This window comes from Rhineura floridana, chromosome 2 (genome assembly GCF_030035675.1).
Source record: "Rhineura floridana isolate rRhiFlo1 chromosome 2, rRhiFlo1.hap2, whole genome shotgun sequence".
Classification (NCBI taxonomy): Eukaryota; Metazoa; Chordata; class Lepidosauria; order Squamata; family Rhineuridae; genus Rhineura; species Rhineura floridana.
Window position 1 is genome coordinate 114,440,620 of NC_084481.1, and position 288,358 is coordinate 114,728,977.

The window sequence follows — 288,358 nt, forward strand, 5'->3', positions numbered from 1 at the left end:
ACTAGAGGAAAGGTTTCAGGCTTTTCAGTTTAGAAAAAAAAGGCTTGTAAAATTATGCATGGGATGCAGAATGTAGATAGATTTTTCTGCCTGTCATAATACTAGAACCAATGGACATCCAATGAAGCAGAGTGATAGGAGATTCAGACAAAAGGAACTGATTCACACAGTACAACTATGGGATTTGCTACAACAAGAAGTGATGGCCACCACCTTAGATTGCTTTAAAAGGGAATTAGTCAAATTCACAGAGGATAAGACTATCAATGGCTCCTAGCCATGATGGCTGTGTACTACCTCCAGGATGAGCGGCAGAGGAAGGGGCATATTGCCCTCGTGTCCTGCTGGTGGGCTTCCTATAACCATCTGGTGGCCACTATGAGAAACAGGATACTGCACTACATCATGCTTTGTTCTGATCTAACAGGACTCTTTTTTGCTTTAATAGACTACTTTTCCCCTGTGATCAAATTGTAGAGATGTATGTGGCTTTCCTTGTAACATACGGCTTAGGATATTTGGGTCATCTTGAAGCCTTCTTTTCTATAACCACTTGTGCTGGAAATGTGTTTATTCTGTTTCCTTGCATTCAACTGTAAATCCCATCAGTGTGTTAGTATTTGGTGGAACTTTCTGAAGAGCACAGTGGTTTGAAATGATGATCTCCTTGTATTTTATTTTAGCCCTTTGCGCTAGAAGAAATAAGGATGGATTCATTGAATTGAACAAGCTCCACTTTAACAAGACAGTATTACTCCACAATTGGTCATGTCCCAATGTTTGTTTTTTGAAATTATGTATCACTTTCAACACAAATCCAGACACTTTCTCGAGTCATGCTGTCTTTGTCCCTTTCTGAAGATTCACATGCAGTCTATCACTTAACACTTGACTTACTCTTAGGTGCACATGGATCCATTGATGTGATGTAAAACAACAGGAAAGCATTTCCCACAGAGGGAAGATATATGGGCAACCACCACATTTATTTATTTATTTAATTATTTTATTTAATTTATATACCGCCCTAAGCCCAAGGGCTCTCTGGGCGGTGTACATAAAATAAAACAGTCAGGAATATATAAATACAATAATACAATAAAATCAAGCCAACAAAGGTAAACAAAATAATCAAACAGCAGCAAAATAAAACAATACATATAATAAAACGCATTAAAATGCCTGGGAATATAAAAAGGTTTTCACCTGGCGCCGAAAAGATAGCAGCGTCGGCGCCAGGCGCACCTCATCGGGGAGACCATTCCATAGTTCGGGAGCCACAACCGAAAAGGCCCTATTTCTGGTCACCACCCTCCGAGCTTCTCGATGGGATGGTACTCGGAGGAGGGCCTTAGATGTTGAGCGCAGTGTACGGGTAGTTTCATATTGGGAGAGGCGCTCCACCAGGTATTGCGGTCCCATGCCGTGTAAGGCTTTATAGGTCAAAACCAGCACTTTGAATTTAGCCTGGAAACAAATAGGAAGCCAGTGCAGACGAGCCAGAACGGGTGTAATATGAGCGGACCTTCTTGTCCGCGTCAACAATCTGGCCGCTGCATTCTGGACTAACTGTAGTTTCCGAACTGTCTTCAAGGGCAGCCCAACGTAGAGCGCATTGCAGTAGTCCAATCTAGAAGTTACCAGAGCATGAATGACTGAGGCGAGGTCGTCACTGTCCAGATAGGGACGTAGCTGGGCTACCAATCGGAGATGGTAGAAAGCATTCCTTGCCACTGAGGCTACCTGAGCCTCAAGAGACAAGGAAGAGTCGATAAGAACTCCCAAGCTACGAACCTGTTCTTTCAAGGGGAGTGTAACCCCGTCCAGAACAGGGTGAACATCCACCATCTGGGCAGAGAAGGCACTCACTAACAGCGTCTCGGTCTTGTCTGGATTAAGCTTCAGTCTGTTAGCTCCCATCCAATCCATTATCGCGGCCGGCAACGGTTTAGTACGTTAACATTAATGCCTTTCCATTTTATTTTATTCCCTTGGTTTAACATTCTTCCTTTACTTGGAGGAAAGTATGTGAGTCTGTCACCCAACATAGTGATGCCAGAAAATCCTTTTTAAGTTTAGCCATAATTTGTATATTTCTCTTGCTGAAAGAGAGTGAGCCCAAGTGGATGCCTCCAGCTATTATAATATGCATGTTTGTATTTGAACAAGGAACTTAAGACAAGATACATTTTCACATATGAAGTCTTGATGCTGTTGCCATGGCACCTTTAGCAGTGTTAACTACTATATATTTATTTGATTGCTTTTACAGACCACCGATTAACCACATTCTCTGGGCAGTTCACAATCAGTTTTAAACAATCAAATTGGTTCTCCGGGCCTCTGTATCTGACCCACAAGACTCCATGTGCAATGCCTCCTCCCCAATCCCAACTAAGTGATTTTGCCTAGCTGGGATGTGTCCTCGAATTCTGATAATATTTCTTACTTCCCTGGATGGCGGATAAAGAGGGTGCAATGAGCATATGTAGAAACTAACCTACCGTACAGAGGTAAACCTTGAGCTCCTTGCAGGAATGGTGGGATATAAATGTAAGTACTAATAATTCACTAATAGGCCAAAAAAATCCTTGCGGTTTAAGAATGTACCTATAGCCCACAGATATTTCTATCAAACTTTTAAAAAAAGGGAAATTGGGCAGCTATAGTGAATGCACCAGGGGAGTAGGAGATCTGACCTCCTCTCTGAGATATTGTACAGCCCTACAAATTTGTCAAAATGCAAACACAATTTGGGTTGGTCTTTCATAGTCCAATCCACTTTCTGTGTAGCTTGGAAAAATTTGGTACCATATGCCTCTGAGTATATGGTGAGTGGTGGCAATGCCTGCCATCTCCAAAGATTACATTTTTTGTATGTTTGTTGGTGTTCTTCTTAGTTTGCTTCTTTCCTGTCTTACTATTGTTTCTACAGAGAATCTAATCTAGAAAATTTTATTTCCCTCACTCATGCTAGAAACCTGTGTCAAATTTATTTGTATTAATTTCAAAGCCTTTTTATCAGTCAATGTCATATGATGGTGACGACAGTCTTTTGTGTTTCAAACTGGAAGTTATGTTCTATTTCTATTTTGGGGGCATTAACAGTTGAATCTGAAAGTGCAGTTTGATGTAAAATCAGACTGATTACAATATGTTGCTACTTAAGCAATGACTCTAGCTGTTGGAAAAAACAAACTTGGCCTGCCCAAGATGCATGTTTTCAGCCTGCTATGTCTAAACCACTTCATTTAAGGCAAGGTGGGCATGGTCAATTAAAAACATAGAGCACACCTAGAAATTTGCTAGAATATTATTTCACCTACCACTGTTTTAACTTGTGCAAACTGAGACACTCCTGATGTCCACTGGATACTATTCTGCAGAATAGTCAATGCTATTATTCCACAATTATTGTTGGAGTTTTTAAGTGTATAATTTGCAATGTGTTGCTGTGCTTCGCATATTCACAGAAACAGAAGCAAAAGAAAATGATTTACTATAGGAAACATCACTAAAATTACAAAGTAAATCAAACCTATTTAAAGTGACCATCTGAACTATATTAACTGTATCTTAATATTGTTGCTTTCTCCCTGCTAAAACAAAACCAGCATAGCACATGTCTTGTTTCTATTGCAGGTATTGCCACCACTCACCCTATGCTCAGAGGCATATGTTACCAAATTCTTCCCAGCTACACAGGAAATGGATTGGACTGTGAAAGACCAACCCAAATTGTGTTTGCATTTTTACAAATTTGCAAGGCAGTACAATATCTCAGAGAGGAGGTCAGGTCACTATAGGTCCCCAATTTCCCTGCTTTTAACAGTTTGATAGAAATATCTGTTGGCTATAGGTACGTTCTTAAACCACAAGGTTTTTTGCCTATTTGTGAATTTCTCTGCTTTTTAATCTGGGAGGTAAGAAAATGGGATCTTGTGCAAGTTTGCTGAGAATGGATTGATCATTTGCATGCTTGTTGAGTGCAGTGGGATTTACTCCCCTGCAATCATGCTTAGGATTGGTGAAACTGACCACAGGGATGGGAGGAGGGGGAGAGGAGAGGGTAGGAGAATGGGAGGACGGAGGGAGCGGAAGGACAGGGAGGGGGAAGGAGGGGATTGGATGAGGAGGGGGAGGGATGAAGGAAGGGGGAGGGAAGGGGCAAAGGGGAGGTGATGGGAGAAAGGAGGAGGGGAGGGCGGGTTTGATCATTTATGTGCTTATTGAGTTCAGTAGGATTTACTCCTGTGCAATCATGCTTAAGATAGGAAAAACTGACCATGAGGAGGGGGAGGTGGAAGGAGGAGATTGGAAGGGGAGGGGGAGGGAGGGGCAAAGGAAGTGGGAGGGAAGGGGCAAGAGGGAGGGGATAGGAGGGAGGAGGGGAGGGTGGGTTTGATCATTTGCATAATTTTTGTGTTTGGTGGGATATACATCTGTGCAATCATGTTTAGGATAGGTGAAACTGACCTGGGGGGGGCAGGGAAGGGGGAAGAGGGGGAGGGGAGGAGATTGAATGAGTGGGCACTGGGCAGAGGGAAAGCCCCTTTCGAAAAGGAAAACATTGTGAACTGTCATGGCCCCTTCAGAGGAGGACGACTCAGGGCAGCAGTGGCAGACCCAGGAGAAGCAGAATCCCTGAGGATGCAGCCGCAGCTCTCCCTCAGCTGGAGAGTGTCCAGGACACAGCTGAAGCTCCTCAGTTGGATTCAGGGAATGAACAGGAGGCTCTCCTCCCCCCTGCAGAGCGAAGACCCCAGCAAGTATTGCAACTTTGCCATCGGTCTGTCTGTTTAAGACAAGCAAGCTCTTAGAAGCCGGGAGGCTGATTACCTGCACCTGTCTTAGGGAGTGGGATTTAAAAGGCAGTTCGTGACTGCAGCAGGCTGGTGACTACAACATCGGTCGTGACCTCCATGCGAGACCCAGCTTCCAGACCCTCGGACTGAACTCTTGCCTCACTGGACCCAGATTTCCCTGACTGCTCTTTTTGGACACTGTCTTGGTACGTTTGCTCAGAAACTCTCCTCTGATCTTTCCTCATCCCGTTCCTGTTATCTGCCTAGCCTTAGCAGATATACAACCCAGCTAGCTGCCGGATAATTAGTTTACAGCCCAGCTATCACCCCTCCGAACCTGACAGTGAACAGTATCATTGCTTTTCAGCATTTCCCTCACCTTTTTATTCTACAGCAGGCACATGTAGCCTCCCACCCAAATTTAAACCAAAGCTGTCCCTGGCCACATCCACACCAGACCTTTATTTCACTTTAGACAGTCATGGCTTCTCCCAAAGAATCCTGGGAAGTGTAGTTTGTGAAGGATGCTGAGAGTTGCTAGGAGAGGCCCTGTTCCCCTCACAGAGCTTTAGTTAGAGCAGCTGACTGTTAAACCATTCTGGCCACTGGAGCTCTGTCAGGGGAATAGGAGTCTCCTCTCAGCACCCTTCAGAAACTACACTTCCCAGGTTTCTTTGGGAGAAGCCATGACTGGAAACTTTGATAATGCATGGTTCCCAGTAATGGGAAGACTTTTAAATTGTTCAACAGAACACTCTTACAAATCCCCTTCAGACTAAATGTGGGAAAGTTGGTATGAATTTTAGGGGTGGGGGCAGGTTAAGCACCGAAAACCCACCTATTGACTTTATACCATGGTAGCCAGTGTGGAGCCCATCAAATGATGTTGGACTATAATTCCCATCAGCTCTAGTCAACATGGCCAATGATCAGGAATGCTGGGAATCGTCCAATAACATAGAGAGGGCACCCATATTGACTACCCTTGCTTTATGCCTTCATGTATCCTCTGAATGTCTGAACAGGGTTTCACTTGGGGAAGGGCTGTAGCTCAGTGGTAGAGCATCTGCCTTACATGCAGAAGGTCCCAGGTGCAATACCTGGAATCTCCAGGTAGGGCTGGAATAGACTCCTGCCTGAAACCCTGGACAGTCACTGCCAGTCAGTGTGGACAGTACTGAGCTGGATGGACCAATGGTCTGAGTCATTATAAGGCAGCTTCCTATGTTCATATGTTCCACTTTGTTTCTGCATTCTGGCTTAGCTTTCCCCTGCAAATATAGGGAGGGGTTGACCTCAATCAAACACAGGTAACTTCTTGACAACTCACAAATTATGTAGTATTAACATGGCTGAAAGCAAACAGGTGTATAGGCTGATGCTGTAGCTAAAGCCACAAGAAATTAAGCAAGGGACCAATCCACCAAATGCTGGTACATAACTTCCATTTATTTCAATTAGGCCTGTACAGGAACTACTCTGGTCTTCACTTTCAGACATTGCTGTTTGCTGTTCATCTGCCACCTTTGGCCATTTCCTTTGATGCCTGTTGGTTGGTTGATTGGTTACATTTATATCCCAGCCTTCCTCCCAGAAAGAGCCCAGGGCAGCAAACAAAAACACTAAATGCACTCTAAAACATCTTAAAAAGAAAACACTTCAGAACATACTAATACAAACATCTTAAAAACATCTTTTTTTAAAAAAAAAATCAGCTTTAAAAACCTATTAAAAAGCAATTCCAACACAGATGCAAATTCGGATAAGGTCCTTACTTAAAAGACTTGTTGAAAGAGGTCTTCAGTAGGCACCAAAAAGAACAGAGATGGTGCTTGTCTTTTCAGGGGAGGGAATTTCAAAGTGTAGGCACCACAACACTTATGTTGTGCAGAATGGACCTCTGTCAGAGGCGTCCACCTCCAGAGTGCAGTGATCAAGTGGGTATATAAGGGGTAAGATGATCTTTCAGATATCCTGGTCCCAAGCTGCATAGGTCACCCCTGGATATATACAGTCTGAAAGATTTAGTAAGCTACATTTAGGCTGAAACACTTCAGGTTGCAGATTGGACTGTGCTTGCACATTGGGCTGCTCTCCTATTTAAATAAAACAAAATGCTCCCTGTACCCAAAAACCTAGCATGGCAGAAAGAAGGATTCTGCATAGCCTTTCTGATGGCATACTGTTTTTTTCTGCTGTCTGCATAGACTCTTCCAGTTCTAGAGTTCTGTACAAGAACATTATTCCAATTTGAGTGATGTGCGTGCGTGCATGTTTTAATACACACTGCTTCGAGGCCCTGCCTTTTAATGTGAGCCGAGCTAAGAACCTGAAGGAGAGGCAATTTCTGTAGCAGCTTATGCGCCTTATTAAGAAAAAACAAAAAACCTCTGAGAAGTTGTAGTGCTTGTCTGAGTCAAGGTTTTATTATTATGCCTGACCTGAGTTGAAGTCCCAGTGGCAGCTCCAAGACTTCTGCTTTACTCTTATAAGGTAAGGTCTTTCTGTGATAATCTCTCCCCAGAGATCTGACAGAGAGAGAACCCTGAGCAGCTCTTCTTGCTTATAGTCATCTGCTCCTCCCGCTAAAGCAAGCATGAGGAAAATATGCCACAGGAGCTAAAAAAGGCTCCAACATGAAAGAGCGAGGTCATAAATGTTTACTGAGCAAAAAAAAGGATGGTCTGTTGGTTTCCTAAGCTGGTCATATTAGGGAAGTCTGGATACAAGATCATATTTATTTATTTATTTATTAAAATTGGTGTGTGTCTAGAACTAACATCAGAAATGCAGAGGATGTATGACACGGAGCTGTCACCAAAAATGGCATCTCTGTGCCAAGTGCTCCACTGCCCCCTCCATGTTGTGATGTCGCCACATGCATTTCTTTGCCTTCCCCGGGCAGCCAATTAAGTGCAGTAGAGTTGAAGAAATGTATGATGTCATACTGATATGCAACTATATACATTACGGGCAAGTGGAGAAGCTTTATATTATGACTGAAGCTCTACATTACAGAGGAACACTTTTTTCAATAACTTTGTTAACTTAGAGGCCCATTTTCAAAAGCTGGTCCTTCATAACTGCTTAGAAGCATGTATGCTTCATGCTTTCATCTTATAGAAGGATAATGATATCCTTCTACTAGAGGACCTTCTAGTTAACCACCTGCTGGAGTTTGGCTTTGGAAATTATGGACATTGTTTTATGAAGAGCTACGTCTTTTGGTATAAAGAGTAACTATTCTGCCTTACATGTATCCATGCTAGAGCTCTTCACTGGCAGTTTGTTACATTTTCAGTAGTTTCAGGTAATGAAACAAGAATGGCTGAGACAATGGCCATTATAAGGGACATTTTGAGACAATTGTCCACATATAAAGCCTCACAGGAAGCTTAGTAACATGTTTAATGAGATATCTTAATGCAATGTCTTCAGGTTACAAGTGCCTCACATTTCTGATTATTGCCTTTCTACAGTAATGTCCAAATGGGAACTTGTGCAGGAAAGATTAAAAAGCTCCTACTGCATATCCAACTGTTTGTGAATCTTTCCAGTGAAATGTTCCCTTTGGTATTGCAGTAGCAGTGCGACAACCTATACATCAACTGCAATAATAATTGCATGAAGAAATCCAGAAGTAGAAGATTGGCTAGGACATATTATACAATAAAGACTGGGCCACACATGGTGCTAACTGGGACCTAGACAAATTGTTATTCATTAGTATAAGAACACCTCACAGTTAACAGTAAAGACATGTGTATAACACTCCTATGAAGTAGAACACTCCTTTTATTATCATTTTGTCCAGTAGAAAAACTAAAAGATAAAGAGATCTTCAGCTTAGACCTTGCTAAACTGTAGAATTTAGGGAGCATCTATCTCAAGGATTGCTCATTTGTCCTGATTTTGTCAGATAAGTCCAGTATATATCACCATCATGCCCTAAATCAGGGGTAGCCAATGTGGTGCCTTCCAGATGCTCTTGGACTCCAACTCCCATTATTCCTGATCTTGACCCTTGGCTATGATGGTGGGAGCTCTTGGGGGCTGGGAATCCAACATCTAGCAGGCACAACACTGGCTACCTGAGCCTTCAAAAGAAAGACCAGAAGAGGGAGAGTTTAAAGGAATATAGAGAATGTAAACAGTGTGTACAATGACTGACATTTCACATGCATTCTGTACTACTAAAATGGTATGCACCCTCCTCAGAATTGGCAAGAGCTCTTGACCACCACCCCACATAGCGGGTGTTTATATGCTTAGAAATGGTTGTAAGCTCTGAGGCAGGGATGGGGGAGAAATTAGATCCAGTTCACATTTTCAAGCTGGATTTATCAAATGCACACTTTCCAAAACAATATGAGAACTGAAACACAGTCATCCTAAATTCGAACTTATTTGAATTTTGTGATGCAGTTCTCCAGCCAAGCAATGTTTACAAAAATGCATATATTAGGAGAAAGTGTGCACAAAATGAATATATTTGTGAAAATAACATACAAGAATGCATTATATTAGGATGAGTTGCTTGCAAAAATGAGTACATTAGTCAAAACTGCATACAAAAATGTATTAGGAGAAATTCACACTAAAATGCTGAAGAATTTTCATGAGGATTTTAAACAGATTGCAAATTGCTGCAGAAATGTGGAGAACCAAATTTAAGATGAGAAAAATGAAAAACAGGGAGAACCAAAGTTAACAGCTCATTCCGTCCCTACTCTGAGGAGGGAAGCAGCCATTGGGCTGAGCTTGCAACAGAACACAGCATGGAAGATTCACTGGCCTGCTTGAAGGATAATTTTAGCTGATGAGTGCTTGTCTCTAGTCTTTTTAAGGCATTAATACCTCCATGGTACTCAACGTGGGAGCACTGAGCAGGAGGCATGAATGAATCTGTCAATTTGGTTTCTTTCAGTTTCTCATTTGCAATCTTAAGTTCAGTGCTCCATATTTCAGCATCAGTTGGTGATTAAAAAAAAATAAATCCAAATGAAAATCCATCAGCATTTTAGTGTGCATGTCTCCTAATATACACATTTTATCAGCAATTTTGCCTAATAAACACATTTGTGCAAGTAATCTCCCTTAATATAATGCATTTTTAAATATTATTTGCACTAAAATATGCATTTTCATGCACACTTTCCCCTAATATGTGAGTCTTTGTACATGTTATTTGGCTGGAGAGTTGCATCACAAAATCCAGAGAAGTGTGAATTTTTAAAGATGGCTTCATTTTGGTTTGCATACCTGTTTTGGAAAGTGTGAATTAGGTAGGATCGTATAAAAATGGGAGCTGAACCACATTTCTTTCCCACACCTAGAGAGCAGGAAAGCACCAGGTAGCCCCACCCCTTCACCTGCATATGAGCACCAGGACTGTCCTGAGGGACCAGGAACCCTGCATGGTTGGCCCTCTGCTACTGACTACTAGCATTTCACATGACAATTTTCTAAACTAGTTGAACCACAATCTGATGCTCTGTCACCATATCGCACACAAGCAAAGGTAAAATAAGCATCTTTTAAAGAAACATCTGTCAAATATAGAAATGCATTGCCCAAAGGGCACAGCTTTTTTTCAACTGAGGCTGATTTAAAAGAGTCCAGTATGGATCTGCATATGTATGTACAGGCAGCTTTGTGAAAACGTGGCTTTACACAACTTTTAGACTCATTCTTTGATATTCATGTACCCTCGTTTTTGTCCTTCACATATTTCAAATGCGAGTTACTTTTCACAATATTTTTCTGCAGGGACAAAGGTTCTTAATATGGAATAGAAAAACAGATGATGGTCATTTTTAAATGTAAATCCTAGCAAGGACCCCTTTTTAGCCATTTGTGAGTTTTTTCTGTTTTTTAAAAAACACTTAAAAGCATTCACTAGGGCCTTTTCTCTGTCATAACATGCTGTATTTAAGAGTTGGCTTTTCCTATATGTCCTCTTTGCCCTTAAGGATTTATCTGCCTTCTTATTCTAAGTCTGTGAAAGTGTTGAAGCTGCAGAAATGGATGTAACCACATAGCCCACAGGGGGCCAGCATGTATTTAAAGTTTGAACTACACAGAGCCATATTTGAGGTATGCTGAAAGGCCCAGCTGTCTTCCCAAGTCTGCCAAGACTCTTTAGCCGGTACACATCTGCTACAGGACTCAGAAGAACTCATTAATGCTCCTTAAAGTTCTGTTTCATAACAGTGACCACCAACAGTCTTGATTAGCAGAAGAAAAGGTACTGTTTGCAAATAGTTTAGTTTGTGTCTTATATTTATTTGGAATGTAATATGTGGCTGTTGATGGCATTGCTGTTTTGTGTTGAAAGGCTTGCGTTTCATGTTTTAAAATCTTTTTTAAAAAAATTGTTTAAAATGTTGTGTTTTTTTTAAGTACATCCCAACCTTATTTATTCCAACAGATGGGTCATATTTATAATATTCAGATAACTGGCATTTTGAATAAATAGGATTCCTCTGATGTAGCAGTAAGATTGTCACCGACCAAGCCAGAATTAAGTAGTTAAGTAATTTGCCTGGCGTGGGATGGTGAGGTCAACACTTCTTATTTTGCTTATTTTCTTACATCTTTCTCCCATCATGGGAGTCAAGGCATGGGGTTCCCATCCAGGCACTGACCAGACCCAGACCTGCTTAGCTTGAGTAAGGTGGTGATCGCATATGCCTTCAAACCATCCCATGTAGACCAGACCTTTGTTTTATTTTTCTTTCTCACATCTCTGCCTTAGTGTTAGGCAACAGTCAATGCGCATGAACTACATATACAACTAGTTATGTTTATTCTGTTCTTCTGAAAGAGGTAGCAGCACAAGAGAAAGTTACATGCCTGCAAAGTGGTGGTGCTATCATATAAACAAATAGTAAACTTGGATAGTGAGCAGATCAGAATAAGTCAGGGCTGGTTCTGTCAAGGATGGGTTCCATGCAGAAGACCATGTGTGAGAGTCACTTGCTGTGTCAAATGCCCTGATCAGCAGTCTTCTACCTTTTCACACCCAGACTCGTCTTTAAGCCAAATGTGGGTTTAGGGACCCATTTCTTTTCTTTTTTTTACCATGTATTTATATGAAAGTGGTAGTGCAATTATGTCCCACCTTAGATCAGGCTGTGACCTGATGTACACCACTGATCTTCAACTGGTGGGTTGGGACCCACTACCGAACTGCAGCCCGATCTAAGGCAGGCCACTACAGCAGCAGTACCATCATACAAATATATGGTAAAAAACAAAACACGAGTCCCCAGTTGTGTCATGGCCCCGTCAGAGGACTCATCAGACGAGGATGACTCGGGAGTAACAGCAGCAGACCCAGAAGCAGCAGACCCAGAAGGAGAAATGGAGGAAACTCCTGAGAACCCAGCTCCTTCTCCCCCTCAGCTGCAGAGCACCCCAGACACAGCTGAAGCCCTTCAGCCAGACGCAGTCAGTGAACAGGATACTCCCCCCTCACCTGTAGAACATAGACAGCAGAAGGTCAGGAAGAAGAGGGGCAGGCCTGTCCACTTAAGGCCAAAACGCTGAGGGCTCACACCTGCTGACAAACTTGCTCCTTAAAAGTCAAACCTTGGGTTCAGCTTGTTGCTGACTACAACATCAGGCGTGACCACTGTGTGTCTTCCTATTCCCTGAACCTTGACTTGGACTGATCTCTAGGCAAACTAGACCCGGACCTTCACTGACATCTCTTCTGGATTTCTGGCTTGGCACGTAAGCTTCGAACGGCCTCTGCCCTTATCTTGCTTCCTCCTTGCTAGCCTGGCAGATTTATAGCCAAGCTGCCGGCTGAGGACTTACGGCCTGGCAATTACCAAGGAATCTCCAGCCCTGCCTGCACCCCCACCGACACTGCTGTCTCAGTGAAGAGCTGACAAGTTGCTTCTTTGGGTTAAAGGTGAGTCCTGGATCTGAAAAGGTTGAAGACTCTTGATGTAGACCATGTTCACAATAGTGGCAGGCTCTGCCAGTACTGTGCAGTGTTGTCATGGAAACTCTCTCCATGATCTGGGTGACAAATATACATGGTGGGTGGCTCTCAGCAGAAATATGATTTGTTGTTATATACCTTCAAGTCGATTACAACTTATGGCAACCCTATGAATCTTCAGATGACAGACACAATATCCATATCTGTCTGTCTGTTTTCCCAGCACTTAATTATGTTAGTAGGGAAGTATGTTTCCTATTCTGCTAGCTCTCCAGTTGCAAGGATGATTGCTGATTAGAATGTGATTGCACTTGGTCAGCAAGTAGTTTCTCTGGATGGGGTGAAGGAGGCATCCATTCATGAGGCAAGGAATCATTGTTGTTATATGCCTTCAAGTCGATTATGACTTATGGTGACCCTATGAATCTTTTTTGGATATATTCATGGGATTTTCATGGTAAGAGGTATTCAGAGGTGGTTTACCATTGCCTACCTCTAAGACTACGGCACCCGGTATTCCCAGGCAGTCTCCCATCCAAGTACTAACCGGGCCTGACCCTGCTCAGCTTCTGAGATCAGATGAGATTGGGCAAGTTCAGGGTAGTATGGCTGTAGAGACATATGATTTAGACATTTAAAATAAAATTAAATAAATAAGCAAGCAAGCCTGTTGTCTGGAAAGCATGTGTTACTAAATCTCATTGCTATTGTCAGTTCCACACACCCCCATGAACCCGTATCCACATGTACAGCCATCCATTGAGGCAACATGGGTCAGGGTGTTCTGCATCAAGACAGCATCACCATACCAGGGAGACCAGAGGGCAAGGGCATGTCTCACCAGTGTTAAAACAGCTTCAATGGCCTCTGGTCTTTTTCCGAGTTCAATTCATGGTGCTGGTGCTGACCTTTAAAGTTCTGTATGGTCAGGATACAGTTACTTGCTGGAACATCTTGTCTTTCCCCACATCAGTCCACCTGATCACTGTGATCATAATCTGAAACTTTCCCTTGATGACTCCACCTTCTTAGGAACTGATGGTAGCAACCAGAAACAGGCCTGATTTGGTTGTGGTTCCTTGCCTTTGGAACACCCTCCCTAGGAGGGCTCACTTGATCCTTACATTATTATATTTTTGGTGCCAAGTGAACCTTTTTATTCTCCTAAACATTTAAATCTTTTTAATCCTTTAAGATTCTATACGACAATGTAACCCTAATATACACACACTATCTGTCTGTCTGTCTGTCTGTCTGTGCTCTCTTTTAGCTATTTTTTATTGTATTGTTTTCATTCTCTTGTTAGTCACCCTGACAGCATTAATGTGAAGGGTTGTGGGATAGAAACCAAATAACAGTCAGGTGGCATTTCCCTTTGCTTGTGGGAAAGGCTTTTTTTTAAAAAACCAGCACATGCCTCTGCTAATAGAAGAAAAGAGAAGGGGATTTTCATGCACTTACCCTCCTGCACCCCCTCCCCTAAAAAAAATCCATTTCAAATGGTTGTAGAATCCTCCAGAACAGCATGGAAGGTGATGCAGGGGGCTGTAGAGGGAAAGGGGAATTGGTAATGATTGCCCCCCCCCTGTGAGCTTCGGGGCTGGGAGCTGGGCTGTAACTAATCAGCCAGCAGTTGGCTAGGTCGTAAATCTGCCAAGGCCAGCGGATAACAGGAGCCGGCTGGAGAAAGGAATGCTTCTAACAACCGTACCAGTTGCAGTGTCCGAAAGCGTCATCAAGGTGGGGAAGCTGGTTTCAGGAAGCCAGGGGTTCAGTCTGAAAGGTCTGGAGTCTGCAAACTACGTTTCACGTGGGGGTCACGCCTGACATTGTAGTCAGCAGCCTCCTGCAGTCGCAAACTGCCTTTTAAAACCCACTTCCTAGGCAGGGGCAGGTGATTAGTCTCCCAGCTTCTCAGAGCCGCTTGTTCTTAAACGGCCTGACCTCCTCCTCCATTGCTGTGATTTGCTGGTGTCTTCACTCTGCAGGGGGGAGGGGAGCCTCCTGTTCATCCCCTGAATCTGCTTGAATGGCTTCAGCCGGGACCTGGACATTCTCCAGCTGGGGAAGAGCTGGAGTTGCATCCTCAGAGATTCCACTTGTTCCTTCTTCTGGGTCTGGCGCCACTGCCTCTTCCTCCTCCTCCGAGTCCTCCAAAGGGGCCATGACATCCTCTTCCATTCCTGGAGGCATCACAAGCCCTTCCCACAAGCAAAAGCACACAGCTGGATTCCTTCCCATGTGCCCAAATGTAGCACTTTGCCATTCACTCTTGAGAACAGTAATCATTCATTTATATTGGAGGAAATCACTAGGTGTTTGGGGGAACACCATTAGGGTGAGGGCTAACCCTGCTCCCTGTTTCTGCTGACCCCCCGTCATTGAGACCAGGCTGGCTTCTCTCTGGTATGTCCCACCCCTTCATCTTCCTAGCCCAATCCTGTGTTTTGTGGTCATGGGGTGTGGGAATGAATGCTACATTTGCTTTGACTGAGTAAAGTGATCAAGCTTTTTATCCTACAGCTCATAAAACTACAGTAATCTGCAGAAAGCCAAAGACAACAATACTGTAATCTGTCAATATGGCAACCGCAGTCATGCGTATGCAAACTAAAGTCCAGGAGCATCGCTCTGTTGTCTCCAGCTCCAGCTCCAGCTCTACCTCAATGCAGCACATGTCTCACACTACCAAAATTCTGGGAGGCAAGTATCGCGACAAACTCCAGAAGCTCAAATCATCAATGCATGTTGTAAGGGTTGGTAAATAATGAAGTAAAGCCACTGGACCCAATCCAGCCAAAGTTCATTACAACAAAGGCTATAATTTTATTTATTTTATATAGTGATTTGTTTGCTGTAATTTAATTGATTTTATGTTGCTGTAATTTTTTATGCTTTTAACTGCCCTGATAAAATTTTCCAAGTAAAGGTGGGTTATAAATTTCAGAATGAATGAATGAATAATTCAATGCACACTGCTGGGAGTAAGTTCCATTGAACTCAATTGGTGCTACTTCTGAATAGACATGCATTGGCTTTCATTATACGTAGAAGGAAACAGGATTTATTCTTTATCATCATCATCAGTATTTACTATTTCACTAAAGAATCTCAGTTACTCATAACTAGGCTATAGTCTGAAGGCACATGAGGCCAGCACCCTGCAGAAGCTAAGCAGGGTCAGGCCTGGTCAGTGCCTGGATGGGAGACTACCTGGGGACCATATGTAAGCCGTCTTGGGTTTCTATCATGAAAAGAAAGGCGGGGTATAAATGTAATAATAAATAAATAAATAAATAAATAAATGACTCTAGTTGGCTTGGGTCATCTTGTGCTGATGGTGACATTTTGTCACATGTTTCCTAATGCTACATTTTCATTTACATTTGCTTACATTTCTAAATAAATTAATTAACCCTTTCTTAGTGTGTTGTACAGGGGAACCTCCAAACTTGGCCTCGGAGGCCATTTTGGGTAAGCCACACCCACTCGCCCTACACTCAGCTTCATACATGACATTAAGTGTGGGGCAGATAAGGGCAGGGCTTCAAAGAAACAATGTAATCAAGAGGTCCATTCCTCACAACACAGGAAGCTGACCTTTAGTGTTGTGGCACCTACTCTTTGACATTCACTCCCCTGACAAATTAGACAGGCACCATCTCTGCGGTCTTTTCAGCACATTTTCCTCCCCCCTGCCAGCCACCACTAACACCGCTGCAGCTACAGAAAGCGAGAGAAAGAACCCGGCATTTTAAAATGCAGGTATCTTTCTCTTGCTTCCTGCAGTGGTGGTGGCAGGGAGGAACACAGGAGAGGAAGTCACTGCTGCCACCACCACTGACATGAGGAAACAAATGGGAGAAGTCTTTCTCCCCTTCATTCCCTCCACCGTCACCACTGCAGCTGCCATTGCCTCCTCCCGCTGCTGCCAGTGCTTCTGCCACCACCGCTGCTATAGGAAGTGTGAGAAAAAAGCCTACATTTTAAAATGCAGGCTTCTTTCTTGGGCTTCCCTCAGTGGCAGTGGGGGCTTGGGAACCCTGCAAGGGTTTGTGGCAGGTGGGTGGGATAACCCACGTGTCAATCATGTTGTGTCATAATGATGTCATGTGATTGGAAGGTGGTCAGCTCCACCCACCTGTCAAATGTGGTCCATGAGGCCAATCCTGTGGAGCCAAACAGTTTCCCACCACTGTTTTAAGTAAAGGTACCAGTGCTTCTGTCATGCATTATCTTTTACACAGATCCCTTTCACTTTTTTAAGAACGATAATCAAGGCAGAACTGCACATTGCTGGAAACATGGGACTGCCACCAAAAATGGCAACCCTGTATCAAGGCCACCTCCTCTTCCCATAAGACATAGTGTAACTCACTTTGTATCCTGACTTCATCATGCAGAGTGTTTCCCACCTTGCATACAACTTATGCCAATGACATGTAGCTGGTACACAGAAGTGCATCATTTTTAGCCTTACGCAGAAGTAACCTCCTGCACTATTACTGAGAACTGTAGATGGGCTGAGATCTTGGGAGGCACGTGATGCCCCCCTCAAAAGCCTACCGTAGTTTCCCATCCTCGTCTGCATCTGGCCTTAATTCCTTGTCCTTACCTTCAGAGTTCTCTGTGGTCTTGCCCACCCATTATCTCTCTATTTTTATTTCCCAGTGTATAGTTTCCTGTGACCTCCACTTGGTATGTGACATCAGATGTGGGGCAGTTAGAGACTCATCTGTTTTCCCTGAAGAAAGCAGGATTGTCTCCCCCATGCATCAGCTGATGGGCAGGTTCAATCCTGCTGGGTTTGGGTGCAAAAGAGAGTTCCCTTCAGGGAAAGAACGTTCTTCAGAAAGCAGGACTTGTGTTGTTCTACTATTGGAAGACACTGAAAAGACACAAGTCGCTTTTTCCAGTGACTTATCATGCAGGCCCCGAAAGGCAAAAATGGGCATGTAATTCTCAAAATAAGCACACGCAATAAATGACCGCATACTTCTTTCTTTTGAAAAATATTCTGGGGAATAATTTTATATGATTAATCTGTGCTTTTGTCTGACAGAGGACACGTTTTCGACTAAGAAGACTTCTGTTGTAGAGCAGTTCAGCATGGTCTCTCGCTCCCTCGAGATCCCTGCAGGAGAGAGCATCCCAGAATTTGTGGAGAAACCTCATCCGCTAACAGCCCCTGAAGGTAAACAGCATCCATATATTCTATTAACCACTTTGCCATCAAGGCATCATAGATACTGTCTAAAGTCACAAAAGGTGGAGTTAGCCCCCGAAAAAGAACACATGCAGCTGCTTTCCCTCTGGCATTAATGTGAGGAGAGAGACTTGGCTGAGCAGATGACATGATCAATTCTGGCACAGAAAAGGTAGGTTGCCATGAAATAGAATATAACTTGAATTTCACGTTACTTCACATTTATCTGTAGGAGACAAAGCTGTATTTAGAGCCAAAGTGAAAGGGAACCCAAAACCCAGCATCACGTGGAAAAGAGAAAGTGGGATCCCAATCAAAGAAGGATCAAAGATGTTTTTTGACAGCATCAATAAGGAATATGTACTTAAGGTAAGATGTGTTGCTTTTAAAATCCTTTTTCTCACTAGATCCTATTTCTTTGCTCCTTAATACAACATTGCTTGTAGGGATAGGGATAATCTTCCAGTCTGAAGTTCAGTTTCTCCTTAGTTTGCATTTAAAAAAAAAAAAGTATGTGAAAATTTGTATGTATTTTCCTATGCATTTCTTCTACTATATCCCTTTTTGTACACTGTGTTGCATGTTGGCAAGCCATTTCCTCTTATATTTCCTCTTATATCATACATTTTACATGTTATATTCACTAATATCCACATTTGTGTACACACTTTCCCTTAATATATATAATATATACATTTTGTATGCATATTTTGGTAGGCAAATTGCATCACAAAATTTGCATAAGTGCAAATTTTGAAGGATAGCTGTAGTCTGGTTTGCAGATTCATTCAGGAAGTCTATCACTGGGTTTATGTTAAGAAGTGAACTGAAATGCATTTCTCTCCCATCCCTAGCTCTATGCAGTATTTCTCAAAAGTGATCTTCAGCATTGCAGTTTGCAGTACTCATACTCTTCTTGCACCACCACCAATTGTGGTAGTCAGAGAGTTGCATCTATAGGGGGCTATTACACGCTGGCCCCAAGGACATGGTAGAACCATCTGAGGCCACTGTAATGAATTTGCTAGGCACTTCCAGGATAAAATCTTTAGCATCTGCCAGGACTTAGACTCCAGTGTTATAGCAGATGAATCAAGCGGGGTATCCAGAGCACAGCCTTGTCCCAATTTCTTGGATGAGTTTCAGTTGGTACAGCTGGAGGACATTGACAAGGTGCTCGGACAAGTTCGTGCAACCACTTCTGTGCTGGATCCTTGCCCTTCTTGGCTAATAAAAGCTAGCAGGGATGGAACAGCCAGCTGGGCCAGGGAAGTGATTAATGCCTCTCTGCGAGAGGGGGTGGTCCCTGGCTGCCTGAAAGAGGCGGTAGTGACACCACTTCTGAAGAGACCCTCCCTGGAATAACTATAGGCTGGTGGCAAATGTTCCATTCTTTGGCAAGGTCCTTGAACGAGTGGTTGCAGGCCAGCTCCAGACACTCTTGGATGATACAGATTATCTGGATCCATTTAAGTTGGGTTTCAGGCCTGGTTTTGGCACGGAAACAGCCTTGGTCACCCTGTATGATGACCTCTGTTGGGAGAGAGACACAGGGAGTGTGACTCTGTTGATTCTCCTTGATCTCTCAGCAGCTTTCGATACCATCAACCATGGTATCCTTCTGGGAAGACTGGCTGAGTTGGGAGTGGGAGGTACTGCATGGGAGTGGTTCCGCTCCTACTTGACGGGTCAGCTCCAGAAGGTGGTGCTTGGGGAACATTGCTCGGCACCCTGGACTGTCCAGTATGGGGTTCTGCAGGGGTCATTTCTGTCCCCCATGCTGTTCAATATCTACATGAAACTGTTGGGTGTGGTCATCCAGAGCTTTGGAGTGCACTGTCATCAGTATGCTGATGACACGCAGCTCTGTTTCTCCTTTTCATCTTCTTGTCTGTCAATTATTTATTTATTTATTATTTTTATTTAATTTAATTTATATACCGCCCTAAGCCCGAAGGCTCTCTGGGCGGTGTACAAAAAGATAAAAAACAAGCAATGTATAAATACAATAAATACAATAAATCAAGAAAACAAAACAAACAAACAATAAAAGAACCAAACAACATCCAAAATACAAATAATGATGAAAATGCCATTAAAACACACTTTAAAATGCCTGGGAGTATAAAAAGGTTTTCACCTGGCGCCGAAAAGATAGTAGCGTCGGCGCCAGGCGCACCTCATCAGGGAGGCTGTTCCACAATTTGGGGGCCACCACAGAAAAGGCCCTGGTTCTAGTCACCACCCTCCGAGCTTCTCGATGGGATGGCACTCGGAGGAGGGCCTTAGATGTTGAGCGCAGTGTCCGGGTAGGTTCATATTGGGAGAGGCGGTCCACCAGGTATTGCGGTCCCATGCCATGTAGGGCTTTATAGGTCAAAACCAGCACTTTGAATCTAGCCCGGAAACAAACAGGAAGCCAGTGCAGACGGGCCAGAACAGGTGTTATATGAGCGGACCTTCTGGTCCGCATCAGCAATCTGGCCGCTGCATTCTGGACTAGTTGTAGTTTCCGAACAGTCTTCACGGGCAGCCCAACGTAGAGCGCATTGTAGTAGTCCAGTCTAGAAGTTACCAGAGCATGAACAACTGAGGCGAGGTCGTCACTGTCCAGATAGGGACGTAGCTGGGCTACCAGGCGAAGATGGTAGAAAGCATTCCGTGCCACCGAGGCCACCTGGGCCTCAAGTGACAAGGAAGGATCAAAAAGAACCCCCAAGCTACACACCTGTTCCTTCAAGGGGAGTGTAACCCCATCAAGAACAGGATGAACATCCTCCATCTGGGCAGAGAAGGCACTCACCAACAGCATCTCGGTCTTGTCTGGATTGAGCTTCAGTCTGTTAGCTCCCATCCAGTCCATTATCGCGGCCAGGCAGCAGTTTAGCATGTTAACAGCCTCACCTGAAGAGGATGAAAAGGAGAAATAGAGCTGCGTGTCATCAGCGTACTGATGGCAACGCACCCCAAAACTCCTGATGACCGCACCCAGTGGCTTCATGTAGATGTTGAAAAGCATGGGGGACAGTACCGATCCCTGCGGAACTCCACAATGGAGAGTCCAGGGTATCGAGCAATGTTCCCCAAGCACTACCTTCTGGTGGTGACCCACCAAGTAGGAGCAGAGCCACTGCCAAGCAGTACCCCCAACTCCCAACTCCATGAGTCTTCCCAGAAGGATACCATGGTCGATGGTATCAAAAGCAGCTGAGAGATCAAGGAGAATCAACAGAGTCACACTCCCCCTGTCCCTCTCCCGACAAAGGTCATCATACAGGGCGACCAAGGCTGTTTCGGTGCCAAAACCGGGCCTGAAACCGGATTGAAATGGATCAAGATAATCAGTGTCATCCAAGAGCCCCTGGAGCTGGCCGGCAACCACCCATTCTAGCACCTTGCCCAGGAACGGAACATTCGCCACAGGTCTATAATTGTTCAGGTTATCTGGGTCCAAAGAGGGTTTCTTCAGGAGCGGTCTCACAACCGCCTCTTTCAGGCAGTCAGGGACCACTCCCTCTCTCAGAGAGGCGTTTATTATCTCCTTGGCCCAGCCAGCGGTTCCGGTCCTGCCAGCTTTCACCAGCCAAGAGGGGCAAGGGTCCAGCACAGATGTGGTCGCCCGCACCAGTCCAAGGATCTTGTCAACATCCTCAAGCTGTACAGACTGAAACTCATCCAATAAACAAGGACAAGACCGTGTTCTGGATGCTTCATTAGATCCCACTGCCATAATATTGGAGTCTAAGTCCCGGCGAATGCATGCGATCTTATCCTGGAAGTGCCTCGCGAACTCATCACAGCAGGCTACAGATGAATCTATGATGTCCCGAGGGCCAGAATGTAAAAGCCCTCGAACGATTTTAAAGAGCTCCGCCGGGCGGGAGAGAGATGCCTTAATCGTGGCAGCAAAATATCTCTTTTTTGCTGCCCTCACCGCTACTATATACCGCTTAGAAGAGGCACTCACCAAGGCATAATTGCATTCGTCAGGAGTTCGCCTCCATCTGCACTCAAGCCTCCTCCTCTCTTGCTTCATCACTCTCAGCTCCACGGTATACCATGGAGCTGTATGAGCTCTACATAGGAGGGGGCGCATGAGAGCGATCGTGTCAACCGCCAGGGTCATCTCCGTATTCCACAATCCAACCAGGGCTTCGACAGGAGCGCCAGTCTTCTCAGTCGGGAAATCCCCCAGAGCCCTTTGGAAACCCTCAGGATCCATTAGTCTCCGGGGACGGACCAATTTAATAGGTCCCCCACCCTTGCAGAGGGAAAGGGTCGCCGTGAGCCTAAACTTCAGCAAGCGGTGATCTGTCCATGACAATGGGGTAGATGAAAAAACCCCAACCACCAGATCACCATCTCCATGTCCAGTAGCGAAGATCAAATCAAGAGTATGTCCCGACACATGCGTTGGGCCAGTAACAATCTGAGACAGCCCCATGGTTGTCATGGAGGCCATGAAGTCCTGAGCCGCCCCAGATAGAGCAGTCTCGGCATGGATGTTGAAGTCCCCCAGTACCAATAGTCTAGGGGACCGCAGCAATACCTCCAAGACTACCTCTGTCAGCTCAGTTAGGGAATTTGTTGGGCAGCAGGTTGGGCGGTACACCAACAAAATTCCCAGTCTGTCTCTCTGGCCCAGCACAAGGTGGAGACACTCCAAACCAGTCGACACCTGGACAGGGTGCTTGGTGAGTGAGAAAGAACTCCTATAGACCACAGCAACCCCACCTCCCCGTCCTTCGGTTCTACCATGATGCTGAACCGTATACCCAGGTGGGCAGAGCTGGGAAAGAGCAACTCCTCCCTGATCGCCCACCCAGGTTTCAGTTATGCACGCCAGGTCGGCTGCCTCCTCCACAATTAAATCATGAACAAGGGAGATCTTATGGTGAACCGACCTGGCGTTTAACAACAGCACATGGAGATCCGAAGGCTGACTGATAGGACAACCAGCAGTCCTGGGATGTGAGGAGAACCGGAACAAGTCACAGACACTACTTGTCAATGTGCTGAACCAGTGCTTGGCTGCAACAATGACTGGATGAGGGCTAATAAACTGAGGCTCCATCCAGACAAGACTGAGATGCTACTAGTGGGTGGTTGTTCTGACCGGATGGTGGATGTCCAACCTGTCCTGGATGGGGTTGCACTCCCCCTGAAGGAGCAGGTTCGTAGCTTGGGGGTTCTCCTAGAACCATCTCTGTCACTTGAGGCTCAGGTAGCCTCGGTGGCATGGAGTGCCTTCTACCAACTTCGGTTGGTGGCCCAGCTACGCCCCTATCTGGACAGGGATAACCTTACTTCAGTTGTCCATGCTCTGGTAACCTCCAAGTTAGATTACTGCAATGCACTCTATGTGGGGCTGCCTTTGAAGACAGTTCAGAAACTGCAACTTGTGCAAAGTGCGGCAGCCAGATTGGTAATAGAGACCAGATGGTTCAAACATATAAAACCGATTCTGGCCCACTTGCATTGGCTGCCTGTATGTTTCCGAGCTCAATTGAAGGTGCTGGTTTTAACCTATAAAGCCTTACACAGCTTGGGAACACAATACCTGATGGAACGCCTCTCCCAACATGAACCCACCCATACGCTATGCTCAACATCCAAGGCCCTCCTCCAGGTGCCTACTTCGAGGGAAGCTTGGAGGATGACAACAAGGGAGAGGGACTTCTCAGTGGTGGCCCCCAAATTATGGAATGATCCTCCTGACGAGGTGCCTGGCACCAACACTGTTATCTTTTTGGTGCCAGGTCAAGACTTTCCTCTTCTCCCAGGCATTTTAGCATATGTTTTTAAATTGCTTTTTAAAAATGTGTTTTTAAATTTGTATATTTGTTTTTAATGTTTTTAATTGTTGTAAACCACCCAGAGAGCTTCAGCTATGGGGCGGTATACAAATGCAATAAATAAATAAATAAATATTGGCTGTTCTTCTGTAAAGGCCTCTGTATAGGCATCTTCTGTAAAGGGATGGGCTCGTAGAGCTGGAAGGGTCCTATAAGGCCATCGAGTCCAACCCCCTGCTCAGTGCAGGAATGAACTTAAAGCATACCCAATAGGATCTGTTCACAAGTGCCCGTTTGAAAGTATTCCATCAACCTAACAGGCTGCTATCAATTGAGTTTGTTCTTTGTCCGCAAACTGCTGCTTTTACCAATCTGTTTTTTCTCTCAGACAAAATATTGATATTAATTAAAAAACAATTAAAGGGAATATTGATGTTTTTAAAGGGGAAAAAAATCATTTCCTGAAAATAGCCACAGAAATCACTACATAAAAATCTAATCTCCAACTATAGCAAATAAGCGAATAATGGAAAATTTGACACCAAATCCAAACTGGGCGGAATTCTAGCATATCCCTAAAAGACACACATGGCAGACATGCGGTACACACATTGAGGCTTTGAAATGATTTATAAGTGCATGTACAGTAATGTAATTATAGGGCAAAGAAGCAAAAGAGAAGTGTTAAAACCTCTGAAAAGAGCTCTCATACTCATAAAATTGACATATAAGCTCTATAGCCATGATGTTCGTTGGTAGAACTGAGGATGGACTGGACATCATGATTCTACCATTAGACGCATGATACAACAGTGTGAAACAGTTTGATTACTTACTTTATTCCTGTGTATTCTCTAATGTTTTGAATCCAGCACATATGTCCTTCGCACAGTATACCCCAAAGTTTTCTTTTCTTCACAGAAGGAGCCCTCTGCAGAACTGTCATTATGAAACATTCCTTCAAAGCCTGTTTTCACTAACTTCTTTTTATCCTATTTAGCTCAGAGAAAAGCTGCATGCATGTAAATATAATATAAAAATGTCCAAGCATTTAAAAAAAGAGAGAGAGCAATTTTCCGGGTGTGTGTGTGCCATTTTGACCTATGCAGCTAAAGAGAGAAAAATGCCAAAAACCACACAGGTGCAGGATTAATTTCTTACTAACATCAAGCATAACATATCTGAACAAGCAAGGAATGACATGTGATAAATAATCCCAGTGGGCTTTGATTGTCACATCTTCAGGAGATAACTGAAAAATACGATAATCCAAGTGTAACACTTGTATCTTTTTCTCACTTTTTTATGATTGGTGGTGCAGCCTACCATGTTGCTTTGACCTTTGAAGCTAGCCATTTTTCTACTTTGTGGCCCCCTCCCCCCCGCTGCTTTTCTGCCAAATGAATGTGTTTACTTTTTAATATTTATGCAAGCAGGAGGGAACACATCTTAGATGGGATTTCAGTGGAAAAAACAACTAGCGGGGAAAGGACTGAGTATGTGCATGTGCAACGCATATGCATGTATACACACTCATGCCTTTCTTAAACTGCAGCCTTCTTTTAAGTAAATCCGTGTTGCATGCATTTCTATGTAACATGTAGTTTTCACTTCACTGAGATCTGTTTCTGTAAAGTCACTTTTATGAATTGCTGAGAGAACTGTGCCTGGGATTCCCAATGTTGCTCATACGCCCCAGTTTGGCACTAGCTGCTCTTTGGCACATTTAGGCTGCAATTCAAACTGCTGACCAGCAGCAGCAGCAAGGTTTAGTGGAGTGGTGTAGCCAGAGCTTGGAAGATTACTTTTAAAAAGTAATAAATTACAGTTACAATTACATCGCCCAAAAAGTACTAATTACCATTACAATTGCTCTGAAAGTAACTGATTACTTTTTCTCAAAAGTAATCACTACAATTACATGTCAGTTACTTTTTTAAAAAAATGCCTACGAGGTGCTGGCCTTGGCCGCTGCACATCTAAGTAGCCTAAAACAACATTAAAAATAAACACACACATACAGAGATAGTAGAATAATTCTTTTTATCCATAAGATAGCAATGGTGGTCTCTCTGCTGGTAAGGGTGGTGGGGAGGGAGGCTGAGGCCACTACTCAGATCTTTGCATGTTGAACCAAGTGCAACCCCCCCCCCCCTCAGCCAGCAAGCATAATCTCTCTCACTTAACCACCTCCCGGGCCCTGCCCTGCCAACAACTAAGAGACACTCACCCAAGCAAACATTTTCCCCTGAGATGCAAAAAAAGTTAAAATACTGCAAATGCAGCACAGTAGCAAGAAAGGGCGGTGGAGGCCACTTTGTGTGCCAAGTGGAAACACAGTATTCACACACACACACACACACACACACACACACATATGTTGTCATCTTTCACCTCCACAGTTCTTTATCTCCATTCTGCTGCTGCCTCCTTCTGCTCCTTTATCCATGTTCTTGCCCTCCGGCTCCTTTTCCCCTCCACTCCATTCTTCACCCCCACCATCCATTTTTTGAAACAATTGTTTTCTCCACTCCACCCCGTCTTACTCTCCACCTCCTCCCTTGTCACCTCCTACACACCCACAGAGCATGAGGGAAGAGTTATGCTGCACAGAAGCCCAGTTTGAGGCACATGATTTTCATCCACAAATCAGAGGAGCAGAAGACTTCCCCTGTTCCCCCTCCATGTAATGTCCCAAAGTAATGCTAGAAACATTACAATTACTCCACAAAAGTAATAAAATTACTCCTAGTTCTATTACAATCAAAATGTAAAGGAATTGCCCACTCGTTCGTCAAAAAAGTAATGAATTACAAGTAATTTCTTCCAAGCTCTGGGTGTAGCCACTACCATATCCACAGCCCTCCTGCTCATGACACCCAGGTCAGAAGGTGGAGGGGCAGAGAAAAATGCCGCTTTGCGGGTGCATTGGAGAGACCTGCATCGGGCCTGGCTGTCATATGATATGCTATTCATGGAATTGTGAACCGGCCCAGCTCTTCTGCACCCTAGTTGGGGGGGTTTCTACTGGCTACTGTCAGCAGGGATGCCACTGGCAGTAGCTGCTACCTGCTCTTTTGGGTGGCTGCATTAGAACACTCCTCACTGGTGAGGCTCCCCTACAAGCACAGGTCAGCAGAGCCAAGTAGGGTGGGGTGGAGGGACACCTCAGGCTCATCCAATCCTCCTCCAGCATAGCAGCATAGAAGCTTGGATTACTCTGCTTCTCATTAATGTCTCCATGGTTATCACATTGGGGCTTAACTGATGGCTCAAAAGGATTTCATTTCCAATACATTATTTTAAAGCCTGTGTATGTTTTAATGAGTAAAGTAATTTATAGTCCAGAGAAACTCTTGGCTGTTCTCAGTGATATAGGTAGAAGGGCTTCATCTATTATGACCATGTCTTCATCAAATGTCCAGGATTGATCCTACCTATTGTACAACATAGCTATTGTAGAAAATGTATTCAGGCAAATAGTTATTGGGGAGCATGTGTCTACACTGGAATTGCTTTTTAAGATTTTTTAAAGCTTTTTTTAAAAAGATGTTTTTAAAGAAGTTTTAAATACGTTTTTAAAGATGTTTTGTTTTCATATATTTTAAAGTCTGTTTTTAAGATGTTTTAGAGGCATCTGGAGTCAAGTTTAGGCTATAAGCAATTGCTTCTTGACTCCAGATGCCTCAGTGTTTAAGGGAAAGAGTTACTAGATACTAGCCATGATGCCTATGCTCTGCCTCCATGGTCAGAGATAGTATGCTTCCAAGTACCAGTTGCTGGAAAACACAGAAGGGGAGAGTGCTCTTGCACTCAGGTCCTGCTTGCAGGCTTCCCTTGGGCATCTGGTTGATCACTGTGATAACAGGATGCTGGACTTGATGGGCCACTGACCTGATCCTGCTGGCTCTTCTTATGCTTTTAAGTTCTTATGCTGGTTATGTAAATTCTGCAAGCTCCTCTCACTGCCTCTTTTATCTGGGTGTTGTGACTTCTTTGCAGTTGGAAAGCCTCACAACAGATGATGCAGACAATTACAAGTGTGTTGTTTCCAATGACCATGCTGATATCATCTATACTGTGTCCTTGTGTGTTACTGAGTGTAAGTACCTAACAATTTAAGTACTTAAAAGAGTTTAAGAAGAAGACACTGCCTTATGGAAAACAGAAAGCCCCCTGGAACTTTTACCAAGATTGAATTAAGGAATATGGAAGCCCTTTGATAAATGTGTAATAAGGACCACAGATCTGTCTCATAAGTTACATAAAAGGCCCTGCAGCCACTCTTTTGCTTCCCTTAGAACAGGGAACCGTGGGGCACCTGTAGCTCGTCTGATGACAAGGGACTCAAACTCCCATTAGCCCTAGTCAGCATGGCCAACAGCCAGGAATTATGGGCGCTGTGATCCAGCAACATCTGGAGAGCCATAGGTTCACCATCCCTATCTTAGAACATAGGCTGTCTGTATTAACTCTCTTATTTTAATTTTTGTTGACTTTTTTCTTTTTAAAAAAGGTCAAGAAAAGCTGGATTTCAAAAAAATGTTGAAGAAAAGGTGAGACGCTCCCCCCCAAGCACATTTAGTGTTAGCACAATTTCTCAAGCGAGACAATTTCCAGATCTTTTCCCTAAGTGGGTTGCAAGATAGCTGTGGATGGGATGCTGAGCTGTAGGAAGAGGGGGAAGCCATGTGGGGAGGCCCTTGTAAGGCAGGAGTGAGAGACTGTGACAAAGAGAGAGGCCAGAGCTTGGCTGCTCCCGTGGAATGCAAAGAGTGCAGGGATCAATTTACATGTTTGCTTCTTTGCTTAAAACATTTTTACCCCACCTCTCCAACCTTTTGAGGCAGCTAACAAAATGGTGGCAAAATCACAATAATAAAAAAACCTCAACACAGCCTAACCAACAAAGGGCAGGTCCTGCAGAGAGAAAGCAGCAGAACAAAGGACAGTTTTGACTGCCAAATCCCCGGGGAGGAGAGGTTCATTTAAGAAAAGGTGAACAGCCCTGATGAAACCCCATCAGCTGGGTCATTCTGTAACCAAAGATGGCCATGTGTCCTGCTTTGCAGAGAGCAGACCTCTATTTGAAAATGTCTTCTGTCGGAAGGACTGGAAGGTCCAAGTCTTGTTTACAGATAAAGAACCAGCCGTAGGAAAGTAGAACAGGGGGCTTGGGAGTGGCCCGTCAACAGTTAGCAGCTGGACAACAGACTGAACAAACACGCAGGTCACCCAGTTGCAGTCTTCCCCACTAAAGTGAGATGTATTGTATTTCTATTTTAAGTTTGAATCTATATATAAATTCACACAGGCACATTTTATGCATTATGTATCCTCTTGTCTGGTAATGTATTTCCTTTTTTTTCTCCATGATGCGTAAGTGGCCACCCTGTAGCCTTGAGACTAGTATGAAAAGAGTCTGCTACTTCCACTATTATTTCAAAAAGATGGAACTGAGCAGAGCCTTCCCTGAGGATCCTAATGGGGGTGAGGTAGGGAGTCCCAAGGTAACCCTGTCTCAGGCTATGGATGGAGTGACTGCTTGGTTTGCCCATCAGAAAACACAACGAACAGCTAAATCAGAGTCAAGAAACAATAAGTTATGTTACCCTTCCCTCAGGGAGTCTAAAGCCTATGTAACTAGAAATGGGAGAACAGACCCAACCTCACAGATCAGAATATTCTTTGGGAGTAGAAGAAAACCACATCCATGGCTAAAGGAAAATGGCTTGGGAAAGACTTGTCTTAAGACTGACTTCCAAGCTGGTTTAATCGTTTCCTTCCCAAGAGGCTTGGGGAACAGTCATTTTGCAAGGAACCTTAGAATTCTTTGTTAGAATCAGGTGAATGGCTGCCACGTGACCTTTTGTGTGCGTGTGCTCACAGGGGGCCTCCAGCTCCAAAGAAAAAAGAGAAGAAAACGATAGGTGAAAAAGAAATGCTGGAGATTCTCTCCAAGGTACCCAAGAAGGACTTTGAGAGGGTCTGTGCGGAATATGGCTTCACAGATTTCCGAGGACTTCTTAGAAAGCTGAAGGAGATGAAGAAAAAAGTCGAAGTTGAGGTGAGTGATGCCATCAGACACTGAAATGCTGAGCCAACATTCAATTTTTGTTTCTGAGTGTGTTGTAAACAATTATTCTGTTTCTATTGGACTGTGGTTATGTTCCCCTGATGCTTGTTATCTTATCTGCACGTCAAGGAGAAAAGGATTAGATCACATTATTAGATTGAAATGTTTCAGCTAAAAGAAAAGTGGAATTCAGAGCTTGGGCTTTAGGTGTGAAAAACAGTGTGTGTGAGTGTAAAGAAATGTGTGATGTTTTTCTTAATCCGACATCCTGAAAAAAATTACCATAAAACACTTGAATGCAAAAACTTTTTTTTTTTTTTGGCTGGATCCAAAGGTGCCTTTCCATGAAGAGGAGAGTCTTTGATCCAGTGGGGCCTTCTGCAAACAGACAGGAGGATGGGGAGTTGATTTTCACCTATTCCCACTTCCTTCCCCACAGTGGTCCAGAAGGTCCACCAAACCTCCAGAGCAAATTTGAGAGGGCAGAGTGGGGAAGAAAAGCCAAGGGTGACACATTTCAGCTCGCAAACCACCAGTTCCAGTCCTCTGCCATTTAATGACTTACTTGTGTGTGTGTTTGTGTGTGTGTGTGTGGCATAAGCCACAGTATATTTGTTACTGTGCAACATCAGAAGCTGCCTTATATGAGTCAGACCATTGGTCTCTCAAACTCAGTATTGTCAACACTTACTAGCAATGGCTCTCCAGGGTTTCAGACAGGAATCTCTCCTGGTCCTACCTGGAGATGCCGCGGATTGCACTTAGGACCTTCTGCATGCAAAGCAGGTGCTCTACCACTGAGCAACGACCCTTCCCCGATAAGATACTTCAAGGTGCCACAGGATTCTTGCTTGTTCTTCCCCCACACCACACACCACAAATCAATAGGCCATTGCAATGCATTATCATAACAAATGGTAATAAAAATAAAGCTAAGCAATGGCATAAGGATACAAGCACAAGGTAAGAGCAATCAAATTTATTAATGAAAAGTGGATTTTTAAGGAAGACAATAAAGCAGGAGATCATTTGGAATTTTTATTAATTCTTAATTTATATTCAGGCCGTAAAAGTTCTGAAACCTCTGGAGGATATTACTGCTAAGGTGGACTCTACAGCAGTATTTGATTGTATTTTAGAACTCAAGGATCCCAATATGAAGAAGATATGGGTAAAGGTAGGTAACCACCTTTCTTTGTATTGGCTTGAATGAAGGAAGGTAATATGTGAGACTTTCAGAGTAATGAACAGAGGGGTATCTGCCATAGATTTCCCTCTAAAGCCGTGTTGTTGGCTAACTACTTCTACAAGCCAGTTAATTAAAGGCAATAACTTTTATGTTCAAAGAGAAAACAAGGATGGTTCATTTAGCCATGCTGTAATGCATGCCGAAAGGAAATTGCTATAAATCACCAGTTTCTTTGCTAATCCTCATTTATTTGCCCACGCAATTTGTCAGCTATGGCATACTTCCAATGAATTTATAACATTGCTAAGACATCCAGTTGAATCCATGCATTCATGAGTACATGCTCACTGCTTTGTAGCCTTGTATTTCCATTGTTATGCTAGGAGCCAGTTCATGGATGTGTAGTTAGTTATCACTTAATGACTGGCATACATGAGCTATCACGGATCTAGCAGAACATAATGTTTTCTTTCTTTCTTTCTTTCTTTCTTTCTTTCTTTCTTTCTTTCTTTCTTTCTTTCTTATTTACTTACTTACTTACTTACTTGTAGCACAGTTTCATTAAAAATACAGTTATATATACAATAAAAGTAACATAAAAACTAAAATCACAGATCACTGGCTAACTATTACAGAAAGATTTTTTTTCTTAATTGTCTGCATAATTCTGGCAGCTTAAAAAAGCTTTTTAGCAAATTTTTAAAAATCAATACAGAAGACACAAGTTGAACTATTGGGAAGAACATTCCATATCATATCAGCTGATAGCACACAACTATTTTCAATTAGATCCATTCATAGTTGCCAGTCACTAAATGGTGAATAATTAAGTGAAGCATATACAGTGCATAAACCATCATTAAGATGTCCTTCCAGTTGGCATGTCATGTAGATATTACTATGTATTCCACCTTTCAAATATCTCCACAATTTATTTTTCCAGGGTGAAGAACCTTTGCGTTTTCAATATTCCATAGGAAAATATGAAACTAAGCAGATGGGCACTAAGTTTATGCTCTACGTCATGAATGTGACTCCAAATGACATAGGCACATACAGTCTTTTCGTGGGAGATAAGCATCTCTCTGCACGATTGAAAGTAATCGGTAAATGTGATTTTTCATTGATAGGATAAAGTAATCACATCCTCAGCTCAATACAAGTAATAGCAGTCTTGATTATTTCTGTAGGGTTACAATGATGTATGCAGGCTGGGGATCTGACCTGTATTGTAGTCTATGTGGTTAAACACACATATAAACAGTGAAGGTTACTGTCTGCCTTGCCTTAACAGATGAACCCCTGAAGTTTTTGGCAGACCTGAAACCTCTGACAATAACTGAGCGGCAAACTGCTGTGTTTGAGATCCGCCTTTCCAAAAAGGTGCCCAACTTTGCCTGGAAGTTCAATGGGAAAGAGCTGAAGCGGGATGATAAGTATGAGATCATCACATCGGAGGATGGCTTAACTCACACACTGAAAATTAAGGATGTCCGTCCAAGTGACACTGGTAATGTCACTTTTGAAGCTGGAGATCTCATGACTAACGCTGAGCTTTTCATTCAGAGTAAGTGGTGCTGATATTGTATTGCCTGAGTGATCCACATTTTAAAAACAAAGAACTTGAACCAGTGCCTAAGTGCATCACATTTTGATTGCTGCTACAATTATTGTGCTTCCTTTGCTGATATTGTCTTGATTCCTGGTGTCACATTATGTCCTGTTACGAAATAGTCTATCAACTATTGGCTTGACTGACTCATCTTAATTAAATTAGATCTGATTTTTAAAATGTGAAAGCAGGTACCTGAAGGGATTTTGCTATGGAACAGAAGAATGTTCTGATACCAGTGCTATTTGGTGATTCAAACAAAAATCAGGGGGAAAAGATGGGATAGGGAGGCAAAATTATTTGTACAACCCAAGTTTGATTAATTTCAACAGATGATGGAATGCAGTAGGAATCTGTTTAACACGGGGCTGGTTCACACATCACTTAAACCATAGTTATACTTAACTATGGTTTAAAGGTCATTATGCAGCATTCTGGTGCACGGGGCTAAAATCATGGCTGCTTCACTTCTCCCCGCTCCTGTTGCTGCCATGCTAATTTGCTGGGCTCATGGTTTGTTCCCCTAAAAAAAGCACAAGTATTAAGCTAAGAACACATTTTGGCTACAGTTCCTGGTTTGTTTGGAGAGAGACAAACTACAGGGCCAGGCTTGGACCTAATGCTGAGCCAACTATGGCTTAGTTCTAAGCAGTGTAGCAGGAGGAAATTAGCCACAATTTTAGCCCTATGCAATGCAGCAGCATGCTGCATCTTCACCTTTAAAGCATAGTTGAGCTTAAGTGTGGTTTAAAGCAGAGCTTGGAAAAGTTACTTTTTTGAACTACAACTCCCATCAGCCCCAGCCAGCCAAGCTCTGGTTTAAAGTAGAGATGGGGAACCTTTTCAGATTGAGGACCACATTGCCTTCTAGACGCTCATCTGAGAGCCACATGCCAGTGGTGGGTAGGGCCAGGAGCAAAAGTGGGTGAAGCAACAAATGTTAATTTACTCACACATCTGTCTCTCTGTGTCTTCCATCCAGGCAGGAAAGAATCATTATCAGAGTTCAAAGTCACATTCTAGACAGGCAAAACACTCAAGAAGGGTGCAAACCAAGGCTGGTGAGGAGTGTGGCTGGTGGGAGGGTATGGCCTGAGGAGAGTCCCAAGGGCCAGACAGAGAGACCCCATCCCTGGTTTGAAGGAACTCATGAAGCAAGCGACTAATGGAATCCACTGGATTCCTGAATGCCCTGGGGGAGTTCCCAGTAGATTGAGCAGGTGACTCTGTTGAATTGTCACACTGTGGAACAATGAGACGCATCAGGGTCTTAACACGGTTGCCCCTGAGTGCCCTCTCCGGCATTGTGGAGCCCGGCTTGCACCTTGGTACACCAGTGAACGAAGGGCAATGAAACAGGCTGGATGACGGCTAGAGCGCAAGTGGTGAAAGACGTGCTGTAAGGCTGATCGGGCATGAGTAAAACATCATAACTGTGCCTACTGTGTGGTGGTGAGGGCAGCGAAGAAGGCCCACTTCTCTGCCTCCATTGCATCCTCAAGTAGCCGTCCGGTGGAGCTTTTCTGTATTGTCAGGGGTCTGTTGACATCAACTTAATACTAATACTAATACTAATACTAATACTAATACTAATACTAATAAACCAGGCCATTGAATAATATAGGACACTGACTTAGACAGAAATATTGAAATATTGTTAAGTGAAAGATACAAGCTTTTAGAAGTTGCAAGCACCTAAGGGAGGCTGCCCATTGTATGCTGTAAACTTGTTTGCTGTTTGCGCACTGTTATTTCTTTCAGCAAACACATGATGTGTAGATAGCATGGAAGTGTGTACAATTTCTTTAAACACTTGAGTATGTGCATCTGTGAATGCTGATTGGACCAGGCTTCTTAGATGTGTGTACTTGAGTTTTTAAAGGCATTATTATTATTATTATTATTATTATTATTATTATTATTATTATTATTATTATTATTATTATTATTATTATTATTATTATTATTATTATTATTAACGCCCTTCCTCCCAGAAGGAGTCCAGGGCAGCAGACAATGAATGATAAAACACTAAAAACATCATAAAATGTAAACATGTAACTCTCATGTACATCCAGCAAAACATGTTTGGCACACAAAGGGTGGAGCTGCCCTAAGGCGTGCAAAATGAAAGAAAAAGAAATGTGATGTGCCCTTGACTTCATGGAGAAATGCTGGTAGTACCTTTGTGGATCATTGGTACCCTACTGTTAGAAATATGAGATTTTTTAGACTGCAAATCAATTTGAGTTTTCATCCTCCTTTTTCAATGAGAATGGTACTTCCATAGAGTACTTTCATGAAATTCCAACCTTTGGTTATCTCTCCATTACCTTTCTTAGCCCCATATCACACACTGTTGTCAAACTGGCAGTCTTAACATGGGCCTTGATTTTCCAAAGATTTGTTTGCTTACTGTTGAACTCCATAGAGCCCAGTTTCTGTCTCCTCTTTTCTCTCAAGGAACACCAATAAAGTTCATCAGAAACTTGAAGAATGTCCGAGTCAAGGAGAAGGGCAAAGCGTGCCTGGAATGTGAGCTAACCACTAAAGATGTTACTCTGAAATGGCTGAAGAATGGGACGGTCATTCAGAGGTCTAAAAAGTATAACATGACCCATGAAGGGAAGACGGCAGAGTTGACCATAGATGATGCTGAGCTGAGTGACTCAGGAGATTACATGGTGGTTGCCATGCAAGAAAATGATCCCACAGAGTACTACAGCAATTGTAATGTAACCGTGGAAGGTAAGAGTGGCAAAAGAGTGTGTTGAACTATGCAGTGAATTGGTAGAAGGCATTGGCAGAAGGTTTCGATTTCTCTGTGGGGTGTTTACAGGGAGGTGCAGATGGCATTATATGGCTTTTGATCTGCAGCCACACATGGCTTCTATTTGATCAGGGGTCCAAATCTACATATCTGTTACTTGCAAAGAGCCAAGATGGATATAAAATAGATTGACTTCACATGAGGCTCTCTTTTCCCACACAAGGCTTGCATTCTTTCAGAACACAGGTGGGGCGGGGAACCTGTGGCCTCCATATGTTGTTGGATTCCAACTCTCATCAGACCCAACCAGCAAGACCAGTGGTCAGTGATAGCAAGTACTGTAGTCCAGCAATATCTGGAGGACCACAAGTTTTCCATTCCAGGAATAAGAGGTTAGGGGGCAGTCACAAGATCAAACTTCACATAGTTTTGCAAATGTCCTCAAAGGTTACAAACAAACCTGCCCACACATGCACCATCTTGTCCTTTTCTGCACTGCACTGCACTGCAGCACACAGACCTACAGGAGTTTGGGGAAAGGCTTGGAGAGGGTTGGAGTGATAGCATCACTGAGAGCAGTTGCAAGCCTGTGTCAGCTTCTTGTCCCAGGAGGCTGTTCCAAGTGGTCTGGAGCCTGGTTGGTCTAGTTGCCCCGGAACCGATGGAACATGCTAAGGCCTCCTGTGATGAGTTTGCAAAGCACTTTATGGAGAAAATCGATCATATTAAGAGTGCTATTCCGTGCACTGTAGACACAGTGAGCGAGCCAGAGACGGCCAGTGCTGCTCCGGTGGTGTGTGATCGGTTCCAGCTTCTTCCTCCTGATGAAGTGGACAAGGTGCTTTCAACCTTAAAGCCAACCACTGCTTACTCGACCCTTCCCCGTCGTGGCTCATTATGAGCTGCAAGGACAGACTGGGCGAGGGGATCAAGATGGTGGTAAATACGTCCCTGGAAGAGGGAGTAATGCCATCAGCTCTCAAGGAGGCAGTAATAAAACCATTTCTAAAGAACCCCTCCTTGGATCCCCAAGATCTGAACAACTTTCGCCCAGTCTCAAATCTGCCATTCCTGGGCAAGGCGGTTGAGCTGGTGGTGGCGAAGCAGTTGCAAGTGCATTTGGAGGAAGCGGATTATCTGGATCCATTTCAATCAGGCTTCAGGCCTGGACATGGGACTGAAACGGCCTTGGTCTCCTTGGTAGATGATACGAGGAGGGCATTGGATAGGGGCAAATGCACCTTCTTTGTCCTCCTGGATCTCTCAGCAGCTTTTGATACCGTTGACCACGGTATCCTTCTGGACCGCCTGAAGAGGTTAGGCATAGGGAGCACTGTATTGCAGTGGTTCCGTTCCTTCCTCTCTGGTAGGTACCAGAGAGTGGCATTGGGGGATGAGTTTTCAGATCCTTGGCCTCTCACTTGTGGGGTGCCACAGGGCTCCATCCTCTCCCCAATGCTGTTCAACATCTATATAAAGCCGCTGGGTGCTATCATCAGAAGATTTGGGCTGCAGTGTCACCAGTATGCAGATGACACGCAGCTCTATCTCTCATTCAAATCTTCACTGAGGTTGGCTGTAGAAACCCTGTCCAAGTGCCTGGAGTCGGTGAGTGGCTGGATGGGAAGGAATAAGCTGAAGCTGAACCCTGACAAAACCGAGGTACTGTTTGTGGGAGACAAGGGAAGGTTGGGGGATGTTGACCTGGTGCTCAATGGGGTACAATTGCCCCTGAAAGACCAGGTCCGCAGCCTGGGGGTCATTCTTGACTCCCAGCTGTCCATGGAGGCTCAGGTCTCGGCTGTGAGCCAGGTGGCGCTGTATCAACTCCATCTGATACGGAGGCTGCACCCCTACCTTCCCAACCATCTGCTCCCATCGGTGGTACATGCCCTGGTCTCCTCTCGCCTAGACTACTGTAATGTGCTCTATGTGGGGTTACCCTTGAAAACGGTCTGGAAGCTGCAACTGGTACAGAATGTGGCGGCTCGCCTGATTAAAGGCAGCCACCGGCAAGATCATATCACTCCAGTGCTGAAGGAGTTGCACTGGTTACTGGTTGTTTTCCAGGCCCAATTCAAGGTGTTGGTTCTGGCCTTTAAAACCCTATACTGTTTCAGCCCAGTCTATCTGAAGGAGCGCCTCCAACATCAACAGGGATGCTGCTCAACAAGATCAGCCTCAAAAGGCCTTCTCTCTATCCCACCAGTTAAAACAGCTAGACTGGTGAGAACAAGGGAGAGGGCTTTTTCAATTGTGGCCCCCACTTTGTGGAATTCCCTCCCAAATGATCTCCTCCATGCCCCCTCTATGATGAGCTTCCGCCGGGCCTTGAAGACCTGGCTGTTCAGGAAGGCTTTTGGGGTGGGTTAGGTTTTATTATTGTTGATGATATTTTTAATGTTTTAATGTATTTGTATGTTTTTATTTTGTACGTCGCCCAGAGTGGCTGGACAGCCAGCCAGATGGGCAACTAATAAATTTAATAAATAAATAAATAACCTGATTGTCAGGCTTAGAGCTACCGCAATGCAACAGGGTCTTGGTTTGGTTTTGGGGGGGTTTTTTGGCACACGCAACATCCAGGTGCAATGCTGATGCTATAGAAAAGGAGCAACTTTGCTCTGATCAATGTGAGCTGAGACCCCTCAGTGGGAGCTGTGTTACTTACGATTTACATCAGCCATGTGAATAGGATGGGCATGTTTATTAGCAATCTGTAATCACTCTAACAGTAGCCTATGCTTTTCACAGCCAGACTGCCTGGCTTTGATTGGAGCTGTAGTCCTGGAGGGCACCAGCTTGGTAAAGGCTGCTCTAGCAGTAGTCCATTCTTTTCATATGCCATGATGGACCACTGCCAATACCAGCCATACTTGAACTCAAGCCCAATAACCTTCCTGTCAATCTGTGTGCACAAAGCCCTAAACGACCTGGGATCCAAATACCTGAAGGAATGCCTGTCCCTGTATCAGCCTGTCTGTGCTCTTAGATTTGGAGGGGAGCCCTTTTCATTGTTTCACCACCAGCGGAAGTGCATTATATGGTGAGACAGGAGAGGGCCTTCTTCATGGTGGCATCCCATTTATGGAATGTCCTCCTTCCCCGAAGAGTAGGACTGGGGAACCTGTGGCCCATCATATGTTGCTGGATTCCCAACTGGATTCCCAATATTAAAATGTCGTCCTGAACAGCGGACATGTTTGATGAGTGCTCTGCAGCGCTGAAATTACAACTAAATACAATCAAGAACACAACTACAGCAAGTCTACAGCGAGTTTAATTATCTGTCCTTGTTATGCCTGTTGAACTCTGTTATGAAAATCCGGAGATATCAGCAACCGGAGGGAGTGCAGTGGAGAAATTCAGAGCCTGGGCTATTACAAGGGAGATAAGGATTCCAGCAACAGCAACAACAACAGCTGAGTAAGATAAAAGCAGCTGGTAAAAGCCGGACACTCCTCTAGAATATCATAGTGGAGGAATTTTTCCTGAGAGTGAGAGTGAATTGGACATAATATAATTTAACAGAGATAAGTAAAGCTCTGGCGTGGATATAGAACGGCCGTGAAGAGAAGAAGAGGAGACGCCGAGTATCCAATAACAACAGTAATAATAACAATATAAATAACATCAGCCATCACCATAAAAGAGGAAGTCTACCAAGAGTGAGACTTTGGACTCTGTCTGTCTTGGACTTCGGCTGCCTTGGTCCCCGGCCTTGCCTCTGGAATTCCCTGCTCTTGTAGGACTATGACTAAGGCCTGACTCAGGATTAAGAGCTAGGCCCTGACTCAGCAGTTTTGGTGACCCACTCCAGCGGTTTTCTACGTGTTTATACTGGCCTGCTAGTAGTGTGTTTGTTCAAGAACAAGGCTTTTGTCTGTCTTATAGCGGTAGGATGTGTCTTCACTACAAGAGGGGAGGGAGGGGGATCCAGGGGGCCACCATTAGTGTTGTAGAGGGTAGAGGGAGATACGGAGTAGGGAGGCAGTTATGTTATCAGGGGAGAGGGGTATGCAACAGAGTGCTGGTTGCCCCCAAACTGTCTCCCCGTTTAAATAGCCTGGATAGCCGTGGTGACATTTCCCCCAGGCTGAAATTGCTGCTTGTGAATGCCAGGTCGGTGAATGGTAAAACGACAGCCATTCAGGACTTGATCCTGGATGAGCACGCCGACCTGGCTTGTATTACTGAGACCTGGTTGGATGAAGTGGGGGGGGGGTGTTAATCTCTCTCAGCTTTGCCCACCAGGTTTCTCTGTGCAGCAGCAGGCCTGGGGGGCAGGGAGGTGGAGTCGCAGTGGTCTATCGGGATACTATCTCCCTGACCAGGTGCCCTACCCCACAGTGTCCAGGGTGTGAGTGTGTGTATTTGAAGTTGGGTGGTCGGGACAGATTAGGGATTCTGTTGGTGTACCGCCCACCCTGCTGCTCAACAGTGTCCCTTCCTGAGCTAGCCGGGGTGGTCTCGGGGCTGATGTTGGAGTCCCCTCAGCTTGTGGTGCTGGGGGACTTCAACATCCATGCTGAGGCCGCCCTGTCGGGAGTGGCTCAGGACTTCTTGGCCTCCATGACAACCATGGGTCTGTCCCAAGTAGTATCTGGCCCCACTCATGTTGCTGGCCACACCCTGGACCTTGTTTTCTGTGTGGAGGGGGATAATGGTGATCTTGGTGTGGAGGAACTTTCTGTAGTTCCTTTGTCATGGACAGATCACTACCTGGTGGGATTTAGACTCACTGGGACTCGGAACCTCTGCAGGGGTGGGGGACCGATTAGGATAGTCCGCCCCAGGAGGCTGATGGATCCGGATGGTTTCCTGATGGCTCTTGGGGATTTTCCTGCCACCTCGGCAGGCAATTCTGTCGAAGCTCTGGTTGACCTCTGGAATGGGGAAATGGCCAGGGCGGTGGACATGATTGCTCCTGAGCGTCCCCTCTCACGAAGTGGAGCCAAACCAGCCCCTTGGTTTACCAAGGAGCTGGCGATGATGAAACGAATGAGACGGAGACTAGAGCGACGTTGGCGGAAGACTCGGAGCGAGTCTGACCGAACACAGGCTAGAGCCTATTTGAAGGCCTACTCTGTAGCAGTGCGGGCAGCAAAGGAATCATTCTTTTCTGCCACCATTGCATCTGCGGGGAGCCACCCAGTGGAGCTGTTTCGAGTGGTCAGGGGTCTTTTATATTCTGGCCCCCAAGAGGGTAATATAGATCACTCAACAGCCCGCTGTCAAGAGTTTGCACAGCACTTTGCAGATAAAGTCACTCAGATTCGTTCCGACTTAGATGCTATAATTGATACAGTCTCAGGGGATGTAACTTTGGCTCCTGTCTATCCAATAATGATGGATCCTTTTCAATTTGTACAGCCCGAGGATGTGGACAAGATCCTTGGAGAGGTGAGAGCCACCACATGTCTGCTAGACCCTTGCCCTTCCTGGCTTATAAAAAGTGCCAGAGAGGGACTGGCTGAGTGGGTGGGGGGAGTGGTTAATGCCTCCTTACACCAAGGCAGAGTTCCAGGTTGCCTAAAGGAGGCAGTTGTAAGGCCTTTGTTAAAAAAGCCCTCCCTGGACCCCTCCATAATGGATAATTACCGGCCAGTGTCTAATATTCCATTTTTGGGTAAGGTAATAGAGCATGTGGTGGCCTCCCAGCTCCAGGGATTCTTGGATGAAACAGATTATCTGGATCCATTTCAATCTGGTTTCAGGCCTGGTTATGGGATGGAGATGGCTTTGGTCGCCTTGGTGGACGACCTACGCAGAGAACTGGACAGGGGGAGTGTATCCCTGTTGGTTCTGCTGGACCTCTCAGCGGCTTTTGATACCATCGACCATGGTATTCTTCTGGGCCGCCTTGCTGGGATGGGACTTGGGGGCACTGTTTTGCAGTGGCTCCATTCCTTCCTGGAGGGACGAACCCAGAAAGTGGTGCTGGGGGATTCCTGTTCGACCCCTTGGCCATTGACCTGTGGGGTCCCTCAGGGCTCAGTTTTATCCCCTATGCTATTTAACATCTACATGAAACTGCTGGGAGACGTTGTCCGGGGGTTTGGGGTTCGGTGCCATCAGTATGCTGATGACACCCAACTCTATGTCTCCTTTCCACCTAATTCCAAGGAAGCAGTCTCGGTTTTAAACCAGTGTCTGGCGTCAGTGGTGGACTGGATGAGGGTGAACAAATTGAAGCTTAATCCAGACAAGACAGAGGTGCTCCTGGTCAGTCGTAAGGCGAATCAGGGAATAGGGATACAGCCTGTGCTGGATGGGGTTACACTCCCCCTGAAGACACAGGTTCGCAGTTCGGGTGTGCTCCTGGACTCAGCGTTAAATTTGGAGTCCCAGGTTTCTGCAGTGGCCAGGAGTGCTTTTGCACAATTAAGATTAGTGCCCAACTGCGCCCGTTCCTTGAGCTGTCTGATCTGGCCACGGTGACACATGCCTTAGTTACATCCCGTTTAGATTACTGTAACGCGCTCTACGTGGGGCTGCCTCTGAAAACTGTTCGGAAACTTCAGTTGGTACAACGTGCTGCAGCCAGAATGTTAACTGGGGCTGGTTACAGGGACCGTACTACCCCCCTGTTAAAAAAGCTCCACTGGTTGCCAGTCTGTTTCCAGACACAATTCAAAGTGCTGGTGATGACCTATAAAGCCCTATACGGCTTAGGTCCAGGCTATTTATCAGACCGTATCTCCCTGTATGAGCCTGCCTGGGCCCTGAGATCCTCAGGAGAGGCCCTTCTCTCAATACCCACATCTTCTCAAGTACGACTAGTGGGGACGCGTGAGAGGGCCTTCTCGGTGGCTGCCCCTGGGCTTTGGAATTCCCTTCCTAGGGAGATAAGAATGACCCCCTCTTTGCAGTCCTTCCGCCGACAAGCAAAGACCTTCCTATTCCAACAAGCCTTTGGAATTGAAGGCTAAGGATAGGGCGTGAAGGGTGCTGCATTGCTAATGTCTATTATATCATTTTTAAACTAGTCTGAACTCTTTTAGCTGTATGTGTGTTTGGTTTTAATATTGGAAATGGTTTAATCTTATTTTAATGTAGACTTTGTATGCTTTTAATTATATGTGTTTTTTATCTGGAAGCCGCCATGAGTTCCAGTTTTGGAAAAATGGCGGGGTATAAATAAAGGTAATAATAATAATAATAATAATAATAATAACTCCTGTCAGCTCCAGCTAGTCAGGGATAATGGGAGTTGTAGTCCAACAAAATCTAGAGGGCTCAAGTTTCCGCACCCATGCCTTAGAGGCATGTCTGATTTGGATGCTTTTGTCATTTCAGGTCCAGGTGTAAACTCATCTAATTTCCTCTGGCTTTGGGGAATTATTGGGAGTTTCGTTACTGCTGCAAGTGAGGAACCCAGGTTGTGGTTCCTTGGGTGCTTTCAAGGATATGCTGTGCTTTTTACTTGTTTTTATAAGCTGTGCTGGGTTGGCTTACTTACTTACTTAGTGCTGCTGAACTATTTTATTGCAAGTTTGCCACCTGCCCTGAGATCGTATGATGAAGGGTGGGCCAGATATTCTCCTAAAAGTAAAATAAAATAAACGGGTAAGTGGGCAGCTGCTGAAGAAAGCCTGAAGGACAGGATGCAGCTGCTGCTGCTGCATGGCACAGGTCGCCCCTTTCTGGCTTGAAAAACCTCCAGCAGCAGCAGAGCTTTGCACCTCTGGGCGGAGAACGCACAGACACACACATGCACATTCTCAGCACCTCACAGATACTGAACAAACCCTTCCATGCTGGTCCTATGCACTGGGGGAGGGGAGTGTGCTTCAACAAAAAGGGAAGAAGGCCGCAGTTCAATGGTAGAACATCTGCTCTGCATGCAGAAGGTCTCAGGTTCAACCCCTGGCAACTTCAGGTAAGGCTAGTAATGTCCCCTACCTGAAACCCTGGAGAGCAGCTGCCAATCCGTAAAGACGATACTGAACCAGATGGCCAAGGGTCTGACTCATTATCAGGATGCTTTGTATGTCCCACTGTTTGTGAAAAATAATTAGCTAACCAAAAATGGTATTGGAGGGTTGACACCCAAACACTCACACCATTGTTGACCCCAAACTATGCTACAGATTGTCTGCTTGTCTTGTCCATGGACTCTGTATTGGGCATTCCCTATTAAGCATCGTTTGCAGCTTGCTCTAACAGAAGGTGTTTCCTCCTCCCTCAGAGAGATTTGCTACAGTAAAGAGTGGCTTATCAGATATCCAAGCTGCAACCGGGGACCCAGCAGAACTCTGCGTTGTCCTGAATGATGAGAAGGTAGAAGGTGTTTGGCTGAAGGATGGTAAGGAGGTATGTTTTATGGTGTAAGCAGAGGCATGTCTATCCCCTTCTGTTAATGGATGCAACCTTTTGTAGACCCAGTATTAATTATTATTTTATTTATTATTTAATTTGTATCCTGCCCTTCCTCCCAGCAGGAGCCCAGGGCAGCAAACAAAGCACTAAAAACATTTTAAAACATCATAAAAACAGATCTTAAAATACATTAAAACAAAACAGCATTAAAAACATTTTAGAAAAAACAACTTTTAAAAAGGCTTAAAAACATTATTTAAAAACATATTAAACAATTCTAACACAGAGGCAGACTGGGATTGGTCTCAACCTAAAAGGCTTGTTGAAAGAGGAAAGTCCTCAAAAGGCGCCAAAAAGATAGCAGAGATAGCGCCTGCCTAATATTCACAGTATGTGAGTGAAAGATTGGCAGCCATTTTCTCATTAACATATCGCTCATAGAAAGCTCTGGAAATGGCGAAGACAGAGGGATCCAACCAGAGCTTGGAAAAGTTACTTTCTTGAACTACAACTCCCATCAGCCCCAGCCAGCATGGCCACTGGATTGGGCTGATGGGAGTTGTAGTTCAAAAAAGTAACTTTTCCAAGCTCTGGATCCAACCACTGGGTGAGGGTAGGAAGGGGCATGACATAGTGACTTAAGCATTTTCTCCTTGCATAGGGAATTGGCTAACACTGGCCTTGGCAGTTGTAGGCAATTTGTTTTCTGTAGACCAATTATCTTCCCTTCTAATATTTCTGTTGCAGGGATATTGCATTTTCCCAACAGTAGATGTAGTCTATTTTGTAAATAAACTGACTATCTAGGAAAATGCGACTCTCCATTCCTGATATCATTTATGTATAGAATGTGAGTATCAAGGCACCTCCCCCCCATGCCACATCATTTTGTGACTTGGGATTTTTTAAAAAATGTGCTTTTGCACAGAGTCCTCTCCTGCTGTGACATCCCAGTATTTATTTCACTTAAAAAAAAGTGGCAAACCCCTGCAATGTTTTGTATGTCTTCCAGCTATAACTGTGACCATATTTGAATCTTTTGTTGTTGTTGTTATATTTTATTTAGGTCTTTGAAGACTGTGCTCTCCTTCTCCCATGCTGAAGTATGAATGTATCCCTTTAAAAAAGAAACAAAGACAGAAATGGTAGAACAGCTATTCCAGCATACCATGTCTGTGTGCAGGTGTGTGTGCATAGCAGCATACACACATGCATATACATCCCGTATGTGTGAAGTAAGGATAAGCAAGAAATTTGATTCAGTTTGCATTTCAAACCCAATCTATCAAATTTGCACTTTCCAAAACAATATAAGAATCAAAACACTGCCATTCTTCAAAATCTAGAAGCTGAGGCTCTTTACCTAATAATGCAAGCTCCTGTTTACTGTTAGAACTTTTTGCAACAACATATTTGTTTTGAAACTTTCCTTTAGATTACAGATATGAAAGGAATCCAAATTGTCAAACAAGGGGCTGTCCACAAGCTGATCATTGACAAGATGGGAGAGGACTCTGAAGGGAAGTACACTTTCAGAGCGAAAGGGGTAGAAAGTGAGGCCACGGTCAGCATTGCAGGTACAGTACTAGGTGTTGCTGTTTTTTCACAGTAAAATTCACCTTGTCCTCTTCCTTGACCATTTCCTTCTCCACTTCCTATCCAGGCCTCAATAGCATTTGGGGCATCTGAGACATCAACCTAATGCCATGACCAGGACTGTGAGTGTGCCACAATTCTGCGAGTGTGCAGAAAAACACAGAATGTAGACGTTGGCACAGAATTCAGCTTCCTGAGAATCTTGACTTTCATTTAAAAGCCAGCAGATTTCTAGCCATTAGGATTGCAAATGTAAGCCTGGAAGTATGTGGGCAGTGCTTGCTGTATCCTCAGAAATCAGAGGAATGAGTGAACTGGAGGCGGGACATCAGTGTTGTTGCCCCTCCCCTGACAAGCAAGATTAGAATTATGCAAAGTAGCAAGAATTAGGCCAGTTGCCCCTAGTTTTCAAAAATTATGCAGATCACACAAGTTGTGTTTTTTTCTTGGCACAAAATTTGGATTGCCTGGACACAGAAATATAATGTCTGTCCAGGACCTCTTGGAAGCAATTTTAGCTTAAATTTAGCCCCAGCTATCAACCGTCAGCTATCTATTCCAGCAGAGATTATTTATCTCTTTGTGGTAAGTCTTCCCTTCTTCCCCATAAGAGCCAGAAGGGTGAGAGCAAGTTTGCTTAGCATTTCCCCTTAGAAATAGAATAGTGACATTTGGAGCCCAGGTAATTGAAATTCCAAGCAAAGAAAAACCGGATTCTGTAATTGGCATATATTATGCAAATTAGGGGTGCATACACACCATACCTCTGAAGCGCATGGCTTCTCCCAAAGAATTCTAGGAACTGTAGTTTATCCCTCACAGAGCTACACTTCCTAACACCCTTAACAAACTACGGTTCCTAGGATTCTAAAAAAGGTATGGTGTGTATGCAGCCTTAGGCAACTTGCAGTATTTGCTTGTTTTTACTTTGCTTCTATTAGCTATAGAGAGGAGCAAAATAGTAATGCAGGACAACAAAGCACCACTGTGTGACCACTGGAAATCCTGCTCATATTTCCCCCTCTGACGTCTCAGGTTTGCATTTGAGTTTAAGGGCTGGAAATTTGGCTGTTTAAAAAACAAAAATAAAAAATGGAACACACAACCTGAAATGCTGAGATCTCTGCCAGGGACACACAGGCCCAGGTAAAACGATTCTGAGAGATCAAAGTATTGCCAGCTGCTTTCATGTTTTATGTGCTACATTGCATCCAGATCTATTCATGTTTCAGTGTGAAAATGTGAAAGTATCCAAAAGCAGCCTTTTGGCTGAACCACATTGCTCCCCCCCCCTCTCTCTCTATATATACACACACACTCTACATCACTTCTGAGACCACGTTAATTCTGGATTCTACTGCTAATGGAACGTCCTGCTTCAAGGGCTTGAAGTGTCATTGGTGAAGACCATGCAATGAGGCAAACAAACGTATAAAGGTTGCCACCATGTGTTTGTGACTGCAGTTTTCATACCTATTTTTCTATTCTCCCCCCCCTTCCTCCCAAGACCCCCCTTTTATTGATCCATTTGTGCTGGAAGCTTTAGCTGCACATCCAGTGACGGTGAAAGCAGGACAGACAGCCTACATCAAAGTGCCATTTAAGGGCAAACCCCTGCCCAAAGTCACCTGGTTCAAGGATGGTATTGAGGTGACTGAAGAAGAGAGAGTAGTGATAGAAAGAACGAATGATCAAGCACTGCTCACAATCAAGAACTGTGTGAGGGAAGACAGCGGGAATGTCATGCTGAGACTGAAAAGCAGTTGTGGAACAGCCGTTGCTCATTTGCACCTCAATGTTCTTGGTAGGTCCTGGGATAATTCTGTAAGGCAATACACAGTGTAATCCTAACCATATTGAGGGTGTAATCCGTCCCATGGGATTTACTTCCTGGTAAGTGTGTTTAGGATTGCAGCATTAGTCAGAAGTAGTTCCCACTGTGTCCAATATGTGTAAGTATGTGTGGGATTACAGCCACAGTATCTTTAGAGCAGAGAAACTGTATCAAACTGACACTCCCTATACGAGAGGACAACTGCCTGTCATAACTTGATCCTGTGCACTTCTGCTTGGAAATAAATCCTACTGTGTTCAGTGGGGCTTACTGTCAGGTGAGTGGGCATAGGACTGCAGCTTTAATCTGTCACGGCAACAACACTTTTATTGAGTTTCATTTCATTTTTGCCTATCAGATGGAGAGAAGCTCACACTGATGTTTATACAGCTTTGCTATTCATCCCCACCAGCGGTCCTGAAAGTTTTGATGAGACTTGGATGGTTATGAGTACTTCCACTCTTCTCATTTCTCTCCCTGTGCTTCAGACAAACCAAAACCACCACAAGGAAAAGTGGAATTCCTGGAGAAGACAGGGAAGTGTGTCAAAATGAAATGGAAAGCACCCAAGGACAATGGAGGCAAGCAGGTGACCCACTTCATTATTGAGAAGAGGATGGCTGGGAAGAAATCATGGGCCAAAATTGGGGAGGTTGAGAGCAAACACACCACGTTTGCCACAGATAAGGTAGAAGAAGGGAAAGCCTATCAGTTCCGAATCATGGCTGTCAACTCTGAGGGTGTTAGTGAGCCATTGGAGACGGAAGAGATCTTTGCTGGGGATCCTATTGGTAAGCATCTGCCCTGATTCTGTTGCATAGAATTGCCATTTGGTTGGATGTTTACACATTGAATGATGACATTTGCCATTAGCCAGGATTTCTTAGGCTGATGCAGGCCTCATCTTAAGATGGGATAGCACACCAGGAGAACTACTTAAAACATTCTCTTATGGAAGCTCAATTTACAGATTTTGGTTTGATGGTCAAGATCCCAGTGATCATCATGCTGGTCAGGAAGCAATATTTACCTGGGATATATTGATTAAAGGACAGGAATCATTGGTGTTTAGCATCTTAACCAATTCTCTTGCTTGACCTAGCTGAGTTAATTTAATTTGAATCGAGTGCCCCTTGATTTATTTTGACCACTACATTTGGTCCATATATTACAAGCTTGTGTTGGGATACCTTTTAAAGCCCAAGGCTTGAGTCCTTGTCATAGAATCATAGAATTGTAGAGTTGGGAGGGGCCTATCAGGCCATCGAGTCCAATCCCCTGCTCAATGCAGGAATCCAAATTAAAGCCCGACAGGTGGCTGCCCAGCTGCTTTTTCAATGCCCCCAGAGTTAGGGAACCCACCACCTCTCTAGGGAATTGGTTCCATTGTCGTACTGCTCTAACAGTTAGGAAGTTTTTCCTGATGCTCAGTTGAAATCTGGCTTCCTGCAACTTGAGCCCATTATTCCATGACGTACACTCTGGGACGATCGAGAAGAGATCCTGGCCCTCCTCTGTGTGGCAACCTTTCAAGTACTTGAAGAGTGCTATCATATCTCCCCTCAGTCTTCTCTTCTCCAGGCTAAACATGCCCAGTTCTTTCAGTCAACAATATTCTGGGGACTGCATGGCAGTGAGTGGTGGGCATGGCCAGAGACAATGCTGGGGGGAGGGGCAAAAGCGAACAGAACAATAGATCTGCATCATACTGTTGTACATAGTTTTACATCCCAGCAATGCAAAATCAAAGATTTTTACACACACACATTTCCCCATGCAGAAAAGCAAGAGGCATGTTTATTACAACATGCAAATTAGTATTCATCTTTGTAGTCAATAATTACTTTTCATTCGATTCTATATTTACATCCCGTTTTGTTACTCCTACCCAAAATACATATACGTTTTGTGTTTAAGCAGAAGTTGTACGGACACTTTTCAGGGATGCTGTAGCAATTAATTTCCTGCACCAACAGGGGCTTGAACTAGATGGCCTTTGAAGTCCCTTCCAACTGAAATTGGAAGGACCATCCCTATGGTTTTGGGGTCCTGGAGAAACAGGAAGAGCTAGGAACCTGTGCTTCCTGTTCCCATGGTTCTAAGTAGAATTTTGACTTCTCTTCCTCCCCCCCCCCCCAACTCCAGGTAGAGAAATTCCACTTTGGGGGGAAAACCCAAAACTTTTCTATTTTTTATTATTATGTTACTAGAATTGTGGTTTAAATTTTGTATGTTATTAATTGCATTTGATTGTTATCTTTATTGCTTTAATCTCATGTTTATAATTTATCGAAAAGCAACTAAGAAAGGAAGAAACAGCTTCTTCTCTTGTTCTGATTCCTGTGTGGTCAAACTCTTTTCAGACCCCCCAGGCACGGCCTCTCAACCTCAAGTTACTGATGTTACCAAAGATGCTATTACTATTACCTGGAATCCTCCAGCTAAAGACGGTGGCTCTCCAGTAACGGGGTACATTGTGGAAAGAAGGAAGAAAGGCAGCAGCCTTTGGGTCCCAGTATCCAAAGATCTAATTCAAGGTGAGCGACGTATTTGAGTGCATGCATGTGTACATACACATACACACGCTATGAAAAAAATGTTAATTGTCCAGAACCTAAACTGAGCAGGCCCTCTCAGAGGCCCCGGGAGGCATGGGCGTTTGGCTTTTGAGGATTTTGGCCGTACTAAATGTAGCCACAAGAAAAACATAAAACATGATAAAACAAGTTGCAAAACTTATCAAATGCCCCCAAAGTAACAAGTGTCTAAATCTGAGGCCCCCTTTGAGCTTAAGGCCCACCCTCTGATTGGCCCTGAAAATGAGATGTAGAGTTTTAGCCCCTCAAAAACACAGGAGTGTAAAAACTGCCAGGCTCAATCAGACCAAGATGCACATATTGTAGTCCAGCATAAACACAACCTGGAGCACAGTATGTGAGCTCATCCAGCCCTTCCTGTACAACAAAAAGTAAAAGAAAAATTACATAAAGATAAAAAAATATATAGCTAAAAAAAATGGAAAATGGAAATGGACTGCCTTCAAGTCAATCCCGACGTATGGTGGCCCTACGAATAGGGTTTTCATGGTAAGCGGTATCCAGAGGGGGTTTACCATGGCCTTCCTCTGAGGCTGAGAGGCAGTGACTGGCCCAGGGTCACCCAGTGAGCTTCGTGGCTGTGTGGGGATTCGAACCCTGGTCTCCCAGGTCGGAGTCCAACACTCTGACCACTTTACCATGCTGGCTCTCGGCTAAAAAATAAACAGAACAAATACACACACACACATTTGGTTACAGCAAACATAAGATCAAAGCAAGAAGACACAGTAAATCTTCCACAAATATACAATTCATCACACATGACGAAACATTAATTGAAATAATCCGGGGATCATCAACCCTTCTGAGCACAACTGCTCTGTGTTTGCTGCTTTTCTTGTCATTAAATTTCCTGCATGTCAGTTTGCAAGTCTGTGATGCGGAAGTTCACCAGAGTTTGAAACTACGGCAGACTTCTCTGTCAGTGTGCAGCTATGCTTGTGGCCAGCAGGTGGCATCAAAAAGCTGCAAAGCACGCCACAATTATATGAAAGCAAAACATCTTGTCCCCCTTGAATAAAAAGGGTGATGATGACCACTTGAACATTCTTCTAGTTAGCAAAGACCCTCTACTAGTAACTATGTATTCTTTTGTCACCATCTTTCCATTGCTAGATACGAAATGCAAAGTGGATGGCTTATTGGAAGATGCAGAGTATGAGTTCCGTGTCATCGCAGTGAATCGAGCCGGGTCTGGGCAACCCAGCGGTGTTTCAAACTCAGTTGTAGCAAGAGATCCCATCAGTATGTCTCTAACATGAATCTGTTCCTCATTTTCAGTACATATGTTTCAAAATACAAGACACTCTATGTACGCAGAGCAGTGAGATAGACCTCTGCAATCTTGACCTCTGCAACAGTCATTCCCTGTCTGGTTGTTTGCTTGTATAACCAGTTTCATAACACTATAACTTAATTTCAGTATGTAGAAAGGTGGCCCTCTTTTAAATAATACCGAGTGGGCACAGTGGCTGCTGTCTACTTATAAATTATTAGACGAACATATATCATGACCTAAGTCCATGGTCTTCCATGTACTATCTATTCTAGAGGTTCTGAGACTTTCTATCCCCAGCCCCCCCTTGAAATCACTGAAAATTACTGAGGCCCACCAGTCGTAAAATGATGGTTCAGGTGCAGAGCCAGTCACAAAATGGTGGCAGATGGCAGGAGAGTTTGGAATAATCAGGTGGCAATTAGTGAAATAGCTTGCTACTGATCCATCTTCGGAAACCACTAAATTCTTTGCCATAGTCTTTTCCTTGTGGCAAGGAGTTCCATAGCTCAGCTTTCCTCAAGCTGAGAACAGACATTTGCTTTGGAGGTATTGTGATACAGACTCCCCATTTTAGGCAGAATGGGTTGTATTCCATGAAGCCCTACTCAGAGTAGACCCATTGGAATTAATTTACCCAAGTTATTCATATCTATTACCTTCATTGGGTCTACTCTGAGTAGGACTTGTATTGACTACCACCCAATTTGCAGATCCAGAGGCTCTAAGTGATTTTTTTTCTTTCATATTTTCCCCTTCCCACCCCCACATGCCTCTCAAAGTATTTTTATTCATCTCCTGTAATGTCTTCTTCCATTTTCTGTTCACACTCAACTTGTACCTTATCTCTCCACCCCCAAACTGCCACTTTCTTTCATCCCTCCTTTCTGGTCCTTTTACATTCACTTCTTCCTCCTATAACAGCTTTCCTCTCTTATCCCCTCCTTTTTATTCCCAGTTTATTTATTTATTTTAATTAGCTTCTATCTCATTTTCTTATTTCCTTCAGCATCTCCTCTGGCCCATTGCCCTCAGAGGGGAGTGACCTTTTTTTCCCTTTCTCCCCTGAACTTCTCTTTCTCCTACCCACTTTTATTCAGCATGCAAAGAGTTGTTGTTGCTGCTGGCATTGGTCCAACTAAAAGGCTATGGCATGGCTGCTGGGCAGGCAAATGAGAAGGCAATGGGCAGGCTACAGCACTGAGGCCCAACTGAAAGTGGCCCAAGGCCCACCGCTAAGTCCCAGCCCACTGTTTGAGAAACACTCATCTATTCCATTAACATATCCACACGTATGCACAGACATTCTCTCTTCTACAAAGACGCACATCCAGTCTCTCATCTAACCTCCCCCTCCCACCGCAATTAAACTTGAAAAAAAACCCTACTCTTGGAGTCAATAATGCATGTACACACATACATAGCCCCCACCTGAAAGAGATCCGATGGTAGAAAGCATAAGCATCCAGAATCATAAGGAAGTGCCAGGTCTCAGGAAACAGCAGCATAAAAAAGTTGTTAAATAAAAGGAGATTGGAGCAAATTAGTCTTCAAGGTACCGAAGCATCACTGCTCACACCTGAAAGGGTGGACCCGAATGTTGCACCAATGCAGAGTAAATAGGTTTAAAACTATTTATGATGAAAACATGTATTTAATATGGCCATTTTACTATTCTCCCAGAGCCTCCTGGACTGGTGAAGGGTTTGCATGTAGCTGATTCTTCCAACTCCAGCATTTCCTTGGCATGGCAGCAGCCAGATGAAGGTGACCCACCTTCAGGATACATACTGGAGATGCGAGCTGAAGACACCAAGGAATGGTCCAAGTGCACCAAGATCCCAATTTCTGGCACCAGCTACACCGTGGGAGGATTGCAGGAGAGACAGAAATATTTCTTCCGGATTCGAGCAGTGAATGAGGCTGGAGTGGGAGAACCAATCGAATTAAAGGAAGGAGTTCCAGCCATGCCCCCTCCAGGTAATAGTCAAAATGCATAGATTCCAATTTTGCAGTGACTATATTTGCCTCTTTGGTCAAAATGGGAGAAATGCTAGCAAGACCAATCAGTACTGAATGCTGCTGTCCATCACCCTCTGGTTTGGTCACATATTTGCAATGATGATACCATGCCTGACCCTGACTGTAGTGCAGATAGGATGGGTGCATGTGATAGGACAATCCAGCCAGTTGGAAGCACATTGAGAGGTGTCTGAAACAGCTCCAACACAGAGGAATCCACCATGCAGTTCCCGGTGTACGTCAATAATTTTAAAACTCATGTGCAGTGTTTAGCCAACCTGGCACCCTACAGGTGTTCTTTGACTCCAGCTCCCATCATCCCTGGCCACTGGGCATGCTAGCTGGGGCTGATAAGAGCTGGAGTCCAGTGACATCTGGAGGGAACCAGTTTGGCTACCCATTGCAATTCACATCTAATCTCTCTTCACATATTGCAATAAGTTGCCAACTTATCTTGCCATCATCAATTTACTGCTGTTGCTGAAACCTATAGATGGCATGTTCTTGTTGTTGTTGTTGTTGTTTATTACGTTTATATCCTCCCCTTCCTCCCAGAAGGAGCCGAGGACAGCAAACACTAAAAATAAATTTAAAACATCTTAAAAGCAAAACAACTTATAAACATATTTTTTATAAAAAATCTTTTAAAAAAATATCTTAAAAAACAGTTCCAACACAGCTGCAGACTGGGATAAGGTCTCTACTTAAAAGGCTTGTTGAAAGAGGAAGGGCTTTAGTAGGCACCAAAAAGAAAACAGAGATGGCGCCTGTCTAATATTTAAGGGCAGGGAATTCCAAAGGGTAAGTGCGACTACACTAAAGTTCCATTTCCTATGTTGAACGGAACAGACCTCCTGATGAGATGGAATCTGCAGTAGGCCCTCACCTGCAGAGCACAGTGATCGACTGTGATAAGACAGTCTTTCAGGTATCTTGGTCCCAAGCTGTAAAGGGCTTTGTACACCAAAACCAGCACCTTGAACTTAGCCTACTAGCTAATGGGCAGCCAGGTGCTACTCTTTCAGCAGCAGGGGAACATGTTGGCGATATCCTGCCCCAGTGAGCAGTCGCACTGCCACATTTTGCACCAGCTGCAGCTTCCGGAACAACCTCAAGGGCAGTTCTGCATAGCACGCATTACAGTAATCCAGCCTGGAGTGCCTGGAGTAATCTAGTACATGGATAACAGTGATCAGGCTATACCAGTCCAGAAACAGCTGCAGCTGTCTTACTAGCCAAAGCTGGTAAAAGGCACTCCTAGCTTAGGTCACCTGGACCTCTAGCGACAAAGGTGGATCCAGGAGCACCCCCAGACTATGAACCTGCTCTTTCAGAGGGAGTATGACCCCATTCAAAGCAGGCAATTGACCACTTATCTGAACATGGGAATGATTTACCCACAGCACCTCTGTCTTGCTAGGATTCAGAGTCAGTTTATTAGCCCTCATCCAGCCCCCCATGAAATCTAGGCGCTGACCCAGGGCTTGCACAGCCTCTCCCAATTCATATGTTACCAAGAAATAGGGTGGGGTATCATCAACGTACTGTTGACACCTCACCCATATCTCCTGATGACTACTCCCAAGGGCTTCATATACTGTAGATGTTAAACAGCATTGGGGACAAGATGTTGATGTCCTTTTGATATTACAAGTAGCTTTATCTAATTCTGCTGCTGTGCATTTTAAATGCATGGTTAATTAATTTTGAAAAAGTTAATAGTCAACTCTTGTGATGTAGGGTAGACTAAATAATAGAGATTTTCCAAGACCACACAGTGGACTCCATAACTAAGTGCACATGGGAATCTCCCACATCCAATTGCAATATTTAGTCCACAGCACCCCATTCATACCTTCCTTCAGTGGTACTGTCAGCGCAGGACTTTAGGGTAGGAATGAGCTGGAGAGTCCCCAAACACAGCAGGGCTGGATTACCACATTTTGATGTATGTGAAGTAATGCATTTTACTATCAAAAGAGGACCATCTAAGTACCTTTAGGATAAGGAACTTAAAACAGGCAGCTGGGGATCTGGGTAATTTTGCTTGGAAAAATATCCCACAAGAAAAGATACGAGCACCTCCGCCCTATGCCCCACACTCTGATCAAATTTAGAGCCCGCCATGGCTTTTTGTTGTTATGTGCCTTCAAGTCGATCACGATTTATGGTGACCCTAAGAATCAGTGACCATAAAGAGAGAGTAAACATTGGGTCATGTTTCATAAGACTCCTGTGTCTTGTTAAATTTGGCACTGAGCTATACGAGAAGTTATCATGTCAACTCTTGGTTTATATGCATGTGGTTTGAAAACTCTCCCTCAATTAATTTAACGATATAGCACTGAAGAGGCATTATAGGGGCAAGTCAGGCAAATGTGACAAATTGTTTTCACTATCCTCTGTCCCCCCACCCCACATCTCTCTCCATTGTTGTCCTGGTGTGTCTGGTAGCTGCTCCAAAGTTTGATCTGAGTGCCAGGCTGAAGAATCACATGGTTGTTCGTGCTGGGACTGCGCTCTGTATCCATGCCTCCTTTATGGTAAGTTGCCCTTTGCTCTTTGCAGCCAATTCCTCCAGCAAGGAAAATGTGCCTTAAGACTGACATTGTAATTAACACTTTTTTAATCCCCCTTGCGACATTCTCTTCTATAAGCCTGAATTGCTGTTGGATTGAGGGCAGAACCCCTCCAGACTGATTTGTGTGTGTGTGGATGTATTCTGCAATGTGTCATTGATGCAATCATAGTGCATTAGCGGTGGATTTATACTGGAGCATCCACACATCATTTTGCTCTGTTAGTTGTTCTGCAATGCTTCCCCAGTGTTACCGCATTATTGTTGTCTTGAGGGGCACTCTTGCAGTACAGTGCAAAAAAACAGGACAAAACAAAAAGGAACATTTGCTATATAAACAGTTATATGTTTTCAGCAAGACACTAAGAGACATGCAATGACTGGAAACGAAGCATTATGTCCACCCCAAAACTTCTGCAAGCGCAAACAGTATTGAAAGAAAGATTGCATATAACCACTTGGATACCATCATGAGCAGAAATCATCATGAATGCACAATAAAAAGGATGTCTGGAGAAGCCCTAGGCCTTCTAAATGAGAGCTCTGATTAGGTCTATAAAGCAGTGCATGTATGCATGCATGTGTATGATGATATTCCCTTTCCATTTGCTGTTAGTCTAGATAAATCTAGCAGGATCAGTTTGAAGGCCCATAGCTCAGTGATGGGTTACACGTTCTGAATGAAGAAGGCCTCAGGTTTAAATCTTACTGTCTCCAATTAGAAGGATCAGATAGCAGGTGACTGGAAAGAACTCTGCCAGAGGCTCTGGAGAGTTGCTGTCAGTCAGAGTAGTCCATCCTCGGCAAGAGGTACAAATAGCCTGACCTGGTGTAACACAGCTTTCTACCTTCCAAACTACGGATGTCCTCCTCCCCACCTGATGTAATTGCATTTGCTCTTGTTCATTCCTTATAATTTATTTTATTATGTGTATTGACTGATTGATATATAAACTACTTAATACCAGAACAGTTACTAAGTGGTTTACAAAAAGATAACATCTTAAGTGTCAGAGAAACGACTCAGTTGCTTGTCTACCAAGTAGCTGTAAGGTGGATGGATGACTGGAGAGTGTTATGTTATGTTACGTTTTATTTCTAGGCCGCCTTTCGGCCAAATAGGCCCCCAAGGCGGCTTACACACAAATAAAAATACAAATACAAAATGCAAATAAAAACAATACAATTTACACACAAAAAAAATCAAACTAACAAAGTCCTAACATCTCTAAAAAAACAGGAGCAGCAAACCAAAAGCATTCATCTTCCTGGTAAAGGCCAGTCCCTAGAAAAATGTCACTAAGAGCAGGGGTGGGGGGCAAAGGAGGTGGGAAAGCATTCCCCTTGATGGTCCCAGCACAGTCTCATCCCTGCAGCAGCACATCTCAGTCTGCAGCTCCTCCTGATAAGGCCCACTCAGAGGAGTGGGGCAAGGCTGATGGAAATGCTTGCCCCTTGATGGTCCCAGCACAGTCTCATCCCTGCAGCAGCACGTCTCAGTCTGCAGCTCTTCCTGATAAGGCCCAGGCAGAGGGGTGGGGCAAGACAGATAGAAATGCTTGCCCCTTGATGGTCCCAGCACAGTCTCATCCCTGCAGCAGCACGTCTCAGTCTGCAGCTCTTCCTGATAAGGCCCAGGCAGAGGGGTGGGGCAAGACAGATAGAAATGCTTGCCCCTTGATGGTCCCAGCACAGTCTCATCCCTGCAGCAGCACATCTCAGCCTGCAGCTCCTCCTGATAAGGCCCAGGCAGAGGGGTGGGGCAAGACAGATGGAAATGCTTGCCCCTTGATGGTCCCAGCACAGTCTCATCCCTGCAGCAGCACGTCTCAGTCTGCAGCTCTTCCTGATAAGGCCCAGGCAGAGGGGTGGGGCAAGGCAGGTGGAAATGCTTGCCCCTTGATGGTCTGCATTTTGGTCTGCATTTATCCTGACCCCACCCCCTTCCAACTGTGTCCCCAAATGTGCATCCCGTCTTTCCTCTAAGGTACTCAAGGAAACATACATGGTTGCCTTCCCCCTTTCTATCCTCACAACAACCCTCTGAGGTAGATCAGGCTGACAGGCCCAAGGTTATCTAGTGAACTTCATGGCTGACTGGGAATTTGAACCTGGGTCTTCCTTGTCCTAATCCAATAAGCTAACCACTATCCAGGCCTCATACCCACATCCTTACTTATTATCTATATTTATATTATAAGATTGCGTGGGCAACCTCTGTTTTGATTATATTGCTTAGTAAAGCATCAAGAACATTAACCGCATAGAGATTTTTGACATATTAAGCAGTTTAGAAATGCTTTAAATAAATAAACAGTTTGTTGATCTTGTTTAAGAAGGATTTTATTTAATAAACTAGTATGCTGCTTGTCTGCAAATAGTACTCAAGGCAGCTTAACAAATCACAAAATAGAATTAAAATACAAATAGCATAAAATGCTAATTATCAAATAGAGGGCAGCAATCAGATTTTTTTCTTTTAAATACTATTGCACAAACTGAAAGCACATCAGAAATCTAAGCTAGATAATAAACAATAAGATTACACAGCCATATTTAGTGCCAAAATATGATGACACAGTCCAGACTTTGCCTGACCCCCAAATCAGAATACTGACACCAATGTTCTTTCTTTATTATCTCTCTGGTGCCAGGCAAAGTATATCCTGTTTCAGCATGAATTTGGCATTTCCTTTGATTGCTTTTTAATTTTTCATTATCTCACTTAGGTTTCTGGTGTGCTTGTGTCTTGATTTTGGTGCTCTGTTTTTGTGCTGTGGTTTGTTTATTCATATAAAGCATTAGTAGTAATTATCAGCAATAGTAAGCTCTTGCCATACTGTATCAGCTGTGGTATCTCTGAACTTCCAGTAACTCCTTAAGGAAGTACTTCCTGTTCCATTTCCTATTTGCTCATCATCATTGCTAATCCCATTCATGTCTGGATGCTGCCTTAACCATTTTTTAAAATCAACTGCTATGGAAGTATAGAATACTATGTAAAAATTAATACATAGATTGTAGAACACTTTGTTATGCTGGGAAGGGAAGCCAGACTCCTCAAGGGAGCAAGGCCATACCAATACGTGGTATGTTCTGAGCATGCAGGCATAATGAAGGTCAAAGTAGAACTGGAGAGGGATGTCTTGTAAGCCATCTAGGCCAACCCCCAGCTCATTGTAGGAAATCCAGAGACAGAACTTCCCCAAGTGATGGTTGCCTGAAGACATCAACTAGGGAAAGACCATCACCCCTCTAGGAATTGATTCCGTTGTTGAACTGCTCTTACTCTCAAAATTTTTCTCCTGATGTTCAGCCAAAACCTACCCACATATAACTTAAGCCCATTAGATCTAGTCCTGCCCTGTAGGGCAGCAGAGAACAAGTATTTGCCATCTTCTGTGTGGCAGCCCTTCAGGTATTGGAAGAGTATCAATTTGTCCCCCTCTCAGCCTTCTCTTCTTGAGGCTAAACAAACCCAGTTCCTTCAACCACAGGACTTGTTCTCCACATCTCTGGTCATCTTCATTGCCCTCCTCTGAACTCATTCCTGTTTGTCTGTGATTACAGCCTTCTAAAAATGTGGTGTCCAGACCTGGTCATAGTACTCCAGATGAGGTCTGACTAGAATTATGTAAAGCAGAGCCATTGCGTCTCTTGACTGGGGAACTATGGTTCTATTAATGCAGTCTAAAATCACACATGCCTTTTTATTTTATTTTTGCAGCTGCAAAATACACATTATGTTAAATGAATGTTTGCTTTTAACATGTCTGGGGTTTTTTAAAAAGCAGCTGGGGGTGGGTGGCACGACCAGGATCACAACATATGGAGATGGGAAATTTAACCCTTTCCCCTGTGCTATGTTGGTGATGACACACATACACACACAACTGATATTGGCCACAGAAGGAAATGTTGTCATTGGTGCCAATAGCAGCGCAGGAGGCAAGGGACGAATGTTTAGGACTGCTGTGTGGGGGAAAATATTTTTTAAAAATCTGTGGTTGTGCCTTACATGGCTTTTATTTAAAAACAAAACAGACACATTAAACATTATCAGGCATTCAATGTAAAGTGTGATTTGGCCTTGAGAGATCTTGTAGGAAATCTGCCAGAACTAGAAATAATTACTAGGAGAGAGATAGTATGGATGCTTTTCTGTTAAAGTAATCACAGTAATGCAGCAAAATACTGATTGGGATGCCAGACTAATCAGTGCTTTCTAAACCTTGTAATCTTCTCCTCTCTGCTGAAATCTGTGCCATGAAGCATTATCGAGGGGATCAGGCAGTGCTGATAAGAGTGGTTTATTTGATGGGGATTCAGTAAGATCCTTAGGTTTTACCCTGGGTGATCTTTATGACTGAAAAGTTATCTGTGGTGTGTGTGCGTGGGTTTCTGCTGCTGTTATTTCTTACAGAATCATAGGACTTGGAAGAAATAACTTAGCAAAAGTTTGCTTCACACGGCTATTTTACTGCAACTATCTCAGAATGTCCTCCTTCCTACAGTTTTGAGGATTGACAACCGAGAAAATCACCTGTCCCTTGAAGTCAGAGGGAGCTAATGTGGCACCCTCCAGATGTTGGAGTCCAAATCGCATTATCCCTGCCCATCAACCATGTTGGGTGGGGCTAAAGGGAGCTGAAGTTCAACAGAATCTGGAGGTCCACACCCCAAGCTGTAACACTACCAGTTAAGTGGGAGAAGAAGGATCAGCCATGGCTTTTCCTGCCCATTTCTTCCCCATTTCTTCAATCTGCTCTTTGCCCTACCAGCTGTGGTGGTCCTTCCAAATGTGCCACACTGCAGATTTAAGAGTCAGATTAAAGACAGAGTGAAGAGCAGCTGGGAAAAGCTACATCACCTGCTTAGGTTTGACATATTTGGCATGTTTTGTTTCTGGCAGGGCTCCCCTCCGCCAACTGTGGCATGGCAAAAGGATGGGCTTACCACAAAGGGGAGAGAGAGCATCACTAAAGGCAAGAACCACTCCCAGTTTCTCATCAGCAGGACCAAACGCTCAGATTCTGGACTCTACCGGATTGTGCTCAGCAATGACTACGGAGAAGTCCACTATGACATTCATGTGCGAGTGACAGGTATGGGAGTATGTCTTAAGGGCTTGGGATGGGCTATGTGAGACTGAGCTTGTACAGCTCTGTTTCCACCTGTGTCACCATAGAGGAAAAGGACAGCATGGGGTGCACTGTGTACATAAGCACAAGATGCCACATGTTCCCACATCAGGGCAGGAGATGACTTGGCCACAGTACTCCATGCTCTGGTAACTTCCAGATTAGATTACTGTAATATGTTCTATGTGGGGCTGCCCTTGAAGACAACTCAGAAACTTCAACTGGTCCAAATTACTGGCTGGGGTTCCCTTTACATCTCTTATCACCTTTGCTTTAAAACAGCTGCATTGCTTGCCAGTTAATTTCCAGGCACAATTTAAGGTGCTCATGCTAGCGTTTAAGTTCCTAAACAAATTGGGTCCAAAATATCTGAAAAACCACCTCCTTCCCTACAGACTCTCTCGGGTGTTGAACTCAGCAAAGGGCGGACTTTTGGTAGTTCCACCACCCTTGGAAGCTTGGATGGTGGTTGCCCAGGAGAGGGCATTCTCTAGGGTGGCCTCTAAGTTGTGGAACTCCCTCCCCACTGAAGTGCATCTGGCAACTTCGCTGTACAGTTTTAGGTGAATGCTGAAGATGCACCACTTTATCCTTGCCTTGGACACCTGAGACATGTATTTTTAGGACCCACCCTATTTAGGGATTTTAGATTGTTTTTAACTTGTGTTTAATGTCATATGTTAACATTGGGTATGAAGGGTGGGTGATAAATGATGATGATAATAATAATAATTGTATGCAAGACCATCCCTGCTTATTGGGAGGATTTTTCTTGAATTTCTTGGTTGGCAGGCACTGGACCGCCACGCTGTAGGCAGCTCATGCAGATGTGCCCTCAGTCCAAGGGTTAAGGGAGTGCCGTGTTCCTTTCTACAATAAGGATTTGCTCATAATAATACATGGGAGGAATAAAGTCAGGAACAAGGGAAATATGGGAAGGTGCAGCAGTTCTTGAATGTGTGTGTTATTGCTGAAACGGATTCCTGTATTCTTCTATATTAAGGGATGTCACCCAGTCAAACCAAACTTACAGAGCAATCCTGTGGTGGTGGTGAGATTCTGTGGCAGAGCTATCACCACTTCCAAAGCCCTTCTGGATTACTGCAGCCAGGCCATGAGATGGAAGTAACCTTTCCCTGCCTTTTCGCAACCTGTTCCTCCCCCTCCCCCATGCACACCTAGACCCTTGGCCTGACATGATGACTAAATACCCCCCAAATGACCTAGTTATGCCCCAACTGGGAAATGTGTGCCTGCAGAAGTTTTCATGGGTTTACTGGGGGGGGGGACTCAGGTGACATGAATGCCATCCATTGACTGGCCTGCCTTTCCAATGGCAGAATGGCACTTAGACCACATTCGATGGCCCCTCAGCAGGCCTTCCACCAGCTTTAGGATTGTGACACCCAAATGATAGATTAGGCAATGAAGTTTAATCAGTTAACTGATCACCTCTGCATAAATTTGTATATGTCTTAAAATAACTGAATGAAAAAAGCATGTTTTGTTTCTTGATGATGCACACAAACATCACATCAGGCACATCTTAGAAGAAGCATTCTCTCCTGGGGGCGGGGATGGAGGAGAGAACCAGAGAGATACAGGAATAATTCTGAAGGGCTTGTGATGGGATGAGTGTGTGAAACCGAGACTGTACGCCACCCCATCTAAGCTGGTGTCAGTTACAATTTGCAATTGCTTATTTATTTATAGACCACCTTTCATTTAAAATCACAAGGTGGTATAGAGTAAAAGATACATTAAAATTGCAATGCAAATAAAACAGCAACCAATAGGCCAAGGCAGACATAAAATCCATATAAATATAGCCAGCTGGTACCAATGGCCAGCAAAAGTATAAGAAAATAAATGATATATTTTTTTTTGCAAGTGCTGAAATTACATCATTGCTGGTGTTTGCCTTAGTTCAGAGGGGAGGGGATTCCATAGACAGGGCACCACAACTGAAAAGACTCTTTTCCTGATCACTGTGAGCTGAATTTCAGATTGTGCAACGGCCAGGAGGGCCTCATCAGACCAGGCAAGTCAATACGGAAGAAGCCGCACCCTCTTGTAGTCTGGTCCCAAGTTGTTTAGGCCTGTATAAGTCAGAACTATAACCTTTGTAAGTCAGAGTTAGAACTGCAAATCTTCTCTTAGAAATCATTTTTTAAAATCTTTTGCCTAACTAACCAGGTACGTTCTTCTAATCTAACAACATTTTGCAGCTGATATTACTTTCTCAGAATAAACATGAGAGATAGGAGTGATTCCTGAGAGTGCACCTTTCTCCCCTAAATGTAACTTGGGGAACAGCCTTAAGAAAGATAAACTGAAATGAGCCAATGCATTCAGTACAACTGGTATATCATGCTGAAAATTTCAGATTCTGACCAAGATAGTAAACCTAAATATTATTGACCACATAATTGTTAAGTGCTAATCGAAGTGAGCAATCCAATCATTTTTCAGTGAACTAGGTCTTTGTCTTCTTTCTTTCTTAATCTGGAACACAGGAAGCTGCTTATACCAAGTCAGACCGTTAGTCCCAGCTCTAGCTGACTAGCAGCAGCTCTCCAGGGCTTCAGACAGGGGTCATTCCTAGCCCTACTTGGAGTTGCCAGGGCTTGAACCTGGAACCTTCTGCATGCAAAGCAGATGCTCTATCACTGAGCTACACCCTTCCCCAAATACGAAATTATTTGTATGTATAGCCCACCCTTCACCAAATGGTCCTAGGAAAGTTACAAACATGTTACAATTAGACAACAATGGACTGCCTTCAAGTCAATCCTGACTTATGGCGACCCTATGAATAGGGTTTTCATGGTAAGCGGTACTCAGAGGGGGTTTACCATTGCCTCCCTCTGAGGCTGAGAGGCAGTGACTGGCCCAAGGTCACCCATTGAGCTTCATGGCTGTGTGGGGATTCGAACCCTAGCCTCCCAGGTCGTAGTCCAACACTCTAACCATTACACCACACTGGCTTACAAACAGAACAAGTACAATTTACATTAAAATCATAAAATAAAACCATGCAGCAACCAGTGACACCATAACAAAACAGCAGCCCAGAACAGCAGTTTACAGCAATGCAGGAAGAGGGAAGACATTCATTCATTGAAAGGCCCAGGTAAAGCGGCATTTGGCTTTAATAAGTACTTTTCAACCCTAGCTATTGCTCTGTTCTCTTGTGGCTTTTGTGACACTATATCGCAAATAGGGTTGCCAGGTTCATGGCCTGAGACTGATCCTGTATCTTTAGGAGAAGAGAAAGTCAGCCAAGTGCAGGTGTTCTTGCTACTCTGTAATGGGAAAAACCACAAGGTGGAATTCTCCCTTCCCCAGATACAGAATACCGCTTGGTTGCCAGGCCCAGCCTCCAAGAGGTCTTCTATATCTTTAAAAGTTGTGCAGGGGGAAGGGAGAATTCCACCTTGTGGTTTTTCTCATTACAATGTTGCAAGAACACCTGCACTTGGCTGACTTTCTCTTCTCAGGATCAGTCTCAGGCCAAGAAGCTGGCAACCCTAGTCACGAATGCTGAGGAGAGTGTTTCTCCTGATGAGTCATGGGTATTGAGGTAGATGAGGAATGAAAACCAGAGTCTGATGACTGAATTAGCTTAGCTGATCAACAATTTAAGAAGCAGCACTGATGTCAACAGTAGATTGCAAGATCATATAGTGCAGGCAACATTTGTCTTTCTTGGGAAAAAGAAATAGATGGATAATTTGCCACCCCATTTGGCTTAGCTTTTCAAGCAAAGACCCTCATGGGGATACTAAAAAAGCATGGCTCTGTCTATCCTTCCAATGAGAGATGCTGATTCCAAAATAAAGGATGGATGTCCATAAATAAAGATGAAACACTGACATCCTCAGTATTTCTGTCTTAGACTTCCCAAGGCCTCCTACTGACCTGCACCTGTATGAGGAGGTGCCAAACACTGTATCACTGAAATGGAAACACTCTCCAGATGTAAAGGAGGATGGAAGTGGCCATTACGTCATCCTGAAACGTGACACTAGTACAGCCACTTGGTTCACGGCAGCAGAGACAGTTTACAGCAACAAGTACACTGTCACGGGCCTCCTTCCTGGCAGGAAATATTTCTTCCGAGTCATTGCCCGCAATGAAATTGGTGACAGTGATCCTCTAGATTCAAAGGATCCCTGGCATATCAACAAAGACAAAGGTGAGCATGCATGTCTATATAAGTGCCGTAGTCAAATAGTGCTTTCATTGTTTCTCTCAGCAGATTGATTCTCAGTTTGTTATTTTGCCATGGGCTTTCTGAAGCTGGAAATGGGCAGAGAGCTGAATGTGTAGGTGTTTTAAGAGAGCTGTTTTAGAGATGCTGCTGAAGTTCATAACTAAGTGGTTTGGAGTAGGAATTTGTCCAGCTCAGAATGCTTAGATATCTTACGAAATGAAGGTAATTTCTCCAGAAAGGTCTTCTCCAGTTCAGAATGTGAAATTAGATTCTGCACATGCGCCGTTAAGCATTCAGGCTGGCCGCAATGCCTTGTAGGTGCATGTGCAAATGTTTTTTAATGGTCCAATGAGACATGTGGAAACCCTCACTGGGCACTGAAACAAAGAGCTCATCCACACAGCAATTTAGTGTGGTGCTACTTGCATCCCCTTGTAATTTGCATGGTTCACATGACGTTGCAGGCAAGCAGAAGCTATCACACAGTTTCCCCCTTTAAATCCTTATTGAACCAATCTGCTGATAATGCAAAAAGGAAAGGAAAAAACATCTCGGCTGTGCGGTGTTCCTCCTTGTAGGTGGTTTCCTTCTATTTTTTTTTTAGCGGGTGGGCTCTCTTATGACCTATTGCCTGCTCCCTCTCTCTCTCTGCTGCCCACAAAAGCTGCTGCAGCCGCTGCCTACTTTGCCTTTCAGTCACTCCCCACCTGTCCTCCTTTCACTCAGGTTTGGGCAATGGAGAAGGGGAGGGGGGGTCTAGTCATAGTCCAACACCTTAACCACTACACCACACTGGTTCTCTTATTGTTAACTGTATTATATATATATATTCATATGTTTTAATGGTTTTTGTGTTTTTATTTACTGTGCATGATGGCATTGTTAGCTGCCCTGAGTGCCCCATTGTGGGGTAGAAAGGCGGAATAGAAATATTTTAAACAAATAAAGTATCCCCTTTTAAATAAGCACTCATGGACTACAGTGATGTTCATGGCCAGACCACCCAGCCAAGCAGCCTTTTCTCTTTTAAAGAGCACTTTCAACTGTTTCTTGCAAATCTTTTATGTGGTTGCTGTTTTTCATTCAAAGCTATAACCTCTTGTTTCTGGATGGTTTTGTTTTGGGAAGAGAGGGGTGGCTGAATTTCAAAGCAGCTTTTAGCTATGCTTGGTGTGTGTGTTCCAATCATGCATTTCTGATCATATCTGTGGGCAAGGGCACCATCAGCATACATGGCACCAATATTATAAACTGGGTGCAAGCTCTTGTGAAACTGGCAAGCTCTTCCCGTAGTTCTCTGAGAAATCTCATAAATATATGGCCAATTCAGAATTGAGTCCAAGGGAGTTCCCCCTTCACTAGTTGAAAGTGATTTGATGGCAGAACCATGTGTGTTATGCCAAGATAATGGGAAAGCAGGGGCTGGAGACACACTTACATGGGATCATCATGAGGAGGAAGGAAGGGTTCTTAACCTCTCCTTTGTCTGCAGATTCACTACTGCAAATCCCGCCCGCCAGATTGTTTTTTATCCAGCAGGGCTTGCTTCTGGTTTTAGAATGGGAGAATCGTTGAGTAGGGAAGGGGCTGAGCACTCACAACAGAAAAAGAGTTTACTAATCAGGGAAGAATTAGTATACACAGGCTGGTGGCATGACTTGGCATAGTTGGGACCTGCCTCATGGGGAATCTCTGCTATAGTGCTGCCCACTGAAGTACAGAGCTAAGCACTGGCTCAGCTCCCATAGTAAGTGCTGACCAGGTAAACAGGTCTGCAGAGAGGGGATGAGGTGAGTGACTGGCAGAAGTGCAAGCAGCTGTGCCACACCACATGGGGGATCCAGTAGCAACAGCAGTGCCCCATGTTAGCACTGGGAAGGGCCAATCAGTGGCACCATGCTGAAAGTCCACCAAAGTCTGGTGCTGGCATAGAGTTGCTGATACATGAGCAGCAATTAGACTCTTAAATACTGGGCAGGGGAGGGGGTTGGATATCAGTTGTCTCCAGGCACCATATCCTTCCAAAAAGTTTCTTAATGTGCCTAGTTATTTATCAGTGGAAGGGTGGAGTAATATTTGCCATGCATTTATTTTTGCTTTCTTATCTGATGTTAAGTTCCTCTGAATGAATGTTTTAAAAACTCAATGGAAACAGCTAGGAAGTTAGCTTGTATGTGCTGGATCTGACAGAGGATCCATCTAGTCCAACATTCAGTTTCCCACAGTGGCTGAAGAGATGTTTCCAAGACAGTGACGATCTCGCCTCAGTTGTTCACGCTCTGGTAACCTCTAGACTGGACTACTGTAATGCACTTTACGTAGGGCTGCCCTTGAAGACCGTTCGGAAACTTCAGCTAGTGCAAAATGCGGCAGCCAGGTTGTTAACGAGGACCCGCTGGTCTGAGCATATAACACCTGTCCTGGCCCGCCTGCACTGGCTGCCTATTTGTTTCCGAGCCAGATTCAAGGTGCTGGTTTTGACCTATAAAGCCTTACACGGTGTGGGACCACAATACCTTGTGGAACGCCTCTCCCGCTATGAACCTACCCGTTCACTTCGTTCAATATCCAAGGCCCTCCTCCGGGTACCAACTCATCAGGATGCCCGGAGGATTGTTATTAGATCTAGGGCCTTTTCTGTAGTGGCCCCCGAACTGTGGAACAGCCTACCTGTGGAGATACGCCTGGCGCCTTCGGTACTTTCTTTTAGGCGCCAGGTTAAGACCTGGCTATACTCCCAGGCATTTTAATGTTCAATGTGTTTCATTTAATTTTTTTTTCCGTTTAACTTGTTGCTGATTTTATTGTAATTTTATTGTAATATTGTATTTTAATCTTGTTTTGTTCACCGCCCAGAGAGCTATTAGCTATGGGCGGTTTAAAAATGAAATAAAATAAATAAATAAATAAATAAGAAGCCCATAAATAGTACATGAAGGTGACAGTGCCTACTGTTATACCTCTAAACCTGGAGGTTTCATACAGCCATTGCGGCTACAAGCCATTCAAAGCCCTATCCCCTATTTATTTGCCAAATCCTCTTTTGAAAACACCTAAGCCAGTGACTTAGCAAATTCCATTAGGATAATAATAATAATAATAATAATAATAATAATAATAATAATAATAATAATAATAAAAGAGCTATAGCACAGTGGGGAGGAGAGCCTGGATGGGAGTCCAGAGTCTGTGAGTTCAAATCTCCGCTCGTGTTTCCTGGGTGTCAAGGGCCAGCTAAAGATCACCCCCACAGTGAGTGGCTCAGGGGTTACGTGCCCTGCCACCTGTGCAGCTGTGGCAAGCTGAGCAGGCCCTAGCTAGCTGGGGAGGACTAGCCTCAGAGAGGGGCAATGGTAAACCCTCTCTGAATACCGCTTATCAGGAAATCCCTATTCATAGGGTAGCCATAAGTCGGAATTGACTTGAAGGCAGTCCATTTCCAGTGTGGTGTAGTGGTTAAGGTGCCAGACTATGACCTGTGAGACCAGGGTTCAAAGCTCCACACAGCCATGAAGCTCACTGGGTGACCTTGGGCCAGTCACTGCCTCTCAGCCTCAGAGGAAGGCAATGGTAAACCACCTCTGAAAACTGCTTACCATGAAAACCCTATTCACAGGGTCGCCATAAGCCGGCTTCGACTTGAAGGCAGTCCATTTCTATTGTGTGGAAGTACTTTCTTTTGACTGTCAATGAAATCTACTGCCAATCAAATTCACAGGATGACTTCCAAGTTTTTCTCCATTGAACCACACTGGTTAATCTCGCTTAATTTACTATTTACTATTTACATTTATTATGTTCAGTAAAACCTTTTTCTTAAAGAGCTCTATATCATGTATATGCCGAAGATTAAAGCATTTGTAAATCAGCTATTACCCAAGCAAACTATATTATGTCTCCCTTTTGTATCGTACAAAAGCTATAAGGACAAGACATAGGACCTCTTAAAAATCTTATGACACAGTCACATTAATGAACATTTGAAGAAAAATGTAGATCTTGGATCTTCTTTCACTTAACTTACTGCAAGTTAAGTTTGCCAGAGCTATCTTTGAAAAAGTTAGGCACTGAGTTCTGTGGCCTTCCAATATTAGGATGAGGGCATTCAAGAATAAAGGACAGAATAAATGTCTGAGAGCAACTGAAGCCAGCGTGACATATCTCTAAAGTTTTGCATGTCTATGGAGTTTTGGAATTATTGTTTTCCAGCCCATGACTTTGCCTTCTAAGGATGAAGTGTCTCAGTTCCTAAAAGAGAACTGGAGATCAGTAAGAAACAAATAGTTATGACAATCAAATGTATTGCAGCATTTAAGGCAGTCCACAGCCATGTCAAGTGTTCAAGTCTTGCACTTCTTTATTTATAGAAGTATAATAGCACAATTTAAAAAATAAAAATACAAACAATTATTAAGGTGACTGGCTAATCAAAAACAAAAAATAAACAGCTGCAAAGGCAGATTGTATCAGCATATCATTCAGGCACAACCAAACATGTATATCTGACTGGGAGCAAACATATTTAGAGCTAGTATTGATCACAGTATTCCTTCAACAGAACTTTTCAATTTCAAGATAAAGGAATATCATGAACGAGACTGGCGCCAGGCTCCCCGTTTCATTACCCCACTGAAGAACCACGCAGTACGCCGAGGACATGACTGTACCATGAGCTGCGCTTTCTTGGGAAATCCCCGTCCTGTGGTTACATTGTACAAGGGCCAAGTCGACATCACGGCCAATTCTAAATTCTGGTACAACTCAACCAGCGGTGTCTGCACACTGATGATCCCCACTTGCACTGCCAAGGACAGTGGAGAGTACTCCATATTGATTCAGAATGAGCTTGGGCAGGAAAAATGCAGTGGCACGTTGACAGTATATGGTAAGTTGAATTTGTTCCTTGATTAATTAATAGTACCAGCTTTTTAGTGTAACTGTGCACTAAAATATGCCAAACGATATGGCTCCTCGCCAGACTGGTATGGTATTGCGGATGTATTCTGCAACATGTTCTCAGCACAATGATCTTGCATTAGTGGTGAATTTATTCTGCTTTCTTAGTTTTCCAATGTTTCTCTCATGCTGTCCAGAAGGGCTATAGCACAACAAAAGTAGGACAAAAAAAACCCCACACAAACCAAAGCATTTGTGGTATGACAGATTATGGGATTTCAGCAGCAAGTTACAGGATATACATTAACTGGAAATGAAGCGCCCCAAAATTTTTGCAGGCACAAACAATATTGAAAGCAGATTGCATATGGCTACCCCAATAACATTCTGAGCACAAATACTCATGAATGCACCATAAAAAATATGTCTAGAGTGTTGAAGTGTGTGTGTTGTTGCATGAAACAGCATACGTTACGTTGGAGTTAAGTTGCTCAAGAAACTTCTCAGATGCATTAGATCAGGTTAAGAGTCTTTTATTAAGACATTATGGCTTAAGGCTTTAAGATCCCCCCCTCTAGGAGAGAAGTTCTCAGTTCAAAGACATTACACAGAAGACACAGCTCAACACAGATAACTGCTAGAACTCTCCCAGTCTATCTTGATGCTGCCATGACAACGGCCTTGGCTATCCGTTCCCAGACTGGGCAAAGACATAACTTCTCTTAGCTACAGATTTCCACACTTTCAGACTTGATGGAAAAACACTCAGTGACAGTGTGGTTCAATGGTCAACAATTCCCCCTTTTTCCCATCATGTCTGTAACTCATTACAACAATAACAACAATACATTTCTCCAATACATCTTGCAATACAGCTTACATTTCAGTACAGTTCAGAACATCTCTGTACATTTAGCTAACACTTTATTCAATCAAACTTTGACTGTACTCATGTCAAATACAAAGTGTCAGGATCCATGTCCACCAGTTTATGCATTCCAGGACTGGTTATTACACCCACAGTATATCTTTCTGGCGGTTTCCCTATGTTTACTCTTGTAGAACGTCTTAATGGCACTAGGGCTTCTGCTCTCTCTGCCCCCCCATCTGTGCTTGTGCTTGGCACAGCCTGCGCAGGAGGTTCCATTTCCTCAGCCTTATGTTTCTTTGATCTTCGTTTCCCACAAATGAGCTCATTTAACGCATCTCTGAGAGGAATATGTGTGCCCTCCACCTTTATGTCTGGATTTGGCTTAAATGTTTGTGATTGTGTGTCATCTGACCCTGTAAGAACAACTGTTTCCCTTTGATCCCAAGGTTTTTCTGAGACTTTAATGCTTCTGCTCAGAATTAACTGCTGTGTTTCTGGACACCAAACTCTGAAATATGCATTCTGAAATCCCAAAACAAAACCTTGCTGCGCCCTCGGTGCAAGCTTGCCCCTCCTTTTTCCCTGTGGAATGTGTACCCGGCTGCTTTGCACTCTCTTAGGCATTAACCTGATTGCATTACATGAAGATTCCATGTGAGCAGTAAATACTGACTGTGTGCCTTTTACAGCTGTCTTTTTACAGCTCTGGCGGTCATTCCCTTTCCGCCCCATTAAACTCAAAGCATCAGCACACTTCACACCCATGGTCATTCTAAACTGCCCCTGTGTCATGAATCCCTGGCAGACAACTTTGCCTCTTCTCTGCACAAAACATTTTCCTCTATCAAATGTTACACAATACCAAGAATTCACCAGTTTTCTGACTGACAACATGTTATGAGCTAATTCTGGAACAAACAAACATTCTGAAAGTATTCCCAGTTTATCAAATCTCACCAGTCCTCGGGCTTCCACGCTCTTCTGCGATCCATCAGCTAGTTGCACAAAATCCCGCACATTTTCTGAAGTGTAAAACAAACTTCTGTCTTTAATTAATATATGGCTTGCCCCGCTGTCAACAATCCAGTTAACAGGTGCTAAATCTTGAGACTTCTGTTTACAAACAAAGTTCACACTTCCCTGCTTCAAGCCTCCGTCCCTGGAGTTTCGCTTGACTGCACAGTCTTTCTGGAGATGCCCACGAGCCCCACAGGCATAACAAGCCTTCAGCCGTTGCTGTTCTTGCTTGTTTTCCTGTCTGCTGCTGCTTTCTTCTTTCAGCTTGGCTCTTTGCTTTTCCTCAGCACTTTTCGCCTCTTGTCTCCGCTGCCATTCCTGGGTCAGCTTTTCCTCAATAAACGCAACGTTCAGACCTCCGTCAGGCATGGCTTCGAAAGCCATGACCATATTATTCCAAGTCCCATCGAGCGAAGCCAAGATCAGATAGGTCTTCTGAAGTTCAGAGTGTTCGACGCCTCGGTCCGTCAGCTCAGCAAACAAACGTCTGAATTCCGTGAGATGCTCACTCATTTCGCACTCACCCGTGAAGCGCATCTGGTAAAGCTTCCGTGCCAAACACAATCTAGATCCCGCAGTCTGTTGCACATGAATGCCTTCCAACACGTCCCACATCTGTTTGGCGTTTATAACATCTCTCACGTGTAGAAGTTGAGAGTCTGATAGAGCCAGAAGTATAAAAGCTTGCGCCTTCTGATCTCTACGCGTCCAGGCCGCGGTCAGTACCGCCGGAGAGGGTCCATTTATAATGTCCCATAAATCCTCTTTTATCAGCAAAGCCCGCATCCTCGGCTTCCAGCTGCCATAATTCTTTTCCGTCAATCTTTCCATTGGCAAGCCTCCCCCAGACAGGTTTACAGCCATGTTGCTCACCTCTGTCTGGTACAATCAATCAAGCTGCCCTCTGGAACTCCGTCTGCCGTTCAGACCAGCAACTTACTCCCGTGTAATGCGCTGTGGATCTGGGCCCATAACCCCTGTTGAAGTGTGTGCGTTGTTGCGTGAAACAGCATACGTTACGTTGGAGTTAAGTTGCTCAAGAAACTTCTCAGATGCATTAGATCAGGTTAAGAGTCTTTTATTAAGACATTATGGCTTAAGGCTTTAAGATCCCCCCCTCTAGGAGAGAAGTTCTCAGTTCAAAGACATTACACAGAAGACACAGCTCAACACAGATAACTGCTAGAACTCTCCCAGTCTATCTTGATGCTGCCATGACAACGGCCTTGGCTATCCGTTCCCAGACTGGGCAAAGACATAACTTCTCTTAGCTACAGATTTCCACACTTTCAGACTTGATGGAAAAACACTCAGTGACAGTGTGGTTCAATGGTCAACATAGAGGCCCAACATGTATCTAAACTAAAAGAACTAATTCTGCTCAAGTTGGTACTTTTTTATACTAGCCCAAGGAAAAATATGGAATAATTTTATTGTCTCCAGTTGGGGAGAGATGGATTCAATTGAGAAATTTGCCTTCCATTGACCTCAGATTTGTGTATAAACTTGAACAGTTTTCAACCTAGCCCCAAATAAACCAATGCTAGCATTTTAAAATGTATTTAGTATACACCATGGAACAGAGACTGAAATGGAAGGAGACCTAAATTGTAACATCTTTGCCTAACAATTCCCAGGTGTGGCAGCAATGGGAGCTTTCTTCCCATTACAAATAAGCAGTGTGTCCCGTCCCGTCCCCCCCGATTTAGATTGGGATTGTGGCAGGAGGCAAAGGGGTTAAAACTGCTCTCCTCCTCCCCCCCTTCTGATCTGGCTTGGGACAGCTCATGCATGCCAGGGCAAAGACATGAATAACATCAGCTGTCATTTACCCCTTAGGGATTTATTATGTCAAAGGCTTCACAGAACAGATGGGGTTTGAGAGGGAATTTGGAGGGATGGAGAGAGATGGCACATAATATAGGAATGAGTCCTGGGAGAAAAGCATGGCACCCTCTGCCTCTCTCCTGCTGTCTCATATCCTGACTGATTCCCTTCTGCCCCTCTCCTGTCCTTTTCTTCCTCTCCTTCCTGGCATGTGCTTTTCCTTTTTAAAAGATGTTTCCAGTCATGGCTTAGAAAGAAACTGACACAGCACCAATCATTGTATTTGGCTCATATCGTTCCGCATTATTTCTGAATCTGTGGCTGCTGCTTCAGCACAACTGGCTACTGTGAACCAATGCTAGCTTGTAGTTTTGGTTCGGCATTGTCTGCAAAATGGAGAAGTAGCCCAGCCCACAGTCTGCATCATGACTTCAGCAAAAATAACACTGAGGAGGAGAGGGCATGAAGGGCCTCCAATGAAACTGCCTCCCATCAACTCATTACGTCTCTGGAACTAAGAATGGACAAATCTGTTGATTTTGGATTCTCTTGTTTTCTCGTTTTTCCAGTCTTAGGTGCAGTTCTCCACATTTCCTCATCAGTTTTCAATTCTAAAAAACTCATAAAAATTCATCTGCCTTTTTATATGAATTTCTCCTAATGCTCACATTGTGTGTGCAATTTTGACTGATCTACCCATTTTTGCAAGGAATTTCCCCTAATGTATTTTGGTGTTGTTTTCATCAATATATGCATTTTATGCATATTTCCCCCTAATAGATGGGGGGTTTTTTACACATTTTTTGGTTGGGGAGCTGCACTGTAAAATTCGGAGAAATGCAGAGCTATGTTCTGGTTCAAGTATTGTTTTGGGAAGTTTGAATTTCTCCCCATCCCTATCTAAAACAAACTGGACTATTTTTTCAGACAATATATTAAAATTACCTATCTGCATGATGATAAACTTACTGTGCCAGAGCTGTTCAACTAGGTATTAATGGGATCAAGAGAGAACTTAATAGACAACCTACTGGTAATTCACTACTATATAATTAGTTTGAACTGGAGATATGATCATGTGATAACATCAGTTATCTGAAGCAGATGCTGACATATGGGAGTGTCTGTTTTGAATGCTGCATTCAGTTCACAAGTGTGATGACTCATCTTTCCAAAATCCCTGCATGTTTTGAATGTTGAAGTCAGTTCTCAACGTACCTGGTGTCTTCTTCATATGTGTTGCAATGATCCACTCAGCCGCAGGCACCAAGTGGAAAGGACTACAGTCCTCTCCTGGGCCCACTCCCAAATAACAGAAAAACGGGAATCAGCAGTAGCAGCCAGAAAAAGTGAAAACAGTGATTTGTAACATTGCTCACTTGGTAGGGTTACTAGATTCAGACCATGTGAGGGCTCCTGTACCTTTTTACATTCAAGAGAAGTCTCCAACAGGTGTTGCTTCTTCCACTTCTGCAATCCTGTGATAGGAAAAGCCACTCATGGCAGATCTGTGACTCCTATGTGGATCTTAAACAGTGTTTGAATTAAAGGGGGAGCAATTCCTCTTACCTTTTGTGACTGTCTCCTTAGCTACAATTTTGAGAAGGTGGGGGGGAGCATGATTTGCCTGGAAAGAGCCAGGGGATGGGGCTTGTGGATTTCATTAAGGGAACCCCAGTTCCTCTCCCCCCAGACACACTGTGAGACCTGATCTGAACAGTGCAGGAAAAGTACACACCTGTCCTAACAATCTAACAACCCTGAAGAGAGTTTTGCAAGAGTTCAATAACAAACAATCCACCATTTGTTAATATTGTGTGATCTTTCTTTTCTAGACAAAGATGATAAAAGCCTACTGGATTCGGTGACTGACAGCCTGCAAAAGTCAAAACACCTCATGTGAGCAACATACACACAGAAATAAATTTTATATTTGGCTCAGCTTCAGATAATTCAGATGTTTGAGTTTTGCTATGCAAGGCTTAAGAACTATAACTGTGTTAACACTTGTAGCCTGTAACTTAAATATGATGCTGCTGCAAAGTTCATTAACTATCAGCCTTTCAAGAAGGGCTGTAGTTTGCCTTCAAAGCTTTGAGACGACAGAGATATGCGAGTAATAATATTGCCAATACTTAAGAGATCTTTTACCTTGGAAATAAAAGAGAGCCAAATATAGTTTGTTTGTCTTTTTTCTTACCCCACCCATTATCTTTTCTCTTCCACCTAAATTTTGTTCCTACCATTCACCACTGTTAATGTGAATGAAAGTGAGATGGGATGTAGCTTCCATACTTTCCTTTTTATTAGCAGCAACAATAGTATCATCCAGAAACTGCAGTTAGTGAGGAATGCTGCAACACAGTTGCTGACAGGAGTGAGACCCTGTCAACGTATTACATCTCTGCTAAGACATCTGCACTGGTTGCTGATTTGTTACTAGCCAAGTTCAAGTTGGTGTATGAAGCCCTTAACAGCTGGGCAACAGTTCACTTTGCAGATTGCCTTACCCCATAATGTGCCTACTCAGCTGCTTCAATCTACGGAACTGGCACTGGTACAAGTGCCACGTAATATTTCTTCTGCGCTTGTAACAAATTCCTTAGTGTGGCAGCACCTACACTTTGGAACTCCCTGCCTATTGACATCAGGCAGGTACCTTCGCTGTATTCTTTTCAACACCTGCTTAAAACACTTCTGTTTAGGCAAGCCTTTCTCTTTTATTAGCTTGCAGTTAATTTTAATTATGTTTTAAATGTTTTCAGTTGCTTGCTTTTTACTTTTTTTACTGATAATTTTAATATTTTTGCAAACCACTTAGAGGGGTTTATTATAACCAAGTGGTATATACTTTTTAAAACAAACAAACACATATATTTGCTAAAGAGCAAACTGAAATTTGAGAACCCCCAAATGGAGTGCAGGAAGACTAGCAATTTCAACTGCATCTAAATATAAATGTTAATGTAGCATTCCAAAAGCAGAGAAGGCAAAAGATTTTAAGGAGCTATTGCAATAGAGGCAGGGTCCTTGAAATTGTCTTCAGAATAACCTACAGACGTATTTGTCCTAAATGCTTCCAGGTGGGCAGAGAAATCAAAATGGAGTGGGGTGAGTGGGAGACTCTTGGGTGGCAGATCCACCACATCTAAAACCTTGCTGAGTTTGCACTGGCAGGACTGCAGAACAGAAGGTGTGGTGGTGTTCTATCTTCATTTTTTTTACTACTTTTTGGGGGGCTGGTATTTTTCCCTCCCAGACTCTTCCTCCCAATGATCAAGAAAATCAGTATGGAAGCTCCAAATGCTAGCATACTTCTCTCTCCCCCCGCCCCGGTTCTGGGGGGTGTATTGGGGAAAACAAGAGGAATAGATCCCCTGTGTGCCCTTGGCATTGCCCCTTTGCCTTTGTCCCTACCGTTGCCAGGAGAAGCATTGATGGTGGAGGAAGGACAGCCATGAAGGGTTCTACCACTGCAGGGAGCTCTCTGTAGGGATGCTATTCCACTGGCAGATTTCCTTCTCTACCATGGAGATCAAAATCCTTTGATCTCTGGGACATTCTCCCACAGCCAGTAAGATTGCACCCTAAGGGTCATTCATATTTTAAGAATACAATGGTTTCTTACACATTTATACAGCTGAATTTATTTATGTATTGAAAATATTTATACCCTGGTAGCAGCAGCAGCAAAATGTAATTTTAAAAAATGAAGCCTCAGTAGATATTACTAGATGCTCATGTAACTCATTTTATCCTGTGCCTAAACGCAATCGGAGATTACTAGACTAGGGGGCAGAATTCTGCAAACAAGGCCCCACCATTGAAAAGGCCCTGTTACTCAGATCCACCTGCCAAACCTCAGAAGGTGGAGGCACCTAGAGCACAGTGTGCGAGGACAATGGTCACAGTCAGGCAGGTTCATATGGGAGCTGCATGCAAACTCTGCCATGATTTAGTTCTAAATGTGCAGCAATTTAAGCTAAGTTCATCCTGATCTCTCTCTCTTGGTCTCCTGTTCCTAGACTACCAGGATCACTACTGGCCTCATTCTTAATTCCATTCAACATACTCCCTTCCTTTCTTTTAGCCACCCCCATTCCAAGCTTCTGAATGGCTCTTCATGTAAAATGTGTTCTTTATCTTGCTTTCTGCTTTTACAATAATTTAGTTACAACTGTTTCTACAAGTAATACCTTGAAATGTTTGTGCTGTCCTAGTCCCCAACCTTGGCTCTACCTAAATTTCTTATGCCACAGTAAGAAAAGTTGTACCAGCCATGTTGATCTACTATCAGTCTGAAAATGCCTTCAGACTGTCAGTATTTTGCAGGAGTGATTCAATCACATCAGAGTTTCAGATTTGCACATTTAAAGTGGATTAAAGTGCTCTGTTGCCCTAGCAAAACAAATCCACAGAAATAAAAAAAATGGACTCCTTGCAGTTTGGAAAATGATGGGGAAATGCACTGAAAAGTGTGGGATGACCTAATGACTAATGTGGGAACATGTAAACAGCCCGCAAGTGAATCAGGATGGATGCAGGGCAAATGCTCATTGTTGTATAACTTCCTGGCAAACAAATCAGAAAAAAAATCTCAATAAAGACCAGATGTAATCTAACCTCCATGTAAGCTTTGTGCAAGGAAATCAGAATGAATGCTCAATAAATAGATTATCTGGAGGGGGCCTGTATCGCAAAAAAATGTTAAGCTAGAGCAATTGGAGCCAATTTACTACCAGAGACTTCATTCCACTACCAAACTCTCCAATGTATTTGGTACGTGGACCCAGCTGAATGAAATTCTTGGCAACATTAACTCATTAGCGTCTGGGCACATTCCTTTTAGCTACATTCTAAGCAAATTCTTTAAGGATTTGGGTAGTCATGGTTGCTTTCAAGCATGTAGAACTGCAGTTATAAACCATTTAGCACATATCTATATAGCTGAAAGCCCACTGGAGACTAGGCAGTTGCCAGCCCGTGAACTGATTTTAGAAGGTGTAATACTTGTCCAATGGAAATTCAGGGACTGACCTTTCATTTCCTGAGTCCTATTCATTTTATTGTGCATTAAACCACAAAATGAAAATTCATTCAGCAACAGCATGGAGTGTTATCATGGCAACATACAAGCTGAAGAATTGGAGCAAATTTGCACATTTTGTTGACATATACCTCACATGCTTTTCATAAATCAGAATGGACATCAGACCAAGGCTCTGGACTGCTACACTACTGCTATCATACTATTTGTATACAACCATGTCTTGGTGTTCACACGCTCACTCACAGCCCAAGGGGGCAGGGTACAGATCTTCCCTCAATAACTGCATATGGAACCGTCCTTAGAGGGGCAACTATTAGGGTTGCTCACAATGTTTTTCAGCTGTCAACTGATGTGCCAATGAGAGCAGGGATGGGGAACCTTCTTCAGCCCGAGGGCCCCATTCTCTTCTGGGCAATCTTTCAGGGACCACATGCTAGTGGTGGGCAGGGAGAGAGGCAACAGTTGGTGGAGCAATTAACACAAATTTTATTTTTGCATAGTAGGCTAGTTGCTACACACAGCCATGCACCCCTCCATCCAGGCAAGCATGGAGTCATTATCAGAGTTCAAGGACACATTCTAGCCAGGCAAAAACACTCAAGGGGGGGTACAAGTCTGGGGAGGGTGTGTGGCCTGGAGAAGTGTCCCAAAGAAAAGATGAAGACTCTTGGATGCCACATTTGGGGGGCCCGGCCTGAGGTGTCCCACCTCCTGACTTAAAATATAGAGATGTGCTTTTACAGATTGCAGGATTCATTAATTAATTCATTATATTTTTATCTCTCCCTCTCAAAGGAGACCAGGACAGCAAAAAAATACAATTTAAAATTAAATACAAATATATTTAAAACATTTACAAAGACTAAAAACCATCTAGCAACATTTAAAAACATTTAGAACATCAAAAACGTTTTAAAAGCAATCACATACCCTCACAGTTATTAATTTCACTGTTACCATGGGCAGTATCTCTCCACCATCAAACGCCTGGGTATACAGAAATGTTTCCAAATTTCTCTTGAAATGCAATAATGAGGGAGACAGGCACTCTTCACCAGGGAGGGCATTCCACAAGTGGGGAACCACCACCAAGAAGGCCCTGTCATGGCTTAATGCCAACCGGGCAGCAGCCAGAGACAATCAGGCTCTGCAACTAAAGCAGGTGTGGGCAACTAGATCTAGCCAGTGGGCTGAATACTAACCTCCCACACCCCCTGCAGATCAAGTCTGACAGGTGGGTGGTGCTGATCAGTTGATTGTTACTAAAGGGTGTGAATTAGGGCTTATCCAGGAAATTAAAAACAACACCGGGAGGGCCGGGATCTCAATCATCGCAGAGTGCAGGACATGGAATAAAGGGCTCAAGTTGCAGGAAGCCAGATTTTGACTGGACATCAGGAAAAACATCCTAACTGTTAGAGCCATACGACAATGGAATCAATTACCTAGAGAGGTAGTGGGCTCTCCAACACTGGAGGCATTCAAGAGGCAGCTGGACAGCCATCTGTTGGGAATACTTTGATTTGGATTCCTGCATTGCGCAGGGGGTTGGACTCGATGGCCTTGTAGGCCCCTTCCAACTCCACTATGATTCTATGATTCACCCACCTGGATTTCTTACCATTTTCATGCTAGTCCTTACTCAGCAGCAGTAGCCCCATGTGGATCATGAAGGGGGGGAAGTGTTGCTGTGTGAGGATGTCTCTTCACTTTTTGTTTTCTAGACACAAAAATGGGAGATGGCAGCAAATTCTGTTAGGATAACAGAAGTGGATGGCATCCAAAGTAACAGGGTCAGGAAGGGGGGGGGAGAACCCCAGGATGTCAAAAGGAAGAAACGTGGTAATGAAATTCCAAAGGAATGTCACTATGACAAATAAACATGAAAATGAATCAGGTGGTCACTGTGTAGAGTCACAGTTTATTTGTCATAGTGACATTTTTGATTATTGGATAGTTTTATACAGAATTTCTACATTCGCCCCTGAAGAAGGCAGTGATTGTCTTGCTGAAATTCGTTGGGCAGTTTTTCTTGATATTTTTAATAAATCCTTTGGAATTTCATTACCACGTTTTTTCCTTTTGACATCCTGGGGTTCTCCCCCCCCCCTTCCTGACCCCAGCAAATTCTGTTAACCAAAATCTACTGAGCAGTACAATGGGCGACTATTTGCCATTAAAGTTTTTTTTTAAAAAAAAGAATCACAAAATTACACATGTATGGATGTTGCAGGCATTACATAGTAGGTGTCTATGACACACAACCACATATATTATCATTTATTTGTTTATTACATTAATAAACAATGCCCTTCTGTCAAGGCACTTAAAGTATTTCACAAATGAAAAGAGTGACTTATAATTTAATAGACAGAGGCAAATAAACAAATTAAAATACCATTGCCACTGCATCAGGCAGTTTTGGGAGCAGGAGGAGTCAATTGGCAGTTACCCGGCTGAGCTGCTAGAGAGGGCCTTATGGTCTCACCTCTCCCTCCAAGGTGAAATGACTGCCAATGGAGAGAGTTCTAGGAGAACAGCCAAATGGTCATTTGTTTTAGCTGCAATGGATGAGGTCATTGAGGGAGAAATTGCACTGTACTAGTGACATATATTGCAGATTTCTTCATATAATAAGAAAATGTGATACCAAAGTCTGGGGCCTATCAGGTTGCAGATGCACACACGTGGAAAGTCAGCCATGAGGCCTTCCTTTTCCAGTGGTAGCTGCTTGCATTCCCAGCAATCCCAAACCACCTCCACCTCTTGGTGACCAGAGAGATTAGCCAGGAAAACAAATATCCTGATGGGCAGCAACATTGTGCAGTTCACTCAGTTTGGCTTCCAATGGGCCTAGCAACCAAACACTTGCTCTTAGGAAAACACAAAATAAAGCTGGAACAACCTCTGCATCAATAGTGTAGAATTCTTTTCATGGCAAGGGCCACTTTCCCTTCTGGGCAACCTTTTTTTTGGGGGGGGGCATGACAGTGGGTGGCACTAGAGGCAAAAATGGGTGGAGCAATTAATGTAAATGCTACTTTTGCAGAATAGTCTGGCTTTATACACACACACAAGTAAGGGGCACTGTCAGAGTTCAAGGACCTGTTCCAGCTACTCAAAAACACTCCATGTGGGTGGAAAGGAAGGCCAGTGAGGGCTGTGGCATGGGGAGAGGGGATGTGGCTGAGCAGACGGTGTAGCCTTGGGAGAGTCCTGTGAACCAGATGGAGGGGCCTGAAGGACCACCGTTGGGCCCTGGGCCTGAGGTTCTCCAGCCTGCTCTACATTCTGAAGTTTCAGAGAACTGAAAACACTTCGAACCATCATATTCCTGTGAGCAGAGCCAGCCTAAAACATTTTTCTGCCGGAGGCAGAACAGCCAATTACACCAGCCTCCTGCAAGTCAAGGTTCATATTGTGCCTGTGTTATTTTGGTACCTGAGGCAGAAAACCCCACAGGTGCCTCTCACGGCAGTAAATCTGCAACAAGAATACATTAAATCACTCTCAATTTGCTTCTTTTTCATGACACCCAAAATAAATGGCCTGAGGTGGCTGCATCATCCTGCTGGTCCTAACTAAGAGCTGCCGTTCATTAAAGCTGGACTTCCTCTGGTTTTAACAGAAGCATGGCCTAACAAAGTAACAGCAGCAAAAAGTCCGCCAAACATGTTAGCCCTTCGGCCAGTGAGTTTTTAAATTTTTATTTTTTTCTACTTTAGTTATATCCATACACAGTGTTTTACATCAAAAAAAGAAATGCACACAACAGAACATTCTCCAAACGGAAAAGAAAACAAACTGAACATGAAAAGATCCTTGTACTGTATCTGTTTCTTGCTTCTGAGTTCATATTAATTTAGGTTTCTTGCAGCCTTTTGAGATCTATGATCTATTTTTATGTTACTGCTTTCTGTGTAAACTGCGGGGGTCAATATAAAAGGTCTGATTCCCTGTTTGAAGAATAGCAAAAACATTGTTGGTTAGCGAAAAATGATAATTTGCCACTCACTAGATGAGGTTTGATGTAAATTGAGTCCAATTTGATTGATACTGGGAAATATTAATCCTCTGAAGCCAACATTCTATTTGGAGTGGTGCTACGGATAAAATAATGCAAATGCATCCTATGCAATCTCTATTACATTATCAAACATAAATGGAAAAGAATGGTGCAATTCTTGTTATCCAAAACCTCTAATTATTCACTGCATACCCAACCCCAGTCATATGCAACTCCATGTCCAAGGGCTGCTTTCCATTCAAACTACAAACCACAGATGTACAGCCATCTCCAAACACTCTGTATGATGTCACAAGACAGTGCTGCTCCATCTTTTGAACTCTGAGGCTCTCCTAAACTTACTGTGCAGTCTGCACTCCCAGGACACCAGCAGCCTTATCTTCTGCAGCCTAGTGCATAGAATCCTTGAGCATGTATAAATGCAGTTCACTGCCACGTGCATAAGGATCAGAGGGCTGGCAGACTAATTGTACACAGCCTGCCATGAGAAGAGGGCCAGAAGCAGCCCCACCTCCAGCCACCTGAGAAAGCAATCAGGAAAAGGAGGAGCTACCTCCTGCCTCCTCAAGATCCACTCCTCCTTTGGAGTTGGGCACTCCCTTTCGATGGTGGTGGTGGAACTGTCCCACAGTTGGGAGAACCACTATCATGAGAATGTTTCATCTTAATAAATTATACAGCCCAGTGGAAAAGCACAATCCATTGCATCTTGTTTTCTAGGAAACCTGGTGCAACAGATAAATCCAATATCACCTGTTTCTTTCCCCAACATTTTTAACAGCAATTGTGTACTTCTGAACACACTGTTGATTTTGACAATAGACTTTTCTGCAAGGGTTTACCTCTGTGGGTCAATGCTCATTTGAAATTCAATTTGACCAGCACATTTTAGAGCCTACACAGAAAAATCTGGGTGGGGGGCTGGAAGTGCCACTATAATTTGTTTGTTAGTGATTTGGTGCAGTTTTATTTATTTATTTATTTGTTTGTTTGTTTATTTATTTATTTATTATTTGATTTATTATTTGATTTATATCCCACCCTTCCTTCCAGCAGGAGCCCAGTTATAAATGTTCCTACTATAGTGTACCAAGATTAACATTTGGAGAGACAGAAGTCCTGTGGTATTTGATCATTATGGTTTCCATGTGCTAGATAAGCTGGTTTCACCTTGGCTTTGCACCTCTGGTCAAAATCCAGATATGTTAACCATAGGTGAAAGGTCCTATTCACAGATTACCTTTTTATGGTAATTTCATCAGATCCATTTCATGCATCTGATGAAATAGACTCCAGTGGACTCTTGTCCATGAAAGTGTATGCCATAATAAATTTGTTAGTCTTTAAGGTGCTATGTGACTCTTGGTTGTTTACCTTTTTATGGACACCTAAGCTGTTTTAAATGGATTTTGTCCAAAATTAAAACCAAGGATGGTATTCATGCTAGTCCTAATTAGAGTAGGCCCACTAAAGTTAATATATATGATTAACTTAGGCTCATTAATTTCCATGGGTCTACTCTGAGTAGGACTTGGTTACATACAACCCCAAGGTACAGACTGCTTTTTTTCTCCTTAGAGTGTTAATTTATGTTTGCTTTAAACCTACTATTTAGTATAGAACCTCAGTACTTACAAATACTGGCGGTTGCATTCATTCAATCTTTTTTTTTTTTCAAATGCTTATCCAAATCAAAGTGGTATTTACAGATACTGGATTTACAAACAATTGTGCAAGATTTAAAAAGTAACACTGTGGTTTGATGTAGCATAATAATAGTGCTTATATACCTGCTTCCCCTTTGGAAGGGATGCAGAACCATCAATTGTTCCTCACACCACCCCTTTGAGGTAGATAGATAAGCATTACTATTAATTCAACTTTTTGCTAACAGAGGAAAAGATACAGAAAACCAGATCCTCTGCTGGTACTACAAGCCAGCAAAGCTCCTTCAACTTTAAGGGGCACTACTTCACTTTCCTGAAGCACCCAACTGTCACAGTTCAGTAAGGATAATCTGTGTGCAGAAGCAGCTGTCCACACACATAGCAGACACAAATGCTTGTACAAATCTGCATGCACATCCCCCTGCATGTTGCAATGCTGAATGAAGCCCCATTAAACCTGCAAGAGATCTCTTCTGATGCACCTGGGAATGCACATCCCTTTACAGAGCTACCAGCTGTAATGTACATCTAGTTGTGTGCTTAAGTGACTTACATATACGCAAAAGCCAGATTCACAGATTTTATGTAGACCTGAGCTTATTTTCCTGCCTTTCCACAATGGAAGTATTTTTCCTCTTTCTCCGTAAAGCCCAGTGATCACATTGCAAATAGCCATGATGTCAAATCCAAATAAGAGCCCTACAGTGCTCATATGTAAATGGCATGAGAAGTAATGGAAGAGAGATGGAGAAAAGCCTGATTTTTTCCCCCTGAGGGTTTTAAAATACTACAAGCCAGCAAAGCTCCTTCAACTTTAAGGGGCACTACTTAACTTTCCTGAAGCTGTGGCCCTGCTGGCCAACTTAAAATATTAATTTTTTTAGCATGATTTCCTTCGTTGCTGTCACACACACACCCATGCATTTTATTCATACTCTTCTTAACCTACCATTATTAGTAAAAAAGACTCTCCAGTCTGGAGAAACAAGCACCCAGAGCAGGTTATGCATGACCTCTTGGGGGATAAAACATCAGCTTCAGCTCTGCTTGTCCTATTCACTTTGCTGATGAGGAGAGGGAAGAAAAGGGGGCCTGAGATGAGTTTCCTGCACAGCCTAAATACAGGACTAGTAATGTCCAGTGGACAGTGCAGGAGTGCCACGCACACATTCCTTTCCAAACCTACACATCACCCTTTTGCAGGTATGGGGTCCATTCCAAAGTGGGAGTCTGAAAGCAGAAGGAAGTTTCTGGAATGTTACCTCCTGTTTTCTGAATCATAAAACAGAAGAGTTAGCAAGCAATTCATGGAACACTTTTACATCATTTCTTCTTGAATCCTGAATCCAGGGCAATCTGTAACTAGTAATCTTGGGGGATGGGCTTCAAATGCAATCGACAAAACTGAGCTAAGAGAATTTGCCAGATAACTTTTCCCTCACATTTATTTGAGCTCTGCAACAGATAAACAAGGGGAAATGGCAAAATGGCCAGACATAATTGCCTACCTGATAGGCAGTTGCCTACCCTTGATAATTGCCTACCCTTGACTCAACAGCCTAATATTTAAAATGATTAAAACAGGCAAGCTATGCAAAGTAATATTTGTAAAGGTGCAGGAAGCTAATCTGCCTCAAAGAAGGGTGGAAACCATAGGGAGATTATGGAAACAGAGTAATGTGCAAAAACAAATCCTTTATTTAGGATTGTTTTCTTCCAAAAAGATTTTTTTTAAATAGTAATAAAAAAGTTTATCCAAAAGCAACTGGTAGGCTTATTAATTAAGGCTGCCTATACTTTAAAAGAGCCAGGAGTTCACTACCACTATTGTCAATACAGATTAAACTGCCACAATCTTAAAATGCATTACAGTAATGCTTTCCATTATATTGGTTCTTACCTAATGACTAGCGTGCAAACAAAGCACTGTGTTGCTCATTTAGTCAGTAGTAACCCCACATGATGCCAACAAAATCACAACACAAGCATAAAGGAAACAAATGTGCACAAAAAGGGAAGTGCCATTTTACAAGAAATTACTCAGAAACTGTATGGAGCCAAACCATTTGAACTCACCATCTGTTAGCATCAAATTGCTGTTCTGAACCCTGTTTAGGGAAGAAGAAATAAACCCAAGAACTGTCTTCCAAATAATATTTAAATACTATTTCAGCAATCTTTCTACATCCCACCCCATCTCACCCCCAAAACACCAGATGTTAATATTTCTTCCAAATTAGTTTTTGCAGAGTAGGAAGGAATTTGTAAAAAAAAGTACACAGAATTGCAGGGGATCCCCTTCAATTCTATAGGACAGCAGAGTTCATATTGGGTCTGTCCATGCAGGCAACATGAATAAAGATGCCAACTGGTTAAATCCTTTTGCTGCTCTTTCACCCTAACCAGACACAATTTTCCCCATGAATGAAATGCTTACAATATTATGCAACAGCATTAAAGCCAAGAGATTATACATCTCTATGGGCCCATCCAAACTCACCCAGATAAGCCACATTTTCCCATCAGACTTTTCCAACAGCATTGCCAAAGTCTCCCCAGGTTGGTTGTTTTTTTTAAGGATTGTCCCCTTTTCTGCCCTTTCTGGGTTCCTGATTCCTTTTAACAGCAATGAAACAGGCAGCCATTCAACAGGTACTAAGGTGACAGGAGCCACAACAGGAAGAAAAACAGTAATAACCATACATTTTCTCTCTTAGACATGTTGGTATTTCTCTAATTAAAGTTCAACACATTTTTAAAATGCTGCGGATTTAAATTTTAAAAATTAAAAAATATAATTACATGCAAATGCCTGTTCAGATTTAGAGCAGATTATAGTGAACATTAGGAGAAGCTTTAACGGTAAGAGCTGTTTGACAATGGAACAAACTGTCTTGGGAGGTGGGTGACCTCTCCTTCTGTGGGAGTGTTTATGCAGAGGCTGGATAGCCAGGGACGTTATAGTTGCATGTGCATTGCAGATCCTGTGTTAAGCAGGGGGTTGGGCTAGATAACCTCCAAGGTCCCTTCTAACACCACAGTTCTATCTCAAAGGCAGCTGCTTCTGGTAATGTGTTTGAGTTTTCTGCATATATTGTTCTATATCCCATTTTAATGTAGTATACTACATGCAAAATAATATTTTTTAAAAAGAGCTATCCTTGTTTTTCTTGTTTTACCATTATTTCTTCCCAAACCTCAATTTTTCTGTTTTGGCCAATGTTTCAAGCAATGAAAGCCCTTCTTTCTAAATATTTTCCCCATCATAAATGCAAATAAAAAATAAAGTACATCCTTTCTGATGAAGGTATTAACAGCAGCAGCACATTACTAGGAACTATTTCAAACAGGCTCTTTTTTAATGGTAGTCTGGTTGCCAGATCAAACTGAGAAAAGAAGGTGGTGGAGCTATCCTATAAGAAGTTTCTGAGGCCTGTGGAATTGTGATGGCCTGAAATGAAAAAAAGTGGCCATCTGTTCTGTTCTGGTGCTCTCTAAAATAAAATAAGTTAAAGTAAATGATTTCTGGCAACAGTGCTAAGGGAGGAAAAGCCTCTTCACCAGTGAATGCAGTAGGGAAGCGATAGGTATGAAATCTGCTTAGCATCTGGATAAACAAGCTGATGGTGCTTGCCAGCAAACAGCAAAGGAGCTTTCAATTATGACTTAATGCCCATTGGTGAATTTTTATGCAGTATTTACAATGGGCAGCCTGAAAAGCCCTCAACCTAAATATAATGGAATGAAATTCAGCTGACAACCATACTCCCTAGGGTACTTCATCAGAGTGAGGCATTTTCCAGAGGGAGGCTACTGATGCTGATGGAGTGGTACAAGAAAGGGGGGAAGAGGTCAGTGCATGGGGGTGCATTGCATGGGGCAGGAACCCTGCTTACACAAGCTGAATTATATTTCTCAACTCTGTGATTTCAGAGCCCTTCTGAAACAAGCAGCTAACTTGGGTAATATTAAGGTTGGATAGGATCACTGTCCTCATGCTGCAAACAAAGCAAGAATTTTTTGAACCTCACGTCCCCCCCATTTGTTGCTTGTGGAACTCTCTGCATACCACGCCATGGTCTCTAAAATCAACATGGTACTAAAATGAAGAGAGTAGTGAGCAGTAGATTCCAGAAGAACAAGAGATTGAGCAATTAGTATATCAAGATCGCATCTTATTGCGGAGAATGCATGTTACTCAGACCCAAAAGGACCCCTTAAAAGAGCAAGTCATTAAGACCACCCAGATGTTTTATTCACATCTGTGTGAAGTGCTTCTTGCTTCAATCATGATAGTAAATCCTTCTTTTTGCCAGAATGCTCATTCGCTTTTCCAGTGCTTCTCCTTCTCTTTCACACCATCCTTAACAACAATCAGTTGTTCATATAAATAGCATGAGAGACACAAACTCATATACTATATATGAACATGTTAATTGAGACTGTGTGCTTTACCAGGTTCAGGCAGCAAAACTCTAATTCAGAATGGAATACAATTAGTCAGCCAAGTAATTTTCCTTGGATCAGGAAAAAAATGCAATGGGACTTCCCCCCTTCTCCTCTCCCTGTGCACCCCCTAAATCTCTTGTAGGGGTTCCCCAAAACCTCCGAGGCAGATTTGGAGAGGGAGTAGGGCATGCACAGGAGAAGATGGGGAAGTCCCTTGCACTAGTGGTCATCCTTGTGCTGATGGCAGGCGGTAGAATACCACCTATAATATAAACAGTCAGGTAAGAGAGCAACATAGCCTCCAGGCAGATAAAAGATTTCCCAGCATACTGCCCTGAAACACGACCTTCTACGTGTTCAATCATATCCATGCGACAACCCACATAATCCCGGATGTAGTCAAGGCAGGGTGCAATCCAACACCCGACATACAGACTACATTCAGATGCAGAGCTGCCATTCTGCTGACCGGGTGGGAGGGCTACCCACAGGGCAGCCCTCATGCTCTTGGAGGCTCTACAGGGGCCACTGTCCTGCCAGCAACGTTTTGGTGGTGGGGCCCTGAAACGGGGCAATTTGCTGGCATGAGGGGGGCAGGACCCTAAGCCCCACAGGACCCTAAGCCCCTTTGTAGAATTCTGGTTACCCCCACCTCAAAAAAAGATATTGTAGAGCTGGAGACAGTTCAGAGCAACTCACATGATCAAGGGGCAGAAGCAACTCCTCGGTGAAAAAGGGTTGTTGCATTTGGGGCTGTTTAGTTCAGAGAAAGGCGAATAAGGGAAAATACATTAGAGATGTATAAGGTTATGGTGTGGAGAAAGTGGATAGAGCGGTGTTTTCCCCCCTCTCTTATCATAGTAGAACCTGGAGCCATGCAAAAAAGCTGAATGTTGGAAGATTCAGGACAAGCAAAAGAAAGGACTTCTTCACACATCACAGAGTAGAACTGTGGGATTCACTGCTACAAGCAGAGCTTGGAAAAGTTACTTTTTTGAACTACAATTCCCATCAGCCCCAGGCAGCATGGCCACTGGATTGGGCTGATGGGAGTTGTAGTTCAAAAAAGTAACTTTTCCAAGCTCTGGACTCAGCCTACAAGATATAGAAATTGGCTACCAACTTGGATGGCTTGAAAAGGGGGATTAGACCAATTCATGGAGGATAAGGCTATTGGTGGTTACTACCCATAATGCCTATGTCCTACCACCAGGATCAGAGGCACTGTATCTCTCTGTTGCAATACCAGTGCTGGGGAGTACAAGTGAGGAGAATGCTGTTGTGCTCAGGTCCTGCTTGCAGGCTTCTCGTATGGTTGGCCAGGGGGAGAACAGGATGCTGGATTAGATGGGCCTTTGGCCTGATCCTGCAGGACTCTTCTAATGTTCCAGGATGAATCCCCTCCCATTGACTACAAAAAGAGCATGGAAACGGGGGGGGGAGGGAGGTAAAGAGAAAGATAAGGAGCTCCACTCACCTCCTGTTCTGGCCACAGACAGCAGGGTTGGAAAGTGGCGACACCTTCACAACCATAGGACTCATCTGCCTGTCCTGGATTATTACATGCCAAGTCTAAAAGACCAGTCTGTTTCAAAGCAAAATATGCCATAGTACGGGCGCTGGGTTGTTGCTGTTGCTTCAGATGGGATTCTGGATTAGAAATGAACCTCTGCTAAACTCTAGGTATGTATCAGGGAACCTCAGGCCTATGGGCTAAATGCAGTCCTCTAGGCCTCTCCGTTTGGCCTTTGAGGCTTTCACCAGGCAGCACCTCCTCCCCAGGTCCTGCCCCCTTACTGCCCCTCTCCATGCCACCCTTGAGTGCTTTTGCCTGGCTGGAACGTGGCCTTGAACTGTCATAATGTCTTTTGCTTGCCTAGATGGAGAGATTTCTGCCATTTTCAGCCATAAGGGTTACATAGGATGCTCCACCTCTGGCCATGCCCACCACTGGCATGTGTCCCTGGAAGGTTGACTATGAGGCAGTGAAAAAAGTTCTCCATTCCTCCAGCCTGGCAGAATACAACAGTGTCACAGTATGACAGACAGGCAAGCTTGTGAATCAGCAAGGATGCAACCATGTTTTCCCAATCAGGGCCAGCCCTTCCACTAGGCCTAGTGAGGTGACTGGTAGATGGGGGGGAGCAGCTGCCACAGGAACCCTCCCACTCCCTTTGAACTACTGCCCTCAGGTGAGGTGGAAGATGCTGTCTTGTTGACAGTGCTGATATAAGGCTGAAGACACACCACCTGCTCCAAAAGCAGCCAGACCATCTTCTCTCACTTTGGTTTAAAATGTGTTTGCCCATAGCTGGACACATCTCCCTTTCCTGCTGTTGATCTCAGACCTATTAGGACTGTCCAGAGCAAAACATTGGGCCAGTCACTGTCTCTACCCAACCTACAGCAAAATGTTTTCATTGGCCACACCACAGAGTGGCAACGAGTTGATCTACCAAACAGTTTTGATTTCAGCTTCAAGCTGCTTTCATGGAGAAATGTAATGGAGCTACATTTCCCCAGGGTCTGGAGTAAAAAGGGGCGGAGTTTGACTAGCATTGGGTGTCTCCGACTTCAGGAAAGAGCTGGAGACACACTGAAGTCAGCCCAACCACCAGCATGTCCCTACCCTAAGATTCAACTGCCAGTGCAGTTGGATTCTGTATGCTGACTGTAGAGGCCCCAAGCAGCAAAATGCATTGGGATGGCCCAGTTGTCCCTCGCTTGCTTTCACTGTTCCACAGAAGCCTTCCTGGATAGTTGGTAGTTGGCTCATGAGCTTAGTGTAGTATTCAGTGCTGGAGCAGACCAACTGAAGTTAATGGACATAACTGATTTAGGCTCATTAATTTCAATAGATTTATTCTGAGCAGGATTCAGTTGAATACAATCCTTAGTACTTTCAGAGCGAAAGAAAAAGTCTCAAGTCAGACACCCTCACAGTCATCATTGGCACTTCTGGTCTGTAATAGAGCCTGTTTTCTATTCTGACTTCCAATGCAAAATATAGGCAGTTTTAATAGCAATACAAGACAAATGGCGTTCTGTACCCATAGAGAATCATTACCAATGCCAGGTTTCAATGTTTACCTGAAGTTCAGGCTGTGTATAACTTTTAATCTTTTTTCTATCTCTGTGCTCTCAGACTGTTTTGACTGACTTTGAATTTTCTGGTATTTTTCATACCGCAGGTTTAAACTAATAGGCCCTCCCAGGGAATACAGTTCCACAACGCTTCAAGTGGTACAAGCCCAATAATACTTTTGTAATGTGGATACGACCCCTCCGAGTTTCTTCAACTGATTGGCAACGTATTGCCAGAACCGACTGTTAGGGAAAGTCATATAAGCAGCTTCCAACCTCATGACTGAGCACATTGCAAACAATTCAAAGTGTCGTTAACATCCCTGGGAGAAGTAGCTGCTTTTGCCTGTGCAGTCACTACAAGTCAGCCACAGGCACATAGGAAGCTACCTTATACTGAATCAGTCAATGGGTCCATCTAACTCAGTTTTGCCCACACTGACTGGCAGCAGTTCTCTCCTGGGTTTCAGGAAGGAGTCTTTCCCATCCCTAACTGGAGCTGCTAGGGATTTAACCTGGGACCTTCTGCTTACAAAGCAGATGCTCTCCTACTGTGCTATGGAGTTTTCTCAGTGGTTGTAGGAATCATCAGACGCTGAAGAGCCCAGCCCACCTAGATTGTCAGGATAGAAACAGCATCCCCTAACTAGAATTTGAGGACCAGCGTATGCTGTAGACTGTTTCTGAATGACAGAACAGAGGTGTGTGAAAGTTTTATCTAGGGATATTAATGGGGGGTGATGCAAGCAACTTGGCATAAGTAGTGCAACTCTTTCAAGAAGTCACTGCTTAAGAATTGCCTTTAAATAATAAAATAAGGATGTTCTTTTTATGGGGTTCTTCCTAAGTTTTCACAGATAAGCAAAGCAAGGAAAAAAGGTCCACATAGCCAATTTTGCAAGCAAGGGCAGAATTCTTTTGAAAGGATGCAGTAGAAGGAATCCAAAGGTATGCTGTGTATTCTAATTGTTCAGACTAGGGCCACATTCACACCATACATTTATAGCACTATTGTTCCACTTTCAACAGCCATGGCTTCCCACAAAGAATCCTAGGAAGTGTGGTTTGTGAAGGGTGCTAACAGGAGTGCTATTCTCCTCACAGAACTCCAATTCCCCGAGTGGTTTAACAATCAGTCCGTTTTCCCAGGGAACTCTAAGAACTGTTTAAAGTAGAATAATAGTGGAATAAATGTACAGTGCGAACATCGTCTTAAAGTAAATAAACACTTACATTCCTGGGAAGGATGGCTGAGAGGCTGCTAGATACTGCAGACCTCCCTCTCCACTCCATGGGAAAAAGAGAAAGGAAAAAGAAAAGTAGTAAGTAGTAAGGACCCAGCAGGGCGTTGAAAGTGGTGGCTCCTTTGCCACATATTATTCCTCCTCCAACCTCCATAGGATTGCTCTGCCCATGACCTTTACTTACTAGCTTCTACAGAAAACTGAACAGAGAAAAATACATTGTAGTCAGTAAGTACAAAGTCTCCCTTGAAGTCCAACAAACAATCAGGTGGGCAGACACCCAGGGGTCTTCAGACTGATCACTGCAATGCGGTCAAACCAACCCATTTTGCAACTTGAAACCAAAACAAACAGGGAAGGTGCTAATGTGAAACTTTTCCACACCGCACTTCCTTGACAATCTGCTCCATAGTTACTCAGTGCTGACCAAATGAAAATGAATGATTGGCTCAGGAGAGTGGCATGTTGATTGGTCTCTCAGCACTTGGGTGATAGGCTGTACCTCTCAGCACGACCCGCATTGCAGCTGTTGGTGTGAAGGCACCTGCAGATTCTACAGTTGTGGCTACAGGAGGTGGGAAAGTAACACAATTATTAATGTGCACATATACACAGAGACAGGCACATCACACATGCACAAATACATGGAAGCCCATTGGCTTCATTTTAAATAAATATTGTTCCCTGATAAACCACCAAGTCCATAATAGAAACAATGACTTGCTAATGCCTGTTAGAGATCCATAATGTCACTCACGTTCACAGTGACCAGAGGACCTGTGACTGAGCAGGCATCACTGCCAATGCTTCCTCTTTCAATACATGGATTTTGTTTGGGACTTTGGAATGGAAATTGGGAGGAGAAGATGTCCCCAAGCAGGGTCATTAATCCAAGTTCTTCCCAGACCCTTCACATAGCGATGACAGCAGGTCTGACAAGCAGGTGGTTTCCTTGGCCAAAAAATTCAGCCAAGAAAGCAGCTGGTGACTAGACTTTGAGTACACTCGTGATGTTCTTCTGTTTCATGGTTTGGTGCTCTTATTTGAGATTATGCAAGATGGAAATTGACTGCTGGACAAGTTAATTAACTGTGTATCATCACCTGCATTAACTCACACATGCACGTACCCACACACGTATACAAATATTTTCATTTTCCATGGTTCCCCCCAAGCCTGAGAAGATTGTTGCATTTTGTTGTTGCTTTTATGTCTGCAGAACAACAGCTGCTCCACAGGATTCACATTCAGAAGAAAGGCTTTGAATGGCCTATAAATAAATAGTTGTATGAATCTGGACTTCAGACTGATTTCTCCCAGGGACAGCCCAAGCTTTACTACCCACAGAGATTCCCAGAAAGTGTTCATGCCTCTTGTGATATTATTTGGGTCCTGGGACTGCCTTGTGTAGACACACAATTGTTTCACAGTTGTACTGTAACATATGCAAAATGGGGCTTGGTCAGACAGCACCAAGGGTCATTTTCACCTGACTTTGCAGTGCACATTCAATATTGAAGGCAAGGCTCTTAAACGCCAGTATACTGCTTATCCTTTTCTCTCTTTTTTAACGTTGTCCTGAAATGAGCCTTCTTCTTCTGGAATGTTCAGCACCAGTTCCAGTATTATACAACACCACAAAGTAGTAGAGATTCCCGCCCCCCTGCAATGCGCACGAACGCATGCACACACGCACGCACGCACACACGCACACACACAGCTTCCAAATGGAAAAAGGTCAGATATAAGTTCTGTAGGAACAATCTATACTTCCAATGTGGCTTTCAGGATCCAGCAAACTGGACTAGAGGCAAGCCAGCCAAACACTAAAGATAATGCTTCAAAGAAGCAAGATCTGCAATTGCTGATTCAGCTAGAGAATCTGAAAAGTCCTCAAGGATGAGTTGCAGTTTCAGCACTCCCAACAGAGTTTGATGGGCTGCTGGCGCCAACATTTACTTCCTCTTTTTGAAGCTGTCTTCATCCCTACTCTCCACGGCAGAAAGAGCAATGAGCATCTGAGCTGCATAGTAAGTGGCCATGATGATGACCCGTGAATAGGGCACAGGGAAGCAGAACTTGTTGACAGCGATGGTCAGATCCGACACCATGAAGAGCACTGAACCAATGCAAGCCGAAAGCTTGTTCCAAGTCCAAAGGTCGTTGCACAGCTGCACACCTGCCATGGCCCTCCAGCCCATGAAACCAATCAAGGCAATGTAGACAGCTACTAGGTAGGTGAATGGGCCCGAGAGGTAGGAATACAGGAAGGTGTAGGAGAAACTGGACACCAGGGACATCACAAGGCCAACTTTCAGGTCTAAAGGCTTCATCCCAAAGGCTGAGGAATACATGATATGTGTGATGGCGAACATCAACAAACCTAAGGTAAGGGGAAAGCAAGAAAATCTGAATGAACTGGGGGGACAAAGTGGCTAACATATATTACCACAGCCATTTCAGAGCAATGCCAAGCAAAAGTATCACTGAAAATACTGTTTGCATGAGCAACAAATGGTTTCCTCTTAAATATTAGGGTGCAAATTTAGAAGGAATGATGGCTGGTCTGCCTTGGTTCACAAAATTCAAATAATACATGCGGCATTATGTAAAGCACAGGCAGATGGTTAGAGATGTTAGTAATAACCTCTTAACTGTACCACAATGATTGAGAAGACACATACTTTTAAGTTAGTAGCCTTATGATCAGGGTGGATTTCTGCTGTGAGGGTGCTAGAGTAGCTCCATCGCTAAGCAGAAGCAGTTTTTAAGTGCTCCTTCTAGACTAGTTACCTGTGTTGCTGGAGAGCAGCTGGTTGTACTGAACAAAAGGAAAGTTTCATTTGTAAATTTCAGGGGTGAGGAACACTAAACTAGATATCCCAGAACTGGCAGCACTCTTAAGGCTTTGCTTCAGTGTTTGTTTCAAAACACAGAGAGCCCAATGTTGGAGAATTCCTGTCGTCTTTCAGGCTTTCTTTTTCAGATACAAGTAACATAGGGGGGAAACCGACAAAGAACTTCTGAAGCTTCTGAAAAAGAAACGTCAAGCCAGGCTTTGACCATCTATGGTCCCCCAGGCTGGGCCTTCAGAATCTCTTTTACACATTATCTGCTTTTAGCCTTCCTAAAACAACAAACCAAGGCAGGTGGCCTCACAGTTAGGTGTTCCTCACCTACCTCTTTTCTTTTTCTCCAGTTCATCCAGAATGCACTGTAATACAAAGGCTTGCCTGTTGCCAATTAGAGCAACTTCCCTTTCCATCACTGAGAAAAGAAGTCTTCCTTAGGGCCTAACTACATTGCATACTTTGTAAAATGCCATGAAGCTTGATGTGGCTATTTATTTATTTACTTACTTGCCATATTTATAGACCACCCTTCATCCAATGGTCCCAGGGTGGTACACAAAATTAAAACCAAAATCAAGCAACAACACTAAAACCAGCCAAAATAAATTCCATACAAATAAAATAGTGGCATCAATATATTGTCTGTTTTTCCATTACGCTTTATTTAAATGAACTATTGTTTTGTTGCATTTTGGTGTTGTTTCTCGTCCTGGGATTGTGTGAACAATGAAGAGTGGGTTAAAAATCATTTAAACAAGTAAATAAAATCCATTCCAATACATACTTTAAAAATGAATGATTTGGGAAAGGGTTGTAGCTCATGGATAGAACATCTGTTCCGAATGCAAGAAGTCCCTGGTTCAATCCCCAGCAGAGACCTCTGTCTGAAACCCTGCAGAACTGCTGCCTGTCAGTGGAGACAGTACTGAGGAAGATGGACCAACTGCACATGGCAGCTTCCTGTGTTCTTTATTACTGCTGCTCCATGCATATGCATGGATTAAATCCCAACATGAAAAGCAGCTTTAGGAGGGCAATTTGGAGAGGAGAAGTGGCAGAAGAAACCCTCCCATCTTCAAGGGTCCTAAATACCACCTTGAGCTCCTTGGAGGAAAGGAGAGATATAAATGTAATAAATGAACATATAAATTCTCCTCTGATATCAGGGAATGTGGCAATGGCTTTTACTAGACATGACAGGGAGAATTGGACGCAATGCCGTCTTTGGAGGCTGCCCTCTGTCTTCCATAAAGGCTAGATTGGCCCTCCATTCATAAGAGTTTGTAATTTTAAAACACACACACAAACAATAGTAGGACAAGAGAAACAAGTGTGTGTGTGTACACCACACATAATACAGGCTCTGTCACACAACCTTCTTCAAAACTATTGTCCAGCCTAAGGCATGTTGCAGTTATTCAGAGTGATGGGACGCATAAGGCAACTAAATAAAACAGGCCAAAGAGCTTATCCATGAAGTCTGGAACACAGGAGCCCTGGTGGGGGCTGGAGCTGTAGATCTGGCCACCAGCACTGTGCCAAAGATCGGGGGTCCCCAATCTCTTTGGGCCTGTGGCACGTTTCCAAACAAGAGAAACTGTTGTGGCCACCATATATATCCTGCAGGCTCACATGCACGCAAGCACATTCACATTCCCCGTTCTGCAGCAATTGAGCTTTTTTAAAAAGTGTTTTGGAGAGTATTAATGGATGCCAGTATTTGGTTGACCAGCTGAGTTACTACCTGCTGACCTTCAGGACCCAGTAGAGATGTGAAAGCCTAGGGGAAAAAAAGCCAGAAAAATTCAGGGAAAAAGTTTTTTCTGCCCCCCCCCATTTTTTTCAGAAAAACAAACCCCAAAAAGGCTTTGGAAAAAACGTATTTTTCCCCAAAATGTTTCAAGTTTTTTTCTGGACCTTCACATCTCTAGCCCAGGGACTTGTAAGGCACCCTTGGAATGTCACCAGATGGGATAGGGATGGCCCTATGGGTGTTATGAGGTAGGAAGAGTGAAGAATCTGCTGTGTCACCACAGAGAATGAGTCCTCCTCCACTTATCCTAAAAGAAGGCCTCCCCCAATATCAGCCATCTTGGGTCCTTTGATCGGCGCCAACTAACTCTTGAACATCACTGACCGTGAACAAAGTAGCCTTGCTCTTGCCAGATGAGGAAAGCATCTCCTATCGCTGAGAATATCAAACCGGCAAAGATTCTGCGGGCGCTGCGATGGGTCATCAGGAAATTGATCCCGTGCGCCAGCAGGAAAACCCATAAGCAGAAGATAGGTAGACACTTGATGAGGGCACTGAACCAGGAAGGGCTGGAAGTGGACAGCCAAAGGACAAAATAGACACAAGTGGCTTTGAAGAAGGGCACAAGCTTAGGGCCTTCACTCTTCACCTGGAAAGAAACAAGATGGTAGGTTGTGAGGAAATGCATCCAGTCATTCAGTAGAGGCCACACAGAGGCTGTAAACAACATGACCAAATTGCTCCCCATGGCTTTGAAAGCCTGCTTCCCTTTTTGTTCAAAAATCCTGCTGGCCAGCTGCAAGCACAAGAAGAAAGGCTTCTTGAACTTTACCATACTTCTTTCTTTCATTGTCATCAGCTGTACAGTCTCAGAACTGTTCCATGCCAAAAATAAGGGCTTTAGAGATTTTCACTTATACCATACAAAGCACAAAAGCTTTGGAAATCAATCTTATTCATTATACTGACTTTAAACAGTAATACCACTTACTGCTGTTGCTAAAGATTCCCTACCCCCTTACGTGGGGGTAGGGAACACCCACACACAGTTTAATTTTTGAAGATTGCGCACAGCCATTCTGCTGTGTACTTATGTTGGAAACTGCTGTTATTTGCAGTTTCACAGTGATGGTGTATGTAGTATGTAAGCCCTGGGCTCCTACTGGGAGGAAGGGTGGGATATAAATTTAACAAATAATAATAAAAATGAATAACAATAATAGCAAAGGTGATTGGCAGAGCATGTGTCGTGTGCATACATAAGATTCCAGGTTGAGTTCCTGACATCTCCAACTTTTTTTAAAAAGGTCCTACTAAGGTGGACTAGAAAAACCCTCTGCTTGCTACCTTGAAGAGCCATAGACCATACTAGGCTAGATGGATTAACATTTTCATATGTTCAAATAGGGCTGGGCATGATTGTCATACACATGGGATATATACCAATTGTGTACCGGGCCCAATTTAAGGTGTTGGTATTAACCTTTAAAACCCTATACAGTTTTGGCCCAGTTTACCTGAAGGAACGCCTCCAGTATCACCAAGCATGCCGCCAAACAAGATCAGCCTCACAAGGCCTTCTCTCGGTCCCACCGGTGAAAACAGCTAGGCTGGTGCGGACCAGAGAGAGGGCGTTTTCGATCATGGCCCCCACCCTCTGGAACTCGCTCCCTTTTGACCTCCGTCATGCCTCCTCCCTGACGGTCTTTCGCCGAACCCTAAAGACCTGGTTATTCAGGCAGGCCTGTGGGATTCTTGGGGTGGGCTAGGTCTTATATTATATTAATTGTAGATGGATTGATGTTTATGTTTGATTGCTCATTGTATATTGTTTTATATTGTATTTTTGCTGTAAGTCGCCCAGAGTGTCCGTTAAGTCAGACAGATGGGCGACTAACAAATAAAATTTATTATTATTATTATTATACCACTTTTTAACCTCACCCATGTATGGAAAATGTTATACGTGAGGGGCTGGTTTACACAGGCAAACAACTTCCACAGGTCATTACAATCACAGTAGTCACTACAGGACTATGTCCAGTCTGCAGAGCATCAGTCCACATAATATTTCTCCACGTGATCCGAGTACTCAGGGACAGGGTGGTGGGATCACATGAAGGCTGTTTGTGGTCTTAGTAGAAACACCTTTCTCATCACTTTTGAAAAGCCTCTTTTCTGTACCATAACTATTTCTGCTCCCAAATTGGCATCATTGCCCAGGAAGAAGCAGCACAAAAAGGTGGTCTTGGAACAAGCTGGCACCATTTCCTCCAAGATACTCCTTCACCAAGGTCAGGAAACCCACAGTGCAAAATGTATTTTTTAAAAGAAGCTCAGGATTGGTTCTGGAATTGTCCCTGCCATCTGAGTGAGGTAGGGGTGGAGAAACCTTCACCCTTTTACCACATGCCCTCATGGGCAACTTTTAAGGGGACCTATACCAGTGGTGGGCAGGGCCATAGGCAAAAAGTAGGTAGTTTTCAGTAGTCCTTGAGGGACAGATAAAAATATCTGGAGTGCTGCATTTGGCCCCTGTGCGTGAGGCTCCGTACTCTTGTGTTGATAGGTGGTACCAAAGGTGAACTGACACCCAGTGCTTGTTGATGCTGGGATGATAGATGTTCTGTGCTCATATCCAGTTGAAACGTGTGCATCTGTGCCTTTCTTGACAATATACATACTTAGGGTTTATATCATTTTCATGGAAGGAAGCTTCCTGGATGATTTTTTTAGGGGGGGAAATCCCAGCAGATGTTAGCTTTATCTTTTAGTTTACTCTTAATCTCAGTCAATAAACACATTTAGGCCTGCATACATTTCAATGGCACACTCAAATGAGCTTTTGCCTTAGAGATGGAAGCCTTATTTCTATGGCATGCAATTTCAGTCCTGGTTTGATTCTGGACAAGCCCCAACACAATGAATGGAGGTTGTTGACCACAGGTGCCTGGCCGAGTGTGTCCCAAAGCTTTCAGAAATAATCGTAAACATAGTGGCCGGTGCCATATTCATATCATATTGTATTAGCCCGCGATATTTTATTTGAACTCTCACTATAAATTTCAACCAACACTCTCAGCAATTCTGGGTTTATTGAATACGCAATTATGGGCTTATTGAGTGGGATTTATTTCTGAGTAAGAACACACAGGATCAGTCTTAATACGCTTACACTGGAGCAAACGAACAGAATGGTTTTACATGAGCTGCACACTGGGCGGGAGCCAATTAAATGTTAAGAAAAAGCATGTGGCACAGCCTGCATGAACTGAAAACAACTGCTTTCCAGGAAAAGCTGTCATAAATATTATCACATTGAAGAAAGAGTTGAAATTGGACAAGGCTCTTTGTGGAAACCAACAGAGCCCTGGGAATTTCCCCCCTTCCCCATGCAACTGCTTCATCAAGAACAATCCTTCGTTTAACAAAAGCAATATATTTTTATTGGCATTTTAAAATAACCCACTAAAATTTGACATTGATCTCTGCAACAGTGGTAACTGCTGTCATTGAACAGTGTCATGTTAGCAAAAGGCTTCAATGACCAGCTCTTTCAATGTGGTGGGAGATCCTTCCTATTTGAAAACGTTCCTTGGTTTCCAAAAATCAGTATAGCTACTGGGATGAGAATGATCATTGTTGTTATTGTTATTATATATTTATTGCCCACCCTTCACCATTAGGTCCCAGGGCAGGTTACAATACTGTATCTAAAATACAATATTAAAAATAATTAAAATACATTTCAGTCACAAGAATAGGGTGGGTTCTGAAAACATATGTCTCAGGAGCCGAAGGCCAGGGTAAACAGGTGTGTCTTTACCATTTGCCAAAAACTGTATAGTGGTTGAGATACACTGCAGTGTTTTGTTGCAAATTTGAGCTACAGATGCAAATTGGCAATGCCCCATTAACACAAGTTCTAGTTCAGAGTCGAAGGTCAAATTCGCATTCACTATAAACCATTGTCAATGATTTACCATGAATATGGAGATTAACTTTGCTTCTCCCCAAGTGCCAGCATGAACAAGAAACCTTGATCCCTGGATTCATGTGACATCCAACACAGGGACTGTGATTTGTTTCACTCAAACAAACCATTATCGGTAATCCAAAAAAACAAATCGTAACTTCACATCAAGGTTTGTTTGGAGCAAAAAAAACCCACCCATGTCCCATAGTTTGGATGTAATGTTAAGTCACAAACTATTGTTTACTGCTTGTGCTAGGGGAGGAGGAAAGTGAGAACGATCAGCACATTCGAGGTAAACCATTCACCATTATTTATGATGACAGTCAAACTCAGCCAATGTCCCAATTTCTATGAATGGCTTGGGAAATATTTTCATCCCGTAAAACCATGCACCGATAAACTAGAATGTTTTTTCAAAATAGTTGCATTGACCACTCTTTGACTGATAGTTGAATGGAGATTTGAATGTACAGTTGCCTCTTCTCTCTCCCCTGGAAGGGTTGTATTTTCAGGGATGTTATGCAAATATATCACAGAGCTCTACATTTTCTTTCTAGAGCTGAGGCGGTGATCCTGTGGTGGAATAGGGACTTGCTCTGATAACATTCACATGCAGAAAATGAATGTTGCAGTGTAGGCTCCCTACAAAAAAGGAATGCTGATCTTCAGAGTTCTAGTCACCCATTGCCTAGAAGCAGAACATTCTGCTCCTCCCTCCCCTCAGTCCTGCAGCCAGGCTCCCTTGTTAGGTGGGGCAGCCATAATTCTAGATGGGGCATTTTGGAGGAAGGAGGCACATAGCTATAGACAATCCCCCCCATTAGTGGAGAAGATGTGAGGGCCAGGCCAGGAAAGGGAAAGGCAGTGACCTTCCCCCTCACTCCTCCTCCATGCAGAGTGTGTTAACTTACACAGTGCGCTACGTAAAGGTCAAGTTAACAGAAAATTTATATGAACATAAGGAGTCAGGGGTGGCCACTCCGTGGCTCTCCACAAGCTGCTGAACTACAGCTCCCATCAGTCTCAGCCAACACAGCTCATGGTCAGGGATGATGGGAGCTGTAGTCCAGCAGCATCTGGAGAACCATGGAGTGGCCACCCCTGTAAGGAGTTAAATGACTGGTTGTTGTTTTTGTTGTGTCATAAGAAAAAAGGATGGTAAGAATACAATGAACAAGGGGATACCAAAAGATATAAAACAAACAGAATAGTTTATGCTATAAGTTAAAAACTAGCATGGGTGTTAGCATACTCTTAACTATTCATATTTCTGGAATCATTCTTGTCAGAAATTACTACCCTCATGTTCTTCAGGTATGAACGTTTAATCTGTCCCAGGAATACTAGACTCAAAAGGATGACTTTCCATATAGCTACAGTCCTCTTTCAGCTGTGGTCTGGCCCTGGGTTCTGATTCTTCATGAACTGAACTACTTTGGTAATGACAGTGAGCTCGGCTTTGATGCTGCATTAGGTCTCTTGGTTTTATATTCCACCCCAAAAAAACACTTGCTACAAACATAATACAAGTTTAGGGAAGGGCAGAGAGAAAATAAATAATTTTGGGTGTGTTTGCTAACTTCTCCTTGAGAGTCTCTCCTTTTAGTCTTGTTCCTGACTTTTACATTTTCCTTCCTTTTGGACAATCAAGGGAAAACCTTTTAACTGGTTGTTATATAAAGGACTAATTAAGCATTTGGAAACTAATTGTGGAAAGCAATTGGTTGCTGGGTTGATTTTTCTGCCCAGAAACCCTGAAAAGCCTCATGCTGAGCTGCACACATTGGGAAAATGAGAAATTAGGCCTGAGTTACAGCCTAGGTGGCCAGTCAGCCAACTGTAGGGTGCACATCAGTGCTTCTATTCCTCTAGGGCTGTTTTCATTCTTTGCCATCAGCTACTCAAAAAAGAAGAATAACCACTATGATTGTGAATATAGTGAATGCTTTAACAGAGTAAAGGGTAACTTACAGTAGATATTTTTTCAGATCACTTTAAATTATCTCTTTATTTCACCCATTAGCAATAAGCTCCCAATCCTGCTCTACTCGTTTATAATAATTGCAGAGTAAACAAACTCTTCTTACTGCAGGCAAACAAACATGCTTCTTTATTACTGGCTGGGTAGAGAACACAACTGAAACCAAAACTGAAAAGCAGAGCAAAGGAAAGTCCAAGAGGTGGAGTCTAACTCTAGCTCATAATGCAAAGTTCTAATATTTAACTCTTTGAGGGTCATGTTACTGTACAGGCTGTTCCCCCCCCCCCCCATGATCACTTAAGCAATTATAGGGTGATTGTGATCATGAAAAATCCACCCTCAGTCAGGGAAAGTATTAAGTGAGCAGACGTTGTGGGGCTCTTCCAGATGAGGCTTTTGTTGTGCACTCACCCTGCCTTATTCATTAATTTTTTCAGAGGGTCCTATTCTTAAATTGCTCCTGTTCTTAAAACAAGCTGTCATTCTTGAAATGGATGCTGTCACTGTCTGTAATGTCACAAATTTAACAGACAATTTTCCAACAAAATCTTAGGGGAGCAAAGCACAGTTCTAAGGGGGTGCTGCACCCACTTGCCCCACTCTGGCTACAGGGCTGCTTCCCCTTCCATTTTTCTTTTCCAATTGTCACTCTATATTCCATACAAAGAGAGGGAAGAAATACTTCAAAGTTAATGAGAAAATAAAAGAGAGCCCCTTGTGAGGGAAGACAAGGAGAGAGACTTTAATATAGTTAAGAGAGCCAAGTGAGAAATAAAAGAATGTAAAAACTAAGGATCCTATACTAAAAATGGCTCACCTTCAGAAATTTGATTTTCAACATTCAAGACTGCTTCAAGATGGGTGGATCCTACCACTATGGTTAGTAGTAAGGTACAAGAGGAATTGCAAGGCACCAGTAATATTCAAGCGGAATTGCTTGTTATTGTACATGCGGAATTGCAGTTGACTTTTCTTGCTATCGGATTGTGCTTTATCTGTTTGTGCAAACATCCTGCTATGTTTCATCCACAGCAGGACACATGACACATCTCCTTTGGGCAGGGCCATCTGAAGCTCAGAACAAATTCATTATGATCCTTATGCAGATTTTTTAGTATTAAGGATATATGCTGCTGTAACACTGTACTAAAATAATCCTAATATTAAAACATAATTAAAAATAATCATAATTTTTAAACTCCCATTTTAGCAACATAGTTAATGGTCAAGACTGGAAGCTTCTTTTTAAAACAACATTTTTTAGAAAAAATTGACACTGTGGGGTTATAGCGTATACCTCTCTTTTATTAATAAAAATACAGCATGAAAAACATTTTAGCAAAAATTAGAAGACTGATGAACAAACAAAAACAGGATCACAGAATGGCACCCAGCACAGATATTATAATGAATATATGCCAAGAGGTGAGAGGTCACTGCCCACGTCAAAACCCACTGAAAAGCAGAAGAGTAGCCTTGTGGAGAATGTGCAACTAGTCCATTCAGCTGAAAAAAGTTTGATTTTATACAGTCTAGGGAAAGACAGAAGAACTACAGGGAAGATACAGGATGAAATTTTATGAGAGAGGGAGAAAAACTTTTCTCTATCCACACTCTCTATGCCATGCATAATTTTATACTCTTCATTGTCTTTCATATATATATATATATATATATATATATATATATATATATATATATATATAAATTGTTGTAACGTTGTAAACCTTGAAGTTCCCATGAGCATGAGCAATTTACTGCTTCTGTCGTGCCTCTTAGGACTCGTCCAAACGACTATAATGTGAGACGTGATCGCTTTGTGTATCCATTTATTTTCGGTGGTCCATATGATGCTGTCTGCTTTTGCACATTTTCGCGCAGTTAAAACCGGATTTGCAGTATCGCAAAAAGTGCGATATGCTTTTTTAATTTGGGAATAATCCGCTGAACCGGAAGGGGCTCGGATGCAATACCGCGGACTTTACAGCTGGAGGCGTTCCGTGGGTGTTTCCCCATACCCCTTTCCTCATTCCAGCCAATCATGTATTTCCAGTTTTGCGCATGTGCGCGAATGACCGGGGAAAGCCCGGGAAAACTGAACCGATCAGAGCAATGGGGGTGGTGATTCAGGACCGCCAATACAGATCAACTTGTTCTTTGGAACACGGGAAAACAGAGGCGCCCGCCATGCACCCTTAAAATAAAGTGGGGGGTGGCGATTATGACCATGATGGGAGGGGGTGGCATTCTGGGGCACCCCCCTTTCTCCCTCCTCCAACTGCAATTTCACAGCTGCGCAAAGAGCTGTGCAGTTCTGGGACGAAATGACAGAATGGCTGAAAGGAGCCGTGTCCAATCTCCTTGGAAAGTGCTGTCGAGGCGGGGAGGGGAACTGACATGTGGTGGAAGACGAGGAGAGCCGCCAAGCGCTGCTGTGCCACAGCAGAGTCCAGCTTGGAGATCTAGAGCAGGCACCAGATCATGCTTGCTTGCTGCTGCTTCTGCTGTGAAATTGACCCCAGAAAGTTTAATATGCAACAAGGCTAAACCGCGTACATTTGGTTTAGTGATATATCGCAAATGCAAGCAAACAAGAGGCAGGGGTGTTATGTATAACATTATATCCTTTGCTGTATATATGTCTCACACACGCGCCCGCAGACACACCACACATTAAGGTAACTGCAGGGCTTAATATTCCCCTCTCTCGTTGGTGCTGCCGGTGCTGCTGCTCAAGCGGCTGTGTGCTGGGCTTGCTTGCCACCGCTGCTGCCGCTGTCAAGACCACCCTCCAGGCCCAATTGTCACGCTCTGCACAGGCACATTCTATGCCTCCTCACCCCTCTCATGCTCAGCAGGCGCGGCATGGTTCAGTAACTGGTGCTGTACAAGAGCCAAAAAAATCGGTGAACTCCATTAATGGAGATCTGTAATCTCCATTACAGATTCAAATTTTCGCGCTCCTACATTCCAGTGCATGTGCGTTATTGTGCTCCTTTGCGGACCAATTGACTGATAGGGGGTGGCTTTAGAGGTAGAGCTGGGAAAAAGCGAGAATAAAGTAGGGTCTTCCCGCCAAGCAGATGCCCCGGATGCAGAACAGTATAGTGACAGGCTAGATGCCAGTTGAAGCAATGAGCCAGACAAGCAATAAGTTTTAAGAGTTACTTTACTGACAGGACTTCCCGGAAGGAGTGCTGGCTGGTGGTTGTCTCTGAGGGAGCTCTGCCTCAGAGGAAGCTTTTTTCAGGTTAAAAGCCAGCCAAGAGGAATCTTGGACTGGCTTAAATGTTCTCCAAGGTATAGGAGAACCGATCAGATTTTCCACAAGACTTCGTTGAGCTGTCGGCGGCTGGAATTGATCAGGAAATTCCTGAGATAAGAAGGCATGCCGATCGGCTGAAGACGGAGTCAGGATTTCCACGCAATCTGTACTGGAAAAAAGCAAAGCGTTCTTTTTTTTCTTCTTAAAAAAAAACGTTCTTAACCAGCGAGCCTACTTCTGTCTAAATCTTATCATTTGGCTTAAATTACTACAATAAAAGGGATTTGTTTACGAATCAGCAACTGAGAAACCTGGGTGAGTCATACTTTTTCTCTTTTAAATATAATTAAGGAAGAAAGAAAATGTAAACAACTTATATACTTTTTTTACGACAAAAAGCTGGCCTGAATTTGGAGTTTTAAAGTTTAAAAACGGATGAGAGGTAATTATTATATTTTGGACTATTTTTCTCTTTGGACTATTTCTTTTTGGACGAATCTGCTGCTCGTATATGTTACTAATTGTTTGGTGTTGGCAACCAGAATTGTTTTGCATTCTTGGATGTAGATAAGAACTGTGCTGTGCTGGCTGGACTTCAATAACAGGCCTGGAATATTAACTTTTTTGTTGGTGGAGGAAAAAAAAAAGAAATAGACTGCCTCTAGGTTTTGGAACAGTGATTAATATCAGAAATTAAAGGCTTTTCTTGAAAATGACAACTAAAAAAGCAACTAAGACCCAGGAGCGAAGAAGAAGTTCTACTGATCCACAGGAAGGGGTTATACCCCCAGATATGTTTCAAAAAATAATGGAAGGGATTAATGATATAAAACAGGAAATGAAAACTGAATTGACAGATATAAAAGACTATATTAAAACACAAGTGGATGAGATTAAAGGGACAATTGGGCAAATAAAGGAGGATGCAAAAAACACTAAAGAAAAGGTACAAATCTTGGAGAATAGAACAGATATATTAAATCTGGAATTAGAAAAAAACTTGGACTATATGGCTGTGACTGAAATGAAAAATAAAGAACATTGTTTGAGATTCCGTGCAATTCCTGAGGAAACAGGTGAAGACATCAGAGATAAAATTGTTAATGCTCTAGTAAAATTTCTGGATTTGAATGAAGATCGGATGGAATTTGAAATAGATAAAGTGTATAGAATTAATTCCAGATATGCAACAATGAATAAAATTCCAAGAGATGTGCTTGTTCATTTTATAAAGAAGACGACCAGAGATATGGTATTACAGCAACACTTTAAAAATACCTTTAAAATTGATGGTAAGGAAATACTGGTGATGAAAGAAATTCCTATTAGACTTTTACGTAAGAGAAAAGAATATGCTTTCTTTACAGAGAAACTTAAGCAACGCAAAATTCAATTTAGATGGGATGTTCCAGAAGGAGTGATCTTTACATTCAGACAACAGAAATATAGATTGAATACTGTTCAAAAAGCAAGGGACTTCTTGAGAAAAGCTTCAAAAGATATGGATGAAGATAAACTCAAAGATATGGATATAATTCCTGGGGAACAAAGTCAACAAAATATGCAGAGGAAGGGAAGGAAGATGATGGACTAAAAGGAGCATCAGGCACATTTTAAAATACACTCTTAAAGATGGATTACAAATATCTAACTTGGAATATAAATGGAGCCAATACGGCGCAGAAGAGAAAGAAAGTGTTTCATTATTTGAAAAAATTAAAATTGGATATAATTTGTTTACAAGAAACTCATATTAAGAAGAAAGATTCCAAATATTTGATTTGTAAAAATTTGGGTGAAGAATTTATTTCGGCTGGACCAAAAAAAAAAAATGGAGTTGTTCTCTACATTAACCCACAATTGCTTCCTAAATTGGTATTACTGGATGATAGTGGTAGATTTGTGGGGGTCGAAATTACTCTACAGGGTACAAACATTTTGATAGTGGGTATCTATGCCCCCAATGAAGATAAAACAAGGTTTTACACAGGACTTATGGAAAAATTGTCAGAGTTTTCATATGACCATTGGTGCGTTATGGGTGATTGGAATGGGGTAATCTCACCAAAAATTGATAGGCTTTCTGAAAAAAATATCAAAGAGACACAGGGTAAATTACCGAAGATTTGCTTTGAACTGATGGAACATTTAGAATTGGTGGATACCTGGAGATATATAAATGATAACGCAAAGGAATTTACTTATTTTTCAGAAAGACACAAAACATTCTCGAGGATTGATATGATTTGGATGTCTAAAATTTTAGCGAAGGACACTTTTAAAATGGATATATTACCAAAAACTTTTTCGGATCATAACCCTGTGATATTAACTTTAAAAAAGAAAAATCTTGGATTTAGATGGAGACTAAATGAATCTTTATTACAGAATGACAAAGTAGTACAAGAATGTAAGAAGAAATTAAAAGAGTTTTTTGAACATAATTTACATAAAGGAACAAGTGAAAATATCGTTTGGGATACAAGTAAGGCATTTATGAGGGGATATCTTATTAAATGTAACTCTGAATTAAAAAAAAAGAAACAACAGAAAATGCAATTAATCTTGGAAGAAATAAAACAAAAAGAGGAAGAATTGAAAAAGAATCCAACTAAAGTTTCTATTGTAAATCAAATCAAAATGTTACAGAAGCAAGTATCAATGCTGACAGTTAGAGAAATTGAAAGAAAACTAAATTTTGCTAAACAAAGGACTTTTGAATTTGCAAATAAACCTGGGAAATGGTTAGCATATAAATTAAGAAAAGAACGCCAAAAAAATATCATTTTAAAGATACAAGAAGGAGATGAGACGTTGACAGATAATGTAAAAATTAAAAAGATTTTTCATCAATATTATTCAATATTGTACAAATGTCAGGAAATTCCATCTGAAAAAATAGAAGAGTATATATCTAAACAGAATTTGCCTAGAATTACAGACTTTCAGAGACAAGCTATTAATGGTCCTATTACGTCAAGAGAGATATCTGAAGCTATAAACAAAATTAAATTAGGAAAGGCACCAGGACCAGATGGGTTATCTGCAATGTATTATAAATGTTTGGAGGAAGAACTCTTACTACCTTTACAGTCTACAATGAATCTTATTCTGCAAGAGGGAAAGATACCGGATAGTTGGAAAAATGCTAATATAACATTAATACCTAAAGAGGAGCAAGATTTAACTAAAACAAAAAATTATCGACCAATATCTCTATTGAATAATGACTATAAAATTTTTACAATGATCTTGGCAGAAAGATTGAAAATAATATTGCAACAATTTATTCAGGAAGATCAATCAGGGTTTTTACCTAAAAGACAATTACGTGACAACGTCAGGAATGTCTTGAATGTCTTGGAATATTTAGAACAACGAAATGATAAACAAGCAGCTTTGATTTTTTTAGATGCTGAAAAAGCATTTGATAATTTGAATTGGAAATTTATGTTTCAGGTTTTGGAGCAAATGGATTTTGGAGACAATTTTATAAAATGGATTAGATCGATTTATACATCTCAGAAGGCTCAGATAATTGTTAACGGAGATTTAACGGATTCATGTGAAATACAAAAGGGTACAAGACAAGGATGTCCTTTATCTCCCCTTTTATTTATTTTGGTCTTAGAAGTGCTGCTTAGAGATATAAGGCAAGATAAAAGAATTTCGGGATTAAAGATAAAAAAAGAAGAATATAAATTGAGAGCATTTGCTGATGATTTGATAATTGTACTAGAAAATCCTTTGGAAGGAATTAATGTATTGATGGACAAATTAAAAGAATTTGGACCGTTAGCAGGATTTAAGATCAACGATCAAAAAACAAAGATGTTGGTGAAAAATTTAACTTTAAGGGAACAGAAAGAGTTAATGGACAAGACAGATTTTACAATAGAGAAAAAGTTGAAATATTTAGGTATCATTATGACAAATAAAAATTCAAAGTTGTTTCATAATAATTATGAAAAATTATGGACAGAGATTAAGAAAGACTTGCTAAAATGGGATAAACTACAATTGTCATTAATGGGTAGAATATCTGTGATAAAAATGAATGTATTACCGAGAATGATGTTTTTGTTTCAAACAATACCTGTAATATCCTCTGATTTACCTTTTAAACAATGGCAAAAAGATATCTCTAAATTTGTATGGCAAGGAAAAAAACCAAGAGTTAAATTTAAACTACTACAAGATGCCAAAGAAAGAGGAGGACTGGGATTACCAAATCTGAGACTTTATTTTGCTGCCTGCTGTCTAGTCTGGATAAAGGAATGGATTTTATTGAGGAATAAAAGACTATTGGATTTGGAGGGCCATAATTTGAAGTGGGGATGGCATGGATATCTATGGTATGACAAAGTAAAAGTAAATGTAGACTTTAACAATCATTTCATAAGACGTCCTCTGTTGAAAATATGGAATAGATATAAACCAAGGTTTTATTCGAAAATACCATTATGTGTCTCAAGTCAAGAAGCGTTTTATAGAAGAGAAATGGCTGGAAAAGAGAAATGGTTAACTTATCAAGAACTATTAGAAAATGTACATGGAGAATATACAATGAAAGAGAGAGAACAACTGACAAAGGAAGGATATAGTTTTCAATGGTTTGCCTATTTACAATTGTTAGAAAGATATAAAATGGACAAGAAAATGTATGGGTTTGAAATAAGTAAATCTGATTTTGAAATAGGATTGTGTACAAATGATGAAAATATAATTGCGAAAATGTATAAACTCTTATTGAAAATGGATATGGAGGAAGAACAAGTAAAAGAGTGTATGGTAAAGTGGGCAAAAAATTTTGGTCATAACATACAAATGGATCAATGGGAAAATATGTGGAAAAAAGGTTTGAAATTTACACTATGCTATAATCTTAAAGAAAATTTTTATAAAATGATGTACCGTTGGTACATGACTCCAGAAAAGTTGTCAAAAATGTATAGTAATGTTTCTAATGTTTGTTGGAAATGTAAACAACAAGAAGGATCATTTTATCATATGTGGTGGTTATGTAAAAAGGCAAAATCATTTTGGGCACAGATAGGTAGGAAGATGCAAAAAATTCTAAAGATAAATATTCAGTCAAAACCAGAATTTTTTTTATTGGGTTTTATGGATAAACAAATAGAAAAGAAATATGGAAGAATAATATTATATATGATTACGGCAGCAAGATTATTATATGCACAAAAGTGGAAAATGGAATCAACACCAACAATGGAAGAATGGTTATTGAAATTAATGGACTTAGTAGAAATGGATAAATTGACATGTTTACTTAGAGAAAAATCGACAGATACATTTCTTAAGGAATGGAAACCTCTCTTAGACTTTTTGTTGAAAGATCAAAATAAAATGATGATACTGGGATTTGACGATTAATTAAGACAGCCTATGGAGAAAAGGGACTCTGTATGTATACATTAAGGGACAGGTTTGATGTATATTATATACTTATAGCTGATCTGCCACAAATCGGAAGTCAACTATTTTATTTTCATTTTTTGTTGATGTATTGTTATGTTTTTTTGACTTTGTTTTGTTTGTTTTTGGAAAAATTTGAATAAAAATTAGTAAAAAAAAAAAAAAGAGTTACTTTACTGACAATATATCACAAGCTCTCTCTATACAAACTCCTCGACCTCCACACCGACTGGCCAGATCTGCTAAGTCTTATAGATAAGGCCAGCTGGTTGCCTTGGATACTTGTCCTTGAGATCTGCACGGACTCTGTGCTTCTTGGCCTTGTAACTCTGCTGTGGAAAAATACATTCAGGCACTCTTTCTTTGCCAACACCCCCCACCTATTTTTCCATAGCATAAACCTTTATCATTTACATTACATCTTTCATGTTTCTTCTAACTTTTGTTATCACAATTACAGTTACATTTCTTGCAGTCACTTAAATTACATTTCTCCACATGATACATTTCTTTTCTTCAGTTTACATCAGCATCATTTGTAATACAGTTACTCCATTGCAATCTCAGCATCATTTTCATTATATTTCTTTCACCAATTATTTTTCATGATTCCCATCATCCCACTTTTTCCAGTTACTGAAGTCTATATGCTTAATGGAATTTATTTTAAATCTAACAGGTGGAATACCTTTGGTTGGTCTCTCTGATCTGCGTGGTTGTATTTCTGCCTTAGTGTCTGTGTCTGTGTCAGGCGATTCCTCAGTTTCTCTCTCAGAGCTAGAACTTGATTCACTACTGCTGCCTGTTTCTTCTTGTTTTATAGGTACTGTATCTGCCTGTTCTTGTTCATTACTAACTTCAGTGTTTCCCAACTCCACATATGTTTTCTCTTCCCAATCCTGCTCTATTGCTTGCACGCTTCTGCTTAACACCACAGACCTTTGTTTTGGCATCCAAATTCTGTAATACGTGTTTTCAAATCCCAGCATGTACCCTTTGTCTGCTCTCCTTTGCAGCTTCCCTGTCCTTTTATTTTTGGGAACATGTACCCAGCATTCTGCTCCAAACCTAATCAAATGGTTTAATCTGGGTTTTCTGTCATGCAATTTCTGATAAGGAGACATTCCAGTGGCCTTATGGAATATTCTGTTTTGAATGTAAGCTGAATACAGAACACACTCTCCCCAAAAACCTTGTGTTAAAGAGGAGTCACACAGCATTGATCTTATTGAGTCCTGAAGCAACCTGTTCCAGCGTTCAGCTAACCCGTCCTGATGAGGACTGTAAGGGGCTGTTAACTCCTGTTTTATCCCTCTTTTATCCAAGTATTCAGTAAAAGAGTGTCCTGAGAACTCTCCTCCTTGATCTGATCTTATTCTCTGTATTTTGACACCAAACTGCACTTCAATTTTTGTAATAAATCTTTTCAGTTTCTCTGCAGCTTCACTTTTAGCTTTTAGTAAATAAACAGTGCAGAATTTTGAAAAATCATCAACTATTGTCAGGAAATATCTTGCACCCCCCTGAGTAGGTTGAAATGGCCCCACTAAGTCCACGTGTATTAATTGATAAGGTGCATTTGTACTGGGCATGGCTTCTTTGTTCTTTGCAGCCACAACTGCCTTAGTTTGTTTACACACGTGGCAGTCTACATATTTTTCACAGTTTCTCAATGTCACATCATTACTGTTCTCTGTTGTTTTCACCACACTTTCATATCCTATATGGCCTAGTTTTCTGTGCCATAAATGAACACAATTATTATGGGGTTTCTCATTGGCACACATAAGCACATGATTTGTTTGTTTCAAGTGTAGGTAGAACAATGAGTTCTTTACTATCCCTTTCATGAATATTTTGTTCCCTTTCATGACTTGACATGAGCCCCTTTGAAACAACACATTGAACCCCATTCCATTAAGTTTAGAAACTGACATTATGTTACTTTCAACATCTGGAATAAACAGCTGCTAATTTCACTGTACCCCTACTTTTGATCTGTTTCTTAGATCCATCAGCCATTATTACATGATCCTCTACGTCACAAAATGTATGAAACATAGATTTATCTTTGATTATACTATTTGTTGCCCCACTGTCAATTGCCCATAAATCTTTACAGTTATTTCCCTGCTCATTGTTAATACATTGCTTATTCTTACTAGCATAGATCACCTGTACACATGGTTTTCTTCCTCTTTCTCTTCTTCTTGCTTCACAATTCCTTTGAAGATGTTGCTTGGAACCACAAAAATAACATGCCTTTTGTCCATACAGTCTCTCTTGTGCAGCTTTGTTGTTCTGTTTTTCCACGTTGTGTTTAGACTCAGTCTTTTCCTGCTTTGCCATTTCCTGCCTCCTTTGGAATTCTTGTAAAAGTTTGCCTTCTATATAATCCATATTGAGATTTGCATCGTCCATTGCTTCCAAAGAGCTCACCAGACTATCATAACTTGAATCTAGTGAAGCTAATGTGATATACACTTTTTGCGTTTGAGAATGTTCAATTTCACATTCTGACAACTCAGTAAACAGTCTGTTTATTTCCAACAAATGCTCTGACATGGTTGTATCTCCAGATAAGCGCATCTGATACAATCTTCTGGCAAGATATATTTTAGAACTGGCAGTCTTTTTCACATGAATATTTCTTAAAGTTTCCCAGGTTTCCTTTGCCGTTGTTGCATCACGCACGTGCAGTAATTGAGAATCATCAATAGCAAGAACAATTAACGCCTTTGCCCTCTCATCCTGCCTTCTCCAATCTGCTGGAATAGGCACCCCGGCGGGTGGGTCTTCTGCGATAGCTTTCCACAGGTCTTCTTTCACTAGAAAAGCCTGCATTCTCTGTTTCCAAGTGCCATAATTTTTCCCTGTCAGCCTTTCCAAGGGAATCCCGGCCGATAACATAACAGACATACTTTCACTTTTCACAGTTCACCGCCTTTGTAATTAGAGCTTCTCACCTCTGTCCTTCAGTCAGGTTTTTTTTCCCACGGCTCTCTCACAGCTTTCAGCTCAGCTTTCGGTTTCTCCGTCTCTCTGCTGTTTTTCTCGCTGGTCTGCAGTTCTGGCTTTTCTCTGCCGCTTTTCTGCAATCCTCTGCTCCAGGTAATCCTCAGCACCAGGTAACCATCCTCTGCTACCACTTGTTGGATGTTGTATCTGGCGCAAGCAGATGCCCCGGATGCAGAACAGTATAGTGACAGGCTAGATGCCAGTTGAAGCAATGAGCCAGACAAGCAATAAGTTTTAAGAGTTACTTTACTGACAATATATCACAAGCTCTCTCTATACAAACTCCTCAACCCCCACACCGACTGGCCAGATCTGCTAAGTCTTATAGATAAGGCCAGCTGGTTGCCTTGGATACTTGTCCTTGAGATCTGCACGGACTCTGTGCTTCTTGGCCTTGTAACTCTGCTGTGGAAAAATACATTCAGGCACTCTTTCTTTGCCAAAAGTGTGCGGGCGCGAAAGAAGCATGTTTTTTACATCAGGAAAGGGCGAACAAACAGGCAAAGTGGGGACTCTCAAATGACAAAGTGAATATGCATAATGTGGATTATCCAGGTCAGTTTGGATGAGCCCTTAGTGGTGGTATTTTGGCCACAAAATCCCAGCTGCCCTCACCACCCTAGTTTACTATTAGAAGGAGCAACACTCCTCTTCAAAGTGTAACTGTACCGTCCTCTCTTCGTCCTCACTTTAACTTTTCTGTCAGTAAGAACAGTACAGACATTAAAACATGCAAACGACTTAATAATCTGAAGCAATTTTCCCCAGAACAACATTACTAGACCGTTCTTTTATCCTATGGGACTATGTGCACGTTTCATTTAAAGTTTTCCAGCCCGTTAGGTGAAGTCACAAGGCAAACCTCCCTGCCTGAGATTTGTGCATGCTCTCAGCCCACAACTAGCTCTGTAGCATTATTATTCCCCTGGTTCAGCAGAAATAAGAACCTTTTGCAACACTTCACAGCCTCCCTCCTCAGCTGACTAAAGCGGTACAGTTAGCAACCAGTACTACTTGACTTTTTAAAGAGCAAACAATGGTCATTTGCAAAAGAATATAATGAAACCTTTGGCAATTGGCCCTTGGGATTTTGGACTTGAATGTATTATTGCTTTAGCTTATTTGGCAGGGATTAAAAAAAAAAAAACTGGCACTGCAGCAGAGATACAGAGAAAGTAAAAGGGTCACAGAGAATTAATCAAATTGGCATTAAAAAAAAGCCCCTGCCTATCAAAGGGCATGTGAATTCCTTTGGGTTGTGCACTGGAAAAAAAGTCTTTGTACCCAGATGCTTTCTTGAAAAGGCTATTCAGAAGATTATGAAGATATTATTTAAATAAATGGATAGCATTATTAGGGGCTTTGAAGGGACACTTGTTTAGAAACAGTGGAAGGTTTTGTTTTATTTTAGATTATTGATTTATTTAACATTTATATACCACTTGAATGTAAAGACCTCTAAGTGGTTTATTGCTCTTGGAACTTAGATCTCTTCTCTCCTGGTCCTCCACAAGGACTACCAGTAGTGATGTAATGGGTGGGATGGAGCCACACTCCTGACACCAGCATTGTTGTTGCTTACCTGAGTGGGGTTGAGGTGGAACAGCAGTGAGGTTGGGACCATGTGTTTCCACCAATAGGAGTGCTAGATTAGCAGCACTGGTCCCACCAGTACCACCATGCAGCCCCGATCTTGCTGTTGCCCCATTCCATCCCCATCCAGGTAAACAATAGTGACCACAGCATCAGGAAGGCACATGACACAGCACCCTTGACAAAGCAAAGCAGAGATGCATCTCGTCTAGGGAAAGGGGAGAAACTTAACTTAAGACTGAAAAAATGAGAAATCAGAAAAACCAAAACGGACAGATTCATCTATCCTTAAATATAATCCCAAAAGATTTAACAATTCAGCTAAAAAAATTATGCCCTGTCACTGATTTACACTGTCACAGATAGATAGCCTTCAAGTGTTACCTAGCTTTAAAATCAGCTTTAAAACCTTTATTTCATCACTGCTACTGATTTATAAAGCAATACTAAAAGAGACAAAAGTCTACATCACTTTGTGTCTAAGATCCACCCGGTGTGGGCATCTTCTAGTTATTTATCTGATCGTGTACTGTTACAAGAGCAAAGGCATTTCACAACGGAAGTTAATCACATAACTGAGATATAAATGAAACGAGGGATAAAGACCTTGGCTCCAGATTCCTAGCATTCCTTTGGGCATCATCAGAACTGAAGATAATTTCCTATAAACATAACTAAGTCTGGGTTAGCAATAAGAGGAGTTGAACCAATAATAGCGTATCACTGGTTGCAATCAAATATCAGTAACTGACCCTCAAAGCATTGTCCTTGCATTCCCATAACGTTATACAGAAGCAGTTCACTAAGTGGGATGGTTTGCCACTTGACCCCTTCCCCTCCCAATAAGCAGCAGTGACCAATCTGCTGGAAAGCTAGTGCGACAGCTCTGCCTCATCTGGTGAGCCACTTCTGATACTATAGCAACACTCCAAGCTTAGTGATGAATATGGGTGCAACGGTTTTCTGGTACCTTGGTATCTATTTCTTCCTATCATATTGCTTCCTTCTCACGAAAGTCTGTTCTCATGAGACCTAGCCCTACTATTAAGCCAGCTGACCATGCGGGCCAGTTATGCGTTGCCAAAAAAAAAAGGGAAAAAAGAGGATTTGCATCACCAAAAACCAGAACAAAATATGGTAATAATTAGCATAAGATTTGCATGCAGTTTATATATATTGATACAAATTTATCAAATTTGTAAATTTATCAAATTTATTTATAGCATAACTGATATAATTTAAATAGAAATACATCTCACCATGGTGTGGAAGATACCAAGTGACTTGTGTGCCTGTGCATTCTGCCAACCAGGTGCTCCTAACTTGATGGGCACCTTCAGGGCCCCTGCTCTCACTTTTTATTTTATTTATATCTATATTTAAAGCTGAGGCAGCCCAGCTCCAGCAGCAGATTTTGCTTCAAAGGCTGAGACTTGCCAATTATTTATTTTACTACTATATTTTGTGCCACATTTGGATTTTCTCCCCCAGGCACCAGAAAATCTTGGGCCATCTCTGATATTCTTTGCCTAGCAAACCAAACTAGCACAGCAAAGTTCTACAGTGAAACAAAGACTCTGGGACTGAGACCTCATGAAGATTTTCAAGCTTCAACGTACATATTCTCCAGAGACATTTCATTATTTATATCACAAACTTTTGTGAAAAGAACACAGATTGTACATTACCAAAGGAAACAAAAAAGGCAGTTTTCTCAGGTTTCATGACATTCTAAATTTTGCCTTGCTAGCAGACGGAAGGAATGGATAATGAGATACAGAAATTCTAGGCCACGGCTTCAATTAGTCTGATACTGAACTTTTGTTGTGGGGGAAGAGGGAGGGATAATGAAGGACAAAGATTATCTATATGTCCTTGTAATAGACCACAGGTCATGCCATGTTCATCCTGTAATATAACCAAGGCAAATATAAATCTATTGCGGGTTCCAGCACAAGATGGCTGCCACGGGAAGCAAAAAACAAAAAGAGGGGCCCTGAGTACTGTCACCAAAAGCCCAGATATGCGTGTGTATGTGTACGTGTGTGTGTGTCTGTGTGTTGACTGTTTCTTGCACCAATGCATAATATGATACATGCTCAAATTTGGAATCCTAAGAATGTCAGAGTTGCCATTAAATGTTGCCTAAAGCAAAATTTAAGCAAAGTGGGAGGGCCTTGCTGAGAAATAACAGTAGGTTGACTGTGTGATAGGACTTCTGCAAAAAGCTCTGGCTCAGATTTGGAACACACTCAGACACAAAGAAATCTCAATCCTAAAATATATGCAACTAATAAATATACGTAACAGTGCATATGCAATCCCCATGTGAAGAGTTAACTTGCAGACTGTGTTCTAAACTGATTAATGCAGAATTTGGGTTTACTTAGTATAGAAGTACGTACAACTTTTTTGGCACAGTATGTTATATAAATACTTGGATAAGCAGGATACAATAACACCCTGACTATAGCTTCCTTTGGAGCTCCAGCCAAATAATTCAAGAACATTTTGTATTGGATGATTAGGAAAACAGGTTGTGAAACAAAACTGCATATGATTCTTGTCTGAAGCTGTAAACACCCTAGTCAGCAGACCAAAGTGTTTCTGTAGCCACACCTGGAGGGAAACCAGGTTGATTTGCCAATCAGTTGCAAAATCTCTTTGAAGCTGAATTTTTAAAAAATGCACTCAAGCTGCTCCCATCAGGTTTTAAAGTAAAAGGGGGCGGGATTCAACTAGTGTGGTGTGCCCCCATGTTCAGAAAAGAGAGGTAGAGACACACCGGAACCAGCAGAACAGTGAGTGTATTTCTACCTCGAGAACGTGTTGCCAACAGGGAGATAACGGTGGGGATTGTGTAGGGGATGGGTAGCCAATGTGATGTAGTTCAACATCTAGAGGACAACTCCCATCAGTTCCAGCCTGCATGGTCAATGGTCAAAGCAACATCTGGAGGGCACCATGTAAACTATCCCTTGTTGTAGAACTTGTTCCCAAACTGCGTGCCTGTGGTTGAAGATGGGAGAAAAAGCATCCATTTCATTTAAACGTTGCATTGATTTTTAATTGTGTTTTTATTGCTTCTTTTATTTCTTATATTGTATTGCAATTTGAATTGTATAGAATTCAAATTGTAATACAATAAAATATAACCTACTGTGGCAGAGCAATGGTAACAGCACTCATTTCTAATCCAACATTGATAGCTTGATAATCAGAGAAATGTAATGAGTAGGATTTCTTACTAGGAAAGAAATGGTGAATAAGTGCCAGTCTGTACCATTGTAGCCATTTCCTCAAGTCAGCTGTGAAACTAGTTAAACCAGATTGCAGCTGATCTCATCTATAGCCTTCCCCATTATTTTAAGGTTTAAAGAATGTAAACATGGATAGACAGCCATCCTTTTATTTACTATTTTTTAAAAAACACATACTTCTTTGGGATGTGTATGACATGTGTATTGGAGTATTTCCAGCCACAAGCCCTTAAGGACCAACAAGATTGGCTAACCAAGAAATTGTCACTTCGCATCTGCTCTCCCCACTCAGAACTTTTTGATTCCCCTGTAAGCCAAAGGTCTTACTGTTGTCTGTCCCTGAGCAGGAGTTCAGTAACATTGCTAAATAAGCAGGCAGGACTGACTTTGAAAGGAATATTGAGCAAATCCAACCCAAAGTTCCTTAAGGAGTGCTGGAAAATCCCCAGCAGAAGCCAGCCCAGTGAAAGTGTGGTTAGTTTCATTTTCTCTCTCCCCTCATCTTTGACATCACAAACATGAACTACTGTTTTCTCCAGATGACGTTCTCTTTAAGGTTTATTTTTCCTGGAAGATGACCAGAGCGTTCTCGGTAGTAGCTCCACATTATGGAACTCATACCAAGAGAGGCCTACCAGAACCTGAGCCTACATGTATTAGGTCCAGGTGCTGCTGGACCACCACTCCAATTATCTTTGACCATTGCTTAGGCTGGCTGAGGCCAATGAGAGTTAAGAGTCCAGCATCATCTGGAGGGCTACAGGATCCCTATCCTTGTAGGAGATTAGAAAAATGTACTTGTTTAGACAAGTGCTTTTATGTATTGGTGTCTGGCTGGCTGTATATCTAGTGTGGAATATCATAAGAACATAAAAATAGTCCTTCTGGATCAGACCAATGGTCCATCTACTTCAGCATCCTGTTCCCACAGCGGTCAAACAGATCCCAATGGGAAGCCTAGAAGCTGGACCTGAGTGCAACAGCACTCTCCCTACCTGTGCTGCCCAGCAACTGGTATTCAGAGGCAAGCAACTACACTATTGTGTGATATTGTGTGTCATGCTATTCATATCACTCTAAAATAAGTTTGGCGTTGCAATTTTTTTATTCTTTCTGAAAGAGGGGGAATAAAAATAAATATGTAGAGAAGTATCTTACAAAAATGGCTGCATGGACTGATCTCTGAAATACATGAATGGTCACATAAGCTCCCCTGAGAAGTATCTGGCAACTTCTCCATAGTTCAGGTATCCTATACTTGCATCTGACCATTTGTACATTACAAGGCTGTGCTTCTCTGGCCATTTCCATCTGCTTCACTACACGCCCTTCACAACCCAGTATCATCATCAGCATCTCCACAAGGAAACCAGATAAATGAGGAGGTAGATTTAATAATAAAGAGAAAATGTTCGCTGTTCGTCCTCATACTGCTTTCTTTAGGCTGAAATACAAATTGCATATATCTGTGGGCAATTTTCCCTACCAACAGAATAACCAGTCCATCGAGTAAGTATGAATTTAAAACCTTTCCATGAAGCAAAATTGTATACATTCTTTAAGGATGCATGCTACTACATACACTAGAAATATTTTTGTTGTTGTTCTGAATGGCAAGAAACATTTTGGTACACAGTCTTCTGTCTACTAGGTGTAAACATGTCAAAATGTCGCAGTTACTCAATTAACCCCACACGTGCCAAATTCAGAAAGGACATGTTCCCTAACCTCATACTCTTGCCTGGTTATGTCCATGGATTTTACACTTTTCAGCCTCAATGACTGACCTGGGAAAAGTTTCAGGGAGGGACTACTTATGCAAGAAGGGTGTCGGCTTTGACCTTTGTGTAATTTCTTTCTGCCTATCCATGAAGTAAAGAAATCAAGGCATTACAGGTGCCTTGTAATGGTGCCTACACTTTATAGGGTGGTGGCGAGATAGATGATCCTTAGAGGAGTTAAGAAAAGGCCATCCTCAGCGTTCCCTTCTCTCCCTCACATCTCTCTCAATAAACTCTTACATTATGAAACTCCATCCATTCCAAGGAGCCTGGAATCAATTCACTAGGCCTGTTCCCAAAACTACTCTGCAGTGGTAGATAAATCAAACATTTATTATCTTGGACATGCTATAGCTAACCTAAGAGAAATGGCTTGTCAACTGCTCCTGCCACACTTTTTAAGAGGTCAGCCGCCAGATCTATCACAGCTGGTACTAGCTGATCAAGATGAGAAATCAGCCCAGCAACAAATTATCCACATCCTAGTCTGTCCTAGATTAATTCCCAAATCATATTCCTGCTCAAATTTCAGAAAGAGTTAATACTCAATCATGGATTGTGTCAAATGGTTTTTGAATGCTCAGTCTCTCCTTCCACAGAATCTGCGCCTAGGTCCTTTGTAAATATCATTATCATCCTCCTCCAAAGAGCCCCAGGTACACATGTACGGTGCTTCCACTCACACACTAGTACTACTGGCAAGGTTGTTGCTTATCCCACCCACGAGCATTCCTCCCATCATGCTTCATATGCCACTCCAGGGGACCTCCTCAACCTCACAAGCAGCTTCTTTTCAGGGGCGTAAGTGTTGTAGGATTAATGGGGGTCTGGAAAATATCCTCTATCCACAGACCATTTGGATTCTGCCTAATAATAACATCCCAACATTTTAGGATAACATTAGCAGAAGCCAGGTCCTTGCCCCCAAAGACCTTGTCATCTAAATTTAGATGCAGAGAAAACTCAGTACAAAGGGGAGGGACAAGGAAAACAAGGGACATATGTGAGCAAAAACAATTCCATGCCATTAGGCTTCATTTCAGCTGGAAATAAGAGTGGCTATAGACAGACAGTTTACTACATGGATAATGTGGGAAAGCTTCACCACTTGATAAAGATGCCAAAATTCACCATGTCTGAAAATGAGCAGCAAAGAACATTTGCACCATATGGGTAATAATAAAGATAACTGAGGAACCACATTAAAAAAAACTTACTACACAATAAAACTGCTCATCTATATTCACCCAAGGACTAAAGGTTAACATCAGAATCAACAGAGGGTTTTTTTCAGGTGATAAGTCAATGTTAACATACTTCTTATTGATTTTTGCTTCTGATAGTTCAGGCATAAAACCATGAAAACTAAAATTAGCAATCCTGCTCTAGTGCAAACAGGAAATGATGGCTCTGTTTAAGATTCCATTAACCTCCTTTCCCATGGAGAAGACATGATTTTATTATCTGCGTGAACTGCCTGGAGGTGGTTCTACAAACCTGCTTAAAGATCTCTTTGAGAACACTGCTAGATTTCAGATAAAAAGCAGTACACTAATTGATCTAATAAATAAACTCTCACACCATGTGTACATGTGGCAACTTAGAGAGATGCAAATTATTTAGTTGGTTTCAAAAGCACCAACAGAAGGCAAAGCCCTACAATGCCTTGGCAAATACCAATAATTCCAGCAGTTCTTCCAAAAGCAAAGGGCGCTCCCACCAATCAGTTGATTGATGATGCATGCAAACCCTGCTTTTGGCAAGCAGCTGCACCTTTGCCTGCCCCACACCTGATGTCATATATGATACCAGGTGCAGAGCAGATGGTATGACTTGACTTGCAGGCCAAAATAGGGAGCCCTCTTACTTCTAAGTACATATTGAGCTTTCCTTTTTTTTTCTTTTAAAAGTGAATCTCTAGCCCCTATAGAACAAAACTTACGTAGCAAAAAGTGCAGGCATCATTTGAAGCAATTGTCCTGTGCATTGTGAGCCTCCCTGCTTCCATCTTTCAGTATTTTAAGCCAATGAGTCATATCAGAGCTCCAACTGACATGTGTTGTAGAGAAATTTAAAATCATACAAGGACAAAGGAAGATCCAAAAATGGCTTCAAGATGATCCAGAAAGCCCCTTCTTCAAATAATTGCTGTTTAACAATTTAATCTTGAATTTGTCCAAGAATGGACATCTGAACCTTGGCTGCTATAGTACTACACCTGGTCTTGCACTAAATGTATTATTGTCAGCCTAAGATCAATTGATGAAAGACCTACATCTACAGTAATATAACTGGTTCGCAACTCGTGAAATTTGAGTTCTTTACATGGTTTAAGGTTGGCACTGTGGGACAGCACGGTTCATGTGCTATTAACAGTTGTGTGGCAGGCAGAGATTCAACAAGATATGCCTTTTTTCATATGTAGTAGACAGACATTCTATTTCTCATTCCTCTTATTACACTTGTGTGCACCCTGATTTATTTTGGGGCCCTTTACTCCACTCGCAAAAGAGGACACAAATAGAGATGGATGAATCTGACAGTTTTCATTTCACTCCCTTTCTCATAGTTTCTATCTTTAATTCAGTTCTCCACATTTTCACATCAGTTTGGATTTTTGAAAAAGCCCTCATGAAAATTCATCAGCATTTTAGTGCAAATTTCACCTAAAATACTTTAATATGCAATTTTGCCTAATCTAAACATGTTTGCAAGCAAGCTCTCCTAACATTTCTATATGTTATTTATAGTAAAATGTGAATGAATTTTTATTGTTCAGAGCTATAGGCTACCACAGTTCAGTAATATATGCATTTATATGTATACACTGTACCCTAGTATATGCATTATTTTAAATAAATTGATTGACTGGACAACTGCATTGCAAAATTCTGAGAAGTGCCAGTTTTGGAGCCTGACTGTGTTTTGATATACATATTGTTTCAGAAAGTGTGAATTAGGTAAGTTCACCTTTAAATGCAAACTGGACAAATTTCACCCCCATTCCTAGATATAAATTTGCATATGACACAAAGTGTATGCAAATTTGTATCCTCTTTTGCAAATAGGGTGGAAGACCCAATCCACATACAGGGTGCTAGATACTATTTTGCACCAGCTTTGGTTCTGGCTCACTGAATTTCAGAGACCTGGAAAAGATTTTAAAAGGAGGAAGAGGATGTTTGTGATTTCCAGTGTCTGGTAAACACTATCTTGACCATTTAATGGGATCTGAGCTGATAGTGACTAACCAGGAAAGAGATCCTGAGGTCATGTTAATAGCTCAATAAAAACATGGCAGATAACTCAACGAAAACATCAATGTGGTGTATATCACTTGTGAAAAAGGCAGATTCCATGCTAAAGATTATTAGGAAATGGATAAAAAATAAACATTTCTATATTGTAATGCCCTTAGAAATTACTTTTAAACTACTGCATTATCCTATCTCAAAAAGAATACCCTAGAGTTGGGAAAGGTGCAGCCAAAAATGATCAGAGAGTTTGAGTTTAATGTTTGGGCCTTTTTTGTTGGAGGGAGGAGAAGACAACAAAGGGTGGGGGAACACAACTGGGATATGCATCACAGTCCTATGCATGTTAAATAGGAAGTAAGTCCTGCTTATGTTCCATGGAGCTTACTCCCTACTAAGTGTGTTCAGGATTTTTAAAAGTCTTATAAAATTATTTATGTTATGGAGAGAGTAGGCGGGGGAATCCTTGTCTCACAATTATCAAATATATCCAATGTAATTGATTGGCACTAGAATAAAAAAGAAATCACAGCAGAAGCTCATGTCTTGAAATGTTGTGCAAGAGATTGCACAGGGCTTTTGCTAACTGAAGCACACAGCTAGATTTCAGTTTTCATTCATTCATTTATTATTGTATAGTCACAGACCCGGTATACAATACAAAATTAAAATAAACAATGTCAATCAAGATACAGAAATAAAAATAAAAATGGGGACGCCAACCTGAACTTATGGGACTTGGTTTTTATGTATAAGTTGGGCTGCGTGGAGGAATTTGGCCACCCCAATAGTTAAAAGCTTGTCTGTGCCTGAAAGGAGAAGTTTCAGCTTCTCGGCTGTTGAACTTCCCGGCAGTTTCTCAACCATAGGGTTTAAGAACCTGGTATGTTCATTGGAATAAATGGGCAAATAAAAAAAACATGAAACACAGATTCGATGTCCTTCTGACGGCAGGGGCAGAATCGGTTATTGTAGGGTACCCCGCGATAGCGGCCGTCAAAAGGGCGGATGCTAGGCAATTAAATCTGGCCCTAGTAAAAACCAATCTATAGCATGGGAAATCTAAAAACTCCAAGTAGTGAGCTGGGAAGGGGGAATGAAAGTTTAGGCCTAAATGAAGTGGAGAACATATTTTGGTGGCATTTGCTACATCTCGTTGGAGGTCAATGTCCTTTATGCGATTAACAATGATCCTTTTGGCTGAACAGTAGTTCAGAAGTAGCTAAGAAGTCCGAAGAAAGACCGAGAGAGGATAATTTATGCTGAATGGCTTTACCCATGAACTGACAAAACAGTCTTTCTGAATGGCATTCAGATAACCAAAGGAGGGGGTTGCTTGAGCCACCTTGAACCAAAAACATAAAGTTCGAGTCCAAGAAAGGCAGTCTAAGGATGGAAGACCAGCTTCCAGCCGTAGTACTGCATTTGTAACACAATGGGGGACTCCAAAAATTAGGCGAAGAAAGCTGGAGAGAACAGCTTCGATTTTGGGGCCAAAGTCCTTTATCCAAATTGGGGCACCATAGAGAAGTTGTGCAGCAATTTTGACAAGAAAGATTCTGGTGGCAGCAGGAATGTATTGCCCGCCTTTGGAAAAAAAAACACGGAAGAGAGCCTTAGACATGGTCTTAGCAGAAGCCACAGCTGTACGGATATGGAATGACCATGATAGAGAGAAGTGGAATATGATCCCCAAATACTTACATTGTTTAACTTGGGAGATCCGCTGGCCACTAATTACCCAATCGGACGTAGGAGAGCGAGAAGAGAAGGCTAGTATTTTGGTCTTAGTGAAATTAATGCATAGCATGTTATCTGCACAATAGGCTATGTATGCACGGAATAATCTCTTCAGGCCTATTCTCGATAGAGACAGTAGGACCATATCATCAGCGTACAGCAAAAGAGGGCAGGCATGATCAGCTATTTTGGGAGGATGGAAGACAGGGGAGTGACAGATTTGACTCCAATCATTAAGATAAAGATTAAATAGGGTGGGAGCTAATATACACCCTTGTCTCACTCCCCTGGCAACAGAAATAGGATTGCTTAAAAAGCCATCTATGCCACATCTGACCCTAAAGATAGAGGGTTGGTAGAGTTGGTAGATGAGGAAAAGAAGCCTTTTGTTAATGCTAGAGTGAAAAAGCTTTCTCCAGAGTCTGTCTCTGGGGATGGAATCGAAAGCAGATTTCAGATCGATAAAGGCCACGTACAGGCGATTTCCAAGAGAGCCAGAGTATTTTTCCGCCAGGTGGTTTAGCAGGAAGCAATGGTCAAGTGTGGATCTATATTTTCTAAAGCCTGCCTGCTCCGGGCCCAAAATATTTTCCTCCTCAATCCAAGTGGATAGTCTATCATTAAGATGACCTGCGTATAATTTCCCAACTGTAGAGAGCAAGCTAATAGGTCTAAAATTTTGGGGATCATCTCGAGCCCCCTTTTTGTAAATAGGGATCACTATGGCGTCAAGCCAAGAGGCAGGAATACGTCCAGAGTTATCAATCATGGTAAAAAGGTTAGCTAATAGAGGGGCCCACCAGTCCTGATGGGATTTTAGCAAGTCAGGGGGGATAGCATCTGGGCCGGGGGCTTTGCCGGCCTTCAAACGTTTGATGAGGAATATAATCTCGCTTTGAGAGACCGGCGGCCATGTTGGAAGATCCACAGAATCGATTGTATCTGGCCAAACTGAAGAAAGAGAAGGAGATTCCTTAAAGAGGGCCGAAAAATGATGTTCCCAAACATGGGAAGGGATATTACAGGCAATGGGGTTTGCGGACGACAGGGCATGTTACAAGAGCCCAGAACATTTTGGAATCATTCCGTGTGGATGCGTTAATTAGCGCCTTCCAACCTTCTTGTATGGCCTGCCTTTTTTTGGAGGCTAAGAGAAGTTTATAGGAGCATTTTGCGGAATAATATTCCGGCGGTAGTTGGTTAAGATTATTGGTCCTATAATTACAGTAAATCCTTCTCAGATTTCTCTTCGCTTCCACACAGGTATTATCAAACCAGCGGGCATGATGGTGAAGCGTATGGGTCTTATGGTGGGGAGGATTAGGTTTGAGGAAAGACTCCAAAGCAAGAGTCAGAGTGGAATAGCCCTCAAAGCAGGTTTGGACATCTAGGATGCGTCCTTTAAGGGCTTGACCCAATGGGGAAGCTAAAATGGAGGCTATCTTATCCGAGATGTCCGATGACCATTTAATTCTTTTGTATCGGGGGGAGAGAGAGTTATATGGGTAGATGTTTGTTGGCATCAAGTGACCACTCTCAAACACTGAAAGTGTAAAGGTTAGAGGGAGATGGTCACTATCCAATCTGTTTCCCACTGTAAAATTAGAAATCCACCTAAGTAATTGGGGAGAAGTCAGAACATAATCTACCACACTGCTGCTCCGACCCAAAAGATAGGTGTATTCCACTCGGTTATCAATCAGATGGCAGCCATTCAGAATCGTCAGATTATAGCAGCCCGCCAAAAGGGCCAGGCAGAGCCATCCAAAATTCACCTTCTGATCTTTAGATGATATTTCGTAAGTGAAAATTAAATTGTTAAGGTCTGTAGCGTCCCAAAGATTGGAAGAAAAGAGAGCGGAGTTATTAGGGCCAGTCCTAGCATTAAAATCCCTCATAATAATCAGGGGGACTCGGGGGTAAAGGGATTCTAAGTCTAGAATATAGCTCTCCAAAGCTTCCCATGCTTGTTTAATATCCTCCCTAACCGAAAAAGGAGGGATATAAACATTAATCAATAGGAGAAACACAGCACTAAGTTCCAGTAAAACAGCCAAAGCCAATGAGCCGCATGGTGGAAGTTTTGTTGATTTAACAGACAGAGAGGTTGAAAGAAGAATGGCCAGTCCAGCCTTAGGTCTGCCCTTACTCAAGGGGGGTACAGCTGGTAAATCAATGGTTAAAAAACCATTGAGATAAATTGAGTTCGTAAACCAGGTTTCCTGTAAAAGGATTACGTCAAAATTGGAGAGATAGGAGACCAGATCTGGGGATTTCTGCTTTACAGCCCACCCAGCAATGTTCCATGATAAAAAGGTAATTTGATCCCTAAGGTCAACATGACTGGCCCCAGATGGGGGAGGATGGGTAAAAGGAAAATTTGTGGGTGATTCGGGGAAGAGGCATGGGGAAAGTCAGATGGGAACATTGATGAGGGAGTGGGCTGAAGGTGAAAGTGCAGCAGATGAACAGCTGGGAAAAGAAGGGTTAATCAGATTATCTTGGATATCAGAGCAAAGTAGAGCCTTCCCAGTCGAGATAGCCTCTACAGACCTTACGGTGTTTACCCTGTTAAAAGGGGTGAGGGAGCATTTCCCAGTCTGTTCAATGCTCTCTCCAAGGACAAGGCTGCCACTGTCCAGTGGAGACTTTGAGACTGAATTAGCCTCTTCTGTACTACAGACCATCTGTGCACTCCCCTGTTTGAAAATATTTAACAGATGGACCTTAAGCTGATCAAGACTAAGCAGGACATCAGTTTGGTCCTGGGGGGATAGCGTGTCGAAGGAGCTGATAATCATTTTCTCTTCCTCATTATACTGGTCCACAAAGTTACTAAGAGGAGGACTGACATCACAGTTTCTGGCCGTCCGGCTCTCTGCAAGATTAGTTGAAGTAGAGGCATCAGTAATAAGTGAAAGTTCAGCTGGAGTCCGATCCTCTGGATCCGCCTAGTTCTTCTTCCTTTCCATCCATCGAACAGTATTAGATCTGCGATAGATGGAGGAGGCTGAATTGAGAAGTGCCGAGGGGGCAGAAACATTGATGAAATAACGTTGAACCCATATGCCAGAATTCTTCAACTTCTCCTTCGCGTTATAAATCTGGGAGGCAATGTTCACGGAATGGAAGGAGACAATCAGTCGCCAACGGGATGTATTGGATGACAGATTCACCATTTGCTTAGTATAGCTCATGCGATGCGTTGCAGAGAGAGTCCGACTAAAGCAGGAGTCCAGAAACGGAATGCTCGGGAAAGAGGGCCATCTACCTGAGGTCCTCAGATAGCATGTGATCGCGAGCTTTTCAGGTTCTAATTTTAGATTAGTGGCCAATGTGGTGCTCTCCAGACATTGCTGGACTACAACTCCCATCATCCCTGACCATTGGTCATGCTGGCTAAACCTGATGGGAGTTAATCTGGAGCATGCCATGTTGGCTACCCCTACCCCATTTTATCTCCAACATCTTCCCTTTAAGAGATTAGGGCCGCAATCCTAGATCCACTTACCAAGAGTACACCTCACAGAAACCACATGGAATTACTTCAGAGAAAACCTGTGCAGGGCTGCACTGTAGATACCCCAATGATACTTCTGCAGCTAGTCAGATGTTGTGATGTGTCTCACATTCTCAGAAAAGTGGTTTTATAGACCCCAGGCAGGGAGGAAGTCCTAGACATAACGAGGAACATTTCAGTGGTGACCCTGCATTTTTCCCAAATGTTTAGTTGGACCCTGAGTGGTGAGAAAAAGCACCACTCACAGACACTCTCCTCTTTACGTGCCAAGTTCGGGTCTTGGCATCAAACTATGTCCTTGCCTGTATCTGTTCCTTCTTCAAGCCCCACATTCATAGCAAGCAACAAACAGAATGGACACACTCCAATACTCCATGTTCCAGATGTAGAACTGAGACCACAGGGACTCGGTAAAGGTTGTATCCAGGAAGACTGAGAAGGGAAACTACAGCTGACAAGAAAATAGAATACAGGTCTCTTGAAAAGCTAACCAGGTAAAACATTCCTCCTTCTGCCTTTTCACATTCATAAAGAAGCAAACAAGAAAGTTCCTTTAGGCTCTGAGGCATTCTTCCAAGAAAATGTCAGAGTTTAATGCTACTTCCAACATACAGGAAGCAGAAAGACAGGTCTACAGAGTACTTCATCTGACTGTGTTTTTCAGTCTAGGAGGATCCGAGTCACTCTCCCCCTGCCCTCTGCTATATTATTCCCCCCTTCTGTTCTGCATGCTCACAAAAGCACAACAAAAACACAGAGAATATTTCAGCTGGAAGGCTACATCTCTCCCAACAATATAGCAATGACGTTCCCCTTCAAGGTTTACAAGTTCCAAGGGTGCTTCCTTGATTGCTTAACTCCTGTGAGGAAGGGAAGATCGGGAATCAGAAGCGGGAGGTTAAAAAAAAGTGGTTGTTACTGAGAAAATGCTTGTACATGACCAAAAAAAGGCCCTGTCCCAGTATCATCCTAGTGTAACATTTCAAGACATAAGAGTGAAGAAAAGGAGCGTTGCACATCTTCTTTTTTCATCTCAATGCTGGGTAAGTTTGCTTCATCCGACAGGTGTTCCTTCTTGAAAAGAACATCAGTCATGTACCACCATCAGTCTGTAAGGTATCCTGAAGCAAGCAAGCAAGGCAGGCAAAAAGGCAATAGTCATGCCTACCTCCTAGGCCTTTTAATATCTTATTTTAATTTTATTTATTATTTTAATTTGTATCCTGCCCTTCTTTAGTTCCTGATCCCAAGAGGAGTCACAGAGTAAGAACCAAGTAACAAGACAACCCCATAAAACCATCTACAGCAATTAAAGCAGCAATGAAAACATACTGCAACAACATGATGTTGCCAACCTGTTGTGCAGTTGCTGTACCTGTCTTTCCCTACTCCTGTGGATCTCTTGGCAGCCTGGGGGACAAAAGGGTTAAATTTCCCTACATCAGTCCTGAAAGCAGCCATGGCAAAATTTCTCATCACGGAGCTTTGGATCGCTCCTGCAGCCAGCAAAATGGCACAGCACATGCTTTGCATGTACAAGGTCCCAGACTCCACCCTTGGAAGTTCAAATTGAAGGGCTTCAGGTAGCAAAGCTGGAGAAGACTTCTGCCTGAGACTACAGAGAGCTGCTGCTGGTTGGAAGATGGGAGGAAACATTCTTGGCCTAGATGAGCCAATGTTCTCATTCAAAGTCCTTCAGATACGGGCACCATGTACATTTCCCCATATTCTTCAGTGGAATTAAAAAAAGAAAAAGAAAAGAACCAGTGGTGGAATCCAACACAGTGCTAAGGCTCTTGTTCCATCAGCACGATTTCTCCTTGTGCAACAGAATGTTTTTCCCCTCTTCTCCCCCCATGTACTCCCTAAATAGATTCTAGGAGTTCCCCCCAGGGCTGTGGAGTTGGAGTTGTGGAGTTGGAAGCAATTTTGGGTGGAGTCGAAGTCAGGAGCAATTTTGGGTGGAGTCGGAGTCAGTAGAAATGTACCGACTCCGACTTCCAAATAAATTTTGATTGACAAGAAGCAATTTTGGGTGGAGTCACAGTCAGAGTCGGACAGTAGAAAAATAGAGGAGTCGGAGTCGAAGGTTTGGCGTACCAACTCCACAGCCCTGGTTCCCCCAACTGTTTGAAGCAGATTTGGGGAGGGTGCGGGGTGCGTGCAGGGATAGGAGAGGGGGAGAAAGTCCTGTTGCACAAATGGAAATCCTTGCGCTGACAGGAGGCAGGGAGAAAGTGGTGTCCTTTGTAAGAGGAAGATGCACATCATAAAGCAAGAAGACATCTCTTCTCTGAAGCCAGCAGCCAACCCTGTGTGTCAACAGTTCCACCAACTTTAGCTATGGAATAACTGGTAGGAATGCTAGTTCATTGGGGTCAACATACTGTAGGACAGGCATAGAGTGCAGCGTTGATATTCTCTTTGTACTCATGCAAGTTTGCAATAAAGGTCTGTCCTAGTGATGATGAGTCGAAGCCTGACAGCAAGACATCATGAAGGGACAATGGTTGTCAGCATGTTTCAGTGGTTAGGCAGGCAGGCTAATCCCTTTTCAGTGCCATTCAGCTGGTGATGAAACATCAAGGCAGTGGCTACTGAGGAAGGATAGAATTGTACCTCAAATATGCACTACAGAGAAACTCACTGTCTCAGTGTGCTTTGGGTAGTGGTACATTGTTTTCTGCTTACTAGCAGAGGGGCCTTTGGGCTACCTTGTTCCCAGTCGTGTTCTAAAGCATTTTTAAAACTGTCTCTCAAAGGAAATCTACTTTCCTTCCATTTTTGTAATTAAAAGGGAAATCATCTAAACAGCGAACAGTATACGTCACCAAAAGCAGAAATGGATTTGTCAGCACCAATAAAGACTTGCTGATGACTTTGAAATCTCTGTGTAGTAATCAATGCCTGATATTTGCAGGATATGTCAACATCAGCACTCTTCTCTCGTTTCATTTTATATTAGTCACTCAGTGGCCTCATTTGCACTTCACATTAAACCATCATTAAAATTAACTATGGTTAAATGTGAGCGCTCAACATGATGGTGCATGCTACTGAAATTGTGAGTGCTTTGTTCTTTGCCTCCTTCTGTTGCACTGCTGTGAAACATACCCTGGTCTGGCTTCGCATGATGTCCAAACCCAGCAGCAAATGAGTGGCTGTTGAGCCCAGGCCCGCTCATGAGGAGCGGGGAGGGGGAAGGCATGTTTCAGGTGCCACAGCAGTTAGAAAGCATGGACGTTCCGGTTGTTGTTGAGGCTAGTCCCGACCTTGAGGAGGAGAGCGAGCTTGCCATCAGTTCCCACGGATAGCCCTGCCCTCCGAGGAGACAGCCCTCAGCCTCCAAGCACACCCCCAGGACCGTTAAGGGATGCTCCTGAGATAGCAGTAACTCCTCCTTCAACAAGCAGAGTCCTAGAGACGCCCAACGCTTTCCCGCCCACTGCTCCCCAACCTGCCGATAAGGAACCTGTTCTGTCTGATGAGGCTTTGGATGTCCGCCCTTCACCGTGCACACGACATCTGGAGAAGCGGACGGGGCAGAGGGCGTGTGTGCGCAGGAGTGAGAGGTTACGCTTGAAGACCTTCCCTATTTAAGTCTGCCGCGTTCAGAATTGGGCGCTGAATCAACTCCTTCCACACGTTGCAGAGCATGTCTAGAGTGTAGTTAGGAAATTGTAGTGAGTTAGCATAGGGTTTCCTATGAGGCGCGCTGCCTTTGATGTATCGATTACTTTAATAAAACAAGAATTGATTGCACCCTCGTCTCAGCCTCGTGAATCCCGCTGTGAACAGGACAGTTTGATTCAGCCACACTCCCACCTCGTGCCTGTTCCCATGGCGGATGACAGGGATGCGAACGGAGCCATTGGGGGAATCCCAGTCACCGTGGAAACCTTCTATGCCGACCTTCAGAATCTCCGAGCAGTTACACAAGTCCTGCAAACCGAGAACCAGACCCTTCTAACAGCCACTCAAGCCTTGCAAGCGGACAATCAGAATCTTCAAGCACTGATTGCCCAGATCCAAGCCACGCCGCCCGGGGCAGTGGCGGTCCCCGTGAAGTCTCCAGTGGGGCTTCCTGCATGTTATGGGGGCCAAAGCGACCAGTTCGCCACATTCTTAGCCCAGTGTGAGTAGGGTGCACAACCCTACTTCCTTTGGCGAAGTCAAGTCAACTGAGATCAGCTAAATACTTTCTGACATTCTTGCAACAGATCAAAGGTTTCAATTAAGTGTGTAGCAGGACAAGTGGTAGGTGTGCAAATCTCTTGCCTTTGTCTGACAGAGTCCTAAATTGCTTCCACATGACCTCTTTTCCCCAGGATGAACAATCTGTTTACTCTCTTTTGTGTGGAGAATCCAGATGCCACTGCTGACAAACTATTACATTCCAGTGCTTTCCATGTGTCTTTATACATTTTTCCAGACCTCATTGGTGGAAATTTAAAATACAATTGCGCTGCCCAGTGTGGACTGGCAAAGCAGTATTAAGGTTTTACAGGGCTACCATCCCTTTAGTTTGAAGCAAGTATTGCCAGGTTTTTACATTCATTTTTGCAAACATTTCTATACTGCCAACATTAAGAAACAAAACCATGAACATCATAAAATCAACAATAAGATTACATCCATAAAAAAAAATCACAGATCAGTGGATTGGATTAATACATCAGCAGACCTAGATCACCCCTCAGGGAAAGCCTGGGTGAATAGGTGAGTTTTAAGCAGGCGCCAAAATGCCAGGACTGTAGATGCCTGCCTGGTGTTCATTGGAAGTGCATTCCAAAGGGCAGGTGCCAACACACTAAAGGCCAGAGTCTTAAAGGGCATAAGATGAACCTTGGGAGCATACAATACTACAAAAAGTATATCTCCAGAGGATTGAAGTAACCGGGCAATGCACTCCTAAAGGTAATGTCCCAAGTTGTTCAGGGCTTTGTATGCCAATAGTAAGATCTTAAAAACATGGCCCAGTAAATATCAGCAGCTAGTGGAGTTATTTCAGCATAGATGTTACATGCTGTAGGTACAGCATCCACTTTAAAAGCCTTGCTGCAGCATTCTGCAGTACTTGCAATTTCTGGACCAACCTTAAGGAAAGCCCCACATAGAACACATGGTAGTAATCCAGTTTGGAGGTTATCAATGTCTGGACTATGGTACGTAAGTGATCTCAATCCAGGAACAGCCATACCTGTTGCACCAGCTGAAATTGGCAGAAGGAGTTTCTATATTGTTGGGGATATTATTATTGTTGTTGTTATTGATGTTATTGTTGTTATTATTTGATTTATATCATGCCTTTCCTCCCAGAAGGAGCCCAGGGCAACACTATACAGCACTATATAAAGTGCCACATGGAACCAGATTTTTAATTCCATTCCAGTGATTTGTCTTCATAAAATGGTATAATGTCTGTCCTTTTATTTAAAAAATTGACACACAATGATAAATAACTATAATTTCATCTTATTTCCAACATGATCTAATGCTAAAATTAAACATATTAAAATCCCATTAGACTCAATACCTTGGTTGGGCTAGATCACTCCCTATGCATCCTTTAAAAATGTCATTTTAACTATTTACTTCTTGAGAGATGTCTGGAGTATTGAACACAGTTTTCAGACACCTAATAAAAGAATAAATTATTAAATAAGCCTTCATGATTGCCAAATCTGTTTTAACAGAACATGCCCAGTGCAATCCTCTGTATGTTTTACTCAAAAATAATTCATACTGTGTTTGGTGAGGCTTGCTCCCTAGCTAGTAAATGTGTTTGCAGCCTAAAAGGTAGTTAGAACAATACCATCATAGTCAATGGTTACAGAGCAAGAGTTCTAACAGAAGAGAAAACAGGTCTCAGTAATAGATACCTAAATGTAGGGAAGACACAAAATGCTACCGGCAAAAAACTCTAGCCCCAGCCTACAGAAGTCATGTTCAGAAGACAGAAAGTTTTATAACCTAGTATTTAAGGTCAAGAGGAAAAGAACAAAAATTTTCAAGCTGTTTCTGACAAGTGTGCAGGTGAAAGCTCAAACAGAGATAATTTATCTCAGTACCTTTCCTTTACCAGAAGAGAATAAGCCACAAAACAGTATTTTCTTAGAACAATCTCTTGGTTATAGAAAAAGATTGGTAATAGGTAAGTATGCCTGAAAGGCTTTTTGGACTCAGATGGGCCAAATTTTACTAATACGTTTAATCAAGAAAATAATTACATTTCACTTCATTGCCACGTTAAAAAGCATCACCATGTATCCAGTTTACAGAGAGCATATAATCTCCTTCTAGTCCGGAAACAGAATGAAGGGCATTAAATTAACTTGCAACTAACAACTTGCTCTGGCCTAGGTTCCCTGATTTTAATTACAGCATGGATGCTGCTGTCTACTTATTTTTCTCACAAAAAATTATGTTAAAGGGGTCCATCAGCAGCCTAGCCCATTATTTTCATAATACAGCACTGGTTTTAACAATGATGCCAGTGCTGAAGATTTTTTAAAATTAAAGTATGTGTTATGTGCTTTGATTTGTACGACAAAAGTTTATTAAGTGGTCTGCCAAGACCCCCCTCAGTAATTTTCAAGTGCCCCATGGGGAAAAAATGTTTGAGAACCATTGCCCTAAAGGGTTGCTGCCAATCAGAGTAGATCGTCGATCAGAGTAGAGAATCAATCAGAAAAGGCTATCTTGGCAGTTCTGCCTTATGGTGAATAGCAAATAAGAAATCTTATAAACAAATAAATGCCTGTAGAGTGACTGCAGCCATTACTAGTTTAAGTTGGACAAACAGATCAGCTGGCTATAAAACACCTTCCTATGTTCCACTGTTTTTCAAACTCAACCCCCATCTGCAATAAAATTCATACTATTTTATCTACCTTACAGGGTTTTTCTAATAGATACTAGGTTTGTGTTATGCTTTGAAAATTAAAGTACTGTATAACTGATGTACAAGTATAATAGATCTCTCAGGGCATATGGTAGTAGAATTTAGGCACCACCATAATCCAACCTCCTCTGCCCTTAAAATGACATATCTCATAATTGTGTTTAATATTCCTAGCAAATGCCTCTGAAGCTTTCCTTGAAGCATCTCAGTGAAGGAAACGCCAAACCATGCTTAGAAAGCTTACTTCTTCATCAGACTATCCAAACAGTCAGAACATTTTCCTAATTTTTAAAATCTTCCAAAATTCTAAAACCACCACTTCTGTCCTCCTGTAAAATTAAATGAATCAAGATAATCTGAAAACTTGTTTTTCTTTCAGTACTCTTACCAGTACTGACAACCAAAGAAGTAAACCTGCTGTAAACTGCCCAGAGAGCTTCGGCTGTGGGGCAGTATATAAATGTAATAAATAAATAAATAAGTACCAATGAGTTTCTTTGGCAAAATAAATAATATGCTTCCTTTTGAAAAGCCTGGGATAGATTCAGCAGCTCTCAGACCCACAACCTGTTTTTTTGTGCCAAAGATCAGACCTTGAGCATCTGAAGCAATAAAAAGACAGTCTCTTTTCACGTGCAGAGAGCATTTCCATGCTGACCTCCAAACCACTGGTCTTGGACACATTGTTTGCTGCAGGCTCAGGCAGAGACAGTGACTGGCCCAACACTTTGCTATTTGCAGTCCTAGTAGATCTGAAATCAGCGGTAGGGAAGGGAGGTGTGGCCAGCAGAGAGCAGAATAGCTTCAAAACACAACCAGAAAATCCATTCTGGCTGCTTTTGAAGCAACTAGTGTGCCCACAGCCAGAGAAGATCCAGAGGATGAGCTATAGAACTTTGAAAAAGATGTTATTCACCATTTTATTTACTTTATTATTACATTTATTTCCCACTTTTCCTCCAAGAAGCTCAAGGTAGTGGACATGGTTCTCTCCCTCCCATTTTATTCTCACAGCAACCCTTAGAGGTAGGTTAGTCTGAATGACAGTGACTGCACCAAGATCAACCCAGTGAACTCCCATGGCTGAGTACAGAATTGAACTCTGGTCTCCCAAGCTCCTAGTCCAACACTCTAACTACTACACCACACATCCAATTTTCCAGTTGCTGCAATCACTACAATACCTATACAGTTTTAATTTCATCTGGAACTCCCCTCTCTCCATGTGTTGTGGTTAGGATAGACAAACTGGATTAACATATAGATAAATGGGGCATACTCAGGGCAGCCTATGAAGGATTATCCCATTTTAACCGCACAACAATTCTGTGGAGTATCCAGTGAGCATCATCACTGGCAATGGATTTCAACACAGGTCTCTGTCCTCTGGGAATTCTGTCCACACATCACACAAAATACATATCAATATTTTCTGATTATATTTATGGCCGACTTCATTCCAGATGAAATTTCTGCTTTCATCTACTTTTTTAAGCTGCCCCGGAAAAAATGACTGCCTCAAGAGTCAGTCTTCTTCATACATTTCCTATTTTTATTATATGTATCTTCCTAAGTAAAGGCATTCCTGCAAAGATGTTTATAAGCTGCAGTGGGGGCGGGGCTAGCCAGGGGAGAAAAGAGAGGCAAAAATAAAGCTTGGTGATTTCTCTGCCCAGCCGTTACTCGGTCCGGCAGGAGGGCACCCCCACGCGAGAATTAGAAACCTGCAATGGAAATGGCACATGCGTTGCACATATATGAGCCACACAAACACACGCAGGCCGGCAGATCGGCAGCATTGTGCTGTTCTCGAGCAACCCCGGAGCGAGGCGAGTACGGGGGGGAAGGGGGCGAGGAGACACTAGAGTAAAGGGGAAAGGGGGATTAACTAGAACCTTTGCCTTCCCCCATCCTGCCGCCACATCCCCCCCTCCATCGGTTAGAAGATGGTGTGCCTCAGCCGGCAAGCCCCAAGGAGCGAAATCAACAAAGTCACGCTTCCTAGTCACATGCCCACATGCCCTATCGACTTTTCACAGGGCTTCCTCCCCCCTTGCCATGTAAAGCAACAACCCGATCATGATGCCTCTTCCCCCTTTCCAGTCACCGCCATCACACAGCTACTCCACATTTTCCTCCCAGCAAACTGGGGTGGGGGAGAGAGAGTGAAGAAGAGAAAAAGCAGGAGGAGTGGGGAGGTGGAAGTACTACAGATGGGGAGGAAAAAAACTGCTCTAGCAGCCAGCTACCTATGATGGAGACAGGCGTAGATCATGTGCTCCGGTTATCTGTCAAAATAAAAATCCTGAAGCGATATCTAGTCGTCACTCATGTATCTGCAAGACTCCTTGCTTGAGGCACTAATTACTGCAGTTTTTACACCTGATTTCACATTTGGTTTCTCCTTCCAGTTACTATAAAGGTCTCTCCTGAACTCACCACTGTCACCGGCGACACCATATTTGCTGAGCAGGGTTCTCTCGGTAGTCCTTCGCCTTTGTTTATGTAGTTGGATCTGATTCCGGGGTGCCCAGATCTCCCACTTTGAATAGGATCAGAGTGTCATCTATTTTTCTCAATGCCGATTGTTTTCTCGGTTCTTTTTTAGAACGCAGTGACGTCACAATAGTCGGAGCGAATGTGCGGAGGGAAGGCAACTATGGGCGGTACTTTCCTCTGAAGGAGATAACTTGCTGGCCGGCAGACCCTGTGCATAAGGGGAAGGGAGGGGGCTGTCCGAATATGAAACCCGCCTCCCGCCTAGAAGACGATTTTCTTTTCCGCTTGTTACAAATGTCGATCATCATCCTTATCAGTGACAGTGTTTGCTAACTTTATTTTCACTTGAAAATGTATGGGAAGATGGGAAGCATCATGAACAAATCATGAAAAAATGCAAAGTCAGTGTAAAGTTTGGAATGTGCAATGGTCGCTGGATTGATATACGGGAATGACTTTCACTGTGAAGTTGTGTCCATCAGTATTCTGATTTAAGCATAAACCTTAGGCTACAGAGAGAATAACACTTTGCTTCACCATTTGTATATCCTAATTCTATGTATATTGACTCAGAACAAGGGTGGGACGGAGTGGGCAACCTCCCTGAATTCTAAATGTAATGGTGGGTTGAGTGGATTGCCACTGACCTGTAGTAACAATTCATAGACCTTGGCTCACCCAATATTTCTGCAAACACTCTTGACTCAGAAATATGTTCCTCTGAATTAAAAGAGCTTGCTCCCATGTTAAATTTCATGAAGTTATTAAATGGCATTATGGTTGCATATTTTTCTTGCAAATTTCCATAATCTATAAACTGTTTGCTTATTATCCTTTCACTTTGTCCAAAACTGGAAACACATTTAGAAGTACCATAAAATATCACATAGGAATAGATGTATTAAGGGTGCAATTCTATGCACACTTTCTGGGGAGTAAGTCCTATTGATCTCAGTAGAACGATTTCTGAGAAATCGGTGGTGTATATAGTTCTTGCTGAGTTCCATAGAATATGATAGATTTGTGGATTGATTATAACAGCGTACAGCTAAAATAATATTTAGATAAAGGTATTTTTCTTTTCTCTGGGTATGGTCCTGTGTTGAGTTGTTCTTTTGATTTAGATAAGAATTTATATTATGAGTAGATATAGCCATGTGATTTGAAATTATTAATGCTTTATTTACATCAATGGCTTTTCTTGAATTTATATCTAGGAGTTTTGTGGCATCTTGAAGACTAACAGATTTATTGTGGCATAAGGTTTTGTGAACTCTTTTATGACTGATATCACAGTGATTGTGGCATTAGTCATCATAACAGAGGGGACTTCCAGATGGAGATTTATTGTGGAATCGCAGCTGCTCATGCACACAAGTTTTTTTCACTGTCCAAATGACATTTCATTATCAAAATGTCAGCTCGTACTTTATTTTTTACATTTTATCCAGATTTCCTCTTTACAGAAAATCTGTTAAGTAATAACCCCTTGTATACATCCACAGTTACCATCAGCCCTCTAGCCAGGGTGGGGTAAATGGGTGCACTACCTCCCCTATAGCTGTGCTTCCCCCTCCCCAGGGATGTTTTTGGGAAATTGTCTTTGTAATTTGTGACATGAAAAACAACAGCAGCTTCCATTTTAAGAATGTTCCAGTTCTTAAAACAAGCTATCAATTTAAGAATAGGACTCTCAGAAAAATTAACTGAATAAGGCAGGATGAGTGTACAACAAAAGCTTCATTTGGAAGAGCCCCCAAAAGTCTGCTTGTTCAAGACATTCCCTGACTGAGGGTGGATTTCTCATGATCACAATCACCCTATAATTATTTAAGTGATCCTGAAAAAAACAGTCTGTATAGTAACATGACCCTGGAAGGGGTAAATATTAGAAAGTCCATCCCTTAGACTCTCTTTTGCTCTCCTTTTCTGTTTCCATTTCAGCTGTGTTCTCTACCCAGACAGTAATAAAGAAGCATGTTTGTTGGCCTGCAGTAAGAAATAAGAATTTGTTTATTCTACAGTTATTATTATGAGTAGAGCAGAATTGGGTGCTTATTGCTAAAGGGTGCAATCAAGAGATAACTTAAAGTGATCTGGAAAAAATCTACCCTAAGTTACCCTTTACTCTTTTAAAGCACTCACCATACTCACAATCATAGTGGATATTTTTTCTTCTTTTTCTTATTTGATGGCACACGCTGAAAAGAACCCTAGAGGAATAGAAACACTGCTTGTTGTACACACTATAACTAGCTGACTGGCTGGCCATCCAGGCTGCAACTCAAGCCTAATTTCTGATTTTGCCAATGTGTGCAGCTCAGCATGAGGCCTTTTCCATGTTTCTTGGCAGAAAAACCAACCCAGCAACCAGTAAAAAAACAAAAAAAATGGATTGGTTTCCATAGTTAGTTTCCAATTCCTTAGTTCTTTATATAGCAACTAGTAAAAAAAAATCCTTTTGAATGTCCAACAGGAAGGAAAATCTAAACGTCAGGAACAAGAATAGGGCTGCTTTCACACTGCACTTTATTCCATTATTCTGATGATTTCTTACCTGGTAATTTGCGCATTATATTTGATCTTTCACACAACGCACAAGCTAGCTCCAGAATTCTAGTGGAATGTAGTGGAAGTTTAGCACTAATCAGAGCTTGGAAGTAATTCATTACTTTTTGAGGAACAAGTGGGTAATTCCTTTACATTTTGATTGTAATAGAACTAGGAGTAATTTTATTACTTTTGTGGAGTAATTGTAATGTTTCCAGCATTACTTTTGGGCATTGCGGGGGGGGGGAAGCAGGGGAAGTCTTCTGCTCCTCTGATTTGTAGATGGAAATCATGTGCCTCAAACTGGGCTTCTGTGCAGCATCACTCTTCCCTCCTGCTCTGTGGATGGGTAGGAGGCAATGAGGGAGGAGGTGGAGAGTGAGATGGGGTGGAGTGGAGAAAACAATTGTTTAAAAAAATGGATGGCGGTGGTGAAGAATGGAGTGGAGGGAAAAAGGAGCCGGAGGGCAAGAACATGGATAAAGGAGGAGAAGGAGGCAGCGGCAGAATGAAGATAAAGAACTGTAGAGGTGAAAGAATACTGTGCTTGCACTTGGCACACAAAGTGGCCTCCATCACTCTCTTTGGCTACTGTGCTGCATTTGCAGTATTTTAACTTTTTTGCATCTCAGGGGAAAATGTTTGCTTGGGTAAGTGTCCCTTAGTTGGTGGCAGGGCAGGGCCCGGGAGGTGGTTAAGTGAGAGAGATTATGCTTGCTGGCTGAGGGGGGGGGGTTGCACTTGGTTTGACGTGCAAAGATCTGAGTAGTGGCCTCTGCCTCCCTCCCCACCTCCCTTACCAGCAGAGAGACCACCATTGCTATTTATTCTGCTACCTCTGTATGTGTATGTTTATTTTTAATGTCGTTTTAGGCTATTTAGATGTGCAGCAGCCAAGGCCAGTACCTTGTAGGCGTGTTTTTTTTTAAGTAACTGAAATATAATTGTAGTGATTACTTTTGAGAAAAAGTAAAGTAATCAGTTACTTTCAGAGCAATTGTAATTGTAATGGTAATTACTACTTTTGGGGGCCATGTAATTGTAACTGTAATTTATTACTTTTAAAAAGTAATCTTCCAAGCTCTGGCACTAATTTCCATGATAAATGATACCAGAAATAATCCGTTAGCAAGGCTGGGAACCTGGAGGATCGCAGGAGTTTTTCACTAGTTGCAGCCACTCACATGACAGGCATTCCAGCATTCAGCGAGTTCCCTCCCTTTAGTTGTGCGGAGTTTTATTTTTGCTGGACGAACATTGTACCGGTATTCCGGCATTGGCGCAGATAGCAGCAGCATTTCCCCCACACACTTAGTCTTGATACAACTAAAACCATTTAAAAAGTCAGATCCTAAAGGGAGAGAGCTTGCATGGTGACGGTACGAGATCTTAGACCTCCTACACAGTGGGGAATAGTGCGCATGGGTGAGGGACAAAAACAAGCCGTGTGAAAGACAGTTGCATGAAATGCCAGTATATCAGCTGAAAAAGCTGCTCTTCCTTAACGTAACAGGTATTGCAGTGTGAAAGGGATTTTAGAAATCGGGACAGAAGAGCTACCTTTTTAATCCGTTAAACTAACACAATCAGCCCCATGTGTGAAAGCACCCTAGAAGAAGAAACCCTCAAGCAGGAGTTAACAAACACTCCTGAGGTATTTATTTTCTCCCTGCCTTTCCCCAAACCTGGCCCTCACATCCACTCCAGTGACGCAGAGCTTGGAAAAGTTACTTTTTTGAACTACAACTCCCATCAGCCCAATCCAGTGGCCATGCTGGCTGGGGCTGATGGGTGTTGTAGTTCAAAAAAGTAACTTTTCCAAGCTCTGCGGCAGTGAGTGGGGAAGATGGGCTGGTGCTATGCTCCCCCCCCCCATGCCCCACTTAGAAATGTGGCTACCTCACCTAATAGGGAAGACTAGCTACAGCATTGGTTACTGTGGGTGTGGAAGCTTGTTAGTGCATTTGGAGGGGTGCTGTGTATAGTGATGTTTTGGTGAGTATCTTTTGACATAAGCCTTCCGTTTCCTCCTCACTTGAGTAAAACCATGCCATTGTATTTCTGGCAGCCCAAGCATACAAGGCTGCCTATTTCCACATGCTGTAGGCACACCAAAAGTTAAACAATCACATCCACACCATACATTTAAAGCACATTTATACCACTTTGACAGTCATGGCTTCCCCTTAAGAATTCTGGAAACTGTAGTTTTCCTCTCACAGAGCTACAGTTCCCAGCACCCTTAACAAACTATTGTTCCCAGGATTCTTTAGGGAAAGTCATGTGCTTTAAATGTGCTTTAAACATGCTTTAAATGTATGATGTGGACGTGACCCTAGGTTCAGAGGAGTTATTCTCAACACATGTGGGGAAGTACTTTGCAGACAGTAACATTAGTCTCTAGTATATAGGAGACTGAAAAAACAGGTTTTGTGGAAGACCTCTTTATCAGACTTTCAGTACAGCACAGTATCAGTCTTGCACAACACCTCTGTATTTTTTTTAATGGAAATGGATGCCCCTCCCTCAAAAAGCACAAATCTTCATTTTGCCCATTGTGAAACATATTAAGCACTTGAAACATTTGCTTTTGTGCATTTCCTCTGTGGGGAAAAAATTAAAGGTATGTGTGTGTGCACAGATACAGAAATACTTGCATCTGTGCCCAGATCAAAAAAAGTTAATGGAGGGTGGGGAGTAATGACTGAGTAGAAGGGCCAGAAAATTCAGCAAAGAAACAAGACAACCTCTCACTGGTTCATGGCTGTGTGGGGATTTGAACCCTGGTCTCAGGGAATAGGAGTCTCTTAACAACTCTCAGGATCCTCAGGTACTCTGTGAACATGGTGGTTTTTAATAAATTTCAACAAATTATGACACCACTGACAGAAACAAGTCCAAAAGGGGTCTAGATTTTTTTTCTTGTTTTACTCTTGTTCAAACTTTCTTGTTTGAACTCTCGATTCTCTCTGAATGTTTTGTGTATTGCCATGGAAACTTAGAGGGTTGTTAAGCTAGTGTTTATGAGTTCAGGACTATAAGTTTTGTAACATTTTGTTTTGAAATGAGCTTATGAGAAGCATCAGAATGGCATGGGGTATTTTCAATTTAACATTGAGGAATGTGAAAAATCCATGCTGGCTATATAATCTGGATATTATTCAATGCTTATATTGGGTTCAAAATAGCGCTAAGTCAAGGTCCCATGAGTGCAAGGATTTTTGCTTGTGTAATGGGACTTCCCCCTCCCTCCCATGCATTCTTTAAATTTGTTTTTGGGGTCCCCCAACCCTCTGGAGCAGATTTGGGAAGGGTGTGGGGCACACGCTGGGAGGAGAGGGTGAAGTCCCATTGCACAAGCAGAAATCCAACCAAGGGCATGTTAGTTGGAAACTGGCCATTATATTTAATGTTATTTGTGCAAGACACAGGAAAAAAAAAATTTTAAATTCACAAATTTCATAAATAATACAAGTGGAAAATGTAAATCACATATTTTGGAAAATATGAAGCAGCATCTCTGTATTTCAATGCAAGGTTAATGATGAGAAGTTAACTGGCAAATCAAGTCACTTCCATGACTGACAGATAAAATAGTCACCTAGCAGATGTTTTGATTCTCCTTCTAACCTCTTCCTATGTCATGTAAATTATTAATTATGACTTTAATTATTCCCTTTTCTAGAACCAAAGCTGTCAGTTTCTTGTGGTTTGGTATCATCATCACAAAAGTATGCTGCGGGACAAGAACTGACATTGTATTGGTAGTCTTAGGTCACAATGCTTAGGGCACATAATTTTATTTCTAAATAATTGTTCCATACCCAGCTGACATGTATTGACTGATGTCTGAGGGACACTCTGGAGGCTTTAAAGAGTATTAACAAATAAAATACAACAATCACAATATTCATATCAACTAAAAACTAAATTGCCTTGTAAATTGCCTTGACACTCATGTAAAAGGCAATCAGTTAATCATAGCCATTTTCCAGCCCCTTGATGCCGCTGATACTCTGATAGTGACCTCGTGCTGGAGGAACTCACCTCAGAAGCTCCATAGCTTCTAAATTCTCCTGAAAAGAAGTCCAAAGAAGGGACTACAGATCACCAGCTTTCATTCAAACCCAGAAATGAAGGTTTGGCCTTCTCAAATGAAGAGCCCCAAATCCTAGCTGTAGCAGCCCATCCATCATGCTGGGTCGCCTGTTAACACTCGCCACGAGTCTTCTAGTGGAGGAAGCAAAAAGCACAATAGTGCCAATTAGCACACCACTCCAATCCATTGCACTGCCTCTTTAAATTCTCGGCAACATCTTTGGGGGCAGGCTTGTAAGGCTTCATTATGTCTCTGGCCTTCATTGGAGTAATGGTGTTGCTACCCACAGAGGTCCCACACGCAACTTGCCTGAGGTGCTGCAGACTTTCCCGACAACTGTGGTACTTACCACCTGCTGCCCTCACACTTAGGTTCCTCTCCGCCTACTACCTTCTTCCTGCTATTTCTAATCTCTGCCACTTCTGCCAATCTTTTGCCAGCTCAGTTTCTGTGGCCTCCTGTCTAGATAAAACGCTTCCTGAGCACTGCCATACATTTTTTAAAAAAAATCTCCCAGCATGGAATGCCATCCTCAGGGCGGCCATTGTTACTATAATTTAGGCAACAGGCAAACTTGTTTCTGTTTTCCTTGGCTTTTAAGAGCCACTAAAGTTAACATTTTGAACTTCGAGTACATTTGATTAGACTGTCAATTGGAATATATTGTCATGGTTTTAATTTGTTGTGTTGGTTTCTGTGTTTTATTTTATTCTTTTCTATTTCTTTTTATTGTACTTCCATGGTTTCTTAGTACTCTGTTAGCCACCCCAGAAATGTGTATATGTTGAAAGTATGGGATATAAAGTATGTAAACGTTAAATTAAAAACAATAACAGTTTTTATCATGATGGCTTTAAAAAATATTGCTTTTTTATGCCATTCCCAGAAAGTGACCCATTCCCAGGCTCTTGGGAATTAACATTACAAACCTAACTGATTGCAGAGGACAATGAGCTGAACAGACATCTTGGCTCCTTGGAAGATTTTCACAGTTGGTAAAGTCATTCTTCAGCTGGGGTCACTCTAGACAATGGGAATTGTGATTCCCATTGCCCAGAGAGCAATGCCTGAATGCACAGAAGCATTCATAGCTTGCAGTCTGAATGGCAGAGATAGGGTTTTCTCGTTTCTCCCCCACCAGATTACTCAGCAGCGATTGCAGATGCAGCCCAATCCACTGGCTGCAGCCTTTATAGAGGCATCTAGACACACATACTTGTATATCCCAAGGATATTGCTGAGCAGGATTCCAAAACCAGCAGAACCTATGGCAGATTCCAGTGTGCACCCCAAAAGCCGTAGCAGGTTCTAGCCAAAATGATTCCACAATCAACGGTTAAATCCCATTTTATATGGCATTAGCTATATAGTATTGCCTGCTTGGCGTGCACTTCTAAATGACAACTTATCGATGCAGATCACTTTTCAGAGGCTTTTGACAGAACAAAGAGAGTGACATGGCAATTGCTTCTTATAGCTGTTGATAGGAAAGAAAGTTGAGTTCGCCCCCACCCAAAGAAACTTGAAATTTATTATTAATATCAACGTTTCTGGGAACTGAATTAGTGAGAAAGCAAAAATGGACATGTGATCTAGTAAGAAATGGAAACGTTTTATTTAACAGGACCTTACAGCAAACTATTCCACAGCATGCTCCTTTCTATGCTTCTCTCATCTATTATTGCCTCATTAAATAAACATAAAGACATAAGCATCAGAGGTAATCTAACCAGGCTTTCAAGGGAGACATCAGTGCCAAGGTACTATAGGAAATATATATTAAATGTTAAGTTGGTGGTAGTGATAGTAATGAGAAATAAATGAGTGATAGTAACAGCAAAACGAGGGATAGGTAGTGGGGTAGGTTATAAATGTAGCGCAAGTGGGAAAAGATGTGGAAGTCGTATATGTGAGTTGTGGGGGATATGGGTCTGATTTGTGAAGTTAGTGGTGGCAATGATGGTAGTACTGTATATGGTGTAGTAATGAAAGTGGGTGAGGCAGATGCAGTTGGGTGTTGGGATGGTTATGGGGATTAAGTGGTGGTAGTGTTATCAGTGAGGAAAAAGAGGTATAGTAAATTATGGGAGTTGCTTCTTTCAGGACTGATCATGGCTTGAGTGGTTATAGTAGAAGATCATTTAAGAGGAAGAACATAAGCAGAGCCCGCTGGATCAGGCCAATGGCCCATTTAATTCAGCATCCTGTTCTCACAGTGGCCAATCAGATGCCTATGGACAGCCTATGAGTAGGACCGAAGCACAACAGCACTCTCCCCAGTTGTGATACCCAGAAACTGGCTCTCAGAGGCAGTTACTGCCTCTGACTGTGGAGACAGAACATAGCCATCATGGCAAGTAATTGCAAGGATGGCAGTAGAATAGAGGAGGTGGAGATCATGCTGATGTTGGAGTTGAAAGTAGAGGAGGACGGTATTCCTGCTATCATCCCAAAAATCACACCCACAGATCTGTGAAACTGTTTCTGATGTATGGACTCCAAAATTCTACACAAGGGGTGGGGAATCTTTTCAACCTGAGGGCCACATTTCCTCATGGGCAACATTTGAGGGCCACATGCTAGTAGTAGGTGGGGCCAGAGGTAAAAGTGGATAGAGCAATGGATATGACTTGTACCTTTGTACAATAACTACATTCTAGCCACACATATGCTGCCCTGGGCTCCTGCTGGAAGGAAGGGCGGGATATATATAAACAAACAAACAAACAAACAAACAGACAAACAAACAAATAAATAAATAACATTTTAAAAGCCAAAGGTTTCTACATACACATGCCTCTCCATCCTCCTCCATCCATCCAAGCAAGCACGAGGCATTATCACAGGCCAAGAACATATTCCAGCCAGGCAAAAGCACTCAAGGCGGGCACAGAGCAGGGCTGGTTGATGGGAGTGGGCTGCTTAGGTGACATGGCCTGAACAGACAGACCTGGAGGACCTCTGCACCTGAGGCTTTCCACCCGTTCTAAACTATGGCTGTGTGCACATGACATGTTTAAAGTGGATTTGATGCATTCCACTGGTTCATGTTTTTCATGTTGTCCACATGACACTGTCTTCGTTTTTGTGGCAGCCCGCACCTTCCCCCCATTTAATTTGGATTTTCCTGATTCACAGACAATAGTAAGGTAACGTAATAATGTAAGGGGGCAAAATTAACATAAAATTGCATACTACCCAACTGCAGACGTGCTGAAGTATATCGTGTGGCCAGTTTTGTTTTGTTTTTTCCATGCGTGGGGACATTTGGCTGGGTGCCAGCTATCACCACACCCCCTACTTCCATTGGCGAGGTGCTCCAGACTGGTGGGGCCAGGCATGACACACTTTTTATTATTATTATTTAACCTGCTGTTTTGTGCAAGTCTGGTATATTGGAAACGTATTATCTCAAAAATAATAGTGGAAAAAAATTAGCCGCACACACAGGTAAACAAATACCTGCATGGACCTCAGGTTTCTGGAACTCAGGGAGCCTGGGTGCAACACACCCTTTTTTTTAACCCACTGGGTTGTATTCAACCAATTCCTTCTCAGAGTAGACCCATTTAAATGAATGAACCTAAGATAATCATTAACTTCAATGGGTCTACTCTGAGTAGGACTGGTATTGAATATCATTCACTGTTTTGTGTAAGTATGTCAGAAAACCTATATCTCAGTCAACACAGGTAAACAAATACCTGCATACATGCCCACAGTAGACTTCAGCTTTCCAGAACTCAGGGAAGGTGGGGAAGTACTAATTGAGGGGAGGAACCAACAGCACACACTGCAAATACATCCCACCAAGCAACGCCCACTAGTGTGGACAGGATACACTGAGACAGAGTTCAACTGAAAGCGCTCAAGTGTGGACAAACATGCACAAAAGCATACATGGAAAAATTGGGTCTGTGCAACCCATGCTCACGTTAACACTCTGGCGAGTACATAGCCTATAACTGGATATGGGTTACATGCCTCTTTCTTTTGCTGTTTTCACCTCAGAATTTCAAATCTGACCTCTACAGTTATGAGGACAAAAGAAGTGTTTTAAAAAATAAGATGGGAAGGAATTTCAATTTTTTTATAAATGCTCACAAAGTTTCAGCCTGAAATTTGTGAAATATGAAAATAAGATACATTTTTGCATATTGCTCAGACATAAGACCCTGAACGAATGTGCAGGAAGAACTGAAACGCCTTGATGACTTTTGTTTCAATCAGCTTAGGTACTGTAATTTAGCTTTCCTGTTTATCATATCTGCCCATTCTGCATGGTTTGCCAGTGTTAACTCCTAGACTTGACTCAGTTCTACTTAGTCCTTAGTCAAGATCTTTTTAATGTTTGTGAGAAATTTCCTGTAGAAAAATATTGACAAGTCACATTCAGTCATAAAGTTTCAGAAACTATACAGTTCCACAGAATTGCATTAAAATGACTGAATGAGCTTCTATGGGATTAACTTCTACTGGTCAGACACACTTTGGGGGGTCTTCTTCTCATCGCCTTCCTTGCCTCAGTTTCCTTCCTCATTCACCTTCATCTGGTGTTCATTTCCCGCCACTGTGCTCCACTTCTCCAGGCATTACAATTCAAGATAGATCTGACCTATCCGTCTCTCTCCTCGCCCATTGTCCCTCAGACATCAGAACTTTTTCTTCTTAACAGAGTGACAGACCCATGATGGAGTTATTGCTAACAACAACATCCTTCTTTGCAAAAATGTGTATACTAAGCAAAATTACATACAAATGTGTATATCGGGAGAAATTCACATAACATGCAGATGAATTTTCTTAAGAACCTTTAAAAAATAATTTTTCGCAAACTGATGCTTAAGAGGATTGAATTTAAGATTGGGAAAATGTCAGACTGAGAGAAACAGAAACTGATAGATTCACCTATCCCGACGAACAAGTCCTACTTTCACGCAGGAAAAAAAATATAAGGTAGTTTTTGTTTTTTAAGAAAAGAGCGACGATAGAAGAAGGAGCGTCAGGCTTTTTGCCAGTCTGTGCTCACCATTAAAATCCATTCAGCTGTGTAGGGATAGGGGTATTTTGGGGGCTGAGCAAAACAGAGTTACTTTTAAGAGGGACCCTTTCCTGCCTCACAGTCAAGGGAAAAAGACGCTTTTGATTACTTTTGTTTTGGCTGGTTTTGAATAGGTCTTTCAAGGTCTACTCAAAGCAGATGTACATAAATATATGCCTCCAAGAACAGCCCATCTAGGCTTAAGAAAGGAATGTATTATTATTATTATTATTATTTCCCTTTCGTCGAATTAAAATCTAATCCACCCTTTTGTGCCTGTCCCTTGGCACTCAGTGGTGTCACAATACAAAATTATAGCATGAACTGGTAGAGCTACTGCCTTCTCTTGCATTACTGTGAAACTTCCTCTGTTCCAGGAACATCCCAGGAACCTGCTATAAATCCACTAAGACTGGAATTTCTTGCCAGATATGATCATTGATGTGGGAACAAACTGCACCAAGTTCCTTTAGAGTTACAGTGAAACCAGGCTTTTTAACAGTCATACTATCATTATTAGTATCATTTTGGCATGCAAGGTCTTTCCCAGCTGACTTAATGGCTTTTGTAACAATTTTTTCTCTTTCTCTCACTGTCAAAGAATCCTGCTGGTTGTTCAGCTGTGTGTAACTGACAAAAACATCCTAGACTTGTTTTTTTCATGGAGCCTTTACAGACTTTTCTCATGGTTATATATTCAAGAGGGTTTCAACAGTCCCCATGGGAACGTAACACACACACACACAAAAGCTGATGCTTTGGGTCTCAATTTATATTTTTTCTTCTTCTTTATGCCTTCCCACAGCTTGGTTTCCATAGCAACCGAGAACTGTGGCACCATTGTAGAGCTTTAATAAAGTATTTCTCCAACCACATTATGTATCGATACTTGGAAAGCAGCTCTTTTCTAGCCACTTGCAACACCAGAAAAAACTATGGAATTCACTACCATTTCTAGTGATGACCACCAGTTTAGACAGCTTTAAAATGGAATTCAACAAACCTATGGAGAATTAAGCTATCAATGGCTACCTGTCACAATGGCTGTGTCATCTAGGATCAGAGGACTTATTCACTGGTGGCAGCTGTGTTGTGAAATTCACTCCCTCCTGAAATATGAAGATTCCATCTGCACTGGCTTTTGAAGATACATTTGTTTATACAGGCATTCCATTGATCTCTTGTTTTAATTGCTATTTTAATTGTGGTGTTGTTTTAATGGGATTGCATCTGATACTGGAGGCAGTATATAGCCATCTTGACTAGTACCCATTGATAGACAGTCGCCATTAATTTGTCTAATCCTCTTTTAAAGCCATCCAAGTTGGTGACCATCGTTATTACCAACATGGCACACAAAGCCAACACTAGACACCTTGGGCACCAGACTGCAGGGGATCTGAAAGGTGGTGGCGGCTTGGTGGCCGCAGCCACGTCTGGGAGCTTAAATAGGCCCAGCCACTTCAGCAGATTAGCACACTGCACACACATGCCTGCCATCACCCAGGATGGGAGGCATGTAGATCTTGGGTGTTGGCACACATGCTTGCACAGTGCACTGATGTGGCACCATAGTGCCACAGGAAGTTGCACGCCCACCTGTGCCAGCAGTGATGGAGGTGTTGGGGATGGGGACGGGAAGGGTGGCTGCTGTTCTGCAATCCGTGCCAGAACCAGGTGCCAATGCTAGTGCAGATCACAGAGTGGGAGCTACACCCACCCTCCTCAGTACCAGAGGCCCTTGGCCAGTGCCCAACCTGGTTGCCCGCTGGTGCCAGGCCTGATGGCACACCAGGTCTGTCCTTCAACAGAATGAACACTCAGGGGGCTGCCTCTGCCATCCCCTCTACACACACCAATATCTGCCACCTAATAAGGCAGTCACGTCACTCCACCCACTGTTAGTGCCAGTCCTGCATGTTTGAAAGCAGAACTATAAAGATTCACCAGTATCAAAAGCAGTGTTGAAATAGTAAATAAAAAATCCTGACCTAGTTATATTATACAACTCAGAGGAAATTCAGAGGAATACAGAAGAGATTATGCAGCAGTGACAAATTGATTACATCTGGAATATTTTGAATGCATGATGGTTTGCAAGGAAGGCGCCAATATAAGCCATGGACACATTTGCCAATTCACACAGCACACAGATTTGTTGCACTGTCATTGGTATGTTGTCACCTAGGGTAAAAGTTGGGTGTATGCTTGAAATTGTAAACATTTAAAGCAGATCTGTAGCCCTCAAGATGTTACCGGACTACAATGCCCATCATCCTTGATGATTGGCTATGCTGATCATGGCTGATGAGAGCAGTAGTCTAACAACAACTAGAGGGCCACAAGTTCCCCGCCCCTGATGTAAGGCCATGTAACGTGATATATGCCTCATATACACAAATTTTGTTTAACTTACATTTGAGTAGTTGGGTGTTTTTTTTAAACTAGATTAACTTTCTGACTGCTGTTTGCCCCAACAGTTAAATTTCTTACTTGGTACCTCCCTTCTCACCCAAAAGCATGAAATATGGAGTCCCAGGGATTTAGACAAGTAGTAGAATCTGGAAGGGAAACCAAGGGGCAGTCGAGTCATATTTTGTGGAAGAACCGCCTAAAATGTCATCAGGCTTCAAAGGCATACATTTATTTGGGAAAGCAACAAACTAGTCTATGATTTAAATGTTCGGATGGGAAACTGCTGCAGTTGCTCTCTATAGAAAACTTCTCACACCCCAGTAACTAAGCAAACCTCAAGTCACTTGGGTTACCCAAGATGTGTGAATCTTCTGCGGGACTGTACTGCCATTACAAATGCAGTATCAGGAGTCCCAAGAAATGGAATATTTTGTTCCCCAAAATTACTTTTAAGAGTGTATAAAAATATATGAGAAACATAGCATAAAAATCACATAATCACAAAAACTAATTCTTTCCAAAAGAGCAGACCAACCCTCCAGCCCGGGGGGGGGGGGAAGCAATTTCCCAAAGAGACCATTCAATTTGTTTTGGAGTCTCTCAGGTCTTTTCTCCATCAGTTTGATATAAACTCTCTCTCCTGGCTCAAAATGTGTGAATTATACTGAATTATACTGGTTAGAAAAATATTCATAACCTCTCTTAACCCTGTATTCTGAAATGGTAACTTTTTTCCAGGTTAAGCCACTTTAGAATGAGATTCTTCTCTAGGATTCATCCAGGTCTTCATACTGACTACTTGGCTCACTCAACATTTGGTTACTCCTTGATGTTCTTGGTGGATAAGGTCTATTATTCCTTTTCTCATAAACTGTGGTAAAACAATATGGCTCCCTTTTGTTTAGGCCTTCTGATTAATTCAGTTGGCTATGGTCAGCAAAGTGCTTTAAACTCTGAAGCATTGTTAAAATATCTAAGCCATCTTGATCTAATCTTATGTAAGTTCTGGATCTCCATGAGTAGTTGATTGGATCTGATGAAGCCTATTTCTGGATGCTGATAGAGATGCAAGCCTTAGCTCCCTCCTCTAACTCGTAAGTATGGATGGGGGAGAAATTTGATTGTTTGCATTCAAAGGCAAACCACCTAATTTTCACTTTCCAAAACAATATGTGAACTGAAATACAGCCAGAGTTCAATACTCACACTTATCTGAATTTTGCAATGAAGTTCTCCAGCTGTGTAATGGGTACAAAAATGCACATACTAGGATAAAGTGTGCATAAAAATGCATACACAGTAGAGCCTCACTACAAAACGTCTCAATGTACTGTGGAATTGGATATACTGTGCATGTAACCATGTCCCATGAGTAAAATATTCAGTAAAGTAGTTCACATATCTTTTTAACTCACAAGATCAGTTTCCATCCTTCCAAACAACTTCCGTCACTTCAATGCCTGTTCCCCATGGGGTTTCTAAGCCACCAGTGGTTTGACTTCTCTCTAGGAACCAGTACAGTACGCTCCGGCTTTAACCCTTAAAAGTGAGCCGGAGCTGAAATGCAACTGGGGAGGTTCTCCAAGTGCTTGTTGCAGGAAGGGGTGGCAGCAGGATGGTTGGAATGTGCAGAAAATGGAACATGCAGAGATTATGCCTACTGAGCACACTAAGGGTTATTCCTTCCCGCCAAACTGCCAGTGCCTTGGAAGCCACATGGAGAGAATAGCAGGCACTGAGTGACAGCAACTAAAAGAAAAAAATGCACAGTGAAGGAAAAGCTCAAAATTATCAAGAGTCAAAAATGGGGAATCAAAAGCCAGTTTATTTTGGGAGTGTGGAATTCCAGAAGGGACAATAAGAGGCTGGATGAAAGAAGAAAAGTTACAGTGTTCATAGACAGAGTTGAGGACAAGGAAGGGCTGCAGAGAAAGAAAACCAAGCTCTCTCTGAAGAGTGACATGGATGACTGCTTGTACAACTGGTTCCTACAGAAGTGTTCTGAAGGAGTGCCAGTAAATGGGGTGATCCTGAAAGTGCAAGCAATAAAATTCAGTCAGCTACTTGGCAGAGATGACACCCTCAAGGCTTCTGAAGGTTGGCTTTGGAGGTGGAATTTCATCATGGGATCTCTCAGGTACACCTTGAAGGTGAAGCTGCATCCAGTGACACAAATGCAGCAGCGGACTTTCCTAAATGTCTCACCAAAGTCATAGAAGAGGGCAACTACAGCAATTAACAGGTGTACAACTGTGACAAAACAGGGCTGTTTTTCAAACCACTCCCAGACAAAATGTAAATACTGTACTGCATCTTTGGCAAGTACTTGTTGTAGTTGGCACATTATTCTAAGTACCTTTCAGTGCAGTTTTCATTATAACACAGGTGCAGCCTTTGCCCCTTGACCCCTGCATTATAGTGAGATTCTCCTATATTAGTAAAAATTAACATTAAAAATATGCATTATATTAGGGAAATTGCTTTGCAAAAAAAGTGTACAGTATTTAAGAGGAAATTGCATTCGAAAATGTGTACATTAGAGTTTCTCTAGGCAGTTTCTGACACTGGAAATAGTTGTTTGAAAATGGCATACCTCTGCCTCACAATAGACTACTAACTATTGCAAAGGGTTTCAGAGGAAGATTGGCTCTAGGCAATGCTATTTGGTAGTTTTGATAGGCATCTGGTCAGATAAGTCTGTGTCTGTGCTGGAATTGCTTTTAATATGTTTTCTTTTAAAACCTTTTTTTCTTAATATGTTTTTTAACCCTTTTTTAAAAGATGTTTTTAAAGCTTTTTTAAAGAATGTTTTTAAAGTAGTTTTGTTTTAATGTATTTTAAGGTCTGTTTTTACGATGTTTTAAAGTGTTTTTACTGCTTTTGTTTGCTGCCCTAGGCTCCTGCTGGAAGGGCGGGATATAAATTAAATAATAAATAAATAAATAATTCAATGCTTATAGGTCCCTAACCATTTTTTTAAATAAATGCCTATAAAACACTGACCACAGAAAGGGCTTGATATCAGTGCTGTACGCTGTGCTACTAGATGTTCTTTACAGGCGGGCCCCGCTTTACAGTGCTCGGCCTTTCAGCATTCCGCTAATGCGGTGACTTTCAATTAGGGAAAGTTCCTGCTTTAAGGTACTTGCTCCGCTTTTATGGCGGTTTTTGCTCATCGCGTGCCATTTTTGCATCATTTTCACGTGACGCGCACCATTATCGTCAATGGGTTCCGCTTTTTGGCAGCTTCCGCTTTTCAGTGGCAGTCCGGAACGGAACCTGCCGTATAAGCAGGGCCCGCCTGTACCTTTATGGGCCTGAAGATGGCATGGAAGGAAGACCTGGACATAGACATCTCCAATTCTTCTTGGGATGCTCTTGGGAGGAAGCCACCCTTTCAGTCAATTTCAGTAGTAGTTAGAGAACCCTCTCTTAAGTTGGTTCACAGATGGTACCACACAGCAATAAAATCGAGTTATATGAACAAATGCTTATATACCCACTGTTGAAGAGGTTGTCCAATGAGGGATTCCCTAATGCACATGTCATGGCCTTGCCCTTTTGCATCTGCCTTTTGGGATATCATTTTTCAGCACATGGCCAAAATCACCAGTCAAGTGATTCCCAAAAACCTGGTATTAGTATTACTTTCTCTGAGTTGAGGCCCCAAATTGTTACACTTTGGACTTATCCCTTTTTTTACTGGTTGCAGTCAGGATGAAAGTGGCAGGGGGATAGAAAACTTCATCTGACTCTATTCTAGCAGCCTGGTACAACTGTATCTAGCAAATCACCTTATGTGAGAAACTGACCTATGCAGTTCAGTGCTGGAGAGGTCCAAAATCATCAGAGCTTTGAATCTATTTGTTCCCCTTCCTTTATTTTATTAATTCAGTGGGAGGGGGACTAGCTCCTCCACGATCTCAAAACTCCTTTTGGAGGGACTCAATTATGATAGCTTGGTCTTCTTTCTTCTGCATCCTACCCATTATGTAACTCATTATGTAACAATATTTGGATTGTTGAACTGGTTATGGATTCTTATTGTTTTATTTCTTGTTGCAGTCTTGTTTGATTGTAGTGCCATATACATTTTTAAATAAAAGCAATATGCATATTACGAGAAATTCACACTAAAATGCTGGTGATTTTTCACGAGGATCTTTCAAAGAAAAAATAGCAAACTGATGTGAAAATATTTGAGAACCAAACTTAAGACTGGAAAAATGAGAGACCAACATTGACAGATTTGCCTCTCCCTATTTGTAAGCATGTACTTGCGTTTTACTTGTGTGTACTTGCTTCCTGGTAAGGTATCTATTGTGACCAGATTTTATCCTCAGCTACTGGTTGAATCTCATCATTCTTATTAGGAGACATTGGCATTATAATGGTACTTGATCCAAATATTTTCCTTTATTAAATAGAGGTCACCAAAGGTTTTTCTTCTTTTAGGCATCTGAAAGAGTACATGGGTATCTGTAAATGGTTTTGCATGCCCAAATGCTAGCAGAATGCTCTCTTTCCATTTGTGCATAATTTTGTTCTGCTTTAATAAGAGTTCTAGAGGAGAACACGACTGGCCCCATGCAGTTGTAGTTGCACTCTACCTAATCAGTAGCTGTTTGCATCAGTGTTAGCCATTGTGGGTTTGTTGGCATCATAAAAATGCAACAGTGAGGCATTTGAGATCATGCCCTTTATCTTTGTAAAGGCAGTCCCCTGATTAGGTCCACAAAACCAAGACATGGTTGATTTCAGAAGTAGATTTAGTAGTATGTGGGGAGAACAATGACGTTTTACTTAGGAAAGCGATGTCATGGATACTGAATTTGAAGACAATGACCCCTAATGGTCTAAATGAGGAGCTTGAGTTTATTCCTCTATTATGAAATCCAGAAAATATCCATGGTCCCTTACTTGTTTTCCACACCCAAATGGTTGTTATTTAAGGGCTTATCCAAACGGAGAGGGATAATCCACTGTTTCCATATTCGGTTTGTCATCTGATAGTCCTCACTTTGCCTTTTAGTTCACTCTTTCCCAATTAAAGAAAATGCTTTTTTGCACCCGCACACGCAGTGGTAAGACCCCTACATTCTTTTCGCTTTTTCCAAGCTCCGCCTCTAAAATCTCCCCCTATCAACCAGTTGGTCAGCAAAAAAATGACATATGCTCCTCTCCCCCTTTGCAACGAAGCACAATATGGCTGTAAAGGAGTTCCAGCCGCGGAAGGAAAAGGAGAAGGAGAAGGGTGGTTGGTTTCATGCCTGCCTCCAGAAAGCTTTGTCAATTTCATTCTACTGGCTGGGGTTTTTGTTTCAAATAATTTTGCCTCCGGAAGGAAAGGGAGAAGGAGGGGGTTGACACGTTTCTTGCTTTTTTGGAGAAATAAGTGCAATTGCCAGTGAGTGTATCTCCTTAAATATCCATAAAGGCAGAAAAGCATACATTCATTTAAGCGTAATACTAACAAGAAAGGGGCTGCTGGTCGGTTTCATGCCTGCCTCTGGAAAGCTTTGTCAATTTCATTCACACACCCCTCCTTCTCCCTTTCCTTCCCCCCTGCTAAATGATTTGAAACAAAAACCCCAGGGAGTAGAATGAAATTGACAAAGCTTTCTGGAGGCAGGCGTGAAACCAACCAGCAGCCCCTTTCTCGCATTGCAGATCTCACCCAGAGCGGCCACCCAGTTTGCAGGCTGGCAAAAAATAAAATGCATCTGCGCAGTAGTTGCAGACCCCCCTCCCAACACCCCACCATTGCGATGATTGGTTCAATTCTCCTGAGCTTATTCTCGCACATGCGCAAAAGTGCAGACCCGTGATTGGCTGGAATGAGAAGGGGCAAGGGGAAATGCCCAAGAACCACCCATCAGCTGTAAAGTCCGCGGTATTGCATCCTAACTCCTGAAGGCACAGTGGATGATTCCCGATTTTAAACAGCAAATCACATTTTTGCTGGTATTGCAAGAAGCGGATTTAACCCGTGAAAATGCGTAACCGTGCAAGACGTCATTTGGACGACCGAAAAATAATGAACACACATAGCCGGCATGTCACACATTTTGCAGTCGTCTGGATGAGCCCTTAGTAATAAGAAAAATACTTAAGTGATTCCACCGGTATCTTATTTTTGGTTGCTTGTATATATACACATGCCTAATGTTCTGCTCTTTGAGCCGATTATACTGTTGTAAGCAGTCTGCTCATTTGAACTTCTCGCTAGCCTGCATTGTAAGTCATAGACTGATTTATAGAGTTTACATGTATGATTTTACATGTTTATGTAAGTAAATTTGTCCTTGCTATTTTATTTATAGCCCCTGATGAAGGCCTGAAAATCAACAGGCTGAAACACATTGGGTTTAAACACACAATAAATTCCTACTTTTCAAGCATCTTGGTTCCCCCCCCCTTTTTTTTTCTTGGTGTGGATGCTAGCCACTTCCTGTTGTTGCAGACTACAACTCTCATCAACCCCAGCCAGCTTAGCCAATGGCCAAGGATGATGGGAGTTGTAGTCCAACAACATCTGGAGACCCAAGGTCGAAGAACAGTGGTTTAGAGGACATACCAGCCAGGAATTTAGACAATAGTTTCTCCTACACAAGAACAGACACAGGAAACTCCTGGGTCTGCCCAGATACAGTGGTGACCACACTATCTGCTATAATCCACACGAAAGCTGAACACTTAACCAAATTATTTTATACTAGTTTTTAGTTGTCAAGGAAACAGAAGGGTGCTGGGTGCTTCAAAAGGAAATTATACCTAATTTAATCCTCTCTGAGGTGGCAAACCTGTGTCTGTGATGTACCACTTCAGACTGTAGATAGGGACTCATATGACTGAATCCTTCTCTGTATAAAAAAATCCCTCCATACAGAAAACTGAAATGCCTTGCCTTCCCTAGTGTCTTATGTGCAGGAAATTTTTATGGAGAAACGTTCAGGATTGGAGCCCTTATCTCAAGTAGTGCAGACCAGGCACAGGTTTATCACCCTCAGTAAGGAATTAACATGACAGCTGAGGTCATATCGATTGGATCTGGCTGAAACTACACATTAAATCAGCATAGAATCGGTTTATCACATACATAGAACACGCCTCTATGCTAATCACATATGAATCAACACAAGAATTGCAGAAACTCAACCAATAATCAGTTTTCATGCTTCTTGGGTAATGAAATTATTGCTGTCGATGCGATTAATTATGCTGAAGGGACTGCCTCCTTTTTATATTCGTTTGTCTAGTCTGAACAGGGCTAAATGGCTGCACATGAAGAAGTGTAAATGTCAGCATGCTGCTAACAATTCCAAAAGAGACTTAGGTGAATCTAACATTAGAAACAAACAAAAAAACTCTTAATCTTTTTTGCCCCACCCTCTGGACACCCATACATAGACATGGATATCTTCTGGGAGTCAACACGAATGTGCAGCTTCCTCCCTGTAGACATCTGTGCCAAGATGTGGGTTCCCAGGGGGTGGGGCCAGTAACATGCCCAACAGCAGGGGCTGTCCAAGTGCTATGGCCCCAGTCTTTGGTAAATGTATGAAAAGGGCTAAAGTGGCACAATAATCAGAGCAGAACGGGTCTGGGAAGGTAACTTGGCACAGGGATGAAATAGATAAATCCCACATTAATACAATTAAATAGATTTTTCTTTATCTTAATTTTATTTAAAAGATTTTAAGACTAATATTCAGTAAAACTACCAGGTTGGCGTACAATGAGAATTTAAAAAAATCAATATAAAGCAACAATTAAAATAGAAGTCAAAGCAGAACAGCAAAAATAAATTGTAATTTTAAAAAATTACTGGAATGGATACAACTACCATTCATCCGTTCATACACAATAATACATGAATAAAAATAGTACATGGCACTGGAATTAAATCTTAATTAGCATCAGGTAAACCTCCCTAAGAACAGATTTTCATAGCCAAGGTGCCAGGACTTAGAAGACCCTCTGTCACTACTCAGCTAATCTCAGATTTGAAGAGGGGTGGGGACTCAGAGGACTGCCTGTGACAATGAACAAAGGCAACCCTTCAGGTATCCAGATCCCAAGGAATATACGGTTTCATAAGTAAGTACTGGTGGGAGCTGATGCCCATTGAGACTGGCAGGGTGGATGGCAGGGAGCCCAAACAGTAGATGGAGGTACAGCCAATGACAGATAGAGCCAACTATATCTTATATTGCCTCCAAGATGAGTTCTACAAGGGGCAACATTGAGACAAAGGAGGAAGAAACTGACAGGCACGGCCACCACCTGGACTGGTTGTAATTAAGAAGGCGGGCAGGTGAAGCCTGGCTGAAGGAAGCAGCATCACCCTGAATTGTGCCCCCAAACAGATATGTAGCTATTAGCTCTATTTAAAGACTGGTGACATATGTGCCATATAATTGGTCCCAGTTAATAACTTACTTGTTGCATTTTGAAGGAACTGAAGTTTTCAAGAAGTCTCCAAAGGCTGCTCTCATACAATGCATTGTTGTTCTCTAATGTAAAAGCTACCAGAACATAGATAAATAGTGGCCTGGTGATCTCAGTCAAGGAGGGGTTGTAGCTAGCAGACCAGCTTAAAGTGCTGACAGATACTATGGCGCCATGGAACTACCAAGGAGATGATATACTTGTTCAAGCAATCTTGGAATTAAAGAACTGCAATTAAAGAACATTAAATTCCAGTTTCCTATAGACATAAAAGCCTGAGTTCCTTTCAGAAAGGTTACATGCCCTGGTCATGAATAATAGAGGAGGAATATACAAAAGAAAACAACAGTGCCCTTCATTCAGCACCTCATACCCGATAAAGGCAACTAAAGAAAAGGGATCAGGTTTCTGGACAGACCTAGCCAAACAACTCATCATTGGAATCTGATGATGAATAGCAGGATGCAGCTACCATCTTTAATGTCTCTTGAATGAACTTACTATATCTCTCTGCCTGTCTCCTGTCACTTACATCAGTTTTTGAATTGAACAATTCTAAGGAAACGTCACAAAAGCAGACCTTCTTCATGGAGGATATGGCAATCAGTAACTACTGGCCATGATGGCTAGATCCCACCTCACCTGTCACAGTATGCCACAAGTGGGTAGACTGCTGTTGCGCTCAGGTCCTGCTTGTGAGCTTCCCAGAGGCATTTGGTTGGCCACTGTGAGAACATGATGCTAGACCAGAGGGACCTTTGGCCTGATGCAGCGGGGCTTGTTGCGCCCCAGGCACAAGGGGAGTTAGATCAGGGAGAGGAGTCAGATGAGGATGAGGTCCCTGGGGGCATTGAAAGGGGGGGGGACTCTACCAGCCTGCAAACTTCCTCGGTCAGCACCCCCATCGAGGCAGGTCCAGCCCCATCTGCAAGCTCCCCACCTAAATGTTGGGAAGCGACCCTGCACACATGCCAACCCCACCCACCCAGAAATCCCCACCTGGCACTTTAAATGCTTCCCTGCCAACCAGATTCCCACTCCCTGTGGTTGCGCCGTCACCTAGCAAAGCTCCGCTGTCAGATGGGCCATTGGAGGCTCCCCCCCACCCCTTGCGAGAAGGCGTAAGAAGAGAGACTTTCAGAGGGTGGAAATTCAGAGGAGCTGTCGTTTACGTGCGAAGACCTTCCATACTTAAGCAGGTGCCCACCCAGGCTTTAGCACTGAGTCAACTCTCCCCACACGCTGCATAGACTGTTTAGGTAGGCTAGTTAGGGAAAGTATTGAGTCAGAGTGGACAGGTTTATGAAGTGCACTGATTTGGATGTAACTATCACACTAATAAAACAAGAATTAAACCAAACCTCGCCTCCATCTCGTGTCTCGGACTCTGGGCATGACAGTGCTCTTGTTATGTTATTTTGTCAGTAGTGCTTACCTAAGGCTGCACTGCTATGCACACTCCCTTGGGAGTAAATCCTGCTAAAACTCAGTGGGACTTCCTTCTGAGGCAACATGTACAGCACTGAGCTGTACTTCTCACAAAAGTGGAACGCTTTGCTATCATATATGGATTTATGGCCTCAGTGTGGGTAGGAGCTGCATTGATGGGGATCATGTGATACCTCTGCACAAACCAGAATGATAAGGGGTGGAGAGAGAGAGAGAAAAGAAGCAGGTGGGACCAACAGAAATGGTGAAGGCACCTGCAGTAACTGGGAAAATGTGGCCTGAGTCATGACTGTTCTGTCATGTGAACTCACTGCCCTGAAGGAACTTCTGTATGGAAGACTTCCAGCTCTCCTTCCTGGTTGTTGTCAAGTTGCCAATGTCTATTTGGTTTAAATGAAATAGAAACAGTTTAGTAGTTCTATTTCTTAGCAGAGCATATATTTCACAAAAGCGGAATGAGAATTAACCAGCCCACCTTCCCCTCATACAGACTAGCTGAATAAAAGAACAACAGAAACGGTCTTCTTTGGTAAAAAGTATTCAGAATGTTTACTCACAACCTTTCATATGTTCAGGAAACATAGGCTCTAGCTTGGAAAGAAAAGATAGTAGGTAGTAGATTTAGTCCATGATTGTGATCATCTGGAGAGAAGCCTGTGGATGCTTCTCTCTCCTGTGGCTTAATGGAGAATTATGCTAATAAGAGAACTTGAGCTTGGAAAAGTTACTTTTTTGAACTACAACTCCCATCAGCCCCAGCCAGCATGGCCACTGGATTGAGCTGATGGGAGTTGTAGTTCAAAAAAGTAACCTTTCCAAGCTCTGAAGAGAACAATATCTCTTTAACAAAGAAGAGGAAGAGAAGGGAATTAGCACCTATAAATAGGAAGTTACATCACAGTAAACAACCATAGAGATGTCCCCAAATTCTGGCTAGAAGGAACATCTCCCTATTAAAGGGCATGCAAGCTTGCTTATCCCAACAATGTCAGCTAGAACATGAAGCAACACCAGTAGGGAGCAGGCTATTTGCTTCCTTAGCAGAGGAGGGAGGAGGGATTGTAGCTGAAAGTCCTACTGCAGACACTCTTTCTCAGCATGGAGCATGGAAACCAAGGGAACTGCTGATGGAGGAATGGGGTGATCTCTTCCCCCAGGGCTAGCAGAACTCTGCAACCACACACCTTCTTTCTCCCTTTCTCAGCCCGCAGCAAGGAAGCATCATCCTGATACATTGATGTGTATGGAAGGGATGGGAAGTATGTAAAGATGTCTGGCTTCATGTGAATAAGGAATTTATGGATGTGTGTAAATGAGAAGTGGATTCTTTGGATGGGTTTGTGTGACAGTGGCTTTGGCCCCACCCACTTTTGGCTTTGGAATTGCCCACCATGGGAATGAAGCCCTTTGCGTGTTTTGGCAAAATGGCTACTGCATAGGCACTGCCCATGGCCACCTCAATTGCAGTGCCTTGCTTTGAGGGATGACTGTCCCCAGACGCAGGAGCAGTGGGTCCTCCAAGTAGTCACTTCACAGCACCACCACGGCAGGCAGGTGGGTAGTGGGCTGGCCTCTGGCCATGGTGGCAGCAGCAGATAGCTCTGTGGATGGCAGAGGGGGACACTATCCACTCCTCCTCCTGAACCACCACATGAACCACATGCCTGTATGTAGAGTACCTTATTATAAGGCCAGCTCTGCCACCATCGCAAACTCCAGATGTCCCAAGATTGAGCTGCTGATTTTTCTTCCCACACTTTTGATCCTTCCCCATTTCTGCCAACATCACAATTCAATGCTGTTAGCCACACAGGCAGCCTTGGCTTTATATTTGATCCTTCTCTCTCTTTTGTGCTCTGCATTCAATCAGCTGTCAAGTCATACCATTTCTCCCTACAGAACATTGCAAAGCACAAACACAAGCAGAAACTCCACCCATTCCTCTTTGTTCCCTCAACTAAAGCCTTGGTTTGCGATCCGATCATCTTCCATCTTGACTACTACATCGTTCTCCACATTGGCCTTTTTCTTTTGCACTCCAGCCCTGCCTCGATCCAAAACCCCACTGCCAAAATTCATACCTCTCCTGTTGTCCAGATCATGTGAACCCCCTCCTACAGATCTGTTCTCTGGCTTTGCATCTCCTTCCGTAACCAGCACAAACTGTTGCACCCCAGGCACCAGGGGAGTTAGATCAGGGAGAGGAGTCAGATGAGGATGAGGTCCCTGGGGACATTATAGGAAGGGGGGCTCTCTCAGTCAGCAGACTTCCTCACCCATCCCTCCTGCCGAGGCAGATCCTGCCACGTCTGCGAGTTCCATGTCTCAGCCGTTGGGAAGCTACCCTTCATGCGTGCCAACCCTGCCTGCACTGGAATCCCCATCTGGCACTTCAAACACTTCCCCACCAACCAGTTTCCCACTCCCTGAGGTCGCGCCATCACCTAGGTCAGCCTTTCCCAACCAGTGTGCCTCCAGATGTTGTTGGACCACAACTCCCATCAGCCTCAGCCAGCATTGCCAACGGTCAGGAAGATGGGAGTTGTGGTCCAACAACATCTGGAGGCCCACTGGTTGGGAAAGGCTGACCTAGCGAAATTCCACCATCGCATGGGGCATCGGAGGCTCGCTCTCCCTCACCCCATGCGAGAAGGCGCGAGAAGGTGCGAGAAGCGGGACTCCCAGAGGGTGGAACTGTGGAGGAGCCGTTGGTTATGGGTGAAGACCTTCCCTACTTAAGCAAGTGTCCACCCTGACTCTGGTGCTGAATCAATGCTCCCCACATGCTGCAGAGACTGGTAGCTTAGCTAGGGAAAGTAGTGAGCCAGAGTCGCCAGGTTTGTGAAGTGCACTGCTTTGGATGTAACCATCACACTAATAAAACAAGAATTAAACCAAGCCTCACCTCCGCCTTGTGTCTTGGGCTGTGGGCAGGACACAAACTCCATATGCTTACCTTTAAAACTCCACAAAGTCAAAGCACCTTATCCCTCCTGGAAAGTGGCAGGGAGGCTAGTGCTATGGCTCCATCCCACTTAGGAGACAACTACTACTACTCCCATCCCTCTCTCCTTCAGAGCCCTCCTCAACATTCACTTGTTCTTTGTTCTGTTTAGCTGCTCCCCTTGAACATTATTTTCAGCTGCAACCAAGCTTTCAGCTCAGGTAACTGCATTAGCCTGCATTCTTCTTTCCTCGTCCTTGCTTTTTCCACCTTGGGTAAAGTCTTTCCCCCGTTGTCCAGACTGTAAGCTCATTGGGAGCAAGGAATGATTTTTTTTCTGTGTAACTCCGAAAGGCATCGTATGTACGCTGATGACGCTATATAAGTGTATGCAAATAAATAAATAAGAAAAGAACGTAAGGTAATATAAGAAAGAACAACAATCATAAATGCAATCATAATAACTGAGCTCAGAGCTCTCAAGAGTAAGTGGGGAAAATGTTTTGATACTTTTAGATAAGTTACATTAAAATATTATGCTTACTGTTAATCTGGGATTCCAATGTGGCACCTATGGGCACCATAGTACCCTCAAGATGCCTGCCTTGGCACCTGCAAGCCCCACTGCCTCTTCAGATTTTAAAGATTGAAGGGATTTTTATTTTTATTTTTTTTGCTTTTGAGGAGGTTGTTTGTTTTGGAGGGGGTTGCCTCCTTTTTTTGGGCTGTTTTATTTGTTTGAGGGTGTTTTACCCATTTCATAGAGGGTTCTGAGCATTGCTAGGCTTCTCCTGTGAAATGGGTATTTTGTTTCTTAGATTCCCAAATGTGCCCCGGGGCCCAAAAAGGTTGAGGACCCCTTAGTTGACAGGACAAATACCCATTCATAGATCCTGAACAGGCTGTCATTTAAATTTATCAATTTCTGGTGTAATTTCCTTTGATATTAGTTAGTTCCATGCAACTCTTTCTGATTTACAGCAGAAGAATATAAAGCTCTTTCATTTCGTTTTGCCAGCTTGAAGGAGATTCATCCCAAGCCTACAGATTGCTTTTTAAAGGAGAAGTGATGTAACTCCTCATCTTACACAAACCTCCTTTGTCAGTTTTGTTCTCTGATGTCTATAAATCTAGGGACTCTTTGTACTTATGTATGGTTTCTTTGATGTACTGTTGTTCCTCATTCCCATTTCAGATTGTCTTTGCTTTAATGAATGTTTTTTCTAAATGTCTCCCATAAACCTTTTGTGACTGGTTCAACTGCAAGAGACAAATGCTTCATTGTATGCAATGAATGAACGAACGGGAAACGTTTAAATATCTCGTTTATTAGGCTATGTTTGGTGTAATACTGTCACATTACAGCTAGCAGCCTATGGATAATTTGTATGTGGGTGCATTAGTTCCAGTGTTTGGCTAGTAGTTGCTTTAAAAAGCCTCTTTACCCGAGCATGTTTCCACTTTTTAAAAATTTGTTAAGGGGAAAGTTGTACTTTTAAGGATGTGCAATGGAACTTTATATAGTAAGATCCACTGAGTTCAGCGGGACTGAGTCCCAGGTAAGCGAGTATAAAATTGCAGCCTAAGGCTAGAATCCTCTATGTTTGCTTGGGAGTAAGCCCCACTGAGTAACCATGCATAAGATTGGGTTTACAGGAAACCTCAGGGTCTGCTCCAGTTGGACTGTTCCCTTCCTACCTACACAAAGCCACCTTACAGCAATTGCCCTATGTAAGATAAAGTAAAGGGGAGCACTCAGGATCAGCATCGAGGATGGGACTTAAGCTGTCTGGTCCTTGATGATTCCACAAAAATAGCCTTGCCTGGTTTCTTTATCATTCTAAAGTGTGGCAGTAGGGGAGGAGCAGTCGTTCAGTGGAAGAGCATCTGCTTGGCATGCAGAAGGTCTCAGGTTCAATCCCTGACATTTCCAGGTACAGCTGGGAATATCCCCAGTCTGAAACCCTGGAGAGCCACTGCTAACCACTGTAGACAATACTGAGCTAGATATCCTGGCTTGGCAACATCCTATGTTCCTATGTGTTCAAAGGATGCCCCATGCATTTACCAAACATGCCAAGGGAAGAACAGGATTGCAGCTGCTGGTCTTGCCCCTAAATGCCAAAGTGCCAGATGGCATGTAGGGCATTCAGCAGGAATGTAAAGAGCCCTGTGCACATATAGGTGTAGGCAAGTAGGGACTCCTCCACATAAGCAAGAACCCAGGTTAGCCAGGCTTTCTGCTTGCATGGAGAAGCCCTAATCATTCACATCTGTGCATGTGCAGGAGTCCTTCACATTGATACCCAAGCATAGCTGCCCAAGTGTGTGACCAACAGATGCTTCAGCATTGGGGGTCAAAGCTAAGCAACACACAGGGCATTGTGTGAATGCTGCCATAATGTTGGGAGGACACGACAGAATTTCAGGAACTGGCAGTCAGATAGAAAGTACAGCAGCCCAAAGAGAACTAGCCAAAAGCTACACAAATACATATATCCCTCTCCTGCTATTTTTGCAAAACAAAAAACCATCTTGTTTTTCTAAGAGACAAACTGGACAAGACAAGAATCATGTGAGGACCCCTTGCTTGGTTTTTTTTTGCCTTTGATAAATAATAGCTGCTGGGTATGGGGACCACCTGGATTAGGACAATCTGGATTTACTCCTTTGTCCCCATTGTGGCCTTGATCCAGACTGAGGGATGTATGGCTGCTATGTGCCCCAATGGGCTGCTATTTGGCACCAATGGCAGTTGCTCTTCTGGGCAGAACCACAGCCACGTCCCCACTTCATCCCAATCCAAATTAGGACTGTGGTGGGGGCTAATCCCCCCTCCCTGCAATGGTCCTGATCTTGATCTAGATCAGTCTTCTCTGCATGGCTGCTATTTAGTAAGGAAAGAACAATCATGGAAGGGCCACTCATGGCATGTCTCATTTTGTGTCTCATTTAGCAGCATACAACTCTGAACCATCCAAAAGCCCACTAGATGCTGGCAACAAATATTAGCATACGAAGAGAAAGAATTTTACCATCTTAAATTGTGTGGCTACAGATAAGAAAGTCTCTCTAACTAGAATTTTTTTTAAAAAAAACAAAAACTGCAAAATGTGCATAAGCCTTACCTGTTGCAATCTGTATTGCCAATATTATAGTGCTGACACATGCAGATACTTTCCTGGACTGTTTATTCTGTTTTCGTATCTCCCCCTAGTGTAATATGTGGGTAACTGTAGCTTGAAGAGGGTGTTTTTCCTACTCTCAGGGAAACTATCTGCGCTGTCAGCAGTCATAGATGCAAACAACCTAGGAGGGAAAATGGAGGAAGATGAGTCACTTTCTGTTGAGAATATGATGCTCCTCTGATGCTGAAGCCATTGTCGCACACCCATCTCACCTGCCTACCATGCAGATTTATTGTAGGTCTTTCCTTTTGCCCATCTCCTTTCTTTTTGTCTCACACTGCAGCTTGGCAGGCAGGATCCAGTACCTGCTTTTATCACAACAGTGCATAGCTACCTATGGGTACATAATATCCCAGCCACCATCAGGTTGGTTATTATCAGTACACACTTGATCTATAAGAGACCTGCCAATTAACTCTGGTACAGGCGGCTCCTACTGAAGCCATACCCAGATTTGATAGATAGCCCACAGCAAACGGGGGAAGACGGAAGCCCCAAGGCCTGCCGTGTCACTAATGAGCATCTACCTAATTTGCACTTCCAAATTTTGTGATGGAGTTCTTCAACCAAAAGATGTATATGTGCATAAAATACATGTACAGTAGTGACATTTAAAAATGTATATATTAGGCACAGTTGTATACAAAAATGTGTGTATTAGGACAGTGGTTTTCAAATTATTCCCCCATGGACCACTTGAAAATTGCTGAGGGTCTTGGTAGACCCCTTAATAATTTTTCTGCCTGTTGTGTCAATTGTAATGTACTGTGCTAGATGTGGTATGATTTTGTCTTTTTTTGCTCTGTCTTTCTCATTGCTAATCCTCCCCCCCGCAATCATTTCCAGACCATCCTGTTCACCTTTAGAGTGGACCACCAGGTTCTAAGAATGATGGAGCAGCTTCTGCACTTACCGTTCACAGCCACTGCTCCTGCTGTTCTTCACAGACACACCACAGACTCCCTGAATGAAGGTTGTGGACCACTGGTGGTCCACAGACTGCAGTTTGGGAACCCCTATATTAGCAGAAATGCTCACTCAAATGCTGCCAAATTTCCCTAAGGACTCCAAAAACATTGCAGAAACCTGAACTTAAGATTGGAAAAATGAGAAACTGAGTGAAACCACAACTGACAGATTCATCCATCCCTAGTTTGCAGCCTTAGGTGCCTCTGTGCTGGTTGAAGTGGCTTGGCAGGTGCAAATTCCTCAGCAGAGTCCAGTGCAAAAGACACACACTTGGAATGAAAAGAATGCTGAGTGCAAGAATTTGTTCTGAGTACCAGAGCTGAACAGTTATTTGGTGAATCCTAAGGTTCTAGTAAAAACAAGGTAGATCCCAAAAGCTTGAAGGCTACCCACTGATTTACAAGAACACTAATCTACAGAATAGTGTTGTATCAGCTGCATGCCAAAGCACAACAGAGCCAAGCCTCTTGCACGGAACTATGGGGTCTGGCAGGGCAATTGACAGTGCATTTCCTACCTCAGAAGGTGATGAATGAGGCCGGTGCCAAGTCATAACATGTTGTGCAGTTGTTAATTTTCATCAAATGCATTATTGGTGAGCCTCTCTTCCACTTCCCGCAATGAAAACACATCCTATCTTTTTCCAACCCCAATTTGACTATCACCTTTTGTGTCTCCTCCTTTTCTGACGCATCCAGTGTTCAAAAAGTGCTAGTTCAGCAGCTCATGACTGACATGTGAAAGGACTAAAAGCCATCTATAGTCCTAAAAGATGTGGCGAGCAATAAAACATCTCCAAACTCCAGTACGCAATTTAGTGTACCAGTAACATCCTGGCCATTCCCATAAAAAACAGACTTACCTGCTTCTTCTGTTCATGATTACTGCATCTGTGGGTTTTGTCTGAAGCCTATTTTTTCCAGTTTAATTAACTAATTTCCACAGGATCAATCTGCTTATGCAAAGCTTTAAATAACTGCAATCTTTTGGCTTCCTACCTATCTGATACTGAAGCTAGATTGAACAAAATGGGAGTCCGACCTGTAAAGAACTGTATCTTGAAGTCTTATGTATCTCATACTACAAGGTAGACATACATAGCATCCATCATTCTTTTCCACCCAGTTCTATCCAGCCATTAGAATCCTCTCACTGTATAGGCCTTGAATGCTGACCAGGAGGTTAGCATAATATTTCCTGTTGCTGGGAGCAGAACAGTTGCTCTCATTTCGTGACGAGGAAGTAGCAATTGTACAAAGGCCAGTACAAAGGAGCACCTTTCCTTAGAGCAGTGTTGGGGAACCTGTGGTCCTCCAGATGTTGCTAGACTACAACACCCATGATGTCTCACCTCCGGCCAAGCTGGTTGGAACTGATGGGAGATGGAGTTGGAGGGCCACAGATGAGCCATCCTGGCTCAAAGGTGATTATATTACCATGTGAAACATTGTTCCCTTATTTGGGCACAATTATGTAGCCTATTTAAGGTGCATCATAATGAGCAGCATTTCACTATGTCTGGTATAAGAACATGCACAAGGGACTAGGCCAAGCTGCACTCGGCATTTCTATTCTTACTTGGGGTTCCATAGCCAAGTTTTTTTCCACAAAAGTATTGAAAGAGATAATGTTCCCATGACTGATCTGTACAAGTAACATCCTGCTTCCTGGGCATCTCGCTGCTCTTTCTTCTTCATGTTGAGAACCTGTTTGTTTTTTTCTCCTGCGGCAGCGAGGAACCTCCAGCCCATGGACCTAATTAGCCGCAGCAGAGTTCTAAATTTGGCTCATGAAGCAGTTTTCCTCAAGCTATGCCCGCCCCATACCTTGATCTGGGGCAGGTAAAGATGTGGCTGCAAAGGTAAAGAAGTGGCTGCAAAGCTTTAAAATGTGGTTCTGAATGTTTCTTGGCAACTGGAGCTTGTATTCTGCCCCCTCTTAAATTTGGTGCTAAAGGCAAGCCCCACTGGAATTGATTCCACTCAAGAGCTCCTAAGTGGAGCTGATCCTTGCTGAAAGTGAGGCTTGAAGTCAGTGCCAATCAGCTGATCAGCAATGACTTCAAGCCCTGCTGGGATTTGCTACACTCTGGAGTACCGAGAAGTCCAGAGGCTAACTGTTTGAGCAGGGCTTGAAGTGGCTGAGGTCTTCCTTGGCAGTGCAGTTTGAACTCAAGCCACAGTAAAAAGGAAAAATGGATCATCTGATGTCATTGTGATGTCAGGTGACTGACAGATCACTAGACACCTGTCAAAAGTGGCTCACCAGGGGTGGCAGAGATCAAGAACTGACCCACCAACTAGATGCATGGTGATGTCAGATGACAGATAAGTGGGTGGCTCTGCCCACCTGTCAAAGTGGTTGGCCTGAGTGGGAATGCTCGGGATTCAGCCTGCCAACTGGAAGTTGTTTCTCACCCATGTGCTACTAAGATTGGGGGACTGAGATCCAGCATAGGCACCCAATGGAGCAAGAGGGGAGTCTATTTTCACATATTCCACCTTCTCCCAGCAAGCTCCCATTGATGGGTAACCCATTTATGGTTCTTTATCTTGGACTGGGAAATCCCTTCAAACAGGAGACTCCTATAAATAGAGAATGTCTTCTTGACAGCCCTTGAAATAAGAGGGCTGTCCTTTGTAAAATCGCACACTTGGCCATCCTGCCGTAGATACTTCGTGGTTAATAATCCAGCCATGGGAACAGTAAACATATAAAAAGTCTTTCCTTTGCTTGCATCCTTTGCAATAGAAATTGGCAACAACAGTTTCTTCATTAGAAATGAAACAGCTACCGTTGAATTGTGAGGAAAAACACACATTAAAAAACAACCACTGTGCACTGTTGACTGTTATTTCTTATCCTACACTGTCTTTCTAATCTAGTTCTGTTTTACTCAGTCTCTAAATGATGCACAATTTTTAAAAGATCTCAGCTGGGGATCTGCAGTGTATGAGGCAAGTTTTGTCTAGGATCATTTCATCAGTATCCATGGCTTTCTAGGCTGAATAACCTACAGAGTTCTTTCCACCCCTTTTTTGGTTCATGCTTTAGTATCATATTTGTCACCCATTCCCAGGGCTGTTGAATGAAGTGGCCAAAAATGGTTTTAGCAGAGCTCCAAAAACCTGGATGAAATGCAGAAGACATTTTTTGGCAGACAGACCTGTTACTATGGTAGTTAATCCAGATTCTTGACGGTCATGCTAATTAGATATCTGGCTTACAAATTTGCTTGGACTCTATTGGCAGAGCCATGAATGGTCCAAATGTCTTGAAACTGGACAGTCTTTTAAATAGCTGCATTAACACACTGCAAAGGCCAACTCGCTCGCTTAGGGATCATTTCATTTTCACTTTCAAAATGTGTTAATTTCTGTGAACCACTTCCCAGCTTATATAGAACCATACCCTTCCTGGACACTTTGCCTATTTTATGGAATCTTCAAGTTGTTCAATAGGATCTGGAAGGGGCTTGCAAATTAATCTTCTGCCTCCCTCTGCTGGGAACAATTTGTTCCCTGATTAGTACTGTTCCCTGCATTGAGATTCCCACACCAAGAGCAGTGGCACTCAGCCTGTTCCTTGAACCCACTAGCCTCGCAGCAATGACGCTCTCTCCCATCCATCTTCTGAGACGAGAACAGGGCAAGGGAATCTCTCAGACCATGGTTAGAAAGTAGCAAGATTTCTTTGCAAAAAGGCAGCCCACGGTCTGGGAAATTCTTCTAGCTTTCTTCCAAGCCTAAGGAAAAGTGAGAAGGGAATTCCCAGCCCTTGTACTGAGCCTCAGGGAGGCTTTGAAGATGTCTTGTTGGCTTCCAGACCTCTCTGATGCTTTCAAGAAAAAAGACTTGGAAGAAAGTGAGCTGTCCCTGACAACATACTGAACCTCTGACACCTCATCCCTCCCCACCAAGGAGCCAAATGCCAGCCAAAATTGGTGGCCCCCTATTTTTATATGTTCATGTCTTTTAATTATATGAATATTTGTATTTTTTTTCTTCTATTATGTCATGTTAGATTGACTCAGGCCAAAAGCTTGCAGATACTGTAATAAGATAAAGAATCCCTCACAACACATAGTGGAATACCAGAATCCTGAAGGGATAAGTAAGGCTGCAATCTTAACTCCACATACCTAGGAGTAAGCCCCTAGAACTTACTTGTAAGTAGAAAATGGTTAGGATTGCACTGAAAGCCGCATAAATATAGTAATCATTACTTTGTAGAAATGGAAAGGTAACACAATTGAGGGAATTCTTGAAATCCAGTTCTATTTGTTCCTCTATGTAGATATTAAATAGTTTGATCTAGAGGCATCTGAACAGTGGGTAAAATCCAGCCAAAGTTCTGCTCACTGATTTCAAGAAAAAGGGAAGAAAGAGCATATTAACCCAAGTTCTCCCATTAAAATTAACAAGAATCATCATGAATGCTTATTTTGCCTGGTTTACAACCCTTATTTAATTTTTGCTCTGTTGTACAGATATTGGTATGAAATCCATACTATTACCGCTAAATTCAAATCTGAGATCAAAATGTTATTCAATATTCTTATATCTGAATCTCTGGAAAAAAATACTATCGTTTTACAATTTAGTTAGAATTCACAGAATGCTAAAGCAAATTATGAGCCTTGTTCGCCTGCATAGCTGATGAGAAGCAGGAGAAATAACTGGATTTATTCTTATTTATCCATATATATCCTAAGGCAACTTTCATGTTTTGCTTCTGTTTCAGGAGCAATGGATCACACTGACTCACAACTGCCAATAAAATCCTGGAGGTCAGAATAGCTTTCTGTAAGAAAAGTTTCCATTGCTAGGGTGTAAGAATACACTCACATGCAGAAGCAGAAACTGAAATCCCCTTTATTAGAACTTCAGCCCAACACAGAAAGTGGGGCAAGCTATTTAAAAAGCAGCTCTCAGCTGCCTTAGAGCAGTTAAATACACTGAACTGAGATTTCTATGAGAGATTTTTGTGAGCCATCTCAGCATTTGTAAGGTTTGGTGTAAGAGACAGATTTCTATTATTAGAGCAACCCAAGCTGCTTCCTATCAGCTGGAAGAGCAGTCTGAGGATTTACTTCCATCTGGGATGGGGAACCTATGGTATTCCATATGTTGTTGGACTCATCAGCCCTAGCCAGCATGGCCAATAGTCAGGGATGAGGACCACAGGTCCCCCCTCCCCAGCTTAACATGGTCAGGGAGTGTGTGTGATGTGGAACACGGTGAATGTGGATGCTGGACCACGCAACAACCTGCTGATGAGCGGTCAGGGGATCCTGAAGGTTGTAACTGTAAGAAAAACTACTGGGCATCACAGGCAGATGCGATGAGGCAGAGCTTCCTTTATCAGCAGCTGTTCAGTGTAGAACTAGAACCTGATGGGAGACAACAAAGAAGATCATTGCTTGAAGTTGCTTCAAAGCCAACAGCAAGTGCTCCTGTGACCCTTTCAGGATGCCAGCCAAGTGAGGGGCAATTATGACGTTGTTTAGCAGTTTTACATTGACTGAGAGTGCATTAAGAAACATTCATATAGAATCTCAAACTGAACATCAAAACATTGATCGCTGCTTACATTTGCATGCTACTACATTGTTTATATTAAAACAACTTCTTCACATTCTTTTTGCTCAGGCTCCGATTGTGAGCCTTCAGGCAGAGCATTTTGTATTCCCCCCACCCCCAACTGTAAAGCATCAGTTTCATGTGTCATAATAAAAGATTGTCCATATGCACATATGAATATCAACATTCATCACATTCAAATATTCACTGTATTCAAATATACAGAGAAGAGATGTATTTGCAGATGTCAAATATAGAAACAAATGCAACACATGTGGAGGAAAACCATGCTGCTGGCTTTACTCCCTTAACATCCATGTACTTAGTGCCAATCTCAAAGGGATATCTGTGATGCATAAAGGCACTCCATGAAAGCAGGACTTTGTACACTTCAGTAATGTCTGATCAAGGCTTAATAAACAAAATGAAGTATTGACCTAGGTTTACCATAGACCAGGGAGAGCCACTCATTTTAGTGGCTTTGAAATCCAATCAGAATGTTATAATCATTAGGATCCAGATCCTATCTCCCCCCAAGGGATATTGTCCCTGTCCTCACACTGAACCTCTGAAAATGAGGTTGAGGGAAGCTTTGAACTAGGGAAGAGACTCATTCCTGCATTTGTGCTATACTTCTAAAGCTCTGCAAACACTCTGAAGTACGTAAGAAAAAAAGCCCCTCCTCTTCAGTTTAAAGAGTTGGAGAGGGGAAGTAGGTATTATTTCTGCAGTCAGGTTGGAGTTGGAGGCGCTCCACACCCCCTCCTTAGCTCTGAGGCTGGAAGGAAAGCTTGGCTTGTCACACCCACCAGAACAGTAGCCAGGGCAAGTGGAATTGTGGCCCCTACTAGACCTTGCTTTGTTTCCATACGTGTTCTCTCACAGTCGCACATACCCGTGCGCGCACACACACACAACCATACGCTCTGCCTACTTCAAAGCAGGCTTTATCTGAGGCACCTGGCAGGAGCTGTTTATGATGGCATGGTTAATACCACCTTGCCATTTCCTGGGTCCAGGACCACCCTGCAATACCTCTTCATTACTTTTCAATGACGGTTTGCCAACTCAGAAGCAAGGTGCAGCTTGGAACCCGTGGACGTTTTGAACATGTGCATTTTAAAGTTCTCTTCTCTCCTCCCCCACATATTTCAACAAATCTACTTGCCACGATAATTATGGCAATGGGCACTTCCCTCCTCTTATGAATGAATTCACTAATAGGCAAAAAACCTCGCAGTTTAAGAACGTACCTATAGCCCACAGATATTTCTATCAAATGTTAAAAAGCAGGGAAATTGGGCAGCTATAGTGAATGCACCAGGAGAGCAGGAGACCTGACTTCCTCTCTGAGATATTGTACTGCCCTACAAATTTGTCAAAATGCAAACACAATTTGGGTTGGTCTTTCACAGCCCGATCCACTTGCTGTGTAGCTTGCAAGAATTTGGTAACATGTGCCTCTGAGCTTATGGTGAGTGGTGGCAACACCTGCCATCTCCACAGATAATTACATTTTTGTACGTTTGTTGGTGTTCTTCTTACTTTGCTTCTTTCCTGTGTTACTAATGTTTCTACAGAGAATCTAAACTAGAAAATTTTATTTCTCTCATTATTCATCCTAGAAATCTGTGTCAATTTTATTTTTATTAATTTCAAAATCTTTTTATTAGTCAATGTCATATGATGGTGAAGACAGTCTTTTGTGTTTCAAATTGGAGGTTATGTTCTATTTCTATTTTGGGTGCATTAACAGTTGAATTTGAAACTGCAATTTGATGGAAAATCAGACTGATTCCAATATGTTGCTACTTCAGCAATTACTCTTAGCTGTTGGAAAAAAGAGGATGCATGTTTTCAGGCTGCTATGTTTAAACTACTTTATTTAGGGCAAGGTGGGCATGGTCAATTAAAAACATAGAGTACACCTAGAATTTTGCTAGAATATATTTCACCTCCCAAAGTTTTATCTTGTGCAAACTGAGACACTCCTGATGTCCACTGGAGACTGTTCTGCAGAAGTCAGTGCCATTATTCCACAATTATGTTTGGAGTTTTTTTTAGTGTAAATTTTGCAAAGTGTTGCTGTACTTCACATATTCACAGAAATAGAAACAAAAGAATATGATTTCCTATAGGAAACTTCACTAAAATTGGAAAGTAAATCAGACATATATAAAGTGACTATCTCAAGTATATCAACGGTCTTAATAATGTTGCTTCCTCCCTGCTAAAACAAGATCAGCACAGCACATGTCTTCTTTCCATTCTTTGGGCTGATTGCAGGTGTTGCCACTACTCACCATATGCTCAGAGGCACACATTACCAAATTCTTCCAAGCTACACAGGAAGTGGATTGGACTGTGAAAGACCAACCCAAATTGTGTTTTCATTTTGACAAATTTGTAGGGCAGTCCAATATCTCTGAGAGGAGGTCAGGTCTCCTGCTCCCTTGGTGCATTCACTATAGCTGCCCAATTTCCCTGCTTTTTAAAGTTTGATAGAAATATCTGTGGGCTATAGGCACGCTCTTAAACTGCAAGGTTTTTTTGCCTATTAGTCAATTTCTCTGCTTTTTAATCTAGGAAATAAGAAATGGGATCCTGTGCAAGTTTGCTGAGAATGTATTGATCATGCATGCTTATTGGGTTCAGTGGGATTTACTCCCCTGCAATCATGCTCAGGATAGGTGAAACTGACCACAGGGGATGGGGAGGGGAGGAGAGGAAATGCAGAGGGGAGGACTGGGATGGGAGCAGGCAGGAGGGGGAGGGGAGGACAGGTTTGATCATTTGCATGTTTATTGACTTCAGTGCGATTTACTCCCCTGCAATCATGCTTACGATAGGTAAAACTGACCGGGGGGGGAGGGAGGGAGGGCTGGAGTGGGCAGGGGAGGAAGAAGGAAGAGGGGAGGCGAGGAGGAAGGGAGAGAGGAAGGAGAAAAGCAGGTCTGATCATTTGCATGCTTATTGAGTTCAATGGGATTTACTCCTATGCAATCATGGTTAGGATAGGAAAAACTGACCATGGGGGAGAAGGCGGAAGGAGTGTATTGGAGGGGGGCAAAGGAAGGGGGAGGGCAGGTTTGATCATTTGCATGCTTATCGAGTTCAATGGTATTTACTTCTGTGCAATCATGCTTAAGATAGTTAAAACTGACCATGGGGAGGAGAAAGGGGAGGGGGAGGGGCAAAGGAAGGGGGAGGGAAGGGGCAAGAGGGAAGGGATAGGAGGGAGAAGGGAGGGTGAGTTTCATCATTTGCATATTTTTTTAGTTCGATAGGATTTATTTCTGTGCAATCATGTTTGAAAATGGAAATTGACTGCCTTCAAGTCAATCCCAACTTATGTTGACCCTATGACCCTAGGGTTTTCATGGTAAACGGTATTGAGGTGGTTTACCATTGCTTTCCTCTGAGGCAGGGACTGGCCTAAGTTAACCCAGTGAGCTTCATGGCTATGTGGGGATTTGAACCCTGGTCTCCCAGGTTGTAGTCCAACACTGACCTGGGGGAGGGGCAAGGAGGGGAGGAGATTGGGTGGGTGGGCAATGGGCAGAAAGGAAGTCCCTTTCCTTTCCAAAAGGAAAACATTGTGAACAGTATCATTGCTTTCCAGTGTTTCCCCCACCTTTTTATTCTACAGCAGGCACATGTAGCCTCCCACCCAAATTTAAACCAAAGCTGTCCCTGCCACATCCACACCAGGCCTTTATTTCACTTTGGACAGTCATGGCTTCTCCCAGAGAATCTTGGGAAGTGTAGTGAATGAAGGGTGCTGAGAGTTGCTAGGAGACATCCTGTTCCCCTCACAGACCTTCAATCAGAGCAGGTGACTGTTAAACCAGTCTGGCCACTGGATCTCTCTCAGTGGAATAGGAGTCTCCTCTCAGCACCGTTCACAAACTACACTTCCCAGGATTCTCTGAGGGAAGCCATGACTGTCTCAAGTGAAATCAAAGTCTGGTGTGGGTGTGGCCCTGATTAGCCAAGCCCAGCAGCTGTGAGGCTTTTAGAACACTGACAGTTGGTTCTTACTGAGCATGCCTCGCGTTATCATAGGGTGCCAGCCAAAATTTCTTAAATTAATTAAATATCAGCCAGGCATTTTTTTAACTTTTAAACTGCAGAAGATGAAGGTCAGAATATGGGGCAAGGTCAGTATTAGGCTTAAAGGTGATCTGTGAACGTGGCTGATTTTTAATGAATTTCAACAGATTACGAGAACTCAGAGAAAAAAGTCCAAAACGGCTCTGGGGTTTTCTTCTCTCTTTTTAGACTTTGAACTCTCGATTCTCTCTGACTGTTTTGTGTATCGCCATGAAAATTGAGTGTTGTTAAGCAAGGGTTTCTGAGTTCAGGACTATAAGTTTTGTAAGGTTTTGTTTCAAAATAAGCTTATGGGAAGCATGAGAATGGCATGGGGGTATTTTTAATTTAACATTGTGGAATGTGAAAAATCCACGCTGGCTATAGTATACAGTCACTCTCGTGGCTGTATAATAAGGTGATAGTGGGGCTTTCTACTTTCACCGTTTGTACCAGATTAGCTCAAATTCCAAAGGCAAGTCACTCTGTAAGAGAATGCTTGCTCAGTTATCTAATCAAATAGAACAAGCAAAAAACACACCAAAGGAAAGAATCATGTTCCACCTTCCATTCCTCCAGCCTTTGGTATGCAATCCTTGCAAGCACTGATTTTTTTTCAACTGCGAGGGATTAAATGCTAATGAAGAAGCAGAAATCAAAGAGGAAATGAGGAAAAGATTCAAGCAGAAATTGAATCTCTCATTTCATATTCCTTTTTCAGGCTCACAATTTAAATTGCAACATTTCTTGGTAAGATTGTTTGAATTTCTATTGAAATGTTACATTTCAGCTGGCTAAAGAAAATCCTCTGCTAATGCTCAGTGTATCTTACAAGTTCACCTGTGCATTTAGAAGCAAGTACCACTGACTCAAAGGGAGCTTACTCCCAGGCAAGTGTGAACAGGACTCCTATTCCAGGATAAAAACCAAAGGGAAGAACTGTTTAATGATTTATCCATATTTATAGAAATTTAATATTTGATAAATGCTGTAATATTTCATTTTAAAAAATTAACCGTTTTACAACAAACTGTCTTTGAAATCTGCATAAGTATCACACATTTTGACTATTTATGTTTTTATTTTAAGGCTTTTTTAAAAAAAACACCGTAACCATTATTTGACAATATATGGCCAGTTAAATGCCAAATCCTAAAAGTGTGATTTTATTGTGCATTAGTTTGCACTGAATTACATTGAATGTCATCTGTCATTTTGCTATCTGTTCACTCAGTTTGAAGAAATCCTTTCAGAGCTCTTTAGTCACTTTTCATCCCAAATAAGTGGAGGTAATTAGCCACTTCAATGCTCATCGCTGACTCCAGTGCATTTATGAATTAATTAAATAGCACTGTCCCAATTCTCCTACTTCCCTCCACTGTGAATATTGGTCATTTATTTCTACTGTATTATATATTATATTAATTAAATGTATATCCTATCCTTCCTCCCAGAGAAACACTGATCTGCATTTCTGTATTGGCCACAGAGGAAAGGGCTTTTCCTTTGTAGCCAACATGGAAACGCTAGCTATTAGCCTGTCAGCAGGCTAGTAACTTTTGTGGGCTTACTTATAAGATAGCTCTAAACAGAACACTAAAAACTTTTCAATAAATGAATTGCAGCAGTGTATGGCTAAAACACACTGGACCATTCCACAGAAGATGGGTGGGTGTTTCATTACCCTTTTGCTGTTTTTCAGTACAATTTACCGCTATGGGGCGGTATATAACTGTAATAAATAAATAAATAAAATAAACTCATTTCCATCAAAGTCTAAAAGTAAGACCTTTGCCACCTGTACTTCTTCAAAAGAGGCAATTTTCAGGGTCTACACCTGAACATGTTTTATAGGGTAAACTTTCAAATGTAAAACACGTACAAGAGTATGTAATGGCTCTTTCATACATTACAATAATTTTTTTAAAATCTATTTGCCTCTCTTTCCAGCAATTTAGAGATATTTGTGCAATATAAAAGCCAAAAAAGTTGTCTTTCATTCATGCCTATGACTGGTCTTTCAAGCTGCAAATAAAATTATAAAGTTCAGTTGCATTAATACTCTTTTTAACAGCTGTTTCAATTATTCTATCTTTTTGATTACCAATGAATTTCCAAGTGATTGTAGCTTACTCATTCAATTCATAGATTTTTTATAGTTTTCTAGGGGCAAATAATTTAGTATTCTACTGGGAAGAAACTCAGCCAATGCAAAGAGATACTATGGAACATGTAAGGTACCATTGCTTTAAAAATTCAAAACCCAATTTAAGGTTGGTTACTTTATTTGTGCCAAATGAACACTTTTGATTACCTACATCAAAAAATGTTTCATTGCATGCCTTGCATCATTATGAGAAGTTGCTTATAACAGAAGCATAAACATAATAGCTCTTAATGGTGGCTTTATCAGTGGTACAAGCAACTGCATTTTCTGTGTTAAATTCCAGTCTCAAAGCCTGCTGAATTGCATTTGCAACTGAGTCTGTAGTTTCATATGCTTATTGTCGGGAGGGGAATGTCCTGATTTTCCTGTAAGATATTTCTCATGAAAAGTAAAAGAAGTATCAGCTTTCAGTTTTTTGACAACAGAGTTAACAGAAAGGGGCACTAGAACATTTTTTTACTATTCTTTCCATTTTTGATCGGTCCGCATGCAGTTCTGGATCCAAATGTTTAAGCAATGCAGCAGTTATTTTATTGACATAGTCCAGACAGGTAGATTTGACAGTGCTTTACTCCATAAGAAACCAATGTTAAAGAAAAAAGCCTGCTGCTAGTGCGTTAAGTGATGTATTCCTTTAATCAGCCGCAATTATGGTATACCTATTATTTTTAAAATACTTAAAGTGTCAACAAGAAGTTTTTCAGGTCCCCCTTATTACTTTTTTTATTTTCTTCAAAGCTAAGTAGTCTTTTCAACTTTGTGAAATGCCATTTGGCATTTCTTGGAGTCTTGGAGGAAGAATGATGTGTTGATTGTCCAGATGATGTTCTGGAACTTGATGAGGGTGTCCTTCTTTTAGAGACGGAATGACTGTGGCTGGCTGGTGTAGCTTTGTTTGAGAACTTCTTCAAGGCTGATGTTTTTGTTTCCAAATATTCTCTACTTTCCCCATAATGCCTGGTTGTTTTCCTGCATGCATTACAGGTAACTAGCAGAATGTTCTTTGATTCTTTGTACTTCTTCAAAAGGTTTGTTTGCTTTGAATTGAGTCTGTAGTTCTTCACTTCCCGATTAAGTAATTTTTGTATTTGTGGCGTCACCTTCATTTTAGGCATTAGACGGACCCTATAGTTACCAGGAAGAAGAAGCTGGAAACAGTAATGACATACCTGGTCCACATTATCGTGGGTTCTGTCTTTTATGTTGCTCAGCGTCCACTGCAAAAACTGTGCCTGAGCAGGGCAGGTGCTTGCCAGCTGCCGTGATGCAACTTCCAAGAACTGACACCTCTCCATTCTCTTGGTTAGAAGAAAATGTTTGAGGCACACAGATGAGCTTCAAAGTGAGCAGTGATGGAACTGGCAAGGACTCCAGCAGTCCACTCTCTAGCACCAATTATGTCTTTGTCTACAGAAGCACTGCTTCTAAAAAAAAGAGGAACCTGTTGGAAGAAACAGATTATTTACACATTTGGACTGCTAACAGATGCAATTCAATACATGCAAAATTATTAAATCTTCAAAATGATTATTTTTCACTGCTTTCACACCACATGAAAGCCCCTTGGCTTTATTATCATGTTCTGCAACCCCTTGCTGGTACTCTGGACGAGTCAACCAGCTGCCATTGAACACAAAGTGTCTTCTCCATTTCTTTTCTTTCAGCATGATAAAGTGTGAAGAATAATCTACTGTTCCCTAAAATGATGACTGGCTGACAAAGAAATCATTATTTGAAAGGACAGTCAGACCTTGTGAAGGCAATCTTGCGGGACCCCTTCACTTGTTGTTCAGAAGGATTGATCGATGCAGGATGAAGCAATAGCAAAAGACCCTTATTATTAACGTGAGCTCTAGGTGGGGAGCTGTCTCTACATCAGTCACACCTTGCAATCAAAATTTATGGTTAGTATTAAACCACAGTTAATCAGCACAGCTTGTTTCAATGAACTAAAGTTAACATTAACCATAATTCCTTGTTTGAATGCAGTGTGAAACTATAGTTCAAAATAGAAGCAAAAATTTCTAATTTCCTCCGACTGGATGCGTCAGTGGGAGCACATGAGCCCAAGTCTCATGCATGCAATGCTAAACTATGGTTTAGACTTGTGCCAATCAAGCCAGTAAACCATCTTTGTCATGTTTCTTACTCTCCCATTTCAAACTACTGGCACCTCAGATTAACCTTCAGCTGCACAAGAGAAAGTGTACGTGCGGATAATTTTGTCCTGCTCCATAGCACGGAACAGTTTACAATAATGTAACGTGTTACAAATTGGAATTAAGGTGCACCACTTTATCAAGATGCTTGAAGGACTCTGCCCCAACATACACACACAAAGAGCAAAATCTGTGTGAAATCCTAGTATCAGATCTGAGGGCCGGGGAGGCGGGGTTGCTGTGGTCTATCGGAGTTCTTTCTCTCTCACCAAGCACCCTGTCCAGTCGGCGACCGGTTTGGAGTGTCTTCATCTTGTGCTGGGCCAAGGAGACAGACTGGGAATACTGTTGGCGTACCGCCCACCTTGCTGCCCAACGGCTTCCCTAGCTGAGCTGACGGAGATAGTCTCGGAGGTATTGTTGAGGTCTCCCAGACTGGTGGTACTGGGGGATATCAACATTCATGCCGAGGCTGTCTTGTTCGGGGCGGCTCAGGACTTCATGGCCTCCATGACAACCATGGGGCTGTCTCAGGTTGTTACTGGCCCGACGCATGTATCAGGACATACTCTTGATTTGATCTTTGCCACTGGTCATGGAGATGGTGATCTGAGGGTGGGGTATTTTTCATCTACCCCATTGTCATGGACAGATCACCGCTTGCTAAGCTTTAGACTCACGACAGCCCTTTCCCTCTGCAGAGGTGGGGGCCTATTAAGTTGGTCCGCTCCCGGAGGCTTATGGATCCTGTTGCTTTCCAGAGTGCTCTGGGAGTTTTTCCGGCTGATAGTACTGGTGCTCCTGTTGAGGCCATGGTCGACCTGTGGAATACGGAGATGACCCGGGCCATTGACATGACTGCCCCCGCGCACCCCCTTCGGTGCAGAACTCAAACAGCACCGTGGTATACCCCAGAGCTGAGCGTGATGAAGCAAGAGAGAAGGAGGCTAGAGTGCAGGTGGAGGCGAACTCCTGATGGATGTAGTCATTCTTTGGTGAGTGCCTCCACTAAGGCGTATGTAAAAGCGGTTAGGGCGGCAAAAAAGTCTTACTTTGCTGCCACCATTAGATCATTTCTTTGCCGCCCAGCGGAGCTTTTTAGGGTGGTACGAGGGCTTTTACATTCTGCCCCTCATGATACTAAAGAAACATCAGAAGCCCGCTGCAACGAATTTGCGGAGCACTTCCAAGACAAGATTGCGTGCATCCGTCAGGACTTAGACTCTGATGTTATTACAATGATTCCATTGGAGTGTCCAGAGCGCGGTCTTGTCCTTCATTGTTGGATGAATTTCAGTTGGTGCAGCTTGAGGAAGTGGACAAGGTGCTTGGAATAGTGCGGGCAACCACGTCCGCCCTGGATCCTTGCCCATCTTGGCTGGTGAAGGCCGGCAGGGCTGTAACCACCGGCTGGGCCAAAGAGGTGATAAATGCCTCCTTGAGAGAGGGAGTAGTCCCTGGTAGTCTCAAGGAGCAGTAGTGAGACCTCTTTTGAAGAAACCTTCTTTGGACCCTGATGTTCTGAACAACTACAGGCCGGTGGCAAATGTCCCTTTTTTGGGCAAGGTCTTGGAACGGGTGGTCGCCGGCCAGCTCCAGGCGCTTTTGGATGAAACCGATTATCTGGATCCGTTTCAATCCGGTTTTAGGCTCGGTTTTGGCACCGAAACAGCCTTGGTCGCCCTGTATGATGACCTTTGTCGGGAGAGGGACAGGGGGAGTGTGACTCTGTTGATTCTCCTTGATCTCTCAGCAGCGTTTGATACCATCGACCATGGTATCCTTCTGGGGAGGCTCGCGGAGTTGGGAGTTGGGGGCACTGCTTGGCAGTGGCTCCGCTCCTACTTAGCGGATCGTCGCCAGAAGGTAGTGCTTGGGGAACATTGCTCGACACCCTGGACTCTCCATTGTGGAGTCCCTCAGGGGTCGGTCTTGTCCCCCATGCTTTTTAACATCTACATGCAGCCTCTGGGTGCGGTCATCAGGAGTTTTGGAGTGCGTTGCCATCAGTACGCTGATGACACGCAACTCTACTTCTCCTTTTCACCTTCTTCAGGTGAGGCTGTTGATGTGCTGAACCGTTGCCTGACCGCGATAATGGACTGGATGAGAGCTAATAAACTGAAACTCAATCCAGACAAGACTGAGACACTGTTGGTGAGCTCTTTACCTGCCCAGATGGTGGATGTTCAGCCTGTTCTAGATGGGGTTACACTACCCTTGAAGGAACAGGTTTGTAGTTTGGGGGTCCTTTTTGACCCTTCCTTGTCGCTTGAGGCTCAAGTGGCCTCGGTGGTGCGGAATGCGTTTTACCATCTTCGCTTAGTAGCCCAACTACGCCCCTATCTGGACAGTGATGATCTTGCCTCTGTTGTTCACGCTCTGGTAATTTCTAGATTGGACTACTGTAATGCACTCTACGTAGGGCTGCCCTTGAAGACTGTTCGGAAACTTCAGCTAGTGCAAAACGCGGCAGCCAGGTTGTTGACGAGGACCCATTGGTCCGCGCATATAACACCTGTCCTGGCCCGTTTGCACTGGCTACCTATTTGTTTCCGAGCCAGATTCAAGGTGCTGGTTTTGACCTATAAAGCCTTACACGGTGCGGGGCCGCAATATCTTGTGGAACGCCTCTCCCGCTATGAACCTACCCGTTCACTTCGTTCAGTATCTAAGGCCCTCCTCTGGGTACCAACTCATCAGGATGCCCGGAGGATTGTTATTAGATCTAGGGCCTTTTCTGTGGTGGCCCCCGAACTCTGGAACAGCTTACCTGAGGAGATACGCCTGGCGCCTACGGTACTTTCTTTTAGGCGCCAGGTTAAGACCTGGTTATACTCCCAGGCATTTTAACGTTCATGTTTTATATTCAATGTTTTTTACTCTACCTTGCTGTGACCTTGTATGTTTTATTGTAACCTTGTATTTTAACCCTGTTGTTCACCGCCCAGAGAGCTATTCGCTATGGGCGGTCTATAAATAAAATGAAATAAATAAATTAATAAATAAATTATATACAGTGTTAGTGAGTAAGCTAGGCTGAACCCTATTCTCATTTTCTCTCTCTCTGTGTGTGTGTGTGTGTGTGTGTGTTGCATCAACCCTTTATCCCAATCTGCAGCTTAATATGGCATGGATTGGGCTCGTGGGAGTTGTAGTTCAAAAAAGTAACTTTTCCAAGCTCTGGATTCACGTGGTGGTGATGAAATGCCTTGTGCTACCATTTTACTACAGTAAATTTGTTATTACTAGTTAATATACATTTGCCATTTATGAAGGAGTCGGAGTCTGACAGTAGAAAAATAGAGGAGTCGGACTGGCGTACCGACTCCACAGCCCTGGCTGAAGGTTATGTGCAACAGTTGACAGTAACAAGTAACAAGCTGCCAATAAGGTCAGGCTACCCTGAATTAAAGTTCCAAAATGCTGATTTCCATATACTCTTGTGTACCTTTACAAAATCTACTGGCAGCTATTGTTGTTTCAGTATGGATTTTAGCATGTTCCATTTCTGCACTAGTACTGATAAAAAATTAAGTCACTGTAAAATTATGAACACACACACACAAAAATTGTGCTACACGTATCTGACCCAAAGTCTACTATAATCAGCTGAAATAATAATTTATTTTACAGGGTACTGCAACAAGCACTCAGGGGGACGGTCATAATTACAGCTACAGCACTCACACTATTGTCAAGGGCCACATTCCCTCAGAAGTAAACTGTTGGGGGCTACCTACAGGTGGTGGGTGGGGGCAGCCAGAATCAGAAGTGGGCATGGCTAGAATTAGACCACTTTTCTCTTGCTACCAACCTCTTTTTTTGCTCCTTGCACCCCCACATGAAATTAGACCAAGAGCCACAAGTTGCTCATCACTGCTAAGACTCTACATTTAAAGTTATAGTCCACTCTAAAAGCCAGTCACTGCCTCTCAGCCTCAGAGGGAGGCAATGGTAAACCCCCTCTGAATACTGCTTACCATGAAAATTCTATTCATAGGGTTGCCATAAGTCAGAATCGACTTGAAGGCAGTCCATTTCCTATTAAAAGTTTTGAGAAGGATCATACTAAATAAGGCCACACTCACACCATACATTTATTCCACTTTAAACAGTCAAGGCTTCCTGCAAAGAATCCTGGGCAGTGTAGCCTGTGCAGATTGCTGAGAGCTGTTAGGAGACCCCTATTGCCCTCATGAAGCTACAATTCTCAGAGTTTTCTGAGAAGAGACTCACAACAATCTAGCAATTGTAGCTCTGCAAATAAACTTTTTCAACACTTGAATTAAAAGCAAGCACTCTAGATCTATGCCAGATTTCTTTCCTATCCTCTGCTGGAGAGTCCCACATTTGTAAGTGATACGCAGTAAATGGGCATAGTTTTGTCTATCATGGCTCAGAAAATCCTAAGAACCGTCATTTTTTGAGGATCAGCTTCAATTTCCTATTTGCAGTTAAGGCATAATGATAACCAACTTCGTGAGCGTCACCAGGAGGTTTAATTGTTGATGTTTTTGTTGTGAAATTGCTCTGTGATATTTCATGGGAAGTGATTCATAAACAGAATCAAATAAATATTTTCTGAGCATGAAAAGGCAGCATCAAAGGAAGCACCTAGTTTTCCATGCCATACTGGGCCACATTTGATTTCTGTAAAAACAGTCCCCAAACCCTGAAAAGTTACACAAGGTCAATCTAGGCAACAAATACCAAAATTACATCAAGCCTTAAAACAGATGAACAGGAAAATATATTCCTTTCAAACAGGATAAAGAATGCAGATGTACAGGAGTGGCTGTGCCTTAAGAAGAACAGAATTATAGCATGCACAGTGTTCTCATGGCAGTAACGGTTGAAAGAAACAAAATGGCTCAGGTATAAGGAGGTGAGGAGCAACTGGAAAAGCGGTGGTGAGATGTTAAAGAACAATCCCAGGAACATCATTGCCTATGTCAAAAGCACACCCACTAAAACCTCAGCAACAAAGGGGCAAAGAAACATCCTACACATTTGGGTTTGTTGCACTGGTTTACCAGATTTTTCTTAAAAGCTGGATTTTGTGTGTTAGGAGAAAAGGAAGAAAAGGTATGGGATAACTGCTAAAGGATCTCCCATAAGTGTGGATCTCCCATAAGAAACCCAGCAAGAAGCCTTGCAGAAAAGGTCCATCAACCCCAAAAGAAAAGTGAAGAATTTCCCCCCTCATATTTCTACAAGGCATTAAGATCCAAATGGAAGTTCCGAAGCTCTGAAATGTGGATTGCCAATTGATAGCCTAATAACAGGAAGAATACTTTATCAGTCTTTGGAGTCTTTGCTGCCCAAGGTACTGCTCCCAGACAATTTTCCAAAGAGAAAGTAATCACTACTCCAATGAGAGAAGAAAGAGATTACGGTCAAAGTAACACCTCCTCACCCAACCCTTATCCTAAACAAAAAAGGACGAATTTTGAGAACCTGCGACGAGGATTTCAAGTTAGTCATCTAACAAATGCGGAGGGGGGGTTGCAATCACAAAGGTAAAATGTTGCACCAGAAACAGAGAAAACCTGAAATCCTACGCACACCTCCTTTGGAAGGAAACCCTATTCAATGAAACGGGATTTACTTCTGAGTAAGCACACGTAAAGTACAATTGCCACACGCACCCCGACCGATGTATAGTCTTTTACCTCCTTGATATAATAAATATCCTTGGTGGTGGTGCCGGCAACCGTAGCGAAGAGCGAACGATCCACTCCCAACAACAGCAGCAATCAAGGAGAAATCGCGACAAAACGTGACAGAGTGAGAAGCGCAGAGAACGAACTTACCGTGTCAGCCCAGCAAACACCCCGTCTCCCCTCCGAGAAAAACTATAAACTCCGGATAACGGAACCAATTTAGTATTGTAAGCACAGGGCAAAAAAGTCCCGCCGCGCCACGTGCAAACCACCCTTCGTCGATTTATGTCACGTGACACTTCAGGGCACGTAATTTCCGGAAGAAGGGTGGTGCCTGCGTAACAGCGCTTGGTGTGAGTGACGGAAGTGACGTCCTCATAAACTTTAAAAAAAAAGCAACTTCGGTTGACGATTACGAGGTGATATAAAGGGTGGAAAGAGTAGCTTTGGGGCCGGAAGTGGGAAAGCTGTGAGGGGTGTTCGTGAGGAACTTTTCCGTCTGCTGGGCAAGGAGCGAGGGTCTGTCGGAGGAGGAGTGAGAGAAGGAGTGAGTGGCGCCCTCTCCTCCTCCCTGAGCCTGTGCCCCTTGTGGGGAGGGGAGCAAAGAGGCTATGGAGCCCAGGATGGAATTCCATGATATCCTTACGGTGGCATCGGAACAGCAAGGACTCAGCGCAATGCCGGTGAGAGCGAGTGAGCGGGGAGGGAGCAGGGCTTCTGTCCAAGCCAGGCTGAAGAAAAATAGGGAGGGTGGATGCGGATTTGGCTGCCTCTCACGGAACCAGCTGTTGCCCATTTTTTCCATTCTGGGGCTCCTGCCCCCTTCACCCCTTCCCTCTCCTCTAAATAGACTTTTCTAAAGAGAATGTAAAGGGCCCTTTATTACCACAAATTTACACTCACATCCAATATTTTCTTTAAATGATTATTACAGCCCAGGATTCGTGGAGCCCACATGCTCTGGTTTGTGTAAAGTAACTAATCTGTTGCTCATTCAGTTGCCGACAACCAGCGAGAAGCCTGTTCGGTGAGATGTCTGAGGGAAAACTATTAAAATACTTTCTCACTTGAGTCTAGAGATGGTTTCAGCCTCAAAAAGCTGTCTTTGTTTAGAGGGTTATAAAACTTCTCTTCTTCCATTGGATTCGAGCACACATTTGTCTTCAAACCCCTTTCCTTTGCCCTCCCCTGTAAATAAAATTTAAAAACTGCATAAAATGGTATTAACCAACCAAAAAGTTAAACTGAAGTTAACTGATATATGTTAAGATGTTAACTTAAAATCGTCCTGTTGAACTGAAACTTGGCTTATAAAAACATAGTGCCAAGATTTATACTGTATTGAGATTATGTATAATCAGAAAGTGATGTTGAGATGAGAATCCAAGTAATTTGGATGCTACCCTTCATCACTTGGATTTTTTTTAAACTAAAGGGATTTGTCTTTATTGTGTTTTCCAAGAGGGACTTCTCCAGGCTTTTGAAGATGTGCAGCAGAGTTCTTGCATTGTAGATCTCACTCTTCTTATTGCCATGTGTTTTTTTTCCAGCTAGCTACCTTGTTCTGTTTTTCCTTTAGAAACGTGTTCAGAAGCAGATGGAGAACATCTAGACGTTTTAACAACAACAACAAAAAACCCTCAACATGCCTACTTACATTTCAGGAATATGTTGGTTAAAATATCACAATTGTGAAACTCAAATGACCTATGTTGTAGCATATTGTAATCGAGCTGTGAGTTTTGTATTTACCTGCTTACCTGAATTTGGCTTATGGATGTGGGGTTGCATTTTAAAGAATCAAAATACAAATAGAGATCTAGATTTGTTGTATCGTTTTGTGGCTGTGTGAGAAGTGCAATTAACAGGGAAGTTCCAAATAAGTGTTTTTAGGATTATGGTGACCATTGGATGTTCTCCCAGGAAAAAAGCATCAAGATGTTAAAAGTATGAACAGAGCATGCTTCTTATAAGAGGCACCCTGTGGTGTCACCTCTCTCTTCTTTCACATCCCACTCACAGCCCTCTTTTCTGTGGAACTTTTCAAATAGTTCTTTTGTCTCAAACCCTAACTGAAACAAAGTTTAACACATTTACTTATATTCAGTTTTTCTAGCTTTGCAATTCCTGTTTCTTTCCTTTCTTCGCAACAGTTCTCTTTCCTACTCTTTCTGTTGTCTGCTTTATGGTCAAAATTTACATTGTGAGCCTTGTGGGACAGGTTACTGTATTTTATATTACTCTGCAAAGCATCATGACCATTGATGGTGTTCTGTAAATAATATAGGATAAAAAGTGAATTACTGAAATAGTATGTGGACCCAGGGTTGTATCTAATGTCAGTCATAGTCAGAGTATAACCACTGAAATTAATGGACATAACTAACTTAGGTCCATTAGTTTCAGTGGGTCTTTTTCTGTGAATGTCTCACATTGGATACCACCCATAATGTGTACAGTACTCTTGTTTGTAGGTAAAACAAGTTAGATTTTCTTAATTTAAGCTTGCAAAACTATTCAGTAGTTCTTGAGAATCAGTTAAGCTTTCCATCTAAAAGGTTTTTTTAATGCAAAGGTGGTCAAAAAGGATGTGGAAATAATGCTCTGTGAGCCTCTAATTTGATTGACCTATTCATTAGAATAAAAATGTACCTCCATTCCTTTCTTTACAATAAGTACACATTATATCTGTTTACAAGATCTATGGGAAACTGGTCAGTATAACATTAGTATGCAGTAGCTTGGAGATGTAGCTACTGGGTTATATAGTAGCATTTTGACCTGTTCTTTTTTTTTTGTCCTGAAGTGGCACTTCGGGTAGAATCTCCTGAGTATTGTGTTCTCTTTTTGGTATCTTAAAATTTGGAATCAAGTATTTTTTCCAATTCAAGGATATGAGGTTTTTTTAAGCTGTTGGTAAAATTCTGGTAAAAGAAATTTTCTTTAATTTTCTCAATATGTCCAAAAAACAAATTAATCGAACAAATGTAGCATAAATAAAATACACTGAGCTTGATCCAGTTCACCATGAGCACAGTGCCTGCAGAGGGATTCCCCTAGGTTTCTCAAACTTTCTATCTTCTAGGTCTACTTGAGATGGCTGGAAGTTACTAAGGCCCACCAGTTACAAAGTGGTGGGAGATGGAAGCAGAGTTTGGCATAATCAGCTGGCAATTACTGATACAACTTTCTACTGATATCTAGTCCATCTTTAGTAATTATTACATTCTTTGCCACAGCATTTCCTTGGGGCAAGGAGTTCCATAGCTCAGCATTCCTCAAGCTAAGTACCAACATTTGCTCTGGAGGCATTGTAGCTCAGCCTATCCATTTTAGGTAAATTTTGCTGATCCAGAGGCTCTAAGCAGAGAAACCTTTTTCTTGTATATATTTCCCTTCCCACCTTCCCCCACACCTCTCAGAGTATTTTTTAATCATTTCCTGTCATTTCTTCTCCCATTCTCCTTTAACACTTAACTTATACCTTATTCACACCCACCCCAAACTGCCAGTTCTTTTAATCACTCCCCCGAACTTTCACATTCACTTCCTCCTCCTCATAGAAAAGCTTTTCTCTCTTATCCCAATCCTTTCTATTCCCAGTTCATTCGTTCATTTATTATCAATAAATATTAACATTTTAACTCACTTTCTTATTTCCTTCAACATCTCCTTCGGCCCTTTCCCCTCAGAGGAGGGAGACTTTCCTTCCTTTCTCCCCCCTCTGAACTCATGTCTTCTGGCCACCAACACTCAGCAAACAAGAAGTTGCTGATACTGGCATTAGTCTAGCCAAACTTCTGTGGCATGGCTAAGAGGCAGGGCAAGAAAGTGAGGAGGCACTAGGCAGGCTGCAGCACTGAGTCCCAGTGATGTGTCCTTGTCTGCTGTTCCAGAAACACTGCTCTGGGATGTAATAGCTCTGCTCTCTCTACTCTCTCTCCCCATAGCCTGTCACAGTGACTGCCCCATCATGTGCCTTTGGGAGGCTTTCTGTGTATTTCACTGACATTAGTTGAAATATATATTATAATTTCCCAAACCTTCACTAATCAATTTTGAATGTTGGATTGCTGTGATTTCTTCAAAATGGTGCAGCTACTATCTTTGTACAGCTGACAAAGGAAAGATAATATACTAGCAAATTCTAATCTAAACGCCTTACATGATCTACTAGTAAATTCTAATTTAAATGCCTTACAAACAAATCTTATATAGGTATGTTTTGACATAAATGCCATTTAATTCAGTGGGGCTTACTGTCAGATAAGTATTCATTGGATTGCAGCCTTAGAGAAACACCAAATCCAAAAAAAGCTGAGAAACAAATACATCCTGGGCAGTCTGAGCGCAGTTGCTCCAAAGATATATTCCTTAAAAACGTCTACTACATGTATAATAATATCCCCTCTAACAGCTCCATACAACCCAGCAAAACACATTCAGATATGTGACCTTAAGTTTTCATAGTAGGTTGTGTAAGGTGACAACATTTTTTATCCATAATCATTTTTGCTGTTGAAGAGTGTTTTCATAGATTAGAGGTAGGAACCTGTGGCCTTCCAGATGTTCTTGGAGTACAGGCCTCATCATTTAGCCATGCAGACGGGCTGATGGGAGTTGTAGGCCAACATGTGGAGAGACACAGATTAGCCAACCCTGTCATAGATACTTCCAAGCCTCTTTTCATATAACTCTTCCTAGATTTTTATCCCATTTTTTTGAATAGTTAATTTTCAGCTGTTTTGCTTCTTTGTTTATAATCTGAGAGTTGGGCTATACTGTAGGTTTGGAATACTTTAGATAGAAAACTGAGCCTTATACATCTCCTGGACACAAGATAGATTTCAGCATATATTGGATGAAAAGACAGACTTAATAGTTGGAGTGTGTGTGAGAGTGTGTGTGTGAGAGAGAGAGGACATACGTCTTTTGAAGAAACTGTTGGTGAAGTTCATGTTTAATTAAACAGTTATTTCCAGTATGTGTTGATCTGATCTGTTCAGGGGGGAAATGAATGGGAAAGGGACACAATTTAGAACAGGTGGAGAACCTGTGGTGTTCCAGATGTTATTGTTCTCCTGCTCCCATCAGACCCAGCCAGCATAATCAGTGGTGAGAGATTATGGGAATAGCAGTTTAGCAATTTCTGGAGGGCCACGGGTTCTGCACGCTTGATTTAGAAATATAATTCTTGGAAGTCTGTTTCCCTCAAGCTCATGCTGTATGAAAACTCAGAAATGTCAGATAAAATGCTGGGCATCCACTAGAATTTTATCTTTATTGTTGACTTTGGGATGTTGCTCTCTTCCTGTGTGGCAGCAAAATTAGTTAACATTTGCTTTCCAGCTGCTTCAGTCCTAAGCAGCATTGCACTGGATCCAAAGGTTCCTTTCCTCTGACAAGAGGTGTCTTCCTCCAACAGAAAATGTTTTGTTTGAAGTCTTTTTTGTTGGAAGGGAAGCAATGGATCCAACCCACTAACGTTGAGTCTTGCTTATTTTACACATGAGTAAACATGAATAGGATTGGACTATTAAAATGTTTGTATTATATTGTCCTAAAGGTAATTTCAGATTTGAGACCCATTTCAAACCATTATTAAAAAAACAAGCACAGACAGTTACTTTCAAATTTTACTGCTAAGAAGGATTTTAGACCGAAGCTATCATTTGTTAGATAGTGAATGAGTGCATTCCCAATCATTTATACAAGCAGTAAAAACAATAATATATTGCATCATGTCTCACTAAAATTATAGTCCTCTTGGTTCATCTCCCTTAGGGAAACACCACCACGAAATAATTAGCTGTTTTCAAAATGAAGTGACTAGTTGGCTTAGTAATTGTTTCACTGATAGTTCAATTGTTACTATAGATAAGTGTAGTTTCTGACCCAACTATATATGTGTATTAACTTGGTTTTAAAAGTGTTTCTTGTTATTTTCTAACAGTAACACAGGCCTTGTATAGCATAAAGTATTTTCAGAGCTTGAATTATAACATTTACAGTCTTTAAATGATTTAGTTTTTCTAATTAAGTTGTAGATTCAGAACTAGCCTTGAGACTTTAAACTCAAAGGCTATTGCATTATTGAGCGTATTTTTTAGTCTCATTGTAGCTCTGTGCTATGGGTCATATTTGAATATGACTCTGGTTCAGTCAGGGTTGAGAGATTTCTTCATTGTACTTAAGACAATGGTCTACTTATGTAAGAGCAATGAATGGAAAAAACAACTAGGTAGGTGGTGGTTTCACTTTTAGTTGAGGTCTGTGTTTTTAAAGATATCTGCTCTGTCTTTTAAAAGAGAGAATAAATGCTAATTTTGGAACTAACATTGTTGGAGGACTGATTTTTATCAGTATTTTAAGAAATGTATGGTGTAGTCAAGTTTTTGAAAATGATTTTTTCAGGGCCGTTGTGGTTTTCAATTTATGATTATCACCTACATGCTGTGTAATAACAGCAATCTGCAGCTTGTACGTTGCTGTAGCATGCAGCCCAACACTTGCCACCTCATAGTGCTCAGCAAAGGATAATCAATGTTTACAGTTCTTAAGCACACCAGGAGAGCTTGACCTGTGCTTCTTTCCCACTGAAGGGCAAACCTTTGGATAACTTTGTGTAAAGCTGGTGCTTTACAAATATTGAGAATGGAACATTGGTGCTTATCTGGTTTGTTCACCTAATTGTTTAAGGAGCTACCATGCAGTTTAATAGGACAGCTTGCCTCATCCAAGCTTATATTATATTTTATAGTATTTGTTTTGTGTTCCTTATTTCATGGAGTAGGAATATCAGTCTATTCAAAATGAGTAATTATAAACAGTGATCTAAAACACAACATAGCTTTTTCTCATACACCCAAAAAATATCTGACAAAATGTAAATGTACTGCCTTCAAGTCGATTCCGACTTATGGCAACCCTCTGAATAGGGTTTTCATGAGGCTGAGAGGCAGTGACTGGCCCAAGGTCACTCCAGGCTTGCACAGTGTTTTTTTTTGTAAAGCAAAGCTTAACCTTGCATATTATGGAACTTCCTACATAATGGCAGTGTTTGAACATTATGGTAAGCCATAAAGATGGCTTACTGTGCTTGAATGAACTGTCCCAGTTTCGCTTCTTTTGGATCATGCTTGGAAGAAACGAACCACAATCCCTGGTTTAGTGTCATGACTGGACCAGGGATCATGCTATTTTGCTTCACATCAAACCACAATCAGTAAGCCATGAACAAACCTTGGCTCCAGATCATGCTTTCTTGGGAGTGAAACCACAAAGTCTGAGGCAGACATTAATGCTATGCCAGGGATTGTTGTTTGTTTTCTCTCGGCATGAGCCTGGTGAAGGAGTGAAACAAGCATGATTCATTCATGCATAGTAAGCCATGGTTTATGGCAGCCTTCCCCAACCCTTCAGATGTTGTTGGATTACAGCTTCCATCTGTTCCAGCCAGCATAGCCATGGGTCAGGGATGATATACTTCAAAACCTCTGGAGGGCACTATGTTACGCTGCTATGATGCAGGAATGTGGCCAGTGCTAAGCAGCTTAAACACCACTGAAATCAGTTGTGGAGTGAGTGTTTGTTTATTTGCCTGAAACTTTCTCCCCCTCTTTTTTCAGAAAAGATACAGTTTGGCAGTAGGCCCTCCCAAGAAGGATCCAAAAGTAAAAGGCGTTCAATCAGCAGCTGTACGAGCTTTCCTCAAGCGGCAAGAAGAGGAACAAAAGAGAAAAGGTATATTTTAAAAGTATCTGACAGCATTTTCAGCTATTTTTGAGGGTAACTGTTTTCTGCTTTCTAATATTTTTATCATGGTTCCCTTATTTTGGATGTGTGCTGGGTTCTAGAATCCCATGAAAGCAGCAAAAGTTGGCTCAGGGGTTTTTCTATCTCAGTTCCACATTTAGTGTACTGTACCTAGAAATTATGAGCCTCGCAGAGATTGATACATAGTTCTAACATCCTATTCTTTTAAAATAAGTTATCTATTTTTTAAAAAGCTGCTTATATTCACTAGCCCTTGCAGAATTTTATAATTTCAATATATCCAAGATTTTTCAAGCATAAAAGAACCATTCTATACGTAAACTTTGCTTCTTTACAGTTCTTGAAGAAAAGAGAAGAAAAGAAGGACTTCTAGCTAAGCGTGTGGAACTGAAACATGACCGAAAAGCAAGAGCTATGGCTTCCCGGACGAAGGACAATTTCCGTGGCTATAATGGCATTCCTGTTGAAGAGAAGCCTAAAAAGAGGCAAGGTCGTGAAAGCAGAAGCACAGAAGGAGATGAATGCATGACAGGTGATGAAATGGAGCAATTTGAATATAATGAGACAGAATCTGAGCATGAATTGGAAGAGTATGAAGACAAGCCATGCAAAACATTGGTGAATCCAAAGGCGCCTCCCAAAGGCGCACCACCGACAATGAATTTTAGAGAGCTTTTAAAGCTGGCTGAAAAAAAACAGTATGAACCAGTTGAAATAAAAGTTGTGAAAAAGACAGAGGAAAGGCCCATGACAGCAGAAGAACTGAGAGAGCGAGAGTACTTAGAGCGCAGAAAGAAAAAAGGGGTTATACTGAAAGAGAAAAAAGTGGAAAAAGAAACAAAACATGTAACCACATCAGGTTCTTCCAAAAAAGAATTTTCACAGAAGGTGCTTGTAAATGCTAAACCCCTTAAGCATTCAACAAATAAGCATTCCTTATCTAAAGGAAGCATTTCCTCACAAAGTGATACTGATAAGAAATCAAAAGGACCATCATTAAATGAAAAGCATTCAAAGTTGTCATCTTCTAAACCCAACCACAATGAGAAAGCAAAACCTGCACACAAGGGACCTTTAAAAATTGCATCTAACTGCAGTCATATTAAATCAGCCTCTAATGGGGGTGGAAAATCTGGATCTAACTCCCATGCTCCAGTCTTGAAAACAGCTACAAATGGAACTCTTAGACAACCATCTGCTAAAGAAACTAGTCTGAAAAAAGCTACTAGCCATTCAAAACCATCCAGTGTGGCTTCTGCCCAACATGAAGGTGTTAAAAATCCCAGGTCCAAGCCTACAAGTAGCAATTCAGGCACAGGAGGACCTCTTCCACGAGCAAAGAGCAGTTTGAGTACAGGTCCAGGTCGGCCAAGCAGCAGTTTGATTGTTGGACGTGGGTCACAAGGCAATAGTTCAGGCATGGGGCCTGGGCGATTAGGAAGCAGCTCAGGATCAGGGCAACGAAGCAGCAGCTCAAGTGTAGGACCTGGCCAGCCAGGCAGCAGCTTAGGCATAGGATCTAGCAGTTCAGGACCAATGCGTTCCGGAAGTAGTCAAAATATAGGACCTGGCCGGCCAAGTAGCGGTCTAAATACTGGGCTGGCAAGAGGTAGCAACTCAGGATTGGGACCAGGCCGGCCAAGCAGTATTTCTGTTGGAATTCTAAAACCAAAGTGCACAGTTGTATCAGAAACAATCTCATCTAAAAATCTTGTACCAAGGCAAGGTAGCAGCCAGATGAATGGAATGAGACCATTTCCTCATCAAAGATCTGGGATTCCGCCACCAGGTATCTTTAAAGTTTTGGTGTTTAAATAGGTTGATAAGTATTCCTTGTTTCATTCATGCATTTGTTGTTTCACTGCAGCTGTTTGAAGTTGTAGTTGCAAATAATAAGAATAGTTCAATGATTCCATTCTTAAACACAACTTTGTTAATGTCTTTGAAAAAAACATATTTTTACATATTTCTTGATCCTGCATGTTTACTTGAATGTGAGTTCTACTGAGTTCAAAGGTAGGAAGCCGTGTAGGATTTCATTTCACGAACTTGATAAAGGAGAAAAGCAAAGCAAAACACAGAATGTATAAATTACTTTGCTCTGTATATTTGATTGCTTTTTGCAAATGTATATGTTGTATAATGTAGGAAACTGAAATGTTGGCGAAACACATGATCTTACTCATTTGTAACTGCAGTGTGAGAGCATGAAAGAGATAATGTTGTTGGTAATCTTTCTGACACATAGAAATCACTCCAGTTGAGAACAGGGTGGGGGTGGGGGAGGAAGTTTTGTTCTCTTAGAGTAATCCTTTGCCTTGCAGGCCAGGAGAGAGGGGGCTTCACTTATATCTTTGCAGCAGTCAGCAGGGACATAACAAAAGTTCTCTTGCATTAGATTAACTGCAACTCCACTGCTTGTGCTTTTCCCCCCATGAAGAAGGGATGCTTAGCCATTGTGGAGAGGAAGATAATGCTGGACTACTGTAGATAACTAATAGGCAAAAAACCTTGCCGTTTAAGAATGTACCTATAGTCCACAGATATTTCTACCAAACTTTAAAAAGCAGGGAAATTGGGCAGCTATAGTGAATGCACCAGGGGAGCAGGAGACCTGACCTCCTCTCTGAGATATTGTACTGCCCTATAAAGTTGTCAAAATGCAAACACCACATGGGTTGGTCTTTCACAGTCCAATCCACTTGCTGTGTAGCTTGGAAGAATTTGGTAACATGTGCCTCTGAGCATATGGTGAGTGGTGGCAACACCTGCCATCTCCAAAGATGGAGAATTATATTTTTGTATGTTTGTTGGTGTTCTTCTTACGTTGCTTCTTTCCTGTGTTACTAATGTTTCTACAAAGAATCGAAACCAGAACATTTTCCCCTCCTTATTCATCCTAGAAATCTGTGTCAAATGTATTTTTATTAATTTCGAAGCCTTTTTATTGGTCATTTGTCATGTGATGGTGAAGACAGCCTTTTGTGTTTTATATTGGAGGTTATGTTCAATTTCTATTTTGGGTGCATTAACAGTTGAATCTGAAGCTGCAGTTTGATGTAAAATCAGACTGATTACAATATGCTGCTACTTTAGCAATGACTCTAGTTGTTGGAAAAAAGAGGATGCATGTTTTCAGCCTGCTATGTTTAAACCACTTTATTTAAGGCAAGGTGTTCACGATCAATTAAAAACATAGAGCACACCTAGAATTTTGCTAGAATATATTTCACCTCCCACTGTTTCATCTTGTGCAAATTGAGACACTTCTGAGGTCCACTGGAGACTATTTTGCAGAAGTCAGTGCCATTATTCCACAATTATGTTTGGAGTTTTTTTAGTGTAAATTTTGCAAAGTGTTGCTGTACTTCACATATTCATAGAAACAAAAGCAAAAGAAAATGATTTCCTATAGAAAACTTCACTAAAATTGCAAAGTAAATCAGACATATTTAAAGTGACCATCTGAACTATATCAACTGTCTTAATAATGTTGCTTCCTCCCGGCTAAAACAACATAAGCACAGGACATATCTTCTTTCTATTCTTTGGGCTGATTGCAGGTGTTGCCACCACTCACCATATGCTCAGAGGCACATGTTACCAAATTCTTCCAAGCTACACAGCAAGTGGATTGGACTGTGAAAGACCAACCCAAATTGTGTTTGCATTCTGACAACTTTGTAGGGCAGTACAATATCTCAGAGAGGAGTTCAGGTCTCCTGCTCCCCTGGTGCATTCACTATAGCTGCCCAATTTCCCTGCTTTTTAAAGTTTGGTAGAAATATCTGTGGACTATAGATACATTCTTAAACTGCAAGGCTTTTTGCCTGTTAGTGAATTTCCCTGCTTTTTAATCCGGGAGGTAAGAAATGGGATCCTGTGCAAGTTTGCTGAGAATGGACTGATCATTTGCATGCTTATTGAGTTAAGTGGGATTTACACACACACACCAGGCAATCATGCTTAGGATAGGTGAAACTGACCACAGGGGATGGGGAAGGGAGGAGGGGGAGGAGGGAGGGGTGGAAAGGCAGAGGGGAGGACTGGGATGGGAGCAGGCAGGAGGGGGAGGGGAGAAGAAGGACAGATGTGGTCGTTTGCATGTTTATTGAGTTCAGTGGGATTTACTCCCGTGCAATCATGCTTAGGATAGGTAAAACTGACTGGGCTGGAGGGGGAAGGGCTGGAGTGGGCAGGGAAGGCGGAAGAAGGAAGAGGGGAGGAAAAAGGGAGAGGAAAGGGGAAGGAGGGAAAAGGTAGGTCTGATCATTTGTATGATTATTGAGTTGAATCGGATATACTCCTATGCAATCATGATTAGGATAGGTAAAACTGACCAGGCTGGGCCTGCCAACCAAGACGTCTTCTGTATCTTTCACAGTTGGGCAGGGGGAAGGGACAATTCTACCTTGTGGTTTTTCACATTACAGTGTTGCAAGAACACCTGCACTTGGCTGACTTTCTCTTCTCCTAAAGATACAGGATCAGTCTCAGGCCCTGAACCTGGCAACCCTACCTCCCACCCAAATTTAAAACAAAGCTGTCCCTGGCCACATCCACACCAGGCCTCTATTACACTTTGGACAATCGTTATTTATTTATCTATTTATTTAGTGTATTTATATACCGCCCCATAGCCGAAGCTCTCTGGGTGGTTTACAATAACTAAAAACATTAAAAACAAATACACAAATTTAAAAACACATCTTTTAAAAACAATTTAAAACAATTTATCATGGCTTCTCTCAAAGCCATGGCTCAAAGCCAATCATGGCTTGTCTCAAAGAATCCTGGGAAGTGTAGTTAGTGAAGGGTGCTGAGAGTTGCTAGGAGACGCCCTGTTTCTCTCACAGACCTTTAATCAGAGTGGCTGACTGTTAAACCATTCTCTCAGGGGAATAGGAGTCTCCTCTCAGCACCGTTCACAAACTACACTTCCCATGATTCTTTGAGGGAAGTCATGACTGTCTCAAGTGAAATCAAGTCTGGTGTGGGTGTGGCCCTCTGATTAGCCAAGCCCAGCAGCTGTGAGGCTTTTAGAACACTGACTGTTGGTTCTTACTGAGCATGCCCCGCATTATAATAGGCTTCCAGCCAAAATTTCTTAAATTAATTAAAAATCAACCAGGCATTTTTTTTAACTTTTAAACTGCAGTAGATGAAGGTCACAGTATGGGGCAAGGTCAGTATTAGGATTACAGGTCCTCTGTGAACATGGCTGATTTTTAATGAATTTCAACAGATTATGAGAACTCGCAGAAAAAAGTCCAAAAAGGCTCTGAGTTTCTTTCTCTCTTTTTAGACTTTGAACTCTCGATTCTCTCTGACTGTTTTGTGTATCGCCATGAAAATTGACAGGGTTGTTAAGCAAGCGTTTCTGAGTTCAGAACTATAAGCTTTGTAAGGTTTTGTTTTGAAATGAGCTTATGGGAAGCCTCAGAATGGCATGGGGGGATATTTTCCATTTAACATTGCGGAATGTGAAAAATCCCCGCTGACTGTAGTATACAGCCACTCTCATGGCTGTATAAACAGCCACTCTCGTGGCTGTATAATACATAGATAATGTTTTGCTCCTAAGCACCAAGTATCCTTCACATGACTGGCATTGCCCTACGTTTCCAGCAGGGAAATTTATGAAAGAATGGGGTGATATTTAAACTGTCTTTGAGATTATACTTGGTGTGGAGAAAGTGGATGGGGGAGAAGTTTTTCTCCCTCATAATACAACAACTTGGGGACTATCCAACTAAGCCAAATATTGGAAGATTCAGGACAGGCAAAAGAACTTCTTCACACAGCACATAGTTAAAATGTGGAATTGATTTCCACAAGATGTAATGATAGCCACCAACTTAGCTTTAAAAGTGGATTAGACAAATTCATGGAGGATAAGGCTTTCAGTTACTAGCCACAATGGCTATGCTGTTTCCTCTATCAGAGGCAGTATGTCTCTGAATCCCAGTTGCTGGGAATCAAAGTGAGGAGAGTGCTGTTGCACTCGGGTCCTGCTTGTGTACTTATCTGGTTGGTCACCATGAGAACAGGATGCTGGACTAGATGGGCCTTTGACCTGATCCAGCTGGGTGGTTCTCATGTCTTGTAATTCACAGATACATAATAATGACTGAAAGAAGAGGCCTGGTAAACACAACCTATAAACCATGCTTATTATGAGGAGGACTTTAGATTTGTATTCAAAGAGTAGATTCATTGTGTTGATTCAATACTCCCATGCTTTTGACAAGCATTTTTTCTTGCAAAGCTCTTTACAGTGATCCAACTAAATTTGTTGTTTAAATGCTTCATAGCAGAGCTGGCTAACTGGTGGGCCTTCAGATGATGTGGAACTCCCATCAGCCCCAGCCAGCTTGGTGAGTAGTAAGGGAGGATGGGTGTTGTAGTCCAGCAATATCTGGAGGGTCAAAGGTTAGCCACCTCTGCTTTACAGCCACAGCTGCACGGAATTTAACATGTGTAAATAATGTATTAGCTAATGAAAGGTAAGTGCAGCATAAAAACTTGGTTGCAGCTGGCTTGTGAATATGTTTTACATATCTAAATCTTTCTCCTTAGGTTTTCCAAGACCTTCTCTTCCACCTATTACTTCTAAAAGGCAATTTGAAGATGATGATGATGATGAATATGATTCTGAAATGGAAGACTTCATAGATGATGAAGGAGAGTCCCAGGAAGAAATCTCTAAGCATATTAAAGAGATATTTGGCTATGATCGGAATAGGTGACAAAATCAAATTTTGCATGATTTTCATACCATTGGATAGTTATGACAGTGTCAATGACATTTATGTAAAGTGCAGAAAAATATAAGTGGAAATATTTTTAAGAGGAAAAAGTGCAGGAGTTTTTCCCTGATGCTGTGTCCCTGATCATTTTTCCTGCATGAGCACCTTTGAAATTTATCAAGGGTTTTTCAAGAAAATGTGTTTGGGCAAAAGTTCTCAATGGTTTGTGTCTATTACAATCAACTATAAAATATGTGAACAAATGCACTTTCTCAAAAAACACAAGTCAGATAGCTGAGTCTCGGAAGAAAATGGCTGATAATACTGCTACGTGTAACCTGTTTGTTTACTGGCATTTGTCATAGTGTGTGATTACTGAGACTTTTCCCGCCGCTGAATGAAACCAGTGTGGTGGAGCCTTGTAATAATAAAATTACGTGAAACATATTTCTGTTTTATTAAAATATATATACAATTCTGGTTCTGAAACATGCAATTATATATTGTAACTGAGAATATTGCATTTAACTTGTTGCTGCTTTCAGGTATAAAAATGAAAGCGATTTTGCCTTACGTTACATGGAAAGCACCTGGAAAGAGCAACAGAAAGAGGAAGCCAAGAGGTAAACATTAGGATTGAATTTATTCAATTTACGCCTTCACATTTTTAGTCAAGGATCAAAAAGGAGCAGTTCAGTTAATGCGATTCCAAATAACGATTAATTGTAAATCATAGTAAGCAAAATGAGCAGAATTGTTGAAGCATGTATGTAGATAGAGATTGGTAGGGTTTTGGTATAAGATAGTTCTTCGGTGTCTTTTTTTATAGCTGCACAATAGTCTCCAGAAATTAAAATTGCCCTATGGACATGTGCAGGCTCAGTCTGATGGTGTGGTAAAAGTTGTTGAACCTGTGAAGGAATTTCACAAGGGCTTCCTGCATTTGGGCCCATATCAAGTAGATGCCATCAGTGTGCCTCAGGTAAAGAAGAAGCTTTGGGGGGCAGAAGCTGAGGAAATGTTCTAAAGTCAGCCGTGAATATACTGTGGAGCTGTGCAAGTTCTCATGGCAGTGCCATTGACCTGAAGAAAGAAGTTCTCTGTAAATCTTGAAATAATTACGGGTGAGGACATAGTGGCACGCTGGGTGGTAAGATGTGCTGTAGCATCAACCGGGATAATATTCCTGATGGATTCTAATCCATCTTCCTGGAGGCTGTAGGTATATATAGCCTCAGCATCTATGCTTGCCAGGATGATATTTTCTGGGATATTGTTAAAGATGGTAGCTTCCTTAGAAAGTCAGTGATCTCCTGAAAATAACTTTGAATACCAGTGGCATAAGGGCTGAAGATGGTATCCATATAGCCTTGGACACTTTCTTGCTGATCTGAAAGAAATTGTTCTCCAACAATGGAATTTCAAAGCAAGACTCCATCGTGAAATACATGAAGTTGTACTAGTAACTAAATGTGGTTCTATTTGCTTGGGTCCAAATAGAGACCATGGTTTCCTGTCCGATTACAAGTGTTGATTTACTCAATCAAGCTAAGATGATTGTGTGGTCCAATTACTGCTGTTGTAAATTGTCATTGTGCTTATTTTGCTTATATTGAGATTGTAATTCTTTCATTGCCATCTTAACTACTTTTTACAATTTTTCCTTTTACAACACCAATTTTTCCCTTTATAACACCCATGAACGGTCTTTAAGCTGCTACAAGACACTTTGTGGTTTTGCTGCAACAAGCTTACATAGCTATCCCTCTGGAAGTTTACCTCTCTAGCCACACATAGGATCCTCTGGAGGTTTTCTTGACTCTTGTAGCACCTTCAAAGTAGCATATGAATACAGTAGGGCCCCACTCATGTGGCGGGTTACGTTCCAGATGCCTGCCGAAAAGCGGAACTCCTTCAATAAAATGGTGCCCGACACCTGAAAAACGCCGTAAAAGTGGAACAAGCGCCTTATGAGTGGGGCCTTACTCTAATTTTAGCCACCATATTAGTGGAATGCCGAAAAGCAGGGCCCTGCTGTACAGATTTTGACTACCTTAGCTCCTTACATTTATGCTCTTTGTTGGGAAATATCATTATCCTTCCGGTCATTTCTCCTGCTCAAGCAACAGTAATTACAATTAACCAGTGTTTTTGAGATATATTTTCATAACATGCTTTTTGTAATGGGTAAGTTTGCAATTAGTACGAGACATCTCCTCATGTTATGTGAGCCCCACCCCCTTTTATTTTATTGTTCCCAGACAATCTGACTGCAGCATATTCCAGTGCTGTTCCATCCCTAGAAATGTAAGACAGTTCCTAAGATGGCTCCTTTTAGAAAATGTCAGAAACCTAGTTCAGATTCTTGCGTGTTGTCTGATGATGGGAGATTGGTGGGTTATGTCAGATTTATCCTGGTTGGGATTTTTGTGTGTGATCCAACGTGTTGTTTTTAATTATCTTCAAATTTTAATGTGACTGAATCTTTATTCTGCAGCTTGAGACTTGGAATGCAAGAAGACTTAGAAGAGCAGAGACGTGAAGAAGAGGAATTGAAACGAAAGAAGCAGGCAAAGAAGCTGAGAACACATTAATCAATTTGCCATAGCTCTGCTTCTCTGTTCTTCCATTTTCCCCCATTCTTGTTCCAAATTTCAGCTTTAATTTTCCTTTGCATATGAAAGGGTAAAAAACTGAGTAGAAAATGGAAATGTAGAAATATGGTTCTTTAATTTGACCCTCAAATGCTTATTTTAATACTTGCCAAGGTTTCTCTTCTTTATAAAATAAATGCACTAATTGAAAAGAATATAGATGGAATTAAAGTGGAAATAAATGTTACTATTGCCTAAAGTAGTTTAAGGATGCAAGCAGACTGACTGACTATGCACTGGCTTGCAGAAAGTGAGCCTACACACCAGTATGCTAGTCTGCTGTCTTCATTTTACTTAAAAATGGAATAATGTTGTTCATGTTCTCTTTTAAAAGATAGTTGTGTCCTGAGTCAAGATTCTTAAATGTAACTTTCTGTTCAGATCAAGCACAGATGGGGGGGGGAATAGCCGATGTTCTTGAAGTTGAAAGCAATATTAACCTGTCCTGTGATTCCTGTTTGGAGAAGATTATCTGAAAAAGTAACATTATAATGAAAAATCATGAGAATTGACTTCACAAACTAATAGACTGAACCTATCCCCGGGAAGTAGCTTTTGTGGAATAAACAGCCAGCAGTGTCTAGCTTGAGGGAAAGAGGCAGCATCATGATACTTGACTATGTGAATCTCATCCTCCTGTCTTGCGAAGCTAACTTGCTGATTCTAGTGATACAGTGCTGTTTCTCTGGCTTGTTGTAGAGCCTAGGGAAATTATGTCTACTCCCACGTGCATTGGTTTGTCTTTTTCTTCCTTGAGCTGACGCTGAGAGTCAGTCCAATGCCTGACTGCTGTGCAGAAGATTGAATTGGACTATTTTGGTCATTCAGAAATTATTTCAATAAGAAATGGGACCAAATAATTAGTTTGCCTCTTAGGACTGAACTTTATTGCCGAAAATAATAAAAAATTATCCTGGGAAATGCAATTCACAATGTTTTATATATCATTTCTATGACTTTGGCTTAACTACATTTTAGGAATATTTTTAGAATATATACATTTACTCCAATTTTTTCAGTCTCCAGGTTTTGATTGTTCATGTTGTATAACAACTCCAAAGCCTACCAGTGTATATTACAACTAGATTTTTCCAGCACAGACACCAGTTCAATCTATATTCCTCTGATTGTAGACATCTTTATAGTTATTCTCAATCATTGCTTAATAAAACAGCTGAATAGAATCCCAGCAGAGAAACTTTATCAAGAGGTCATTTTTTTCTGTTTTTGAAACTTCGGATACATACTGATTTCAAGTTACGCACTGCAAAAATAACAAAGTTGCCCATAGTCATTGTGTGTTGCATGCAGTATCTGTTTATTCCATTTTACAGAATTGTGCTCTGGGAATTCAGCCTCATGTTTCATGTTTATTCCTCTAGTACCCATGATGTGCTGTCAGCAAAAACCACAGTTATATTTGCTAAAAACTGCATCAAGTCAGGCCTGTAAAAATCTTAATAAGTATCGGGAATGAAGGAATTTTCATTCAGGCATCAAAATGGCAAGAAGTGGGGGAAATTGGAGGAAGTAGAGTTTCATCAGGACAGTTAATGTAAAGAAAACAGGAGAAAGAACCTTTGGTTATAAAATCCTTCAGCCTTTTTTTAGTTCAGTCAGGTGGTGTTTGCTGAAATGAAACAGGTGGGCAATTGCTACAATTAGCATAGGAACTCTAACTTAAAAGTTTACTGTGATCACTAGTGTAATTTTCCCCAGAATTGTCTATTTTGCATCTTGCATACGAGTCCTACAGAGGCACCCATTTGTCTTTTTATTTATTCAAGACAATGACTGTTGGAAACATGACCAAGTTGCTGTTCATTTTATAATTATTCTAATGTGAGAGTATCTAAATCATCAGCTCAGATATAGTCCTCAGCAGGTCTTGGAAATAATAAAAAAATTGTAATACCAAAACTCGTAACAGGAATCTTTATAACTCACATGCATGTTTTAACCACTTCTTGTAAGTTCTATTCAAGACTGTATTCTGAAACATCTCAGTGTTACTTCTCTTGTAGAAGATAACAACCTGTAGTGCCAATCTTCTTCACTCTACTACTGTAAAACTTTCAAAATATACATTTGCCATGAACACCAGAATAATCATTTATTCTAAAAGTAGTCTCCCATAATTGTATTCTCTTTTCAGATGATGTGCTGTTTAACATGTCTCTTTGCATTCTATGCATGTGGTAGGAAAAACATTCCTCCCATCACTTTTCTTATTTCTTCCCCTTATATAAAAAAATGACTATCTGAATGATTCATTAGTCAAGTAGAATACTCAACATTTCTCCCAAGGTATATAAAGCATTGATGGAAGGCGGGGGATGGAATATATTCCTTTCTTGGGTGTTGGACTTTGATAGTAACTTAATAGATTGCACTAGCAAAACTCTAGTCTCAGTTGCTGATTCAGTTAAGTTGTTGGAAGATGTGCCTTTTAAAACATATTTTACTCTTTCCATGAATGTAGGATGAAGAGTTCGTTCTGCTGTCACTTTGTTGAAGTTTGTTAATGTGAAATGTAGTTTTTTACAAAGCCCTGCCAGGTCTTGCTTTGCACCACTAGGGTAGTTAGTATTTATTGATATTACTAAGTGAAACTTAAGGGCACTTTGTATTTAATTAAAACTTCATTTTGAAATTGCCTTCTATCTATTTTATTAAAGCTGTACTTACACTTTTTACAACAGTATCTGTCAGAGGCTAGGACAGCATGACAGGAAAGTCCAAGTGAAAACTTTGATCTGTTCATTAAAGTAGAACTCTTTAAAAACGCATGAAACCTTATTTTTTTATAAGCCCCCATTTTTTATCTAGCATAATTAGTTTTTATTTGGCTTTGGCTTTTTGTGACTTTAATTACTCCATTTCTACATATATAGCAGGAGACCAAAACTCTGGAAAGAAAATACAGTCTTGAAGAGACTAGTAAATAAATTGTGATGACTATGTTAGATTTCTATTTTTAACTTTTTGAGTCAGAGTGATACAATCAAGTGTTAGCATATAACTGAGGATGCTTCTAGAATCTGTTTTGTTTTTGTGAAGCTCATTGTGTTTAACACAATGTGACAAATCAGGTAAAAACTGTTAGCGTTACTGTTTTTTCCAGTGCTGTCAGAGTGTATGCTTTTGCACATTCATAGTGCGGTCTGAAGCAAGTTATGTATATAATAAATTGTAGGCATTAAACATTTTATTGAATTTTTCACTGGTTTGCTCTAATTTGTAGGAGACTTTATATCCTAGTGTTCCTTCCACAGGACTCCTTGGAAAATAATGTTTGATCTGTAGTGTTTGGGCTTTCATTCCATTTATTAAGTGTCTGAGCTATGCAGAAACTGCTTGAATTTATTGTGTCATATTATGAACAGAGTACCTAAATAGCAGATCTACTACAAAAAGTTTTAATTCGATGACTAGGATGCAGTTCCTGATTACTTTGAGTGGTATTCAACTAAATAATAGGGCTAGCACAACGGGACTTCCCCCTTCCTCCCCCCACACGCACCCTGGGCTGTCTCCAAATCTGTTCTGGAGGGTTGGGGAAATTCTTGGAACAGACTGAGGGAACACATGGGGGGAGAAGTCCTGTTGCCCTACTGCTAATCCTTGTGCTAATGCAAGATGTTGCTGAACTACTTCCATCAGCTCCAATAAGCAAGGCCCAATGGCCAGGGATGATGGGAGTTGTAGTTCAGCAACATCTGGAGAGCCAAAGGTTCCCCACATCTGCAGTAGCACTATTTAGTTGAATACTGCCCCATGTCAGCATTATGGACTAATATTGACTGAGTTAACTGCAAATGTGCTTCTATACTCCTAAGACCTCCCTTCAGTTTGATTCAGAGCCGTTAATAAGCTGTCACTGAGTATGGTTGATCAGTCAGCTGTGGATCCCCCTAAGATTGTGTGCAGACTGCGTTTTACAAACTTTTCAACAAGAACATTATGGGAGACCTTGTCAAACACTTTGTTGAAATCAAGATATACTGTGTCCATAGTGTTCCCATGCTTTACCAGACTAATGACTCTATCCAAATGATATGAGTGGTCTGGCATGACTTATTCTTGATAAACTTATACTGTCTTTAAACCCATGTGTTCTCTAGCCATCTCTTTGCCTATCCTTTCTATGTCATCTGTTCTACTTTTCCCAGGTTGAACATTTCCCCTTTGTTAAGTGTACCAGCCCTACATTATGGATTAGAAATGCCTTAAGCTAAAACAACTCTTTAAAATGTTTTCTGGTCTTTATGTGCCTAAAGACTTAATTATGGACTACAGAGTTTGAAATCTTCAGAACTCCCTTGTTTCCATTAAATAGCTTGAGGACTACAGCCTAGTGGCTTGATCCTAAACTAATACAAATGGAAAGAAGTGCCTTTGGAATTGGCAGAGAAAGATGGGGTGGCCTTAGCTCTGCCCATTTTTGGCTCTAGACTTTTCCTGTGGGCCAATGGACTTTCATATACAAAAGGTTCCACCAACCCACAGTGCCTCCGTCTTGCTAGGATTCAGACTCAGTTTATTGGCCCTCATTTAGCCCACGGCCGAGTCCAGGCAGCGGTGTAGGGCTTGCATGGCCTCTCCCGATTCAGATGTTACAGAGAAATAGAGCTAGGTATCATTAGCATACTGCTGACACCTCGCCCCAAATCTCCCGATGACCTCTCCCAAGGGCTTCATATAGATGTTAAACAGCATGGGGGACAAGATGGTACCCTCAGGCACCCCACAGCACAACTGCCAGGGGGCTGAAAGACAGTCACCCAACACTATTCTCTGAGAGTAACCACCTCCCAGAACCTGCCCTGCCACCAACTAAGGGAACCTCACTCAAGCAAACATTTTCCCCTGAGATGCCCAAAATTTAAAATACTGCAAATGCAGCACAATAGCCAGAGAGGGTGGTGGAGGCCACTTTGTGTGCCAAGTGCAAGCACAGTATTCACACACACACGTCATCTTTCACTTCCACAGTTCTTTATCTCCATTCTGCTGCTGCCTCCTCCTTTATCCATGTTCTTGCCCTCTGGCTCCTTTTTTCCTCCACTCCATTCTTCACCACCACCATCCATTTTTTTAAACAATTGTTTTCTACACTCCACCCTGGCTCACTCTCCACCTCCTCCCTCGTCGCCTCCTACACACCCACAGCGCATGAGGGAAGAGTGACGCTGCACAGAAGCCCACTTTGAGACACATCATTTTCATCCACAAAGCAGAGGAGTAGACTTCCCCTGCTTCCCTCCCAAGTAATGCCCAAAAGTAATGCTGGAAACATTACAATTACTCCACAAAAGTAATAAAATTACTCCTAAGGAATTACCCACTCGTTCCTCGAAAAAGTAATGAATTACATGCAATTCGTTACTTGTAACTAATCACTTCCAAGCTCTGGTCTAGATAGTCCGATTCATCCAGGAAAACTTGGAGCTCAGCAGCCACTACCTTCTCAATCACCTTGCCCCAAAAGGGGAGATTAGAGACTTGGCGGAAGTTGTTAAGATCCGCAGGGTCTAATGAAGGCTTCTTTAATAAAGGTCTCATCACAGCCTCCTTCAACAATGTTGGCATAGAACCTTCCCTTAGGGAGGCGTTAATTAAATATGCCAACCAGTCAGCCTGTTGTGCCCCGGCGCAAGGGGAGTTAGATGAGGGCGAGGAGTCAGATGAGGACAAGGTCCCCAGGGACGTTGAAGGAAGGGGGAGCACTATCAGCCCACAGACTTCTTTGGCTAGCCCTCCCATCGAGGCAGATTCCGCTCTGCCTTTGAGCTCCCTGCCTGAGCTGTTGGGAAGCGACCCCTTTCGCATGCCAACCCCACCCACCCAGGAATCCCTGCCTGGCACTTCAAATGCTTTCCCACTCCCTGAAGCCGAGCCGTCACCTAGCGAAGCCCCGCTGTCAGATGGGCCGTCGGAGGCTCACCCCCCACACCCCATGTGAGATGGTGCAAGAAGAGGGACTTTAAGAGGGTGGAACTTTGGAGGTGCTGGTGTTTATGGGGAAGACCTTCCCTTCTTAAGCAGGTGCCCATCCAGACTCTAGTGCTGAGTCAACTCTCCCCACATGCTGCAGAGACTGTTTAAATAGCTTAGCTAGGGAAAGTAGTGAGCCAGAGTAGACAGGTTTGTGAAGTGCACTGCTTTGGATGTAACCATCACACTAATAAAACGATAATTAAATCAAGCCTCGCCTACGTCTCGTGTCTTGGGCTCTGGGCAGGACACAGCGTCTCCCAGTCTGGCAGATTTTATTAACCAGGATGGGTAAGGGTCAAGAGAACAAGTAGTGGCCCTGTCCTGTCCACATCCTCAGGATCTACAAGCTGAAAAGTATCCATAGAAAAATGACCAGAGGAAGCCTCGGGGACATCTGGCACAACTGTAGTTAATGAGGAGTCCAAGTCAGTCCAAATGCGGGCAATTTAATCTGCAAAGTGCCTCGCAAACATGTCACAACGAGCCTATTATTTTGTAGTGCCCATGAGTTTATTTAGATTTCTAAATGTACTCCTCAGTCCCAAAAGATTGAGGACCCCTGTTCAAAACAGTAGCAACTAGATACTGTATATAGGCAGGTACAAGATGCCTTCTCTCAGCTTGGGGTAGCATATTTGCCTCACTGTAGAAAAAGTTTCACACAAGAGATATTGGCAATTTACTGGAATTTAATGACAGACTGATGACTAAGGAAATGAATAAGCAACATGCCTTATTCTCTGGGCAAGTTCAGTTGGCAGCTCTTTTTAACTATTCTAAATGGAAGTTTTTGCTATTATAATAAGCTTTCATTCCCCCCCCCATCAGTTGCTACTCATGCTTCTGGTATATGGTACTGATGGAAACAGAGAAATTGACACCTTTCATGAATTGTTCTGTGAAAAATTCAGAACTCCAAACCTCTGAATTGGTTGGATTAGAGGTGTGAAGGCCCAGGAAGAAACCTGGAAAAATTGGGGAGAAACTAGGGTTTTCCATTCCTTCACCCATATTTTTCTCAGTTTCTTTCCAGGTCTTCACATCTCTAGGCTGGATGTATTACTCTAACTTGTTCTATGTGTATATCTGTATACTCCTGTGTGCGCTAGGACATTGGACAGATCACAGTGTGTTCTGAGATGGGTCACAACAGCGGCACTACCACCATACAAATACAGGGTAAAAATTAAGAAATGGGTCCCCAAATGCATGTTTCGGTTACAGGTAGGGCCTGGGTTTGAAAAGGTTGACTGCTCCTCTAAAGAACTACATATTTGCTGAAATCTGGAAAATCTGCAATTATTCCTGTAAATTTTTTAAAGGATATTCAGCCTCCAACCCAGCAAAGAAATAGTAATACTACTTAATGCTATTTGGACTCCCATTCGCCTCTCTGCTGAATCCTGTAACTTCAGGATGTGAGACCTGAAAAATCCAGCAGAGCAGAGAAAGGGAGCAGTGAAGTGGCAGAACTTACTTCCTAGAGCAACCTTGGTGAGCATTCCCTTGGTGAGCTGCCTTGGGGATTGCAGCTTCTAGACTAATGTCTGGAACAGAGAGGATATCCTTGATTCTGGCAGGGAGTGGGGTGACACCAAAGGAAAATATTTCCCTTTGGGGGTTGAATGAGGCTGTGAGTGCCATGCCATCCCAATATGAAAATGATAGAAAAATTATTAAGATGGCTAATAACATCTTAGTGAATTTTTGGGTAAGAGGCAGGAGTATATCACTGGTTTATTTGAAGGCTGTAGTCTGGTGAGCTGCAGGTGAGAGACAGAGGTATAGTTTGTGACTATAATGGAAGTTTGATGTTATTCTTGGTTTTGCATCTGGGTTTGAACTCTATGGTGGATATTCTGCATACTAATATACATCTTATTATATGATCCTATTCATGGTTACACTAAAATTGTCACTTACACAGCTTTATAGTACCAAACCTCTGAGTATTTATTTGTAAATAAGTGTTGGGTTCATTTAAAGTCCCTGTATGGACCATCCAGAGAATACTAGTTAATCCAGATTGTTTAAACACCTCAAACCCACAAATCCCCAGCTTTGGTCATGGCCTAGCTGATCTCTAGAAGTTACTTTCTCATCCTATGTACAGAAACTATTAGAAGCAGTTAGACAGATGGGAGAGCAAGCTACATTCTAGATAACACATGATTACCATACAGTCACTTACATTATAGATAAGCACTCACAGATATAGGCACATAGATTATTTGAATTCCCTGTTTGGCTGGGGTAAGAACGCCAAAGGAGATTTTAACCCTCATAATGCACCCCAATGTGGTGATTCTGATGTTTCAAATAATTCTTTTTTTTTTCTTAATGGTCCTTGTGATATGTATCCATCTCATATGGCACAGTTACACTGGAAGTCAGCATTGGAGCCTGGGGGCAGAACTGTGAGAGGACTATACGTCTACATTCCAAAGAGGGGGGAGTGATACGGCTTGGCTAACCCCATTTGGTTCGAGTGGAACCCAGGAGGTGCAAGGCCAAGAGCTATAACTCCCACCCCAACACTCACATACCCCGCCTAATGGTATGGCTGGTGATGCGTTCTAGAGGTTTTGTGCATAGAAAAACAAGGGCAGAGTCAAACGCTGTTGCATAAATGTCATCTTATTCCTTGGCGGATATACCCACACACACAGAGAATCCCATTGTTCGTTAGAAATAGTTTTTTTTAGAAGCACGCATGCAGGAATATATATACATACGTAGGGGGTCTTCTTATATTGAGACCCCCCCACTGGCCTGGACTTTACAGGAGACAGGGGCAACCAAAGCAAGGAACACACACTTCACCACATGGATAAGCGGGAGTCCCCTTTTGTTACTTAAGGAGTACGTCTCCTTTGCTTCCTGCAACAGCTTGAAGGAGGTAGAGGGGAGGGGCTTGGTGATAAGCGGTTTAGTAAGGGGTGAGGTCTGTGCGACTAATAAATGTGATACTCCCACTTGGTAACTTGGCCTAGCTGGCATGAGATATTGTCTTATGTGATTATAGTGTTAGTCTTTTTTATTGCTGGATGTTGTTACTTGCAATGTATTCCTAATGTCATTCAGTTAATGTCTATATGCGTGAATAGGTCTCTGAGTTTAGTTTTTAAGGGACCAAAACCAACATTGATGGAAATAGCGTTAAGACCGTTGTGGGAAGCAAAACACGGAAATTCAGCTACCTGAGTGAATAGTTATTCTCTCAGGGCTGAAAGGGGGGACTGTTGGGTTAAAATTTAAGATGTGCCTTAAATATTATAGTTTTGCTTTATACCTTGTCCATATTAACGTGAACAGTGTTAAGATCAGATCCAAAGTGGCCTTTCAATGACTTCTGATATAAAACAACGGTTTATTTCCTTATGACCTGACTTTTACATTCCAGTGGCTCTCTGAATAAAAGCCAGTTTAAGCTGGAAACTTCTTCCCCTTTCTTCTGCTGAATCTCATATCCCAATGTAATGGCTCGCTTATAGTTGCAAAGTGTAACATGATGTAAGCCTTTGAAATGCAAGCCTAGCAATATTGAGGTCGTCGCCTCTCAAGGGGGCGCCCGGTTGCAAGAGAAGCCCATCCCATATCCTTTGTCTCTGGCTGCAGAGTGCTTATCTCAAGGACATGCAAAATATGCAGGCCCAAGTCTGAAAGCATTTCTGATGCTAATGTTCCTCCTCTACACCCCTTCTCCTCCTTCTGCATATCTTTTGGTTACTGTGACAATGTTTTCTTTGAAGTTTGTGACGCTGCTCCCCAATATTGTAACCTCTGGGGTAAAGCTATATATTCTCTGTTCTATCAATAAACAGGGTTCCCATTCTTCAAAGGCTTTTGGGCTTGTGAGTATGGGGTTCCCCTTTGCAAAGGATTATTGTCTGATTACTGGTCTCTGGTAGTGGGTTAAATGCACTCATCTCTGCACCCATCCCGGGTGGATGTGAGCTGAGGTAGACAGAGGCAGCTCGCGTGTTGGGTTTGGACCTAACATAAGGATATCTCATTCTAATGTTCACAACAGCCCTATAAGGAAGGTTAGGCAGAGAGAGAGAGAGAGAGAGAGAGAGAGAGAGAGAGAGACTGTCTCACAGTAGCATATGACTCTATGGAAAATGTGTAAGATTTTAGTCTCCCACTACCACCACTTTTTTGAAGAGGCAATTACAATTCACAGAAGCAATAATTCTGTGGTGAAATTTGTGTTTACCACCAGTACTGCCGCTGTAAATTGTAATGTCATGTTCTCCAATATTTTACACATTAAAATATGGACAAGTTTTTATGTTTTCTATCTTGATTGTAAGTCATCTAGAGACTATCCTGTATTATGTGACTAATAAATCAAGTCAATTAATATACACACACACGTGTGTGTGAGAGAGAGATGTATGTATGCGTGCTTAATTCACTTAGACATTTTAAACATCTTAAATTTTAGTATATTGCTTGTTATCTTATTCAGCATTTAATGTTTTAATTTTTGCAAACTGCCTTCAAATCTTTATGAGAAAAGTAGTATATGCTTTAAATGAATAAATAAATAATTCTGCAGACGTTAACTTTTATGTCTTTTTTCCACCCATTATATTTTCTGAATAGTGAACATCATGTGAATTTTGCCACTGCAGGTAGTTGGCAATTTTAAAAGTATGTACTCCATCAGAAATAGTATCGGATACGAAACTTTCTGTGATTGTCCCTTAAGCATAAGAAGATTCTATTTCAAATATGGTATTATAGGCAATCCTTGAAATGCACTTTGCCCTGTGCATCGTGGAGTGTTCTAGCATATTTGAAGGTCCGGGTAACTTGGTATGAACATATAACATGATGCTGTGCAATTGCTTTATGTGTTACCAACAGAAACAATATGCTTCATTGCCTTCAGTACTGCATTTAGCTGTCCTGTGCACTGCTAGCTAGAAGCTCCTTTCTTGCTGATGTTTTAAATTGCACTTCTGAACTGGAACATCTCTGTTGCTCTTAAAATAGATGGGAATTCCTCCCTGGGCTGTGTTCGTCTAAAGGATGATGCCAGTTAATGTTTGTCACCTTCGTTCTTTGCTGGTTCAGCCTGTAACCAAACACACAGGCTGTTACTGAATACTCTGGAGAAAAGTATTTCACTGTTCAACTAGTGTTCATACAGAAAGGACCCTACCCTTCAGATTGACTCAGAGTTTAAGATCCAAATGGGAGTTTAAACTGTGATAACAAATTGGTCTAGAGATTACCTTCAAGTGTCCTTTTGTACTCTGCCCAATTAGAACTGAAATTTTGGACCAAGATCATCCAAATACTGCATGAAGAGCAACTCAGTTATCTGGATGTATTATGCAAATTAAGCATGTTTTATTTGCATAATTAATTTTGCTACTTTATCATTTTGCATCATTTATTCTGGTTTTGCTATCCTGGGGAGGGGCAATAAATATGCAGGGCATAGATGCTAAGTCCTTGACCTCTGGAAACCACTTCTTTGAAATCTCATCAGGCACTGGCCATATTTATTTATTTATTATTTGATATATAGCCCACCCTTCCTCTCAGTAGGCACCCAGGGCAACAAACAAAAGCACTTAAAACACTTTACAACATCATAAAAACAGACTTTAAAATATATTAAACAAAACATCTTTAAAAAAAAATTAAAAACCCTTCAAGCGTAACATCTTTGTAGCCATTAGGGTTAGACGCACTAATTTTTTTAAAAAAAATCAATGCTGAGATTCTCAGGAAGTTAAACTCTGTGTCCCATGCCACGTTGTAGGTTGAAATCCGAGAAGAACAGGCAGCAGTACTTTCCTGGCTATCCCCCCCCCCCCGCACTGCAGGCCCGTGCCCCCCTCTGGAACAGAATGGGATGCAGTGGGTTAGGGAAATCAGAATTCAGCAGGGCTGCTTTGCATAAACAGAAGTAGCTTTTTGCTTGAGGTAAGATACCTTTTGGACCCAAGCGTCTTGCACTTTCTGTGCTCTCAAAGATATGCGACATCCATGCAGCTCTTTTTATAATGCTGGAATCAGCAGGCAGGGAGGCAATTTTTCTCTGCCACTCCAACAGTTAGGTCATCTCTGTTTCCTGTCACCTGAATACCAGAATGTAGCTGGACCACAAGTGCTAGCTGAGACATTGGAGTCACACAGAGCTTGGAAATGTTACTTTTTAAAACTACAACTCCCATCAGCCCCAGCCAGCATGGCCACTGGATTGGCCTGATGGGTGTTGGTAGTTCAAAAAAGTAAGTTTTCTAAGCTCTGTTTGAGGAGATTCTCATGGACTACTGGAATGGTAGAACCATGCCTAATCTGCCTGTGAGTTGTAATTAAATCAACCTTCCTATAAAAGCAATTAATTGGCACGTTTTCTGGGTATGAATTATGGTTTCAAAAAAGAGCATCTAAAGAAGAGGTTCAGTCAATTTCTTGTATACATGTACAGTTGTGAAATATAGTATTTAAAATATTTTTTCACATATTTAGACTGTACGCTTCCCTCCATCTAGAGGTTACCCAGTAATTGAAGTAACTAAGGTTCTGGGCTTTAAAGAGGCAGCTGAACTACTCCTGAGGATAGGTGCCCCTCTCCCATATCATCTGTATGTGTCTCTTGACTGGGCCAAATGCTGGAGCTCTTCCTCCATTTGTGTTGATTGTTGGTGCAAAAGGCTAATAGGACTTCACGTAGGGCTGATTACACCACTAGGCAGCCACCTCAGGCAGCAGATACCGGGGGCAAAGTGTGTGTACGTGTGTATGTGCCACACAGCCTGCCTGTGCTCCCTAAACTATCTTGCTAAATTTAGGTGTGGTGTAAACTTCACCTACCAGTCCAGAGAGTTTGGGGGGGGGGAAGGGAATTACGTGCCATCTTGTCCTTCATCGCAGGCAGCAAAGGTGGTTTTTCCCCAATAAACCTTTGTATGAGGTCAAAAAGTACAGTACAAAGTTTAACTGTCATCACAAATCTGACATATGTATTGTGTGGAAGTTTTATTGTTTCAACAAAAAAAGTCTACACAAACCCACATATTTCTTGTATTGTAGAGAACTATGTTGTGCTAAAGCAGTTTCCCTTCCCAATGTGTCCCATAGCATTCTAACAGCATTGTGCAAGAAGTGTAATGATAAAAAGCTCACTAGGAAATACGAAGTACAAATTGAGAATTGTCAATGGACTGGTTCACCCACAACCCCAAGAAGCTACTTGAAGCTGTTGGAATTTGAATATACCTCAGTAACAAAGAGCTCTGTACTTAAGGCTGAAGCTTGTGGAAGGAAACTTTCCTGTTCCCTCCTTCTCCTGTGCCCCCCCCAACAAAAGTCTTTCTGCTTGCACAAAAGCCCTTTCCCAATTTTTGCCAATTTCCTCATCCTCCATGCTGCTCAGCTGGGAGGGGGGGATCCTTGGCCATCTGGAGACACTTGGGTGGGGGCACACAGAACTACAGAGGGAGGAAGCAAGGTTTCCTTTCACAACCTTCCTTCTGATGTTGGTTTTCAGGATCCAAGAATGCAATCCAATACATGTCTACTAAGAAGTAAGCTCCATTAGGTTCAATGGGACTTACTCCCAGGTAAGAATGTTTTGGAATGCAGCCTAAATCAGTATCATTTTCTATGAAAAGATGACAGAAAGCATAAAGGCCTGATTTTTAAGGTACATTATCCCTCCCCCAAGGGGCCACTTTGTTGAGAAGCAATCGCAAGGTGACAGTAGAACATAATCTGCCTCTTATCTGTTTTACTGCTTTGCATGCCTGAAGGAATTTAGGGTGTCAATCCTGTGCCAGGCACCAGTGTATTCTTCCCATTTGTCTATTTTATAATAAATAATCTAGTTGTTAGCTCCCTTCAAAGAACAGTTCTTTGTACAGTCTTCCTCTTATTCCAGTGGAGTACACTTGGCCAATACCCCTCTTCCTTTCTTTTAAAAGTGCCTGTCACAACAAGGTCAAAAACTAGGTGGGTTATTTGCTGCTTTTCCTCCAGGACTGCATCAAAATGCATATTCGCATTAGTATAATACAGTATGCTGGGAAAGTTTAATGATGACTTTGTGTCTTGTTCCAATAAAATTAGCTTGGAAGACATTGGAATGTTGCCTTAATTATATTCTCAAATGGACCAGTAATTTATTATAAAATGAAGAAACATACAGATTGACGCTCATTTGTATCTCCTTACAAATGAAACTTATTTCTAACTAATTATGCTTAGAATAATGTTACACCCGATTTATTTAGGGCAATCATTTGTTACAGCACCCCCAAAATTCTCATTACAATTCCTCAGATTGCATATTGCAGGTAGATATGGCTTATATGGATTTGTACGCATGCTCTAAAGGTGCACACACCTCAGAGGATATAGATCTGTGGGGATGGAGTCTGCCAGGAAAGTCAAGCTGTATTTAAAAGGTGACAATTTAAGATGGAGACAGTTTGGTACCTTGGGATGATGTGGATACTTTTCTAGCCTTTGGATGAAAACCACACAAAATATATCGAACCCAACCTAGGTTTGTGAGAGTTAAACTAGGTTTTGCATCAAACTGCAAGCTAGGGTGACATTTTGTGGCATCACCAACTGATATTTCAAAGTGTACTCACCTTAGCTTTTGGAACTCTGTGCATCAGATGCAAAGCCAAAAGGAAAATCAGCCAACCAACCACAATCATTGTACACTTTCTCAGTTTTCCCTTTTATGGAATGTGACTTGATATGGCCAGTTTTTAAGAGCAAAAGAAAATCACCTTTCAACTGATTTTAAGCAGCTCAGTACTTTGGCTTTCTTGGTGGCTCTCTGTGATGAGCCAGACTGTGCAATGAACTTGATTGTGACATCATTTGTTATGTAACAATTGCCCCAGCCATCATGACATCAGCAAAATAGTTGTTCTGATAGAACCAACAGCATTTTAGATAGTTTACAACAGGATTACAAAAACAGGTGAAAGCCTAGCCATCTTTGTTTAAAGAAACTGTTTTATTTTGGTTTGGGGTTTTTATAAATGCATTTACAAAAGGGGGTGGGGAAACAGTTACAAAACAGATACCTAAGGCAGTGGTTTCCAACATTTTTCATACTTGGGAGGGACTGGTCAGCCAATCAACTCCAGTGTTCTCTCCTACTATTGGTCACTGTGACGCACTTTGGTTTTAAGATGTGCAGCCAGATTCTATGCAGAAACTGTCACTAAATTTAGGGAAGCTCTGTCAAATAAGTGTGCATAGACACTACCTACATATTTTCAAACTCTATGTACCATCAAAAAGGAGAGCCAAGGCTGCCACAAGTAATTGCAACATGGGATTAAAAGCAATGGGGTCAACTTCAAAAGCAGGATGCCCTAACTAACTCAAAGATAGGCATGCTCCCTTGAAGATAACTTGCCTGGGGCTGCATGCCAGTAATGGGTAGGATCAGAGCCAAAAGTGGACAGGACCACTCCGTCACACCCTTTTCTTGTCCTCTGTTGCCATCTCTTTTTCTGTCTGACACCCTCTTCTCTCTCCTCCCCACTGTTGAAGTAAACTTTGGTTCAGGCTTCTGGGAGTTCTCCAAAGTGACCAGGCCTTAGCCTTAATTATTGGAACTGCTGAAACTGCAGTTGCAAGGTTGTGAAAGGAACTGAAGCCAAACCACTAGTGCTTGTTAAATGCTTGCCACAGGGGAACACAAAGGAAATGGGGAGGGGGGGATGAAATAGTTATTTCACGAGAAAGGAAGAAAAGTTATCTTGACATGCATATTTTAAGAGAAAAACATGTATTGATGCCAAGTTATTGTACTAATGAAAGCATGAACATGTGATAATTGTGTAATCAATGTAACATTGAAAAGAGTATATAAACCTTGTGTGTGTCATTTTGGGGGGGCTTGCACTGAGATCTTGTCTCTGTGTGATCTCCCGAGCAATTGTTTGTATCTCAATAAAGACTTCTAATTAAAGCAACAGTTCTTAGTCCTGAGAATTTTGTTAGGGCCTCCTAGCATTGAACCTAGCCGGTATTGGCCCCTTTGTGGCCCCTGCAACACCACTCAGCAGGCTGATGGGGAAGAAAAGCCAGAGCCCTGAACTGACTGCAGTCCTGCACAAGCCTTTATGAAATTAGGCTGATGGCCGTGTGCAAGCTAAGACCATTACTTCCCCACCCTTGGCCTAAATATTGACTTACATAATCCAAACCATAGCATCAAACACAATGCTAATCATTTTAGCTGACTTGTTTATAGGAGCCAACATTTTCTACCAGAATCGATGCTGTGCCACCCTCCAAACACTTCCTTTACTATATGGCAGTAGCACTGTATTACAACCAGTCCAATCACATAACTGTATATGGCCCATTTTAGCTGTTTTCACCAACAGTAGAGATTCTGTGGAGATAACTATATGATAGAGCCATGTATGGAGAAGACCTGCAATTTGGATATAGAACAAACATACACTTTCGTTGTTTACACTTGCATTAAGGCAACTGCATAGAATGTTCTATTAAAAGTTTTGGTTCTGCAACATATTAAGAAATAACCTTGTCCATTATCTTTTATAGGATTATCAAATGGAAAAACAGAATACTCAGAATATATCTCTTTTAACTCATCCCTAAATGGGTATATTCAAATTTTGCTTGCAACAGAAATTCTTTAAATATGCCACTGAACACATACTTTTCATGTTGTGCAGCAGAATCGGGTGGTGTTGAAATGTACAGTACTGGTAACACAATACCATTGGAGTCTGTATTATATAGCATAGCTGAATCCAAAGAGCTACATTTGATGCAGCTAATAATTTAGTTATGAATAGTGAATTTTTAAAAAGTTTTTAAAATGCAACAGTCATGCCAAATCACAATCTGTTTTTGAAAGTCCTCATTTCAAAAGCAGTTTGTGATATGGCATATGAAGCTGTTGCCTAAGAAACTCAAATCTAAAGTTCCACTGAGCATATAAAACAGTAATTTGGATCTCAGCCTATGCAGGGATTCTTTGCACTGGTTTTATGCTATATGGCCATATGCTATTGAAAGACTTCAATATGATATAGATATGACGTACAGCCTCCATCCTAAATGCAAATATTTATGAAGGCTGACAGTTGGATAAAGGACCCCCAGGCTGCAGACCTGCTCCTTCAAGGAAGAGCAACCCCATCCAGAACAGGCAGTCTTCCCTGTTTTAGATAGGGATGCTCTTTCCTTGAAGGAGCAGGTCCACAGCCTTCCATATTACTGCCCTGTGGAATTTTGGCCAAGCTGTGTTCTTTACGGCCAATGCCATTATGGTCGGCAAACGATGAAGCGTCAAGGGGGATCATTTAGAAGAGGACAACAAAAAGGGTAGACCAAGAGCCCTATTCCAAAAGATTAGAGAAATTAAAGGGAAATTTAAACCAAGAGTAGGGATGTTGAATAATCAACAGGGGAACACACTAACTGACCGAGATAAAGTAAAAGGAAGATGGAAGCAATACACTGAAGAACTCTGTGAAAGAGATGCAAAGATGACAGATTCATTCATGGAGGAACCGTATGAAGAAGAACCAGAAATTTCAGAATGTGAGGTGAAAGCTGCTCTTAAAATACTTGGAAGAAACAAATCACCAGGAACAGATGGCATACCAATAAAGTTGCTACAATCTACCGAGACTGAATCTGTCCAAATGTTGACAATAATTTGTCAACAAATATGGAAAAGAAAACAATGGCCCACAGAATGGAAGCGTTCAATATATATCCCAATTTCAAAGAAAGGGGATCCCAGGGAATGCAGTAATTTATCGAACTATTACCTTAATATCCCATGCAAGTAAAGTAATACTCAAGATCCTACAACAAAGGCTCTTACCATATACGGAACGAGAAGTGTGAGATGTCTAAGCTGGATTTAGAAAGGGAAGAGGTATCAGAGATCATATCGCAAACATATGTTGGATGATGGAACGGATCAATGAATTTCAGAAGGAAATCATCCTGTGTTTTATAGATTACAGCAAAGCCTTTGACTGTGTGGATCATTAAAAATTATCGAATACTTTAAAAGAAATGGGGGTGCCACAGCATCTGAATGTCCTGATGCACAACCTATACTTTGGACAAGAGACTACTGTAAGGACAGAATACGGAGAAACTGACTGGTTCCCAATCAGAAAGGGTGTGAGACAGGGTGTATTTTATCACCCTATTTGTTTAATCTATATGCAGAACATATCATACGGAAAGTGGGACTGGATCAAAATGAAGGTGTGAAAATTGGAGGGAGAAATATAAATAATTTAAGATATGCATACGATACCATACTACTAGCAGAAACCAGTAATGATTTGAAACAAATGCTGATGAAAGTTAAAGAGGAAAGCACAAAAGCAGGACTACAGCTGAATATCAAGAAGACTAAAGTAATAATAGAAGATTTATGTAACTTTAAAGCTGACATAAATCTTCTGTTATTACTTTAGTCTTCTTGACGTTCAGCTGTAGGAGAAGAGCCTGGCTGGGAGTCCAGAGTCTGTGAGTTCAAATTCCCACTTGTGTCTCCTGGGTGTCAAGGGCCAGCTAAAGATCATCCCCACAGTGAGCCTCAGGGGTTACGTGCCCTGCCACCTGTGCAGCCGTGGGCAAGCTGCATAGTCCCAAGGAGCCCAGTTGCCCCCCAGCTGGCAGTTGCAGACAAGGAAGGGGCTGGCTTATGCAGCTGTGGCAAGCTGAGCAGGCCCTAGCCAGCTGGGGAGGACTAGCCTCAGAGGGAGGCAATGGTAAACCCCCTCTGAATACCGCTCACCATGAAATCCCTATTCATAGGGTCGCCATAAGTCGGGATCGACTTGAAGGCAGTCCATTTTCAAAGCTGACAAGGAGGACATTGAATTTATCAAGGATTATCAATACCTTGGCACAGTCATTAACCAAAATGGAGACAATAGTCAAGAAATCAGAAGGCTAGGACTGGGGAGGGCAGCTATGAGAGAACTAAAAAAGGTCCGCAAATGCAAAGATGTATCATAGAACACCAAAGTCAGGATCATTCAGACCATGGTATTCCCGATCTCTGTGTATGGATGTGACAGTTGGACAATGCAAAAGGTGGATAAGAGAAAAATCAACTCATTGGAAATGTGTTGTTGGAGGAGAGCTTTGCGCAGTGCCAACCCCAGACATGCCGGGGCCCTTGGACACAAGCCTGCCGTGGCGCTCCCCTTCTGCGATTCGCGCTAGGATTGCTGCTGTGGATTGTACACTGAGAGCTGTTGGGGCTCCCGCCATTCCCTTGCTTAACCTTTTCTCAGCTGTTGTGTGGTTGTGCGCACGGCGCTGCCCTTAACCAAGATGGCGGCCAAGGTTTCCTTAAGGGGCTGAAGCCTCTGCCGCCATCTTGGCTCATGGCAGGGATGCGCACGCAACAGCACAACAGCTGAGAAAGGTAGGTTAAGCAAGGAAATAGCGGGGGCTCCAATGCTCTCTGCGTGCAATCCGCGGCAGTGATCCTGCCGCAAATCCTGGAAGGGGAGTGGAGGCACCCCTCAGGGGGCCCCGTAGCCCCAGGGGCCCTTGGCCAGGGCCCCACCTGGCCACCCTTTGGAGCTGGCCCTGGCATTATGCACCATGGACTGTGAAAAAGACACATAACTGGGTGATTGAACAAATTAAACCAGAACTATCACTAGAAGCTAAAATGATGAAACTGAGATTATCATACTTTGGACACATCATGAGAAGGCATGATTCACTAGAAAAGACAATAATGCTGGGGAAAACAGAAGGGAGTAGAAAAAGAGGAAGGCCAAACAGGAGATGGATTGATTCCATCAAGGAAGCCACAGACCTGAACTTACAGGATCTGAACAGGATGGTTTATAACAGATGCTATTGGAGACCGCTGATTCATAGGGTCGCCCTAAGTCGAAATCGACTTGAAGGCACATAACAACAACAAAAGCATATGTGCCTGAATTAATGGGAAGTGGTGGTGGTGGTGCTGTCACGCAGTTATCGGCGCAATCTGAAGCGTCCAGGTGGTGCAGAGAGATCAAAAGCAGGGCTTGGCCCTGCTTGCGGAAGCTACACAACCAGCTTTTCCAGAACCGGCGGCTCCGCACAGTTTTCTTGAGTTAGTCATACCTAAGGGGGGAGGGCGGGCCTGGAGAAGGAGGAAGAGGCCGCAGGGCCGGCCGGTACGCCTTCTCTTGTCCTGCCCTCTAAGGTGCTTGGTCTGCGCCTTTGAGTTGGCCCCTGGCGCTTGCCGTCTTTTCCTCTGGCTGAGACAAATAGGAAGGGGTGCTGCTGGGCCTTGAGCGAGCCGCGCGCTATGGAATTCTCTGAGGAGAAGCTGAAGCAATGGTTGAGAAAGGCAAGCAGCGATTCGATGCGATAGGCGGGTCGGCGCGAGCAAGTCCGAATCCCTCTTTCCGCGCGCCGGCCCCAGAACAACTACCCCTCCGCTGCTGGGAAGAGGAGGAGGAGGAGGCGGGACCAGGGGTGGTGGAAGCGACTAACCGGCTTCAGCCTCGCCTGCTTGCTTGCTGCTTATCAATAGATGTTATTTCGGGCTCAGGCACTGCGCTCTGGTACCGCATCACTGTGGTTTCATGTTATCGCAAATTCCTACCTGTGCCGAGCAAAAGCAGCCTACCCATCCCCTTCAAATTTATTTGGCAAAGGATTTCAACCTATCTTTGAAATTCTGTGGGGTGCCAGCCCTGATTCTTTGGGCCCCGGGGACTTCAGGATGGCTTAAACGGCCTCCCGTAATACATGCAAATCCTGCAGGATCGTAAACCTCCCTCATCGTAAGATGTATATAGTTTCTGTCCCTTTCATTCAACGCTCCTAGTTCAGTCATGTTGTGTTTCGCCATCTTTCATCGACATGCAGAACGTATTCCTAATGCAGGATGCACATTAAGAATTAGAATATATAAGAAACCTATTACCCAGGTATTGTTGAACTCCAGCTCCCATCAGCCAGCATGGCTAATGATCAGGGATCTTGGGAATTGTAGTCCAGCACCTTGTGGCAGGCCACAGCTTCTGCATTCCTGCTTTAGTCCTATGTATGTTTGCTCAGAAGTAAGGCCAGTCTTCAGTGTGCCATCTCTGTTATGAGTATTAAGATGACAAGAATGTTAGGAAGATAAGTTCAAACCATGGATGCAAAGGAAGAATTGGGAGTGCACTTAATAGTAAGACATCAGATAACTGACAACTGGGGGGGCCTTGGGGGGCTCTTTCTACCTGTTAAAGTGGCCCCTGGAGAGTTTTGCACTTCTGGATCTGGCCTGATTGCATTCCCTTATTCTATTTAAGTATGCTTTATACATTTAAAAGTGGCATGTCTTTTCTTTTCTAAAGAACAAATGTAGGCAGAATTTTATCCATGATTCTTTAACGTAATTCACATATGACAAGGCATCATTAACAAAAATGTAATTAAATGCACAGTACAATCATTCTAATAAATACATCTACATAGTGTAATTCTCAGATTATGTGAGTTGCTCGTGTTGATACTGAATGAATTAGGCTTCCATGAGACCAGTACTAATTCAGAAGAGTTGGCAACTTAGACTTCCATGGGTTTAGAATTTCATCTGTAATGTTCAACTGCTTAATAACAATCATTATTAACATTTATGCTTATTGCCTGCCCTTCACCAATAGGTCCCAATGACAAGTTTAAAATACAAGGTGCATAGAACTGCTTAAAAGAATAAAATTATCCTTGTTTTGCCTCCAGTATAAATTCCGAGATTTGACCATAGAAGAACTGAAGAGTGTACATGAGTTGTACCCAAACATCACATTTGCCATGAACACCTACAGTAAGAATAACCTCTATTATTGTGGCCAGTTGAGAAACTGATTGAGAATGTTCTTTTTTAGTGATTAATATGTAGATTGGAATAGTAGTCAATGTAAGTAATTTGAAATAAGGAATTAAACCCCAGTTACTTAGGTTCATTATTGACGGTATAACATGTAGCACAATCCTATGTGTGTTTACTAGAAAGTAAGCCCACTGTGTTCAGTAGGGTTCCAGGTGAGTGAGCATATGACACATTTAAATTTTTAAAACAGTCAGCAGTAAGTGATCACTTTTCTGCTACTCCCTTACAAAGTTTGGAATGGTAGAATGAGCTTTGTATTGGTATACTGCTGCTATTGGTTTTATTTTGCTTTCTTACTGCTGCTGCATTATATTTTATATGTAATTGTATTTTACATGACCCTTTTTATTTTGCTGTCATGTTTTTTTTTTCTGTTTTAAAAGGGATAGTGGTGTGTAAATCTTTAAAATAAAAAAGAAATAACTAGTTATCTAGTTCTAATGTCAAATGTGAATAGCGCAGTATTATCAATACCAACCAAACGACAAAATTTTAAAGGAACAAATGCAGTTGTGGACAGTGTGGTGGGGCCGTACTGCTCGCCTGACCTCCCTCTGGCTGCATCACTGCTGCTTCCCATGAGGGAGAGGGCTGATGCTGATGCAGTGCAAACCCTCTGGCAGGAGTGCCGGATTGCCTCCACCAGTTTCTTTGCGCTGCATGGACCTCACAGCCACCTTTCCCTTCCCTCTCTCTGCCATAGAACACAGCAGCAATGCAAATAGAGGGAGCTCAGCTGAGTGGCGTAGTCCACTATGCCATCTGCTACTTGGAAAATGTAACCCATGCACACATATACATTAATGTTCTGAACTTTAGCTTTCAAGGATGGTTCCCAGAAAGACCTTTTGAATTTTAGTGGCACTGTTCCAGTGAAATACCAGGGTAAGTGCAACCCAATATTTTTGTACTTATTGATATCCAATTTTTTGCTACCTCATAATGCATTAGGAATTACAGGTGGGACTGCGTACTTCTGCTCAGGGTTTCAGTGAGCCGCCCATAACCAACTCCACAATACTTCATTCCATTCTCCCCCCCCCCCGGTGATGTACTGGGGACCACTGAGCATGCTTTTTGCTCATGGGCTTTACAGGATTTTTTTTAAAGTTATTTTGTACTTCTGCAGTCCTCAGGGTCCCCCTAAGTATACCGATATAGCCTTCTTGTTTCTTAATAGTCCCATTTTGAGTTTGCTATTAGAGGGAGTAATTTCTAATCGCAATACTCTGAGATCATCTTGAAGATTTTCTTCCAGATTCACTTGCCATCTGAAGTACAGGAGGTGGTGATGGGGGGAAAGAGCCTTCCTGGCTGTCTTAATCCACTTGTGGAATACTTTGCTTAGGACAGGGTGGGAAATCTTTGACCCTCTAGATGTTGCTGAACTACACCTCTCATCAGTCCTAGCAAGGATGGCCAATGGCTGTGAGTGAAGGGTGTTGTAATTCAGCAACTTCCAGAAGGTCAAAGGTTCCCCACACCTGCCCTAGAGAAACTCACCAGGCATCTACTTGGATGTCTTTCCAGCACCAGCCAAAGACTTTTTCTTTAAACTTTCCCAGGTCTTTTACCTTTTATTATGCTGCTTTTTCTGTCATGTTTTAATTGTATGATTGTGATGTATTTTAGTGTTCCATTTGTAAGTTGCCCTTAAAGTATTTACACTGATGGGTGTCATATGTATTCTTTAAACAAGTAACTATATATTTCTGATAGTACTGTCAAAGTGTCCAATAGCAATTTTCTTGGGGGGAAACCAGGAGTGGATTTTTCTGTGAACTCATTTCTGGTATTGAATTCTTAGACTTTATATATTTGCTTCTCTTAGCTATTAGTTTATATATGGCTCCAATTGGTGGATTTTGGGGTTCCAGTGAAAAACAACGTATGTTCTGAAACCTGCCAACCCCTGGGCTAAATATCTAGTATAAAATGTAGTAAGTTTACATGACCTGTCAAGAAGCAGTGGTTATTGATAGCTGCTTATGTTTTGTATTTTGACAGGTAATTCTTATAACATTCCAATTTGCCTATGGATTTTAGATTTTCATCCTTTTACCCCTCCAATTTGCTTCTTGAAGCCCACTGCAAACATGGGAATTTCTGTAGGAAAACATGTAGATGCCCATGGGAGGATATACTTGCCATATCTACAAAACTGGAGCCATGTAAGGGATGCATGTGGTTATCATATAATATTGTTCTTCTAAAAGCAGTTTACCATTTTGTCTTATTCCTGACTTAATGTTATGCATATTATGCACCTTAATTGTAGAAAAATGTGCCTCTTAACATGAACTGTCGGCAAAATTGACAGTTTTATCTGAGTAGCAAAACGCTTGTGCGGTGTGTATGTATGTGTAGTAATGGCCTGCTGGATCCTTGTGGGCCAACCAGTGTTGGGGACAGAGGGCGGTTTTTGCCTAACAGTGTCTCCAAACAAAATGCTTTACTTTTTTCCATATGAATGAATGGCAAAAAAATCACTTACAAAGGGAAAAAGTAGTGAAATGTACTCAGATATCCAATTGGGATGGGTCCCTGTCCTCTTGCACATAAAGTTCTTCATATTTTCAGGCAGTTTAGACACATGGAGGCCTGTCTTTTTTTCTTTGAGCAAAACATTTTTGTTAGTTGAATGTTATCTCAAATTGTGTGACGGCCAAGTTTAAGGTTTTGGTACTAACATATGTCTCTTACGTACCCGGTAGAAGAATTTCTCCTTGAAGTCCCTAAAATATCAGAAGCCCACTTTGCAGAAACTCAGAGCAGGACTTTCAGTGTGGCTGTCCCTGTTTTGTGAAACAGCATCCCTCTTGAGAGGTGCCCACTATCTGTAGTTTCTGGAAACAATTGAAGACAAGCTTTTTGAGCTGGATTATTCTTTAATTTAGTTTTAGGTCTCTGCCTTGGATGTTTATGTTGTTTTTAAACCTATTGTTCATTGTTTTTACAGTTTGCTTGCAAATTGCCTTCAGACTGATGTGAAGGGAGAGTAATGAATTAATAATATATTAATTATTGCTGTATGGGACAAGTTTCTGTCTTGTGCTGGGTGCACCTAAGGCAATTGTTTGATTAGAGAGAGTGGGAATCCTTGCCTAGAAAGCTGCCATTTTCTTTTAGCTTAACATAGTCTTCCAGCAGGCCTCACTTCTGGTTCTTTTGGCATATGAGCACATGGGGAAGGATTCTTGGGCAGCTATGATAATAGAATCGTAAAGTTGGAAGGGGCCTATAAGGCCATCTAGTCCAACCCCCTGCTCAATGCAGGAATCCAAATCAAAGCATTCCCAACAGATGGCTGTCCAGCTGCTTCTTGAAGTCCTCCAGTGTTGGAGAGCCCTCCACCTCCCTAGGTAATTGGTTCCATTGTCGTACCGCTCTCACAGTTAGGAATTTTTCCTGATGTTCAGCTGAAATATGGCTTCCTGTAACTTGAGCCCTTTATTCTGTGTCCTGCACTCTGGGACCATTTAAAAAAGAATCTGGCCCTCCTCTGTGTGGCAACCTTTCAAGCTTGAACAGTGCTGTCATATCTCCCTTCAGTCTTCTCTTCTCAAGGCTAAACATCCCCAGTTCTTTCAGTCTCTCTTCATAGCGCTTTGTTTCTAGTCCCCTGGTCATCCACGCTGGCCTCCTCTGAACCTGTTCCAGTTGGTCTGCATCCTTCTTAAACTGTAGTGTCCAGAACTAGATGCAGTACCCAAGATGAGGCCAGACCAGTGCCAAATAGAAGGGAACCAGTACTTCATACAGTTTGAAAACTGTGCTTCTGTTAATGCAGCCTAAAATAACATTTAACTTTTTTTGCAGCCGCATCACACTGTTGGCTCATGTTCAGGTTGTGATCAACAACAATCCCAAGATCCTTCTTGCATGTAGTATTGCTGAAACAAGTATCCCCCATCTTATAACTGTGTATTTGGTTTATTTTTCCTAGGTGTAGAACTTTACACCTATCCCTGTTAAATTTCATTCTGTTGTTTTCAGCCCAATGCTCCAGCCTATCAAGATCCCTTTGAGTTTTGTTTCTGTCTCCCAGGGTATTAGCTGCCTTCCCAATTTTGTATCATCCGTAAATATGGTAAGCATTCTCTGCACCTCCTCATCCAAGTCATTAAAAAAATGTTGTACAGCATTGGACCCAGGAGAAAGCCCTGCAGTACCCCGTTCGTTACCTCCCCCCAGTTTGAGAAGGAACCATTGATAAGCACTCTTTGAGTACAATTCTGTAGCCGACTGTGGGTCCACATGACAGTTGTTCCGTCCAGCCCACATTTAGCTAGCTTGCTAATCAGAATATCATGGGGCGCTATGTCAAATGCTTTGCTGAAGTCGAGATATACTATGATCAAAGCATCTGTACAGTCTACCAGGGAGGTTACCCAAACAAAAACTGAGATAAGATTACTGTAGCAGGATTTGTTCTTGATAGATCCATGTTGGCTTCTAGTAATCATTGCATTGTTTTCAAGGTGCTTATAGACTGACTGCTGTATAATCTGCTCCAAAATTTTCCCAGGGATCGATGTCAGACTGGCTAGTCTGTAGTTCCCAGGTTCCTCCTTTTTGCCCTTTTTGAAGACAGGGATAGCATTAGCCCTCCTACAGTCATCTGGCACTTCACTTCATCCTCCACAATTTCGCAAAGATAATAGACAGTGGTTCCAAGAGTTCTTCAGCCAGTTCCTTCAATAATCTAGGATGCAGGTCATTGGGCCTTGGAGATTTGAAGTTGTTCAAAGTGATTAGGTATTCCTTGACCATTTGTCTATCTATTTCAAGCTACAATCCTACCCCTTCAACTTCACATTTCCCAGAAGGGTCATAGACCCTCTTTGGGGAGAAGACTGAGCCAAAGTAGGAATTGAGGACTTCTGCCTTTTCTTTGTCATCTGTTATCATTTTGCCATTCTAATTGAGTAGCTGTACCACCATTTCTTTTCTCTGTCTTTTACTGTGGATGTACCTGAAGAAAACTGTTTTGTTGCTTTTGGCATTTCTCGCTAACCTCAGCTCATTCTCAGCTTTAGCCTTCTTGACACCTCCCTGCAATTGCTGCCTGTCTATACTCTTTGTGGTCTGGCCTTCCTTCCATTTCCTGTATGTTTCCTTTTTTGTTTTCAGGTCATCTCTAAACTTTCTGTGAAGCCACATTGGCGTTACCTATCTCTATGCTGGTCTTCTTGCCAGCCCACTTAATTATGAGGGGTTATGATGGCGCCAGAAAGGAGATATTTACATGATTGATTGAATCTGATATTCAGGCCATGATGACACTTGTAGCTGCATGCCACTCCAATACGATATGCAAAGGTTTTACTACCCTTCCTGGAAAGGTGCCTCCATATTTGCCTCTTATTTGCTCACATGAGTTGAGATGGCTCCTGACTAAATGCAGATTGAGCTCCTTGCAACTGATGGAGGTGAAGGGATGCTATGGGACTCAGTATGGTGTGGCTAGATGTTGCCCAACTGGATGCTTGAAGGCAGACGATCTGGTACATTTCTTAATGGAATATCCCTTATATCTAGATCTGAGGACTCAATATCTTGAGCTGTTAATTGTAGGGATCAGTAATAATTGCCTTTTAAGTATAATTCTATTCCTACTGGCCAGTACATGTCATAAAGAACTGCCAAATTTCTCAAATGGGCTCTGGGGAAGTGGAAGTAATTTATTGTTTAGATGATAATATATGTTAACATACATTGCTTAGATTTTGCAATGGAATATCTTGCAATCAGATCTTACTATGGTAATGTATTCTGCATGTACCTTTGCTGCTGTTTTCCTGTTTTTGTTATGTGTATATGCATATGGCCTATTTGGTCAATGGGCAATGAAATTGATTGTATTAAGAAATTATTGCTGTATGTGTTTCAGCCACAGTCGATGATCATTGGGTTGTTAAAGGAAATGATCATTAAATTTGAAGAGGAGCTCCCTCTGTACTCATTATCGTCTGCAGATGCAGCCAGGCAGTTGGAGTTGCTCTCTTACATTGCAAAAATTACTGAAGGTATGCATCATCTTTGAGAATCTTTAATCTGATATTCAACTGGTAATCTGCCACCCTAGGCTCCTACTGGGAGGAAGGGTGGGATATAAATCTAATAAATAAATAAATAAATAAATTCAATGCTTTGCTTTGGGGTTTTCCTTGAAGACCCCAGTCCTGTGCTCTGTTCCATAATAGCTGCAAAGCACAGGATCCGGAGCAGGACTTCCAGGGCTGCTGCAACAGAGCATGCCTTGGCTGTTTGGTCCCACAGTGGGAGTTCTTCACCATACACTGTGTTAGGGCACTGTTGAACCAGTGCTGCTAAACACAGGGTTGTATCCAAAGTAGTGCTAAGGAAATCTTCCCCTAGTGCAAGGATTTCTGCTTGTTCAATGGAACTTCCTCTCCACCTATGCACGCCCCTAAATCTATCTGACAGGTTCTCCAACCTTCCAAAGCAGATGAGGAGAGTACAGGGCATGCATGAGGAGAGGGGAGAAGGAAGTGCCATTGTGCCAGCAGAAATCTTGGTGCTGATGGCGCGCGTTAGTTGGATACTGCCCTTAGTGCAGAATGTCTGTTGGGAGCTAGAAAGGAGGTATAAACAGGGTTTGGGGCAAGGTGAGTGTGTCTGCTTTTCAGATATTTTGAGGTCCATGGGAGCACCCCCATCCATCTAGCACAGAGGTGGGGAACCTCAGGCTGGGGGCTAAATGCCACCCTCCAGTTCTCTCTGTCTGGCCCTCAGAACTCTCACTTAGCAACACCCTCTCCCCCAGGCGATGGCCATAACTGACACTGCTCCACACCCTCTTCAAATACTTTTGCCTTTCTTGAATGTGTCCTTGAACTGTGATAATGCTATTTGCCTGCCCGAATGGATGTGTATATAGCAACCTCTGAATTTTGCATGGCTGCTATACAAAATGCTATACATTGCATCGCCTACTATACAAAGAGAGAAGTTGCATCCATTGCCCTACCCATTTTTTGCCTCTGGCATGCAGCCCCCAAAAGGTTTACCACCAAGGGGATGTGACCCTTGGGCTGAAAAATCTTCCCCATCCATGACCTAGCATCACTGTATGAGTGAGGGTAATGGGCTTGCAGAGGTGAAAGTACAGCAGCAAGAGCTACAACTGCCCAGCTTACTTAGCACTAGGATTGCCACCTCTTTTCTGTGTATTGAATAGCAAATTGACAGGCAGAAATTCAACAAGTGAAGATTGTCCTTTGTATAAAGATCCAGAGCTGTGGAGTGCTACACCTGTTGAATATTTGCTGGCTACAATAAAATTGCCTTGTAATGCCAAAACAATCCCACACACCAACTCTATTTTTTATACAGCCAGAAATGTGTGTTGGGGTGCCATTTAGCTAACAAAAATGTTTTGGTCTCTCTTGTAACATCTGATGCCTTTCTACCTTAAGACCAAACTAGACATGTTGTTTATCATGTAGTTTGTTGTTGCATACCTGCTTTTTTTAACAAATAAGTGGCACTGGCTAGAGGTGGTGGTGATAGTCTGAGCCATATCAGAGCCATTATATGGGGCAAGGGGGCTTTAAATCTTTGACCTTGCCATGGTCCCAGTCAGAATTACCCCTCCTGCACCTGTTGATAATGGGAGGGAAGCTTCTATTGGCCCTTACTTGTAGCAATGTATGGGCTTCCCCTAAAGCATCTGGCTGGCTGTTGTGGAAAACAGATGTTAGGCTAAATAGACCGTTGATCTCATCCAGCAGGGCTCTTCTTATGTTCCAGGTAAATATATATAGAATCAAGCTGTACAAAGTTTGCTTGTCTTGCACAGACCACCATAATTGCAGTTAAAACAATTTTTTGTTTCATTGGACCCAGTCATTATTTGTTATGCAACTCCAGAAAGTACAATTGTGGGCATTTGTTTATATAAATTACTGTATATGATTTTAGGTGAAAACAATGTTCAGTCAATGGGAGACGGAAAGAAAAGCAATGGAGAATTTAACAAGGTTACAGTGATTGGAGCAGGAGATCTGGGTCTTGCCTGTGCACTGGCTATTTCAGCAAAGGTATATACTTCACATACAATGGCCACTGTGATTGCTTCTGTAATGATTCCAAACTGGGATAAAATAATTATTCTTGAAAACATCTAGGAACATGTACATATAGTACTCTGTTCTCCAAGTGAACAGAGTGAGCGAACAGGGAGAGCGAACAGGAATTTGGCAGAGGAGGTGTATGGAGGAAGAGACAAAGAGGGCTCTGAAGCCATGTACTCTGAAGGGCTCCATAGCAGCTTGATTGGAAGGGGCGTGGCCTGATAGCTGCTGGCTGAAGGGGCGTGGCCTGATAGCTGCTGAGTGCAACTAGGAGTAGCTGTGTGTGCTGGGAGTTTTCATTCTGTTTCCTGACTCCTCACTGAGCAGAATGGAGGGAGCTGTGTCAGCTGGTCCAGAGGAGATACCAGTGAATCAGCTGTCAGAGAGCGAGTGAACAGGGAGAGCTAACAGGAGTTTGGTGGGGGAGGTCCCTAAATTTTTTTCCCCCTTGTATAGTGCACCACATACCAGTGGGATTCTCCTATTTAGCCTAACGAAGGACAGGACAAAGCACAGGCCATTTCCATATAAGCAGAAAGTAAGAAACAAAAGGCAGTAGAGACTATGGACAGGAAGGACACTCTAGTGGTGGTGACCTGCAAAGTGTGTGAAATGTTTTTTTTCTTGCCTGAGAACAACATGGCATACAAGTGCAACAAGCGCAAGCTGGTGGCGCTGTTGGAAGAAAAACTGCGGGGCCTGGAACGGCGGGTGGTCACACTGAAGAGTATAAGAGAAGATGAAGAGTTCTTAGATAGAACGCTGGAACAACAACAGCAAAGAGAAGTACAGGAGGTGGAAGAACAGCAGCATATTGAAGCAGCAGAGGAGACTGTTGTGGAGAAACAACGAAGCAGAGGAAACTCCATGGAAAAGGGTGACAGGAGCAGAAGAGCTAGAAGACACCCTTCACCGGTGGAACTATGGAACCACTTCCAAGCACTAGAGGATGAGACTAGAGGACAGTCTACATGGGAACAATTACAAGAGACCCCATGTGACAGCTAGAAAGAGACTGAAGTCAAGCAGAGGCAATGAAACCATGCCCCACGACAATAAGAAGAGAAGAGTAGTAGTGGTGAGGGACTCCCTACTGGGTGGAATTGAAGCCCAAGTATGCCAAGAAGATCCATGGACTCACCAGGTATGCTGCCTCCCTGGAGGATGGATTAGAGATGTGACGGAAGGGTTGCCATAGCTCATAAAGCCCACTGACAGATATCCCTTCTCATCCACATGGGAACAAATGATACTGCCAAGCGGAGCTACAAAGAAATTATGTCAGACTTTGAAGCTCTGGGAAGGAAACTCAAGGACTTTGGGGCCCAGATAGTTTTCTCATCCAACCTTCCGGTACTTAGAAGATGAGTGGAAAGGGAAAGAAAAATACTCCGGGTGAATGACTGGCTACGATGGTGGTGTCAGTGTGAGAGATTTGAATTCTGGGACCATGCTGTACGCATCCTGGAAGATGGACTACTGGCAAGTGATGGGTTGCACCTCACATGGACTGAGAAGTATGTGTTTGGCCACAGCATGGAGAAATTCATCAGGAGAGTTTTAAACTGAATCCTAAGGGAAGGAGACATAAACATGGTGGTAATGACTAACAAAGGCTTGTGCACAGTAAAAGGAACTGAGGGAACGGCTCTAATAGGGCCAGTAATTGTCTTCATAAACATGTAGGAAGGAAGCCAGGCCTTAAATCACATGGGCTTCAATGTATGTATACTAATGCCCAGAGTATGGGAAACAAACAGGACGAACTTGAATTAATACAGGAGAGTAAATACGACTTGATAGGTATTACTGAAACTTGGTGGGATGACTCCCATGACTGGATACAGCAATTGAAGGATATAACTTGTTCAAAAAGAACAGAAGGAATAGAAAAGGAGGCGGGGTCTCGCTATATGTTAAAAATATATATCCCTGCACAGAAATACAGGAAGGTGAGCTTGGTAGCTCCACTGAGAGTATCTGAGTAATGGGGCAAGGAATAGAAAGAACATGGTAGTTAGAGTCTACTACTGACCACACAATCAAGCATAAGACGAGGATGAAGCTTTTGCAAAGCAAGTTGCCAATGTTTCGAGGAGGCCTGATGTAGTAGCAATGGGGGATTTCAATTATCCCAATATCTGTTGGGAGACAAATTCTGCCAAACACGGCCCCTCCAAGAAATTTCTGACTTGTGTTGGAGATATCTTTCTCCTACAGAAAGTGGAGGAAGCAACCAGAGGATCAGCTATCCTGGTTGATTCTAACCAATAGAGATGATTTGGTGGATGAAGTGGCAGTTATGGGAACTTGGAGGAAAGTGACCATGCTATACTAGAGTTCTTGATTTTAAAAGAAGCAAAAGCTGAGAGTAACCACACAAGTACCCTGGACTTCAGGAAAGCTGATTTTAATAAACTCAGAACATTGGTAAGGTTCCATGGCAAGCAACCCTAATGAGAAAAGGAGTCCAAGATGGGTGGGAGTTTCTAAAAGAGGAAATTCTAAAGGGACAATGGCAAATAATTCCATCAAGGAAAAAGGGGGAAGACAGCAGAAGAAGCCAATGTGACTTCACAGAAAGGTTAAAGATGACCTGAAAACAAAAAAGGACACATAGAGGAAGTGGAAAGAAGGCCAGACCACAAAGGAAGAGTACAGACAGGTAGCACGAAAGTGCAGGGATGGCTTCAGGAAGGCTAAAGCTGAGAATGAGCTGAAGTTAGCGAGAGATGCCAAAAGCAACAAAACAGCTTCCTTCAGGTACATCCATAGTAACAGACAGCGAAGAGAAATGGTGATACAGCTACTCAGTGAGAATGGCAAAATGACAACAGATGACAAAGAAAAGGCAGAAGTCCTCAATTCCTACTTTGGCTCAGTCTTCTCCCAAAAGAGGGTCTATGACCCTCCTGAGAAATGTGAAGTTGAAGGGGTAGGATTGTACCTTGCGGTTGATAGACAAATGGTCAAGGAGTACCTAATCACTTTGAATAAGTTCAAATCTCCAGGGCCCAATGAATTGCATTCTAGAGTATTGAAGGAACTGGCTGAAGAACTCTTGGAACCACTGTCTATTATCTTTCTGAAATCGTGGAGGATGAAGTGAAGTGCTGGATGACTGTAGGAGGGCTAATGTTGTCCCTTTTTTTTCAAAAAGGAGGAACCTGGGAACTACAGACCAGTCAGTCTGACATTGATCCCTCGGAAAATTTTGGAGCAGATGATACAGTGGTTAGTCTATAAGCACCTTGAAAACAATGCAATGATTACTAGAAGCCAGCATGGATTTATCAAGAACAAATCCTGCCACAGTAATCTTATCTCAGTTTTTGATTGGGTAACCTCCCTGGTAGACTGTAGGGATGCTTTGGTCATAGTATATCTCGACTTCAGCAAAGCTTTTGATGTAGTGCCTCATGGTATTCTGATTAGCAAGCTAGCTAAATGTGGGCTGGACGGAACAACTGTCATGTGGACCCACAGTCGGCTACAGAATTGTACTCAAAGAGTGCTTATCAATGGTTCCTTCTCAGACTGGGGGAGGTAACAAGCGGGGTACTGCAGGGCTTTCTCCTGGGTCCAATGCTGTACAACATTTTTTTAATGACTTGGATGAGGAGGTGCAGAGACTGCTTACCAAATTTACAGATGATACAAAATTGGGAAGGCATCTAATGCCTTGGAAGACAGAAACAAAACTCAAAAGGATCTTGATAGGATGGAGCATTGGGCTGAAAACAACAGAATGAAATTTAACAGGGATAAGTGCGAAGTTCTACACCTAGAAAAAATAAACCAAATACACAGTTATAAGATGGGGGATACTTGGCTAAGCAATACTACATGCTAGAAGGATTGTTGTTGATCACAACCTGAATATGAGCCAACAGTGTGATGCGGCTGCAAAAAAGGAAAATGTTATTTTAGGCTGCATTAACACAAGTATTGTTGCCAAATTACATGAAGTATCGGTTCCCTTCTATTTGGCACTGGTTGAGCCTCATCTTGAGTAGTATGTCCAGTTGTGGACACCACACTTTAAGAGGGAAGCAGACCAACTGGAACGGGTTAAGAGGAGGGCAACAAGTATGTTCAGGGGGCTAGAAACAAAGCCCTTTGAGGAGAGACTGAAAGAACTGGGCATGTTTAGCCTTGAGAAGAGAAGACTGATGGGAGATACTGTATGACAGTACTGTTTAAATACTTAAAAGGTTGCCACACAGAGGAGGACCAGGATATCTTCCCTATCGTCTCAGAGTGCAGGACACAGAATAACGGACTCAAGTTACAGGAAGCCAGATTTCAATTGAACATCAGGAAAAGAGCAGTATGACAATGGAACCAATTACCTAGGGAGGTGGTGGGCTCTCTAACACAGGAGGCATTCAAGAGGCAGCTGGACAGCCACCTGTCGGGTATGCTTTAATTTGGATTCCTGTGTTGAGCAGGTGGTAGGACTCGATGGCCTTATAGGCCCCTTCTAACTCTACAATTCTATGAATCTATTCTATAATTCTATGTAATAGATTTAAATTAGGACTGGAACCAACTGATTGATTGCCTCACCAATTAATAGTGCAATCCTGTGCATCTTTACACAGAAGTAAGGGACATTCACCTTTTCTTGGGAGTAGACCCCATTGAAGACAGTGGGACATAGGACTGTGCATTGAGTGTAAATGTGCATAATTTCTGAGCACATGGCAGCTCTAGCTTTTAGTTGGACCATGCTGTCCTAAGCAGTGTATTTGCCAATCGCTACAACTGAAGTCAAGCCGTATTGATTTCCAGCATGCTACTTATAAACACTTGAAAAGCTACTATCACAGTGATGTGCTTAGAAAAGCAACCACCACCAGAACCAGCTCTTTTCAGCATGTATCATGAATGTGCATGCAACCGCCTCAGCCTCTAGCAGCTGCTAGTGCAAAGTCAGGTCAAGGTAAGATCCATTGTTGTGAAAATAGGCCCCCAAATTGTGTGGTTTTATCAGTTATTATATCATTGTTGTGCATCACCCCTGCTCTTAGTGACATTTTTCTGGGGGACTGTCCTTTACCAGGATGATGAAAGCTTTTGTTTTTTAGCTGTTGTGCTTTTTAGAAATGCTAGGATTTTGTTGGCTTGAATTTTTGTAAATTGTATTGTTTTTATTTGTATTTTGTATTTGTGTTTTTCTATTTGTGCATAAGCCGCCTTGGGGGCCTTTTTGGCCAAAAGACGGCCTAGAAATAAACCATAACATAACATATCTCAACGTTTTCCAAATGAAAAATTATGGTTTTCTATAAGAAGAACGTGCATCCATCCAAGAGGCCTAGTCATTGGACTCTCATGTATGCCAGCCTGGATCTGGCAAAGCAAAATCAAATTAACCATGCCCCCCACCTTCCACCCTGGTTAGCTAGGGCTTCAGATGTGGTGGTGGATCTACCGCTCCACTGTTGTCTAGGTGAGGTTTGGATTGCTCTGTGAATCTCCAAATATTGAGCATGATCCAAGCAAAGTTAAGGACCAAGCTGTCCTATTGAGTTCAATGGAAGATACTTCAATATGTGTTTAATGTCTTCTGAATTATGCTGGCCATCTGAAGAAGAGCTCTGCTGGATCATGCCTAAGGTTTATCTAGTCCAACATCCTGTTCTCACAGTAGCCAACCAGATGCCTATGGGAAGTCCGCAAGGAGGACCTAAGTGCAATGCAATCTCCCCATTTGTGATTCCCAGCAGCAGGTATTCAGTGACATAATGGTTTCTGACAATGGTAGCTTGGTATGAATAAATGACTTGTATGATGGAAGAAAAGAGCTGTTGGCTTAGTTATAACAGCAGTATATATATGTAAAAGCATTGTATGTCACTTTTTCAAAGCAATAAATTGGAATAAAAGAAATAAGATGTAAATTTTGTCTTGAGGCTAGGGATCTCAAGAATTGTACAGTTTGGCAGATTTTATTCCTAATGTTTAAATGAATTTGTTGTTGCATAATTTTGGCTACAATCCTATACTCACTTACCTGGAAGTAATCCCATAGAACTCAATGAGACTTTCTTTGGAGTAGACACACACAGGATTGCGCTGTCTGTTTTTAGTTCAGTACTTGGAATTAGAAGTAAAATAAACCACAGAGATGGCAAGATACTTTGTGAGTACGTTGTTTGGATTAAACCCCATGGACGTTGCTTCAGAATACAATTCTGTATTTTCCTTGCTGAAGAATGATTTTTACCTTTTTTAAATTTGTACTAGAATGTTGCGGACAAAGTGGTTGTCTTGGACTGCTCAGAAGGCACAATGAAAGGAGGAACAATGGACCTGGAAATCTTTGCCCTGCCAAATGTGGAAATCAGCAGAGGTAGTGTGTTTAGTTTCTGGCATGTGTGTTTTTCACTGCATGCTTTAAGTGAACTTTCCAAGTAATTCTTAGTATTGTTAGTAAGAACATTTCACTCTTAGCAATAACATTCCCATAGTATGATCTGAAAGCACATAAAATCACCATGTGCTAAAGCTAAGAAAGTTAGGGTCTAGTCAGTGCCTGAGTGGAAACCATGTGTATATTTGGGTTCCACAATGAAAAAAAAGTGGGATATAAATGTAACAAAATAAATAATACTTTAAAGCATTAGAATGTTGAAGTATAGTGCTAAATTAGTGAAAGGAGCCATGTGCTCTTTCTGTGCTCTTTCATGGTTACGCTTAGCTTTTGCGAATTAAGTATCCTCTTGATCACTGTTTTTCAACTTTGGGTCCCCAGTTCTTGGACTACAACTCCAGTCATCCCCAGCCAGCTTAGCCAGTGGTCAAGGGCTGATGGGAGCTGTAGTCCAACAACATCTGAGGACCCATAGTTAAAAGACGCTGCTCTAGATCAAGGATGGGGATCCTCTGGCCCTTCAGATATTGTTGGACTATAGTTACCACAGTCCCTGAGCATTGGCCATGCTGGCTGGGACTGATGGGACTTGGAGTCTAACAACATCTGGAGTGTCATAGGTTCCCCAGTCATGCTCTAGGTATATTGCAAATGCCAGAACTTGGTCTCCCATATGGAACTCACTTCCACATAGGAATTTACATGAATCCTGGGTATAGATTGTAACAGATATGTAAATAGCTATATGTATGCACAGTGAAGCTAAGCATATGCAAACAGCAAACACAATTATTTACATATGTGAAGCATTCATGCCTGGTAGAGTTTTGTATGTTATATTCTTCATGAGGGTTTTACATAAGTTCCTATTCATAAGAGTAGGAAGAATGTAGGCAATGTTATGTGTGAAGTGATCTGTAACAAGTGGTTATGTCATTGTCCATGAATGATATCTATAAATATAAAAATGTGAGGGCTCACGCTGTCACACCGTCATGATGTCATGTGGTGTGATGGAGGGGGTGGGGATGAGCAGGCAGGCTATCTGGCAGCGGTGGAGGCCTGTAGCAGCAGCAGCCGCTTGTAGCAGTTATGCAAGTGGTGGCAGCAGAGGCAAGCAGTGGCTGTGACAGCAGCCTGCAGCTGCTGTGAATATTCCATTGAGTTTGCCATATGACATGCAGATAGGCTGCTTTTTGAGAAAAAGTCTCCTTGACCTCAGGGTGCACAGTTTTCTGGATCCTGGTCATGATCTTTGCTACATTCTTTTATAAAATAAATTCTTTTAGAATTGTTTTATAAAAGAAAAATTATGGGTCGTATCCAACATTGCTGTTTTTCTAAAGCAGCAGATTTCTACTTGTACAGCAGAACTTTCCCCTTCTCTTTGCTCCCCCAAAGCTCCTGGACCCCCAAATTCTGTTCTACAGTGGTGGAGGACCCTCTAGAGCAGGTTTTTAGGGCAAATGGATTTGAGCATTGAGAGGAAGAAGTCCTGCTGCATTAGCAGAACTCTGCATGTCCAGCATTGGATACAACCCTATATCTATAGATAAACAAAAATATTACTTGTACAATTCATGGACTTTTTAAAGTGAAATAGGTCTTAAACTCAAGCTTCGACACATGCAGGAATGGGTTACATTTTTTTTCTTTGTGTTCTTAGATTTTTCTGCCTCAGCAGGCTCAAAGCTGGTGGTACTTACAGTGAATTCTTTAGGCAATGCTCAGTCCTATCTGGACGTTGTACAGAGCAATGTGGAACTGTTCAGAGGCATTATTCCATCAGTAGCACATTATAGCCAACACAGTGTACTGCTTGTGGCTTCTCAACCAGGTATGGCAATGTGTCCCATTTATAATTTATTGGTCTCTTGATATGACATGCTTTGTAATGAATATTCCTTACTTAACTGGATTTATTTTTACCGAGACATCAAGGTGTGCTCTGGTTGTCATAACACTCGGCCACAAGATAGCAATGTTGAGTATTAGGTCTTTTAAACGTTCGTATGTTATATATGATGCACATAAGGAATGAGTCTTTTGACATTTTCCTTTGGACAGTTGAGTGAGAGGAAAACTAGTACTTTCCTGATCCCAAAGGCTTGTATGCAAGTGTGTTTAATATGCAGCATAATGAATACCAATGCTTATTCCCCAAAGAACCAGGAAATGCTAAGACTACAGTTCTAAGTAACTTACTGGGAAGTTTAATTGAAATCAGTAGGTCTTACTTCTAAGCAAATATGATTCTTAGGACATAAGGTGTGAGAGGAAATGGTAAAGAAACATGCAGTTGTGAAGGATCAAATATTATCCTCAAGGTCTGTTGGAAACTAATAACAAGTGTCCAGCAGACATGAGCTCTACCAAACCCAAATGTAGAATATGTGATAAGTGAATGTAGTATTTCTTTTGAAAATGAATCTTCATGTCTCTTTGAACTAAGAATACAATTTTGTTTGCCTTTTAACATGTTTTTGTCAAATGTACAGTGGAAATAATGACATATGTATCCTGGAAGATGAGTGGTTTTCCAAAAAGCAGGGTTATCGGAATTGGTTGTAATCTGGATTCGGCAAGATTCCAATATATTATTACAAACATACTGAAAGCACAAATCAGAGACAAAGATAATTGGATTATTGGTGAACAAGGAGAAAACAAAGGTAAAATAATGACTTAATATGTGACTTAGGGTTCCATATTTTGAATGTGCTTTGCATTAGAACACAATTTCAGAAAAGATTTTATTTCTTTTTTAGTAAAACTACTAAAGATGGAGACATAGTATTATTTTAAACTACTATCATAGTTAAGATAAGCATTTTGTGGCTCTGTTTGCTGTGCCAGACTCTCCAATTATATATTTTGTAGTTGTGGCTTGCATTGCCTACAATGCATTGGGTATTTATTTATGTTTTTGTCATCCACATCTTCTCATGCATAATTTCTTTATTTCTTTTGGGATATTGGGCATTCTGTGTTTTCTGTACACCTGTGATTTATGTACAAAAGAGGAGAAACATAACGCACTGCAGTCAAAAAGAGGGAGGAAGGCGATTCCTGGATTTTGACTGCAAATTTAAAAGCAAAATGAAAAACACATGCTCTAAAGACAAATTATTCTTCTTAAGATAACTATGCCAATGTTAAAAAACAAAATTGATTGTAATTATCTTATTCAGTGATGGCATGGAGTGCTTCTAAATCAGTGACAAGTAATCTGGATGGAGATTTAACAAATCAAAATGCCCAGCAGCTCTTGGTTAACAGGTAAAACATCTACAGCAATAACCACAATCCTCTACATGTCTACTCCAAAGTAAGCCCCATTGAGTTAATTGCAGCTTATTCCAACATAGGTGGGTATAAGATTGCAGCCTTATTGTGAATGCTGTTCTGCACATGAGTAAAACAGAGCAATGTTACTCTTCTACACACTGGCCTAGTTTACACACAACATGAAGCCAAAGCATGGCCAAGCATGAATGTGCAAGTACTGACAGCAGAAATCATGGCTGGTTCATTCCTTCCCTCAGTGGCTGTGCTACCTAGAAGTAAGCCATGGTTTGGCTTAGTGTTACATCTAAACCTGGGCTCATAGTTTATTTTGGCCCAGACAAATCATGAGCTGTAGCCAAGATTTGTTCATGACTTACCAATCGTGGTTTGTCTGGCTTCAGATGCAGTGCTAACCAAACCATGGCTTTGCTCCAAGTAGCATGGCAGCAGGACTACTAGGGGAGGAGCAAAGCAGTTGAAATTGTTACTGTAAGTACCCTCATACTTACTTGTTCATGTTTAGATATGCTACATGTGAGCAAGGCTACTATAAAAATGTGTAACATGCTTGTTGATATGTTCATATGTGGGTTGTATGAAGATTACCAAGGGGGCTTATTGTTTGCTAGAAAAGTGCATTTTAAATCCTGATTTTATTTCTTTTGTTTTTATATAGAGCCATGGAAATTCTGAAAGGAAAAGGCCAAAGATCCTGGTCTGTTGGTCTGTCAGTAGCTGATCTGGCTGACAGTATATTGAGTGATAAAAGGAAAGTACATTCCATATCAACTATGGTGCAGGTAAACACAAGGCTAATTTGATTTTGTTTTACGGAAAAGAAGAAATGTTAATCTGTAGGTGACATTTCAAAAATATAAGGAGAATGAAACACAAAATCATGGGCCTCCAAATATGATTCCCAGCCATCAAGAGCAGATGTTGGGGGGAGAAATTGGTGAAAATTCCCTCCATCTCTATTCAGTAGATGAAGGCCTTCCATCATGGCTTCCACCCACAGACCAGCAAGAGGGAAATTCCCTCAAGTGAACACAATATAAAGATGGTGCCTGGAAAGCAGCATGAATAAATGTATTTAAAGTTCAAAAAATACAAATGGATCAATATATTCAAAATATTCTAAATACATATAATTTCCCCAGGTTCTTCTCTAAAATGCATTGGGGCATTTAAAAAGATATCCATTTTTAAAATGTTGAATAAATTGCAAAAGTACCATTCTACAGAACATATTTGTTATAAGTTTTTGCCAGAGGTACAGTGTTTTTTATTGGCTCAGTCATACCTCTTGGTAGCTAGCCTGTTTTTAAAGCACCAATGGGACTTCACTCTTACTACACCTTGCAGGCCATAAAGGCAATCCTATTTATAGGACAACTGTGTACACGTTTACTCAGAATTAAGTCACACTTTGTTCAATGGATCTTTCTTATTCCGAGATTAGCCTGCAGAGGATTTCATAGGAACAAAGGAAACTGTCTTATATCAAGCCAGGCCATTGGCCTATCTAGCTCAGTAATGTTGGAACTGACTGGCAGAGGATGTCCAGGTTTCAGGAGGGAGTCTCTTTCCAGGCCTACCTGGGGGTACTGGTGATTGAATCTGGGACCTTTGGCATACAAAACAGATGCTCTATCACTGAGCCATGGCCCTTCCCCAAGTACCTTTAATAGTTTTTATACCTCTGTGGGTCCCCAAGTGTTCTTATATACCCAACAGTATATTTTCCTTTTTCTAGGGATGTTACAGTATAAACTCCGAAGTATTTTTAAGTATGCCTTGTGTACTTGGAATCAATGGAGTGAATGAAGTGATCAAACTACTAGATGAGGATTCCGTGGCCCAGAAGCTACAGTCCAGCGCTGCATCGATTCATGATCTTCAACAGCAGCTGAAACTCTGAATACCAAGGAGTCATATTTTTAATCCCTAATGAGAGCTGCAAAATGACACTATTTCCTGGCTGGCTGCTAATAAAAAAAAAACTTCACAATGTTGAAGCTTTGCTAAATTCTAGTGTGTAGTATATTTAACTATAGGGAAAGCCAAGGACCCTCTATCAAGGAAACTCTTATAAAATGTTTAGGTAACATAGGATGGATATATACAAATATTGTTGATATCATATCACATTCTGTAACATGAAACTTAAATGATCAAACTTCATATTTCATGGTGTGTCATTTTGCTAGATTTTATACTCTTGGGTAATGATCTTGCCTGTATAATTACTAATTGTAATAATAAGTAACTTTCTCCCATCTTCTTTTTGTCCTGAGTGCTCAGCACTACACCAGATCTTTCACTATCATCATTGTCACCACCAAAGTGGCCATCTAGCAAAACAAGTTGCTGACAAGAGGTCTCTTTGCAACCAGTTACTAATGTTTTGCAGTAGGAGCTGATATGATACTGTCATTTTGTATCTACTATGAACCAGCCATGTATCCACGTATAATACACATTCCTACATCTAGAAAAAACTGGTGACAAGGTATTGCCTAAAATTAGTGTTCAAGTTTGAGATGATGCTTTAAAAAAAGTTCCTACCAGCAAATCATTAGAAGGATGTGGGAAATATTATTGCAATAATATACCTGAAGCCGGAATGTTGGACATTGCACATAAATTCCATTTGTTTAGCCTTAATGTGCCTGAAAATATTTTTCTGGACTTTTTATATGAATTTCCAATGATTAAATATTGGTGTGGTGGGAGGGGTGGGAATATAAAAAAAGAAACCCAAGCTATTGCATTGCTGCAGTATATAAAATTTACATAGTTGTTTGGTCTTCTTAAAGGCACATTAGCCAAGATCCAAAGAGCATGGGGTTCTGTGTGTGCACTGGGGCTTTTCACACTCTGATGCAGTCCCTCATAACCCCTGAAAAGTCCCCCGAAGGCTAGGGGACCCTCCAATACCACCTGTGAATGATGTGGCTAGGCAGAGCAAGAAATTGTTTGTTCTCCATGTGCACATTAGTGCTTTTAGCTCACACACAGGGCTTACTGGATTCTGTACAATATGTATAAACCAAATGATATGGACATTATATATAGGGAGGACATTAAATAGTGTGATAAGGCACACAATAGTCAACATGGGATAATTGTTGCCTTTATTCATAATAGGATCTCTGTTAAAAACTGTAGTTCTTTTTCCTTCCCATTTGCTTTCAAATAGAATAATGATGAGAAAATGGTTATTGGATAGTATTAATCAGTAAAGATTCCCAGGATCTAAATGGTGATTCATTAACCCAAGGTAAAGACGATGTGATCTTAATTTCTTTATAATGGGGTAATCTTTTTATTCTGACTTTTGTTAAATTAATTGTTACTAGCCTTGAGTCCTTGAGACAGGATGGGAAGAATAAGTGAATGGATGCACTGTTTAATGGATGCACTGTTAAAGCTTACCAAGGTTGGTGTCATCAATTCTAGTGCTGCAATGAGTTGTAGCACTACTATAGGTTTGCCAATCTAATGATAGCATATATACTGTGTACTTTTTCTTATGATTGCAATGAATTTTGCCTTTTTGCATTTTTTTACGTAAGTGCTTTATGGAAAGAAGTATGGAAAGAATACTGTGATACGTAATATTAAGAAAAATATAAGGAATTTGCTAATAATATCTGAAGCACATGGGTTATTATTATTATTATTATTATTTGATTTATATCCTGCCCTTCCTCCCAGCAGGAGCCCAGGGTTGGTAAATGTTTTCTAAATGCCCATTTCTGAAGTGAGGAATTAATAATGTGGTGTGGTGCACTACCTAACTGGTACAAAATAGTATTTTGAGTCATACCAGCACCGTGCAACGTTTAAATAATTAAAATTATGGAGTAGGCCACTAATAAAAGGAACATAATAGCCTTTTTTGAACAGTAGTAATGGCCACCCACCTGTTGTTGTAGTTATGTGCCTTCAAGTCGATTATGACTTATGGTGACCCTATGAATCAGTGACCTCCAAGAGCATCTGTCATGAACCACCCTGTTCAGATCTTGTAAGTTCAGGTCTGTGGCTTCCTTGATGGAATCAATCCATCTCTTGTTTGGCCTTCCTCTTTTTCTACTCCCTCCTGTTTTTCCCAGCATTATTGTCTTTTCTAGTGAATCATGTCTTCTCATGATGTGTCCAAAGTATGATAACCTCAGTTTCATCATTTTAGCTTCTAGTGACAGTTCTGGTTTAATTTGTTCTAACACCCAATTATTTGCCTTTTTCGCAGTCCATGGTATGTGCAAAGCTCTTCTCCAACACCACATTTCAAATGAGTTGATTTTTTTCTTATCTGCCTTTTTCACTGTCCAACTTTCACATCCATACATACTCCACCCACGTAGATGGCTTTAAAAGAGGATTAGGCAAATTCATGGAGGATAAGGCTCTTGATGGTTACTAGTCGTGATGGCTGTGTTCTGCTGTCAGAGGCAGAATGCCTTTGGATAGCAATTGCTGGGAATCACAGGGTAAGGGGGAGAGTGCTGTTGCATTCAGGTCGTAGTTGCAGGCTTTCCGTGGGCATTCGGTTAGGCACTGTGAGAACTAGATGTTAGACAAGATGGGTCTTTGGCCTCATCCAGCAGGGCTCTTCTTATGTTCTTAGTAACCAACCAAAATGGGTAGTGTAATAACACCATACATTTTCCAAAGACTGTTTCAAAGAGTTGCTTCTGGGCCTGTGTTTGAATTACTTTATATAATATTTATTTATTTATTTATTTATTATATTTATATACCGCCCCCATAGTCAAAACTCTAGGCGATTTACAAAAATTAAAAACATTGAACATTAAAATAGATATACAATTTTAAAGAGCATACAAAGTTTAAAACCATGAAGCACAGATAAACGAGTTAAAAGACCTGGGGTCAGAGTTCAGCACAATGCTGTTAGAATGCCTGGGAGAAAAGGAAAGTCTTGATCTGGTGCCGAAAAGATAACAATGTTGGCGCCAGGTGAACTTCATCGGGGAGATCATTCCATAATTTGGGGGCCACCACTGAAAAGGCCCTCTCCCTTGTTGCCAGCCTTCCAGCTTCCCTTGGAGTAGGCACCCAGAGGAGGTCCTTTGATGTTGAGGGTAGTGTACAGGTGGGTTTGTGTTGGGAGAGGCGTTTCATCAGGTATTGTGGCCCCAAGTCATGTAAGGCTTTATAGGTTAAAACCAGCACCTTGAATCGGGCTCGGAAACATAAAAGCAGCCAATGCAAGTGGGCCAGAATCAGCTTTATATGTTCAAACCGTCTGGTCCCTGTTACCAATCTGGTCACTGTATTTTGCACAAGCTGTAGTTTCCAAACTGTCTTCAAAGGCAGCCCCATGTAGAGCGCATTGCAGTAATCTAATTTGGAGGTTACCAGAGCGTGGACAACTGAAGCCAGGTTATCCCTGTCCAGATAGGGGCACCAACCGAAGTTGATAGAAGGCACTCCGTGCCACTGAGGCTACCTGAGCCTCAAGTGACAGAGATAGTTCTAGGAGAACCCCTAAACTATGAACCTGCTCTGTCAGGGGGAGTGCAACCCCATCCAGAACAGGTTGGACATCCACCATCCGGTCAGAAGAACCACCCACTAACAGCATCTCAGTCTTGTCTGGATTGAGCCTCAGTTTATTAGCTGTCATCCAGTCCATTGTCGCAGCCAAGCACTGGTTCAGCACATTGACAGCCTCACCTGAAGGAGATGAAAAGGAGAAGCAGAGCTGTGTGTTGTTAGCATACTGATGGCAACACACTCCAAAACTCCGGATGACCACACCCAACAGTTTCATGTAGATGTTGAACAGCATGGGGGGACAGAACTGACCCCTGCGGAACCCCATACTGGAGAATTTATGGGGCCGAGCAATGTTCCCCAAGCGCCACCTTCTGGAGTCGAACCGCCAAGCAGGAGCAGAACCACAGCCATGCAGTACCTCCCACTCCCAACTCAGCCAGTCATCTCAGAAGGATACCATGGTTGATGGTATCGAAAGCTGCTGAGAGATCGAGGAGAATCCACAGAGTCACACTCCCCCTGTCTTTCTCCCGACAAAGGTCATCATACAGGGCTACCAAGGCTGTTTCCATGCCAAAACCAGGCCTGAAACCCGACTGAAATGGATCCAGATAAACGGTCTCATCCAAGAGTGTCTGGACCTGGCCTGCAACCGCTCTTTCCAGGGCCTTGCCCAGGAATGGAACATTTGCCACCGGCCTATAGTTATTAAGATTTTCTGGGTCCAGGGAGGGTGTCTTCAGGAGTGGTCTCACTACCGCCTCTTTCAGGCAGGCAGGGACCACCCCCTCTCATAGAGAAGCATTAATCACTTCCCTGGCCCAGCTGGCTGTTCCATCCCTGCTAGCTTTTATTAGCCAAGTGACTAGTTTGAAAACAGCTTGCTAGGGAGACCTTTAATGGTTGTCTGTTGCAGGACCAAACTATAGATTATGAAAAAGAGCCCCATAAGTTATTTTAGTTAGAAAATGTACTGCACTTTGGATCCTTATCTGCTGCTTGTTATTTCAGCACTCTTTTTAGCATCTTTTCCACATGATTAGTTATAAAAATATATCTAATTGGTTGCACAAGATTTTATATTGTATTTTGAGGGGGGTATAAGGTGTTAGTTGTGTCACTTTTGGACTTATTTTTCATATTCTGGGTTTCTATACAGAAAGAGCAGACTCTTTTATTGTGTAAGCCAACGTTTGGTTACAGGAAGCGGTGTTGATTCACAAGGCCCAGGCTAAAGGCTGTGGGAACTAAGACAGAGATATTGGCCAAGCTTTCTTGAGTACAAGGAGTCATCCTTCCTGCCATAAAACCTTGAGATACACATGCAAACAGGCCCTATATATATATTGCATGTGTATCTCAAGGTTTTATGGCAGGAAGGATGACTCCTTGTACTCAAGAAAGCTTGGCCAACATCTCTGTCTTAGTTCCCACAGCCTTTAGCCTGGGCCTTGTGAATTCCTGACAAAGGGATTGTTGGATGGGGGACAGCTCTAAAAATGGTGCTGAAGGGACTTTTAGAAGATTCAGGTCTTCTCCCCTCACCACCACCCCCAAATAAACATGAGAGACTTTATGACCCATTCAAACTTGTGCTGGGACAACACTTTGAAAACTTTAAAACGTTTTAAAAAATGAAATATCAAGTCATAAGGCTAAGGATATCTAAATATTTTTACACCCTGGTCAACACTGTATTGGGTCAGGAACAGATGGGGTGTTTACTGCCTTGCCGAAGACTGCTGAATCTTCCTTTGAAAGAATGGAATAGTTTGAATCCTAAAAAGTCTCTTTTATTCTTGGACATTGTCCTGATGGGTAATAGTGGCTGGTGTTAGTGTAGTTATCATCCTGTCTTTGGGTTTTAGCAGAAGTTAGAATAGAAACTACTTCTGAATATATTTTTATTCTTGATTCCGCCCTGCTTAAATTCAAAGAAAGGCTTTGCTATTCTTTCCATGTATTGTATCTTAAGTCTCAGGGAGCAGCACCAGAATTTATTACTCTGACCCACTAGTATCTTTGACCTGAGAGATATTTCCTGTTAAGAGTTGCTTATGTTTTTGTTTGATCAAACTGGAATGCAGTGGTTTATGGGAAAGCACCACAAATAATCATAAATTCTAAGTGAGCCCTTGAGATTTTTTTTTGGACTACAACTCCCATCAACTTTAACTGTTAGCCATGCTGTTGGGGTTGATGGGAGATGTAGTTCAGCTGCCCCATTTATGGTCTACAGTAGCGGGTCTTCAGTAGTCTTTTCTTTCTCCAGCAAAAAATATCCTACACACACAACACCGATCAAGTTGTTAAAAAAAGCCTGTGTAATTAAATTACCCCCTCGATTCATCCCAACCCAAAGCTAACGGTCAATTGAACAATAACACTGTGCTCTATTCACTTTCAGGTAGTCGCACAGCGCTTTTATTCCCCCAACCATGTAATAGTGAGATTCCACTCAGAACCTGTGTGACTCTAATCGTACTATCTCCATGGGCTTGGAGTTGGAACGTGGCCGAAGTCTAGGGTTATATGTGCGCGGCGCGCTAACGTTCAGCCGTCGGAAATGACGTTGTGCCGTGCCGCCGAGCGGAAACTGGTGGAAGGAACTATTGCAAGGGAGGCCGGGGAAGGTTTCTTGTTTGTACAGGAGTTGGAGCAGGGGAGGGAGCGCTCGGGCTCGTAACGACCACCGGTGGTCGGTAGGGGCCACCGCCACCATGGCCATGTCGGAGAGTCAGCTGAAGAAAATGCTTGGCAAGGTAAGACTAGTCGGGCTGGTGAGCCCTTCCTAACCGACTTCCATCAGATACCATACCATAGCTCTCCCCCCACCTCCAGTGTTCCTGGCCTCTTTCTTCTTTCTGGGGAAAGTGGGAGAGGGGGACCTCTCTCCCCCCCTCCTGCCCCTCTGCTTTACGAATAAAATTTCTTCCTCTGTCATTTCCCTTCTTCCGCCTGACGGAAAAATCCTTCTCTGACACGAATAAACGCGGTTTGATCTCTGGCTGTAGGAAGTTATTTGTAGGCGTAAATGGTCCACCAAATAGTGCAGAAAGGAAAACCGACAGAAAGAGCCACCGATCTACCCATCCTTCAGTTTCCTGGCCACAATACACGATCTCCCTAGAGCTTAACTCTTCTTGTCAGCTCCTTAAGGCCTTTTTAGATATTAAAAAAAGTGGGCGGTGTATTGCGACCTCTCCCAAGTTTTCAGTTACTGTTCCGGTTTTTGGGCCTTGTGGGTTTCCCCGAATCATTTCCTGCCGTTTGTGGCCTACATAAAACTAAAACATTCTGTTCAACAGGTGAGCAGAGATCATTCAGGTTGGTGAAGGAATTGGTTTGTTAGTGTAAAGCAGTTTAATATTGAACATTAAGCCACTCAAATCAAGATATTAACTATAGGATTAAATTTAAAAGGTTATAATGGAAATATCTATCCTTCCGTTACAATGAAAATGATGTTGTTCAGTGGCTTAGTTCAGACATTACAGCATTTTTGCTGGGGTTTTATTTGAAGAAGGTTATCAATGTGCTTAGCTCTCTTGTTGAAATCAGCATTAGAATTAAAAGCTCAATGGACAGTGACTACAGTGATTATAAACTACAGTGATTATAAAACTTGGATGGGAATAAGAAATGGATCAGTACCAAAGCCTGGAGTGTTAGTTAAATTGCCTGTTATGTGATCTAGGTTTGTCATGAAATGGTTGTTAATAAATGAAAGTGTACTGTATTTTTATCTGCTGTGCCCGTTTTAGCATCTAAGTAAATTCAGTGAAAACACCAACTCTTGTTTCTCATTTAATCAATTTTAAAATGCAGTGAGATTTTTAATGTGAAGTAGCTACTTAGGGCGCAATCCAACTCATATTTACACCAGGCTGAGGGGAGTTGGATATGGCAGACCCCCGGCTGAGCCAGCAGGGCCCTGGCTCAGGTGGGCTCTGCTGGCAGAAGCCCTACACCCCAGCTTAGCTGCAGTGAAGCTGAGACCTTGCCGGCTCAGCTAGGGAAGCCTAGCCTGGCAGAAGATGTGCCAGTGGAAGCCAGCAGAAGGCAGGAAAAAGGAGCATTCCGGGATGTGTTGAAGGAGGGGCTGAGGCCGGGGATTTAGGTCACATCCAACTCCCATTCAGAGAGCTCCTGTGGGTCCCGATCTGGGCCAAAGTTACCCTGAGAAAAAGGTTGGTCTATGAAAATAATTAAAGTGGAAGTCTATGGAGAGCACTTACTCCCCAGTAGAGGTATTTGTGAGAGCCAGCTTTTCCTTTCCGGTCCCCAAGCGCAGCTCCCAGCTGAGTAAATTTTAAGGATGCTTGCAAACATTCTTTGGTTATCCTGTCTTGAGAAAGTTATTTCTAGTGCAAAGAGAAGTCTCTAAAGGAAAAAGTCAGTTCTTCTTTATAAAATAATGTAGAATCATGTAGAATAAAAATCACTAAATGCAAAATGATTTGGTGTTTATAAATGCCAAGCTCCAAAAGCAATTTGTATGAGTAAATCATATTATTTCGTTCAGCTAATTTAAGTGAAACTTAAATTTCAAATCAAGTCTGAAATCCTATACAACTCTACTTGTGAGTAAGCTCCATTGAGTCCAACACAATTTACTTCTGAATAAACATAGGAATTGGGCTGAAAGTGTGCTTAAAACTGACACCTAACAATGCATGTTTACTCAGACATAAGTCCCACTGAGTTCAGTTGAGTTCAGTGGGACTAACTCCCAGGTAAATGTGTGTGAGATTACAGTTTTAATTAGCTAGGTCAGTGGTAGGGAACCTCGGCCCACAGGCCAACTGGCCTGCCAGAGGGTCCAGTTTGGCCTGCAAGGGCACTTCCTCAAAATCATGCTAACCTGTCAGTCAGCTGACATCACTCTAATGGGTGGATGATGTCAGGTGATGAGTAGTGTATGTGTGCTAAATCTTGCTCAGGCTCCTTCAAAGAGCAGGATTGAAGTTTCCAGTCATCAGCTGGTGAGCGGAGAGTTCAGTCCTGCTGGTGAAGCAGACCCCTTCCCCCACCCCGTAGGTCAACTTTAACAAGTGGACAGGACTGCTCACCTATCAGTCACCTGACACCATTGTGACATCAGATGATTGGCAGGCTGTGCCCCCCCCCAGTCAAAGTTGGTTCACACCTGAGCTGCCTGATGATCTCTTAGTTGGGTGAAGCTAGTTTAAGTGGTCTGTGGATTTCATGTTTATATTCTTCTGTATCATCTTATTCATTATAAAGTTGGCAAGCAAATTGCGAAACCTGCTGCTAATTAGTTGCGACAAGTTGAATGAATAGGAGGAAGAAGAATGCAGCATTGTCCAATTAGACACTTGTGATTTCAACCTTTAACAGTGAATTCTAATTGAGAGGGGAGACAGTTTTTGCCCAATTTTTTATGCTCAAAAGTTATGAATAAAAGTGTGTATATATCATGTTTGTGTATTGACTAGGCTAAAAAAACCCACTATGATATTTCATTTTTGAGACAGTTTTTTCCTTTCAAATTAGTGATAAACCAGGGAAGACTCAAATATGCAAACTTGTTCAAGAGCATTCTAAATATTGACTTAGTGCTGTGTGGCATATCGATACTATTCATACATTTTAAACATTTCATTCTGGCTTTATCCTCTTTCATTCATTATTGCACAACTTCCATTGTCTTCAGATAAACATATATTGGTAATTAATAATTGGGGGTGAATATTGATTCCTGCCTTAATGATGGTGAGAACAAGGTACAAGAGCACTACCATATTGCTAGCGGGTCTGCACAGCTCATTTTACTTGACTGTGTCAGCAGCTCACAGACTAAATCTATATTATAATGTGTAGTCGGTTCTGGTGGTGGTAGTGCATATAACTTCCTGAGCAGTGATGCTATTGGGCTTGCACACAGAGTGAGCGAAAGAGGTAACCTTAGGGACAGGGAATCGTGAGCTGGGATTGCTGCTGCTGCCAACTACTACTACTGCTACTACTACTACTGCTACTGCTACTGCTACTACTACTGCTGCTACTACTACTACTACTACTACTATTATTATTACACCCCACTGTTCACCAGCAGGTCCCAGGGTGGGTTATAGCGGTTTAAAATTCAGTATTAAAAACAACTAAAATAAATAGGGTGTGTCCTGAAAACATACATCTCAAGTGCCAAAAGCCAGGGTGAGGATGTGCATCTTTAGCATTTGCCAAAAACTGAACAGCAAACATGCCAGGCACACCCGTGTGGGGAGGGAATTTCGCAACTTAGGGATTGCCACAGAGAATGCCCTCTCCTGGGCCGCCACCCCCCAAACTTCTTAGGGTGGCACGACTATTAAGAAGGCCCCCTCTGTTGATCTCAACTCCTGAGAGGGTCTGTAGGGAAGGAGGCCATCTGTCAGATATTTTGGTCCTGAGTTATTTAGTGCTTTATACACTAACATAGCACCTTGAATTGGTCATGGCAACAAACTGACTTAAGGAAGAGAGAAGAGTTGACAGTGGATTGTGACAGGCTTGAAAAAAATCAGGTTTATTGTTCTCCAGTAGGGAGAGCTGTGGTAGTGTAGAGCTGCTCAGGTACATGCTCATGCACCACTTAAAGGCCCCATCCTTGGGCCAGTTTGCTCTTGTCTGCTGGCTGTTGGCGTGGATGGTGGAGGGAGAGAAATGTCTTCTTTCTTGTGCGCTTCTGGGGGACATAAATAAAGGGGGAGCCAAAGCATGCTGTAAGTGAACTGCTTTGAAAAGATAGTGGAATATGATCTTGCTTTTGAAGAAGATAATGCATTAGGTTTACCTTATACTACAGTAATCTTCTTTGACTGCATTGCTTCCTTTTTTTTTTCTTTTAGTTTTTCACTCTTTTGGTGCTCCCTTCTTTTTAAAAAAGTGGGGGGACTATGTATACAAAAGCTAGGAAGAAAAGGAGACCTATGCGGACATTTAAGGATTGGCAGAGAAATGTGTTATTTTGGTTGATGCATATAAGTAGGACAAATACATAAATATTTTAAAATGTTTACTAATGTTTGTTGACTTGCATGTTTATATATTGAAAGCTTGTATTTGAGGATTGAAGCCTAATTAAACATGCATATTGAGAGTTCCACTGCTGTTTCAGCAGCTTAGGTTTAATTCCCTATATTCCCTAAATCAAAGTCTTTAATGGATTGGAAAAAAACAAATTGTGTGTATTACTCTAAAATGGGCTGTATGACTACTTTGTTCTTTATCTCCACTGTCTGGTTGATTTGATTAATAACAAGGTTTATGTTAAAAACAACAACTAAAGGTGGTTTTTGCATAGTGTTCTCTCGCTCGCTCGCACACACACACACACACACACACACACACACACACACACACACAGATTGAAAGAGAGAGAGAGAGTCTACCTATTCTATTGGCAGTCACAAAAAATGTTGCACAGTCGTGTCTTAATTCATAAGTATGCTCATTTTCTTCGTGGAACTGCATCTGTTTACCTTAAAGTAAAACACATGGAGGTTGCATTGTGGACATTCTCATTTCCCATGAGCATTCTAAATGTGGAATTGAGTTTGATTCACTTTGTAACATGACATACAGCTTCTATAATTGACCCTGACTGGTCAAGTTTCCTCTACAGTTCCTGGCTATAATCCAGCAAAATGGTTCTACGTGCAAAAAATATAATAGAATCTTACCTGCAGTGGGAGACTATGCAAAAATTCTGCTCTGGTCACCATTGTTGTATTGAAGTAAGTCTAAATGTTTCAGTGCGACTTACCTTTAGTGATGCTTTAAGGCTTACAAAAATCTTTTTCCCTAGTACAAGTACAGGGACCTGACTGTTCAGGAAACGATCAGTGTTATTACCCAGTATAAAGACCTCAAGCCTGTAATGGATGGATATGGTGAGTTATCACATTATGTCTTCTGAGCTGCATATACTGTTCCTTAATTGATGTCTTGTATTTTTCTTAGATTTCTCTTTTTTATAGAGTATTTTTGTTGATAGCCTATGTTAATTTCCTATTAATATATCATATTGTGTGCAAGTAATTTTATGGCAAAGGAGAAACAAGACTACTTACTAGACAAGGGTAGTAACCTGGTGTTCTTCAGATGTTGTTGAGTTCTTCAGATGTTGTTGAGTTCTAGTCAGCCTCAGTCAGAGTGTCTAATGTGAGTTGTAGTTAAGCAGTGCCTAGAGAGCCACAGGTTAGCCACTCGTACCAAAGCTAATTACTTCTTATCTATTAGAAGCTAATTTATTCTCAAGTGTATTTTATACAAACCACATTAAGAAATGTTGTTCAATAAAATGGTGGTAGGAACACATTTTTGAGAGCCAGTGTGGTGTAGTGGCTATGATGTTGGACTAGGACCTGGGAGACCAGGATTCGAATCCCCACATAGCCATGAAGCTCACTGGGTGACCTTGGGCCAGTCACTGCCTCTCAGCCTCATGAAAACCATGTTAATAGGGTCGCCATAAATCGGAATCCACTTGAAGGCAGTACACACACAGGAACACATTTTTCATTTTGGAAAAATCCTCAACATAGTCCCTAGAGCAGGTATAGGGAACCTCTGGCCCTCTTGATGTTGCTGGACTCCATCTCCGATCAGCACCAGCCAGCATAGCCAATGATCAGGGATGATGGAATTTGTAGTGACTTTACACCTGTGGGGATGAAGGGAGGGGTCTGCTTCACCAGCATATTCCCTCCAGGAAATGTGCGTGTAAAGCAGCACCTAGCAGGATTGAACTCTCCATTTACCAGCTGAAGAGCTGAGACTTCAGTCTTGCTCTCAGCAGGGGCCTGGGCTGCATTTATTATTGTTGTTGTTATTTATTTAATTTGTATCCCGCCCTTCCTCCCAGCAGGAGCCCAGGGCAGCAAACAGGGCACTAAAAACACTTTAAACATCATAAAAAACAAATCCTAAAATACATTAAGACAAAACAGCGTTAAAAACATTTAAAAAACTTTTTAAAAAGGGTTAAAAACATTATTAAAAAACATATTAAGCAATTCTTACACAGACACAGACTGGGATAGCTCTCAAGTTAAAAGGCTTGTTGAAAAAGAAAAGTCTTCAAAAGGCACTGAAAAGATAGCAGAGATGGCGCCTGCCTAATATTCAAAGGGAGGGAATTCCACAGGGTAGGTGCTGCCACACTAAAGGTCCGTTTCCTATATTGTGCAGAACGAACCTCCTGATAAGATGGTATCTGCAGGAGGCCCTCACCTGCAGAGCGCAGTGATTGACTGGGTACATAAGGGATAAGACAGTCTTTCAGGTATCCTGGTCCTGAGCTGTATAGGGCTTTGTACACCAAAACTAGAACCTTGAACTTGGCCCGGTAGCAAATGGCCAGCCAGTGCAATTCTTTCAGTAGTGGGGTGACATGTTGGCGATACCCTGCCCCAGTTAGCAGTCTCGCTGCCGCATTTTGCACCAGCTGCAGCTTCCGGACCAACCTCAAGGGCAGCCCCACATAGAGTGCATTACAGTAATCCAGCCTAGAGGTTAATCACCTGCTCATCAGCTAATGGGGAGTGTTCAGTCCTGCTGTCTTGGCTGCACATGCCAATTTTCATCAGGGGAACTGGGATGTTAAGCCAACACAGAATTGAACTCTGTTCCTCCACCCATCAAAGTGGTTGGTGGGAGTGATTGAAATATGGTTCTGGTGCTAGGGAAATGACCTCACAGCCAAATTGGACCTCCTGGTGGGCCAAGATTGGCTCATGGCCTGGAGTTTCCTCACATTTTATATTGTGTGATATTGTTACTTTGTTTTCCCAGAAAGTGCTTGCTTTTATATAGAGAAGTATTTGAAGAAAGGTAATCTGTGAAACTATATATGTTATATTTATCAATTGTGTGCATAATTTTTGTGATTGACTGTGTAAGGAACAGATTGCATAATACTTCTTTCTTTCCAGTTTTTAATGATGGTTCATCAAGAGAACTGATGAGTCTCACAGGAACCATTCCTGTAAGTTACAGAGGTATGTACGTGCCTTGGGGAGGTTGCAAGTAGATTTCTTGAAAATATACAGATATACTGTGATAAACTCAGTCACTAGCTTGTCAAATGCTATGTTGTAACTTTGTACAACTATTTTGTGTTGACATCTGCTAGAGAGATTTCTGTACTTTGGGCAGTATCCAGCAGACTATTTGCAATAGAAAAGGATTTCTGTTTACACGGCAGAACTTCTTCTCCCTCTCGTTCCCTGTATCCTCCTCAGATTGGTTCCAGAGGTTTGGGGAGAACCCCAGAACAGATTTAGAGGATGTACAGGGAGATGAGAGGGAGGGGAAGTTACATTGTGCAGCCAGAAGAACAGAACTACTTTGTTGGGTGCTGTTTTTTGTCATAATTACATTCCTTAAATCCACAAATGTTCTGAAATCAAAGATGAAGAACAAACATGATAATCTTTAACTCTAAAATAATCCTCTGTATTTCAAACTAATTTTTTAATAATTATTTTCATGGCACTCAGGGACAGTGTTGGTTAGGATAGTAAATATTGGTTGTCTTCTTGTTTTCCTGTCTTCCTCCAGTTTCATCAGGCAAAATAAATTTATTCTCAGGTGTATTTTATACAAACCACATCAAGTGTTTTGCTGGTGCAAACACTGGTTGTTCATGAAGTGCCCAAAGAACTAATGAAACATGGGATAATTTAAGCTAGGCTACTGTGCCAGCTTTTGAGTGAAACCGAACACTCTGGCTGATGGAAGGGTCTCCGTAAATTGAAAACTTGCATACTTTGTATTAACAAAAATTGGTTCCAAAGGTGCATTTGCACATGCTGAAGATGTCTTTTGCTGTCTTGAGGTTGCCACGTAAAAATGGGCAGTAGTCAATTACAGTCCAAAATTAAGTTTACAATGTAGCTAAATCACAAAATTTACAATAACTATAAAACAGTTAATATGAAAGCAGCAGTAGTCAGATACGCATTTTTAAAAGCTCTTCCTAAGAATTCCTGCTTGAAAAAGTAATTCTTAGATTGAAAAAGTGATTCTGAGCACTGATGAGGCCAAGCAAAGCTCCCTAGGCAGGCTGTTACATTGCCTCAATGCCGCTGCAGAAATGGTGCTGTCCCTAATGCTCATCTGCTGTATGTCTGGTGGGAACACAGAGTAAGGTGTCAGTAGTGCCGTTAAGGATTTGTGCAGTTTCTATGTGCTGTGGCGATGCTGAAGATATCCTGATCCCAAACACTGAAGGTCAAAACTAGCACTTTGAATTGAGCTTGAAAACAAATTGATAACCAGAGTAGGTGATACATTATTGGAACTATTTGTTCCAATCTGCTATTCCATTTAGTATCCTGGCAGCCACATTCTAAACCACTGAAAGTTTCTGAATTATTGTCCGTAGCAAAGAATGCATTACAGTGGTCTAATTTAGAGATGACATGGGTATGAGTGACCTGGCAAAGTCCAGCTTTGCAAGGAAAGGCCACTAAAAGGCACTCCTAGCCATTACTTGTCGATCGCGGAGCCATCCCGAAGCTGCAAACGATTAAGGGGGAGTGTGGCCACATCCAGAACAGGCTGGATGCCTACTTCTAAATTGCTGGAACCCCTATCTTGTCTGTATCAAGCTTCAGAGGCTTCATCCTCATCTACTCCTAAACTGACCCCCAAAATTAATTTAGAGCTTTTCTGGCTCTCTAGAATTTGAAAACGGAAATAAGAGAGCAAGTGACCTGTATGTTATGATAACCTAGTCCCAGATTTCAGCAGTGGGTTGAGAACAAACAAATATTTTGTATGGTACAGTTAAGAAATTCAGTGCCACAAACGCAGTAAAAACCACTACTTGCATGGATTTAAAATGTACTAGACAAACTCATACCAGATAGATCTATCAATTATTATTGGCCATGATATTTAAAATAAGGCTGTATGTCCAGAGGCAGTATATCTCAAGAGTAGTGGATACTTGGAATAAATTGCCAAATCCTACTTGTGAGCTTCCGTTGTTAGATGCAGTAAGCTGCCATGGATATACTTTGCTCTAGTGACTTAAGGCAATTCTAATGCATGCCAGAATATTGGATGGAATCCAATTGGTGCACTTGCATTCACAGAGGGGCTTTTGATCCAGTGGATGCCTCCACTAATGGAAGTAGAGAGGAGGTTATTCTTATTGATAATGGGCTCCCTCTGCAACTCCCAGTGGCCTCCAAAAACCAGTTCCAGGGAGTTGAGGAACCCTCCAGAACAGTGGTATGGAGGGCTGCAGGGGGAATTAGTGGAGGTGTCCACTGGGTCAGAAGCCCTTCCATCACTGCAAGGGCCCCAGTTGGATTCCACCCATTATAACAGCATCTGTTGTATATCTGAGCATTATAATACATTGTCAAAAGGAGAAAACAATGTGTTCATCCTTTTTTTTTTAACAACTTCTTCAGGTAACACATACAATATCCCAATATGTCTGTGGCTATTGGATACATATCCATTCAATCCTCCAATCTGTTTTGTTAAGCCAACTAGTTCAATGACAATTAAAACTGGAAAACATGTGGATGCAAATGGCAAGATATATCTTCCATATCTACATGAATGGAAACATGTAAGTACAATTTTAAAATTCTAAGCATTAGTCCTAAATTATTTTACCATTAAGTAGCAGGTTTGTTTAGTATTTTGCATTCTCCCTTGGCCATTCATTATAGCAGAAAGACATGATCTTGGAAATCTGGAGTCCTTTTTGAGTAAAATATTAGCACATAGTGCTAATTGTATTAATGCTTTTGTCATATTTGATTTTTTTTCATAAGGCATACAACTGAAATGAGTCTGTCATAAAATGTCTAAGTTATTGCCATCTGTATTGACCAGAACTCACATTCTCATCAGCACATTCCCAGATATGTTACCCTTTTATTTTTGACAGTTAAGTTATTGCAACTGAATTGGAATAAAGTAGACTGAAACCTATAAATCCAGTAACCAGCTGGCCTTCTGTAACTGATGAGGCGATGGATGTGTTGTCATTGCTAATGAGCAACTAAGCTATCTTTTAGGGAGAGAAAAAACAACTGTCTTTTGTCTGCTTTCCCCTTAGCCACAGTCGGATTTGATCGGATTGATTCAAGTTATGATTGTGGTGTTTGGAGAAGAGCCTCCGGTCTTTTCTCGACCTACCATTTCAGCAGCCTACCCATCTTACCAGGCAACAGGACCACCAAACAGTAAGCAACTTATACTGCTTATACTCATAAATCGCAATGAAAACAAGCAGATGAATGTCACTGCATTTTGCTGAAAGGATCTAGTTACTGTAGTAATGATCCGGTGCTGATTTCTAAAGGAATTGCCCAACCCAGAGCACAATATATATAACCAGTACTCATTCTGTATAATCTGTCCCAGCCACTAGCAGCTTAATGTTTAGTTTACAGACATGCTGAGAGTTAGGCTAGGTACTTTGAGCATGCTTCCTAATATTTGTTTGCTTATAGATAAATCTCTGTGAAATGTTCAGTTTTTCAGTGCTTATTGCTGACAACATTACTAAAATTAATTTGCCCCTTTATCAACCTTTTTTGAAACTTTATTTATGCTATTCCTTTGCCAATATCAGTAGCTTTCTCATTGTACGCCATTATTTTTGTAATCTAATTTATTATATACTTGTAAGATAGGTGTATCAGCATCCTTTGTGTTCTAGTTTTCCTTTAATTGCAAATCAAATTAAAACCTATCCAGGTTTTTGGCATCTTTAATGACACTTTTATGTTCTGTTGCTCTTAGTCCCATTTATTTTATATATTTGTTAAATTTGTATCCCACCTTTCTATCAAATGGTGCTCAAGGTGGCTAACAATACTGCAAACGCCAAAAACAAAAGAATTGAATCCAACACCGATCGCACAATGGGACTTCCTTTTCCTCTCCTCCCCCATGCAGCCCCTCACCCCCATGTCCAAAATCTGCTCCGGAAGGTCCCTAGAAGGGGATTTTCTGTTGGATTCCACCTAATAAAGCAGCAACAAAATAAAAAGTAAGAAACACAAACCCAAAGAAAGTAAAACAGAAATAAAAGCAATCAAAGCAACCAGTTGCAACATAATACCAACCCAACTTATTTTCAATTCCTGGGTTCCTTGGGAGGAAAGTATGGGATGTAAATCTAATTATTATTAGTATTAGTAATAGTAAAAGTAGTAATGATAATAATAACCACAATAACTGCTACTACCAGGCCCGCCCTTAGCATGTGCGGGGCCTGGGGCAAATGCATAGTTGGGGGGAGGCCACATTCTTTCCCGGGCATCTCTATGGGGGGGCTAGGACAGGTGCGCCTATCTGAAATCCTAGACAGCTGCTGCCAAACAGTATAGGTCATTGGCCTTCAAATGGTGGGCCAGGATCCACCCAGGTCACTGTCTGATCCAAGGTGGGTCACAGTTGCAGCACTACCACCATACCAATATATGGGGAAATAATAAGAAAAAGGTCCTCAAATGCATATTTGGTTTGTACATGGGCCCCAGGCCAGAAAAACATTGGAAGACTACCAATGTACACAAAGATGGACCAAGGATCTGGCACAATGTAAGGCAACTTCCTATGTACCCAAGGCAAACATGCATAGAATCAGACTGTGCACAGACCGCCAGTTATTAAAAAAGAAACCTGAAACACATTTTAACTTTGTTGTTATACACACTACACTATATAAAAAACTATATATGCACACTATATAAAAACACAAAAATAATAATGATAATTCTCAGAATACTGATATACATTGGTGCATATACACATCTCTCATATATTCATGCTTCAAGAGAGGAAAATACACTTCCTACAGGCTACAGCAGTTTCTAAAAGGTATTATGGTAGTCACTTTTTTCCCCCTTGGGAAGGCTCCTACACCTTTAACACTGTAGCAGGCAAAACTTCAACAGGGAAGTCTTTCCCCATTACCAAGTTGGGAAAAACCTCATCTGTTGAATTAGATTGCATAATTAATGTTTTCCTTCAAAATGCACCCTTCATTAGGATTCCAAAATGATATTAAAACCGACCCAATATTCCAAAAAATAAAATAAAGCTTCCCTCCCTCCCTCACCGTTTTAGTTTGACTGGGGTGTTTGTTGGGGGGGGGTTCTTGTTTGTTTTTTCCTTCCCCCTCCTTAGTCCCTTTGTTTGGGGCTGCGGCGGCTGCCGTTCCCCCGGTGGGCTCAGCCGTCTCTTGCAGACATTTTTTAGCTGGGAGCTTGCGGCTGCAGCTTCCCCTTGCAGCCTTAACGCCTCTCCCAGCGGCCAGTTTCATTTCTCAGGCTGCGGCAGCGGCTTGTATTTTGACAGCTGGGAGCTGCTGTGGCTTCTCTTTACACACAGCTCCTCTTACAGCCTTAAGCTCCAGGCGGCTGCTTGTAGTTTTCAGTGGTTGGAGCTCACTCCCCTTACGAGCTCCCTATTACAGCCACTTTGGCTCCCCAACCACCTCACGAAAACAGGCTTCCCACGCTTGCCTGCCTGCTTGCCCGCTCGCACATCTTAAACATAAACAGATCGCCAAGCGCGGGCCCTCCCCAAAGCACGGGGCCGGGAGCAACTGCCCCGATGCCTTGGGGCGGTACTGGCTACTACTGCTGCTGCTGCTACTACTACTGCTACTGGAACAAAGGCTTGTCTAAATAAAAATGTATTTGCCTGCTGGCAGAAAGTCCTTAGAGATGGGGCTTGTCATGGCAAGAACTTCCAGAGGCTGGAAGCAGTTACCAAGAAGGTCTTCCCTTAAGTTCCTACCAAACACACTTCAGAAGTTGGCAGGACAGACAGAAGGGCCTCTCCCACCCAGGCCAAGCTCATATGGAAGAATATGTTTTTAAAGATAATCTGGTCTCAAGGCTTGTAGGGCTTTGTAGTCTTTGCTAGCATTTAAAAATGTGCCCAGAAATAGACTGGTTGTGTGTGTGTGTGTGGTGAGGAGATTCACATGTTTCCTATCACCAGCCCCCAGCCAATAGTCTGTCTGCAGCATTCAGAATTACTTGAAGTTTTTCAACACTCTTCAAAGGCAGCCCCACATAGAACACATTACAATAGATGAGATGTAACTAAGGTGTGTCACCATGGCCAGATCCAGCATTTCAAGGAATGAGGGCAGTTGGCACACTTGTCTTAACTATGTAAAAATGCACTTCAGGGAGAGTGCAACCCCATCCAAGACAAGTTGAACTCCCAATCCCTGATCTGCCTTTCAAGTGACCAGGAGCACATCTGCCATGACCAGATTAAATTCCTGTTTGTTTTCCCTCATTCCATTACCAACTCCAGTCAATTCTCGAAAACTTGGGACAGCTTCCTTGGTTGGAGATGGAAAGGAGAGATAAAGTTGGGTGTCATCAAAACTTCTGTGGCAGTCAAAGTTCACCAGATATCCATCACAAAATGTGCACCCTTGCACCTGTACTTGAGGTGCCCCTGGAATAGTTAATTATTAGCATGGTCATTTGTCAAAGAACAGGCTCCTTTTAATAATGGAATATTGACAATATCCGAGAAAGCAAAGAAAGAATTTATCTTTGCGCCAGAAACTAAAATTCCAGCAGGGTGGCCATCATATTTTTAAGGCTGGCATTGTGAAGGAAACCAGAATTGCTGTTGGCTAGCTGATCCAGTGTAAGGTCTATGGGTGTTAAAATAATCAAGGACATCCGCCCCCTGAGAATTTACTGTGCTATTGGAGAAAAAGTTGTTCTGATAGCTGCTAATATTTTTGCAAGAATTTCTGGGGAAATGCCGTTCTGAGAGGTGTTAATTTTTTTGCAAGGATCACTGGATGTGTAAGACATTTATATTAATTGTACACTTACACTAGTTTGATAACATGGATTATTGTAAAAAAAATGTGTTTTATAGAGCACCAGTCTGCCATGGTTAGATGTACTAATGCAGAAAACCTGAGGACGATTTACATTTGCTTTCTTGTCTGCCATTGTAACCTTGCAAAAGCCTTTCCCGGTATACTTTTTATCACCAGACTGAATAGTGAGAATATTATCTCTACCAGTAGGTGTCAGCCAAATATAGTCGCTAGTTTGACCTGATAACAAAGCAAGATATTACCTGGTTGAAAGTGATATTGATGCTTTAAGATCTTCACTTTAGAAATCATAATTAGCTTTGTTGGTTGTTAGAAAAAACCCCAAAGCCACAATTGGAAATACCTTCATTAGAATCTAAGGAAAAGTCATTTAGTAGTGAGAAAGTATTGGGTTCTCCAGAGCTGCTCTTTTTGCTGGATGTTAAACAAAGCAAGAATTGGTGCAGTAAGAGAGAAATCTAAGCATAATGGGAAAAGCCCCAAATTGCAGTCTTAATAGTCTTAAGATGGAGTGTGGGATGTGTTACTTAGACCTAATTAATGCAAGACCCCTCCGTCTAACTTTCATTGATTTCTACCTCCTCATGCCCCATCTCACACACTCCAGAGAGTCCCCCAAACATCAAGAGGCTTTTTGGAGGGATGCAGTGTGCTACAGTGGGAGGGGGGAAGCCCACTGTGCGGATGGACCTCTCAGCTCTGGATCCAGCCCTATAGAACCTCGTCTGAACTTTTAAATCTTTATTATTAGATGAATTGCTTCATTTGAATCATAGCTTGTTCATCAGGGCTCCCTCCCTACCTTTTTGAAACTGAATATTTATAATATTCTCAAATATCTAATTTAAACAATAAGATCAGCTTCTGTGGCTGTGTACAGAAGGAAAAAGGGGCTAAACGAGTGCTCTGACTTGGCTTGTGCAGTAACAGTAAAGCGACTAAAATGCATAATAAAAATGGAGGCACAACTTTCTCCCAGGCATTTCAGCATGTGTTTTAAATTGTTTTTATATTGTTTTAAATTTTGTTTTAAATTGTTTTTAAAATATGTGTTTTAAATTGTATATTTGTTTTAATGTTTTTGGTTGCTGTAAACCGCCCAGAGAGCTTCGGCTATGGGGCGGTATACAAGTGCAATAAATAAATAATAAACTGGAAACCCTGGGAACAGGATTTGTTTCCTGAACTTCTGGTCCTGCAGGCAGGGAGGGCATCAAGAAGACATCGTTGTTGTTGATGCTGTTGCATTTTCTTATAAATGGGCTATTGAGTTCTTAAGACTGTAGAAATCACAAATGGGCTGTATCCAGACTTGGAGTTCCATAAGTGAAACAGCTTCTTCTGTTCATAACAAGGACTGAGATCCAGCAGAGGCACCTGCTGGAGAAAACAGGGGAGCTGATTTTTGCCTGTTCTTCCAACTTCTGTGCTCTTCCAGAGGATCTCCCAATCCTCTGATGCAGCTTCCATGGGGCTGGACTAGCAGGAAGGAATAGGTAATATTTTCCTCCTCTCTCTCCAGCAGGATTGCTCACAGGAAGTCTGAATACTTGGAATAGACTCAGTGAAATTAATAGACCTAAGTTAGTAATTTCCATTAATTTAATGGATCTACTTTGAGTAGAACATAACTCGATACAGCTCAATAATTTTTCTGCTACTGATTTGTAAAGATATTCTGATATAATTTAATAACACTATCCTGAATTGTTAAAATGTTCAAAATTGTTGTGCTCAGCTTCCTATATGCCAGGAATGCCAAGTGGAATGTCACCTTTCCCTCCTGGACCACCACCTAACCCAAGGTAAACTATGGCTTGTTAAATCTACTTATCCAGTAGGAAACACTGGCGATAATTGGCCTATGTTGTGTCGTGCCCATTTCTGAGATTGAGACCATTGAGCTTTAAAAGCATTAGATCTGTATTCCAGTCATCACAAATTCAGTTGTGTCTGGGCATTGAGACAGGGTCTTATATGTGTTTTTATTTAAATACAGACACTAAAACCCCTGGTTGCATTTAAGGACTAGCAGTTTCTGTCAAGCAATGATTAAGTGTGTAGCGAACAAAATTTAAAACTCGACGGTGTCAGTGTAAACCTGTACTTCTAAAATGACTCATGTGAATCCCACCTTTTTTTTTTTTACAAAATTTCTGACTTTTGGCTTGCTCCCCGCATTCTAAATTTTATTTGCTGCACTAACAGGACTCCGTATTATATGAAGGAGCCTAGGTACCTTCAGCTGAACATGTGCAGATTTCCTCTTCAGACCTTCCATCCAATGCATAGAGGTCTGAGGCTGGAGACAGCAGGGGCAGTGATGGTGGTGCTGGGGTCAGTGTGCAAAGCAGGCTCAGCTTCAGAACCCAGCATACTGAGGCAACTGCTTTGGCCCATGACTCCTGGCAGAGCCCTGTCTTAATACCAGTCTTGCTGTCATCACCATTGGGATCTCTGTCCAATGTTGTTGCCACCACCAATCACTACCCCTCCTGGATGTGCTTACCCAGGATGTGCCACTTTCATATGGGAACCAAGCCACCACTTGGTTCCAATCCATGGTGGGAAGCTGTCATCTTAAATCCCCCAAATGCAATGGTCAAGGTTGGGCATTGTATAGAGGGGGATCTAAGAAGGCAGCCATCCGCTGCAGATAGAAGCTAATGACAAGTAGTTGGACAATGAAATAAACAGTAAGATTGTTCACAATGGACATAGACCTGAGTGCAGAAATTCACATGCATATACTATATTGTATTTTCCTTTTCCATGTCCTGTAGTATGCTTATCTATGTTTTCCTACTATTGAGGATTTAGTTGTTCATGTCTGCCATCCCTGTATGCATTCTAGACTGTGTGGGCAATTGATGCAGAGAAAAGGATGGGAGGTAACATGGCAGGAGAATTGGAAGTGTGAGGGACAATTAAGTAAACTGAAACTTGATTGGCAGGGCTGAGTGGAAATAGAGAAGGCACAAACATATGGGGAAGATAACATATCCTGCAGAAACTATAAAATGTGTGCACACTCTGGCACACGCTGCCTCTTCTCCCTGCTGTAACTGAAATCAGAGAGGCAACTTAGAATATCTTTGTATAGGGAAGTAATGTGGCAAAGTGCAAACCTGAACTGCTAATATACAATGAAATATGAGTACAGTAATTGCATTCAGTGCCTCTTCTATCTTAAGTTTTAATCCACAAGTGTGCAGAAACTCTTTGATTATGGAATTTAAAATTTGTAAATATGTGAATAACATGATGCATTCTTGAGCATGAATGAGAACCGGGTATCTTTAAAACACTGGTACCGCTGAAATTTATGAACGGCAACAAATTTCTCATAGTCTTGAATTTTACTCTGACTATTGCATCTGCATCAGTGGCTTTTGTTTTTTAAATTCTACTTGTGTATTTAAAATGCTTTAAGTGTAATAAATTGCTTACAGCTGGATATATTACTTAAGGAATACATAACACTGGTGTGTCCTTTTTCTTTCAAGCGGTTACACAAGCTATCCTTACCCTCCCCCTAGCGGATCTTATCCACCAACAACTAGCGCACAGCACTACCCTTCTCAGCCTCCTGTCACTACTGTGGGTGAGTAGCTTTGAAAGATCTTTGTTTCAGCGGTAAAGAGATTACTAATTATAAATCTATAACAAACAAAACAAAAACATTTGGGCATTAGATGGTCACAGTAAAAACATTAGTTGCATTACACTTTAGCCATTATAGATGTTGCAGATGTTTGTTTTCTCCATTGTTTGATTTACAGAACAATCATCAACCATATTTCTTTTTTCACTGTTCAAGAGACTTTGTTTTATTGGATTGCTCTATGTAATGAAGTTCATATGTGTTTGAAAATATTCTGCTAGCAGGTCCAAAGTGAATTGAAGCCAGAAGGCAAATAAAAAAAGCATACATATTTATTATGTTCTCTAATCTCATTATTTGGGGGGCTGATCTTGTAGTTATGACCTTTTTGATTGGAAGAGAGCATTTGATTTGATCACCCTACTGAACAGACCAGGAACTTGAAGAGAATCACTATTTGGGCATCAGAGTGAAGAGGCATAGCCAATGTGGAGTATCTGCAATCCAGGTGAAAATGCTACAGCCTGTTTGCAAGCCTTTTGCCATGTCGGCTAAGGATGGAGAACAGAACCTACAGATGAAACGAATTGAAGAAATCTTCATTGCTGTAAAGTCAGTATCTCTGAAAATGCAGTTAAGTTCCGTGCATAACTGGACCTGAAGCAAGCTACCCTCAACTCCCATCATGCGTTCCAGTATACTCCCAAACTGCCATTTCTTCAATATTTTGGCATGTGTGATGCAAGTGTAGAAGTGCCATTGCAGAAGTAGCTCAGCTACCATCGGCAGCGATTCATCATGTGAAGTTTGTTTACATATAAGCTAAAGATGCCAATCAGCAGCCACCTTTCACATTCTTGGGTGCTGAAATGGCTGCTCATCTGTGTTAAAAGTGTACAGTACTTAGCCTGGAACAATCAGTCTTGCTCAGGAAAGAAGTCCTCAGAATTTGAAAAAGTTGGTCATAGCTTGGGCTTTGTATGTTGTAATTCTTATAGTAGCCATGTTTGCCACTAGTAAAGATGGTTAATAAGCAAAAGCTTGAAAACCCAGAAAAGAGTATTGCTTCGAAAGCATAGTATTATCTAGCACAGAAAGGAAACCAGTGCAAGTCCTCACCTCCACCCTCCCAGCTGTCATCTTTTTTTCCAGTGCCACATAGTGTATATTTGAACTGCAAAAATTCTCTTCCCTTTTATTGAGCTATTTATTATTATTAATTTACAGGTAAATAAACCACTTCACAGCCAAAAACTATTAAACAGTATACAAGAAGTTAAATGAGATGAAATGCAAAAGATACAAACTCTAAAAACAAATAAAGCCATTTCTCCAATTACGCAGTTAATGTTCCATAAATTGACTAGGTCACACTTCAGAGAAAGACTTCTTGAACCAAATTGTATTCAATAGCTGCATCAAGGTGCTAGGCGCCTGTCTGATTTCAGCTGGTAGTGATTTCAGAGGGCTGAAGCTGCAACTCTGAAAGCCTGTTTTCTGTTACAAACTAAGTGCACCTCTGGGGCATGTAGTATTCTCAACAGTGCCCATCTGAGGAGCGCAGCTGCTGGGCGGAATATATGAGGAAGGGCATTCTGTAACCTGGTCCTAAGTTGACAGTTGCAGGAAACAGGTAACATTCTTGGTTTTCTGTAGTTTAATGCTGAAGGTCTGCATTGTTTGGAAGGGCTCAGATTGCTATTCTTCCAAGGTAGCAATAGACAATCTATCCTTGTTGTAGGCTTTCTAGCATTTTGTTTGGAATTTTTTTTAAAAAAAATTGCGGTGTAATTTGGCAACAAAAATAACAACCTGTCAGGAAAAGAAGGGAAATTGTTACATAAATTTCTACAATGAATTTAATAGAGAAGCATTATTCTTCTTGCAGTGATTTTAATAGTCCCAAATTTCTATGCTGTTTAGGCCACTTGAGAGACATGGACTTTTGCTCTTGACCTTTTATAATTATTTGGAAAAATCTGGGAGATTGTGATAATTTGTGAAACAGATTATAAATCTATCATTCTCAGTAGAGCAAATCTACCAAACTTAACATGCCCTGTCAAGATTTAAATGTATGTCAGCAGCTTCACCTGGCAACTTTATTTCAGATGCTCTTGTAAGATCAGTCAAAAAGGGACATGAGCATGAATTCCTTTCTGTTGATCTTATAACTCAAATGCAGGCATTTTTACTTGTAAATGTCACATAGCAGTATTCAGATCAAGAGTTGGCTTTATGGATTATTAAGCCATGTATTTTAGGGTAGAGGCATCTGTCTTATGTTTTGATTTGTTTTTACATGGAATAATTCAGCATAGACTACAATGGATAAAGTTTTCAGGAAGTGCTTAGGTCACAAAGTTTATGAAGCATTAATGTATGTTTGTTCTCTTAATAGCAGATGGCAGAAGAAAGCAGAAACAGGTATGGATTTGTGGTCATTCTTATGTATTCTGGGCAGAAAAAAGAGCACTTGAAAGAAGCTTTGGCCCTCAGTTGGGCATTCGACCGGAGGATGCCAAGTTACATTGGCTAGGAAAGAGTGGCATGACATGGGATCAATTAATACCCACCCTTTTGCATACACGGCGGCGTCTAACAGATCCTGATGTGCTGGTGATCCATCTAGGAGGAAATGATCTGGGGACAGCCAGAGATTTGGATATCATAAAACGAATGAAGAAAGATTTAGGACATCTTAAGCAACTATTCAAGAATGTCATTCTTGTCTGGTCTAATATTGTACCCCGTAAAGTATGGAACCAAGGGTTGCCCCATAAAATCGAGAAAAGCAGGAGAAGAGTCAATCAGGAAATCGGCTGTTTTACGGAGCATATTGGAGGGAATGTAATCAAACACGATTCACTTGTCTCAGAGTCTCCAGGATTATTCCATCTAGATGGTGTTCTCTTGTCTGAAAGTGGCACAGATGTCTTCAACCTGGATCTCCTGAGCATTTTGGAAACTTTGATCTGACTGTTACTTTGGAGGAAGAATAATAGATTTCAATTTAAACACATATGGAAGGTCTCTGCAGAAAAAGATTATTAGAAGGTTGTGAACAGTGTGGGAAAGTGAGCTTACAGGCAGTAGAATTGCCCTGTTAGTACGGTGGTGGGTATCAGTTTAGTAATGCAGTTGCCTGTGGCACTGTCCTGCAAGCACTGCAGTGAGATGTTTGCCCATATATTTAACTGTTTTTCAAGTTCTGTTTAATTTTTTTATTGCATTCAGTCCACTTCTACAGTTTGCTCAGAGACACAGCCAAACAGTTTAATTCCCTGATTGATTTCTGCATCTTAAAAATGCAGTGCATACATGGGGATATCTACCTAAAGTATGAGTAACTGTTTATAAAGCTATTTTACATGGGTAGATCAAGGATCATCAGTGTTGGCATTTAGTATTACAGAATTTCAAAAATATGTCATCTTGGAAGAACTGAGCCTTGCTAAGTAGAGCAGGTAAAGAGCCCAGGTTCGAAGTGTCAAAACAAGCATACAAGGAGAGGGATGAGTGGGCACGCCTGGTGCTCATTCTTGACTTAATAAACCATAGTTTATTAAATCAGGAATGTTACATCCAAACTGCCATGTAAGATTTGTTACTATAATACATTACATTGAATGTGTTTATATAGAGAGCTGTCCTGATGTTTTACCTTAATCGGATTGTGTTAGCACTAAAAGTTTTAAGTGTTAGTCAAGACGGTTTCAGTGAGAAATTGTGCAGGCACACCAAAGCGTCCGCAGAACTTTTTGTAGATGGACTGTCCCATTCATTTTGATGGAGAGAAGAGATCCATGCTCACAAGTTCTTGTGGAATTGCTTCCACTACAGAAATGCATGGCAAAATCGTTCTAGGTGAGGGAACTCTTGGCCTTGAAGCTCTTGTGCCTGGAACAGCATGCTGGGTTTTGAGATAGACTTAAGTGCCGTAGCCCCAGAGCTATTATGGCACTTGTAAAGGATTTTGTCATTTTAAATGGCAGGTCATATAAACACTATGGTTCTAGCCCCTTAATTAACACATCTTGAGGGTTTCCAAAGATCCTGTTTGTAGAGTAATTGTGACAATTTGATAAGTGGTTGCAGGGATAGCAAGATGTGGGGGTTGTTTTTCCCCAGAATAAAGTCCTTGCTAAAGATGAATGGAATCTTTCCATTGTGCAATCTGTTAAAACTATATGAAGTTTCATATTCTGCTTGCCTTGAAACTGTTGAACTGTTTGACAGTGTCTCTATAACACAGTAATGCCACTTTTTGCTTTGGCATGACTATGTCACCTTTTTAGCAAAAGGCAGAAGGTCTGCATCAGAATTTGCTTTTTAAGTATAATCTGATAGAACTACCATTTTTCAAAATCATTTTTAGTACTTATTAGGAAACAAATTACAGGAAAGTGTTAGCCCATGATTAAAAAAAACCTTGTCATGTAATTAACAACTTGATTATTCTTAAGGGGAGTTGATTGTAAAATAAACCACATGAGACCATATCCAATATTTCAAGTAAATTACTTATATGTAGTTGTGTGCCTTTTAAGTTCCTTTTATAAGCAAGAGAAAGCTTCAGTGGCTTATGTCATCTCCCCCTCTTCTCTGAAGTCAAGTCACTATCCAGAATTATTTTGGATTCTTCAGAGTTGTGGCTTTAAATTACTAAACTTCCAGATATACTACACATCTTGGAGGCGGACTTCAGAACTTGATTCTGGAATGTAGGGCAACAGGAATTCTCCGAGAAATGAACTTTACTGCAACTTAAGATGAATACTTTGAACATTTATATTTTTACGTGATTTCTCTTTAAATACCTCTTTGAAAATTTCCTACAAGTTTGGGGGAGAACTGCATAGCCTTTGGAAGGAACTAGGGCTGAATTCTACATGTTTATGGCATGGTCCAGCTCTTTCCCTTGAGGATGTAGCAGCACTTCCTGGTACATACAACTGACAACAGACTTTATTTTGAATACTTGCTTGTAGTAGGGCTTCTAAGTTCCAATATGGGCCCACTAATATTTTCTATCTTTTTGATGTTGGACAGTGTTGTTTGATTCATTTAATTTGTATAACTTGGAGATTTGTGGTTTAAAAATAAAATACTAGTATTTATTTCTTAGTCCTTATGTGTTATCTTAGTGAGCACTTAGTCCTGAATAACGTGAATGATTTTTCTTGTAAAGACTTTCTGAGATAAGTTGTTCTTCAGATTGCTAGCTGTGCTTGTTGAAATTGTACTCAGTCCACAGTCAAACATACCAGAAAGGATTACACTTTCCCCAACTATATTTAGGCTGTATAAAACTAGTGTCTTTAAGTAAGCTGCACATAATTTTATTAACGCAAAACAGGCCATAGCTTTTGATAACAGTAGTTAGTAGCCACTGTCTGCATGAGAGAACAGAAAGACTTGGATCCATACCTTCTCTCACATGAGTGAAAATACCGTCCACTTGCACAAGGCAGCTCACCAGTCTCCCCCTCCCAAGATTGCAGTTCCTCGCTCTCCTTCCCACAGTGTTCTGGAGATTCTCCCTATTCTCAGGAGTGGCTTTTTGGGGAATGTAGGGGGCTGCAGTGAGGAAAAAAGGGAGGGGAAACCCTGTGGTAGAACGGTTTTGCTTGCTTTTCTTGGATCCTGGCAATTCATTTTGTTGTCGCTATTATAAGTAGGCAGTAGTACTCACTGCTGTAGATAAGTAGTAATCACTACTGTTGAATATTACATACCTTTACCTATGGTTGGTATTTCAGGTGTATTTATGAATAAGCAACAGCGATATTCAATGTAAAATTACTTCGGTATATTTTATATAGCTTCTCCCTAGCTCATACTTTTGAATTAACAAGGTGGCTTTCCGAAACCCTTCATTCTTGCTGGAATACTTCAGTTCCCTGGGGACACTCATATACAGCAATGTGCCTAGTAACATCTTCCCCAGGATCTTTGCAGACTTTTGGTTAACACTTTGGGGGTAAATAACACTTATATAATTAGAACAGAATCCCCTCAAAGTACTGAGAGCTGGATATTGAGGGTTCATTCCTCTAGAATTTCCCTCTACCCTCTAGAGAGATTGAAATTCAAGTGTTCAGAGTTCACCACTCATGTTAATGTGGGCCAGGATCCAAAACACCTAGTGCATAAGTGAAAAGCACTTCCACTGGGGAAGAAGTGACACTGCCTTTTATTGGGAATTTCTTACACGTCATGGAATGCCATTATGGAGAATTTCCCACCTTGGGATGCTGCCACTAGAGCGGGGGCTAGCTAAGTGATAGAGTACATGTTTTGTATGCAGTAGGTGCTAGATTCAGTTCCTGGCATTGCCAGTTAAAAGGATCAGATGGCAAGTGATAAGAGAAGCCTTTGCACGAAACCCTGGAGGGCCACTGCCAGTCAGAGTAAGCAGTTCTGGCTAGATGGACAAATAGCTTGACCTGGCATAGGGTAACTTCCTGTGTTCTTAAATGCCTCCATCTGTGAGAAGAAGACTGGGTGTGATGCTTTTAATCCTGTTCAGTAGAAAGTAAAATAGTGGAAGAACCTCAGGGATATACATTGTTATGGCCCTAGTGTAAAGAGGTTATTCTGAAATAACCCCATTGGTCATTAGTAACCTCTAATTTGAAATAAACTTTTCTAGGTCTTGCCGTTAAAATGGAATTGATTGTTAACATGCCGTATCAACAAAGGTGTGATGTAACAGGCTTCCAGGTTGGATGCCTTTTGCGAAAAATCACAACTTAATTATCATACCTTTTTATCATCTGTTCTGGAAAATGTATGATTAAAACTTAATCTGATTATGAAAATAAATTATAGATATATCTGTATAATGTCACATAGATTATATTAGCCTTTGTTTAGGGTGAGCTCTAACAAGAGTAGAATTTAAATCTTGCTGGAATATTCTAGGTTTCTGGGGATTTTGTGGCTTCAGGATAACATCTAATAGGGAATGCCAAACTGGGAGTAAATGGAATATATTGTATCACCAGAACATGAATATCCTTGTAGTAGATGAGTTTGAGTTCTCTTCCTCTGCTTCAGGCACATTTAGCATATAGATAAGTTAACAAAGAGAAGGAAGAGCTATGATTTCCATTGCTGCTTTTCTGACGGAAGTGGCTGCTAAAAGAATGGGCTTAGTTCTACTAAGTTTATCAGCAGCAAAGAGTCACAGGAATATTTCCCTGGCTGTTTTAACAGAGCAACCCTATAAAATGAAAACACTGCATATGAAATCTGTTCAGAATGTCTTTGGAGGTCTATGCCATTGTACTCTCAGTTGAACAAAAAGGAGCAAGGGCTTTTCAGATGGAACAAATCAACCCAGAGCAGTTTAGTGAAGTGATACAATATCTGGGCTGATGCCAGTGTTCTTTCCTTTAGATCTTTATTCTCAGGTGCTTTTTTGCTCAAGGACACAAACTCCATATTAAGGGTTTGTGATGGTGTTAATCTTAAGATGCTTAATTGGTTTTGTTTTTGGGGAGGGGAGTAATACCTTATCTGAAGAAAACATCTTATCCACTCTGAAATTCAACGAAACAGAGGCCTGATACGCAGTATTTTTTTGAAGTCATCAAAGATTGTTATGGGGACCCCAGGTAGAAGAACTTTCACATATTATATTCTTTTACATTGAGTGGCTACTCAGGCAAATCTGACACAACTATAGCAATTTAGCTTGTTAATAATACACTTCCACCTTTCAATGTTAATATTTTGGTTGACTTCATCCCTCTTCTGGAAAGTCAATCAAACAGATAATTAAAATCCTTTGCTGGGTTATAATTTACAAATACGCAGTAGGTATTAAAGTTTATATGCTACGTTTCACATTGTCCTGTGCTGGTGGTGATACAGATTTATCATTTTTTAATTAAACTCAGTTTCTTCAATTGCCAAGTTCATCCTTGGCTGTTGCATTAATTTCTGACTCAACTGCTAGTCTGCAGTAAGGTCAGTGCCAGAAGGTCACTTCTGAAACTAGACTCTGTATAGCAAAGGTTAAATGTCTGAGTATTCCCTGGGATATATGGCTCTGAGCCAGAAAAACTTCTCTAAGGGTGGCTAATTATGGAAGTGATAGAAAATGTTAAGGGCTCATGTTCTTGAAGAAGCTCTTCAAATCATGTTTTCGTGATACATACTGTATGAATATATGGTGTAGTCTGCCTTGTTCTTTGTGCATCTAGAACCGGGGAATTGTACATGCAGACTTATTTTTCTGGCATTTTTTAAACTGTCAACAAAAGTTTCATAAATAAGCAGCTTAGACCAAGAACTTATGACTGGTTCTAAGATGTATTTATATTGTACATGCTTGCTGTGAACAGAAACCTGGGGGGTGGGGAGAGAGATGTAACTGTGGGCCTAGTACTTGGAACAGGATTTTGTTTGGTTGGCTTTTTCAGGAGCATTTTCTGATATAGGATGATATCCAAATGATTTAGAGTGATATCCAAAATTAGCCATAGCCCATTGAAATCAGTCCATTGATTTAAATGGGTCTACTCTAATATGACTAACCTTTGATATCACCCATAGTTACTTTGACAGTGTTTACCTTCCTCTTCAGCACGTGGCAAAGCTTACTTGGTTAAGCCATGTGTTTTTATTTTGTTTTGTTTTATCTGCTTATACTTTATTGGGCAGGATTTTTTGGTCTTACTTGCTGATTAACACACTGTAATATGGATAGTTACTAAATGTAACTTTGAATTAGGTACAAGTTCTGTAATACAAATTGATGTTTTCCTATGTTTAGTTAGTTTTTGTTTGGGGCCAATGTTTCCTGAAATAGGGCACCTTACCCTTGGGGATGAGGAGGATCATAGACAGCCTAAGGTTGGAGGAAATCCACAGCTATTTACTGCAGTTTCTGAAGCAGGGAATTAGCAAAATAATGTTAAGTTTCTTTTTGAAACTGTCTTAAGATGCATGAACATGCAATATAGGGTGGGTGGGGATAACACATAAGAGAACCTCTTCAGCAGGGCCAAAAGGTGGCCATGTTAGGCCCTGGCCGAGGGCCTCTCCTTAGGGTGGGAGAGTGGCACTCCCGTTCTGCAATCCGTAGCAGCATTGAGTCCTGCAACCCAACCCTAAGGGGCTGACACCCCAGCCGCCATCTTGGTTGATCGCAGGCATGCACTCTATGCATGGCTGTCATTCACATGACAAGAGATATAGGTGGGGCATGCAGGCGGGCTTATTGAAGCCCACGCTATCTGTATTGGGGGGAGTGCCTGGAAGCTCTCTCTCTGCGATCCGCAGCAGGATTATCCCCACACTAACTTTTAGGGGGGTATTGGGCTACAGCGCCGCAGGCCCAGTCATGCCTGGCGCCGGCCCTGCTCTTCAGTGAGTTGACATGGCACTTTTAATTCAACTAAAGACAGCCCTTGCTCTTATTATTGGGAGCAGAGAGGCTGTGTGCGTGTGCGTGTGTGTGTTGTACCCCCAAAACGTCTTGATTGGGGCAAAAGTTGAAAAGTAAGCTTCAGGTGCTTCTGTGCTGCATAGCTCTCAAGTAGTAAAAATTACCGGTCAAAAACATGTCTTGTACAACTTGTGGTTACCACTATGTTGTGGAAATGGGTTTTAAACATCTTCAGGTGCCCATTCACTTACAGTTTGGCAATGCTGACATCTGAAATTCACTACAAGTCTACCCTGAATCTGCCAGAATGCTTGTTTTCATATGCCCATTTGTCACAATGCAACTAGTCTGTAAATTGAACTATTGATCACAAGGAAATTTTTAACTTGTTCTCAATATCAGCTGAGAGGGATTAAAGGATTATATCTGTTGAAATACATAAACATATTTGCTCACTTTTCTGTGTTTTGGTTAGTTAAAACCTAAAGTTTGAACATTATTACAATTCTGTACTTTACCTAGAGTTTGCAGTTCACTTAAATCACCTGAGATTATATTATAGAATGTCTACTGCATATTGTTTTGCACCATTTTTTTCAATACTTGATGACATTTACAACACATTCATAATGCGCCTTTAAAGCTAAGAGAATATCAAAAATAGAATTGTGTATCCTGGCTTCCATCTCTTAGCTTGAATTGTATTCATTGTTTTCTAGTTGCACAAGCAGTTGATTTTGAACAAACTGTATTTTTATATCTATTGAGAAGAATGGCTTGTTTTAAAAACACCAACAACAGACAAACTATACTATCTGGGCTTAGTTCCATAGAAGTTGGCTCTGGAATTTGCTTATTTCTTAGATTTTATTTTGGAGCTTATAGAAATTTATTAATACCAGATGATGTCTTTATTTGGGTTGGCATTCCAAAATGTAGACATCTAGCAGTGTGCGTCAGTGTAAATTTCTGTACACATGTTCATTCTTCAGAAATATGCATGTACTTTAAGTTTAAACTGTTATATGAAAAACAGCAGTACTTAAATGAAAGTGGGAGGTACCTTTGGTAGGTATTCACACTGAGATATTTTTCAGGATGTTTTAGGGGGTAGAATGGAACCTGGAGTTCCACGTCCCATATGAATGTCTTATTAAAAAGTGTGTGTTTATTGTACTTTTAATATAATAGAAAAGTAATATTGTCAGAATTTAGAGAGGATTTGTTTGGATAAAACCTTTTATTACGAAACCCCCCCTCAAATGGCCTGTAAATGTTTAGAATCAGCAATGTGCAGAACTGAGTTGTACTAATGTTTTTGTGTTCAGATAATTTTTGGTTTAAATTGCTTGAAGTTTGTTATGCAGAAGGATTTCTTTATGTGACACCAATTTTCAGTTATATATGTATATTATACTAAGCCTATACCTGTTCAAGAGAAGAAAAGAAAGCTTTCAGGGAACAATGGTCAACACAGTGGGCAACAGCTTTGGACTGTGAACATTTACTGGACGTGAACCCCAGACAGAAAAATGGAAATGATAATGAATGAAAATACTTTGGTGTTCTCCGAAATTGGTAATTGGACTTTAAAGGCCTTGAAGAAATGAAATTGATATACTCATCCACTCTTAAATTTTATTGTGAAGTTAAGAAGCTTATACCTGAATTCACTGTGCGTCATTAAAACCTAAAGGAAAGAAAATGAAAGCAGTAAGAAAGAAATGCATATCCTTCTCATAAAGTGAAGTCCCAAGTCTGGAATAGGAAATTCTAATCAGAGACTGAGGTTCCAGAAAGACATTTTGGTATGAAGATCCCACGAGTGTGAATGAAGCAGCAGCAAGACAAGAGCAGATCCAGAAGCGACAGCATGAACAGACATTTTCGGGAGATTGCTGACTTTTGTTAAGTGGACGCAGATGAGTTAGTGAGATGGGCTGGTCAGGAAATTGCTGGGATGGACTGTATCATAACTTCTGTATACTGGAAGCTGTTCGTGGCACTGGGAACACCTTAAAAGGAAAAAAGAATGGACTGATTATTGTGAAAAAGTAATTAAGAAGAAGAGTTGTAATATTAAGAGAATGGATGGCGGCAAATTCAAACTACATATGAAACCTGTGGGGCTCTTTGAGTTGGTGTGTTAAGGTAAAATACAATTTTTATACTAGAATGCTGTTGCTAATTCTTGATAGGTTTGATATTGTCATGTGTATAACTTGCACAGTTTATTGAATGCTTACTGAAAATATATTTGTAGATTACTAATGGTAGCAATTAAGACAGGGCATTTATGTTTACAAAAGTTCAAGTCCTTAATGTAAGCAAACTCCTAAGACAATGTCGTCTGAGAGGAGACAGTTGAAAACTTGTAGATTGGGATGTGCAATGTGAATTTGTAGATTTGAGTGTTTGGAAAGAAAGATTTTAATAAGGAAAATATCTTGTGCATGGCAAACATTTGGAGTTTTATGTGAACTGGTAATAAAAATTTGCTGTGTAGTTTTTTTATCTGACGATTAATGCAAAAGCAACAGAAATATTTGTATCAAAAATAAAGTAATATTTCATTGCTTGCGGCATGTAGCTCTGTTGCAACTCAGTCTCAGTGTTCCTCAAACAATAACTAGGCTAGTAGTCTGACATTATAATTTTTTTATTTTGGGGGTGTATCCATATACATCTGAATAATCCAAATATGATTGGATGTTTGTAATGTTTGAGTGTCTGGGATGGGAAACCTATGTTCAAGGCTTGATGTTTTTCATCATGGTAGTTAAGCTAATAAACACATGAAAGCTCCATGGTTGCTTTTAAAATTCACAGTTGTACTCTGTGAAAAGATGGGCAGGCTCTTATTTAGTCAGGAAGATAAAGTAGATTCTTAAGCAACTTGGAAGTGTAACTTCTGAAAATTGATCTGGTGTAATCGCTAGTTTTTAGTGAGTTCAAAAACATCTGCAAACAAATTATCATGTTCTATAAATCTCCTTAGAGATAGAAGGGCTGATTCTGTGACTAAATTTTATTCTGCAGGTCCCAGTAGAGATGGCACAATTAGCGAAGATACTATTCGAGCTTCACTTATTTCGGCAGTCAGCGATAAATTGAGATGGCGAATGAAAGAAGAAATGGACCGTGCACAGGCAGAGCTCAATGCCTTGAAACGCACAGAAGAAGACCTGAAAAAGGGTCACCAAAAGCTTGAAGAGATGGTAACTCGCCTAGACCAAGAAGTGGTAAGCAAAATAAAAGACTCGTCATATACATTTAGCTTTTCTTTTAAGCTAATAAATGTTTTGGTGCATGACTTTCCATGTCTTCTGAAACAATAATGCTGGCAGCTTTGCTCAAAGTGGCTGAAGCTCATCCTTTCCTTGTAACAGCTTCTGCTGCCTGTAGTTCTTGGCTAATAGGCATCCAGGGTATGGTAGAGAAGACAGTTCTAAGGGATGGAAGATTTGGCCCTTTCCTCTGAGTCCTACTAACCCTTACCACAACTGATTCATTCTTTGTGGATGAAGAGAGTGGACTTAAACTGAGGAGATACAGGCATAATATAGTCACTCCATTTATTAGTTCCACACCGCGGGTTATTTACATGGTCAGGAGCACAGGAATAGTTGGCTCTGAAATTTTGGGAACATCTAAATAGTGGATAACTGCTGTGCTTATACATAAATACTTCAAAAGTATTATAGAGCAATCTGACCAAAGCAGAGAAGCTGCCAAATCCAGAGTCCTGCTGGCCTTACACTGGCAAGACAAAAGGTGATGTTGTGGCATTCTTCCTGATTTTTTTACCCCTTTTGCAGTCCCCACCCCACCCCCACCCCCATTTTCCATCTAGTTCCAAAGGAAGGGAAATTCTGTATACCAGCTCCAGGCCTTGTGTCCCCCATTCCAGAGGCATGTTATGGGAATAGGAGGGCCTTGGATCCAGAGGATCCGAAGACTTCCTGGCACACCCTCTTTTTACTGTTACTGTCCTCAGAGCAGCAAGTGTAGGTGAAGGTTTCCCACATCAACTGGGGAGGCTTGTGAGGGAGACCCTCCCTATCTGAGAGCAGAGAGGGAGATCTGCTGTGCTGTATGGCCCCTGGAGCTCTCTTCCAGGGACCATACGATGGTATCCGTCATCACCTAGTGATGTTTGAGACATTACAATGACATTTAGAATGTTGTTTCTATAGGTTTCAAGGCATTTTAAAACAAATTTATAACATATATATTTTTAGGCTGAAGTTGACAAGAACATTGACCTTCTGAAAAAGAAAGATGAAGAGCTGAGTTCTGCCTTGGAAAAAATGGAAAGTCAGTCAGAAAATAATGACATAGATGAAGTTATTGTTCCTACAGCACCACTTTACAAACAGATCCTGAACTTGTATGCTGAGGAAAATGCCATTGAAGATACCATCTTTTATCTGGGTGAAGCATTGCGACGTGGAGTTATAGATCTTGATATCTTTCTAAAGGTAGGTTTGATTAAATATTCAAATACACATTACTGAATATTTGACATCTTTTTCTGGTTTCTGTTGAAACTGATCATTGCTAATGCCTCTTTGAATGCAGATGAGAGTTTTCAAGTGCACTGGGTGATATCCAGCAAAGTCATACTCAGTGTATGACTAACATTAGATACTGTTCCCACGTCATCAGCAGAACTGTAGTAGAAAGCCTTACCCACCTGAGGACCAGGAAGTATAAGCCTGTTACAGTGGAGTGACTTGCTCTGCCTCTTGTCTTGTCTCATTTCTTATCTCCCCATTTGTTCTTGCTCCCCCTTTCTCCCTATTACTTGCACTCTTGTATTTAGACCCTAGTCCTGCTACCACAGCCCATAGTATGTTTCCTGATAATTAGTCATGAATTCTCTCCTTGCTGCTGTCTGAAAATAGCAAATTGCAATATTAATGATCCTTTGGGGCTGAATGGAAGAATATATGCTTTGAGCATTTATTTTATTTTACTTACTATTACATTTCTGTCCCACCTTTCCTTCAAGATGCTCACAGCGGCATACATGGTTCTCCCCTTCCCATTTTATCTTCACAACAATTCTGTGAGGTAGGTTAGCCTGAGACAGTGACTTGCTCATGGTGAGCTTCCTGGCTGTGTGAGGACTTGAACCCTTCTTCTAGGGTTCCCAGATCCTAGTCCAGCACACTGGCTTTCTTTGTAAATTCTATTCCTTGTATAATTAAAACAATTTGTCATGTCAGTGTGAAATTTGGCATGTAGAAGAGGCAGAAAGATGGTTTGTACAAGACTTTTTCCTTAGATTTTGTGAATAACTGTTGAGACCTCTTATTTGATCTGACATTTGCTTAGCACCAAGCCAGTTGGAGACTTATATCTATCTAAAACAA

At 42.0% G+C, this 288,358-nt stretch overlaps 6 protein-coding genes and 1 pseudogene across 17 annotated transcripts in view; 4 read left to right on the forward strand and 3 right to left on the reverse strand.

Annotated features, from left to right (window-relative positions):
- The first annotated feature begins 10,819 nt into the window (after positions 1–10,819).
- IGSF22 (immunoglobulin superfamily member 22) lies at positions 10,820–75,778 on the forward strand. Of its 4 annotated transcripts, XM_061610197.1 has the most exons (24): positions 10,821–11,052; positions 12,489–12,726; positions 15,283–15,462; positions 17,822–17,953; positions 18,198–18,334; positions 27,763–27,862; positions 28,277–28,316; positions 29,650–29,827; positions 30,900–31,013; positions 31,969–32,131; positions 32,320–32,592; positions 35,101–35,385; positions 43,599–43,723; positions 45,165–45,306; positions 46,833–47,129; positions 47,648–47,950; positions 49,523–49,696; positions 50,873–51,001; positions 52,716–53,012; positions 55,509–55,597; positions 60,545–60,737; positions 64,672–64,971; positions 69,548–69,874; positions 75,436–75,778. In XM_061610197.1, the coding sequence occupies exons 3-24, from the start codon at positions 15,342–15,344 to the stop codon at positions 75,501–75,503; spliced, it is 3,987 nt and encodes a 1,328-aa protein (XP_061466181.1). In that variant the 5' UTR covers positions 10,821–11,052; positions 12,489–12,726; positions 15,283–15,341; the 3' UTR covers positions 75,504–75,778. The 4 variants fall into 4 exon arrangements, with proteins under 4 accessions (XP_061466182.1, XP_061466183.1, XP_061466181.1 ...); XM_061610196.1 differs by lacking the exon at positions 12,489–12,726; XM_061610198.1 differs by lacking the exons at positions 12,489–12,726; positions 50,873–51,001 and having other exon boundaries at positions 10,820–11,052.
- LOC133378550 (5S ribosomal RNA) lies at positions 13,258–13,376 on the reverse strand (annotated as a pseudogene).
- Positions 75,779–80,283: 4,505 nt separating the features above from the next.
- Positions 80,284–140,130, reverse strand: TMEM86A (transmembrane protein 86A). Of its 3 annotated transcripts, none has more exons than XR_009760599.1 (4): positions 139,894–140,130; positions 98,111–98,375; positions 82,666–95,504; positions 80,284–80,370 (listed from the first exon to the last, which is right to left on the reverse strand). XR_009760599.1 is itself a non-coding variant. In XM_061610200.1 (3 exons), exons 1-3 carry the CDS (start codon positions 139,912–139,914, stop codon positions 95,077–95,079), a joined length of 714 nt encoding a protein of 237 aa, XP_061466184.1. In that variant the 5' UTR covers positions 139,915–140,130; the 3' UTR covers positions 82,371–95,076. The 3 variants fall into 3 exon arrangements, 1 of the variants encoding a protein (XP_061466184.1); XR_009760600.1 differs by lacking the exon at positions 80,284–80,370 and having other exon boundaries at positions 82,371–82,753; positions 85,531–95,504; XM_061610200.1 differs by lacking the exon at positions 80,284–80,370 and having other exon boundaries at positions 82,371–95,504.
- A 42,870-nt stretch (positions 140,131–183,000) lies between these two features.
- Positions 183,001–191,089, reverse strand: C2H18orf21 (chromosome 2 C18orf21 homolog). 2 transcript variants are annotated; one of them, XM_061610202.1, is made up of 2 exons: positions 190,876–191,089; positions 183,001–184,341 (listed from the first exon to the last, which is right to left on the reverse strand). In XM_061610202.1, exon 2 carries the CDS (start codon positions 184,193–184,195, stop codon positions 183,578–183,580), a length of 618 nt encoding a protein of 205 aa, XP_061466186.1. In that variant the 5' UTR covers positions 184,196–184,341; positions 190,876–191,089; the 3' UTR covers positions 183,001–183,577. The 2 variants fall into 2 exon arrangements, with proteins under 2 accessions (XP_061466186.1, XP_061466187.1); XM_061610203.1 differs by lacking the exon at positions 190,876–191,089 and adding an exon at positions 190,735–190,819.
- Positions 191,078–211,125, forward strand: SPTY2D1 (SPT2 chromatin protein domain containing 1). The gene is made up of 6 exons (XM_061610201.1): positions 191,078–191,408; positions 198,354–198,468; positions 198,839–200,290; positions 205,081–205,246; positions 205,796–205,873; positions 207,748–211,125. Exons 1-6 carry the CDS (start codon positions 191,337–191,339, stop codon positions 207,842–207,844), a joined length of 1,980 nt encoding a protein of 659 aa, XP_061466185.1. The 5' UTR covers positions 191,078–191,336; the 3' UTR covers positions 207,845–211,125.
- A 16,908-nt stretch (positions 211,126–228,033) lies between these two features.
- Positions 228,034–249,758, forward strand: UEVLD (UEV and lactate/malate dehyrogenase domains). Of its 5 annotated transcripts, none has more exons than XM_061610205.1 (12): positions 228,034–228,272; positions 229,658–229,742; positions 230,628–230,693; positions 231,816–231,979; positions 235,702–235,837; positions 237,756–237,874; positions 244,160–244,265; positions 245,953–246,123; positions 246,785–246,958; positions 247,478–247,565; positions 248,251–248,374; positions 249,331–249,758. In XM_061610205.1, exons 1-12 carry the CDS (start codon positions 228,231–228,233, stop codon positions 249,493–249,495), a joined length of 1,440 nt encoding a protein of 479 aa, XP_061466189.1. In that variant the 5' UTR covers positions 228,034–228,230; the 3' UTR covers positions 249,496–249,758. The 5 variants fall into 5 exon arrangements, with proteins under 5 accessions (XP_061466189.1, XP_061466191.1, XP_061466192.1 ...); XM_061610208.1 differs by lacking the exon at positions 228,034–228,272 and adding an exon at positions 228,285–228,711; XM_061610204.1 differs by lacking the exon at positions 228,034–228,272 and adding an exon at positions 228,728–228,858.
- A 5,866-nt stretch (positions 249,759–255,624) lies between these two features.
- TSG101 (tumor susceptibility 101) overlaps positions 255,625–288,358 on the forward strand; it is a 35,785-nt gene continuing 3,051 nt past the window's right edge. Inside the window, exons 1-9 of one of the 2 annotated variants that reach the window (XM_061610210.1) lie at positions 255,643–255,868; positions 260,920–261,004; positions 263,048–263,113; positions 265,541–265,704; positions 266,200–266,326; positions 271,715–271,781; positions 273,483–273,580; positions 286,020–286,222; positions 287,222–287,461. In XM_061610210.1, coding sequence (XP_061466194.1) covers positions 255,827–255,868; positions 260,920–261,004; positions 263,048–263,113; positions 265,541–265,704; positions 266,200–266,326; positions 271,715–271,781; positions 273,483–273,580; positions 286,020–286,222; positions 287,222–287,461 — 1,092 coding nt within the window. In that variant the 5' untranslated portion in view covers positions 255,643–255,826. Of the gene's footprint in view, positions 255,869–260,919; positions 261,005–263,047; positions 263,114–265,540; positions 265,705–266,199; positions 266,327–271,714; positions 271,782–273,482; positions 273,581–275,981; positions 278,686–286,019; positions 286,223–287,221; positions 287,462–288,358 lie in introns of those variants that run through there. The other variant, XM_061610209.1, reaches the window with a different exon arrangement.

Coding starts and splice junctions, on each gene's coding strand:
- IGSF22 (XM_061610197.1), top strand. CDS start 15,342: ATGGCAACCGCAGTCATGCGTATGCAAACTAAAGTCCAGGAGCATCGC. Junction 29,828..30,899: donor AGAAAAAAGTCGAAGTTGAG/GTGAGTGATGCC, acceptor ATTTATATTCAG/GCCGTAAAAGTTCTGAAACC. Junction 69,875..75,435: donor TGGCACGTTGACAGTATATG/GTAAGTTGAATT, acceptor TTTCTTTTCTAG/ACAAAGATGATAAAAGCCTA.
- TMEM86A (XM_061610200.1), bottom strand. CDS start 139,914: ATGGTGTCGCCGGTGACAGTG. Junction 98,376..139,893: donor TGGTGTCGCCGGTGACAGTG/GTGAGTTCAGGA, acceptor GTTTCTTTCCAG/GTGAAGAGTGAAGGCCCTAA. Junction 95,505..98,110: donor GCAAGGCTACTTTGTTCACG/GTCAGTGATGTT, acceptor CCCTTACCTTAG/GTTTGTTGATGTTCGCCATC.
- C2H18orf21 (XM_061610202.1), bottom strand. CDS start 184,195: ATGGAGAGGTGTCAGTTCTTGGAAGTTGCATCACGGCAGCTGGCAAGC.
- SPTY2D1 (XM_061610201.1), top strand. CDS start 191,337: ATGGAGCCCAGGATGGAATTCCATGATATCCTTACGGTGGCATCGGAA. Junction 191,409..198,353: donor AAGGACTCAGCGCAATGCCG/GTGAGAGCGAGT, acceptor CTCTTTTTTCAG/AAAAGATACAGTTTGGCAGT. Junction 205,247..205,795: donor TTTGGCTATGATCGGAATAG/GTGACAAAATCA, acceptor TGCTGCTTTCAG/GTATAAAAATGAAAGCGATT.
- UEVLD (XM_061610204.1), top strand. CDS start 228,763: ATGTTGTGTTTCGCCATCTTTCATCGACATGCAGAACGTATTCCTAAT. Junction 230,694..231,815: donor TGTTCCAGTGAAATACCAGG/GTAAGTGCAACC, acceptor GTATTTTGACAG/GTAATTCTTATAACATTCCA. Junction 248,375..249,330: donor CCATATCAACTATGGTGCAG/GTAAACACAAGG, acceptor TCCTTTTTCTAG/GGATGTTACAGTATAAACTC.